The sequence below is a fragment of the Heterocephalus glaber genome, unplaced genomic scaffold, assembly GCF_053883595.1.
Source record: "Heterocephalus glaber isolate CG9 unplaced genomic scaffold, H.glaber_assembly_v1.0 deba00000347, whole genome shotgun sequence".
Lineage (NCBI taxonomy): Eukaryota > Metazoa > Chordata > Mammalia > Rodentia > Bathyergidae > Heterocephalus > Heterocephalus glaber.
In genome coordinates this window covers 21,385,070-21,673,427 of record NW_028258143.1, presented here as the reverse complement: position 1 = coordinate 21,673,427, position 288,358 = coordinate 21,385,070, and the positions used below count along the sequence as shown (strand labels likewise).

At 39.9% G+C, this 288,358-nt stretch overlaps 3 protein-coding genes and 1 pseudogene across 12 annotated transcripts; 1 reads left to right on the top strand and 3 right to left on the bottom strand.

Moving 5' to 3' along the window:
• Positions 1 to 16,143: 16,143 nt before the first annotated feature.
• Positions 16,144 to 53,090, bottom strand: Ralb (RAS like proto-oncogene B). Its single transcript, XM_004836048.4, has 5 exons — positions 52,918 to 53,090; positions 31,593 to 31,758; positions 25,376 to 25,584; positions 20,772 to 20,949; positions 16,144 to 17,671 (listed from the first exon to the last, which is right to left on the bottom strand). The coding sequence occupies exons 2-5, from the start codon at positions 31,704 to 31,706 to the stop codon at positions 17,552 to 17,554; spliced, it is 621 nt and encodes a 206-aa protein (XP_004836105.1). The 5' UTR covers positions 31,707 to 31,758; positions 52,918 to 53,090; the 3' UTR covers positions 16,144 to 17,551.
• Positions 53,091 to 80,860: 27,770 nt separating this feature from the next.
• Positions 80,861 to 83,789, top strand: Tmem185b (transmembrane protein 185B). Its single transcript, XM_004836049.3, has one exon. The coding sequence runs from the start codon at positions 81,240 to 81,242 to the stop codon at positions 82,290 to 82,292; it is 1,053 nt and encodes a 350-aa protein (XP_004836106.1). The 5' UTR covers positions 80,861 to 81,239; the 3' UTR covers positions 82,293 to 83,789.
• A 36,390-nt stretch (positions 83,790 to 120,179) lies between these two features.
• Epb41l5 (erythrocyte membrane protein band 4.1 like 5) lies at positions 120,180 to 287,457 on the bottom strand. 9 transcript variants are annotated; one of them, XM_087198107.1, is made up of 26 exons: positions 287,251 to 287,455; positions 285,904 to 286,042; positions 278,992 to 279,180; positions 269,493 to 269,597; positions 229,910 to 229,952; positions 228,802 to 228,880; positions 225,401 to 225,445; positions 225,180 to 225,232; positions 221,973 to 222,093; positions 221,762 to 221,849; positions 220,390 to 220,478; positions 219,136 to 219,205; positions 212,169 to 212,338; positions 210,682 to 210,788; positions 209,465 to 209,492; positions 203,613 to 203,655; positions 203,148 to 203,263; positions 158,053 to 158,216; positions 154,537 to 154,634; positions 149,365 to 149,493; positions 140,287 to 140,351; positions 134,993 to 135,083; positions 133,480 to 133,554; positions 128,673 to 128,714; positions 128,210 to 128,340; positions 120,180 to 124,536 (listed from the first exon to the last, which is right to left on the bottom strand). In XM_087198107.1, the coding sequence occupies exons 3-26, from the start codon at positions 279,169 to 279,171 to the stop codon at positions 124,470 to 124,472; spliced, it is 2,199 nt and encodes a 732-aa protein (XP_087054233.1). In that variant the 5' UTR covers positions 279,172 to 279,180; positions 285,904 to 286,042; positions 287,251 to 287,455; the 3' UTR covers positions 120,180 to 124,469. The 9 variants fall into 9 exon arrangements, with proteins under 9 accessions (XP_087054233.1, XP_004836108.1, XP_021092208.1 ...); XM_004836051.3 differs by lacking the exon at positions 285,904 to 286,042 and having other exon boundaries at positions 287,251 to 287,457; XM_021236549.2 differs by lacking the exon at positions 285,904 to 286,042 and having other exon boundaries at positions 128,210 to 128,337; positions 287,251 to 287,457.
• Positions 240,646 to 259,077, bottom strand: LOC147829878 (signal recognition particle subunit SRP72 pseudogene; annotated as a pseudogene). Its single transcript, XR_015446196.1, has one exon. The product of XR_015446196.1 is annotated as a signal recognition particle subunit SRP72 pseudogene (transcript).
• Positions 287,458 to 288,358: the final 901 nt, after the last annotated feature.

Here is a 288,358-nt window from a genome sequence, read left to right as displayed (position 1 = left end):
GCTGCAGCCTTGACCTCCACCGTACACCTGAGGACAAGGAGGCTGATAGTTTCCTGGGTACACAGGACACCGGCCACACACCTGAACTGTGAATGTGACGGAGTTTCCCAGTGCTCCCGCTATGATGAAGACCGTGTCCTGAGGACAGAAGGAAGGTGGAGGGTGCTCGGCTCATGGTTTGTTCCGGAAGTCACTGGAAAAAATGTTGGACTAATATGAAGGGAGGTGGGTAAGAAGAATAGTGCTAGAGATATGGATTTTCAGTTTAAGGGGAAGTGAATGCCGCTGCAGAGCTACAGAGCTCTGAATCACAGAAGACAGAGTAGGGGAAGTGAGCTGGCGTGGGATGGGGATAAGTGACTGAGGGGAAGGCTCTCCAAGGAACCGCTTCCTCCTCCTTCCTTCCCTCAACACCCCTCACCTTCCACTCCCGGCCTAGGCCTCACTGATTCTGCAGTTTGGTCATTATCCAGCTTGAAGTGAGGCATAGTGAGAGTAGAGTCAGCAAATGACGGCCCATCGGCCAATCTTGGCCCTTCACTTATTTTTCTAAATAAAGTTTTATTGAAACATGATCACATTTGCTCCTTTACATATTATCTAGGGCTGCTTTCTCACTTTGCAGTGTGACAGAAACCGTATGGCCTGTAAAACCAGAATCATTTACCATCTGGTCCTTTATAGGGGAAGTCTGTCAACCCCTGGTTTACAGAATGGGAAAGGAGGGCACTTCCCACCCCTTCCCTGGGCAAGGACAGAAGAGCTTTGGTTTCTGAAAGCAGGAACCAGAGCAGCTCTCTATCAAGGCAGTGAGGGTTGATCCAGGCATCTGTAGGGGTACAAAAAGGAGAGCCACAGCCCTTGCCCAGCAAGGGAGCTGAGGCTGTGCCCCATAAAGGACTGGGGAGACAGCTCACCAGGGCCTTTGTGCTACCCCCTAGCACAAAGACTTGGTGAGGAAGGAAAGGCTTCCTTACAGGGGAAAGTTGTGTTTGGAAGCTTTTAGAAAGAAAAAAAGCCAGGTTCCATGGCTGAAGATGAGCAGAAAAGTGAGTGGATCAGGAGCAACTGTCCTCGGCACCTTGCTCCACCTCCTTGATGCTTGTCCCTCCCCACATGCCACTGTGACCCTGTCCTCTGCCCTGGGCCCTCTTCATGATCCTGCCTGGCAAACCTAATTCCTCCATGGCTTCCCCTATACCAGTATGTCCAGGAATCAAACTACCAGTGGAAGCTCCAAGTGCTGACATCAGATCTCTCAGATCTCCTGCCACTCCCCTCCCCAGCAAGACTCATCTCTCCTAGTTCCCTTTCTCTAGTGACAGAGAAGGAAAGGATTATGTTCAAAGAAAATGACAGAATGATGGAGAAACAAGCTGAGGGGCCAGGAAGCAGGTACCCAAAAAATGGATACCAAGAAGAAAAATTACTGTGTAGCACAAGGAGTAGCAATTGTCCAAGACAGAGATGGAAATGCCTTGAGGACAGCAAGGGACAGACTTTGGTCAGTTATTGAAGGACAAGAAGTTAGAAAAACACTGCCCTAGGTGCTTTGCCTCCTACACAACAAAGGTATTCTGCAAGACTGGTGAGAACTGGCAGGAGCCCCGGGACCTTTCATTAGGTGAAGCCGCATCAGCTCTCTGGGTTTTATTGCCTCCACGCTGCCTCAGAAGAGCTCACTCCATCTGCTTGTGGCTGTTAAAAATGTGCTTGGCTTTCTTCTTAAAAATAAAACCCCGATCAAGGGATGAAAGAAAGTGCTCTGGAGCTGGTCCAGGGAACCGTTGTATACAGGTGGGGGAAGAGGAGGGCTGGAGAAGATGGCTGGGAAGGGAACAGGGCAGAGGGAGGTCGAACCCTGGAGCAGGCAATCAGCTGACTTAAGCGCCAGCGCTCTGTGTTCGCTCGTGAACAGCAGAAGTCAAAAGATGTCTCTGAATGCTCAAACCCAGCGAGGATGTGTAATTTAGGGAGCGCAGAAGGACTGGTCCAGGACAAGGGAGAAGAGGTGTGAAAGTAGATGGCAAGAAACATATAGCTACTTTTAGCTAGGTAACGAAAGTGCTATTAAAAGTCTGCTTTGAAATTTAAAGCAGCATATGGTCACAACTTTGTCATGTGCAAGTGGCATTCCTCTGCCAGCGATGTCCTGAAGCATCAGAAGTGGGCTGAGCTTCAGGGTCTGGAAGGTGAGCCCATTTCCTAGGGCCTCCCTCCACACTGTCAGGACAGACACCACGGCTCTACTTACACACACACACACACACACACAGCTGGAAGGCTACAGAGGAACAAAAAGTGCATAGTGCAAGATGGTTCTCCATGACCTGCCTCCCACCCACCCAGAACATAGGACAAGCACCCTGGTGCAGCCCAGAGGTCACGGTCAGAGAGCTCTGCAAAGTCTGCCTTGTTTGGGAGCGATGTGTTCACCCACCCGGCTGCCTCTGGTCTCTGTGGCCTGCTTGTTTGGGCTAAGAGAGAGCAGTCCTTGAAGTAGAGGCCATCGCATCTGATCGCAGCCAAAATGGCACGTAGAGCAGTTACTGCAGCATAGCTACTGTTAACACCCGATGCGAATGTTTCTTAAAACCAAGGTCTGGTGATTTCTGGAGAAAGGTAGGGGACCATGAGGCATCTCTGAAGCCAACCTACCTTTTCTTTTGGTCTAGCTGGGCTACAGACCTGCTTCCATTTTGGGTGGAGGAAGTCTGTGGAGATTGTGGTGAGGGATTCGGGCTTCCCTTTATTCTCCAAATCTTTTCTCAGTAAACAAAACTCAGTGTGGGAACAGTATTCCTATAAATTGCAATGCAAATTGATTAATGCCATAAAAATGCAACTGAAACCACCAGCCCTCCCAGACAGTGGGGCTTATGTTGTCTGCCCCGTTTTCTGCAGGAGTAGTTAGTTCCCTTAAGAGTTGGTGTATTGTTCACCCTTTGGCTTGGCATACACACAAAATCCAAAGCCTGTAATAACGCAGGTCATTAAACTCAACAACTGCATTTGGATCTTTTTCAAGGGAGTGATTCAGGCAGGCACTCTCCTCAGGAATCAGTTTCCTAGGTGTTATCCAGGGCTGCCCTCACCGCTAAGGGAAAGGGAACCGCCAAGCGAGGTTTCCCCCCTCCCCAAAAATGGACGTTCCTTGTGGCCACTAGGTGGAGCTAGGTGTTTGGAGGAAAAAAAAAAAAAAAAAGCAGTTTGAGCCTGGGCACAGCTTGGAACTTAGTAAAATGTCATCTTCCCGGGCAACTATGCTGTCCACAAGAAAATGAATAGGGGCATCGATATCATGAGAAGCACCTGAAAGTTTCATAGTAGGGGCATCCTCTGTGGTCAGGAAGGAATCTGTCTTTCACTTTGAGGAGACCAACAGGAAGGAGATAAGGCAAGGCAAGGAGCGCTCTCTGGACTGTGCACCCCGGTTAGTCCTGGATTCTTCAGCCGCGTCCCAGCCCAAGCGGCTCTGGGAACCTAGGCAGTGCTATTGGTACTCCATGACTACCTCCCCATCTGGCTTGGCTGGGTCACCGTGCCCAGGACCCATGAACCAAGAAGTCCTTGAAAACCAGTCCTTGAAACCAGACCACTTGCTCCTTTGCTCCTCCCACCTCCTGATCCAGAGCTGGGCATCCCAGAAGTCAGAGCCTGCAGTCAGAGCGGGTGGCTCACTGCCTCCCTCCATCTACAGATGAGGACACTGAAGCCCAAAGATCACGTGACTTTCCCTTTCCATCAGAGAGACAAGGTTTCCCACGTGTAATGTCAACTATTTTTACCAAACTGTTGTTAATTTTATGTCAAAACTGTGTATAGCTTCAGGAAGTCGAGGATCTGAATATTTTTACAAGGAGATGAGAAGAGAAAGCAGCTACTGAAAAGGCGATTTAACATAAGTGTTAAAAACCAGGATAGAAAAGTCAGGGAGTGTGCTATTACCAATTTTGAAGAGGTAGGACATGAGAAAAGCTTAGGGAGCATCCAGATGTGTCCATTTCTATCATTCAACAGTCCCTGTGTAACTAGAAGAAGGGGGTCCTAGATGTAGCTTAGGGTTTTTGCACTGTGATATTTACTGCTGCATGAGATTGCTGTGGTCTGGGTCTGGAGTGTCCCCCCAAACCCAGTTGTCCCTCAGCCTCTGGCACTTTGGGAGGTATGGAACCTTTAGGAGGTGGGGCCCAGTGCATGTTAGGCTGCTGGGGGGTGACTTGGAAGGAGATATTGGGACTCTGGCCCCCTCCTCTCTGTCTTTGCTTCCCGAGTGCCATAAGGTGAGCATCCTCCCCTTCCATGTGCTCCCACCAAGATGTGCTGTGCCCAAAGCCCCGGGCCAAGCGGCCACAAACTGAAACCTCTGAAACTGTAAACAAAAATAAAATTCCTCTTTTTAAGCTGATTATCTCAAGAATTTTGTCACCACAACAGAAAGCTAAAACAGAGCTGAGGCACATTCATGTCATCCTCTGAGCCTCAAGTGGGGGCAATTGTACGCTGAGCCTGAAGTCCCAAGGACTCACTGGAATAAGTGCCCAGAGGCAGCTGGTGTAAGGAGACAGACACACTCTCCACTACTTCAGGCCACTTCAGGCCAAAGCACCCTCGACCAGGACTGATCCCTGAGTAAAAGCAGCATGAGTCTGGCCTAGGAGTCTGCTCTATCCAGAAGGTAACCAGCCCACAGTGAGGAGAGAACCAAAGCTGTACCCTAGGACCACTCTCCTGATTTTCACACCTGGCTCTGTGTAACCGCTCTTCTTGAATGGGGGTGGAACCTGTGACTTGCTTCTGGGCTTTAGAATATGGTCAATGTAGAGGGTGTCATTCCATTGGGACTTACATTGCACTACAACTTGCTGACCTGCAGACACCAGCTGCCATGCTGCAAAGTACCTCTGGAGAGGGCCATCTGGTGGGGGACCCCAGGAGGCCCTAAGAACAAGGGCAACCTCCACTAACAGCCAACAAAAACTATATTATTTTTAGACCATAATACACAATGTGTTTACCATTGTTGTTCTCTAATCATTCTTGTCATGAAAAATTATTTTTTCATAGAATTTATATTTTCTTTATTAATGCCTACTTGTATTATATTAAAATAAATTTTTTTTAAAAAAACTAAAATTCTCACTTCTACAGCTGTGAGGCCATAAACTCTGCCAACAACCTGTGAGAGTATGGAGGGGGCTTCTCCCAGATGAGAGCAGCCAGCCCGTACCTTGCCTGAAGCTTGTGAGACCCCAAGCTGAGGGCCCGCAAAGCTGCACCCAGACCCTTGACCCACAGAAACAGTAAGATCCTCAGTGGGATGAATACACCTGCTAGTCGAAGCTATCCACTGTCAGAGTCTGAACATGACGTGTACAGACACAGAATCAGCCAGTGGTAACAGCATATGCAACAAACACAGGAAGAGATGTCCTAAGTCCCAGACAGGAGCTGCTGGCAGGGACAGGAGCCACCAGAGTCCTAAGGCATCCTGGACAATATTCCAGTGCTACTCAGGGCTGGCTCTCCATACACAGATCTCTCCTCTTTCCCCCCAAAATTGATTATCTCATGATCTCTGTCTCAGATAGCAGAGGCCATCCAGTTCTCTCTCACCCCCAGCAGAAGGCTGGAAGTCACAGTAGATCAGTCTTTCTTCCCTCTCTCTTAGTTTGTTTTCTGTTGCAAAAATAGAATACTTGAGACTAGGTGATTTATAAAAAGCAAAGGTTTGTTTTGGTTCATGGTTGTGGAAGCTGGAAAGTCCAAAAGCGTGGTGCCAGCTGCTCCAGCTCATGATGGAAAGCAGAAGGGCAAGTGGATGCATGTGGAAGAGACAAAACACAACAGGTGGACTGACTTTTTAACAATCAGTCCTGTGGTAACTAATCCAGGCCCATGAGAGCAAGAATGCACTCACTGGAGAAAGGCATTAATCCCTCATACAGACCTGTGGCCTCTCAAAGGCCCACTTCCTAACACTGCAGAATGGCAGTCAGACTTCAATGTGAGCCCAACCATTGCGACCCCCATGTGTCACCAGGTTGGATTTAACTCTTAGAAATTTCTCAACTCCAAACCCTTCTCCATGTCTGCACAGCCACTGCCTGGTTCAACCTTCACTTTCAAATATTTCCAGCAGCCTCCTACAGACTTGCACTCCTTTTAAAATTCTGATCTTGGAGATGAGGGCATCATGGACCACACTACACAGCATCTCCCACAAGCTAAGCACTGTTCACATTTATATACTTACTGCTTAAATCTTTCCAAAGACCCCAGAAAGGAAAGTATCTTCACCCCCATCTTGGAGAAATTGTGAGAAAATACTGCCCAGAGAGATAGAGCAACTCAGCGAAGGGTACAGAGTTTTGCTGTGAAGTCTTGAAGCTGCTCTATTCACAGCTTGTTCTTCCCACTTCCTCCGGGATGGAGCCCCAGGTGGGAGCAGGCAGGAGAGGGTCATGACCAGCAGTTCTTTGGCACATTTGCACTGTGCCAGGCATCACTGGAGCCCTGGTCCTAGCTACTGCAAACCAGCTGACTGGCCACGCCCTCAAGGTCATTTCACAGCAGCACTGAATCCCCCCACAGTGACCCCCAGAGGCTTGCCACCCTCTGACCCCCACATCTCCCCACCCGGTCAGTGGAGCCACTGGCATCTCCCTGTGCACAGTGGGCTACTTCAGCGTTTCTCCTGATGTTGCCCGAGTTCTCTCTCCGACTTTAACAAAATTCCTCCTTTCTTTGCCTCACTCCCTCCATTTTCATACTCCAAGATCCTTCTCATTATCGCTTCCTCCAAGAAGCCTTCCTTCCTTTTCCACACTGGACTATTTAGTCCTCCACTATTCTCTGCCTGACACATACATGCACCACCAGCGTGGCATACTCTTATGTGACAATGCATCATTCCACAGACTATTATGACAAGACATTACTTTTGTCGGTGTCCCCGTCTGTCCTCCCAACAACCCAGAAGCCCCCTAGTGTTGGGGCTGTGCTCTGTTTCATTTTATATCCCTAGTGCTCAGGCCGTTGCTGGGGACAAAGCAGAGCACTGGCCAGATGGGGCCTTCTCTACCCATGAAATGACACCAGCAGCCACTCCACAGTGGCAGAAGTCCATAAGCTGATAGAAATCAGGGCTGATAGAAAGCCTGTGTTGATTGTTTGGTGAATCCCTACTACATCCACCTGGCATGGGAGTTCCCACAAAGATCCACTGGATCAATATTTGTCACACAACCCACACTCATCTCTTGGGACCTGGCTCCCTCCAGGGAAGGAACATCCAACAGGCATCCCTTTTTTTTTTTTTTTTTTTTTTTGGTACCGGGGATTGAACTCAGGTCCTTGTGGTTGCAGGGCAGGCGGCAAAACCACTGAGCTAAATTCCTGGCCCCGAACAGGCATCTCTTGCAGCCTTGTTTGGCCCCTGGCTCTTTCTTACTGGCCTAGACCATCTAGTGGACACAAATCAGCATCTCCAGGCAAGTGTGGAGCACACGGACTGAGGCAGAAGAATGACCTCTAGTGGTCTGGGAAGCGCTGAGTGTGCAAGTGCAGAAGGAAGTTGCAAATGCAGGCCTCTGCTGTCCAAAAAGAGTACTTATTGGTCGATGAGAATTCTAGCAATCGCAACGAAATGAATGGGCTCAGAACTGCAGAGTAAATGTTAGAGAGACCTCTTTGTTAGTGTCAACAGACCCACCACTGATGCAGCAGTGAGTAAAATATATTCTGTGAATGTCTTAAAGTCTATGAAATTTTCAGTTTAAAAAATGCTTGAAGGAGCTCATGAACATTCCAAATAAGTTAAATACAGACAACAGGTACACACTAGTGTTTGTTTCCCAAAAGACATATTTTTAAATGACTTTTAGGTTTTATCCCCCTCCCATCCCAGGTCAGCAAAAATCACTATTATTTTGCAGCAAGGTTTTTTTTGGAAAAGAAAAATCTATTAAAACCAGGCCTCTTGTTCTACAAAAACCATCTAAAGGATTTGTATGTATCCATGCACACCCTCTCCAGAAAGAATCTTTAGCTTATCCCACCACACTGTTTTGTTTGTTATAGTACATTCAGAGTTGACCAGTGATGATAAAGTCATATTCTGAGTTGATCATGGTGTTTTCCTTGGGAAAAAAAGGATAACACTTTTTTTTTTCCTGATGAACAGGTAGAATAGGAAAAAGGTCTGATCTTTTTGCTAAACAGAAATTCTAGCAGAATCACTTTTTCCTTGATTTAGCCAAAACCAAATCTCACAACCTCCTTCATGGTAATATTCTAGCGTAAGCCCAGCTCCTGTGAGTGCTTGCTTAGTTGGCTGTCTATAAATCCAGAGCCTGGAAAACAGGCTGAAATGTTCTTTACACCGAAACATGAGTGCACACTTTCAGGTAACTAAACTACATGATGCCACTGGACCAAAATCATCCACTGCAGGCACAGCCCATTTGTGATTGCTTGGCCAGCAATATACAGGATGGCCTGACCTCACAGAGAGGAGAGTTGAGGGAAATCAGAGCAGATAGACAAGACAGTGGTCAAGGAGAGGCTGAGGAGGTACAACAGGCTTCTAAGGAGGCAGCATCAGAGCAGGGACACCTGAAAAGATTCCCAAGAGGGTTAGCATTCTCATGGCCACAAAGGATTCAGGCTGCTATCCGCAGTGTGGAGCACAAGGTGCAGATGGATGTAGGGCGAAGTCTGCCTGGGGGGGAGTCTATTGGGAAGGTAAGACCCAGAAAGGTTGGGTAAGAACATCATCAGACACTGGAGGAGACGAGATTCCAGGCAGTGTGGATTACATGGGAAAGGTAGAGAGTGGTAAGAGAAAGGAAAGGACTCTGCCCAGCTACAACTTTGCCCATGTCACTTTGGATGACATGGATGTGCCAGGGCACAAACCTCCCATGGGGCAGAGCCAGAATTCAGAGGTGTGTGTGATCTCAATGCCTGAGCCAATGCCCCTCCACCACACATGGGCACTGCTCCAGCAGAGGTGGGTGCTGGACAATAAAGGCAAAGGTCGAGGGGACCAGGAATGTCCAGAGAGGAGAGGTCCCTGGGCTCTTCTGCAGGGTGCCTAGAATCCCTGCAGAGGTGACATTTGTAGAAGAGAGTGCGTGCTTGTGTGTGTGTGTGAGTGTGTGTGTGTGTGTGTGTGTGTGTGTCTAAAGCTGCATTTCCTCAGCATTGCTGCACCATGATTTTAACTTGGGTACATGTTTGAGGCAGTGCTGTCACTTGCTTCGAACACTAGCAAAATCATACAGGCAGCAGCAGCAGGGTGCCATCCAGGTGGTACTCTAAACCACCTGCCAAGCAGGGCCGCTGACCATGGACTGAGACAGGGAGTCCTGAGTGGGAAGATCACTGTGATGCCCAGATCCCTGAGAACTTGGTGTCCCAGTACGTGGTCAGGTAAAGGGAAAGGAGAGCTAGAAGTAAACAGTGACAAACTCCACATCTGGAGGCTACTAGAGAGAAAGGGGCAGAGCCAGCACACACAGTATGAAGAAACACAGGGCAGAAAAGAATTCCGAGGCCAGCCCCGTAACATAGACGCTAAGGGTGGGCAGAATCAAGGGAAACAGCAAAAACCTATTTTCAACACTGCGGAAAGCGTCTCCTTGAGAAAGCATACCATCAAATCCAGCTTTGGAGACATAGAACCTCACCAGACTTGGGCGACAACTACTCCAGATCTTATTTCACTTTGGCTTTGGGTACCAGATGTTAAGAGAAGCTTTAGGGCTGGGGACATAGCTCAGTGGTAGAGCTCCTGTCTAGCAGGTGCAAAGCCCTGGGTTGTATTCCCTAGCACTATAAAAAAGAGAAAAAGAAAAAGAAAAAAATGTTTTTACCTGGTACCAGGGATTGAGCACAAAGCGTTCACTGAGCTACAGCTCCAGTCCTTTTATTGATTTTTATTGACACAGGGTCTCACTAAGTCACTACATTGCCCATGCTGGGCTTGAACTTGTGATCTCCTGCTTCAACCTCCTGTAGTGTTGGGATTACATGTGCATGTCACCACACCCTGCTAAGAAACTTTAAGTCCTTTGTCAAAGTGATATCACTTTACATTTAAGCTACTTAATTCAGTTTTTTTTTTTTTTTGGTTTTTGTTTTTGAGATAGGATCCCGCTATGTAATTCAGGCTGGCTTCAAACTCATGGTGATCCTCCTGCCTCAGCCTCCGGAGTGCTGGGACTACAGACAAGTGTGCCACCACACCCAGTATACTTAATTCAGTTTTGCAAACACTTGGGATCCTACAACAATACACGATGCTGGAGATAAAAGAGTTGAACAGTACATTCACAGTCATACTCATAGGACTCAGTGCTGTCCACAGGACAATGGGGGCTGAAAGAGAGCAGAGAGGCAGCAAGAAGCCAAGGGACTGAGCAGGAGCATCAGGAGAGCGCTTGGCACACTGAGGGCCAGGGTGCAGCCAGGAGCAGACACCAGGTGGGGACAGGCTGGGAGGAAGACCACAGGCAGCAGGGAGGCTAGGTCTGCGGCACCCTAAGCCACAGGGAACCTAGAGGGGAGGGGAGGGTCAGATGTGAGCTGTACAACTGTGGTGCCTCACTATTTGTATATTATACTTCAATTAACTGGATTTTAAAGGGGAGGTGGGCAGAATGTGAAGCCAGTAAAGGGATGGGTCCCCAAGGAGTCCGGGAGGTGAAATGAGAAGGAGAAAGCTAAGCCAGGGAAACATTTGGAATTGCTATAAAGACTCAAAAAGGTCCTCTCATCTGATGGGAGGAAGGCACTGGGGATTTGCCCCAGACAGCCTGGCAGAAATGGGAGCAGACCACAGTGGGGACTATCTCATATTACTGGAACATAAGACCACTCCCCTGTGCCCACAGTGAGTAATGTGGTTTAACCATGAGAATAGAAAAGAAAAAAAGGGACACACCTATAAAATTCAAGCATCTCTGCAGAGATGAGAATCTATACACATACTCAAACCAATTTTTCCCTAATAAAGAACATGATTTGCACAGCATGAGTTAAGGTGGCCAATAGCCTTTGGGAAAGTGAGCAGGGGCAGGAAGACAGTATGACACAGGTGAGCAACACACCACTACTGAGTTTGCACAACCAGGACCCGGGTCCTAACATGCCCCAATGTGTGTTAACACCTCCCCCAGCTGGGAAAACTCGGCCTGCAACTACATTTTCATTTGTACAGAAATGAGAAGCTTCAAGGACCAAGACATCATCTTGTCTTAGAGTTCTCATTCAAACCAGTATGTGGCTAATAAGTGGAATTCATAGCCCATACTCACGTATTTTTTACAAATGAGTGTAAAATGATGAGATTCCCCGATTTGTTTTCACTGAGTAAAGCAGATTTTAGGAAAGCATTTCCAGCTGTTAACTACGGGAAACACAACTATTTGGTGACTTCTTCAAAAGCCAGGCAGCCTATTTATCCCCTTGAGATATAGGAACTACTAGAAATAATTAAGCTTGCTCTCAAATATAAAGTTGATAGAAGCTAACTTCCTTAGGGAAACCGAAGATCATTCAGATCCCTGGTTCTTTCTCAATGCCACATTGAAACCTTTCAGCAGGGGACACATGGCAGAAACATCTTCCCCGGCAGCTCAGGGGTTCATTTCTGCTCACAGGGCTGAGCGCCCTTCACCAGCCCAGGTGGGAGACTAGATCCTCACCCCCACCCCGGATTTCTCAACTTGTTGACTTAATGACATGTGTAGCAGTGAATCATCAGCAATAGTTCGACAGCACTGAGTATAACTAGAAATAGCTAGCTTGGTGGCAGTAGAAACTAATAGCTGGCTTCAGCATGTTGGAACATGCTCTAGCATTTAAATTAGACAAAGACTGGGTGGGAGAGGTCAGATGAAGTATCCTTTTACATTTCCATCTACTCAAGTAGAGATCAGCCATAATCCCAAGGACTCAAATCAGCTTTAAAACTCGTACTACGTCCTTTCCAAAAAATCTTCAAAGAGGATGGGACCTGGTTATGAAAAGTTGGGAAGTCTATATATTCACAATATGCATTTTATTTATTCATTGGTGCCATGCCCGGGACCAACTCAGGGCCTTTTACATGCTAAATAAATGGATTTCCTTCACCATGGCTCTTCCCTGCCACCAGGGTTCTTCTCTGCATAGAAAGTGTCTGCATAGGAGCTGGCAGTTGGTCCTCAGGGTCCGACTTCTCCAGATCTGGCAGGAGGGGTCCCCAGAACCATGACCGCATCTCTACCCACCTACCCTAATGTCCAGCCAGCCTACTGTCTCACAAGCCCCACTCAGGTGTAAGGAGTTCCTGGCCAACTTTCTAGCCCCTTCTAAGAGTACAGCTGCACAACCAGGAATCAGTAGATGTTTGAGGAAAATTTGCAGCTTAAAAAATAAAGAGAAAAACAAAATTAAAGAAAGGCAATTCTGGAATACAACTTTTAAAAGCTCTAAACATCCTTAGAAAGTCAAGATATTGAATACATAATGACAAGAACAGATGCTATGGGAAAAAGAACAATTAGAGATGAAGCCCTTGTTCACATCACAGAGTAATGAGTTAGAAAAGGAAATTGATCCCACTAGCGTAAGCTCCAGGAAGACAAAGAATTTTGTGGGCTTTCCCAGGGGTGTATTTGGAAAGCTACCCTAATGCTTGGCAAATCACAAGCAACAACAATAACGGGGGCGGGGGGGGGAGTTTGGGAGAAAACAAAGATGGAAAATGTAAGAAAGGATAAAGCAGATATGGCTCTAAGAGATCCAAAATCTGGTAATAATCTGAAAAGAAAAAACAGAATATAGAAGAACTATCAAATTTCAAAAACATTTCTAGAGCTGAAAAGACAGCAGACATCACTGGAAGATGCAGGACAGACCACCAAAGACCCTCACTGTGTTCTTCAACACTGCAGATGAGGGTTCAGACAAGTGACCTCCTTGTGCTGAAGGCTTAGTTCCCAGCCTGTGGCCCAACTGCGGGGGGGGGGGGGGTCTGTAGGAGGTAGAGCCTGGTGGGAAGAAGTTAGATCACTGTGTGCCCTCAAAGGGGTTATCTGTACCCCAGCCCCTCCCTTTTCTCTTTAGCTGCCATGAGATGAAGCTTCTTCTGCCACATGCTCCTGCCATGATGTGTTGCCTCACCATAGGCCCAAAAGTCTAGAGTCAACCTACTACAGACTGAGACCTCCAAAACTGTGAGCCAAAGTGAAGCTTGCCTCCTTTTAAATTATCTGAAATATTTTGTCAGTAATGAAAGTCTAATACATAGGGGAAATGCAGAGCCCCTAACAAAGGGCTGACCACTGGGTGCCAGTTTGATTTATGACAATGGCTGCTTGCAGACACCAGAACAGAGATTTCCAATTTTTGAGGGAAAGTGATTTTGAAATCAGAATTTTATTTCAAGACAAACTAGCCACCAAATAATGACCAAAAGTGACGGCACTCTCAGACATTCTTCCCTTCTTGAAAATGTACCCTAGCAAAATGAGGGTAAACTCCAACAAAGGAAGATGGGTGGCCCAGGAAAGTGTGGATTTACCATGTGCCCAGTGAAAGCAAATCTCAGTACCTGGAAAGCAATGAGTCCAAATTAGATCAGGCAATCAATTAGCTCTAAGCAGAATATCTTCAGAAGAATGGAGGCAAAATCCAAGCAATGGAAAGAAAGCAAAACAAACTGGCACCAGGGGAAAAAGTACTTATTTTCTCAACAAGAAAAAAGCAGTCAGACTTCAGGCAACATGGGGGCAGGGGAGCTCAAGGTGCACAGATGAAGTAACCCAAAATGTGGTGATTCTGGAAATTAATAGAAAAGTCCACGTGACAGGAAAACTTGGAGCACTATCCTTTGAGTGCTGGCCCTGGAACTGCCAAGTGAAAGAAATTCAATTGCCATTCAGAGTTTGGCTCAGCAAGGAATCCTATTTACAATATTCAGAATATCAAATCATTGTAGACTGGGATTCAACTTTTAGAATGAACCTATAGAGAAAGCACAAAGCTCTGAATTGTCCCGGGATGGAAAACACATGTAATCCCCTTTGGTATCATGAAAGCTAAAGTTAACAGAAAAGACAGAGCTGTCGAGAGCTGAAAGAAGATGAGGACTGCAGTCAGGAGTGGAGAACCAAGATGTCTTGTGAGAGTTAATCAGAAGTTCAAATAGTTTCAAAAGGTGTAGCAGCACCATGACAGGAGTTAAAGCAGTGATGTTACTGTGGGCCACACAGATGGAAAGTGTAGGGAACGAAGGAGCAAAATCCTCATTTAATATGTTACCACTGGAAAAACGTCTGAAGATGCAAAGCAAAAAATAACAGGCTAAGAACATTAGGCAGAGTACCCCAAGAATGATCTTAGAGTAGAAATGGTTAAATGTGACCTTCGAAGAACAGGGATGGAAAAGGGAGGAGCAAGACTAAACTCCTCCCATTACAGGCACTTCTAGACCATCAGAATTTTTTTTTTTTTTTTGTACCGGGGATTGAACTCGGGACCCTGTGCTTGTGAGGCAGGCACCAGAACCGCTGAGCTAAATCCTCGGCCCAAGACATGCAATTATAATTTTGACTACATTGAAAAATAAAAACATGTTTACTAGTATATTAGTACTTTCCACTGAATATTCATACACTGTTAAGCTCCTGTGGTGCTTTACTAGAATGCCATTTCTAGAATAACAGAGGTGAATTCTATTACTGTCACATCATTTAAATTTATATACCATAATTCATCTAATTTAATCCATACATTACACACACACACAATTTTTATGTCCATGAAGTCAGGCTGGATTCATATAATGGGCAGGGTGGTAGCGGTACATATTAACAATCAGTGGTGTCCTTAGATTTGATGAACTAGGAAGGACCTATGTAGGAGACTCTATCTATAGGGTGTTTTACCCCATGCTACTTTATGAAATCATAGTTACCTTTTTCTGATACTCTGCTCCTCCCTCTTAACAATCCAGCCACATACTGGTCTTAGGTGTTTCCTGAGCACTTCGGGGCCCTTGGGATAACTACCATTCCGTGTTCCTCACATGCCGGCTCCTCCAGCCATTTGGTCACTCACTTGGCAAAGCCTGTTGATCATCCAGTCTGTCAGCTCTACCCCTAAAAACAGTTCCTCACATTACCAAGTCTCACTTTCAAAGCCCTTAGTTGAGCCTTTCACTTGGTTCTCTCTTTCCTCACTGAAGCATAAGCTCCAGGACAGAGGCCTTTCTCATCTTAACACCGTATCCCTGGCACCAACGCTGGAGCCTGCACCTGGCACTCCCACATTTCTAAAGTGAGACTTGAAAAAAATAATTCTAAACTATAAACATAATATCTAATCACCTACCAAGTCTGTTTCAAATTTATAAACAGCATTTTTATTTTTCTATAGCAAAGAATCTCATATGTACAATAATTTGGTTACAAAGACCCATCTCTAATATCCAGTTACATATAGTTTTAGGAAAATGCTAACACACACCAAGTATAATCTCTATAGCATGAAATAATCCATACCATCTCTTTTTAACTCATACCACCTTTAATTCATTTATCCATATTCTAAGTCTACCCAATTCCTGACCAGAACTGACATCAAATGGGTGGCAAAACAGAATGAACACAAAAAGGTCATCTCAGAAATTCAAAAGTGCAATTACCTTCAACTTTTAAAATTTTAGTAAGAATAATAATCTCTCCTAAATTAAAATTACAATTTATAGTGTGTGTATGTGTGTGTGGGGGGGTATTGGAGGTTGAGCCTAAAGCCTTATGCATATTAGGCAAGTACTCTAGCACTGAGCTATATTCCCACATCTTTTTATTTTTTGTTTTGAAACTGGCTAGGTTGCCCAGGCTGGTCTTGAACTTGCAATCCTCCTACCTCACTCAGCCTCCCCAGTAGCTAGGATTAAAGGTGTGTACCACCACACCCAACTTATATTTATAACTTCATTTCCTAATTCAAAGGATTAACTGAAATAAAGCTTGTCTGATTTTGTAGACTATTTGATAAGTACAATAATGAATGACTGTCAATTTTTTATTGCTTACATTTTATGTGTATGACAAGGAGATAAAAGAAAAGGCTGAGATCCTGAAAAAGTGTGTTTGCTTTTTTTTATTCAAAAAGGCCCATGATTCTTTGGGAGGTGATGCAAGATTGGTTTCCAGGAGTCAGACCATAATTCCCACAGTCTTTGTAATAGCCATAAATTCTACAGGCTCCTGCTCTCCCCACCCCAATTCACTTTTGGCACCTAAACATGTAATGTTCACTTCTGAAAAATGGGGGAAATGTGCTGCCCACCAGGCTCTGGGCACAGTAATCCTTTCCTGATGAGAACACTTCTGATTGCTGAGTTTAGAATACTGATACAGTAAGAAGAATGAATGGTCTCTCCTCAATACAAATCTTTTTCTGACTAACTACACAACTATCTCAGAAAAGAATCACATTAGAAACAGCAGCCAATTCTTAGCGGTAATGGGGCAATGGTTTTATCTTTCCCCACTTTTTCTAATTGTAAATTTAGAATTACTGAGCAATTCTATGAGAGGTAGCAGGTTGGCCACAGGCTCTGGCTTCATGATTTTAGGATACAATTTTAAGTCATCACATTTTTCAGAAGATTCATCTTACACTGAACGAAAGAAGGGGCAGCTCACTGGACCTCTGGAAGCAATGCCATAGATCAGGGCAGGGCTAAGGATAGGTGAAGAGGGGCCGCGCCAGGCGGTCAGCAGGTAGGCGAGTCCTCACCAAAGGGCTTGACAAGGATCTGATTACAACAGTGTGTCATCTATAAAGTATACTGCTCTCGCCTCTTCACTTAGTCCACCACCCCAAAATCATTTTCTACACAACATCAGGAGACTGAGGAGGAAAAGAGCCAATGCAGACTGTAACTGGCCAATATCTAAATATGAAGAGAACAACTTACAACTAGATTCTGGTGTTGATCTATTTGGCCTAATTCAAGTTCATTTTCCTAGCCACACTTCAGATTCTCAGGGAACTGCCAAGAAACTTACCTAAAAAGTTTTGGGACTTGTCAAGTCTTACTAGAATTTGCTGGATTTTTCTGAGTACTATTGTGAAATCGATAGAGAGTCCTCTTCTAAAACCTACTAAAAAGACAATTTTATTTCAAAACAAAAGATGGTAAAGTTATAAAACTAGAGAAAAATAAGGTATTATTACAGTACTTTTTAAAAATCCACACTTGACTGTCTCCTACCTACAGCACTATATACCTAAACTGTCTGGAGGGAGGGAAAGAGGGAGGGAGAGCAGAAACTCTGACGCTCCTGGCAAAGTAGCCAGTCCACTGCATGGACAAGGGCTTATTTCTTCGGCCAGCCACTGATTCACAAGTGTTTTCCCCATTTACAGAAGTGCAGGTGAACAGGTTGGGGAGAGCAGGAAGTACAACTAGAGGTCAAGCACAGACCCGGCTCCCTGGCCCAGCCCCATGTCCTCAGAGCAATGGGCCCCACCACCAGCTTGATCTTCACAGCAAGCAGCATCTTTCTTTAAAGCTTTTCTTATTCTTGCTGCTTTTCTTGCCATTCTTGTCTTTGTTTTCTGACATCTTCTTTGCTCTGATTTCTCTCATTAGGTCGAAGAACACCTGGGAGCAGGGAAAGTTAGAACAGGAAAAAGCCACTTAGTGATTTAGTGAAACTGAGCAAGGTATGTAGTTGCATTTTTATAGTAGAGAACATCAAACTTATTTTTATAAGCTATTCACTGTCAAAAACAAAGGGTCTAGAGCAAATACGAATAATCTCAAAAGCATTTTTTAGGTAGCACTGGGGATAGAACCCAGAGCCTCACCCACATTGGGCAAGTGCTCTACCCCTGAGCTGCATCCCTAGCACAAAATTCTATAATGCAAACATCTCTGCTCACACCACACAAATGGTCAGGCTAAGAACAGAATCACACTATTATTACCATTCTACAGCTAATCTTAAAATGATAAGACCTTTTAAATATAACAAAGAGTAAAATATGTTTTTGCCAAGAACAGATCTACAAGAAGTTTCTTTTTTTTTTTTTTTTTTGGTACCAGGGATTGAATTCGGGTCCTTGGGCTTGCAGGGCAGGCAGTGGAACCACTGAACTAAATCCCCGGCCCCAAGAACAGATCTAAAACTGTGAAATTTACAAGTACTAAGAGTGGCAGTGGGAATCAGACTTTCTAGCATTTCCAACCACCAGAAAAGGAAAAGAATGATCCTAGTACCCATTCTTGGGTGCTTAATTATATAACTGCATCTCATTTAATCCTTGTGGGGAGGGACCCTGCATGGGCTGAAACAGCAGTGACACTTTCCCAGCAAGACTCGGCACCAGCAAACCTGGTAAGGCGATGATGGTGAGAGGAGCCAGTGGGCAGCTCCTGCTCTACGGAACCAGGGGAGAAGCAAGATGCCTTGTTGCAGTAACCTCCCCACAGACACCCAGACCCTGGCTTTCAGGTCCTCACCATGTTAGTCGACAGGAACTTTATCAAGAACTGATGAGACCTGGCCTCTAAATGTCAGTGTTATTTAAATAAAGATTATCATTTGTCACAATAGTTTGGGTTTTGCCCTCTAATATGAGCAACCATGCCAGAGGCCTGATTATAGCCCAGCAGACAAAATATGCCTCCTACAGAAAGACGGCTGAGACTTCTCACAGAGAACCAGGGAGACAGAAAGTGTGACAGGGAGCACATACTTTTATCTCTGGACAGTCACACGAAACTACCACCTCCTATCTTTTATTTTCAGATTTTCTTCTTGGTGAAATGCAAGATCATTTGTCTGGAGTGTGGGACTCCCTGTGCATTAACAACAAGCCCCAGGCAAAGAAAAAAGACCCGCAAGCTGGCTCAGGCTGACCTAAACACCCCTTCTGCCAACCTCTCAGGAAAGAACAAAGCCATGAGAGCATCAGTGAGCAGCTCTAAATGCTGTAAGTTTTTCTTTCCATCCTAAAAATGTAAGCAGGAGGAGAGGAATGGAGTACATCCTACTCAAAATGATGACAAGGTTGTTCATCAGCTGACCTTATCAGCAACCATCTTCTTGTAAACTATTTACCAGTGAATACAATGCTGCTAGTCATAAGTTTCTGCTGGTTCCTGTTCAGCAGGTCAAGCTGGTCCAGTGGAGGAGGTGACAACTGTGACAGCCTCCTCCCCCTGCCACCCTGGCCATCAAAAATACACGGCAGCAATCCTGTGCTGAGAAAGTTGCTCTGATTTGTAAAAAATGAATTATTTATCTGGATTTCCTGTGTATTTCCACAGGACATAATTTGATACAGATTTTTGAATAGCACAAGGATTCACACAAGAGTTGAGACAACTACACAGAAAAAAAGCAGCTGACAAGGGAGCACACTTGACCCTGCGACCTAAAACAGATGTGTATGGTGGACGCAGCTGCGAGCTTCTGAAGTGAGGCACTCCGGGCCAACTCCCCACCCCACTGTCTCTCTAGCATCACTTCCGGCTACAGGAAAGCCTGATTAAAAATTTCTCCCCATCAGGTAAAAAACAAAGGGGAATTATTTCTTCCCAAGACAGAAACAGAAAAAGGGATCTGCCACCACCATAGAACACAAAGCACACAGACCTGCTTGGCTGCCACAGGCTATATGCTTGAACTGTACAGGAGTGTGGATCACGGAGTAAGTACCAATACACAAGGTGAAGGTAGAAGGGGAAGCCTCACCTTTAAGTTGCTTATTTTAGCTGTGTGGAAACCACCTTGAACTTTAATTTAAAAGAAAGAGAAAAAAAGCCTAACAATAGCCATCCCTGGTAAGTAGATTTTCAAGTTGTCAACATTCACTGTGGTCATGGTCACTTGTGTTAACTTCAGCAATGTCAAGAAGTGGTCTCAGGATGGGATAAGAGAGAGAAGAGATCCCAGAAAGTCAGTTCCTGAAAGCATATTCTAATTGGAGATTAAATGGTAAAGACAGAATGCCTGGCTCTGGCAATGGACAGTAAGGTGAAAAGAATACATCTTTCACCTTTTGCTTTAGATAATTCAACAGAAGCAAAATCAAGAAATGGCCTGTTCCTTTTTTTTTTTTAATTGGTACATTTTAGGCATACAATATAATGACAGTCGTCATTGGAAATTTGCACCTTTACATAGTCTCTCTTGGTTCTTATTTTTTCCCCCTTCCCCTGCCCTCCCTTCAACCCCTCCATCCCTGCCTATTTACAAAGACTTTGTTTCCATTTTTTCACTTTCTCATATTAATTCCATTCCCTTCTTTCCTTTCCCCTACCCCTCCCATTTGCCCTTCCCCTTGTGAAATGGGAAGAAAAGGGGCAAAGGGGAAAAAAATGGCCTGTTCCTTTCAAGGCCACATAAGCAGCAGTCTGACACAGCCAGCCCTGCCCCAACTGACCAGTGGCAAGGTGTGGAGAAGAGCTCACGGGCACGGTCAGTCCCCTTCTAGCTGGCTTCACAAACCAATGGGCTCCTCCTGCCACACTTCCCAAGCACTAGGCCAAAAATGGGCATCCATCAACCACGCCTAGTGGCAAAGGGAAGGGACCCCATGGGGTTGCTTTGAACACAGCATCAGACCCACCCATTCGATGCTTTTCACTGTAATGGCTGAGATATCTGCAGAAACCGAGTCCTTGCCTACATCCCACACTAGTGAAATGGCTCTGCTCTGCTCCACCCAAAGACACACCCAGAGAGTGCAGCTACCTTGTCCACATTGGCCCTCGTCTTGGCTGATGTCTCCACGTACTGCACGCCCCACTCTTCTGCTTTGCTCCTGGCCTCCTCGACGGGTACCTGCCTCCGCTCCTCCAAGTCAGACTTGTTTCCCACGACCAGCAATGGAATTTTATCCTCTTCAGCCTTCACTCGGAGGATCTGTTCCCTGCAGGTGTTACATCAAAAATATAGCCACAAAGAATGACAGAGTAAGAATTCGGTCTCATTAACCCATCTCAAATAAATTTCCTAAGGCAGAGAAGGGACTGCCCCTTCACAGCATGCTCCTAGGGAGCACTCAACAGCACAGCCAGAAGCTTGGCAAGTGGTGCCCAAGTTTGGTGCTCAGTCATCTGGGCACACTCCATAGGTGCAGATTCTGGGGCCAGAGTCCTAGGACAGGAATTCAGGAGTCTGCATGCCAACAGGGTCCCCAATTTATGGTAACACACTTAAAAGAAAGAAAAAGGGAGGAAAACCTGTGAGTTTCTGGGATTGAAAGAAGAAAAAAAAAACAAGCTGTAAGTACCTCACAAATGCTTAAAAACTCCCCTGAAGAAAAAAACGTCTGTGACTATAAAAGCTACATAATCTAGTGTTTTCTATATGGAAGGTAGTAGCCTGATAGTGGATCTTGAAATCAGTTTAGGTGGTCATAAACAGCAGGGCTTTTTTTGCTCTTTTATTTATTTTTTATTCCATGAAATAATTATAAAGTGAAGTAAAACAGGAACATTCAAAGAAATCTCAAGCAGTAAGTACTGGTTTGTGAAAGGTCTCTGTCTTGATTAGATCTGTAAGTGTAGTTGTCCCTCAGGCTCTAAGGGCCACTGGTTTTAGGACCCCTGAGAATACCAAAACACACAGGTGTCCAAGTGTCTTACATCAAGCAGTGTGGGGTTTGCACATGACTGACACGTATTCTCCTGTGTACTTGAAGTCATCTCTAGAGTACTTACAAAACCTCATCTAGGGGAACACCTCGCAACAGTCATCACACTATACTGTTTAAGGAATAACTGAAACAAAAAGAAGTCTATACATGTTCGTACAAATACAACCATCAAAGGCCTGACTACAGTTTTGATCCAAGGATGTGGAACCCGCAGACCCAGTGGGCTGGCTGTATCCACCACACATAATAAGACACAACAGTGAGCATTTAGATCACAGTCAGATGCAGTAAATGTTCCAGCCAACAGGATGTGGACAGAATGTCAGGCAGAACTCATACTCCAATGCACATTATCTTTTTACTTTAAAGAAAAAAATGTGAAAGAAATACTCTGAGGCCGATGGAAAAGAATTTCAAAAATGTCTTCTCTTAAAAAAAAACTATCTCTGGCATACTAAATTTTATCTCTAATAAAAATAATCAGCTACCTAAAGTGTTAATCAAAACCAAGTAATAAAGAAATTAAAATATTCCACTTACATTATTCTGATCCAGTGGGGACATTCCTTTGTTTTCTTTTTTTGAGACAGGGTCTCATTACGCAATTCAGACTGGCCCTGAGCTCACTATGTAACCCAGGCTGGCCTCAAAAAGAGCTGATCCTCCTGCCTCAGCCTCCTAAGTGCTGGGATTACAGGTATGCATCACCAGCTGGGCAGTGGGGACATTCCTACTTCTACATTCCAGATAGAGTTCCACTAGAAACTGGATTCTGTGGAAATCTGTATAGCTATTCATAGCACACAAGGTAGCATTTTATAATAATAAAGACATTTCTAAAAGCTTCCATATAGTCAATTTAACTACCGAATATCAAATATTTTCAGATAAATGAAAAGGAAGAATATATGCTTGAAAATTCATTCTAAGTAGCTTTGGTATACCCTACACATTTGAACAAGTCAGCAAGCATGACACATTTAAGTTATATGATCACTTAAGATCAATATCAAATGTGAACAGTAAAAAGTGATAGCTTTCTGGCCCATTAGTCTGGCAGGAGTATGTAAATATCCCATTAATAAATATACTGCTTCAAAAATGAGAGTACCAAGTGCTGGTACCTTGTGACAGCTTATTTCTCTCAGCTCATGGAATATTATCCAGGAAAAGATTCAAGGGTGATAGTGTGTATTAGTGTCTCATTTTATATGGAGGCCTTTCCAACCGAAGTAAACACAAAAGCGAAGTCTTAAACCACTAACAGGTATAAAATGAAAAGACTAGGTTTGGCCAGCAGGGTTCAGAAAATCCACCTCCATTCTTCTGTTTCTGAAGACAAGAGAAACATGGCCAGTCCTGGGGCTTGTACCTTAATGCCCAGAGTTCAAGCCAAAAGTACTAACTTCTCTTTCTTTTTGTTTTAGGGATTCATCAGTCCTTTTTCATCTAAGGACCTTTCTTCCCATATAATCCCCTTTTCCAAGATGAGGTGACACTTACTAACTCTGAGAACCCATGCATGTTCCCTGCAAGCACGTGGTGAAGGAGAGGACAGGACCAGGGCATTGTCCCTCCTCTGGAGAGGACCCTGCCACTGACCAACACTTCCCTTTTTGCTGAGTCTTGGAGAAGTAGAAAATCAAAAGGCTCAGGAGGGAAGAAAATGAGGGTAGTGCATGGGCCTCTGTGCTGTTTTATCCTCAAGATGGTATCGAAACAGGGTCATGTGGACACAAACAATTAAATGTGGGCTATATTCATATATTGAAACCTCTAGGTGTATCTGAAAAGTCTAAAAGTTAATAAGAATTCTCATGAGTTCTACTATTCTAACCATTCTAACACACATTATAGTTCTCTATGACCCCTATTCAAATGTAAAGTATAACAAAGCTACTTGTAGGTTATCTTCAAGTATCTACTTGCTTCTTCCATTTATCTTAAAATATTTTATATCTGTACTTAACTATATGGAAACACTTGAGTATTTTTATTATTGTGAAATGTTATCCTATATCATAAGTATCAATGCAGATCTTCACAAAATGCAAGGACCACCTTTTTGGAATGCAGAAGTAGAAACATCCCCACTGAATATTCAACTCTTTGAAGCAAAACAACAAAGGTTATGCCTTATCACCTTGTACTCGCTCTTCTGGGTTATCTGAATTCACTCCTGCAGGCCTCCCTTGCTCATGGATGCCTCCTTCCAAATTGTGGGAGGATATTCAGCCTCCTCATTTCACCTTTGGTTGATCACCTTACTTGCTCACAAAATTTGCTAAAGAATGAAAAAAATGACTTTTTTGTTTAGTTCTTTTCCTCAATAGTGCCCTGTCAGACTCTAGTTCTGGTTCTTAAAATGTCAACTGGGTAGATGTGGTTAGTTATAGTTTGTATCTTAAATGTCTCCCAAAGGCCTTGTATTCAAAGCTTGGTCCCCAGCCTCTGGCACTACTGGAGGTAGTGGAACTTTTAGGAGATGGGACTCAGTAGGAGGAAGTGAGGTCACTGGGGGCGTGGCCTTAAAGGGGACAGTGGAGGTTCTACCCCTCTCTCTCTCTTTCCCTCCCTCCCTCTATCTCTCTGTCTCTAACTTTCCCTCCCTCCCTCTCACTGCTTCCTGGATGCAAGGAGGTGAAAAGGTTTCCTCTTCCATGCACTCACACCATGATGTATTGCCTCAGCATGGGCCCAAAAGCAACTGGGCCAAAACCTCCAAAACTGTGAGCCAAAATACACTCTCTTCCTTTTCTTTATCCCAGAAATGTTATCACAGCAACAGAAAGTTGACCTACATAGATATGTTTATAAGGAAGGTACAAGAAAAAATACAATTGTATAATAAAAATGGAAAGGGTATGTAGTTAAAAAAATTATAGAAGATAGAAATTATGCCCAAAGGCTATTTCTTTATTTAAAAAATAAAAAAGAAATTTAAAGCATCTTTAAATGCCACATTTTAAAATGTGCAGTGAAGAGCCCACCCACTATGTAGGCATCAGGTGCCACACGGTACAGAGGAGGGCTGGGAACAGGGAGACACAATGAAAGGTTTCCTGGTTCCTGCCCCAACGCAATTCATAAGCAAATGCATCATTGTATCTCATTTATCAACTAACAAGTGCATTTTCAGAGAAAGAAACAGAATCTCCATGCTGAGTAGACTTGTCCATGGTTACAAAGCTGGTGAGTGGCTGGGGGATTTGAATCAGGTCTGTCAGACTCTCAAGCCAGTTCTTTCACTTCCACTGTGCTCAGAGTCCTCCCAGCAGCAGCAAGCGGTCCTTCTGACTTACACTGCTCATTCTCTGCCAATGTCTCATCAACAAAGTAGATCAAAATTGTTTTTTGGTAAAATTTAAAGAAAAAAATTAAAGATGGTTAAGTCCTGTCAGTCACTGTCTCGAATTTACTTGAAGAGAATTACAGGCTCTTGGGTGTAAGGAACAGCTGTGCCCTCTTTTAGAGATAAGATTTTTAAGATAATTTACATCCCCAAATCCTCAAACAGAGAAGTCCAAAAAGATTATAATGAGGCACTATAATGTGCCAAGATGCGGAAAGTCCCAGAAACTCTGTCAACAGAATTCTTCCTAATAACAAGCTTGACCTTCTACCCCTCTGCTCAGCACCGGATTCCTGGTATGTGGTGGGAAGGAGAAAGGGCCTTGCATATTTCAGGTCAACACACCTGAACTCAGCAGTTGCTGTGAAGGATTCGTGTTCCGTGATTGAAAACACAAGCAGAAATCCTTCCCCACTCCGGAAGTAGTTGTCTCGAATGGCAGCATAGTCTTCTTGTCCAGCTGTGTCCAGAATATCGATCTGGACTTCTTCACCATCAAGAACCACTTTCTTTCTGTAACTGTCAGCTTTGGTAGGTTCATAGTCTTCTACAAACTGGGGAAACAAATCATCTGTAACTACCAAAATTTTAAAGGGAAAAAATCTGTCCAAAAAATACAACTTGATAGATATATAGGTACTTTGCATATAATCAACAAAGTTTTCACTGAGTGCTGATGACTACCACACTAAGTAAAAGTCACTATAAAATAAAAACAACATGAGTAATTACTTTGAAGATAATGATGCATAGTGTATTAACTGTTATTCTCTTATTATTGTTATGAAATTTTGTTTTATTTTTCATAAAAGAAAAAAATAGCAATTTATATAACACTCCAGTTCTTTCTAGCTCTTTGTTCTACTCTTTTTTATTTTGCCTTTAAACAACAGGAACAGACATCCTCATTTTATAGATGAGAAAAACAAGCACAGAGCAAAATGCTTGGCAATATTGTTGTCAGTGCAGTATAAAATGATAATATGACACTGAAAAAAGGTGAGAAACAGGAGCTCTTATTCATAACAGAAACATAAAAAATCATCTGAGCAGTAATTTGGCACATGGTACTTAAATAACTACAATATGATAAAACTCCAAATGGAATGGATGTGCCCAAAGCATGTTATATATATGTATGAAAATACCATAGTGAAACCTAATGTTTTATAAAATTAGTACGTACTAATATTTTATATGAAAAAATCCAAACGGCTCAAAGATTAAACATTGAAAATAAAACCAATCAAGTACTAGAAGAAAACATGTGTGAAATCCTTTTATTACCTTGAAGTAGAGAAGGCCTTTTTAACTATGACTCAAAATCCAGAAGCCATGTAAGAAAAAATTGATAAATTAGACTACATTAAAAAAAAGAAAAAATTGCTCAAACATTGGCATGGCACAACACACTGTAAACAAAGGCAAATAACAAACAGAAAAATATTTGAACCCATATTACAAAAGGCTGAGCTCTTTAAAATAATAGAGTTCCTAGAAATGGGGTGGGGAGTATCAACAATCAAATAGGGAAAATGTGCAATGGACATAAGCAATTCACATAAAAATACACATGATGCTAAACACATGCAAGGATGTTTGTCCTCACCAATTACAAAACCACATTAAGATACCATTTTTCACCTGCCAGCTGGAAAAACCCTTAAAGTCTGACTCCATATTCTGGGGGTAGACATTCTCATGTACTGCCAGTGAGTAGAGAAGAGGACAGTCCCCAAGGAGAGGACCTGGTCAACATCTGATAAAATGAAAGAAGCACCTTATCCTCTGTCCCTGCTGCTAGGAATCTAATCTCCAGAAACTCAGGTACAGGAACATGCAAAGTAATTCACCACAGCACCGAGTATAATCACAAAAGATTAAAAACCTTCTGAACACCCAGCAACAGGGACCCCACAATGGAATTTTATGCACCTATAATAAATGAGGAAGATAACTATGTACAAATATATAGAGAGCTTAAAAATATAGTAGTTTACTCTATTTGCATAAGGAAAGTATGGAGATAAAAAGTAAGTTTTGTATATGTGCATCCATTTGCCAAAAAGGTACTTTGAAAGGACAAAAACAAACTTAAAAGAAGTTAAACAAACAAACTGAAGCAAATAAGCCTACCAGAATACTCACTGGTAATGACACACAGAAAAAGAATTTAATTCATGAAATTTTAGAACAATATTTTGATAAAATGCATCCAGAAAAACTAAAGGCAAAAAAGTCAAGGAAATATTTAACTTCCCTTCAAAGGGTACATTATTTAGTTATAATGATATCATTTCAAAGCTATTTTCCTTATACTGTATTATGTATCAATATCAGTAATCTTAGTGACGCTAAACATCAAGAAATTCAGAAAAAAAACTAAGTTAATGACAACAATGTACTTTTAAAAATGAAATAGTGCTGGTACAACTGGACCTCCTACTTCCTACCACATACAAAAATTAACTACACAGATCAAGGATCTAAATACAAGAACTAAAACTACAAACTTGTAGAAGAAAACATAGGCACAAATCTTCATGGCCTTGGGTTTGGATTCTTAGATATGATACCAAAAGCACGAATGAACAGACAGATCAGCTTTACAGAAATTAAAAGTGCTCCTGCTTCAAAGGATACTATCAAGAATGTGAAGAGACAACCCAGAGCACGGGATATTTGTAAATCATGTCTAATAAGAGACATTTCCAGAATCTACAAAGAATTCTCAAAACTCAACAATAAAAAGAGAAATAGCCCATTTAAAAATATCCAGAAAGCCTGGGTGTGCCCAGTGGTAGAGCACAGGCTTAGCATGTATGAGGGCCTGGGTTCAATTCCCAGGACAAAAATAAAAGCAAAGGAGGGCCAGGGATTTAGCTCAGTGGCGCTGCACCTGCCATGCAAGCATTTGATCCCCGGTACCAAAAATAAAAAATAAAAATAAAAGACCTAGGGAGGGGGCCGGGGACTTAGCTCAGTGGTTCTGCCACCTGCCTCGCAAGCACAAGGTCCCGAGTTTGATCCCCGGTACCAAAAAATTAAAAAAATTAAAAAACACCATCCCTCACTTAAAATCTCTGCACACCACAGAACTGCTCAGCTGTGTACTTCTGAGCTCCAGAGGGGGAGCCCAGCCACAGGTCCCTGATCCCTGTAATACAGGAGTCAGAATGCCTGAGATGCCTAGTTACCTCTGCACTAAGTGAAAACCAAGCATATTATTAGAACCTTCCACTGCAAACCCTGATTTTAGAGGGCAGAAACAGGAAATCACCCATCTTTGTTTCTGTTAACATGAATTACACTCGTCTTCCATGGGCCTTGCAGAGATACATGCAATTCCCTTTCAGATGCACAAGTGCAGGACACACTTCACATACCCCTTCCCGAGCCATATCAAAGACGACCTTGCAGGAGGCCAAGTCTGAAGCCTCCTCATCCCCATCCTCACTTTTCCCAGAACCAGTAAGAAGGTGAAAGTTCTTGCTAGAGTTTGGATCCGGAATGTGCCCAGAGGCCCTGGTGTTGAAGACGAGGTCTCTACTTGGTGGAGCTTCTGGGAAGGGTGACACCTTTGGAGGTGGGACCCAGAGGGGGTACTCCAGGTTGCTGGCAGTGTGCTCCCGAAGGGCAGGGTGACTCACCTTTTCTCTCTTTTGTGTCCCAGCCATGATGTGAGCAGTTCTGCTCTGCCACACGCTCTCACCCTGATGGTACTGCCTCAACAGAGGCCCCAAAGAGCCATAGCCAACTGACCACAGACTGAAACTTCCAAAACCATAAGCCAAAATAAACCTTTTTCTCTTTATAAATTATTATCTCAGGAAGTTGTTATAGTTTTAGAAAGATGATGAACACATCTTCAAGGAACCTACTCCAAAGATAGGGTTAAAAATCTCTGGTTGCCCCCACAGTAGCAGCTCCTCCTAATTATTGTCAGTCAAAATTTAGAAATGAATAAAGATTTCAGGAATAAAGACAGTGGCTCCTTCCATAATTTAATCTCTATGAAAATTCTATCATACAAGCTAAATGAACTTTAACCTAAGAGTAAAGCCCTGGGTGAGGAACAAAGAGTCTGAATGGTCCGTGAGATTTAATCAGCTGATATCCTCAGTATGAACTCAGTTTCCTTTTCTGTAAAATCTGGCTATACTAGATTGCTCAGGAAGGAGTTGCAGCACCCAGCCACACTTCAGAACCACAGGGAGAGCTCTGTAAAAAGGGAGCCCCAGTTCTCAGCTCCAAAAAAGTTATTCAGAAGGGATTTTTTTTTCAGTACTGGGGATTGAACTCAGGACCTTGTGCTTGCAAGGCAGGCACGGCGCCACTGAGCTAAATTCCCGGCCCTAGAAGGGATTTTTTTAAAAGGTCTCCTGGGAGATCCTATGATAAGCTAGGTTTGGAAATCATTGCTAGGATCTTCTCAAGCTCCAAAATTATGATCTTGGAACTATCTTTTCCAATTTGGTAGCCACCGGCTGCATCTCAAGTGCATGGCAGCCACATGGATTAAGCAGTATAAGAACATTTTCATCATTGCAGAAGGTTCTACCAAACAGCACTGTTTTAGGAAATCAATTAAAGATTCCCCCCCACACACATCACTTCATTTCTATTTTTTCCTTGTCCTGATTTTATTTTACCATTTCTGCAGTAACTGATGCTTTCTGATCCTCAAATACGTTCACCCACAAGAAAAACAGTCTAAGGTCAAACAGAGCTTTCCCTTCTCTGTGAAGAAGCTAGAAAGAGAGAAAAACTCTCGACACTTCTGCACCCTTCCCCTCCCCTCTTGCCATCTGCACACATATGTAGATGCACACAAAACACAAAGCATCCAGACTCCCAGTCACCTGTGCTGTCAGCAGTTGTGCTGAGCAGAACAGATCCCAGTGTCAAAAGAGATTTGGACTCTGTATCCAAACTTGCTCTTGGATTTGACATCTTGAGGCCTCTCAATCACCTACACTACAGGAATCCTTTCTCAACTGCCACAGCTCTGCTATGGTGACAGTGTAGGTTGTCCCCACCAAAACTCATGCTGGGCTGCTAACTGTGGTGATGAGAAGTGGTTGAACCTTACGAAACAATGAAGACTAAGAAGAATGCATTCTCATGTAGGGATGAAAATACTTCCTGGGAGAGTAGGTGAGTTATCACAAGAGTAGGCTGCTATAAACCCTCTGGTCCCTTGTCCCGTCCCTCTTTGACCTTCCTCTTTCTATTATGCATGGAGCACCACATGGGCCCCAACAGAAGCCAAGCAGAGGCCAGGACCACATTTTTGTACTTCCAGAACCATGTGCCAAAATAAACCTCTTTTCTTTATAAATTTCCCACTCTTAGTTATTCTGTTATAGTAACAGAAAACAAAGACAGCCTCTAAAGAGGATATATATATCACCACTCTTCCCCAACTAATCCTAACCCTAATTCAACTTTCCTCAAATGCCAAAAATTCCCATGGCCTCTCCAACAGCACTCAACATAAGAGGAAGTGGGACAGAGGAAAGTCTAATAGAGAGAGAGAGTGACCTTTGCCAACTGTGGTTCTGGTATCTCTCTGGCAAATTTTACAAAGCACGGGTCCATGTGGATGTCATGCCCAGGAGAAGCCCCTGAGGTACAGACTCTCAGCACTCCCTCTGCTTCAGAGTCCTGCAAGTGGCTGTCCAGCAGGGCCTCTGGCTGCTACAGGAATCAAGGCTGTGTTGTCACAATGGGCTCAACACCAGTCTCATCAACCACGTTAAGTAAGTGATGTGAATTTGGGGCAAGGATGGGGCAAGCTTTGCCCTATGAATGGGAGAATCAGGCAACTTAGATATCCAACACTTGGGGAACGACTAGGCTCTTGTAACAACTCAGTTCCCCTTTTTTTCTCTGCCCAAACTGACCAGTCACAAAACTATCTGACATGTTCTTTAGAAATACCTGTTGTTTACTTTTTATGACAAAAACATATAACTTATGAAAAGGTTTGTTTTGGGTCACAGTTTCTGAGATTTCAGTCTACAGACAGAAGGCCCTGTTGCTTCTAGGCCTGTAGCAAGGCAGCAATCACAGCAGGAGCACATGGGGCAAGAAGCTGCTCACTTCATGGAGACCAAGATGTAAGAGAGAAACAGAAGGGGACAGGGTCCCAATATCCCCCCAGCATGTACCCAAGGGCCTAACTTCCTTCCCCTGGGCCCCACCACCTCTTGTAGTATCTGGGGGTGAGAAGCAAGCCTCCAATACATGAGGTTTTGGGGCACAGCAAGATTAAAACTATGGCACCTGTACAAAGGCCTTTCTCCCCTCCCTCACAGAACAACAGTGAAAACCACATGAGCAAAGACTCCTCATATCCCTGCCACAGCTGAAGTCACCACCTAAGATCAGCAACCCGGAGCTTCTGTGGTGAGAAGTCTCAGCAAGCTACTCTAAACCCACCTTCACACGACCTTGATCATGCACCCCATGCAATCCAGGACAGTGCCGAAGCGAGGCTGGAGAAGGGACATGGACAGCAGACAGAGTCATGCAGGCGGTCTTCACAGGCGCATCTTACCTCATCATACATGAACTGAAGTGTCAGGGCCGACTTGCCGACCCCTCCACTGCCAACCATGATCACTTTGTGCAGGGCCAAGCTGCTCTGGCCCTTGCTCTTGTTTGCAGCCATCTTGCCTGTTTTCTGAGGTGGTGACACACAGACAGAAGACCCAGTTGGAGAGCTGTCAATGACAAAGATGAGACTTAAAGGCAGTTTGCTTTCCACTTAAGTTGAAATGAAATGACATTCCTACACTTCAGAAAAGCTTAACTCAGAGATTCTAACAGAGATGGATTCCTCAAAGCTCTCAGCAAAGATAAAAGCCTCAAACCAGTCCCAACATCATTCACCCCACAGAGCCGGGCCAGAGGGAAGCCAGGATGAGAAGGAAGAAGTAGGAACACCCTGCTCAGCCCCTGGGGGGTAGGCGCAGGTGGGGGTTCAGAGGTACCCGTAGTAAAAGCCAATCCACCCTGCATGGGGTTCCCGAGGCGGCAGCGTGACCACATGGCTCCAAGTCCCAGCTCCCTACCTCTCCCCCAAGTCACTCCATGCACTGGGAATGGCCTGGGGTCTTCAACCTCCAGCTTGTCTCTCCTCTCCCGGTCCTTGGGCTTCTTCCTCAATACATACATACACACACACACACCCACAACCCTTTGTGCAGATTAAGGAGTGGAAGAGAGACAAGTAAATGTATTTTTTTAATAAGATACAGGCCAGAGTTAAACATATTATTTACTCCGAGTTTATTTAATGAACTTAAATTAAATTTCTTCAAAAATAATAATCTACTAGTCAAAATCAGTTTGTCCTCTGAGAAGACAAAATGTACACAGCAATCCTGACATTATGAGACATAGAGTATTCTCAATATATAAAAGTAACAGATACCCAGAACCTATTCTATTTGTATGGAAAATTTAAAAGCCCCTATTTTATATACACCTCAGCAAAAAGTGAAAGGACAGGGCCTGGGTGTCTCTTGGGCCTGATTCTGCCATCTGTGAGCTGTGTGACCTAGAACTTGTTATTCACCAAGCTAGTTTTCATATCTGCAAAGACAAACTGCCATCTACCTTGGAGGATGGTTCTTAGGAACCATCAAATGATATGATATATGTAAAATGCCTACGCATAGGGCTTAGCACACAGGGGTGGAACAAACCTATGTGAAATGCCTAGGCACAGGGCCTACCTAGCACACAGTAAGGATGGAATAAAGGCTGGCCACCTTCCTGTTTAATTTTAAGAGCATGTTTTTCTAATTGCAACATGATGGGCTCTTATTTTCACTGCTGCTGACAAGGTAAGTTAAAAACACTCCCTCTAGAAAAAAAGAAATACAACACATACACAAATCATCGGGTAAAATAGAGCATCACTGTCAGTCAGTGGTTCCCATCCTAGCTCCATAATGGAACCACCTGGCAGCGGTAACTGCATCCTGCTGCATGCTGCTCCCCTGATATGATGGGCCGGCACGGGTGCAGCCTGGGTGTGCGAACTTCTACAGATGTAGAAGTTGGCTGCCTAGGTGCCTCCAGCGGGCAGCCAAGGCTGAGAGCTGCTCTTACATGTACCGCCAAGCTCTGGAAAGGAAGCGCGCTCCACTGGGGAGATCCAGCAGCGGGCTGCTGTCCCTTCTGTCCTGGTGGCTGCTACTCTTGGTGGCAGCGTTAGGCAACCCAGCACCCAGGCAAGGGAGGAGTTAGAATGAACACATTCACAATTCAGAATTGACAAGCTAAGACCTTGGAAGGAGCCTGACAAAGGACAGGCAGGAAAAACATGTCTCCCAACAAGGAACAAGGACAAAAAGACTCATCTGCCTTAGCCCTCCAAGTAGGGAGATCGTCCTCTAAAATCTGCAACCACAACACTCCGCCAAAGCCAAAAACTTAACAGCTGAATGAAGCACTGGAGGCCCAGGGAGATCACAGCAAAATCTCTCTGGGAGACGGAGCGACAGAGCCACTCCAGAGTCTCACAGTTAATGCCCACAACCCCAAGGAAATTGCGACACAGGACAAGTAGGACTTTTATTGCTACATGCATTAGAAAAAGGATTATTGGATCAGTTTTAACAAAGACAAAAGCAACATCTGAAAAAATGACCATCAGAAGACTGGACAGAATTGAACAAGCATTTTGAAAGTGAAAGTGTGTTGTGTTTAAAGGAAAAGTTATGATGCTGTTAGCAAATTTATCAAACATACAATTACCTTTAAAAAAGCACCTATGGAGGCCAGGGATTTAGCTCAGTGGTGCCGACACCTGCCTCGAAAGCGCAAGGCCCTAAGTTCGATCCCCGGTACCAAAAAAAAAAAAGCACCTATGGTCCTGTCACCAGAGATATTCATAAATATATATATACATTTATATTTATATATGGCAGTGGGGACTGAACCCAGGCCGTTGCATTGAGCTACATCCCCAAATTTTATGTTTTACCTTGAGAAGGGGTCTATGTCACTAAATTGCCCAGACTGGGCTTGAACATGGGATCTTCCTGCCTCAGCCTCTCAGAATGCTGGCCTTACCAGCAAGTACTACCATGTCTGGCCCTGCCAGTATTTAAATTAAATATTCTTATGTTTAAAATCTGTTTGTGATCATATTCACGTAGTGCTGCAAGTTATTTTTCATGTACCACATCTGCTTTCTGAAATAGGAAGAATGGACAAAATTTAGCCTTTTCTTGATGATTCCTCAGCACCCACATAAACTATGAGAAGAGCCTTGGGCTGCTCTAAGTCAAGGTCACAGATCTGCTCCTCTGCCACTCTCCACCCTTGCATTTATTTCACAGTCAGTTTACCTGCCTACACCGGGCACTCCTCCCACTCCCCCCTCCCTAATTATGTGCTTTTAATAAGTGAGCTAAGCAATTAACTAGATAATTAAGCACATCTGCATTGTGACTAAAATAGAGTAAATTAAATAGGGGCAAGCCTCTCCACAAGGCCCCAGGTTAAGGATGTGAAACTACTCCAGGCCTCATTTCCGGCCTCAGCTATTTCCAACAGCTGAGGCTAGTGAATGAGGTTGCAACCCCTAGACCCCCAGCCATCCCACCACCCCACAATTCCTCCAGGACCACACTGCTTCTGGGAACTGCAGGAAGTGGACAAATATTTTTCCAGGCTGGAGCTGGGAATCCTTTCAAACACATGTACACATCTAATTCTGAACTGCTAGTTTCAAAAAAATAAAGCCAATTTCTCCTGGAAAAATGATCATAAATGAATTGCTATTCAATGAATCCACAGATACCTGCCAAAATCTGTGCTCTCAGGTCAAAACCGGAAATAACTGGGGGATATTTCCAATCCCCACCATTGCTTCAGCCTACATGGCAGGGTGACAGAAGGACAGGAGATAGGAAGCGATGGCAGCCAAGTACCCGTCACTGAATCACTCCTGGAAATGCTGACCTCCAGGCTTCTGGTGTTAGAGATAAGAAACTTCTAATTGTTTAAGCCAGATAGTTTATTGTTGTTGGTTTTGTTTTTATTAGTACCCAAAAATATTCCAGAAACATAGTTTTTGTGCTTAAGAAACTCAAAGTCTAGTGGTTCCAACAAGTAAGTCATCACTAAGATGTCAGAGGGTATAGAATTTCACAACAGAGGTGCTCAAGGAGTAGTCTGGGACAGAGGAGATGTGGTCTTGATCAGACTTGAGTTCGAGGGAAACTTCCTGGAGGAAGCAAGGTATGAGCACAGATTTGAAGGAGCTAACTAAGGAAAGTAGGAGAAATACCAGGAAGAAAAACATTATTGAAGCTTAGAAATTTAATGTTTATGATTTAATATGTGACTTGTCCATAAATGTGTTTTTAAAATACAGTAAAACTTCGAATTGTAACTTGTCGTGTTAGTGTTCCACAAGACAATCAAACATTTCTAATACTGCCCTTTCTGCCCTGTTTCCTCCCTAAGACCCGGGGACGAGCTGGGGCGCCCAGGCTGGGTGTGGAGTACCCCAGTCCCAGGGAAGGTGGGGCCCTGCCCCTAGGATGCTGCAGCAGAGTGAGGAGGGGCCCACGTCGACCATGGAAGGGTGTAGGGGCCACCAGCTCCCCCTGTTCCGTTGGGGAGGGTGGCCATTATTCGTCCCAGCCTGGGGCTCCCCCTCTTGTTTCCTATTTGCAGTTACTTGAATAAAAAAAAATCCTTTTATGGAAAAAAAAAACATTTCTAATAAATTTTAACTTGATAAATTAATGATGTCTTGCAAGACAAGTAGTATGTTGACAACAAATGTCACATGGTCACAACTGAGCCAATGGGTCCTCCCCACAGGATTGTGGGTGATCCTCTCAACAGCAAGAGGTTATGGAAGAGATCTCATCTGCAAAACAGTAAAGAAAAAGGTGGAGGAATCCTTCACTTCAAATGAGATTAGAGAGATATGTAAAATGTGGGAAAAGGTACAACATTCTGTAGAAAAGCAGCCCCAAATAAGGCTGTAGCAATGGGAGCCATGAATCTGTTTAACAACAATACGTTGTCACATTTCTGCAAAATCCTCAAAATGAGGCAAAAGTAAGTATCACTGGATAAATTCCTTGTTAATAGAAAAAGATTCTACTAAGCCAGATGACAGAAGTGATTCCGTCAGTGACAGTTAAAGTCATCCTGTTCAGTAACACTCCCCTCTCATCTCCCTCACACCACCCATGAAGGTTTTCAAAGGTAAGTGCAGGTTAATTTTTCTTTATATTTTGTATTTTCTTTATTATTTTGTATATTACAGTAATGTAATCATTTTTATATGAATATTCTGGGGTTTGGAACGAATCACCTGAGTCTCCGTTATTTCTTATGGGGAGATTCCCTTTGATACACAAGTGCTTTGGATTACAAGCATGTTTCCAGAACTAATTATGCTCACAAACCAAGTTTTTACTGATAAGCATCTTTTTTTTCCCCTTAAATTCTTTCACTGGTACATTTTAGGTATACAATATGTTTACATTTCTCATTGAGTGCTTGTACCTGTACATGATGTATCTTGGTTCTTATTTTTTCCCCATTACCTGTGCGCCCGTCACCCCCTCCACCCTTCCCTATTTACATAGATTTTGTTTCCTTTTTTTTTCTTTTCTCATAATTTTTCCTTTTCCTTCTTTCCCCTTCCCCTTCCACCTTCCCTACCCCTTTGGACCTCTTCTTCCTATTTCAAATTATCAATTATTCGTTTTAATCATTTTAATCCTTATTTACACGTTCAGTTTCTCACACTAGAGAAACTATTCAGTATTTACACGTGTGTCCTATTTATTTCACTTAAGAGGATGGCCTCAATGTGCATCCATTTAGCTATCAATGTCTCTAGTTTCTCATTCTTTATGGCTGAGTAGTACTCCATTTTATAAAAAACCACATCTTCTTTATCCAGTTTCCAGGTGATGGGCACTTGGGCTGTTTCCAAGCTTTAGCTATTACGAACTGTGGATAGGCATCTTTTTTGTTAACAGGTTTTCCTGAAAAGTTTCAAACATTCAGAAAATTTTAAAGAACTTTACAATAAACCCATAAACCCAACACCTGGATTCTACAGTTAACATGCTACTCTACTCATTCACCTGCCAGCACTCTCCCTGTCAGCAGCTAGCGTGGAAGTTGCCTCATGTTAGACAGAACTCATGTGGGCTACTTCTTAAGTGAAAACAAAAAGAAAGCTTATTACAGAGAAAATGTGCGCCAGGCCACCCAATAGGGTAGCTTAGTGATGAAGGGCAAAGCTGGTGACTCAGAGCAGCCCTGAGCAGAGCAGGTGCTGCACTCTCATGGGCTCTCAAAAGAATGCCATTAACCCCTCGTGCTTTATTCTGTTTTGCTCTTTCCAAAACGTGCAGGGGTCTCCAGACACAGTGGAGTTTTGTTACTCTGCAGAAGTGTGTTTCCTTAAGGCCAAAAATGTGCTTAGAAATGTGTTCTATCCACCCCCCCAGGTGGCGCTCTTACGCTGGGAACACATTACAATGAAGGTCTAAGGAAGTTCAGGGTCAGCCCTTGGTCAGATTTGTTACAGATCCTGTTGGAGTCTTTGTTCACACCAGTCTCATTTGGTTTGCCCGCACAGCCCTCTTTCTTACTTCAATGAAGAAATCCCCCTGCCCCAATCACCAAAAATTGCTGCTGCCCACTGGTTTTCTCTCAAGCTGCAACTCAAAGTCCTCTCAACCTTCGGCCCTGCCTCATTTCTACTCATCAGCGCATCTCATTTCCCGATGTCCTTCAGGGTGACACTTCCTCCCTAACTGCAGGATAACCATCCACTGTTTCCAGCCTAAATATGCTTCTCCTCTACTGACTCTGGGAACAATTTCAGAACTATATCCAACGGCCTGGGGCCACCTGCAAACCTCATCTGTCCAGAAAAATTAGGAATCCATGAATCTATACCTGTAATAATCCATACTATACTAAACACTAAACAAACAAGGAAGAAGAGAGGGCTCTCACTCATAGTAAAAGGCCTAGAGCAGGCTGGTAAGTTCAGAATGAGACGGAACTGGAAAACCAGCATTTTACATCAATGTAAAGACTGGTTCAGACAAGAATCATCAGTGGACACTAAATGCAAAGGGAAGATGTGGAAAAAAAAGGATATTTGCCTGCTCTTGAAAATGTTACTCACTCATAGATAACTTAATAGTTACAAGGACAGTAACCATGGCATGGTGAGATCAAATGATAGAAATTAACATCACCAGTGTGGGGCAGATGAACATCTTGCGCCTCCAGATACGATGTCCTGTGAAAAACATTCAACCACAAGGTCGCCTCGACAAATTCCGTTCAAGGGGGAAGGGACACAGCCAACTATGGTGGTTCACACCTGTAATCCCACCAACTTGGGAGGCTGAAGCAGGAGGATCACTGTGAGCTTGAGGCCAGCCTGGGCTACATAGTGAGTTCAAGGCTAGCCTGAACAATGTAGCAAGACCCTGCCTCAAAAAACAAAACAAAACAAAAGAGAGGTGCTGTTTTTTAAAATGTTACAGATCTTGTGGAGGTGAAATGTCCCCAGGAAACTAAAGAAACAGACAACTAAATGTAAAACATGATCCTCAACTTAATCTTGACAAATCTAAAATATAAGGATAGATTCAAGATTCATGTATTATATAGCATTAATGTTAAATTTGCTGAGGTTGTTAACTGGGCTGGGATCATATAAAGACATATCCATATTCTTAGGAAATACCAAATGGAATATTTAGAGGAAAACAGTCATGGTATTGTTTACAAGTTGACTGAACTGAACAAGTTTAAGATTTCTTCAGTCTGTACTTGACAGATTTTATCTTATATTTATTAATGAAGCTTAGTAACTTTAAGCATTATTTGAAACAAGAACATGGAGGGGTGCATTAAGCAATTACTATCAGCTTTTCATGTTCAATACTGCCTCCTGTAGTATTATGTTTGTTAGAATATAATAGGCTATGAATTTAGGCATTAAGGAAAGAGGCTAACAAGGAAAATTAGGTTTGCTTACAAAAGCTTGAGCTCAATGAAAGAGATAAAAATTCACCTTCTATATTTTTTTTCAAGCAAGCATTCACACAGGAAGTAATAATGGAAAGATGAAGGGAACCAAATATATATAGCAAGAGGTTTGTTTTTTGGGGTTTTTTTTGTTTTTTTTTTTACCAAGGACTGAATTCAGGCCCTTGCGCTTAGGAGGCAGGCAGCAGCACCACTGAGCTAAATTCTCGGCCCTAGCAAGAAGTTTAAATTAAACAGTCAGGAAAGTGGAAAAAAGAGCCAAAGATGTAGTGGTAAAGTACATGGTTAGGATGTGCAAGGCCCTGGCTTCAATACAAAAAGGGGGGAGAGAAATATAAAAAAGATACAGATATCCCTTATTTAATGACCTGTTTAACGACTGAACTTATTAGTCATTTGTTTTTTTGTACAGTTCTGTACATCTTGTTTATAGAGCCTCGATGTCTTATTTCTATACAGAATACCTTGTTTATACAGTATGGTAATTTATGCTGAATATATTGTACAGTACTGTACTGTAGTTTTATGTTCTGCACGTAAGAGTTACGCAAATACGCAAGTCAGAGTTTCCTTTGACCATTTCTTTGTTCTAAATGCTAATGTACCTACTATATACAATTCCTTATTTAGCAACCAATTCATTCAACAACCTAGTTTGCGGGAACTGAACTTAGTTATTAAACAAGGAGTGTCTGTAGTGGAAAAAATGGAAGAGCAAGGGAGAATTATAGGGACTGAAAGACAAACAGATTGGGAGAAAATGTCTGCAACGTATGCAAAGTTATACTTATCAGATCTGCAAAGCAATGTCAGACAACACGATTCTTTGAGCAAAAAATGAAGTAATTCACAGGAAAGGAAGTGAACATAGTCAATATATGACACCATGTCTAACTTCGCTATACTCAAGGAAATGTAACAAAAATATCAGCTTGGCTAACATTAAAAAGTCCTGCCTGGGGAAATAGACACTGCCACAATATTTTGAAAAAAATTGACAAAACATTAAAAAAAGTTTTAATGTGAAACTCTTCTATAAAAATATAAAGATATCCTTTCAAGAATGATTTCTGTGCTTACAAACAATGGCATAATAATCTGATAAATTCCATCAACAAGGACACCTGCTTATGATAGACTCAAATTTAGATCATGCAGCTATTGAAAAGAATGAAGGTCTCTATGTACTGAGCTGGAAAAATATCCAGGATATATCAGTAAGAGGGAAAAAAATCCAGTTGCAGAAAATATATATAATGTCATTTGCTTTTTAAAAACCTACATATGTGTATATACAAATAAAAAAATATTGGGCCTGGGATTTAGCTCAGTGGTTCTGCCACCTGCCTTGCAAGTGCAAGGTCCCGAGTTCGGTCCTCAGTACCAAAAAAAAAAAAAAAAAAAAATACTACTGTATAGGATACACGCCATTAATATTGGTGACAATGAAGTTGTACTGTCAGTGGGGTAACTTGAATTTTCTTTTACATATCTCCATCTTAAACGTTTTATAATTAATGTGAACTGTATGAGAAATTTATAAAAGCAATCAAATATTAAAGTTTGACTTTAAAAATCTTGAGCTGGGTATGGTTGCACACACCTTTATCCCAGCACCTGGGATTGCTGAGGCAGGAGGATTGCCATAAGTTTGTCAGCCTGGGTGACTTACCAAGTTCAAGGCCTGCCTGGACAAAAAAAACAAGCAGTAGGATATGGAGACCCTAGGAATTCTTTTCCCCATAAAGTCCCTAGAGTCTGGAGTAGACTATTGCAAAGATGTTTCCACTCAAGGCTTGATCTGCATGTTGAGCCACACTTGGGAGCCTGTGGGAAACGGAGAATCTCAAGCTATAAACCAGACCCACACTTCAACAAGGTCCCTAGGGAAGTCCTCCAAACAACAAAGGTTAAGCAGCCCCTGCTAGGTGTCAAGGTGTTATGGCTTGTGTCAGATGTCCCCTCAAAGGCTCCTGCAGTCATAGTCAGAGGTGGCTGGATGTAGAGTGTGTGATGCTGGGATTGATTCATGGTGCAATGATAGGCTCAAGGGCACTAGGATTAAGGCTGTAAATGCTACCCGCCGTAAGTAGCCTGGATAAGATATAAGGGAAAGAAAGAGCTTGGTCATCTCTTGCTTGCTTTGCTACCTTCTGCCTGCCATGAACTGTTTCTCCTCTGGGATACCTGTCTACTATGTCACCCTGCCTTGGAGCCAGCCAATTAGACTGAAACTTCCACAAACTGTGAGCTAAATAAACCTTTCTCCCTTTAACTTTGGCTGTTGGGTATTTTGTCTGAGCAACAAGAGAAAAGCAACTAAGACACAAGGCAATTCCAGTTTTTATACCACTTTCTGTTACAGTCCAAATTAGGAACATCAAATATAAATGAGGGTCATGAAGGACTCTCCTACCCAAAACAGCTCTCAAATATGAAGCAGCACAGGAAACAAACCCTAGGGTTTGTAAATGCTGCATAATTTAGAAGTGAAAACAGTGACACTATCTACCCAGTTGACCACTTTTTCCATTAGTATTGAAAGCTAACATACAGTCTTATTTCTGAGCATCTGACAACAAATTATTAAATAGCTGTGGCAAGATTAACAACCTAAGGACTACACATATGAGTGTCTATGTGTGTGTGTACGTGTATAAAAGTATGTTCCCTGCAAGTACTCCTCTCTGTCCCCGAGTACCTACACACTGTCATTCCGATACAGCACAAGCCTTGCCCTGCTTGTAGCACACGTCAGGTGCACTGTGTGGCCAGAGAGGCTGTTTCTTAACCACATGTGCATCTCCGAGGACTGCAACTCTGGCCACAATCCCTTAGAAATGCCCAGAAATGGCATAGTTGAATGTGGGAGTGTTTTAAGATAAAAAGGAGGACACACTTTAAACAATTTTCCTTTACACATACTATAGCACATTTCTGATCAACATTCCATTAAGGAACCAGGCATGGTGGTGCACACCTGTAATCCCAGCACTCTGGAGGCTAAAGAATGAGGATCGCTGCAAGTTCAAGGCCAGCCAGGGGTATATAGTGAGCTATATAGTGAGACCCTGTCTCAAAAGAATAAACACAAAAACATTCCATTAAGGAGATGTTGTCTAGAAGAAAAGCATTAAAGTAGCAGTCTTCCCCAGAGGTTTTTCATGTGGTTTAATAATAAATGCTGTTAGCTACCAATGATAATAATAATAATTTAAAAATATACACTTGCCTGCACATATACACTCAGGAGCCAATGTGAAGAGACTAGTCAAGTGGAGCAATTAAAGATTAATAAAGACTGCAATAGGTTGAAACATTAGGTCTGTTCTTAACAATATTTAAAAAGCACTGAACTGGTCATCTTTGGAAGAAACAAAATTCATTATTTTAAAAAATGGCAAATAAAGGGAAAGAATCAAAAATGCACAAATATCTTACTTCTCCTATATAAACTGTACTGTTGAGTAACCAAGTAATAGCTGAAGCAACATTTGTCCTTTTAGAAATATTTTATGAAACCAATGAATGACATTATCTGGGTATCAACACTTTGCACCTACCTCCTGAGTTAAGAAATCTAGGCTCCAGGGCCGGGGATTTAGCTCAGCGGCTCTGCCACCTGCTGCGCAAGTGCAAGGTCCTGAGTTTGATCCCCAGTACCAAAAGAAATCTAGGCTCCGAGCACCAAAGGCAGCTAACATCACAAAAAAGAATATAACATGACCTGAGGGGCATCTTGAAAGGACATAACCAGCGAGTTGCCAGAAATGCTTCTAAATCTATGCACCAATTTACAAGAGCTACAGGGGCGCGGGACCGAATTACACACTTCTGCAGAGGCGCACCACCTCATATATACACTACAGGGAGCTTGATGAAACAAACCAGTTTTAACAAAAAAATTTCAAGCACTGAAGAGACATGAGGAGGGAACCCATAAACTAAGAGACCTAAGAGACTATCAATCCATTGTAACAGACCTTATTTGGGTCCTAATTTAAATAAACAAAATAAGAAAGCTGAGGAAATGTAAACATTAACTAGATCTGATAATATTAAGAAACTAGTTTTTAAAAATTTTTTAAACATCATTGAACTGCATTACAAATGAATTTAAGTGGTATTAAAATTTCAAGGGAAAGAATAAGTCAAGCTACAGATGAAGTAAGATTAGGCATAAATGGATCACTGATGCTGATCTGATAGAGACAAAGCAACTTCATATACTGATCTCTGTATTTTTTATATGTCTGAAAATCCCCCATTAAAAAGAAAGACAAGGCAAATCAGCTCATACGTCCCAGGGGACTTATTGGGAAAATAAGTGCATATGACATTGACACAAAAACGACATAAAAAGCCAAGCAAGGAAGGAGGCTGAAGATGGGCTGAACTCAGGGGCAGCTGGAACCCAAACTCTGGAGGCTGCCAGGACTGGGGCTGTTTCCCCCATGTGCTGGCTCTGTCTCTCTCCTTTTTGCTGTACATCAGCTTTCACCACTTGGCAAAAAGCAGAGCTGCCAATTTGTAAAATGTGGTGGCCTGCAGACATTTTTTGTTTTCTCACACAGTGCTTTAAAAATTGATTGAGTTATTAACATTTTTAAAAGGAAGATTTTACATACAAGCCCAAATTTCTGGCATCCCTTAAAAAATCAGAATTCTGACATTCTATTGCAGTGCCAGCAATCAGCTATTAGTGGGGAGGGCTATTCTTTCTAAAAGGGGCTGGTGCTCTCTACAGCCCTTGGGGGCCCAGACTCCTACCTGCTCATCCACAGGCTGGCAGGTGGACCCAGCCCTCTCAAGTCTCATACACAGACCCTCACTGGGGTCAAGGGTGATCCTAGTCAGGTTCCCCTTCCTTTGTGTAACTGCTATTATCATCAGCAAGAGGGACTATTTTTATATGCACTGACTGACATGCATGACTCAGTTTCCATGTTTATAAAAATAAGGAAGTTGAATTAAATGCTCTAAGTGCCCTTTTAATTTCTGGATTTTTTTCCCCTAAAATTAGATGGACAAAACTATTCAAACTGGCACTATCACGTGGGTAAGGAATTTGTTTTAGGCATTTCTGCTCCCTAGTGAATACTTCTTAATCTGCCCTCCCCCCCAGCACAGATTAACAAAAATAAATGAAGTGAACTAACACTAAACACAGAAGTTTTGAAGTCTCTTACCGGAAGCATCCCGCTTCTGGCCCATGCTTCTATGCACGTCACTCCTTATGCTAGAACTGCTCCTCCTGCTCAAGAAGGATCATCTGTAATTTGACACTCAGCTGAAATATTTCCTCTGTCACCTACCTGCGACCCATGGGCAGCTACCCATCCAGTCTTAGAGACTCCCACATCTGTCAACACCACTCTTGCTGCCCTTAAGAGAAGCTAGTGATTTCATCCTACATAAGGTCTGTCACGCTGCCCATTCACCTAAGGATGGCCTGTGCACCTGGTACCTGGGAGATGCTCAATACTGGGGGGAGAAAACTGGAGCTGCTGGTGTTCTCCATCTGGGTTTGAGGCTTCAGAAGGACAAGTGGTAACTGGTAGGTAAGCTTTGAAATATTCATTCACTTATCTGGTGACTTGCCTGGAGTATACAGCAAGAAGAAATGGTGAGAGTAATTTCCAAGTTCCAATTTTTTTTAATATAGTTATTTCTGAAATAAAGTCCTCTCCTACCATAACCCTACCCAACATGGAATCTGGGGATGCCAGCCTTCGAGAGATCTACTAATTCATACCCTTGCTCTGCATTCCCTTCTGTGGCAAAGGCAGCCTAAGAGACACCTCTCCACAGCTGCAGATCTGACCTGGCACTAGTGTACATGTTGCACATTCTCACACACAGCTTGTGTAACTTGCCTACAGTCACCCAGTGACAGCAAGGCTGGGACTGGGACCTCAGCACTCTGGGGTTTAAGATGCACACTCTGAGCCATGACACTGTCAGTGGATTGGGGCAGGGTGCAGAAGCCCTTCAAATAGGGCATGAAATACTGAAATTTATTTCAAGGATGCAGACCTATGGGTCGGAAAACTTAAAGAGGTAAAAAAAAAATGAATAAGGAACATATAGCATAAGTTCTAAAACAAAGATCTAGGGGAAAAGGCACAACAAAAAGTAGTTACATACATCTAGAAGAGCTGAAAGCAAGGACCTGAGCAGATAGGTCCAACCCATGCTCATATTAGCATTCACAATACCCAAGTGTCAATCAACAGACAAATGAAACATGGCCTGTAAATATAATAGAGTATTAATCAACCTTAAAAAGGAAAGACATCTGGCACATACTACAGCAGGGGTGAGCCTGAGGCCATTATTCTGATTTAATAAGCGAGACATTGTATGACTCCATTGACATGAAGTTCCTAGAACAAATTCAAGAAATAAAGTAGATGGTGGATGCCAGGGGCTGGGGGGGAAGAGAGAACCCAGGAGTTGGTGTTTATTGGGTACAAGGTTTCCACTGAGAAAATGAAAAAGATTTCCCCTTCCCCTGCCCTCCCTTCGACCCTTCCACCCCTCCCTATTTACAAAGACTTTGCTCCCATTTTTTCCTTTTCTCATATTAATTCCATGGGGAAAAAAATAAGACCAAGATATATTATGTAAAGGTACAAATTCCCAATGATGAATGTCATTATATTGTATACCTAAAATGTACCGATAAAATTAATTAAAAAAAAAGAAACGAAAAAGTTTTAGAAATGGATGGATATCATGATGGTCGAAAACCAATGTAAATGTACTTAATGCTGCTGAAATATGCACACAAAAAGTCATAATAGTAAACGTTATGCTTTATCACAATTTTTTACAAATTAGTTATATATCAACAATAGTGTAAAACAGGAGGGAGAACATTAGACTTGAAGTCTGAAGTCTATCACAGGAAGCCAATGGTTTGGTTATTTACTATTTCTTGGCATCAGTCTAATCTATGAAATATAGAGGATAGCTCTCTCCTCAGATCCCACCAGCCCTTCCCTCTGCAAGGTCCCATCGCCTCCACCCTGCCACACTGAGGACCAAGCTTCTGGCACATGAACCTTCAAAGAGCAATGTGTGCCCAAACCATTATACTACTGCTTCTCAAGCTCCAATGCAGACAAAGATGGACAGGGAATCTTGTTAAAATACAGGCTCAGGTCTGGAGCAGAGCCCAAGGTTCTGCACCACCAACCTATCTCAGGAGAGGTTCCGGGACACAGTGCACATTCTGAGGAGCAAAGGCCTGAGTTTCCTTTCCTCCACACTCTACAAAATCCATTCCAATCTGACTTGCTCAACATAACTATGTAGAAGCTGATATTGTCAAGGCCACTGCAAGCTTATGTAGCCAGTTTCAATAAGAACTTTTCTGTTTCTCCTCTCCAACCCCTGCCCCTTTTTAAATGAGCAGAGCAGCTGTGATAAAGCTGGCCTGGAAAGGAGAAGGGCCCTAGGAGGTCAATATAAAGAGCCCTCTTGGCAATGTCCTCCTTGCCCCACCGGCTTCTAAAGCAGATATTCTCCCCCAGGGTTTATTGCTTCTGGAGTGCCATCTTCCTGGCTTCTAAATGTCAGTCAGGCCCACACCCCTCTCCATTCTCTCTAGGTGACAGATCCATCCCAGTAGCTTTCCATGCAGCTTCCAAACCGCCTCCTGCTGCCCTTCCCCACTTAGCTGTCTCACAAGAATCTCAAACTCATGATTCTTCACCCTTGAAACTGCTTTCTCCACTGTCCATACCCCATCTAACAGCTACTAAAGTACCTAGGAGTATCCAAGTCATTTCTAAAGCCAGAAACCTTGGAGCTATTTTTCATCCCCTTTCCCTGCCTAACTCAATTTATGACCAGTTCCGCTAATTCCATCTCCAAATGCCTTTCTACTTCCTCTACCTTCTCTGCAACACCCAAGTCCCAGCCATAGCTTCCTAGCACCTCACTGCCACCTTACTTCCTAGCAACCATTGTCCACACTGCCCCTGACATGAATTTTCTAAAAACGCAAATGACCATGGGCTCCACTCTAATGGCTCGCCATGAATAAAATCCAAATCCTCCACTGACCAACACCTTTGCTGGGCCAGCCTTCCCTTCTTACAGCCCCATGAATACGCCAAGCACGCTCTACCTACTTCCCTCTCATGCCACATTAAGGAAGACCTGAAGCAAAAGAGAGACGAAACAGTCAAGGAACCAAAGACAGTCCTGTGTGGCTCACTGGAACAGAGAGAAAGAGGTGGACCCTGGTGTAAGCTAAGACAGGAAAGATAAGCAAGAGTTGGATCATTCGAGGACCAGACCCCCACCAAGCTTAGGAATGTTAGACTCCTTACTGACAAGGCTTGGGAGCTAACAATGGGTGACATCATCAGGCCTGTGTGCTGAAAAGATCACTCTGACTAGAGTAGAAAATCACCCACAGAGGGCCAGGGATTTAGCTCAGTGGTTCCACTGCCTGCATAGAAAGTGCAAGGACCAGAGTTCGATCCCGGGTACCAAAAAAAAAAAGAAAAACACCCACAGGGACCAAGAGCAGATGTGGGAGTTGCAGCAAGCCAGCAGCAATGACAGCTTAGACAAGGAGGGTGACAGAGGACATGGGAGAAATGGCTAGATCTTAGAACAATTAGCATGTTTAAAAATGGAAGCAGTTACTGAATGAACAGATATAATCTGAGTTTTTTTAAAAGCTCAATATGCAAGTATTACTAGAAGCATCTCATTGGCAGAAATTTGTTCCTAACTACAGGACAGCTGATCGACAATAAATGGCCACCAATCCTTTTCTGTGGAAAGACGGAGGGGGATAGTGGAAAAGGTAGGATAAAACAAAAGAAACAAAGATATTAGCTCATAAATTAGGGCAGCGCATGGGGAAAGGGCCAAAACTAGGAAGCAGAAGAAATGCAAATTGTGCTGACTTTTCAACTCTGCCTGATGGTGACTCCAACAATCTTCAACTGGGTTGGGAAGAACAAAAGCGAGTCTCACAATTTAATATGATTGATGTGATTTTCTGTTATAAATACGCTTCATTCAAATTCATTCAAAGGTTATTTGTTTCATGAAAATATTAGAATAACAGAATTTTTTTTTAGAGATGAAAGGAAATGTAGAGGTTATTTACCCAGGCTTCAGCCTCAGGAGTTCTAAACTCTTCTTTCCACCTGTAGACACTCAGGAAGATTTCACCTGGACGCTAAAAAATTAAAGTCTTTCTACCCAGGCAGGTCATTAAAATGTGTGAGCTCCAAGAAAGAACTGGGGCCAGGGATTTAGCTCAGTGGTGCCACCACCTGCCTCGAAAGCACAAGGTCCTGAGTTCAATGCCCAATACCAAAAAAAAAAAAAAGAAATGAAGAACCATTAGGCAAAAAAACCCCACCTCCCAACCATTAAAAATAATAGGAGGGAGGGAGGCTTTAATTTCTCCAAAATTTTTCAGCTACTTTGCAAGTGAGCTTTATTTTTAAGAATACACAGATCATTAATGATATTATAAGCTGTTTTCAAGGAGATAACTTTGGCAATAATTTTGTACCAATTTGTTTTTGGGTTAAAAAATTCAGCTGTTCCATTTGGTTTAGGGACCAGCAAGATTTAAATTTCTAATTTCCAAAGCTACTGCATATTTGGCTAATTAAATTTAGCATCTGACAATTCAAACCAGAACAAAGAACAAAGTTTCAAGTATAATATCTAAAGTTTCTAAAAACAGCAAAAACTCCAGCTGTGTCTTAATCTCTTACATACTATACTAAGTATCTTAAAGATCTTCTCAATAATATCTGATCTAAACCTTACCAAAAAAAAAAAAGTGGTTAGCTAGTCTCCAAGAATGCCAATGGTGTTTCCGGTCGTCCTTCTCCACACCATACCAGGTTTGGTCTATGCACTGGTGGTCTATGCAATAGTAAGTCACTTCCAAGACTAGATACCAAGGCAGCGCAGCTCCTATCCTGATCATTACCCTGTTCTCTCTCTCTCTCCCCCAGGCCATTAGCTGTGGAGAGGAGGTCAGCTGCCATCTTTCGAAGCAGCCCTGGGGAGAGGCTCTCACATCTTGTGGACTGAGGCCTCCAGCCAACAGCCATGCAAGTGCACCATTTTGGAAGCAGATCCTCAGCCCCAGTCCAGCCTTCCAATGACTGCAGCTCAGGAGGGACCCACCAAAGCACCAGGCTAAGTTTCCTAACTTCAGAAACGGTGCTGTTTAAAGCTGCTAAATTTAGGGAAATTTGTTACACAACAATAGAAAGTTCACTGAGAAGGCAGATCAACTTTAGAGGTAGCCAGCCACAGAAGCCAAACAATTGTATGTCCTTCAACTCATGCCAGTCACTAAGTAAAATTATACAGTTTGGAATATCTTAATTTTGACCAGGCCTAGCTTGCCATGTCAATTACCAATCCAGTGGACTTAAAATATGCTGTAAGTTATCCACAAAGCAATTCAACAACATATTAGATATTATCAATTAATGGCACCTTTTTCTGCATTTATATTTTAATTTTTAAAAACACCTCTTGGCTTGGGAGTGTAGCTCAATGGTAGAGCACTTGCCTAGCCGGAATGAAGCCCTGGATTCCACCCAGCACCCCAAGACTATCATGAAGAAAACTCTCAAGAGGACACTCAGGAAAATTGTAAGGAGCCATTTTTCTTTAAAGTGCCAAACTTGAAGTTGAGACCTAGCTGGTATTTTGTAGTTGTCACAGTATCCACATATACCTCTGCTCTTTGACACTGAGCTTCCACATACTCTACATCTTTCTTTCCGCTCTTGCTATCCAGAAGCTCATACATATGCCCTCTCACCTGTTGGCTCGGCTACTGTTTGGAATACCTAAGAATACATCCACACATACATCCCTGTTTCTATTCCTAGGTACCAAAAGAACTGAGGAGCTAAAGGAGACAGCTCATAGTCAAATCTCCAAGGCCAGATGTTTACATTTCAGTTAGATCAATGAGTAATTGATGCTTAAGGATGGTTTCTCTCCTCCTCCTCACCATAACCGATCACCTAATTAAGGAAGTGGTCCATTCTCTCCAACACACTGTTCTCTCTGATCAAACATTAAGACTTCTCAACAACATGCATCATTTAAACAACAACAACAACAACAACAAAAACCACTCAAGTGTCTTGCATGTCTAACAGCAGGAGCTGTTTAAAAGTACAGTAACTCGGGCCGGGGATTTAGCTCAAGTGGTTCCCCAGCCTGCCTCGAAAGCACAAGCTCCTGAGTTCACTCCCTGGTACCAAAAAGAAAAGTACAGTAACTCCCCGACTTACGAACATTCGAGTTGCAAACCTTCACAGGTGTACTGTATAAGACTCAGTGTTGGCTCACAAACAAATCTGACTTATAATTCTCCCGAAAGAGAACTCATTCATAAGTTGGGGACTTACTGTAATTGGAGCCAATGAAAAATGGGACTCTTGTATTTTATCTTGAGACCAATTATACTGAAAACCTTCTGAGAGAGTTCACCAAGATCTCTTCCAAGCCTGGAGTTCTAGACTGTTACTCTGTCTCAAACCTAGCTTTCAGAAAAGGTCCCCAGTGATATTTCTGACTTCCATAAATTAGACAAGAATTTAGTAATCAATGCAAGAGGTGGGGTGGTTGAGTTAAGGTACAAAGGATTATCTTGATTCTCAGGTTTACAATTTTTCACGAAGTCTCAAACCATCTTCAGCCAAGGCAAGAACCTTGAAGAATTTCAAGGCAAGAATTTAGAATATTTCTACTTTTCCTGCAACCTCTTCAGATCCCACTGACAGTTCTAATTCTTGTATTTCTGTCTCGATATATCTAAGTCTCATTTTCCCAAAAGATATCCAGTAACTCATATCCACACTTTTTCCATACAAAAGCCTAGGAAAATGCTTACTCTTCGGGCACAGGAAAATCTCACTGGGATCTCAGATAAGAGTATCCACTGTTTCCAAAGGAAATAATATGAATAGAAAAGGAAGGAAAGGGGCTGAGGGTCCAGCTCAGTGGTAGATTAAATGCTTAGCATGTGCAAGGCTCTGGGTTGATCATCAGCACCAAAAGCATAAAAGGGAAGGAAAGAAAGACTCAGATGTGGTCAGAATAAAGCACATAGCTAATACAACTAAAACCACCCTCAAGGGATGTGTATCCTTGGCTTCTTCTTACTTTTGAGACTCAGCTTTCTTTCTGGTACTATGACGAATTCCTAAGGAATTTAAAAAGAAGATAGGCTGGGCTGGTAATGTAGCTCAGAGCTTCCTTAGCATGCATTAATCCCCAGCACAGCTCACAGTTGGCTCACAGTTGGGGAGGTTTCAGTCCATGGTCAATTGGCCTGTGGTGAGCAGCACATCGTGAAGGAGCAAGCTGCTCATGGTGGCCAGGAAACAGAGAGAGATAGGAAGGAGTCAGGTCCCCAATATCCTCTCAAGGGCACATCCCAGTGAGCTAATTCTCCCCCTAGGTCCCACCTCTTAAAAGTTCTAATGTCTCCCAACAGCACCACAGGACGGTGACTGGCCCTTGACACACAGGCCCCTGGTGAACACTTATCCAAACCACAGCACTGGGCCCACTACCACAAGTAACACCTTAAGTGCTCCCTATTTCACTTATTATTAACAATGAGGATAAACATTATCACCTTCTTCAGCTGACTCTGAAGGCTCAAGATCACACTACTAATAAAGTTCTAGAACCAGCACCGAGGCTATGTATTCAAACCCCACCTCTTGTCCTTTCCAATATTCAGCATCGCTTTTCTTGGTTACCCCATTTCTGAGAACCTTGATACTCTGTTTTTATTGCTCCAGGTTTAAGGAACACTGCCTGGTCTTGTTTTGGGGTTTGACATCCAAGAATCCTGTTGCTCTGCTTAGAAGTTTGGTCATTCGCACATCTAAAAGATGCTATCCCCTCCGATAATCGGTGCCCACTATCCATCCCTAAAAGTTGACATGAAGAAATGAGGTTAGGAAACCAGGACAGAGCAGAAAGTTCTCTGTTCTACAAGAACTGAAGCCAAGCCACAGACAACTCAAATGAACAATCAGCCAAGTCTCTTTCATTGACCATTCTAAGTCAGTCCACCTGACAGGGACACCCCACCACCACCACCATTTCTCCAGAAAATGCGCGCACAGAGAAGGACACTACACCGACAGGCAGGCTGGACACAGCGATTTCTGCGATCAGCAGTTCTGAACCAACCCCAGACACCTAAAGAGGGCAGAAAAAGACCAGTTAAAGCCACCGGACTTCCTCTGAACGCCAATTTCGGAGCAAGCAAGTCCCTGTTGGAAAGGAACTGGGGGAGGGGAAGGGAGTCCTTTGCAAGACAGGACTAAACCAAACAACGTAAAGAAAAAAAAACTTTTAGAATTGGGCCCCAGGTCACCCCAAGTACAAGTTCCTACGGTAACAATAAGTTTTTGCAACACTTTATCACTTATCTTACCCGAAGCGGGGACTAAAGGGACTGAGGAAGTAGAGCGGGAGGCCCAAAAGGCCAGGAAGTGGAAGCAGTGGCCATTTGTGGGAAAGGGAAGAAGCAGCCACCAGGGAGAAGAGGTGGCACCGCCCCCGTTTTCCCAGCCCCGGGCCGATCAGGGAGGCCGGGGCTCTCCCTGCCCGGGACCTCTAGAGTCGAGCAGGGAGCTACCCGGGCATCGCCCTCCGCCGGCCTCAGGGAGCGAGGAGCCCAGTCGCTGCCCGGCCACAGAAGGCCACGGAGCGAGCGCAGGGCGGCGCGCCCACTTCCCCCGGCCCGAGGCCCTGCCAGGGCGTGGCACCCTTACCTGGGACTCGTCCCGCGCGGCCTTGCTGCCTCGCCAGTCCGCACCCGGCCCGCCGCTCTTAAACGCGTCCCGTCCCCTCCTGGGGCCGGACCCCAGCAGTCCCCAGGCGATTTGTCATAGAGAACCCTCACTCGCTTCCCCACCCCCCCTCAGCGTCGTCCAGGCAACTCCTCCTCTCGGGAGCGCGCCCTCCCTTCCGCTCTCGCCCTCCCCTAGAGGGCACGCCCACCAAAGGCCTAGCAGCCAATCCGAAGTGGGTCTTCCAAGCCTCGAGAGGCCGAGAGGAGATGTTCACCAATGAGAAGCCTCCTCAAGCGGTGGGGCGTGTCCGGCAGGCCCGCCCCGCCCCGCCCCGCTCTGCTTCCTTCTTTCGGGCGCAGGCCTTGCTGCACGTGACCACTGCTGCAGTGGCGGAGCTGGGACCTGGTCTGGGGACGCTGGGCGTGGGCGGGCGGAGTGGCGCGGGGTGGCGGGATATAGGCCAGGGAGAGCCCAGATTAGTGAAAAGCGAAAGGAAGGGACAGACTTGACTTACGGAAAGCAAGGAAAATTAAGAGGCGGCCAAGTGTGCTGACGCGCGGATGTGGGAGGGTCCAGGCAGTTCTGAGGACTCGGGCCAGGGGCTTAGCTAGACACCCCATCAGCAATAATGGAGCGACTTAACCAATGCCTCGCCTTAACTTGACCCGGGAGCAAGAGCCCTAATCCCAGCCACAGCCTGAGACCAGCCCAGGACCGTGGGTTTTCTCCTAAGGACTGCCTTTGCCGCCGCCCCTCATAGCCCATTGTCATTTTCCGGCCAAATAGAGCTTCACTGCAGGTTGATGTTTCCTGAGTCGCCCACCTCCTTTCTAGATCTGAAAACTGACCACCCATGCCTCCACACTCTTTGTGGCCCTATGAACTTTAAGGGGTGCCACATAGTATTGCAATAAGTAGTTTAAACGTTGGCCTCTCGTCTCTAAGGAAGGCAATTCTCTTGTTCAAAGCGATGGCCACAGCAGCTAGCACAGTATAATTCTTTCGTTGTTGCTAATAATTGTAAGTTATAATAGATGTGGATCATGTTGGAGACTTTGTTCTTTGATTAGATTCCTATATATCAGCAGCTAACACATCCTCACCCTCCAGTCAACACATCTATAACCAAAACCACAGAGACTTAATGGGAGGGAGTACTGAACTATGGGCCTCAGTTTCCCAGCTGTCCAGTAGGAGCAGTATCACCACACTGCAGGTGTGAAGATTTGTGTGAGATTACACATACCACCTATGCAATTAATACAGTAGAAGGAACTTAGTGGATGCCCCACAAGTGTGCATGTACACTGTAATGGCCATCGGAGGTTACCGTGTACACTCAAGCATTGCAACCAGCCTGCTGTGGCCTTTCTTCCCCAGGCCCATCAGTACCATGGTGTCACTAATTGTGTGCAGCCTGGTGGAGGGGGTGCGGTGGTTAGACCGGAGAGCTGCCTGCAGCAGCCTGCCCCAGTGAAATGAGTAGGTCAGGAATCAGGTCACACGCAGGCCAGAATTTTCCTGTTGATACCATCCCTCAGAACCCTCAGTCTCACAGGAGGTTCTCTGACCTCTCATGAGCTGCATGACTGCCATTTCTTTGATTTAGGAACGGGATGCACCGGGCAGGGAAAGGCTCACTTGTTTTCTGTCCACCCCTAGGTGCCAATAACCATTCACTAGGGAGGGGTCTGTCTTTTGTGGGTGGGAGAGAGGCTGCATGGGCCAAGCTGAGGGGCCAGGGGCCAGGTGGCACTGTCCCTCCCCAGCTCTCGGGCAGGGAGTCAGGTCAGGTGGGAGAGACATAGACTTGGAAAGTGAGGGAGGGAGAATCCAGTCTGCAGAGAAAGGCCTAGAAGAGCTCCTTTCCTCTGAGATACAGCCCTGCCCTCGCCCTAGGGAGCTACAGTCAGCCCCAAGCACTAGGCAGTGAGTAAAGGGCCAGGGGAGTCCTAGTCCACTGTGGGAGGCACCTTTTGCTAGGACAAGGAGAAGACAGAGTAAGTGCAGGCCAAGGTCCAGCAACTTAGTGAGACCCTATCTCAAAATTTAAACTTTTATAGGGCTGGGGATTTACCTCAGAGGCACTGTGCCTGCCTCACAAGTGCAAAGTCCTGAGTTCAATCCCCGGTACCAAAAAAAATAAAAAGGGCTGGACCAGGGATTTAGCTCAGTGGCACTATGCCTGCCTCACATGCACAAGGTCCCGAGTTTGATCCCTGGTACCAAAAAAATAAATAAAATAAAAGGGGCTGTAGATGTAGCTCAATGTGAAGACCCTGTGTTCAACACAAAACAAAAACCAAGACTCACACAGTACTAAATAAATACTTTGGAAGGAGGGAGTGCCTGGAGTGTTCTCTCCATAGCTGCAGTGGATTAGAGAGATTTTCAGGGTCTTGCTAGGGATCTTGTATTCTGGTTGCTCAAGCCCTAGGCTCTGCCAGGAGTCAGAGTTCGGCTATGAGATGATCAGCATGGCTGGAAATCCCTGACACCTGGCATGAGCCATCCCAGAGGCAGCTAAGGCCAGAGGCCTCTCGGTGTCCTTTCCTGGCAGGATATGTTTTTATATGTTTCAGGACTGGTGTCTTGTGTGAAACAGCTGCTCCCAAAAAAGGGTGCTGCCACTGCTGTCTGAATCCACCTCACTCAGTATTCCTCCCGCCTCCTACCCTCTGGAGCAGATACGGGGTGAATATGGGACTCTATATGAAAAGAGTACTAGGGTTACAGGCATGTGCCATCACAGCCAGCTCTGTGAGTCTTTAGCGCTGTTTGACGAACACTTCTCTCCCCTGGGCACTGGATAGAATTAGACTTCTCAGCTGCCTGTAGTTGAGTGGGGCCATATGACTAGCTTTACCCAATGACTTGTGAGCAGAAATATCCTTTCTAGGCTGGAGAATTTAATTGCCAGTGTGAAACCCTGAAGACCACTCTTGTCCCTAGTACAGTCACTGGGATATTTTAGACATTTCTTTTTTTTCCGGTACCAGGAATCAAATCCAGGACCTTTTGCTGGCCAGGCAGGAGCAGCACCACTGAGCTACATCCCTGGCCCTCACTAGGTATATTTTAAAGAGTGGTTTCTCCATCATCCTGGGCTTCTACAATGAGTACAACCCCTTGATTCAGCATGACTGAAAATAACCTTTATGGATTGAAGCCACTAAGTGTATCCATAAGCTTTGCACTGTTACAACAAAATACCTAAGGCTACTAACTTATAAAGAGGAAATGTTTATTTAGCCTATAATTTTAGAGTTTCAAAGACCAAGAACCAATTGAAGGAGCATTGGTTTGGCCTCTGGAAAGGGCAGCTAATGATGGGACATCTTGGCAGGAGCACATGTACAAGTGAGTGGTCACATCTCATTCAGGAAGCAGGGAAAGGCTGCTGTCCTTCAGTCCCTTCCAAGGAAGGGCATGTCCTCAATGACCTCAGGACCTCCCACTAGGCTATAGGTTCCTAACTCCCGACAGCATGATCCTGGGGACTAATACTTTAATCACTGTGGGCCCTCAGGTACATTCAAATTACACTGACACCATAGCCCTGATATGGAAGTTGGTTGTTACTGCAGCATAGCTTAGCCTATTCTGACTGATGCAGGGCCCAAGACTGTGTAAAGCATGGTGCTGGATATAGTGGTGAACCATTCAGACAAGAGAACCGATAAACAAGAAAATCAATAATTCAAATTGTGTCCTAACAACTTATTTTAGACTGGGCAATTTAAAAAGTTCTGTCCTGGAAGGTGATATTTAAACTAAGACCTAAAGGATGAAGAAGAATCAATCTTCGCTACAGCTGGGGGTGAGAGGAATGACAGGAGAATATTTCAAGTGGAGGAACAAGCTTGTGCACAGTCCAGAGGCAGAAAAAGTATGGTGCTGAGAACAGCCAGGAGGACTGAGCCACAGCAAGTACGAGGGTGAAGGGGGATGCAAGAGCTTGATCACACAAAGGCTGCTCACCTCTGACAAAGTGGGTAGAACTCACTCCTAGTGCAGTGATGGTGAAACTTTTAGAGACCAAGTGCCCAAACTGCAACCCAAAACCCACTTATTTATTGCAAAGTGCAATTAAACCTGAATACTCAAGTTTTGGTTTAGAAAAAGCAACTTATACATTAGCATCTTTTGTTTTAAAAGAAAAACAATAACAGAACTTTCAGTGATACAGCTTTTTATTGAAAGGTAAAAGTTTGCATTTGGCATGTGTCTTAGTTACTTTTCTCATTGCTGAGAAAAAAATACCCAACACCCAAAGTTAAAGGGGAAAGGGTTTATTTAACTCACAGTTGGTAGAGGTTTCAGTCCATAATTGGCTGGCTCTAAGGCAGGGTTGCACATGGCAGAGGGGCAACAGTTCATGGTGGTAGAAGACAGCAAAAGCTACAAAGGGATTGTAACAGTGTCTTTCTTCCCCTTTTATCTTACCCAGACTACCAGGATTAGGGCAGTGCCAAACCAATCAGTGGATTGATTTAGTAATCACACACACTTAATCCCAGCATCACACACTCTATATTCAAACACCTCTGAAAAAGCCTATGACTTCATGAGGCTTTTGGGGGGACATCTAGACACAAACCAGAACAGTGTACTTTTGCACAATTAATGTGATCTTTGCTGTTGTGTGAGTGCTGATAATTTGTCAAACCTTGGCCCATACTTCATTAGTTTGTTGTTTGTCCCCCCCACCCCCAGTACCAGGGATGGAATTCAGGACCTTGCATCAGAGGCAGGCATGGCGCCACTGAGCTACATCCCCGGCCCTCATACTTCATTAGTTTGAGAGCAACACATGTAATACTCAGATCATGTTTTTTGTATCATATTTGATATAATTCAAAGCTGAAAACAGCTACCCACAAGCATAAGATGAGCCAAACAAAGTAAGAAAAGCAATCCCAAGTACTTTCATTGACTTAAAATTGTTTGGCAGAGAATTCCACACTTTAAGGACTTCATTTTCAGAACTACCAGCTGTACTGTCCTTTGTCATTCCTTCATACTCTGTCTTCTCAAATGTTACACACAGGTCATTTATTTTTCCGGATAGAGTTTGCTTGAAATTTCTGTCTACCCACTACAGCACACATGCCATAGCTTCACCACCACTGTCCTAGTGAGATAGAAGTTCCTGGTGAGGTTGGGGCCAGAAGGCTGACCTGGTTTGATTTAGGTGTTAAAATGCTCACTCTAGATGTTGTGTGGAGAATAGGCTGAAAGGAGGAGACATGGGAATGGAGGTTAGGAGCGGTTGCAGGGCTCCAAGTACAGTGAGGTCCACAGGACTGGAGGCTAGAGAGGAGATCCTCAGATAACAGGAGATGTGGAGAGACTGCAGGAGGAGGGTAGCAGGAGAACTGGAGACTCCAGACCCAGGGAAACCATAGACAAGATTTGCAGTCAGGATCGCCAGAGATGCTTTGACACCAGGAACATGGTGCTCAAATGCCAGGCAGGGACTGGGGGAGGGTGTGGAGAGGGACAGCTGACCGATTTCCTGAACAGCCAGTATTAGAGTTGCTCTCCTGAGCTGGCAGGATTATATAAATAGAAGGTATTATTACAAAGAGCCCAGATAAGTCCCTGGTATCTTTGTGAGCATTTGACTACTCGAGTGTCTTTTCAGAAAAGAAAGAAGGTTGCCAATCTGCCGGTGGGGTTGGGGGAAGCATTGCCACCTACTGAAATTTATGGAAAGAATCTAAGCAGCAAAATTCGATGGACTTTACCATCAGTACTTTGGTCATTTTTCTGTTCTGCATCTCTCCACCCCATTGCCCAAATGTTCTCTGATTTCCAGCTATCTACTCCTATTCTCAAGAATGGTTTACCTGGGCTCATTCACGTGCAGGATTAAGTGACTAATGACAGCTCGGTGTGTACCCACTCCTTCTTGGGCATGGGTGTCATCTAACTGATGAGAACCCAAAGTCCCAGGGAAGGGGGCGTGTTCAGAGGGGCACCTGAAATCTTCCCTCCACACCAAAGGATGGAGCACTTATCCCTCCTTCAGAAAACATTCCACTTCTGAGCTGTCTTCCCCAGCCCGGGCCCCAGGTAGGTACTGCGTTATTGAAACACTTACCTGCAGCCTGGGCAGCAACACCAAGCTCTTCTTATCTTGAAGTCCCTGCTGGCCACTCCCAAGACTTGTGGCATTTGCTAATTCCCAAACATACTCAATAAAAACCACTTTTTCCCAAGTGCTGTATTAGGAGCTTCTCTTCCTTCATTGCCATCTTTCTCCATGGTCTCTGCTGCCCAGATCTTCCTGGGTAGTGCTCAGCCAGAAAGTCACCAGCCCAGGTAATTAGTCAGGAGATGAGCTTTCATCTTCCAACAGAAACTGATCTACTTGGGAAACACATTAGAAAAAGATGACTCATTTCTATTTTTAGGTTATTGAATTAGCAAGATTTCTCTTTTTGCCATCGTAGCTCACATGGCTTCATCTCCTAGAAATGAAGTCAAATATGTCTTGTAATTGAGTCCTTGCATCAATGCTGATCCACACTTCATGCCTGTTTCTGTCCTTCCCTGCTGCATGGCACCTGGTGCTCTGTGCTTCCTAAAATCCACGCAGTAAACAGCTGCCACCAATCTGGTACTGACCTCCAGGTAACCAGATAAAAGCTGCTGCGGAGTGACAGCTGCAGAGCACTAGACTACAAGATAAAATGAGATTCGAGTGTCTAGGTTTTGTGCTGAGCTCTCTCCAAAGTGAAATATTATTTGCAGCCTCCCAGAAAGCCAACCATAGTGAAAAGTATGAAAAGACCTTGCTGGCCTCATCTCTCTCTCTCCCCTAGACAAAGTATTCTGGTTGCCTCAAAGGTCCTCCCTGGGTGCTGCATGGACCACAGATACACCTGGGAGTAGACTCGGCCACAGACTCCTCCTCAGATCCCTGGGTGGCCTCTGTTGCTCCTTCAACCTTAGGCCTCCTGACAGGCCAGTCTCTGCCACCCACCCTTGCTTGGGGACCTACACCTACACTTGTGGCTCATCCATCTGTACATGCTGGCCACACCCAAGCAGACCTGGGTCCCAGCCCAGTGTTCTGATCCCCGGTGCACATGACCTCAGGAGTCTGCCAGCTCTGGATGGCGAGTTCAACAGGCAGACAAGAGCAGCAAGACTTGTTAGGAAGGACAAGGGAAGGAGGAAATCTGGCTAAATGCCTGCTGAGTGCCTAGCACTCTTAGACATGTGACATGGTCTCTATAGCCATCACTGCAGGTCCCTGAGCTGCTGTTCCTCATTAGAGATGAGGGCCCAGAGACCAGAGAAGACTTGCTTGCTCACTCTGGACTCTGTCCTGTCCTCGTCCTAGCAGCAGGCACCTCCCTCGATGGACTGGGACTCCCTTGGCCCTTTACTCACTGCCTAGTGCTCCGGGCTGATTCTAGCTCCCTAGGGGGAGGGGAGGGCTGTATCTTAGAGGAAAGGAGCTTTTCTAGGCTTTTCTCTGCTGACTGTGAATTCTCCCTCCCTAACTTCCCGACTCTCTCTCTCCCACCTGACCTGATCCCTACCTGAGAGCTGAGAACAGTGCCACCTGCCCGCTAGCCCCTCCACCTGTCTCATGCAGCCTCTCACATTTTGTGTCCCCCCCACAAATGCCAGACCTCTCCTTGAGTTATTAGCACCACACTTTAACATGCGGCTCTCTTTTTCCATTTGTAGCCCATATTCCCCCTTGCATCTGCTACAGAGGGCAGGGGAAGGACAAAGGGTGAGAAGTGGGAGGAATGCGGGTGGCCATCAGGGAAGCCCTAAGCCAGGAGGACCCAGCTTTGGTAAGACAATAGGACCATTGGATCAGAGTCATGAGCCTAGCCCCTAATTTCCCTCTGAAGCAAGTCTACCAAGCCATACAGTGCAAATCAGGGCTGGGAGTGAGGCTCAGTGGTAGAGTGCTTCCCTAGCATGTGCAAGGCCTGGGTTCCATCCCCAGTGCTGAAAAAATAAGCAAAAAATAAAAATAAATACATATCTCTAGAGTGAGGATGGAGGGATGGTTCCTTTCCTAGAATACCTTTTTCCTCCCTGGCTTTGATTATTTACGATGACCAAGAAGAAATGTGGCAGGCAGTCAGCTACAAAAATTAGGCAGTAGTGAGGTTTGTGTGACCTTGAGATGGGAAAGCGGTATCTGCAAGTCCCTAAGAAAACCTGAGCCCCTGGGAAAGCTGCATGGGTGAGGGGCTCAGGCTCCTTCCTTCCACACTCCCACCCTCAAGGAGAATGTACAGCCTGCATAGGTGACAGGTCCAGCCTTGACCCCAGGGCCGAAAGCCTCAGAACGCTGAGCTCCAGGTAGCTGTAGAGCACAGATTGAGGCCTCCACATTCTTTCAGGATGACAGGAAGAGCCACCTGGCCAGAGGTCAGGTTCCTGCTGCCTGCCTCTCCAGGAAGCTCCTCCCTGGCTTACCTGAACAGGTAGGAGGAGAGTCCCAGAGCCCAGAATGCCTCTAGGGACATGTTCGGAGTCGCTGAGGCTGTAGGGACCTCCTGTGACCCTCCCCACCCCCAACGCAGTGTGGAGCCCACTCTTGGGCCAGGTCTGTGCTCAGTACTTCCCAGCACCATCTCATGGCCTGGGAGAGTGACTTGCTCTGCACAGTTGAGGTCAGTTTGGTTGAAAGTCATTAAATCTGTCCAGAATCACACAGCTTATGAGGGGCAGACCAGGCTTCCACCTAGGTGTTGTGGACATGAAATCCACTCTTTATTCCAGTTTCCACCACCTTTCTCTCCATGACGGTGATGAGGCTGTCTGTCCACTTCCCCTCCGTGGACCTTGGTTTTCTCTATAGTGAGTCAGTCAGCAGGTCTCTGTGGAGCACATGCTATCACCTGGAGAGCAGAGCACTCTGAGGTCCTGCAGCTCTCACTCCTCTGGGGCAGCTCTCACTCTGGGGTACCATGGGAGATGGAGACCACCAAGGGATGCACCTGGAGGAAGCATCTCACATGACCTTGGCAGAGTCGCTTCAGCTCTCTGACCACACAGGCCCCCAGTATTCCTAGCTCCTTATCTCAGCTGCTGCCTTCTCCATGAGCTTTCCTCAAGGAGTGGCTGCAGTCCAAAGGTTGTTGCTAGCAAATCTCTCTCCAGATCACCTGATCCTCAAACATAGGAGATGGGGTCCTTTGGGTAAGCAGGAGAAATTGTCTCTGACAGCTGGTGTCAGCTGTTCATACTTAAATTTGAATTTCTTGCAGCTGTCCTAGCAGCTGAGATGTTACACACCAAAGAGCCTGCTGAAGTGTTTGACTAACAGTAAACCTTTGCAAACACCTGTGGATGGATGAATGGATGGATGGATGAACGGACAGATGAGAAAAAAGTGGGAAGAAATGTGTGTATTTGTTTTATGTCATTGTGACAGAATACCTAATATAGTAAACTTAAAAGGAGGAAAGGTTTGTTTTGGCTCATATTTCAGAAAGTTCATTCCATGGTAACTTGGGCCTCAGATTGAGGTTCAGTGAGGCCCATCTGACTCACACTGGGCAATCACTGGCCTCTGTCTGCCTGGCGAGCTCAAGTGCACAGCAGTTTGACACCGGTGTCTCAGCCCAGGCCTAGATGATAGGTCTCTGTGGCTGACCCTGGCTCTGGCTAAGGCCAACATGCCCTGGCCTGGAGTACCTACAGCATCCAGCCACAGGACCCTCTCTCAATGCACACAACCCCAAGACTGAGGGGTTACACGTAAAATACAGAGGTAGTACTGGGGACATGCATATAAAAAATGATTCATGATTTGCTGGAAATGCAAATTTAACTGGGCATCTTGTATTTTTATTTGCAAAATCTGAAAACCCTACCCTAACCCAAGTGTTATGATCTGTATCTAGATGTTCCCCCAAACCCTCATGCATTCATAAGTGGGGCTTTTCAGAGGTGGCTGGATCTGGGGTGTGTGATACTGGGATTAAGGGTGTGTGATAACTAAATTGGTTTAGTTCTGGGTGTGGATACTGGGAAGGCTCACCCTGGGTATGGGTGGCACCACCCAGAAGGCTTATAGCCTGGACAGAACAAGGGAAAGGGAGGCTTGCTGCTTTGCTGTCTCCTGCCTGCTCTACCATGGACTGTTTCTCCACTGTGGTTCCCCTCTGTCATGCTGCCCTGCCTTGCAGCCAGCCAACTGTGGACTGAAATCTCTACAGACTGTGAGTTGACATAACCCTTTCCTCCTTAACTTGGGGAGTATTGGGTATTTTGTCTCAGAACAAGAAAAGTAACTAAAACACCAGGGATGTCTGGGTGGGCAAATCTCCATGGGCCACACCCACCAACACTATTGAGTCCCCCAGCAGCCTTGAACCTCTTTGGGATTATTTACAGCCAGGGCCACTTCTTGGGCAGGCTCAAATTGGTAGACCCAAGAAATACCCACCCCTAGAGGTAGGAAAGGATCCTCCCAGGAAGGACAGCTCGTTGGGCTTGGGAGGCTGGACTTCGACAGTGAGCAGCAAAGTGCATCCTCCACAGGGAGGGGTGGAAGTCGGCACTCCCCAGGCCCTGCCCCTTCTCCATGCCCTTCTTCTGATGAGACCCACCCAGGGAGCCTGAGTGCCTGTGGGGGCTGGGTGACATGGTGGGTCAGCCACAGCCTCCAGCCTTACCCAGCCCACCTCCTCCTCCAAGCTTTCTGGATGACTCGGCCCCCTAGGTATGCTCACACACTGCACCATCTGTCCCTTCTATTCTTCTGTCATCTTGGGTATCTGAGGGCCCCCAGCTGAAATCCTAAGACTGAGTGCCCAGCACTATCACCCAGTGTGACACAGCGGAACCAGCTTTTACCAAAGCCCATTTGACTCCCAGCCTGCTCACATCCTGGTTGTGGGGCCTTGAGCGAGGTGTGGCTGCCCCTGAGCCTCAGTTTCTTTGTGTAAAAGGAGGGGCTCTCTCGTGGAGGTGCAGAGAAGAGGAAATAACACAATGCAAAGAAAAGGGCTTGGTGCCAATCTGGCCTAGCAGAGCCCCTCAACCCACATCCGTTTCCTCCACATTAATTTTTATTATTTTTTTAATTGTGGTTAAAATATACATGAAATAAAATTCCCAGTTTAACCATTTTTAAGTGTACAGCTCAGTGACCTTCAGTACAGTCAATTACTTTGCAACCATCATCACCATTTATCCTGAGGCTCTGTCCTCGTTGGACACTAATGCCCCTCACCCCTCTTCCCCCACCCCCATCATTCCACTTTCTGTCTCTATAGATTGGACAACTCTAGGTACCTCATATGAGTGGAATTACACACTATTTGTCTTTTTGTGTCTGGCTTATTTCACTTAGCATCATGTCTCAAGTTTCACCCATATTGCAGCATGTTAGAATTCCCTTCCTTTTTAGGGGTGAATAATCTTCCACAGCACATATAGTCCACAGTTTGTGTACCCATGCATTCATCCATGGATGGTTGTGTTGCCTGTACCTTCTCATAACTGTGAATAATGCCATTATGCACATGGGTGTGCAAAGGCCTCAAGGCTCTGCTTTCGATTCTTCAGGCTCTTTCCCCAGAAGTGGGACTGCTAGATCATACGGTCATTCTGTTTAATTTTTTGAGAAACCACCATCAATACACAGGGGCTCTGGTGTCTCCACACCTAAAAGGTTTTTGTTTACTGTTCTTTTGATAGCAGCCACCTGGCGGCTGTGAGGTAGCTTTGCCTTCTATCTTAGTTACTTTCTTCATTGCTGAGACACAATACTCGACACACACAACTTAAAGGAGGAGAGGTTTATTTGGCTTACAGTTTGTAGAAGTTTCTGTCATAGTTGGCTGGTTTCAAGGCAGGGCGGCAGGGCAGAGGAAAAGTACCTTCACCACACAGATCCCATCTCCTGACAGCAAGTCAGCTCTGAACTCCCCAGTGAACTAATGGCCTGATTTATCATGCCTCCGTGATCCAGTTACCTCCCAAGAGCTCTGCCCAAGAGCCCATGAGGCTTGGGGGACATCTGGACATAACCCCTAACACCTTCACTGTTGGCCTTGCATACCTTCGAGCCCTGCTCATGGCAAGCACTCTGGCTGCTCTTCCTGTGAAGGAGATCCTGTCCTGAGCTTTCTCCTGTCTTTTGGCTCCTTTGGGACTTGGGGATTATTGAGAGCCAGGACCACCTCTTAGGCAGGCTCAGAGCTGGGCCCTTCTAGTGGAGGGGAAAGGGAGGACCAGAACAGGGAGCACAGTTCTTGGCACCAGGCCGTCATAGCCCCATGGCTTTCCCTGCTGGGCCTGCTCCTAATACCAGCCCCAACCAGACCAAGGACAGTCACAAGCCCTGTGCCCAGAGTCTGGGTCCTTTTGGCCTGTACTTCTTTCCAGAAGCAGGCACTGGCTTTGCTCCTGTCCCCTGTTGCAATGGAGGGGCTTCTCTCTCCCCAGCCCCACCCAAAGGAGAGCATATGGCTGCCTGAAATCCCATCCTGAGAATGCCATGTCCCCAAGTCCCCAGCCACTCACAGGGAGGCCACCTCCACTGACGCAGCAACACAACAACACAGGAGGAGCCATGGCCAGGGGACACCAAGTACAGGAAGAGTAAGGGAGAAGAGGGGAGAATAAGACTGAGGATGCAGGCCCGCTACTTCTCCATCTGAGGAGGCTTCAACGCAACTTTGGGACCCCAGAGACTGGCTAACAATAGCAGCTCTGTCAGCCCATGGTGTGTGACCGCAGGCAAGTCCTTTCACCTCTGTGAGCTGCATCTGTCAATAACACTGAGTCACAGGGTCACACGTGGCTTTCCAGGGCAGTCTGGGACCCTACCCAGCTGACCCCCCCATTTTGTACAGCAATCTTCTTCCTTCCTCATGCCTCACTGTTGAAATCCCACATACATTCAGAATCCAGGTTGGAGGAAATCCATGAGTCTAAAGGAAAGCAGCCTTCCTTTTTCTGACGCGAGCTGGCATGCTCTGACGGAAACAACCCCCTCGCAGCACCACCTCCTCTCCATCCTTCCTTTGTGTTGGGTTCCATGGTGGTTTCCTCCCAGGACTCCCCACCCTCCCTCCAGAAATTCCCCAGCAGTTGCCAAGCCCGGTGACAAGAAAAGAGCATTTCCAGAAAGAGGCCGGCACATTCCGAGGCAGAGGGAGGCCATGCCTCTCCCGTACCCCACAGACCTGTGCAATGCCGGCAGGAGTGACCCAGGCCCTGATAGTCATCTCCCCGCTGCTGTCACTCTGCGCATTAAAACCATGGCCAGAGCTGGGACAGAAAAGGGAGGCTGTGGGCATTGTGCGCTTGGAGCCTGGAGACATGGGGAACCTGTGTTCTGTAAGCACTCATGGAGCAGCTCTTTCTGGACCTCTCAGCAGCTGCCAGGGATGGCACTGGGTGTCAGGCACAGCAGTGAGCAAAACAGGGCCCCCCTGAGGTGCAAGACGAGAGCCCATGGAGGGCATGGCCACTTCAGCTCCCCTCCACCTCCTCCCTCCCTCCTCAGCTCACGAGAACAGCCTCCAAAGGGCCAGTAAAAGTGGGGTGAGAGGTGGGGAGATGTGGCCCAGTGGCGGAGAGCCTGCCCAGCATGCCCAAGGTCCTGGGGTTCAGGACTGGACGAGCAGAGTCTGTACAGGAGAGAGCCAACCGGGGTGCTCTGGCAGGGAGTTTGATTACAACCATGGCACAAAGAAAAAGGCACAGAAGAGAGGAGATGACTCTACTCAGGCTAAGTTCAATAACAACACCAATGAGCAAACCCATATTTTCTGCCTTTTATTCTAGGAAGGGCACCCATGAGCCAACACTGAGCCCAATCTGCAGCACAAGAACTCAAGGCTGAGTGGCCCCTTGGCTGCCCCAGGGACTTCCCTGCCTCCAGATACCAGCCAGGCCCTCAGACCTGCTGCTTCTCAGCCTGGCCTCCTCTTCCAAAGCTCCCCAGACAGCTCCTGTGCCAGGCTCCCTGAAGCCCTGGTCTCCCCCAATCCTCCTACCTCTATTCTTGATGCCCAACCACCTCCCCGCCCTTGCTCCTCCAGGCTCTTGATTATCTCTGCCTGTCCTTCCAACCCTCCTAAAGGTCTTCCTAGACCCCACCTCCTTCCTGAAGGGTGAAGCCCTACTCACTCCCCAGAGGCGGCCTCTGTCTCCCATGAGTCCATGCATTTATTGAGGACCTCCTGTGTGCTGGCCACTCCTATAAAGATCAGCTCAAGTACTGTTGTAGTTCACCTGTGACAAGGTGTCCCACTTTATAAGTAAGGAAACTGAGGCCTCAGGAGAAGAGAGCACCTCAGAGGACTTCAGAGCAAAGAGTCCTCCCAGCAGAGGGAAGCAGGCAGCCAGATGTTTCCCAGGAGGGATGGAGTCTGAATGGGCCTGAAAAATGAAGAGGATTCTGACAAACTGGATTTACCCAAGGCTGGGGCACTGTGATCCATAAATCAGGGAAGCCCAAGAAGAGGTTGGCTGGGCCAAACAGAACTGTTTAACAGACTTGGAAGTACATTTAGAAAACCCACAGGGGCAGAAAGCCTGGACTGGTGGGAAGAACCCCTCCTGGGAAGCTTCTGACCAGAGTGGGTGTGTTTCAGGGCGAGACCCTCATGGACTTTTTCCAGGGGGCTGAAAGGCCAGTGGGAGAGACACTGAGACCTCAGGTTCAACGGCAGCTATGCAAGGCAAACTGCGGTCACTGCAGTCAAGGACTCACTGCTCCTTCTCCCAGGAGCCTCCCAGGGCTCAGGACTTCCCCGCTTTGCTGCTCTCACCCCTTGTGCTGATCTCCAGCGAAGCCTGTGTGTGCACCCGTGTGCTCTTGTACATGTGCCAGAGCAGCACAAAGGTGAGCCGGTTTGATTCCTTCCAGCAGAGACTGCAGCAGCTCAGGCCTCCCACGAGCCCTGCCTGGCTCTGCCTGGTGTTCCTGGAATGACATCCATCAGCTCAGGCATGCAGGCCCTGGCTGATTCAAAGAACTCTGCACAAGTCTTCAGTGTGAAAGAACCATTAATGAGCCCAGGAACTGAGGAAAGGCACCTGATTGCCAGACCAACTTGGAGGAAGGATAAGCATGGGAAGGCCTCAGGGAACACCCCCGACCCATGCTCACTGCATTTGCTCCAGATTATCCGATGATCTGGCTTCCAGTTCAGCTCCATGGCCTCTTGTGAGCTGACTCTGCATCCGTTAAGGAGGTTGAGGCAGAAAGCTCACCACTGCCTCTGCTCCTGAAGGCTCTGCCAGGTGCCCATCTCACTGAGCCTGCCGCTCAGTGTTCCAGAAAGGGGGTCTGGGGACTTTCAGAGAAGGCAGTGCTGTTGAGGGCCCCCCCCTCGGAGGGACGACATGGCTGGGGGAGGGATCATGGGGCCCTTCCTATTTGGCAGCAGCCCGCCCTGAATGCAGCCACAGGGCACAACCTGGATCGTCTGTCTCACGAGCGATTGAAGATCTGGCCAAACCACCACTCAGACAGACTCTCCTGGAGCGGCACATTGACTGGGCTTGAGATTCTACAACCCAAACTGCCCGGCCCAAGCTCCAGATGTCCACAAGGGCTTCGATATGCAGGCCACAACCCTGAGAAAAGCTGACAGACACCTAGGCTGAACCTGTCAGCACAAGCCTGGGAAAGCCGCACTGGGGACTGTGCCCAGGGTGCAGAGCTGGCGAGCTTCCACTCCGAGGGAGGTCTGAGAGCCAGGGCTCAGCCACCACCCAGGTGACTGCTAATGAGCAGATGTGTTCTGGGTCATCTGCCTAAGGGGGTGCTCAACTGAGCAGGAAAGCAGAGGCGGTCAGGGTCCCCAGTGCCACTATCCCCTCAGGGAGGGCCTGGCCTGGACCAGCAGCCTCTTGTCCTATCAGAGAAAGGCAAAACTGCCTGCTGTCTCCTTTTCCCTATCTCTGATCTTCCTTCAGGAAGAATAGATCAGGGGTTTCAGGTATGTATTCCTACATCATGCTTGGAACACAGTAGGCACTCAATAAATGCTACTTGTCCTCAAAGTGTGGCGAAGACCCATGCCTAGGTACTTCAAAACTGGACACCCCAGCTGTACCACCTGCCAGCCATCCAAGTCTCAGTCCTCACTGCAAACCTGCCGCAATGGCAGAACCCACTTCAGAGCCTGCAGCAGCACTGAGCACCAGTTCTTGCCATATAAGTGACCCATACTATTTTTTTTTTTATCTTAAGCAAAGATTCAGCTGTGACCAAATGAGTGGCTGGGGCAAAATAAAGCTAGAATATAGTTGTAGGGGTAGGGACACAGGCACCAAAGTCTCCTTATGGAAACACAATGCTGCAGAACTTGTCCTGATGGGGGTTGGTTTGGACAGAGCCCAACAGGCACAATGACCAAGGCGTTTTCCCAGGACCCCACAGCAGTAACAGCTGTGTTATCCAAACCATAACAGTGGCACAGGTGGGTTTCAGACTAGGGGTGCCCTGCATAAATCCCATGCTTTAAACCACAACTCTTCAAGGCAAAGGGAAACAAGAATCCATACTCAAGGGCACTAGCAAGGAGGCCACTCTGCCAGGGGACCGGGGGCAGGACCAGAGAACCAGGGCCACCCAGAAGGGTAACAAGGAGCTGGACGGAGAGGCCAGGAGCACGCCCTTGGCCAGCTCTGCCCAGGGCATTTGCTCTTGGTGATGCCAATGCCTGACACCATCCCTAGATGGACACACGGGGAGCTGGAGCCAAGCCAGGTCTGCTGCATGCTCCCATTCTCTCCACCATAGCTTCAGCCTCCATGTCTGAGGGAAGACAGAGACATATGATGACAGCGGCTATTGCAGAGCCTGCTCCGGGGAAGTGGCGCCTTAAGTGACAGAAGGCAAATTTCAATGTCCTGGCCCCAGGCCACAAAAAAGGGGAGAAAACAGCTGCTCATGAATTCAGGTAAAACCATGTCACCACATCACCCCTTCCTGCCAGCCAGGCCACTCTTCAGGCCAACTTGCCCAGGGAGCAGGGGGGCACAGCAGCTGTGTGCTCTGGCCGTAGGGTGAAGTCCCCATCCAGCATCTTCTTGAGTCCTCCTCCCAGCACTGCCTAAGCTACTGCATCAGTAAGGGAGTTCTCCTCCCGCACCCCTCTGTTCACCCAGGGCCGATGTACTTTTAGTGGCTAGAAATGGATTATTTAATGCTACAGTCTGAATGTTTGGGGCCCTGAAATCCATATGCTGACATCTTTACCCCATAGTGATGGTGTTAGGAGGGGGACCTCAAGAAGTCACTTGGCCATGAGGGTCCCACCCTTGCCAGTGGGATTAGGGCCTCTGTATAATGGACTCCAGGGAGCTCCTTCACCCCTTCTGACAAGTGAGGACCCATGGGAACTGACCCAGGAAGCGAGCGCTTCCCAGACACTGAATCAGCTAATACCTTGATCCTGGACTTCCAGCCGCTAGAACAGTGAGAAATAAAGGTTTGTTTTTGGTTAAGTTCTCAGTTTATGGTAGCCTGAATGGACTAAGATTTTTAGGAAGTAATTTTTTAAAAACAACTTTAACAGCTGCTCAACAGAACCAGGATTTTCTCTCGGAGGAGGGTCCAAGTTAGACGTTAGTGTGGACATTTGTTCTCTCATCCCTTGCACTGCTGTGGGGCGGGACAGTGGGGTATGGGGTCGCAGGCTATGCAGCTGGCCTCTCTGAGCCGCCTCCCGTGCCTAGGGCACATCCTCCTGTAGTACACCACGCTGAATATGGTGAACGGGAGATACTCTATTCTCTTTTCTTCTCTCTTTTTTTTTCTTTTGGTATTGAGAATTGAACCCAAGGCCTTCACACTAAGCTACCTCCTCTACCCTTTAAAAAATTCTTTTTTCAATTTTGAGATAGGGTTTCATTAAGCCACTATGTTGCCCAAGCAGGGCTCAAATTTGCAATCCTCCTGCCTCAGCCTCCCAGAGTGCTGGGATTACAGATGTGGACCTCCACACTCAGCTATGAAAGCTCTTCTTAAAGGCATTCTTATCATTCTATTAAGTAGTGAAAGCAATTCTGCCTCCCCTTCCAAAGCCCCTCAAAGAACAAAAAGGGGAAAACTGGGTCCTCTGTTCACTTAATATATTCCTGGTTGTTTGTTAATTAAAAGAAAAAATATTAGATGTCCTTTGTACTTTTGCTCCTTCCACACCCCAACACTGCCCCCCAAACACCTCTTTATCAAAAGTGGTACTGATGATGGTAACCATGGCCATTTTTACTGAGTTTATCAATCACCCATTTAGAAACCGAGGAGCAGCCTCTTCACTTCCCTGCTCTGTAAACGCACTTGGAGTTCATGGAATTACACACCCTCACAGGGGCAATCTGGGAGTGCTGGATTTGCAATTGGAACTCATTACTTCAGCAATCATTCAGCACCCCAAAGCCTCCCCAGATTAGCCGGAATGTTTACAACTGTTTCGGGTGTTGAGGAAACAACCTCTGCCACAGTAAATGTTTCTGTCCTTATGAGAGAAAAATCTGAGTGGGAACTCAGAGGAGTTTTGTGCCTTATGTGGGAGTTGCCAGAAGGAAGGGTTTTAGCCCCATGACACAGCTCCAGCCTCAGAGATTTGCTTTCAGCTTGGACTCAGCTGGGTGAGAAAGCCTCCCAGGTCAGCTGTCTGCCCTCCTTGCAGACAGCCTCCGGAGCAGGGCCCCAGGCAGCTGCTTGAGATTCACTTCCTTCTAGACTCCACTCTTATTCAGTGAGTGAGGACCAGAATCTCCTTGCCTCTGAGGAGATGGGTTCCAGCCCCGAAACACTGGTGGTAGAGGTCCTGCGCTGCACAGGGCATTTGGTAGGGACAGAGACACTGATGGTAATGACTAGAAAGTCATTTCAGAGGCTGTCTGGCCGAGGGACACAAAACCTGGCTGCAGTTTGAAATCTGGGATGCTGGGCCACACCCTCAAGGAGTCTGAAGGGAAGTCTGGGCTAGGGCTCAGGGATCTGCTGCGTTTGGCCAGCAGTGTGTGAACCTTCATCTGGGGACCCTGGTCCACCTGCACCCAACCCCGGGTGGAGATGTGAACTAGGTGATCAACATCAGTGTAGGGTGGGGTGGGGTGGGACAATTTAAGTTATATGGCCTAAGGAAATAACCAGCAAACAGGCAGAGGGTAGAAGCATATGTTATTGAGCTTCTACTAAATGAGTGAAGGTGCTGGGTCCTGTATCTCCATTATCTCTATCTTACAAATGATAAAGTCTAGACTCAGAGGTTGAGGCACTTGGTCAAAAACACACAGCTGTTTAAATGTTTAAATAATAGAGTAGGGATTCAATGTAAATGGTCCCTTCTTTGGCTCATGTTTAAATACTCCTGGGGAGCCTCCTGGCATGGGTTTGGAATTTGTGCCAGGCAATAGCACAGCCTTCTCTCCTCACCACCCAACAGGCTTGATTATTGCCCTACAGGTTATTCCAATGGTTCTTTTTTATTTCTAGTTTTTGGTTTGAGTTGCATTCAGCTTCAACACCTCTCTGGCTCTCTTTGGCTCTTTTAGGTTATCCAATATGCCATGTTTATGCACCATGACTAGATAGCGGTAGACTCAGTCCCTGAGGACAGGGACCACAGTTGACTGCCTTCTTCCATAGGGCCTGACCCCGGGCCAGGTCCCAGGTGGTCTGGCTATAACAGCTGAGTGATGAACCAGTGGCTTAAAGTACTACACCGGACTACTGTCTGCTGTTATAACAGAATACCAGAGGCTTGGTGATTTCCAAAGAAAAAAAGCTCACGGTTCTGCTCTACTCTGGTGAGGGCCTTGTAACATAGTATCCCAACAGTGGGTGTGTACACAAGAGCAATCCCATGGAGAGGAAGGAAGCCAGGGACATCCAGGGGTCAAGCTGGCTCTTCTATAATAAACCATTCTCAAGGGAATCAACTGACTCCAAGAGACCCACATGAATCCCTTATGAAGGTTGGTGATGCCTCCAGAGACCTAACCACCTCCCTCCCACTAGGCGCCACCTCTCAAAGATCCCCCATCTCTCAATACCAACATGCTGAGGACCAAGCCTCACACTTCCTCTGGAGGATAAACCACCTCTAAACTACAGCAAGTTTGGATGCAGGCCAGGCTCTTTCAGGTGTTTCCCCCTACGCAGGCATTTTAGAAACATGCACATCAATGACCTGAGGCAGCAGCACGTCTGGTCTGGGGGTCTGAGGAAGAAAAAGAAACTGAAACTAACTGAGCAATATGATTAGGTCAGAGAGATGGGCCCAGGTAAGTCAGCCAGGGCCTGGGAGGCTAAGGTATCTGCTTCTCCACAGAGAAATGAAAAGCCACCGAAGCTCTGGTGCCGGGGAGTGCTGGGCTCCTGTGGCCTGGCATTACCTGGTTGTGCTATCAGTCTTCTGTACTGCTAGACAGCCCCTCAAAGCAAGTGCTTCATACTGTTTATGGGGCAACTCCAGGGTCCAGCTCTCAGTAACATGCAGAGGATTTTTAATTTGCTTAATTTTTGCTATTTTTGCACCCAACAAAATGAAAGAATGAAAAGCAAACCCAAAGTGAAATTACGGTTAAAATTTTGCAGATTTCTATTTTTGAGCCAGTAAACTTGATTCATGCATGTCATACTATCTCAGAATTTTGAACAAATCCAGAGGAGGACAGGGCTGAGCAAAAAAAGTTTTTCTTGAGTAAATTACTAGCATAAACAAGATGTCTTAGTTACTTTTTTGATGCTGAGGCACAATACCCAACACCTACAACTTAAAAGAAGAGAGATTTATTTTGGCTCACAGTTTGTAAAGATTTCAGTCTATAGGCAGCTGGCTTCAAGTTAGGGGGACAGGGCAGAGGAGAAACAGTCTATGGCAGGGTAGGCAGGAAGCAGCAAGAGATCAAGGGAGATATACCCTCCCAGGCCACACCCCCAGAGATCCACCTCCTCCAACTGGGTTTCACTTCTCAACATCACATTTAGCTGTAAGCTCATAAGTGGGCTAATGCACTGATGATTACCATGTCCCCATGGTCCAATCACTTCCCATAATCCCACCTATGAATACTTGAGGCTTTAGAGGACACCTAGATATAAACCATGAGACTAGAGAAGAAAGCTTAAATTGTATATGTACACTGCATAAAATATTTTATAGTACAGCACAAATTTAGATACAGCTAAGTAATATTTAAAGTGCCTATTATTCATTTAACAGTATTCCACAATTCAGGAAGGTTCCCTTCCACTATCAAACACAAAAATATTCTTTGAATAACATTTCATTATATTTGGATGCCTCAATTATTCCAGTGCTCATTTTATTGGTTCATAACATTTAGAGGTTGTGATCTGGCCCCAAATAAACCACTAAATCCACATGTCCACACTCAGAGACACATGTTAAACTGCTCCTAATTTTGAGTTGAAGTTTAATTTTACATAGCCCTATACCTGAGCTTACCTTTGATTTCAGCTTCTTAACCCCATTAATTTTAGTTCCTCCCCTCCGTGGAGTTTTCCAAACTACATGAGCTTTAACAGGTACTTTAGTAGAGGCACATTCACACCCCAAGTGGGAGTGGCACCAACTCTATTTCTGCAAATACAACACAGAAGAAAGACAATCGACCTCCAAAAACACTAGGCTTTATGTACCAAGGGACTTTCAAATATTTGATCCTCTAACTCAGCAATTACATTTCTGAGAATCTGCCCCAAATGATCTGAATGTAAAATAATCTGCATGTAAGAACACAGTCTCCTTATCTCAGAAAAATAAAAGAAACAACCCAAATACACAAGTGGTTGAGGGAGTAAAGGATCAGACAATCCTGAGATAGAATATTATCATGGTCACCAAAAAGATGTTACGTGTGTATGGGAATCTGAGAAATGCTTCTAATGATGGCATTTCATCACATTTAAGACATCATTGATTACAAACAGCACACTATTTCACATATCATGAAGGACAAAAAATAATAGCCAGGATGGATGATCTAACAAGAGACATCTAAGTAGAGCTAGGACCACAGAGGGCTATTTCTTCAGCATGAGGAAAATGGTGAACCACCTGGTTAGAGAGTCAGACAGGAAACCCCATGGCCCGGAGTGCAGGGAGGGAACACAAATGCCCTAGAGTGTGAATAAACCAGTACTCACACAGCCTTGAGTCTGCACATGCAGGAAGAGGTCTGAAAACACCTTAAGCAAAACCTGAAACTGAGGTGGAGTTTAATATCAAGTCATCTTAGGTTGGTAGAGCCCCTAGGTGACAGAGTAAACACAATCCCCCTGGAAGAACCCAATTTCAACACAGGCTGACATTGCCTAAGGAAGTCCTTCAACTACATCATTCAGGGCAAGATCCAGAGCTTTTAAAATAGAAAAATAAATTAGTCCTAGAATTAATTTTAAGCAGAATCAAATGAATTTTAGTTAGCTATATCCCTTTACACTGTAGACATTCTGCAAGGAAAAGCAGTAAAGTGCTCACAGTAATTTTCTTAGATGGTAAGATAGATTTTTTTCCCCCTTTCTTTAAATGACTCTGCATTTTCTAGATTTTTCTTAAGTGAGCATGGATTTAGTGGGCATATAATAAGCAGGAGAAATAAAATAGTAATATAAGCAGGGAGGAAGACAACTTTAGGTGGGGTAGTCAGGGAGAGCACCTTAAAGAGGTGACAGAAGTGACAAGGGACCAGCACAGCAGAAGCTATGGGAAAAGTTCACTGTGTATCTGTGTCCAGGACAGTGCCCAGTCACAGAGCAGACGCTAGATTCATATTCATTAAATTAATACATGAACCTTCTAGGTATCTTCCCGAAAGAGTTAAAGACATCATATTACAGCAATGCATGTTTATGGCATTGAGTAATTTGTAGGAAAATAGATGCATCTTGAGACCATAGTATTAAGTGAAAAAAATCAGATACACAAGGTAAAATATTGGCAGATATACAAGGTTAAATATCGGATGGTTTCCCCTAGATGATAAACTCAAAGTATAAAAAGCAAAATAAAAGATAGGTATTAGGAAGAAGGGAGTTAGAACTTTCTCAAAGGGGAATGGGATCAAGAGATAAGAGGGGAAGGAAGGGGAAAGGGGATGAACAATGGAATTAAGATGTTTTGTCCAAGTACCAACCCCACACAAGGAATGGAAACATTATGTACTGAAAAGAGTGAAGGAGATCAAGAGATTGGGGAGCGGTGGCAAAAGAAAGGAATTAATATGTGTTATGTACACATACCAATTCCCCACAAGGAATGGAAACATTATGTACTAGAAACATGTACTAATAAAAAACAAAAGAAAGATGGAACTGATGCGTGGCCCTTAGGGGAAAGCTTTACATTGCATGTGAAATAAACCATAAATATGCCATCAAAAAATAAATTAATACATGAGCTAAGGAACGAACCATCCAGGAAATCCTGCCTAAGTCTCCAGGTTCCGCCCCAGAGTATGGCTCCTCAGGGGTGGCATTCTCACAGGACAGGCAGGGCTGGTGTGAGAGCCTGTAGCAGCAGGGTGACCAGGGCACCATGATGGATGGTTTCCCTTTGTTTTGTCACCTCCGCCTCTCAACATTAGCTCCAGATAACACAGTGCTTTGAAACACTGACCCAGTGCAAACGGTGCTCCCGGAGGTCCCTGTGCAAGCCTGGCTACGCCTCCCTGCAAGTGGCACTTCTCAGCTTTAGGTACCGAGTGAGCTGTGCTCTGCTGCTCAGCCCAGGGACAGGACGGGCACCACAGGTGCTCCAACCCCCCTGCCCATGTGCTTGTTCCTGGACACACCTAGCATGCCAGGCCCATGCTAGATGCCACAGATACAGGCATGAGATGAGTTGCTGCCCTTGGGACAGTCACAGGAGCCAAGAGAGCCAGATGAGCAAACAGGATGACAGCCCTTTGGGCTTGGGTCCCTGAGAGACTGGACTGCCTGGAGGAGATCCCCTACCAGTAACAATAGCCACCACTGGGCTGGAACACAGACAATCAGGGCTTTCATACAGTTTTGTTTTACCCTCACACTTATAGGAGGTTATCTCCATCTCACAGATGGGGCCCAGAGACTCAGTTACTTGTCAAGGTTACAGAGCTTGGATTCCCACAGCAGCCTGGGGTCTCCACAGTAAGTGGGAGGGTGTGTGTTGGCACGGGGGAGGTAGGAGGTTACCACTGGTAGAGGCAAGCCTGTGCTGCACTTGGGGACCAGGGGCTGAGGGGTACTCCCTGGTGGGCCCTGAGGCTGACACAAAGGGGCCAGATGGGCTGTGCCTTCCTCATGGAACAGCTGATGTGAGCAAATGCATGCACAGGCAGGTCTGAAGGGAAGCTTCCCCAGGCCTCCTGCGCTGGCCCTCCCTGGCCCCAGGCCTGTGCCTGGAGCACAATTAGCAAGGGCATCCTGTCTTGTGAGTATGAGGGATATGGAGGTCCTGACCGGAGCCCAGGATCCAGGACAAGGTGTATACCCAGCTGTCACAAACATGACCTGGCGACCTTCCACTGTGATAGTATAGAGGCACCAGGCCAAGGACCCCTGTTCCTGAAGCCCAAGGCTCTCCCAGAGCAATTTAGCAGAGAAGCAGTTGAGGAGGACAGCAGAGCTTGTCCTCAACCGGAGGAGGAAGAGTGAGCTGGGCCTGGCAGCTGGGACTGAGCAGTGTTCCAAGGGCTTTGGAGATGGAATGCCCATCACGATAAGGCTGCCCTTAAAACTGGAAGATGATCTTGGATATCTGGGTGGGCCCAATGCAACAACATGAGCCCTTAAAATGGGGAGGACAGGAGAGAGACGCAGCAGAGTCCATAGAAAGTCCCTGTGTGAAGGAAGACTCAACAAGCCAGGAAATGGGGTGAGGAGGAAGCCAGCCAGCAGCAAGGAAACAGAGACCTCAGTCCTCCAAGCCCATGCGACCGAAGTCAGGCAACACAGAACTCAGAAGCAGAGTCACCATCAGGGCACCAACAACTAGATTTCGGCCTCATGAGACTCAGGCAGAGGGCAGCTGGCCTGGACTTGCCACTCTTGGAAATGCAGACGACAACCAGTGGGTGCCATTTTAAACTCAGTGTGTGGCAATCTGTTAGAGCTGTCACTGGAAAGGACTTGCATGTAAGAAATCCAAGAAAGGTTCCCCTGACCAAGGAGTGGATGGCACAGACCCTGGGATGTGGCGGTATGAGGACAGTCTTGTGTGGGAATGAATTCATTCACTCACAAATTCAGCCAACATTCCTAGAAAGAACACTGGCCGTGACAGAAGCACGAGCAGGGTGCCTAGGGACACTCAGTCAAACAGACCAACCCGGTCAGATGAGTCCTGTGACAGGAACAAAGCCCCATGCTGTGGGAGGCCAAGGAAGGCCACCTGTCCACCACGGACAGCTATGCAGGGTAGGCCATTCCCAAATAGGGGGGTCCATTCAAGGGAAGGGCAGCCAACTGCACACTGGCCCAGCTGGCCAGCAGTGGGCCTGAGTGAGTTCAGGAGGGCCTCAGGTCCGACAGGGAGGTTAGGACTGAAGATGCCAACCAGAGATGCTGGCGAAGAAATGCACCTCAGAACAGTGACCTCGGATGATGTCAGCCCCTGTCCTCTGGGCCCACACTCCCCAAATCCCATATACCCCAACTTGGGGAAGGCGGGCCTGCACTAGTGGCTGCAGCACCACACCCCACACCCCTTTGCAAATGGACGAATTTACACTTTGGTTTGTGTGCCTGCCTCAAGAACGGCTATGCCATCCAGCACCTGGCACACAGGAAACATTACCTTTATTTAGCTTTAAAGGTAAATACAGACAAGAGCAAGTCCCCGAGACTGGTCACATTAGGGAAAATAGCAGAGGAAGTGAGTCCAATGTACACAGCAGAGGGTCCAGGAATGCTAGCTGTGGACAGATGTCAGACAGCATCCCTCTCCCTGGAGCTGTGGCACACACTTGGAAGCTGGCTCTGACCTCCCTCAGGAGCTGAGCAGCAGGGGCACACTACACCATGACAGGACATCTGAAGACCTCCTTCTTGGAAGGAGGCAGACATGCATTTGTCCTGAAGGAAGAACTCTAGTGATGGGGAAACAGGTTCCCAAACTCCTGTCTTTGCCACAAAGGTGGCACAGAGACCCTGAAGTTATGTTGTCCTGGACACTGGAGAGGACTTTCAACTGTTCTAACAGGGTCCAGAGGACCCAGCTTGGCCACCACCTCCCTGAGGGGCCACTTTACTCTCCCCTGTGTGGTAATATTAACCACTTGCATATCTCCAAATGCAAAGTTCATCTACGTCTCAAAACAAGTCTACACATTTCTATAAGTCCATTTCACAGCTGAAGAGGAAACTGGATATATTCAGGGATGTTAAGTTTTTTAAAAAATTGTTTTAGCTGATATATCCTTCTTGAAAGGAATCAGTATCTAAAAGGCCAATATGCAAAACAGATTAGCGCAGCTCTGGCTGAGGAAGAAGGTGGTGGTAGAAGAAAGGCTACAGCTCCACCTAGGTGACTGTCCCACAGTGACTTACAGAACTGGGGCCCTGAAGGCCCATCTAGAGTCCACATTCAAGGTTGAACCTGAACACCAGTGGCGCTCACTCAGCTGGGAGTCACTGCCCCCAGGGCCTCCCAATTGCCTCTGGCTGACAGGGGAGCAGGGGAGACGTGGAAGAACTTTGAGGGCTGGGCCTCCCCCACCACCACCACCATCGTGCTTGATGAGTGCCCTGATGCCCACCAAGTCCACGGAGAGCAGACACCTGGGTCCCAACTGAGGCCTCCATTTTCCTCAAGAGGGATAGGAACAGGGGCTGTGGGGTGCACAAGACCACCCACTCTCCAGAAGTCCTTCCTTACAGAGACCCTAGTAACCAAGGGTTCCTCTGCTGGCCTCATCTACCTTAGAGCCCAGGACTTTCCTGTCATACCTTCTTCAAGGAACCTAAAAGTCAGGAAGGACAAGCAATCCTGACTCTGCTGAACAAGAGACAGAGAAGAGAGAGGAATCCTCTGGGGTCTGGCCAACTGGTGAGAGAGAAAGGGGTTCTGCAAATCACAGACCTGCTACAGCTCTGCTAGCCCTTGGTGACCAGTCCCCCCGATTCACAGACCAGAACTAGGCCCAGAGAGAAAAGGGTGGATTTGCTTTCTTTCCTCAGCTGCAGGGTGGCAGGGCCTAGACTAGAACCTAATGCTACTGACCTCTGCTTCAGCCTTTTACCCAACATTTTTCTGCAAGAATCAGATCCAGGCACGGCCAAAAACATCAAAATGAGGCTAAGAGACTTGAAGTTGGGAACCTTGAATGTAAGTCCCCACTCTTGGGCTAACCTCCTGGGGCGACTTGGAGCAGAAGAACCCCTCTCCAGGTCAGTTTCCTCACCTGCTCCATCAGGATGTTGCTTCGGGTCCCGTGGGGTCTATTACCCTCGCAGCATCTGCCCTCCACTTCCAGGAGAAAGAGGCAGGCACCAGGTCACCGCTGCCACCCAGGCACTGGGCACAGCCATTTGCAGGCAGCCTGACAACTGTGCTTCCCCGGCCAGGAGGGGTTCTGCACCGAGAGTCACGCCGGCCACGCTCTGACTACACACCCGGCCTCTCCCCGTGCGCTGACGAGCCCGCCTCACGCGCGCGGCCCACACAGGTCTAGCACATGTGTATGCGCGTCCCCAGGCAGTCACACGGTTAACCGCACTCAAACGCACACACACCCACCCCCGCTCACAGACTCCCACACGCGCCGGCCACCCGCCTCCGCTCGTGCACACGCGAGCTCTAGCACTGGAGCACACACCGTTCCCAGGCACACGGCGCCCCACCGGGACAGGTGCCCACGGAGCCGGGGAGGGCGGCGCCTGGGCGGCGAGACCCGCCCACCGAGGCCAGCCCCGCCCGCCCGCCCCGGGAGGATGTGAGCTCAGCCGTCTCCAGGTTCCGGCAGTCGCCAGGAAGCGCCTGCCAGAGGTCGCGGCCCGCTCTCAGCCACAGGGCTGGTCGGGGAGTCGGTGGCGCACCAGGCCCTTGCCGGCGCAGCACGAAGCAGATGCTCCCGAATGTGCACGGGATGAGGGCGGGCGGCGCGGGGCCCCACCGAGGCGGCTGTGGGGCCGAGGTAGCGCTCCCCTCGTAGACGGCGCGCAGCTCCGGGCCCGCGCACGCCTGGCCCAGCTTGATTCCTGCTGGCCACGTGACCGCGCGCGCACGTGTTCCGGCCTCTCGGCGCCGCGGCTCCTAGCGGCTAGTGGGCAACGCGGAGCGGCGTGAGCAGCGGCCTCCGGCAGGCGGGCGGCGGCCTCCGACATGAACCCCAGGGGCCTGTTCCAGGACTTCAACCCGAGTAAGTTCCTCATCTACGCCTGCCTTCTGGTCTTCTCGGTGTTGCTGCCTCTCCGCCTGGACAGCGTCATCCAGTGGAGCTACTGGGCTGTCTTCGCCCCCATATGGCTGTGGAAGCTCTTGGTCATCGCGGGTGCCTCGGTGGGTGCGGGCGTTTGGGCTCGAAACCCTCGCTACCGCACCGAAGGGGAGGCCAGCGTGGAGTTCAAAGCCATGCTGATCGCCGTGGGTATCCACCTGCTGCTACTCATGTTCGAAGTCCTGGTCTGTGACCGGGTGGAGAGGGGCACCCACTTCTGGCTGCTGGTCTTCATGCCACTCTTCTTCGTTTCCCCGGTGTCTGTGGCCGCTTGCGTCTGGGGCTTTCGACATGACAGGTCGCTGGAGCTGGAGATCCTGTGCTCCGTCAACATCCTGCAGTTCATCTTCATCGCCCTGAGGCTGGACAGGATTATCCACTGGCCGTGGCTCGTGGTGTTCGTGCCACTGTGGATCCTCATGTCCTTCCTTTGCCTGGTTGTCCTCTATTACATTGTCTGGTCCCTCCTGTTTCTGAGGTCCCTGGATGTGGTTGCAGAACAGCGAAGAACACACGTGACCATGGCCATCAGCTGGATAACGATTGTGGTGCCCCTGCTCACTTTTGAGGTTCTACTGGTTCACAGATTGGATGGCCACAATACATTCTCTTATATCTCCATATTTGTTCCCCTTTGGCTGTCATTAGTAACTTTGATGGCCACAACATTTAGACGAAAAGGAGGTAATCATTGGTGGTTTGGCATTCGCAGAGATTTCTGTCAATTTCTGCTTGAAATTTTCCCATTTTTAAGAGAATATGGGAACATTTCCTATGATCTCCATCATGAAGACAGTGAAGATGCTGAAGAAACATCCAGTCCAGAGGCTCCAAAAATTCCCCCAATGTTTGGAAAGAAGGCCAGGGTAGTTATAATGCAGAGCCCTGGGAAATATGTTCCCCCACCTCCCAAGTTAAATATTGATATGCCAGACTAAACTGCCTTCCCTCAGCCCTTCAGTGAGGTGGAAACCACATATGCACACCAACTCCACCTTGCTTTTGCCACTTTATCCATCCCAGACCTGGAACCGCAAACAGGCTCCTAACACCGTTTCACACCTTGAGATCAATACCAATTAGTGACTTGTTGTGCGCTGTAGATAGCAGAGGTTATTTTAGTCTGGTTTTGTGTGTGTGTGTGTGTGTCTGTGATGTGTATATGTATGAGAGAACTTGCTTTCCAAATTGGTGTTTAAGAGCTAGTCAGGGCAGTAAGTGGAATTGTAGTAGGTCTTCAAAAGGAGTAACTACAGAGCTGTTTGGTTTGTTTTTTTTTTAAAGGTCTACTATACCTATTAAAAGTATTGTTTAAAAAAGTATTTTTATACCCTGCTAGTCTAAAATTGTTTGAGATTTTTCCTGTTGTGACATATTAGCAAATGTACAGACTCTCTTTCCCACCACTGGTTTAGAAGCCTCATAGTTATTTTTAGTGTTCCTGCTGTTAAAATAGTTTTGCTTTGGGCATTGCTTTAGGCATAACTGTCTTTAATAGTCTAACAGATGATTTTTTCTAATGGAGTGAATCTGTGCATATATAATATTTATATGAATATTTTAGTGTAATATGTTGAATTCCAGTTCTTTGCAGTACAATGTATTATGTTAAAGGTTTTTTTATGTCTCTATGTGAAGATACATGTTTATTGCAGTTGTCCTCAGAGTGCATAAAATGTTAATATGTACCTCTTGTGGGGTCTAATCTATGTACTAGGCAGAGATTAGGCATTGGAAATCCCATGGATCTGAATATTCAGATGTTAGGTGACAGAGGTCTTCACAGTTCTATGGCCTGTCTCAGTACATGTTAGTAGAGAGAGGAGCCACAACCCTTTAGGGGCAAGTGACACACTCCAGCGTGGAACCAGGTGGTAACATCTCTTGAGGAACAACTAAAGTAAGCAACAAGTGGTTTGTACATTTCTAAGGATCTTAGAATATTAGTTTGTCATAAAGTAAAGCATTACTTGTCACTAGAAAGCTGAACAGAGTGACCTTAACCAAATGTAGCCAACAAGGTATCTTATTTTAAGGTCCAAACTTTTGGGTCTGTCAGCAACAGGGAAGCAATAGATTGGGTTACTTTTTCAAGTAAGTATGATGTGTCTTCAGGTGCTGGTGGGATGGATATCAGGGAACCAGAAGGCCAAAAGCCAGATTCTACAAGAGTAATGTTCTGACTGGAACAAATAAATACATTTAGAAGGAGGTTAAAGTATAAAGGAGTACTGATGTTTCTGGGAGAAGACTGTTGGGAATCCACTTGTATTGACAACTTATTAAAAATTACCTAAAGAAGGGCCAGGGATGTAGCTTAGTGGCACCGTGCCTGCCTGGCAAGTGCAGGGCTCTGAGTTTGTTCCCTGGTACTGGAAAAAAAAAAAATTTACCTAAAGTGTGTTCCATGCAGTAAATACATGACTACATCCTTTGCCCTGGCCACGAGACAGATCTGTTCCATTTAATAGACCCAAATTCACTATTTTTGCCCCATTTAAAATATGCTAAAGTCAAGCACAGGGACCCGAGTTCAATCCCCGGTACCAAAAAAAAAAAAAAAATGCTAAAGTAACATACTTGGTATATGTGCTGGTAACAAATACTAGCAACAACAAAAGCCAACCCGGGGAACTGAGTTCCTGCAGGCCTGAGGATGTCACAGCTTGTAGTAGTTGGTTGGGGCTGAGCTGAGTCTTCCCCGACCCCATACACATACACTGGGTTTGCACAAGGCGCAGAATGTAGGAAGCAGCCCTGAGCAGCAGTGGATGTGCAATTTCATAAACAAGATTCACTCATTCATTGACTTTCTCTGTACATTTATTGAGGACCTGCTCTGAGCCAGGCATGGTGCTAGGGAGTGTGGGTACAGTGGGGGGCAGCTTAGACCTGCCTGTGGTGTGCACAGTGGGAAGTGAGCACACCTCTGTACAGTGAGGAGGTGCTCACAGCAGCCTGTCTGTGGAGAGAACAAGCTGAGAGATGCCTACGGGAAATGCATGGATGGGTGCAGCTGGCCTTCACCCGGAACTTCAGGCCAGCTTTGTTCTCAGGAGTCTAGTGCCCCACCTTCTCCTCTACTCACAAAGTATCTGAAAGCACTGAGAGGATGTAGGGGTGGAGAAATATCTGCTGGAGGAAGTGCAAAGCCAGTTTCGGGGCTACAGGGGCATCACGAGCCCCTCCTGGCTGCAGTGTTAGGGTAGGGGCACACCCCAGCCTGTTTTACCTCTCCTTGATGTTTGGCGTCAGAGAGCAGAGGTCAAAAGTGTGCTAATAATCCTCCTACTCACATAGGCTGCCCCTGTCGGCCCTGTGGCTTGCTTGGAGACTTAGGTAAGAACAGCATGAGTGACAGTTGTGGAACAGTTGTTTGATCTGTGAAGTTGATACAACCCCAGCTGTGCCTGAGGGTTTAGTAATTACCACTCAACAGTGACTCCACAGGGTTTAACATTCATCAATTCTGTCACTAGTTTTTCCTGCAGAATGATGTAACCATCAGCGTTTGCTGCTAAACCTCAAAAAACTCACTGGCCTGCAAGTACCAATTCTCATTGTCTACAGGTTGACTGTAGAGGTCACACCTCAGGCTGGGTCTGATTCAGGTAGGCTCCACGGCACGACTATTCTGGGTGCCTGGCACGACTATTCTGGGTGCCTGGCGAAGGAGCACCATTCCCTGGGCTGTTTCTGTCTGTAATGGCAGAACCACAAGGAGGCCAAGCCAAAGCCTGCAAGCCGAGTCCCTGCCCACATGTAACAGATGTCTGGTCTACTCACATTCAAGCCAGAGCCCATGACCTCTAAGTGAAGCAGTATGTGCCTTAGAAACAATAACACAATCTGCACAAGGTGCTGTTGGGCCACGAATTTAAAGTGTTACAAGGTCATTGTAAAGGAAGCCGAAAGTGTGGCCGACCATAGGTGATTTTCTTCCCTATTTTACAAACGTTCTGGTTTTTATAAGTTGTTGCCACTAGAAGGTATCTGTTGGGGGAGTCTGAAGTGACATGGGAAGCCCCTGAGTTTAGAGCCCTCAGTAAATAGTGGTGCAGCCCAGCAGCTCCCTGCAGGACAGTGTTAGGAACGCACTGTAGCCCCTGCTTTGCTCAAGGTTGTGCCAGATAACTGGTAGGTGAAGACTGAGGCCTGGAGACCAGCCAGGTAGGAACACACACAAGGAAGCAGCAGAATGGAAACAGGCCTGAGGGGCCCAGCCCTCCACAGGCTCGGAAAGGAGCTGAGCAGCCACAGGTACCTCACTGGTGAGCCAGGAGGCTGGGGCAAGCTCAGCAGCTACCCAGAGATCCTGGGGAATTGTGCTGCTGGAAGGAACATTTGGTGAGGAGTATAGCTGGTGCCACTGCCACTGGTCCTATGACACTGCCACCAAAAGGGACCACCAATGTCTCCCCTACTGCCACAAGTAATTCCTCAACCATCTGCTATTAGCTCAGGATTAAAGTCCAGGAAGAGGATGTGATCCATCGGCTGAGCCTTGGGTATATATGCATCTTTGCAGCCTCCAGAACCTGAGAAGAGGCCATCTGGCTCTGTTACCTCCAGTGGAGGCAGGAGTCTGCCACAACTCACTCTGTAGAGGATTTGCCCCAAAAGGAAGGTGTTCAGAAGCTGTGGGTAATCAAAGATAGCAAGAAAAGTCCCCTGCAGCCCACACCTCAGCTAAATGGCGGGTGTCCTTCCCAAGCTTACACTTCAAAAATAAGGCTTCTATCTAATACGCTGTAGCTGTCTCACAGCAAAACAGGGGCTTTTTCTTGCCTAAGGGCAAGAGAGGCAACCTCGGCTGCCTCATCAGTTGTGTTTGGGGTGTCTTCTCCTTTAGCTTTGTCACAGTTCTGTGTGTGGAATAAAGGCAGTTGCCACAACATGCCTTCTAAAGCATAGCCCAAGAACCTGGGGTCTATCAGGTTCTTCCTTGCCCAGATACACACCTAGGGGAGGCTAATGTTCTTCAATCAAGATGCCAGACTGCAAGAGTAAATGCAGAAGCAGACATGAGAACACAGCTGCCTGCTGTGAAGCTAGACCCTCTTTGCTTTGCAAAATGCAACAACAGTGCCTCCCTTCTCATTAATTTTGGCTTTGGAAAATACATTGGTCATCTCTTCTCTTCCTCCTCCTCCTTCCTCTTCTTCCATCTTTTTCTTCTTCCTCCTCCTCCTCCCCCTGTCTCCTCCCTCCCCCCTTCCCTTCTTCACCTTCTCCATTCTCTCCTTCCCTCCCCCCTCCCTCTCCCTCTCTCTTCATTGCTGGGGACTGTATCCAGGTCCTTCATTTTGAACTACATCCCCAGCCCTATTCATTTATGTATTTCTTCATTTGCCCATTCATTCATTCATTGACAGGTATTGCTAAGTTGTCCTGGGTGGTCTTGAACTTTTCAGTCCTTCTTCCTTGGTTTCCTAAGTAGCTGGGATTATAGGTGTGTACCACCACCCCTGGTGGTTCTCATTTTGTAAAAAGTTAATATATAATGATTTATTGTTTTAAAGTAAATAATTTAAAAAGTTATCAGCTTTAATTTCTGCCATGGTAAACATTGGTATAACTCGTAAAAGCTCTTTGGGGTCCTTGATCAGATTCTAAGAGTGTGAGGGGTCAAGATTTGAGGACTGTTGCCCTAAATTATAGTGGCTGGAAGAAAATAGAAATTGGGTGAAATTTAGTATGACACACCAGGGAAGGGAACATATAGGCCACCGTCCTTATTTCCGAAACAGACCACAGGATGGTGTCTCTCTGGTGGTCTCCATTTTCTGTCTTCTACCAGCACCTGGTTGGCTGGGCTGCCGTTGTTCCTGGCACCCTGAGCACTTCACTGGTCTTGGTGGCAGCTTTCACTTGATGTCACCAGGATCCCTGCAGAGAAGTGGAACAGCCTAGAGGTTCCGTGGATGCTGGTCTAAGCCTGGCCCTCCATTTTGTGGAAGCTACACTATTTCTCATTGATACTCCATAAGAAGGAGATATCATTTTGGCTGGAGTAGTTGACCCTGACTACCCAGGGGAAATGGGGAGGACAGTCACTCCTGAAGCCCACAGGCCACTTCTCCCTATTTCCAGGATGTCCTGTTTGCTAAGCAACTCCGACAAGGGCAGGAGAGAAGTAGGTTTTCAAAACTTTTGCCACCCCAGTAGCTCAAAGCTCACTTGCTCCCCTACGAGCCCCTCTGCTTATGCTCTTCCCTGTGTATCACTCCCTACCTCATCCCTGGCTCTGGAGCCCATGTTTCCTGTGTTGTGCCCATGGCTGGGCCCTCAAAGCGCAGGCCAAAAACTCATCCAGGAGCATCAACTACACTGGTTAGTACCTGGACCACAGATTCCATCACATCTCTCATCCCCTGGAGACTACCTTGGGTTCCCTCAGCCCAATCACAGAAGCCCATCCTCTTTCCTCTCTCTGGCCTCTGAAAAATATTTCTGGCCATTCACGGAGGAAGTTCCACCCTTGCCTAGCTACTACTAGCTTGAAAGAACACCTGAGTCTGGGGACCAGGCTGGACTCTGCTCTGGCCCCAGGGTACTTGCTGTGACCCACAGGGCCTCAGAAAATTTCAGCCATATTCTCAAGAGCTGGAGGACCAGTCAGTGCTGAGGCCACCTAGACCCAAATCTGGCCCTTAGTAGGCCAGAATGGGCCAGGGTATCTAGTCTGGGAATGGTCCCTCACAGCCACCATCATTCTAAGATGTCAGGCAGAAGTCATGCATGGAGAGGAGGGTCTTATCTAGGATGTCTCTGTGGCCATTTGAGGACCTTGGCACATGAGAAGGGACATGTCAGAGCAAGCCATTGGGGCTGCCCATTGCTTCCCAATGGGGGCCTGAAGGAGGAAGAGGCCCAGAGAGTAAGGAGATGACAAGCTGGCCTCATGGGGATGAAGCCCAGCCTAAGAAGCCCCACCCCACTGGGTCAACCAACAGACAGCTGTGTGCCCGAACAGTGTGTGTGTGTGGTGCTGAAGATGGAACCTGAGGCCCAGTGCATGTTAGGCAAGCATTCTACTGAGCTACCCCAGCCTCTCTGTCTTTTTATCTGGGAGGGAGACTCTGCTCAGAATCCCCAAGACTTTCTCCAGTCCTCTTGGCTTAGATGAGGCACAGACTTAACAGCATATTCTGGAGGCTAGAAGTCTGAAATGAAGGTGTCAGTGCCATGCTTCCTTGGAAGGCTCTGAGGGATCCTTCTGTGCTTCTTTCCTAGCTTTTCACAGCTGCTGGCAACCTTTGGTGTTTTGTAGCTTGTGGCTGCTTCATTCTAAGCTCTGCCTCCATTGCCAGGTGACCTTTTCCCCATGTGACTACATCTGTACAAATTCCCCTCTCCTTCCTCCACCCTAATCCCTGTGTGAGTTAGGGCCAGGGCCACCCTGCTCACTACAGTGACCAAGGTCCTGCTACTACCAAAACTCCCTCAGGGCAGAGTCTGCTCCCAGAATGCTGAGGAGGACAGTAGTGCCCACCTGACAGAGGATTCCCAGTTGGCCTGGAAGCACCTTTGGTCCCTTTTCACAGAGTTGGTGGAGCGTCACAAAGGTTGGGACACAGCAGAGCAGAAAGGTACCATCATACACAATTCCAGCAACACCCTTGTCAGCAAACTGGGAGCTTTGGTTGGTAGTTGGAGGAGAAACATTCTGAGTTCTTCCTCCTGCTCATTACCGTCACTCCTTTGCAATGCTGGCAGCTTTCAGAATCTGGCCGTGTCTGTAAGGACCAGCCAAAATTGCAGACCTCACCCTAGTCCGGCTCTCTTTTTGGGGTCCTAATGAAGGTCTTTAGCAGATAGCAAAATCTCCTTCCCCCTCCAAGTCCTAGCTACAGGAATGGGAAACTCACCCAGGCATCTCTTTTTCTTGGGGAAGGACAAGGATCTGTGGCTCACACGCAGAGCACTTAGCCTGCTGCATTACCACCATCTATTTCTAAGCCTTGTCTATCCACTTGGCAGGGCTGTGACCGCCTCAAGGGTTGGACCATAGCTGGCTGTCCCTGGCCTCTGATGGGCCTGGTATATTGTACACTTGGGCACAATGGATGACTGAATGAATCTCTGCAGGTCCTCAGCCAGTTCATAGATTGTCCAAGGGCATGAGAAAAGAGAAGGATGATCAGGGAGAGGAAGGGTAGTGAAAAGACCCAGAAGGCCCTGGCAGAGAAGGGCTTCTTTCATATTAGAGCAGCCACAAGTTGTCACTCTTACAGGTCTGGTGCCTCTGCTTCCCAGCTAGTGGTCCATTTCTTGTTCCAGTGGCACTATGAGGCCAGAGGTAGCAGCATGCTGTGACTTGTTTAGGTCTTGGTGCAGGAGTGTGGACATCTAGACCAACTCCAGCCCATTCCTATCCCCTGTGCAACCCCAGGGGGACCCAGGGCACCTCTTCTGGCTAAGAGGTACCTGCTGTGTGTTTCACGTGGCTATGTTGGGCCCAGGTCAAAGGCACAGGCAGAGCATGGGAAAGTGTTGGCTGGGACCTCAAAGGGGAAGTTCTGCAGGTCCTCCAGCTCCCCTGCTGCTGAAGCCTGGGACGAGAGGCTGGACTGACTTCCCATCATGCCACTTGTCATTCACGGAAGTGCTCCTCAGGGCCACTGGCTGACCCAGCCTTCCTGCTCCTTCTGGCTCTCAGGTGGAGGCCCAAGCAGTAGCACTGGAGGGAGGGGAGGCTTCCTTAAACTGGAGAAACAGGAGTGCTTGAAGCTTCTGAGGCCTGTCCAGGTGCTCAGCTTTCTATACTGATCTGTGCTGTGCCAGCCAACAAGTTTCCACTTTTTTGTTTTTGTTTATTTAATGTCTCAGTGATGACACAAGAGCTCCGGGCTTCCTTCTCTGTCATTTGGCTGACAGAAACACTCCTGTGTTTCTGATACTGTGTCATTGAGACCGTCTTCCATTAATATTGATTCCAAGGGGGCTGGGGATTTAGTGGTTTCGCTGCCTGCTGCGCAAGCGCAAGAACCCGAGTTTGATCCCCGGTGCCAAAACAAACAAACAAAATATTGATTCCAGGCATCCAAACTAGGTTTCAATCTGGCTGAGTTTAGGGAAAAAAATTGTCTTTCCTCTAGAAGGGTATGACCCCTGCTGAAAGTTTTTTTGTTTTGTTTTTTTGTTCTCCCTTGAATAAAATACCTCTGCTCATTAAAAAAAACCAACCGTGTTAGAAATCTCCCCGACCTGCACAGCACTCTCAGGGGATCTGGAGCTGGTCCAAGGATCCAGCAGTACTGCCATGGCTGAGACACATCAAGTCACCAGGATTCTATTGTCCCACAAAAGACTGCAGGGAATACTGGGGAACATTCCACTCAAAACTCAGTGGAGGCAGAGAGGGGGGATGTGAATAATGTGTCACCCATGGACACATTGTGTCACCCATGGACCCTGATTCTGTATTTCACATTACCCTCAAATCCAAGCAACACGAATGGGGTTGCTGGAGGCTGGGGTGATGTAGGCTCTACGCCCTCTAGTCAGGTGTCCCGAGGCCTAACAATTTTCTCATGTTTATTGAGTCTATTAATAGACCCTGTACTGTTGTTTTATTTATTAATCTTTATATTGATGCCATTCTGTCTTGCTTACTGTAGCCTCATAATAAGTTTAAAGTACGCAGTACAAATCCTCCAACTTCTTTTTCTAAGTTGTTTTGCCCGTTCTAGGCCCTTTCTTTTTGGTAAGATTTTAGAATCAGATTGTCAATTTCTCCAATATTTTTCTGCTTGAGATTTTGTTGAAAACAGATCAGTTTGGAAAGAATTGACATCTTCATAATATTGAGTCTTATGGACAATAAATAATTCTTCCTTTAAGTCTTCATTAATTTCTCTCACCTATGATTTATAGTTTTCAGTATCCCTGTTTGTGTTAGCTGTCTGCTGCTGGGGCAAAATACCTGATACACATAATTCAAAGATAGAAAGGTTTACATTGGCTCATAGTGTCAAAGGTTTCAGTCTATGGCTGGCTGACTCCAAGGCTGAAACATCATAGTGGGGGAAAGCTGCTCATTTCATGGCAGCCTGGAAGCAGAGAAAGTGTAAGAGCCAGAGAGGATCTTCAGAGGCACAGCCACCAGTGATCTACTTCCTCCAACTGGGCCTCACCTCCTAATAACTCATTCAGCTATGGACTCATTACTGGCTATCCCATCAGTGAGGTTAGTGCCCCATAATCCTGTCACCTCTCTTGGTTTCTCTTAATCCAGTCAAGTTGACAATCAAGATTAAACATCACAATGTTTTATATATCTTCCCTCAGATTTATCAGGACCTATTTCATCTTTTTTGATGCAATTGTAAATAGTCCTGTTTGAGTTTCCATTTTCTATTAGTATACAGAAATACAATTGACTTTTATATTGATCTTAAATGTTGAAATCTTGTTACATCCATGAATTAGCATTTTTTTGTAGATTGCAAGATTCCATAGGACTTTCTACTTTGGATCATACTGTCTATGAATAAATATAGTTTTAGATTGTTGTTTCCCTATGAATGCCTCCAGTACAGTGTTGAGTAGAAGTGGCAAGAGCAGATGCTCCAGATCATATGGGGAAAGTGCTCAGTTTCTCATTGGTAAGCATGATATTGACTATAGGTAGTCCAAAAATATCATGTGTCAAGTTAAGGAAGTTTCCTTCTATTCCTATTTAACTGAAAAACTGTCTCATAAATTGATGCTGGATTTTGTCTAAGCCTTTTCTTGCTGCTACTGACATGGTCATATAATTTTTCTTCTTTAGTTGATGGGCAATAGTGAATTACCTAGACTGATTTTCAAATGTTGACTAAGACATGGATTCCACAATGAAGCTTACTCAGTCATTGTACAATATTCTTTTTAATGTACTGTCAGATCCAATTTGCGAAAATTTTGTTAAGAATTTCTTATATCTATGTTTGCAAAAGTCATTGCTTTGTAGTTTTCGTTTCATGTATAGTCTTCATCCAGTTTTGGTGTTAGGAAAATACTGGCCTCATAGAAGGAGTTGGGGGGAGTATTCTCTTCTCTATATTTTGGAAGAGTTGTGTAGAAGTGGCCTTTATGTCTTCCTTAAATGTTAATTAAAATTCTTCACAAAGACCATCTGAATCTTGAGTTTTCTTTTTGAGAAGATTTTAAATTATAAATTCAATTTCATTACATGGGAGATTCATAGACATGGGACTACTGGGGTTATCTTTTTCTTTTTTCTTTTTTTCTAGAATGAGCTTTGCTAGTTTGTGTCTTTCAAAAAATCTGTCACGTATTCTGAGTTGTCAAATTTATTGACATAAAGTTATTCACCATATATATATATTTTGGTACCAGGGATTGAACTCAGGTCCTTGCACTTGCACAGCAGGCGACGAAACCACTGAGCTAAATCCCTGGCCCTTTTTTTCAGTTTTTGAGGCACAGTCTCCTTTTGTAGTTCAGGCTGGCTCTGAACTATGTACCCCAGGCTGGCCTCAAACTCACAGCAATCTTCCTGCTTCAGCCTCCTGAGTTATCTTGTGATTCTTATAAGTTCTGTTGCTCCTGCAGTGACAGCACCTTATTCCTGATATTAGTAACTTATTGCTTCTCCCATTTTTTTTCTGGTCAAATTCATGAGAGTATCAATTTTATTGGTCATCTCAAAGAACCATCTTTTAATTATATTTATTTCCTTTCTAACTTTTCTGGGGTTTTTTTCAATTATTTCTGTTTACTTAGATTCAACAACTTTCTCCTTTTTCTGTTTTTGTAAAGTGTAAGCTAAGACCATTGACTTGAAATCTTTTCCAATATACTTAGCACTATATTTTTTTCTGGAAGGGAGAGGGAAAATGGCAGAGTGGTAAGCAACAACAACTCATCCTGTCTGAATCCAGACAATAAAAAACAACAACTTGGGGAAGGAAAAAAAAGAGAGAGAGAGACAAGTAGATCCCTAGGAACCAGGAAGGATCTGACAGGAAAATTAAAACTGTCAGAGAAAGTGAAGAGATAAGCAGAGAAGGGAAGAGGCAATTTGCACTTTCTCCCTGGCTCCTGTCTGTGACTTGTGGAAAAGAAAGATTGACTCTACAGAGACATAGTGAAAGAAAGCGGGAAACCGCAGAGGGCTTTACAAAGAAATGCGGAGGCAGAGCAGAGCAGCAGATGCTGTGAGCTGCAGAGAGAGTATGGAATTCTGCTCCCACATAAGTCCTTCAATAGGCAACAGCTGGTGAGTGACTCCAGTCCAAACCCCTACCATATCCTTGGAGAGAGCACTTGGTCAGATGCCATTACTTGGAAAGGTTGTTTGAAACTGGGATGACTTCACTTCAGGGCTCCCAGTGTTACATTCCTACAGTGACTGGGTGAAAGACAATCATGGGAGATAGCAGTGGTCAGGGAGCCACAGTCAGGCTGGAAAGAAACCTCCTGAGGGGTTTGAGATAAAGGATACAGGCCTTGACCCCATGGCCAGAGGTCAGGCTCAGCCTGAGTTGCTCTGGATTTGAAAGTCACAACATTGGCAACCTTATCCTAATCCTGCTGCCCACTGGTGCCTCCATCCAGTAGAGGTCTGGGGTCTGATTGCCTTCTTTATTTACCAGAATGAGCAGGGATTCATCTTAATGTGGACACTGCCCCAGAATTGTAGATCCTAGAAGAAAACCACACATTTGAAATCACAGAAACATTTTTTCCTTTCTTTCTTTTTTCGGTGAGTGGTTGGATCTTGGAGTTCAACTAAACAAGTAAAGTCAGCCATGCTGAAAGTACATCACTAAAAAGTGACTGACTAAAGAAATCTCTATACTAGCAACAAGTTTTTATAGGTGCTCACAAACCTCAACATAACACAAAACAAACAAACAAACCAGACACGAGAAGACAAGGCAACAAAATGACTCCCCAAACTCCCAACTTCCCTGAAGCCAATCTGGGTGGTTTCAAGGGAGAAAATAAGATAAGCTACACACCAAATTACTCAAAAGGATGAATTCAAAAAGAGGTTAGAAAACAGATCAAAGAATTATGTAACAGAATCACAGAAGATTTAACTACACAGATAATGAAAGTAACAAAATGACCTAGGAGGATTCAGAAGACACTAATAAAAAGCTAGATGAGAGGCAGGTCTGCGGACGTGGTCCCGAGGTTGCCAGTCATGTGGAAAACACCGAATGAGCCCCCTGCAGACAGGCAGGTCTCTGGATGCAGTCCCAAGGTCACCAGTGGCATGGAAAACACCAAATCAACCCATGCCCTGGCAGCAATCCACTGGATATGCGCCCCCCCCCCCCGCCCCGCTCCTTTGGCTTCTTCTCTGTACAGCCACCTGGTTCCACACTAAAAAGACAAAGAGGACACCGGACCACCAGACCACTGTACTGGAGCTAATCAAGTTCTCAGCATTTAAAGAATTCCTACCCAGAGGTAGGGGCTTCTGAGCCACCGTCCCACTGGTCCTGGTCCAGAGGAAGGGGCTGCCCAGCCACCATCCCTCCTGCCACTCCCAGCCCAGGGGAAAGGGCTTTTGGGCTGCCATCCATCCTGCTGCTCCCAGTCCAGAGGTGGGGGCTTCTGAGCCGCCGTCCCACTGCTCCTGGTGCAGAGGAAAGGGCTTCTGGGCCGCCAAACATCCCGCCACTCACGGCCCAGAGGAAGGGGCTTTTGGGCCAACATCCCTACCACTGCCGCTCCTGGCCCCTGGCCCACCTCTCCCAGCTCAGAGGAGGTGATCCTCGTGGGCACCAACAGCACCCCCCTGCCCCCCCCCCCCCCAGTCAAAATGAAAAAACACGTAAATAAGTCTCAAAACCAGACTTCCAGATCACCTACAGCAACCCCAAAGGGAAATGAGATGGAACACTCTGATACTCAACCACCTGGACCCACTGAACTAGAAACAAAAGGGGATCTGGAAAAAATGAAATCAGAAATAATTTCTCAGATAACAGGAAAAACTGTGCTCCTAGTGCAAGACATGATTAATAAATCTAGAGACCAGCTGAGGAACATGATGGAATCCCAACATAAGAAACAAATGGAATCCATAAAACAGATGCAAATAGATTTCCAGGACATGAAAAACTCCATTGAAAGTCTACACAGCAGAATGAGCCAATGTGAGGACAGAATTTCAGATATAGAAGATAAGATTGCAATTAGTGACCAGGAAAAGAAAAATTGCTTCAAAATTATAAGGGAACATGAGAAATCAATCCAGCAGCTGCTAGATGATGCAAGAAGAATAACATAAGACTGATTGGACTCAATGAAGAAATAGGAGAGAGTGGAGATGACATAAAAAAAACTCTTTGCAGAAGTAATGGCAGAAAACTTCCCAAGCAGAGGAAAAGAGCTTGACATACAGATAAGTGAGGCATATAGGACTCCAAATAGCCTTGATCAAAAAAAATCTACACATAGGCATTTAATTGTTAAGATTCCAGAAACTCAACAGAAGAATAAAGTTCTACAAGCAGTTAGAGAAAAGAAACAAATCACATACAAAGGAAAGCCCATCAGAATCACAGCAGACTTCTCAACACAAACCATCAAGGCAAGAAGAGCTTGGAGTGACATATTCCAAGCCCTAAAAGAAAACAGCCTCCAACCCAGATTGATGTACCCTGCAAAACTATCTTTCAAAATGGATGGAGAAATAAGACACTTTCATGACAAAGAGCACCTTAGGAACTTCGTGAATACCAAACCAGCACTCCAAAGAATTTTACACAATATCCTAGGAACAGACATTGAGGATCACAACCCCAGGAAGCAAAGCAGAATGAACCCATCTGGCATGACAAGAAATTAAATGTAAAGGGGGAGAACCCAACAAAAAGAAAAAGTCATGACAATGATAAGTCAATATGTTAATCAACGTTAATGGTCTCAATTCACCAATCAAAAGAAATAGACTGGCAGAATGGGTCAAGAAGCAAAATCCAACAATATGCTGCATACAAGAAACACATGTAATTCAAAAGGAAACTCATAGACTGAAAGTTAAAGGGTGGAAAACAATACTTCATGTGGCAGGAACCCAAAAAACAGCAGGAGTAGCTATCCTCTTGGCAGATCAAGTAGATTTCAAACCAACACTGATTAAGAGAGACAAAGAAGGACACTACATCCTTATAAAGGGAACAATCCAACAGGAAGAGATGACAATCATAATTATCAATGCACCAAACACTAGTGCGCCCAACTATATAAAACAAATACTAATGGACATGAAAAGTCATATATGCACTAATACAATTGTAGTGGGGGAAGTCAACACCCCACTGTCACAAATAGATCAATTAGACTAAAAATAAGGAATGAAATACTAGAACTCAATCAAACTCTTGAACAAATGAACTTAACAGATGTTTACAGAGTCTTCCACCCCACAAAATCAGAATATACATTCTTCTCAGTTGCACATGGGTCATTCTCCAAAATAGACCACATACTCACACATAGAACATGTTTAAGTAAGTGCAAAGGAATTGAAATTATCCCCTGTATATTATCAGACCACAGTGCGATGAAATTGGAGATCCATAGCAAAAGAAACTCGAAAAACTTCATAAACACATGGAAATTGAACAACACACTTCTGAATAACCAATGGGTCACAGAGGAAATTAAAGAAGAAATCAGACAGTTCCTTCAATTAAATGACAATGACAATACAACATATTGGAATCTATCGGACATAATGAAAGGAGTCTTATGAGGGAAATTCATAGCAGTGAATACGCATATTAGGAAAACAGAACGAGCCCAACTGAACAACCTGAGGCTGAACCTCAAGCTTCTAGAAAAAGAAGAGCAGGAAAACCCCGAAGTTCATACAAGGGAGGAAATTATAAAGAACAGAGGAGAAATCAATCCAATGGAGACTAAGAGAATGATACAAAAAATCAATGAAGCCAAGAGTTGGTTCTTTGAAAGAATCAACAAAATTGACAAACCCTTAGCCAACCTTGTCAGAAAAAGGAAAGAAAAGACCCAAATCCATGCAATTAGGAATGAAAAGGGTGAAATTACAACAGACTCAGCAGAAATCCAGAGGATCATCAATACCTACTTCCAGAACCTATATGCCAATAAGGTGGAAAACACAGAAGAAATGGACAGATTCCTAGATACATAGGAATTACCAAAGTTGAATGAAGAAGACCTAAAAATTCTAAACAACCCAATATCAACCAATGAAATTGAAAATGTAATTAAAAACTTAACTACTAAGAAAAGCCCGGGCCCTGATGGCTTCACTGCTGAATTCTACAAGACATTTAGAGAGGAACTGCTACCACTACTGTTTAAACTCTTCAATGAAATTGAAAGGGAAGCAATACTCCAAAATTCATTCCTGGAAGCAAGCATCACCTTGATCCCCAAAGCAGAGAAAGACCCAACTGAAAAAGAGAACTATAGGCCAATCTCACTAATGAACATAGATGCAAAAAATCCTTAAAAAGATACTGGCAAATAGAATGCAGAAGATCACCAAGAAGATCATACACCCTGATCAAGTGAGATTCATCCTAGGGATGCAGGGATGGTTCAACATACACAAATCAATCACTGTAATACACTATATCAATAGAGCCAAGGACAAAAGCCATATGATTATCTCCATAGATGCAGAAAAAGCATTTGAAAAAATCCAACATGCATTTATGATAAAAACACTACAAAAAATTGGAATAGATGGTCTCTACCTCAAACTGAGAAAAGCCATCTATGAATAACCAATAGCCAATATATGCTAAATGGTCAAAAACTGAAATCCTTCACACTAAAATCAGGAACAAGACAAGGATGTCCACTATCACCACTCTTGTTCAATATACTTTTGGAAACATTAGCCACGGCAATTAGACAAGAGAAAGAAATAAAAGGAATAAAGATAGGAAATGAAGAAGTCAATTGTCATTATTTGGAGATGACAGGGTACTGTATATAGAAGACCCCAAGAACTCCACCAAAAGTCTTCTAGACTTAATAACCAAATTCAGTCAAGTAGCTGGTACAAGGTCAACACACAAAAATCAACAGCTTTCCTCTACATGAATGACAGATTCACTGAGAGAGAAATAGGACAAACAATTCCTTTCACAATAGCATCCAAAAAACTGAAATACCTAGGAATCAACCTAATGAAAGAAATCAAAGACCTCTTCTCTGAAAACTATATAGCACTCTGAAAAGAGAGATTGAAGATGATATCAGAAAATGGACAGACATCCCCTGCTCCTGGGTAGGAAGGATTAAAGTAGTGAAAATGGCCATACTTCCAAAACTGCTATATAGATTCAATCCAATTCCAATTGAGATCCCAGCAGCATACTTCACAGACCTTGAGAAAACAATCCAAAAATTCATTTGGAACAAGAAGAGACCCAGAATAGCAAAAGCAATTCTAGGTAACAGAGACATGGCTAGGGGTATCACAATCCCCAACTTGAAACTCTACTACAAAGCTACTGTGATAAAAACAGCATGGTACTGGCAAAGAAACAGACCTGAGGACCAGCGGAACAGATTAGAAGATGCAGAAACGCCAGACACATTCAGCCATCTTATCTTCAATAAAGGAGCCAAACAGTCTCACTGGAGGAAAGATTTCCTTGTTAATAAATGGTGCTGGAAAAATTGGCTTTCAACTTGCCAAAGATTACAACTAGACCTATATCTTTCGCTATGCACTAAGCTAAAATCGAAATGGATTAAAGATCTAAATATTAAAATAGAAACGCTGAACCAGTTGGAAGAGGTTAGGTAGAACTCTTGAAGACATTGGTGTAGGAAAAGATTTTATGAACAAAACCTCAGTTGCCCATGAACTAGCACAAACAATCAACAAGTGGGATCTCTTCTTATTAAAAAGCTTCTGCACAACAAGAGAAACCACCAGCAGTGTGAAGAGACAACTCACAATGTGGGAATAAATCTTCCCCTGCTTTTACTCAGACAAAAGTCTACTATCTTGAATCTATAAAGAATTTAAAAAGATCAGACCTCCCAAATTTAAAGACCCAATCCGAAAATGGGCATCTGAAATGAACAGACATTTCTCAGACAAAGAAGTAGAAATAGCAAATAAATACATGAAAAAATGTTCAACATCACTGGTCATTCGAGAGATGCAAATGAAAACAATGCTGAGATTCCACCTCACTCCAGAAAGAGTGGCTGCTATCATGAAATCAGCCAATAACAAATGCTGGCGGGGCTGTGGGGAAAGAGGAACCCTGCTCCACTGCTGGTGGGAGTGTAGACTGGTGCAACCACTGTGGAAATCAGTATGGAGATACCTCAAAGAACTAGGACTGGAAGTCCCACTTGACCCTGCTATTCCACTGCTAGGGATCTTCCCCAAAGAATTAAAAGAATCATACCACAGTGATATATGTGCACCCATGTTCACAGCAGCACAGTTTGTGATAGGTAAAACTTGGAAACAGCCCAAATGCCCATCAACTGGAGACTGGATAAAGAAAATGTGGTGTTTTTTTATAAAATGGAGTATTACCCAGCCATAAAAAATGTGAAATTAGAGACATTTGTAGCTAAATGGATGCACATTGAGGTGATACTCTTAAGTGAAATAAATAGGACACAGGTGTAAATACTGAATAGTTTCTCTGGTGTGAGAAACTGAAAGTGTAAATAAGGACTAAAATGTATAATAGGTAATGTGAAATAGGAAGAAAAGGGGCAAAAGGGAAGGAAGTGGGAGGGATGGGGAAAGGATAGAAGGGAATGGGATTAATATGAGAAAATGGAAAAATAGGAACGAAATCTTTGTAAATAGGGAGGGATGGAGGGGTTGAAGGGAGGGCTGGGCAAGGGTGAAAAATAAGAACCAAGAGAGACTATGTAAAGGTGCAAATTTCCAATGATGAATGTCATTATATTGTATACCTAAAATGTACCGATGATTAGAATGAATAATCGATAATGCAAAATAGGAAGAAAAGGTCCAAAGGGGTAGGGTAGTGGGAGGGGCAGGGGAAAGGAAAGAAGGGAAAGGAAAAATGCTGAGAAATGGAAATAAAGTCTTTGTAAATAGGGAAGGGTGGAGGGGGTGAAGGGAGAGCTAGGAATGGGGAAAAAATAAGAACCAAGATGCATCATGTAAAGGTACAAGTTCCCAATGAGAGATGTAATTGTGTTGTATGCCTAAAATGTACCAAGAAAAGAATTTTTTAAAAAAAGCTAGATGAGCTAAACAAAATGATACAAAACATGAATGACCAGTTTAGTGAAGAATTCGGGTCTATGAAAAGGCTTTAGTCAGAAATCTGGAAGATTAAAAACTATACTGAAAGTATGGGCAGCAGAAGCAACCATTGTGAGGACAGAATTTTAGAACTAGTAGACAATGATAACTTCAAAGACCAATTATTCAAATACACCTTAAGTAATGCAACAAGAGAACATGAAAAACGGATTCAACAGCTGATAGATGATGCAAAGAAGACTAATCTAAGAGTAACTGGCATAAGTGAAAAATCAGAAGATAACACAAATGGCACAAAAAGCCTCTTCACATAAATAATGGCAGAAAATTTCCCAAATACAGGGAAAAAATAAACATATAGATAAGTGAGACATGTAGATCCCTAAATGACCAAAAGAGAAGCTTTCTATGCCACATTATATTTAAAGTACCAGAACTGCATGACAGGAACAAAATCTTAAAAGTTGCTAGAGGAAGGCAATGGATCACATATAAAGGTAAATCCATGAGAACAGCAGCAAATGTCTCAACACAAACCTTAAAGACCAGAAGAACTTGGAATGCAGGCTTCCAAGCCCTAAAAGATAGCAACTTCTAAGCACGACTCATATATCCTACAAAACCTTCCTTTAAAACTGATGGAGAGGGCAGGGGATTTAGCTCAGTGGTTCAGGTGCCTGCCTTGCAAGCACAAGGTCCCAAGTTCGATCCCCAGTACCAAAACCCCCCCAAAACTGATGGAGAAATGTTATTTCCATGAAGAGGAGTACTTCAAGAAATTCATGACCATCAAATCAACATTACAAAAAAATTCTCAAGGATATCCTAGAAAGAGACAATGAAGCTAACAATGCCCATACATCAAAAAGAATGGATACTCATGAGGGGATGAAGAAGTAAAAACAATATAGTTCTTAAAACATTAGCTGGAGCAATTAGGTAAGAGAAAGAAATAAAAGGAATATGGATAGGAAAGGGAGAAGTTAAATTATCATTATTTGCAGATGACACGATCTTCTACATAGAAGAGCCCAAAAACTCCACCAAAAGACTCCTAGAATTAATAATCAAATTCAGTTGTCTAGCATGACACAAAGTCAACTCTCAAAAAATCAATAGTATTCCTGTGCACCAATAATAAATTCACTGAGAAATTAGAGAAACAATACCTTTCACTATAACTTCAAGAAAAATGAAATACTTAAGATTTTTTTTAACTTAAATTCTTTTATTGGTACATTTTAGGTATACAACACATTTACATTTCTCATTGGGAACTTGTACCTTTACATGATGCATCTTGGTTCTTATTTTTTCCCCATTCCTAGCCCTCCCTTCACCCCCTCCACCCTTCCCTATTTACAAAGGCTTTATTTCCATTTTTTCCATTTCTCATCAAGAAATACTTAAGAATTAACCTAATAAAGGATGTGAAAGATCTCTGTAATGAAAACTATAGTACTACAGTACAGAAAAGATCAAAGAGGACATCATAAAATAGAAAAATATCTCCTGTTCCTAGACAGACAGAACCAATATAATCAAAATGGTCATACTTCCAAAACTATTATATAGATTCAACACAATCTCAGTGAAAATACCAATCACATTCATCACAGAACTAGAAAAAGTAATCCTAAAATTCATATAGAACCAGAAGGGATGTAGAATAGGAAAAACAATTCTGACCAGCAAGACCAAGGCAGAAGCACTGCAATCCCAAATTTCAAATTATACTACAAAGCTCCTGTGATAAAAGCAGCATGGTACTGGCAAAGAAACAGACCTGAGGATCAGTGGAACCAATTAAAAGATTCAGAAACAACTCCAGACACACTCGGCCACCTCATCTTTGACATAGGAGCCAAACACCCTCGCTGGAGGAAAGATAGCCTCTTTAATAAATGGTGCTGGAAAAATTGGGTTTCAACTTGCCAAAGATTAAAACTAGACCTATATCTTTTACCATGCACTAAACTAAAATCAAAATTGATTAAAGATCTAAATATTAAAACAGAAGCAGTAAACCAGTTGTAAAAGAGGATAAGTAGAACTCTTAAAGACTTTGGCATAGGAAAAGATTTCATGAACAAAACCTCAGTCACACATGAACTAGCACAAAGAATCAGCAAGTGGGATCTCTTCTTATTAAAAAGCTTGTGAATAGCAAGAGAAACCACTAACAGTGTGAAGAGACAACCCACAATGTGGGAAAAAATTTTTATCAGCTGTTCCTCAGACAAAGGTCTGCTATCTAGAATATATAAAGAACTTAAAAAATCAGACCCCCAAATTTAAAGACCCAATCCAAAAATGGGCATCTGAAATCAACCGACATTTCTCAGACAAAGAAATAAAAGCAGCAAATAAACATATAAAAAATGTTCAACATCACTGGTCATTTGAGAGATGCAGATGAAAACAACACTGAGATTCCATCTCACTCCAGAAAGAATGGCTGCTATCAAGAAATCAACCAATAACAAATGCTGGCAGGGATGTGGGGAGAATAGAACCCTTCTCCATTGCTGGTGGGAGTGCAGACTGGTGCTATCACTGTGGAAATCAATATGGAGATACCTCAAAAAACTAGGATTAGGGGCCAAGGATTTAGCTCAGTGGTGCTGCTGCCTGCCTTGCAAGTGCAAGGTCCTGAGTTCAATCCCCAGTACCAAGACAAACAAATGAACTGGGATTACCCAGCTATTCCCCTGCTGGGTATCTTCCCAAAAGAATTAAAAGAATCACACCACAGGGATATATGCACACCTATGTTTATAGTGGCACAGTTTGTAATAGCTGAAACTTGGAAACAGCCTAATTGCCCATCAACTGGAGACTGGATAAAGAAGATGTGGGTTTTAAAAAAATAAAATGGAGTACTACTCAGCCATAAAGAATGAGAAACTAGAGTCATTTATTGCTAAATGGATGCACATGGAGGCCATACTCTTAAGTGATATCAATAGGAAAGACACGTGTAAATACTGAATAGTTTCTCTGTTGTGAGAAACTAGTGTAAATAAGAATCAAAATGTAATGTGAAACAGGAAGAAATGGTCTAAAGGGGAGGAGGAAGTGGGAGGAGAAGGGGAAAGGAAAGGAGGGAAAGGAAAAAATGGAAACAAAGTCTTTGTAAATAGGGAGGGGTGGAAGGGTTGAAGGGAGTGCAGGGGAAGGGGGAAAAAATAAGAACCAAGATACGTCATGTAAAGGCACAAATTCCCAGTGATGAATGTCATCATAATGTATGCCTAAAATGTACCAATAAACTTAATTTAAAAAAGAAAATGTGGTTTTAAAAAATAAAATGGAGTACTACTCAGTCATAAAGAATGAGAAATTAGAGACATTTATAGCTAAATGGATACACATTGAGGCCATACTCTTAAGTGAAATAAATAGGACACACATGTGTAAATACCGAATAGCTTCTCTAGTGTGAGAAACTGAATGTGTAAATTAGGATCAAAAGGCATAATAGATATTGTGAAATAGAAAGAAAAGGTCCAAAGGGGAAGGGAAGTGGGAGGGGTATGGGAAAGGAAAGAAGGGGATGGAATTAATATGAGAAAATGAAAAAAATGGAAACAAAGTTTTTGTAAATAGGGAGGGATGGAGGGGTTGAAGGGAGGGCAGGGGAAGGGGGGAAAAGTAAAAACCAATATGTGCGCCCATGTTTATAGCGGCATAGTTTGTAATAGCTAAAGCTTGGAAACAGCCCAAGTGCCCACGAACTGGAAACTGGATAAAGAAGATGTGGTTTTGGGCCAGGGATTTAGCTCAGTGGTTCTGCCGCCTGCCTCGCAAGCACAAGGACCTGAGTTCGATCCCCAGTACCAAAAAAAAAAAAAAAGATGTGGTTTTGTTATAAAATGGAGTGCTCCTCAGCCATAAAGAACGAGAAACTAGAGACATTGATAGCTAAATGGATGCATATTGAGGCCATACACTTAAGTGAAATAAATAGGACACAGGTGTAAATACCGAATAGTTTCTCAAGTGTGAGAAACTGAAAGTGTAAATAAGGATTAAAATGATTAAAACGAAAAATTGATAATTTGAAATAGGAAAAGGTCCAAAGGTGTAGGGGTGGTGGGAGGGGAAGCAGAAAGGAAAGAAGGGAAAGGAAAAGTTATGAGAAAAGAAAAAGAAAATGGAAACGAAATCTAGGTAAATATGGAAGGGTGGAGGGGGTGAAGGGCACACAGGTAACGGGGAAAAAAATAAGAACTAAGATACATCATGTACAGGTACAAGCACCCAATGATAAGTGTAAACGCATTGTATACCTAAAATGTACCAATAAAAGAATTAAAAGAAAAAAAAAGAACCAAGATAGATTATGTAAAGGTACAATTTTCCAATGATGAATGTCATTATATTACATATCTAAAATAAACCAATAAAATTAATTTTAAAAAAAAGAGAAACACATAGGCAAAGATTTTCTGAGCAGAATCCCTGTTGCACAAATGGAATCACATTAAATTAAAAAGCTTCTGCACAGCAAAGGAAGCTACCATCAGAATGAAGAAGCAACCTACAAAATGGGAAAAAATATTTTCCAGCTATTTCTTAGACGAAGGACTAATATCTACAACATGTGAAGAATAAAAAAAAAGACCCCCCCAAATTTAAAAATGGGCATCTGAAATGAATAGACACTTATCAGATTAAGAAGTACAAATGGTCAATAAATACACAAAAAATGTTCAGCATCACTAGCCATTTGAGAAATGAAAATCCAAACAACACAACACTGAGATTCTATCTCATTCCAGAAAGAATGGCTGTCATCAAGAAAGGAAACAGGCTGTGGGGTGGGGGCAGGGAATTTTCTACATTGTTGGTGGAAGTGTAAACTGATAAACCACTATGGAAATCAGTATGGAGATTCCTCAAAAAAGTAAAAATAGAAATTCCCATCTGACCCAGCTATTCCCCTTCTAGGTATATTCCCAAGGGAATATACATAAAGATAACATATTACAGTGATGCATGCATACCCATGTTTATAGCAACACAATTCATAATAGCTAAATCTTGGAAGTGACCTATATGTCCATCAACAGATGAATGGATAAAGAAAATGTGGTATTTACACACAATAGTATGATTCTGCCATAAAGTCATTTGTAAGACAATGGATACACCTTGAAATCATAATGTTAAGTGAAGTAAATCAGACACACAAGCTTAAATATTGCATGGTTTCTCTTATAGGAGAAGCCCCATACATAAATAAAAGAAAGACAATAGAAAAAAAAAAAAGGAGAAAAAAATTATTGTAATCCAACCTGGCCAATGTACCTAAAAGTGTACCTTGATTTAGTATAATTATTTGTTTTTTGGCTTATTAGTCTGGCTGGTAGTCTATGTTTATGACAACTGATTAAGACTTACAAAATAAATCTGATGCTGGCAAAAAAATTTAAAAATTTTTTCCATGTACTACCTTAGCTGCTGCCGGCAACTTTTGAGATCTTATGTATTCATTCAGTTCAACATCATTTTATTTTTATTTTTTATTAATTTTATTGGTACAATTTAGATATATATAACAATGACATTCATCATAGGGAATTTGTACCTGTACATAGTATATCTTGATTCCTCTTTTTCTCCCAACCCCCCCTTCAACCCTCTCCCCTCATTTACAAAAACTTTGTTTCCATTTTTTCCTTCTTTTCTTGTTTTCTTTTCCCTTTCTTCTTCCCCTCTCCCCCCCCTTCTCACAGCTTCCCTTTCCTTTTTGAGCAGTTTTTTCCCATTTCATGTTATATATGATACATTTTAGTCCTTATTTACTCTTTCAGTTTCTCACACCAGAGAGACAATGTGATATTTACACATCTGTGTCTGGTTTATTTCACTTAAGAGTACAGTCTCAAGTTGCATCCATTTAGCTCTAAGTGTCTGAAGTTTATCTTTATGGATGAGTGGTGCTCCATTGGATAGAAAAGCCACATCTTTTTTATCCATTCATCAGTTGATGGGCATTTGGGCTGTTTCTAAGATTGAGCTATTACAAACTACCACTATAAACATAGTTGCACATACATCATTGTGATATGATGTTTTTAATACTTTTGGGAAGATACCCAGCAGGGGAATAGCTGGATCAAATGGGACCTCTAATCCTAATTTTTTGAGGAGTCTCCACACTGATTTCCGTAATGGTTGTAGCAGTCTGCACTCCCACCAGCAGTGGAGCAGGGTTCCTTTTTCCCAACAGCCCTGCTAGCATTTTCAACATCGTTTTAATTTCCCTTTTGATTTCTTCTTTGACCAGTAATTTATTTAGAAGTGGGATAGCTTCCATATAGTTGATTATGAATAGTCATAGATTTAATTCCATTATGGTCAGGTAATAGACTTTGTATGACCTGAACCTTTTAAAATTTACTGAGACTTGTTTTATGTTCCCCTGGTGAATCTTCATTATGCACTAGAAAACTCTGTGCATTGTACTATTATTGGGTGAAGAATTTTATAAATGTCACGTCAGGCTGATTGCTGGTGTTGTTATCACATCCTTACAGATTTTCTGTATACTAATTCTGTTAATTATTGAGACAGGGTGCTAAAATCTCTGATTATATTGCAGATATGTATATTTCCTTTTGTATTTCTATTAGCATTGCTTTATGTAGTCTGAAGCTATGCCCTATAGCGCTGTGCTAGTAAGTCTTCTTGGTGAATTTTTTCTTTTATCACTGTGGGAGACCAGATGGGAAGAATGAGGCCTGGGCTGGGGATTTAGCTCAGTGGTTTCGCCGCCTGCTGTGCAAGCACAAGGACCAGAGTTCGATCCCCGGTACCAAAAAAAAGAGAATGAGGCCTAATTGGCCTCCTCGGCAAGCACTGAGAAGAAAGAGGGTATGCAAGCATGCTAACACGCTGTTGGGAAAAGTAAAAACACCTGAGGTTAAGGTGTTTCCCTGGAGAAGTACCGTGGTGGGAGGGAGACTGATGAATCCTGTGGAACTCCAATTGCTTGTGCCCGTGGCTGAGTGAATAAAGCCAAAGTGTGACAGTCACTTGGGGCTCTATCTGGAAGGGAGACGTGAGCCCTCTGGCCCCTCCAGATTTTAATCTGATTCTGTGTCTTTATTTTTCATCCTTGTCACCTTTTGGTCGGGTCTGAGCTCATAGGCTGGTTTTTACATATCATTATGTAATCTGTCTTTATTCCTAGTAATCTTCCTTGCCCTGACTTTACTGGATTTTGGGGTGGTGGTTGTTGTTTTGTTAATATAAAATAAATCATTTAGAAGTGTACAACTGGCCTCACTGGTAGAGCACTTGCCTATCATGCATGAGGCCCTAGGTTTCATCCCCAGTACTGCAAATAAATAAATAAATTTTAAAAATAAAATTAAAAATTAAAGCAATGGTAGGTAGAACCAGGCATTTTGAGGCACATCAAGGGCAGCAGCACCAAGTTTTATGAGGACTCCATTGACACTCAGTGGGACTTTAGAGTGCCTAAAGTGGAGTTTAGAAGTGGAAGAACAGAAACAGCTCTGAAAAACAGAATAAATTCTGGACTCTGAATCCAAAGTGGTCAAAATAACTGTCGAGAACTGAGTTGAATTTTCATGTGTGAGGCTGTGGATGGGATGTATAGGGATCTGGCCAGGTGTCTCATAAAGGAGGAGAGGGAAGACATGTTTGAAGAAAATGAGGACACTGAGGAGCACAAAATAAAAGCAAACTGAGATAGGAAGGAATGAAAAATAAACTTGAATATCTCTTTTAACAGTCAAATGGTAGAAACGGCCAATATGTCTATCAATGGATAAATGTGCTCTATCTATTCAGTAAAATATTATTCAGCCATAGAAAAGAATAAAGTAGGGCCGGGGATTTAGCTAGTGGTTCTGCCACCTGCCTTGGAAGTGCAAGGTCCCGAGTTCGAGCCCCGGTACCAAAAAAAAAAAGAGAAAAGAATAAAGTACCAATAAAGGGTGCAATGTGGATAAACCTTAACTAAAGAATCACACTAAAAACATTGTGGGTAATTAATATTGTTGAAATCTCATTGCTATCAATGCAATCTATATATCCAATGCTTAATCAAAGTTCCAATGTAATTTTTTGCAGAAATAAACAGTTCATTCTAAACTTCATATGGAATCTCAAGGAACTCTGAATAGCTAAAACAACCTTGAAAAAGAAATGATAAAAGAAAATTTGAAGCTCATTTAAATTCTAAAAAAATTGTTTAAACATTCAGTGATTCATGAAGGAGGCAATACCAGGCCACAAGGAGTTAACACTGCCAGGAGAGGCAAAGGGAATATGTTATAAAGTGTTTGCAGAAACAAGACAATATTTTTTGATTGGCTAATGGAAATTCCTGAGTTAGAGATTCATTAGTGGTTTCTAGTTTTGTTTTGTTTTGCACTGCTGGGGAGTAGCACCCTCACATGTACCAGGGCAAGTGCTTTCCTCTGGGCTGCATCCCCAGCCCAGTTCATGGTTTCTGATTGGTACGGTTTCTAGTTTTGAGTACTGTTTGCATTGGGCTTTGATTTTTTCATGTAGGAATTTAAAATATTAAAGATACTCTAGTCTCCTGTCCTCTTAACAGAGGGAAAAAGAAGACTCATACTTCCTGATTTCAAACTTACTACAAGCTAGAGTAACCAAAGCAATTTGGTACTGGTATAAAGACAGAGGAAAAACAAAAAAAGACAGAGATATAGGACAATAGAATAAAGAGCCTAGAGATAAACTCTCACATATATGGTCAAATGACTTTTGAAAAATCCCAATAGAAAGGAATAAAGTACCATTCAGTGAGGAAAAGGAAAGTCTTTTCAACAAATGGGGTGGGAAAACCAGATACCCACATGCAAAAGATCTAAATCAAACTTTTACTTTATATGCAAAATATTACTTAAAACAGATCAAAGATCTAATGTAAGAGCTAAACTATAAAACTTTTAGAAGAAATCTTCCTGGCATTGTGTTTGATAATGATTTCTTAGCTATAACAAAAAAAGTAATGGCAATAAAATTAAAAAGAAATTGGACTTCATCAAAACTAAACATTTTTGTGCACCAAAAGACACTATCAACAGAGTGACAGTGCATTCTACAGAATGAGAAAATATTTGTGAAACATATATCTGCTAAGGAATTAATATCTAGAATGGATAAAAAATTCCTACGATTCAACAATGACAAAAACAAAATGTCTTAATGGTCAAAGGACTTGAATAGATGTTTTTCCTCAATCAAGGAAGAAAGAAGGAAGGAGAGAGGGAAAGAGGGAAGGAAAGAAGGAAAAGAAAGAAGCTGCAGAAGGTAAGTGTTGATGAAGATGTGGAGAAATTGGAACCCTTGTGTGCTGCTGGTGGGATTATAAAATGGCACAGCCACTGTGCATAAGTTTGGAAGTTCCTCAAAAAGTTAAACACAGAATTACCAATATGATCCAGAAAATTTCACTTCTAGGTTTATACCCCAAAGAACTGAAAGCAAGGACTTGAAGAGACATTTGCACACCCATGTACACAGCAGCATTATTCCAATAGCCAAAAGATGGAAATAATCCAGACATCCATCAACAAATGCTGAGATAAACAAGATGTGCTCTGTTCACACATGGAATCTTATTCAACCTGAAAAAGGAAAGGAAAGGGAATCTGACATGTACTGCAACATGGATCAGGAGAACATTATGCTGAGTGAAATAAGCCAGTCACAATCAGGATTCCACTGATGCAAGGCACCTGCACCAGTGGAACTCATGGAGACGAAGCAGAATGATGGTTGCTGAGAGCTGAGGGAGGAGAATGGGGAGCTATTGTTTAAGTCTAGGATGATGACAAAGTTGTGGATGGTTCATGGTGATGGCTGCATAAAAATGGAAAAGTGCTTAATGCTGATGAACTGCACACTTAAAAATGGTGGAGTTGGTAAACCGTACTGTGTAAATTTGCCAAAATAAAAAAGGTAAAAGAGCTCCTTGAAGAGCAAAGGATAACCACAAACACGGATTGAAAGTGCCCCCAAGCCCCAGTACCAGACTGATTTTCACTGAACACTGGAACCTTCTACCTCCCAGCCTCAGGCCCTTCAGAGGCTCTTGGATAGGCAGCGATGGCCTGCAGGCTCCAGAGCCAGGCTGAGCTGGACACTGAGTATCTGGGCTGCAGGGTGGGCCTGGCCCTGGTGGCCATGGGCATGATACTAGGATGACTTGCAGTCTGTGCTCCCTCTGCCCTCTGCAGGGAAAAGTAGACTCTTGGGACAGGCAAGAGGCTGGTGAGCCTTGCCCTTGGGGGGACCAGCAGAGAGTCTCTGAAGGGCCCCCAGAAAACGGAGCTATACCTGGCCTCTCATCCAGAGGTTCTGAGACTGAAACAGTGAGATTGGCCTGGAGGCTTACCCCTTTCCCACCTTGGGAGCCAGTTCCTGAGGCCCACCTATTGCCCTAGGGCTCCTGAGGATCTTCTCTCTCAAAGGAGGCCAGTGACATGTACATTCCGTCCTGATAGCCTCCTCAAATCCCACAGCCCTAGAGCCAGGGCTCAGTCAACTGGATCCTAGCTCCAATGGCCTAGCCTTTGGGAAAGGCCTCTGTGCTTTGCAGCCTGGGTAGGGTTATCATTCTCTCTGGGCCTTTGGTTGGGCCTGTCATCCCAGGTTGCACAAGTAAGGTTCCTGGTTCTGGAAAACTGCAGTGGCTTTCCTTAACAGTGTAACATGGCAAAGGCTTTTTGCTACCAGGTAGGCCTGACTTAGTGCATGTGGTTATCAGGCCTGCATTCCTGAAGTGTGCTACCTATATGAACAGAGCTTAAATCCAGTGTTTAAAAAAAAAAAAATCTGAGGTTTGTGACTAACAGGCATGCTTGTCATCTGCCAGAGGGAGTATGCTAAACAGGGACTGAAGCCTCTGATGGGGCTGTCTGCAGGCTGGTGATGGTTCTCCCTGTGGGAAGGAAGCTCAGGGGTTCCTGAGGCCTGACACTACTTCCCTGTAAACTTCAAGCCCTGCTGCCTATCAAGAGTTTGGGAAAGAATGCCAGAGGAATGGCAGCATGGGGGCACAGGCAGGAGGCACAGGGGGAGGCCTGCAGAGAGGAAGAGCAGGAGCTGGCTCCTTGGTGGCAGAGATAACCGGAGGCTAGAAAGGCAAAGCTCTGGGACAGTATGCTTTGGCTGCATGAAGCCAGGGCACAGTGCCTTGTGCTGGAGACTGAAACTTGTGCCAGTGACCAACTCCTGGGGCTAGGAGCAACTCTTCTGGGGGACTTTTCCCTTCCTACAGAAGGCTGCATCTCCTAAAGGTGAATCAACATTCTGGCCAATATCCAACTCCATCCTACAGCATTCTCTTACTTTTCCTGAGGGCACAGGGACCTGTCAAGTCTTAGTGTTGCAGATTCAGAGGTTGGCACACAGTGCCAACTGTGAGGGGCTGGAAAGCATAACCCAAACATTGCCCTCAGTGTTTTCAGGACCTGGATCCAGTGTCCAACCCTTGCAAGATAAGTGAGGTGGAGGCAGTGCAAGATTTCAGGAGGCACCCAATCTGCCAGTGCCGCACGGGAACCAGTGATGTCAAGACCAGGGCCTCCTAGAGTTGGTGTCCTGAGCACCTCATCCCCTCAACTGAGATCCCAGAGTGGCCATCAGAGAGTATGCTGGATCCAAAGCAGGGCCTCTCTGAGTGGTTTTCAGGGAAACAGAGTTTACTGTACTATCCCAGGGAGGAAATGATGGGGGCCAGTGTGACAGCAGACAGCTGTTAGATGATGGGAAGCGTCAAGCAGAGCCAAGGGCTCAGGACAAAAGCTGTAGCACTGTTTGAGAAAGGGGCAGAGAGAGAATTGAGGTTAGCCCAAGCCAACTAGGCCTTCCCAAGGCTCATGCTTCATGGCTCTGCCACAGCAGGCCTGGGTACATATCCTACGAGAAGCACCTGTGGAGTGGCTGTAGACAAGCTGCTTATTATCTACCCCTAGTCCTCAGGTTTAGCTACTCTTTGAGTGCTGGTGAACAGCTCTGTGGGTGGCTGTGATTATGGAAGGAGAAAACTGACCCACTATAGTGGGCACAGTGCATGATGGGAGGACAGAATGATGATTCCTGGGAGAGCTCCCAGGCAGGAGGGAAGAATAGTTCCTGGGTCTGGGGAAGTATACTGCTGGACAGGGTTTCCCAAATCTTGGCAGGCTCACCCCTGGGGAGGTGTGAGATGGTGTTTGATGCTTAGAACACTTTTCATTTTATTAACTTTGTCTTTTACAAAGTTACTGTGTTAGAAAAAAAATAAGTAGAACTGGGTATGGTGGTACATGCCTATAATCTCAGGTACTCAGAAGGCTGAGGCAGAAGAATTACAAATTCAAGGCCAGCATGCATTTCACCAAGACTGTTTCAAATTTAAAGAAATAAAAAGGGATGAGGTCTCAGTTCAGTGGCAGAGTGCTTGCCTAGCATGTGCAACAAAGACTTGGGTTCGATCCCCAATACTGACAACAACAAAAAAAGGAAAAACTAAAATTCATTAAAACTGTGATTTGGATTTTAGGATGAGGCTACATGAAAGCAAAGTTGATAAAATTTTGTGATAGTGATTAACAGAGTGACACATCCACTAAGGTCTGGACACTTGGACTTTCCTGGGTGTAGTGTTCAAAGTCCCACGTCCTAGGAACCTGAAGTCCTGGGGCATTACAGCTGCTTGGTAACCTGGGTATGGAAGCTTGAAGCTGGGGACTGCTGAATTCAGGCATTAGAGCTAAATAGACCTGTTCCAATCCTGGTCTAACACTTCCTACTGTAACAGCATGACTCGTGGGCTCTTTACACCTCAAAATCTGTAGTAAGGAAGTGTGTTATGGTTTAGAATTAAATATTCCCCAAAGCCTCATGGGTCATAGGCAGGGCTTGAGCAAGGTGATTGGATTATGGGAGCTTATGGCTGACTTTGGAGGCTGGGTCCGGTCAGAAAAGGTGGGTCCCTGTGGGAGTGGCCTGGAAGGGTCTGTCTCCTTTCTGGGCTCCTCCCTCTCTCTCTGCTTTGTGGCTGTCATACTGTTTCTCCTCCATTATGCCTCTGTGCCATGCTGCCCTGCCTTGGAGCCAGCCAACTATGGACTGAAACCTCCAGAGACTGTGAGCCAAAATAAACTTCTTAAATTGTGGGTGTTGGGCACTGTGTCTCAGTGATGAGGAAATGGACTAAATAAAGTCTGAGGGTTAATTTTAGGTGCCAACTTGTACAAATTAAGGAATACCTAGAAGGCCTGGCAATGCCTTATTTTGGGTAACTCCTTGAGGGTGTTTCCAGAGGAGGTTAGTGTGTGTCTCTGAGAGGATGAGGTGAGGAATATCTGCCCTCAGTGTGGGAAGGCACCATCAGATCTGCCATGGCTTGGAGACAACCAACACAGAAGGCAAATTGGTATCTTTCCCTGAGAGCTGGGACATGCTTACTACCTGCCTTGGACACCAGTACTCCAGGCCCTTCAGCCTTTGGACTCCAGGAGTTACACTGGTGCCTCTCAACATGGGTCCTCAGATCTTCAGCCTCAGACTGAGAATCTATCATTGACCTCCCTGGGTTGGAGGCTTTTGGACTTGGATTGAGCCATGTTACCAGTATCCCAGGGTCTTCAGAGCCTGCAGACTGCCTGTTGTGGGACTTCTCAGCAGATTCTCTAATAAATTCCATCATATATCTACACACATATCCTATTGGTTCTGTCTCTGGAGAATCCTAATACAGGAGGACAAGGGAAAACCAGTCAAGGACCCAACAGGGAACATATAAGAACCTAGTAGGTGGCTAATCAATTCAGAGCTGAGTCAACAAATATTTGAATATCAACTGCATGCCAGGCAGGCTGCAAGGTGCCCAGATGCAGTAGAATATGAGGGTAGTTATCAGGGAAAATAGTAAAAAAAAAAAAAAAAATAACTATCACAAAGGGAAGTAAGCTAATAATGGGGTGCTTGGAGGGAGGTCTGGGGAAGCAACATACAACCAGAGCCCTAAACAAGGAGCACTGAGGCCCAACAGAATGAGGGATGGACTAGTAATTAATGAGGGAAAGCATCAGGCAATGCCATACAAGCCATACACAGAGTTTGGATTCTATTTTTAGAGCAACAGGAAGCCACCAAGGGAGTACAAGCTGAGGAAGACTGTGACTTTGCTTTAGGGTACATTTTGGAAAATGAATTCAACTGATTGAACACCGATAGATTGCAGTAGCTCAAGACAGATGCAGAATGAGACAAGGAGTGCATCCGCAGAGACAAAGAGATTTTGGACAGATTCAGCAGGGCATAAAGACTGCCAGGAATTAAGGGCAGTAGGACAACTTACTGGGGTCAGCGCCGTTAGGTAGCAATTTTGCTGTGTGATGGAGTGAGGGCTTTGGCAGAAGAACTTTAAGTTTGGTTTAAGAAATGCTAAGTCTTGGACATTTGTGTAAAACCCAAATGGAGCTAGGAAGCGGAGTCCAGGCAGAGAGGCAGGATGAGATGGGAGGCACCAGCACACGGATGGATTTGAAGCTCTGAGAGCTGCCTTCAAAGCCTCAGGAGTGAGGGGATGAGAACAGGGTTAGTAGCAAGAATGAGGGTCCTCTGCCTTAAAGGAGTGGGCAGAGTGGGAAAGTTGCTAACAAAGGAAACCAAGTAGTATCAGACTGGCAGGAGAATCAGGAATATTTGATGGTAAGCCACGTGTGAGACACACTAACACTGTACAATAGAGTCAGTGTTCTGCCCTTGCCTCACACCCTGAACCCAGACAAACCCTTGCAATTTTCTCTGAACAATAAAATGCCAGCGACAGGGATGTACACTACATCCAGGAAGAAATGCACTAAGCACAAGCATAGTTAATCACATTCCCTTCTCACCTCTGAGGTCACACAAACATGTGTCAAGTCTCTTAGACTGGGGAGCTCTCTCTCACTTGCAATGGAAACGTGTGGTATGAAAAAGAAACCCTGTAAACAGGGCCATGTTTAGAAGGGTCCTGTTGCTGGTTAATGCTCTATCATCATCTTGAAATTCTCAGCGATTTTTGAAAAGTTTCACATTTCTATTCATACTAGGCCCTGCAAATTATGTAGCCAGTTCTTTAAGCCACTGTGATTTTCTGGGTCATTATTGCAGTGTAATGTACCTTGTCCTAATTGATAAACCAAAAAAAGAGGGGCAGTTGAGAAGAGAATGGCAAATGGCACTATGAGGCCAGATCAGGAAAGCTGGACAGGGCTGCTGAGTCAGGACACAGACTTACTACATGAACTCTGTCTGTAGAGAGACTATTAGACAGGAAGGGAATCTGGGTAGGAGAAATGGCTGTAAAGAAAAGTAATGGGAAGATGGATATGATCAAAATATATGCATCTATCAACACACTACATCAAGACCCAGTACAGTGGTGCCTTGGTTCATGAACACTTTCATTTGCAAACAGTTTGGTTTGCAAACAGAAGCACTTGGAAAAATTTTGTTTTTGTTTGCAAACTCTGCATTGGGTGAACAAACATTACTGTGGCCATCTCTCCCACATGAACACAAACGTGGCCATCTTTTCCAGAATGGTGGAACAAATTGAAGTTTGTGAACTGAGGAACCAGTTTATTTTATAAAATTAATAGGCACTCAAAATATATTAAAAAGAGGTACATCCATGAAGGGGAAGGACATGAAGTCAGAGGGAGATGTAAGACAGAAAGAGCTCTATTTGGGAAATATTCAAAAAGGTTTCAGTGCTAAAGTGAAGCAGTTTTTAGAGGCGTAGTGTGGAGACACAGGAAAGATAGGGGGCAGACTACAGAGTAAGTCCTCTTGGGAGGGAGGAGGACAAGGGCCCCAGGCATAGGATGTAGGATAAGCACTCTCTGTTAACTAGAAGGGAGGAGAGGGGCATGGTGATTGCAGATAAAGGAAAGGCTGCTGAGAACATTCACGCCTGGGGCTTTCTGCTTTTATCTGTGAGGCAGACACGAGGTCATCTGCTTAGTGTGAGGGGACACAGGAGAAAGTCAGCAATGGATGAAGGGATCTGGAGATCAGATGGGAAGAATGAGGCCTAATTGGCCTCCTCAATGAGCATGGTGGATAAAGAGGGCATACAAGTGTGCTAACATGCTGCAGGGAAAAGTAAAAACACCTGAGGTTAAGTTGTTTACCAGGACAAGTACCATGGAGGGTGGGAGACCGATGAATCCTGTGGAACTCTAATTGCTTGTGCCCGGGGCTCAGTGAGTAAAACCAAATGTGCCAGTCATTTGGGGATCTACATTGAAAGGAGACATGAGTTCTCTGGTCCCCGAGATTTTAACTTGTTTCTGTGTCTCTTTTTCATCTTCGCCACCCCTTGGTCAAGTTCGAGCTTGTAGGCTGGTTCCTACACGTGGAGACTCTAGGAAAAAGCTGCTGTGGAGCCTGTGGAGGTGAGGTGACCAGGGGGCTGTGACTAAAATTCTCCTTGGGCAGGTGCTTTTTCTCTGCAGCTGAGACCAGGTGGCTAGAAATGGTGGCCAAATCCACCCCTAATGGAGATCACCAGTTGTGTGAGAAGGAAACATGACTGCTTAGAGGCATACCAAGACCACCATTAAAAATGGCAGCACCGCTGGCCAGGGATGTAGCTCAGTGGCACCGTGCCTGCCTGGCAAGCACAAGGTCCTGAGTTTGATCCCTGATACCGCAAAAAAAAAAAAAAAAAATGGCAGCACCTAACACATTTATTATGTAACACCTTTCTATGCATTTTTCACTATCAAGTCATTTACCCTTTTCTGCCCCATGAGGTACTATTATCAACTTTTAACAAGGACAAGGCAGAGGGACTGGCAGACAGGGTTCCACTAGGGCCCGTTTGTTATGTTGTAATTTAAGAATAAAATTCACTTTAAATGGCTGTTTTAAAAGTGTCATGTCTTCATATTCTAGGCTCAGATCCTTTGTTTGTTAAGTTTCGCGGAACACCCATTTGTTGAGTATCTACGGCTTGCCAGAGCAGCAGAGCTATGAGAAGTGACAGTTTCCCCCATAAGTGCCTCTGTAGGGACAAAGCCTGACCTCAGTGGAGCCATCTTGAGTTGTAACCACCATGATTGCCCCTGAGTAACCCTGGCCGGGTTTCCCCATTCCCCAGAATAGTATAAACAAAGCCATTACAGTGGTATGTGGAGCTTATGATGGACCCTGGTGCCAGTCAGCACCAGGAATGTGCTTGATATCCTTGATATACTAGCTTGAAATAAGCCAGGATCATTCCATCTTGGATGAAAGCCACTTTTGTCCTAACTCTTGTAATATAGTCCTTGCTCTGAACCAAGTTGTGGGGATTCACTGGTTCTGCTGCTACCCTCAACCATTCTTCTGAGTCTCCAATAAAACTACAGTTGATCCTGGATATGTCTGCCTCTTTCTTTGGTCTCCTGGCACCTTTGACCTACAGTGGTCAGTTCTTTTACATCAGATTTTCCTGGAAGAGCCTCTATGGCCTGTTCACTGAACAGGGCTTCCAACCTGAGGAAAGTGTGTACAAATTTTCTATGTGTCCAGATGTGCAAATTTTAAACCTGAAACAAGATTAAGAACCCATGGCAACCAAGGGAGGGTTCCAGGGAGACAGTGGGGCTTTCCCATGAGCTTTTGTGGTTTCACCAGCTGGGGGGTACTGGGGATCGAACTCAGGTCCTTAGGCTTGCAAGGCAGGCGGCGGAACCATTGAGCTAAATCCCCGGCCCCTGGATGGTACTCCAGAGGGGATAGCACATGTGGAATTTGGGAGCACATGATAAATATGGAGTGAACATTCCAAAACAGGTCATGTTGGCTATACTCTCATTTTTGGGTCCTGGAGAACCCTGAAGGATGGCCAAAGTATGTGGTTCCCTCCAGATCTGTGTTGTGGATGTTCTCCTTTGGAAAGACATTGCTTTGACATGCATAAGCTTCTCCTGTGGAAATCTGGACCTACACAAGAAAGGGCCTCAGAGATGTAACACAGAAGCTGAAGCTATTCTTTGCTGCAACTCTGGTTCAGGTTGTTGAGACGAGTAGTGCCAAGGGAAACAGACCGAGTAAGAGAGGAGCGAGATGGTCCCTGGAAGCCTGAAGATTTATGTTCCTGCCTCCAGCCATCTGGAGCAGGGAAACTTCCTGTCCCTCTCTGGAGTGGTTTCCTTATCTCACACTGAGGGGCTACACACAGGTAATCTGGAAAGTCTGTTTCTGCCCTACCATCATGATTTGCTACCTTGGCAGAACATGCTATCCCTGAGCATTGTCTGTTACGCTTGACATCTGGTAGACACTGGTGTGGGCTGCAGAGGGCTGGCCAAAAGTGCAGGGGCTCCTGTGCTGTGGAGGACAAGGGCTACTCACTGTCCCTCTCTGCTTCTCCTCAGAATGGAGTCTGGAATATAAGCATAATGGGCTGAATGCCTGCTAGGATGGGATGAGGACAAAGACCACTCTGAGCCACCTACCACCTTACCACCAGACCAACAGGAGTCCCTTTGCTTAGGCCTGGCACTGTCACTAACTTTACTGACAAGAAATGTACCTTCAGCCCCTCCAGGCTTTTCTTGATGTTGGTCACAAGAGTTCTTTCTTGGTGATGTGCTGTGTTGATCTGGGTGTTTTGGTAGTCTGTTATCACCCCCTTTCCTGTCAGTGAACCATAACCTGGTGAGCTGCCCAGCGCCTGGACTCAGGACAGTAAACAGCATGGTTCACAGCTGGAGATGGCACCTGCATTCCCTCCCCTTTGTTTCTACCCATCTTACTCCTTCCTATGGGAATGGAGAGCAGTCCATATCTTTCCCATGAGTTGTTACACTTAAATAGGAATGGCTTTTGGTTCTGATTGCCAAAAACTTCCTTTTAGGAGAGGTTCCAGCCCAGACAACTGAACCCAGGGACCCACCCCTGCTGGCACAACTCTGGAGAGCCTAGAAAAGCTTCCAGGGCTGGCTCTTCCTCTCTCTGAGGTAGAAGAGAGAGGAGAGGAGAGGAGAAGAAAGGGCAGACTTTTCTCTCAGAAGAACTTCTCTCAGCCTTGCCAACCCTAAAAGGTGATTGCTGTGCTCTGCCCAGGAGTCCTGAAAAACACCTGGGCAGCACTGCTCCCCACAGAGATGGCATGGTGCAAAGTCAGTGAAGGGAGTGGCTGGCGGGGGTGAGCGAAGGAGACAGTGATAGCTGTCAGATTCTGTGACACATACTTCATATGTGCTTTCAGACAAAGGAACTGAGGCACAGGTTCGTCAAGTAAACTGCTGAAGGTCTTATGAGTATTATGTAGTAGCACCTAGACTCCATAGGACAACCGTGTTTCTCCTGTACCACACTGATCCTTGCAATGGCCATGTGCCTCCTGGAATACACTAGGCATGACCAATGAGGTTTCTGACCTTCGAAAATCTCCACTCCTGAAGTCGCACCCCACACACAGACAGGATCCCTGAATACTGTGCCACCGCTTCCCGTACCTTCCTATTAATATGGCCAACAATGCTGCTGGGCCAGAAGGTAAGTATCACACACCCAAGAAACAATTCAGACAAACATCAAATGTCTCACAAAAGTTTTATTTGAATGAGGTCACATCTACACTTCTCATTTCAGTGTACAGACAATTCACAGTTCAGTACTGTGATTCTAATACAAGTTATACAAAACACTGAATACAGTGCACTTAATAGAAAAATAAATTACAGTTTCAAAGCTACTACAGAGCTTTACACATATAAAAAGTAAACACAAAATAGTTAGTGAGGTCCTCATAACCAACCATCTATAGTATCCAGATCTGAAGATAAACAGAGTAATGAGTTGTGACACAAAACACCTCTGATAAAGAGAAATCCTGAGAAGTGACTAAGTTATGGTCTCAAGCAGCATGATAAAGTAGGGACTTACAGATCCTACCATAGGACTGGGGAAGAATCGCAGCTCTACCAGCATGTCAACACAGCAAAATTCACCTCAAGTAAAGTTTCCATGATACAAACCATGTTCCTCATTCTGGGGGCTAATGCACAGGAAGTTTCAACCATCCTCTGATCATTCAAGAACCAGTATTTACGCTTTTGAGAGTAAAACAAAGGACAAATAACCTAGAATTATGCATTCTTCACTCTACAGAACTATTCAAATTTGTAAGCAACTACACGGCAAAGGGTAGGATTAATCAGAAATTGGTGAGCTCTCACAGATACAGAGCTGAGACTACAACTGCACCTTGTCTGGTTGTGCCAAATGTGCACAAGGATGCAACATTCAGATGGGCTAGGTGCCTCCAAGTGATAGATGACACTTCAGAACCCATCTGAATCCCTACCTGCCTTCCAGGTAGCCAGTCTACAAAGCTGGAAATCAGGGGTCAGGAGATGTTTTGTACATAAATCTTTACTGAACACAGCCATGTTCATATGTACTGCTGTTCATGCTGCCTTTGTGCTGTGCCAGCAGAGCTGACTGCTGAAGTACTTACTATCTCTAGCCGTTACGGAACATGCATGTGACCTCTGCTGAGTGAGAAGACAACAACTTTGTTTTTCTAGATCCTTAGAAAAATATGAAAGACTTTATGTGACAGGCAAATAATCCCACTACCAAAGGTTCTAGAGGGACTGTAGAACTTTCTCCTGGGGCTTAGCAAGAGAAGACAGAATAAAAGTTTTAGCTAGAACTGAGAAGCATGAAAGAGCGAACAGTCTAGAAAAACTCAAGGCTTTCATCTTTATAAGTCCATAGGACCTCTGAGATTGTACAAAAGCAAATAAAGCCAAAGAAGTTAGTAAAACTGTAAATATTTTTTCAAAAGAATTTTTCTTAAAGTGTAAAACTGTCAAGCACCCAAGGAACCTACTCACTGCTGATTAATAATGTCTCCTGAAGAATGAGTGTGAAATAACCATGAGCCCCTCGTTAGAAAGGAGATGCTGTAGGCAAATAGAATTAAGATCTCACTGATTAACTCATGTGCGGAGGGACAGACCAGGGCAGAAAGCTGCAACATTCATATCTTATTTTAAACTACCATGGCAACCCCCCTCCTCCTACCAGGATCCTCTCCTGGCTGCTCCCAGTGGGAAGGTGGCAGAGCAGCTGCACTGTTTCCCATGTGCAAGGCAAACCATCAAGAAGGCCTGCAGCACTCTCAAGGTCCCTCTTGCCTCAGCCCAACGTTATCAGCTGCCTTCTTATCCAGGGTCAGCTCCAGCCTCTTTGCCAGCTCCTCCACTGGTTCACACATGCTTCCCTCTTCTCTGAGACAGAGATTTCCCTTGCCTGCCTGCCAAAGACCTCCTCAGCCCCCTGCCTCTTCACCACTACTGTCCTCAGGAGAGCAGAATTGCATGAGCTGGTGTAGCAGCTCTGGGAACAACACCAGCAACAGATGACAAGGATCTTATATGTGACAGGTATCTAATCTGTCAGGGATAATCCATCATTCATATTTACCACTTCATGTTTGGACATTTTACTTTTAGTGGAGATTCAAATTAATGTTCCTATCAATATTTTGACTGGCAAGAATATAGGTACCTGAAGACAGGTACCTAAGTGACTAAAATATTTTCAAAAGACGAAATATTTTCAACACTTAATTTCTAAACCCTGGAAAGTTTAAGATAAGAATAGTACTACCTTCTAAACTGGACAGGAAATTCAGGTCTTTCAGGCCACAGTGCCTTTTAGCTGCTCTGTGTTTAGGAGCACAACACTAACCATGCAGAACATACAGGACATTCAGGGTTGTCAAGCACTGAAAAACCGATGCCCAATTCAACATGTTCTGGGTCAGGCCTAGGTTCTATGTGCCACAGCTGTGAGAAAACATGTTTTACAGTATAACCAATGACTGCCAAAAGCAGTCCAATGAAACTCACAAGCTTAGCATAATAGCTATGGGGAGGCAGCCAGTAAGAAGTGCCAACTTTCTCTCTTTCAGCAAAAATGTTTTGTGAAAAGTGCTTTCCAATCTATACAGCTCCCTGGGAAACAGTGTAAGATTAAAATTCCTGAGCTTTCCAGTCTGATCCTAGTGTGTTTGCCTGAGCACATCAGTATGCTACTGGGAGCCCAGGATAGTCCAAACTATGAAATTTTAAAGATCACAAAACTGGATGTTCTTTTAGACTGAGTAGTACAAACTAATATATACACATTTCAGGGCAGGAAACTTAAAAAACAATTCCTAGGAGGTAATCTTAACATCAGTCTTTTATTACTGGTGACTTTCCTGACATGGTTTCCAGATCATTTTCTTTCCCCACAGCAATTAAGGCTTACTTTTCAGCCTACAGTTCTAAAGCTAAATTAGTATTATTTCTGGGTTTTGGGATAACAGGTGGTTATTTGTATACTCTTCTATGATGAACATATACTACTTTAACATCCATAATTTTTTGTATAGGCCAAAAGGGATGGAGGAATTTTTGAGAAGTCTTTTGAACTAACAAAATCTCTGATGCAGTGTGACTTCTTTTAGTATGGTATACACAGTTTCATACATGGTAAGCATTTAAGAAACAAAAGCCTAAGGGCCGGGAATTTAGCTCAGTGGTTTCACCACCCTGCTTCGCAAGTGCAAGGACCCGAGTTTGATCCCCGGTACCAAAAAAAAAAAAAAAAAAAGAAAGAAACCAAAGCCTTTCATTCCTATCCCCATCCCCTATCTGTTTTTGTTTCTTCTTCTTTTTCAGTTTGAGAGCTCTCAATTTATTCAGCTTATATAGAAAGGAATTGGAAGTTCTATCTAAACAGGTGCTGATGTGGAGTACTGAAATTATGGAAGTCTAAAATGGCCTGAATTCCTCACCTGCCTCAGGAGGGCAAGCAGATGCTTCAGGTCAATGTCTAGGGTCTCTTGACTAGGAACTTGCCCCTCTTCCAGGCTGCAAAGTTAGTGTGGTGTATGGGAATACTTCTGGTGGGAAGGCAAAGCTGTAAAAATATGATGGGAAACTGATCGCTCTGTTGTTCTTTCTCAATGTTTATTTGATATTGATATAAACTCATAGGTAAGAGAGCCACTTCATAAGTCAAAAGTAGGGGAGACTGCTAGGAATTTAGCTCATTGGTGCCGCTACCTGCCTTTCAAGCGCAAGGTCCTGAGTTCGATCCCCGGTACCAAAAAAAAAAAAAAGTAGGGGAAACATTTAAAACCCTCTGTATTCTCTTCTCTTTAGTATTACACTACCTGTAAGAAGAACTGGCCCTAAATCTATCTAGGTATTGTCTGCATCAATTTCTAAATTCCTGATTTACACGTAATGCATGGAAAAGTACAATTTTTTAACAAGAATTCAGATCAAGGATGCTTACCCTGATACTACAGAGGGAAACAGCAATTAAAAGGCTAACAGGGCCGAGGATTTAGTTCAGTGGCACTGTGCCTGCCTTGCAAGCACAAGGTCCTGAGTTCGATCCCCAGTACAGACAGAGAGAAAAAAAAAGGTCGATAACTGCCAGAGGCAGTCTTGTTATAAAGTCATGATGAACAATTACAACCGCTAGGTGGAGCCAAGAGTTTGAAGGAAACTGCAGGGAAAGTTAATTCTCTTGATTTAGGAATTACCAACTCTAATGAAATTATATAAAGTAAAAAACCAGATACCCTCCTTTGGGAAAGTATGTAGTCTGATTAAATTCTTCCAGTTGGATGGAAAATGTAGCTTTTTAAAACAGAGTTGAAGTTAAATGTAGGTAGAACTTTTTTTACCTATAAGCAAAGGACAAGCTGCAGAATGCAACACATTCCAGCTGGAACAGATTCCAGGACAAACAGATTCCAGGACAAAGAGCTAGAGAGTGCTGGGCATTCCAGTTACCAGTTGGGAGGGGCAGTCTCTTAAAGCTCAGTGGTCAGTAAACACTTCTGCTTCAAGACAGTGTCTTCAGCCAAAGTTGGTGCAGAACTGAAAGGAAGAGAGAATGGATATTCAATGAAAACATCCAGGGTCGGCGGTGGGAAGGGAACAGGGGACATTCATGTTTCTACTAGACCACATGGAGATGCTGAGAACAGAGTAATTACAGACCTAAATGGATATGTGGTAATACCTAACTTAGGCAATAAGATATCCTGAAGAAGGAAATTTTCTAGATAACTGATGCTTATTTTATTTTGAAATATAAAATACCAACTTTATAGCCTGCTAGAGGGTACATGGCTGTAATCCCAGCACACTGGGAGAATGAGGTAAAAGGATTACAAGTTCAAGCCCAGCCTGAGCAATTTAGTGAAACCCTGTTTTAAAATAAAAAACAAAGGCCAGGGATTTATCTCAGTGGTACTGCCACCTGCCTTGCAAGCGCAAGGACTCGAGTTCCATACTGGGTACCAACAAACAAACAAACAAACAACCCCCCCAAAAATAAAAAAATAAAAAAATAAAACAAAAAAATGAGTTGGGGATGTAACTTAGTACAAAAGCCCTGGGTCAATCCCCCAGGACCACAAAAAAGAAAGCATACACATACCCTCAAAAGTTTCCTGATACCTAACACACAATTAACCATCTCTTCAGGAGTCAGAGATATAAATAGTACTGTGCTGAGCATGACAGCAACATGCTCAGGAGATAGCAAAAGGAGTATAGCCCTGTGCTTCTTTACATAGTCCTAGATGGTTATGCCCAAGTCCATATACCAGTTAATCTATTTGTTAGAGCCCTGAGAAAAATGAAAAGACATGGCCTTTGCATGAGGGCCTCAAGACTCTGCTATGCATGAACTGCATAAAGTCAGATGCAAGGATGTATCAACATCTAATTTGGTAAACAATATTAAAGTACCCAATACAAAAAAACACAATGTAAAGGCCAAAAGCATTCACAAGATTCATAAATGAAATACCAATCATCTTTATCATCACTCTTCATTTCTACTACCTAGACATGAGTAATTTCAACTGTTTTTTCTGGTAGTTTCCTTCACTTTCTATATCCATGGTTCCCAAACAGTGGTCCCTGGAATCTGTTAGAAATGTAAATTCTTGGGCCCCACCCCTAAAACACTGAATCAGATGTTCAGGACAGGGCTCAGTAGCCTGTATTTTAACAAGCCTTCATCCAAACAACAAAAGTTCCATCTGCTCTGAGTGATGTTTACTGTGAAGGATTAACTTTCTCATATCCCCACCAAGCCTCATAATCTTGCCTTCTTTTCAACACAGCTATCTGACCAATTTTGTTCATGTTAATATTCAGTGTTTGCTGAAATTATGAAAACACTTTCACAACTGGGTGTCAGTGTATATTTCTTTTGTTCAATTTTTGTTTGCTCTGTATTTAATAAATGACTCACTTAAAAAAATTATCCTTAATATTTCAAGTAGAATCTCCTCTCAGTTTATTGAGGCAAGTTATGTAATTAAAAATCTGTTGTTTTAATAGAACACATCTTCAGTAGCTTCCTGAGAAACGCTGTTTGGAAAAAACATATTTTAGAGAATTATATGTCTAAAACTATCTCTATTCTAATGTCACATTTCACTGATAACGTTTTTCTGGATATTAAATTCTAGTGAAAAATGAGTTCCCTCCAGGACTCTGAGGTATTGCTCCTTTCTATTCTAGCTTTCAGTAATATCTGCTTCCATTTTGAGTCCAGTCCTTGCCAGGTGCTTTTGTTTCCCCCTTGCTGGAGCCTTAAACTTTGCCTTCACTTTAATCTGAAGCTTCGTGACGTTCCTTGAGCCTATTTTCATTCTGTGCAGGACACGCAGTAGGCCCCTTTAATCCAGAAACTTAAGTGTCTATATTGTAGAACTCTTGATTTCTGTCTTTGACAATTTCCTCACTTGCACAAACTCATTCTTCTTTCTGGACTTTCTAGGATTTACATATTGGACTTCATAGACTAATCCTCCATTTTTCTTAACCTCTTCTCTCCCAGTTTTTACCTTTTCTCTAGTTTTTAGGAAATGGCCTCAATCTTCAATACATTCTTTGGATTTTATTTTTAATGTGGTTAATAATTTTCAAAAATAGTTCTTTGTGTTCTTTTATAAAGTTTCCTGTAACTATTACATAAATACAGTATCTTTTAAATTTAGATAAAAATTTTGTGAAGTTTTCTTCATGTCTTTATTTCATTTCTTTCTCAGTTTACCTCTTTTGGACTTTCCTCACACATTTCTTCCTATCTAAAAGGCAAACACTGAGATGCTGTTTCATAGCTGCACATATATATGTACAAAACTCATCAATTAATTGTCTTACAGTTAACTATTAATATTTCTAGCAATTTCACTAATGATCCATAAATGTTAGTAGTATCTGTACACCTTTTTTCTCTAGTTGGTTTGTGTCTCCAGTGAGTAATCCTCTTACTTTCTCACCTGAGACTTACAGCTGGCCAAGACATTAGGGAAGCTGAAAAAAGAAAGAAGGTTGGAAATCTCACCCTTCATGTGTGCACTTTGAGGTAAACTGTTTTCAATTCAGAGCCTTATTCCAAATGCAAATTCTCAGAATTCAGAGGCTCTCTGGCCTGCCTCCTCAGAGGAAAGACTTCAGAATTATGCCACCATAAGCAGGGGTAGAGGGCAAATGCTCTAAATGAGTAACTTCAATCACTTCTCATACTCTTAGCCCTACCTGGTGCTTTATCTTCATAAATGTCTGTTTCCCCCAATTCCTGTTTTTGCATAAATAAACTGCAAAGCATTGCCATTTGTCTTCTGCATACAATCTCTATTTTTATAGCAGCAAATTATGAGGCACATAAAAGATTAGAAAAATAACTCATTAAATTTGTATATGGAGCTATTTGACTAGATGTAAGTTTCTAAAAGGCAGGTTCCATGTTGGTCCTGTTCAATGCTATCTTCAGTGCCATAGTCATGCCAGGTATACCACAGACATTTAATGAGTATCTGGTAAGTAAATAATGATATTACTGTACAGACTATGGAGATAAAGATATAATTTTAAAATTAAAGTATGAATTTCTTTCAAGTTAGTTATCTCTAATAATTTTCCTCTCTCTGATTAGGAAAACATCTACTGTACTTCAACTGATCTACATTCTCAATACCAATGTGGATATGAGAAATGGCAGCAAATCACAAAAAAGGTCTGAGGTTACAGCGAAAGTAATTATAAATCTTTTGCAAAACAGGTGGTTATGTTCTCAAATAAGGAAAAGGTCTCTTCTGTCTGTAGCAAGCAGTATGGTGAAGTGAGCTCAACAAGTATCAGTAAGAGCTACCTTGGGAATCTCCTACTTCACTTTTTTACTGCATCTCTTCACCTGTGCTGATGGGCAGCACAATTATCACTATTATAGCAACACAATCAGAATAAGAAAGATGAAAGGAACAGACACAAACTGATTTTAAAACAAATATAAAAACATAAAGATAAGCCTGTTAATATTTTTTTAGCAAAGACTTCACAAAGAAACCCTAATATCTTTGTAGAAACTTACTAGTAGTAAAGAAAAAAATCATACTAAACCATAAACAGAGGAACAATTTATCCAATTTCAATGAATGAACTGACACTGCTATTTTATACAGAATTAACTTTATTATTTGTTCCTCCAAAAGATGCCTATAAACAAACCGAGAAATAATTTCCTCACCTGGTCACAGCATCTACCAAGAATGGTGCTGGGGGAGAGATCAGTGAGATTCCATCTTTATTACCATGTCCCTCCTTCTCTGCCAAAGACGTTCCACATCCAGCAAGTCCATTAGAAATGGCACTACTCTGCTGTGGGAGATATACAACAAGTCTGGATAGCCAAGGTAACAACGCTTACCCACTCAGCTCCAAATCAGCTCTCTGCTAATGACTATGGCAAGAAGGAAGATAATCTTGATGTTCATGTTGTTTTGCTTTTTAAACTATTCTTACCCTCCAATTTTTATTGTTTTGTCTGTATCCTTAAGCATTTATAGACAGAAAAATGAAGTCATGAATTTGAAGCCATTATATTCAGTTAATAGAGCTTTGATAACAACTCCCATGTTTGTAAAGAAACACAAGAACTTATGCCCATTTAGGTCTCCCTCTCAGAAAAAAAGTCACAAATATGAACTTACTGGGATAATCCACCGGGGTGTGATTATGGATGCTGAAGAAACCTAAAACAAATTTTATATAAGTATTTACTTTTAGGGAAGACTGACTTATTTTCATAATTATACTCATAAATACTTTCTTCTATTTTGAAATGTATTATAGGGGTGCAATTTTTGAAAATAAATTTTATTTTATCCCATTCCCCCTCTCAAGCCCCTTCCCCTCCCTATGTACAAAAGCTTTGTTTCCATTTCTTCCTTTTATTTTCACTTTTTTTCTTGTCCCTTCCTTCCTTTCTCCGTCCCTTCTCCCTTGTTCCCCTTCCCATTTGAACATTTTCTTCCCATTTCCCAACATCCATTATACATCTCAGTCCTTATTTCCACATTGTTTCTCACACTAGAGAAAAAAATGCAGAATTTAAACATGTGTGTCTGATTTATTTCACTTGAGCGTGTCGTCTCAAGGTCCATCCATTTAGCTATAAATGTCTGAAGCTCATCCTTTATGACAACAGCAGTACTCCATTGTATAAAAAACCCCACATCTTCTTTATCCACTGGTCAGTTGATGGGCATTTGGGCTGTTTCCAAGATTTAGCTATTACAAACTGTGCTGCTATTAAACATGGGTGTGCATACATTGCTGTAGTATGATGCTTTTAATTTTTTTGGGAAGATACCAAGAAGAGGTATAACTGGTTAAATGGAACCTCTAGTTTTGGTTTTTTTAGAAATCTTAGGGAGTGCAATTCTTAATGCGCCCCCTTGATCTGACATGGACTTCTGAATCAAAGATTCTTTTCTATAACACAAATGCAATACTCACCATGTAAGAAATTATCATAATTTTGAGAATCTCTAATGTAAACATGTATGAATCAAGAATGCACTACTACTTTCAGTTTATTTAATAATACTTAACTGCATTTCATACTCAGGGTTTAGTTTAACTTTCTATCTTCTGAAAGTTCAGTTAATTACAAATAATCATAGCCTTCTAAGCAGCATCCTAAGCAATGGATTGTGACTAATCCAAATGAAAGAAAGTACTGAAAAAATGTGTTTATAAAGAGGAAATTCTTTAATTATCATGCAAGTGTGAAGGAAGTATCAATAAAAACACCCATTTTGCTCCTGATTCATATAGCCTTTGTTTTATTTGACTTCAGTGTTTAATTTTCTAGATATTACCTCTCTGTACAGAATTACAACCTAATGAAACTCCCCTACTTTAGAAACTTAGACTAGTCCTTGCACTGGAGCCCTTACTTACTGATAAGAAAAATTCAGTGTTAAGTCCAAATCTTAGTAAGTTAGATAACCACCAGAAGAATAAAAATATAAAGTATGACTTTCCTTCAAATATTAAGAAAACGCATTTTAATAATAGCAAATAGAGCAATAGAGAGAAAAAATGTTGTAAACAGCAAAGAAAAAATGGTTTGGCAGAAATGAATAACCATAATTATAGTAAATATAATAAATTAACCATAATATGAACATAATACAACCATATACTAACCATAATTACAGTAAATATAAATGTGTTAAACTGAACATGGAAATTCTCAAAATTTTTCAAAAGAGATCCAGCAAAATACTGTTCACAAAAGACCCATTTAAAACCAATGGATATAGAAAAGCTGAAAATAAAGACAGAAAATTATGTACCAAACAATACAAATTTAAGGCTAGGGAGTCAGTGTTTGTATCTGTATAAAGGAAATTAAGAGAGAAAAAAGGGTAAAAAAGGAAAAAAATGACAAAGGCTTGCCAGGCAGGGTGCCCCACACCAACGATCCCAGCTATAGGGCAGGCTAAAGCAGGAAGACCAGGCCAGCCCAGACAACTCAATGAGTTCTCATCTTAAAAAATTACATAAAATAAAGAAAAGAAAGAGAAAAGCAAGCTAAAAGGAGCTCAAGAAAGATCATAGGTGCATCTAACAGTATATTTTTTAAATATATTAAGCAACAATTGAAAGACCTAGGAATATGTGAACAATGGATTAAGCAATAATTGGAGATAGTAAAAGTAACCCTCAGAAATTGCTAGAATGTTCAGAATAACTTGCAGATTGCCCAATGGGAGAATTCAGCAAGTTCACTACACACAAAATCAGCTTGTACATTCAACAGTGGAAAAGTAAATAGTATTCAAAAAAATCAATGAAACTACACGGTATTTAGAATTTAATCTAACAATTCAGAAGACTTACAAAGAACACTTAGAGAGTAATAAAGATGAGAAAATGGATATATAGATCATGTTCATCAAAAAGAAAAATTTCATGTTACAAACATGCCACTTACCTGCAAAAATACAAATTCCATTAAAGTGTGAGAAGGATTTGTGGGGAAATGACAAGCTGATTCTAAAATTTATAAGTCAGTATACATCACATAATAAAACATATTATAAAGGGTAACTCAGGAGAAAAGAGAAAAGAGAAATGAAAGTGAAGATGGAGGATAAAAGGAAAATGAAAGAAAAGCTTTCCATGGACCTGAAAGACAAGTGTGTCGTAGACTGAGGGTACGTTTAACTTATTTTAGGTACCTTATATTTTTTTAAAGTATACTATCGTATTGATCTTAGGGCTACTTCTAGTTACAAATTTATTTTACATATTTACCCATTCCCAAACTGATGATACTCTTAGTACCTTTCAAAATTTTCTTCTTAGTAATGGATATTCCTGCTCTAACTTTTAGGGTTTGCCATAGCTCTTCTCTAGAAAGATGGAACTTTATAATCTGGAAACTCCTTAAGAGTAGAAAGTGTAGCCTAGATAAGCCATAAAAATGCAATGAAGAGTGAGGCATGGTGGTGCACATCTGTAATCCCAGCACTCTGGAGTTTAGGCAGGAGGACTGCAAGTTCTAGTCCAGTCTGGGCAACTTACAGACTGAGACACTATTTTAAGAATTAAGAAAGGGATGGGTCAAATGTTTTACACACACACACACACCCCAACATGGGTAACTTAGCAAGACCTTGGCTCAAAATAAAATAACATAAAAGGGCTAGGATATAGCTCAGTGATATAGTGCTTGTCTAGTAGGTGTGAGGCCCTGGATTCATTTCTCGGTATTGCAGGGAAAAAAAGTGTGTATAGTTCTCATAACTGAGAAACCTATAAACTTAACTGAAGGGATAGTCTACAAATAGAACTTAGGATGCATAAACATCTATATTTTGATGTTTAACAGAAGCATTCTAGAGGCTGCAGGATTTAGCTCAGTGGTTCTGCTGCCTACCTCGCAAGCACAAGGACCCAAGTTCCATTTCCAGTACCAACAACAAAAAAAAAGAGAAGCATTCTAAATTTGTAGGGAACATATATTGGTGATATAAACTCTTTTTGTTTTGATCATCCTGGGGATTGAAACCAGAGCCTTGCTCATTCTAGGCAAGTGCTCAACTTTTGACTTACATCTTTAGCCCCGTCTTTTATTTGTACCAGGGATCGAACTCAGGACCTTGCACTTGTCAGGCAGGCACTGTGCTGCTGAGCTACAACCCCAGTCCTTATCTTTAGCCCTTCTTAAAAAAATTCATTTGATTTTTCATTACTTTAACACCTACCCACTATGACAAAGAACATACCTTCACTTGCAGTCAGTGTTCTAAATTAAGCCCCCATGCATTTCTCCTTTAGGCTTCAGAATATCTTGTTTAAATTTTAGAAGTTATTTCTTGTCTATTTAAAGAATTACAATGGCTTAATTTTAAAACTATCCTTTTTGTTTTGTCTATTCACTTGTGCTAACTTGTGATTATTTATTCTTTGGTAGTATTTTTATTGCTTTAAGCTGGTGGTTCCCAGACCACATCTGCATCTTCTGGGAACATGGGTAGAACTACAATTTTTCAGGCCTCCTAAAGACACACCAAATTAAAAATTTTGAGGTGTGGCCCAGCACTCTGTTTTAATATGCCCTCCAGGTTATACTAAGACATGGTTGAGTTTCAGAATTAATGATCCAAGGGGACATCCTGCTCCACAGAAAGTGTTATCTACTTCCAGGCCCTTAGAATAGCATCTAGTTCCCACAGCAATTTTTGTCATATCGCTTGTAAGGCATTCATTACTGGAAAGATGAAACTGTTTCTCAGTTGTAAAGTGGCACCTTGGTTCACAAACGCTTTTGTTCGTGAACAATTTGGTTTGCAAACATAAGTTTTTGGCAAAATTTTGGTTTTGTATGTGAACTCTGCATCAGGTAAGGAATATGACCACAGCCATCTTTCCTAATGAACACAAAGATAGCCATCTTTTCCAGAATCATGGAATGAATCAAGTTTGTGAACTCAGGTACCATTGTATTATGGTTGTAGCACTAAATACAGTACCTTCTAGACTGTAATGATGATTGGCACATTAATGCTGACTATGCTCCCACCTATCAATAAAATGTTTAAAAATGAAGCATTTCCTTATTGTCTTAACTCATTAAGACTATCTCCATGTTTTCTCTCATGTTATTTAATATGATGTTAAATTATTGACTTAAAGTGATTTCTATACAGAGGCATGTAAATTCAAAGCAGTAGAATTTTAGTACAGGAAGACAATGCTAAGTAGTTACTGAAATACAAACTTATTAAATGAAAAAGTTTTACTAAATTGTTGAGCAGGCAAAAATTGGAATCCATGGCCAGGGATTTAGCTCAGTGGTTCTGGCGCCTGCCTCAAAAGCACAAGGTCCTAAGTTCGATCCCCGGTACCAAAAATAAATAAATAAATAAAAATTGAGGTCTAGCAGGAACATTTTTCAAAACAGAAATTCCTTTTCATTTTGCTTTTTAAAAGCATATTTACCTGGGGTGTGACTGTGTGATCAATTAGATTCTCAGTTAGAGATAAGAGCAAGGCATCCAATTCATCTGTAGCATCCTATGGAAGATAAAACATCTAGAATTGTTAAATGATTATCACGAGACTTTAAGTTTTTTCCACATTCTCTTAGTATGTAATTCTGAACCAGGCCTGGTGAGTGTTAATCCTCTAAACAAATAAGAAAATTCAAGAATCACAGTCTGATGATTTAATTTTTTCATGGAGGGGAACCTAGACTATGATCAGAACTTGAAATGTTCTGTAAATTTTCATAGCTCTGTTTTTTGGTGAGAGAAAACTTGTATGGGTATGAGACTGTGCTGGTTTTCTGTAGACTAGCTGAGAGTGACAAGAGTCACCATAGAAGACAGTAGTGAGTCAAGGAGATAACTCAAATTCTCCTCCAATAAATGTTAATATTTTTCTCCTTCCTCTCATCTTCCTCGTGCCCTACCCCTTGGCTAAGTGCACCGTAAGCAGTATGAAGGTAGAGACCACGTTTCATTCATTTTGTAATCTGTGATGCCCAGCATGTTGTATAGTAAATATCATCTACATAATAAATCTTTGAACTAAATGTCCTTCTCTTTTCTAAAAAAAAAATTTCAGGTTCTTTAATAGTTTTCAGTGACTAACCAAAGATGTCAATGTCTTATTGGGATTTTAACTAGAAAAAAGAACTCCCAGTTGAAGGCACTGTAAATTGAATTTTTAAGCTTCAAAGTTTTAAAGATTACACATCTAAATATCAACTATACACGTCTTTGCATAGTGAGACTAAAGGTGATTTCTAGTTTTTCCTTCATGAAATATTTGGTAAATTTTCAAAACAAATATACATTATGCAAGGAGAATAAATTGGTACATGTTAATTTGGAAGGACAATTTTAAACTTGCAAATTAAAGCATTCATGGCCAATGAACTGAATTTCTCCAACTTCTGAGTGGACACAGGAATGATAGAAGCTAGGATGATCCGGTTATACTCCAACACAATCAATGACATGTCCCGAATATTTAAAAGTTTATTTCAATCAACATTTACCTAGTGCCTCTTACTTTCCATATATTACTATTTGAGACATACGGATAAAACAATAAACACAACAGATCTCGCACACAAGTTTATATTCTCCAGAGTAAATCACACTACAAATTTCAATATTATCACCTTAGTTCAAGATACACAGCCTCAACTCTTTCATCTAATAAGCACTTTAAAATTATCTATTTGCATGTAACAATGTATGTCCTTAAAAGGAAAATGAGTGAAAGTATTGCTAGAGCCCAAAACCACCCCCAAAACAAAAATACAAACAGTAACACAAAACCTGAAGAGGAAACTCTGAGATAGTCTTGCAAAGAATGTGTCAAAAAGATTCTCCCTAGAGAACTGAGGCTCAATGCATTACTCACAATGTTCATCAGAAATCACCAGATGTCCCTAGATTAAACTCAATGTTGTCTTTGGAAAATCTTAAAGAAGTATTCTCACCTTTAGAAGAGAATCCTTGTCCACAGGTGTGGTATGTACCACGGAAAGAGAATCTTTGGAGACGGGCACATTATTCTCACTTACTACAACACTGGGGAACAAAAAAGGGACAAATTCAGATCATGGAGGACCTGTAGAAAAAGGCAGCATGTTTGAAGAAAAGACTCAGAAAAGAAGAACAAAGAATTCATGTAGGGGAAGAAGAAATGACAAGTAGTGCTTCTAGCAGTCTATGCTACACTCATATGCCTGTCTCCAATCTGTACCAGAAGAGCTTTTATATCCAAGTCAGACTCACTCATAGCTACATCAAAATAGCAGACTACCCTGCTTCCTTCCTAAAATCTCACTACAATGACAGAACTGTCTTCTGGCTTCCAGTGCAGAGTCTTCCGTTTCCAGCATTGACCCTTCAGTCTTCTGGTGCAGACTCTTCCTTCGGCCTACTGATACAGACTTGCACAGGATATTACACTGAGCTCCAGGCGTTCAACTGGATCCTTTGGATCCCCAGCACACAGACAGCCCTTTTGCACTCTTCCACATCCAACTCTGTGGGTGGCCGTTGTAAGCCAATCTTGTAAACTCTTTTATACAAAAATATTTGTTTATCTTAAGTAAGCACTGACTGATACAGAATTTGGTACCAGAGAAGTGGGGTTGTTGCTGTGACTGTACCTGACCATGAGGTTCAGGAACCTTTGGAACTGGCTTATGGGAAGAGTTTGGAAAGGCTCGAGATGCCAGCTGAACAAGCAGTCCTGCAAAGCCTTAAGTTGTACTTGATGGGAGATTCTGGTCAGAAGCCAGAAGATCAATTGCTGATAGAAATGCTGCCAGTAAAGACCAGGTTCAGGAAGTTTCTGCTGAGAAGAAGGACTGCACTGGCTGTTGGACTCCACACACCATGTGTGTTATGCCTTGCACAAAGTTTGTCTGTATCTGCAAATCATATATGTGATAAGGGTCTTGTATCCAGACCCTGTTGGGGATGTGTTCTAAGACCATGAATGTACATCTGAAACCACAGATAGCCCTGAATCCTATATACACTACACTTTTTTCTTACACAGAGCTACGATCAAGTTTAATTCATAAATTAAGTCCAGTAACATATTAACAACAATAATAAAACAGAATTATAATACTATCCTGTAGTAAAGTTATGTGAATGTTATTCTTCCTAATAAAATTTTTGTTTTTGTTCTTGAAAGCAAGTGGGTTCTTCACTCTATATGTAGTTCATGGCAGTACTGCCACAGTAACAGAGTTCATCTGTCCTTCCATGTTTTATTCTCTACTGGTACCTCCTTTGGATCACTACATCTGAGCTTCAGGGACATTATTGAGTAATACAAGACGACTTGACCATAATGATGCAACTGTCTGATAACTGTGATGGCTGCTATGTGAGTAACAGGTGGTAGTATATGCAGCATGCATATAGACAACAAAGGATGCTGTGAGACTGCATCATGTTACTCAGAACAGTGCAATTTAAAATTTATGAATTGTTTATTTCTGGAATTTTCCACTTAATATTTTCAAACAGTGGATGATCACTGAAGCTACAAAAAATAAAACCACTGATAAGGGGGAACCACTGTATAAAGGATTTTACAACTCAACAACAAAAAGATAGACAACTCAAACAATAAATGAACAAAGGATTTTATAACACATTTCTTTAAAGGGGATATATAAATAGCCAATAAATACACAGAAAGATGCCCAACATCCTTAGTCATTATGAAAGTATAACTGAAAACTATAATGAGGTAGAACTTTGGAAGTGGAAAATCTTGAGTTGTAAGGGTGTGAGGAAATCACAACCCTAACACATTGCTAGGAGGAACAGAAAATGGTATAGCCATTGTGGAAAACAGCCTTGCAGTTCCTTTAAAAGTTAAACATAGAATTACCATACAACTCACCAATTCTACTATAGATACATATCCAAAATAATTGAAAAGAAATGTTCAAATAAAAACTTGTACATAAATATTTACTCTAGCATTATTCTTTTTTTTTTTAGGTACTGGGGATCGAACTCAGGTCCTTGCGCTTGTGCAGCAGGCAGTGAAACCACTGAGCTAAATCCCCGGCCCCCTAGCATTATTCTTAACAGCCAAAAGTGGAAACAACTCAAGTGTCCATGAATGCATGAATGAATAAACAAAATGTAGTACATTCAAACAATGGAATATTATGCATCCATAAAAAGAATAAAGCCTTGATGCACGTTACAATATGGATGATCTTTGAAACATTATGCTAAGGGAAAGAAGAGAGCAAAAAGGATCTTATATTACAGAATACTACTTTTTTTTTTTTTGGTACTGGGGATCAAACTATGGTCCTTGCTCTTGCAAGGCAGGCGGCGGAACCACTGAGCTAAATCCCCAGCCCCAGAATACTACTTAAATGAAATTTCCAGAACAGATAAATCTATAGAGATAGAATGTAGATAAGTGGTTCCTCAGGGGAGCAGCAGAGGGGTAGGGGTGGGAGTAATCACAGTAGGGGACAAAGCAAGCTTAAGAGTATAGGATTTCATCTTGAGGTGATGAAAATATTTTAAAATTAGATACTAATGATGGCTGTATATGTCTGTGAAGATATTAAAAACAACTGAATTGTATCCTTTTTGGGGGGGGGGGTACCAGGGATAGAACTTGGGTCCTTGAACTTGGGTCCTTGCACTTGCACAGCAGGTGGTGAAACCACTGAGCTAAATCCCCGGCCCTGAATTGTATACTTAAAGTGGGTGAATTGTGTGGTATCTGAATCATATCTCAATAAAGCTGTTTCTACAAAAATAAATTATCTAAATAAATTATTTCCAAAAAAGACATACATGAAAAGATGGTCAACATCATTAATCCTTAAGTACAAATCAAAATTATAGTGAGATGCTATTTCAAACTCATTAGGATAGGTAAATTTTTTTAAAAATATGGAATAATAAATGCAGAATAAAAACGATATTGAGAAACTGGAACCCTCACACATGGCTGGTGGGAATGGAAAATGCTGCAGCCATTTTGGAAGACAGTTTGTATTTCTCTAAAAAGTTAAAGTTACCACGTGACTGAGGAGTGGTATTACTCCTAGGGTTATACTAAATTGAAACATGCCTACAAAAAAAATCATGTATGCAAAATGTTCACAGCAACTTTATTCATAATGGTCAAAAAGTGGATACAGGGCTTGGGAGTTAGCTCAGTGGTGCTGCGCCTGCCTCGCAAGAGTGAAGTCCTGAGTTCAATCCCAGGTACTGGAAAAAAGAAAAGTGGATATAACCCAAGTGTCCACCAATGTATACATGGATAAACAAATGTGATATAAATATATACTAGAATATTATTCAGCCATAAATAAGGGTGAAGTACCAATGCATGTCACAATATGGAGGGACCTTTTTAACATTAGTTGAATATAAGAAGCAGGCACAAACAACCACATCTGCTATGGCTCCATTCACAGGAACTATCCAGAGTAGATAAATCCATACATAGAAAGTAGACAAGTGGCTGCCGGGTACCCTGTGTGAGGGGAAGTGAAAGCTAATGGGCAAGGGGTTACTTTCAGGTATGATGACAACTGGATAGTGGTAATAGTTGCACAACTTTGTGAATACTCTAAAGACCACTTAATTGTATATTTTTAAAGGAATTTTGTATATCTGAATTGTATATTTTTAAAATAATTTTGTGGTATATGAATTATCTCCCAATAAAAAAGATGAAAGAAAAGTGATCTAAATCTATATGAAAATGCTAAGATATGACAAAGCTTGATATCTGGTACACAGATATATTCCCACTCTCTCTCTCTCTCTCTGTTTTCTCCTTCTCTCCATGGTTTTCTCTATGCCTAAAATATTTTGTTTTTTAAAAGGAAGTATAATAGTAATGGGTTGTAAGTGCAGCTCAATGGTAGAACACGTGTCTAGCACATACGAGGTCCTGAGTTCAATCGCAAGCACTGGAAAAAATAAATAAAAGGAGGTACAGTAATAAAAAGTATGGGATAACATAAAGAAAAACAGGTTAACAGAAAGGAAAAGGTCTAGAAATAGACCCAAGTTTTTAAGAGAACTCAGCATATTTCAAATCCTGGACAAGGGGAGGGGGTATGCACCACATTATTCAAAATATGAACAACCATTTAGAAAAATAAATCTAAAAGTCAGAGTGTATTATGATCTTCCTAGCTTCAGGAGTTCAATGAAACTTCTGATGAACAAAGGGCAGTCCTGTGCCCATTTTCTCTCCTTTTGGCAAGCAAAAAATTTTCATTGAGGTTATTCTAAATAAAATTTCAACAATAACAATAGTACTAAAAATGTCAGGACTAACATTTGTTAGAATTAATAAAAAGGTAAGTTGTACTAACTTTCCCTCAATTTTTTCTAATCACCAATCAGTATACTTGTAGAGTCCCATATGCAAAGCATGTTATAGACTTATGTGCATGTGGGACTGAGTATAATTAATCAAAAAACTCTCCAATGGTTAAATTTTGAGTAATGGGGAAAAAAAAAACTTTCACTCAAAACTTTTTAGCACAAACTAAGAACAGATCATTGGACACACAGTGATAAACAAAACAAAGAGCAAAATAAACGCTGCATAACAGGAATTAGGGAGACAAATCATTTGCAAGTGGGCAATGTTTCTAGAGATGGAGGAAGGGGGAGTGAGAGTCAGGGAAAGAGAAATAAAAATAATTAAGATGTGTTAATGTACACGTATTAACTGCCCACAATGAATGTAATCACTATATACTCCAAACATGTACTAATAAAGGATATTTTAAACACCCAACAAGATAAATAAATGACATAATCATTAAAGAGAAGAGAAGCAGATGAAAGGTGGAGTAGCAAAAACATCTGCTCAATTAATGTGAGAGCCAACGTAAGTTTATAAGAACAAGACCACCCTGATGACAAGACGACACTAAATCATGACACTCAAGAGAATATACATTCCTTACTAGGTGTGAGAATAAAAATTTAATTTTTTAAAGATTTTTTTGCTCTATAGTTCAAATTTGATAAAGACAAATGGGAATGTAGGGAGACTAACTAAAACTAGGTACTAAGAATCTCAGTGGTGGATAGAGAAGAGTGATTTCAAGCTGTTTCAAATATATACAGGAAACTATGAGATGACAGATTAGGGAAAGGAAAAAAAGAGCCCCTACTCAAGAAAAAGATCCAGAAAGAAAAAAAAGGTAACAGGAAAAGATAAGAAAATCCATTTAATTCATTCTACCCAGAACTGTACCTGATTGTAGGAGCATCTGGAACACTGGTGCTTCCGTGACTTAATAAGCTATCTTCTCTTATAACCTAAGAAAATGAAATCATAAGATATTAAATATTTAAGGATACCAAAGTAACAAAAACTTACATTTCTTTTTAATAAAAATAGAAATATAAGTTTGCTTCAGTTCAAATAAGAGGTAATCATACCTTACTAGTTCTGTACCTACCACAGTACTCTTCTGTGGCCAAATAATCTAAGATTCAACATTAATATGTTTGGTATAACATTTTCTTGTTCTTACTGTACAGTTATAAATTATTTAAGACACTAAAGTGTGTTACACCGAAAATATATGCACAATACACAAAGACTCAAAGCCAGAATTTTCTGAATTTACATGCTAAACAGAGAAACATTTTAGGTCCCATATTTGGCATTTATGTTTCCCCAAATGCAAGAAATACTTTAAGAAGGATATACAATAATCTTTTCTGAAGAGCTCAGTTTTCTCCCAATTTTACCTCAGTTCTATTTACATATAGTAAAATGCATGCATTTTAGATGTATAGTTCAATGAATTTTCAAAAATATGTACAGGTGTGTAACCAACATATGTAACATTTCCACTATTTCCAACCCCCAAAATATTTCCCTGAGCTTCTCCTTTATCTCATCAAAACTCTTGCTCATGGCAAACAACAAATTACATTTTCTACAGGCTCATATAATTGGAATCACATAACATCTATCTTTTGGGTCTGTCTCTTCAGAGCAGGATAATGTTTTTAAGGTTTATGCATGTTGTGCATGTCTCATCAATTCACTCTTTTTCAGTTGCTGAGTGGCACTGCTCTGTATGGACATACTACAATACCTGATTATGTGCTGGTGGACATTTGTATTTCCAGTTTTTAGCTATTACAAATAAAGTTGCTGGGAATATTAGTTTACTAGTATCTGTATAAACTTAAGTTTTAATTGCTCTAGGATAAATATCTAAGAGTGTAATTGGCTGGGTCAGACATATGCTTAATATATTGACAAACTTTCCTAAAGGGTTTATGCCATTTTATATCCTTACCAGCAATGTGCATATGTTGTAGGAGCTCCATCACAGGGATGTTCAGTCTTTAATTTTATCTATTTTAGTGGATGTATCTTTCTCAGTGAAGTGTGATGTTAACAGTAATTTTTTCATAGATTTCTTTATCAGGCTGGAGAAATTCCAGTCTATCCATACTTTGCTAAGAGTTTCATAAACAGGTGTTGAATTTTGTGGAATGCATTTTTATGACTCTAGACAATTTAATATATTTTTAATATGTGAACTAAACTGGAGTTAGGATGATAAACCAACTTTTTTCCTGAGAGAACCCCACATGGTCATGATGTATGATGCTATTTGTAAATTGCTGAGTATGATTTGATTATATTTTGTTAAGAACTTTTATGTCTATGTTGAAGGAGTTTATTTTTTTCTAGTTATAGTACTGGGATAATGCTAGACTTATAAAATGAATTAGGAAGTCCTCCATCTTCTATTTTCTGAAAGAGTTTTTATAGAACTGTTACAACTTCTTTAAATATTTGGTAGATTTCTACCACGAAAGCATCTGGTCCCAGATTTTTCTTTATGAAAAGATTTTAGCTACAAAACCAAATCCCTTTAATTTAGAACAAATGAAGTTATTTCCTGCTTCTTCAAGTCAAGAAAGATCCAAAAGTATGACTGAAATGCAATGATGTCTTAGCCCATTCAAGTTGCTATAACAAAATGATACAAACTAGATGGCCTACAAATAGTAAACCTTTACTTCACACAGTTTCATAGGCTGGGAGGACCAAAAGATTGAGGTGCTGGCAGGTTCAGTGTCTGGTGAGGCCTGTTCCTCTTAGATGGTGGAAAGTACAAGCAAGCTACTTTGGGGCTTTTTCTAAGAGCATTCGTCCCATTAAGGAAGGCTTTGCTTTCAAGATCTAATCCTCTTTGGCCACTCCACCGCACCCACCCCAGAGGTAGGGGCTTCTGGGCCGCCATTCCACCACTGCCAGCCCAGCGGAAGGGGCTTCCTGGCCATCGTTCCACCAATCCCAGCCCAGAGGGAGGGGATTGCAGGGCCCTGTTCCACCACACCCAGCCCAGAGGTAGGGGGTTCCGGGCTGCTGTTCCACCCCTCACAGCCCAGAGGAAGGGGCTTCTGGGCACTGTTCCACTGCTCCCAGCCCAGAGGAAGGGGCTTCTGGGCTGCTGTTCTATGACTCCCAGCCCAGAGGTAGGGGCTTCTGGGCCACCCTTCCACCACTCCCAGCTCAGAGGAGGTGAGCCGTTCGGGAGCCAACAGCATACTCCCCCACATTGTCAAAATGAGAAGACACCCAAACAAGTCTCAAAACCAGACTTCCAGATCACCTACAGCAACCCCAAAGGGAAATGAGATGGAACAGTCTGATACAAAACCACCTGGACACTCTGAACTGGCAACAAAAGGATCTGGAAAAAATGAAATCAGAAATAATTTCTCAGATAACAGCAGAGATTGTGCTCATAGTGCAAGACATGATTAATAAATCTAGAGAGGAGCTGAGGAACATGATGGAATCCAAACATAGGAAACAAATGGAATCCATACAACAGATAGAAACTGACTTCCAGGAGATGAAAAACTTCATTGAAAGTATACACAGCAGAATGAGCCAATGTGAGGACAGAATTTCAGATACAGAAGATAAGATTGTAATTAGTGACTGAGAAAAGAAAAATTGCTTTAAAATTGTAAGGGAACATGAGAAATCGATCCAGCAGCTGCTAGACAATGCAAAGAAGAATAACATAAGACTGATTGGAGTCAATGAAGAAACAGGAGAGAGTGCAGATGACATAAAAAAAACTGTTCACACAAGTGATGGCAGAAAACTTCCCAAGCAGGGGAAAAGAACTTGACATACAAGTGAGGCATATAGGACTCCAAATAGCCTTGATCAAAAAAAAATCTATACATAGGCATATAATTGTTAAGATTCCAGAAACCAACAGAAGAACAAAGTTCTACAAGCAGTTAGAGAAAAGAAACAAATCACATACAAAGGAAAACCCATCAGAATTAGAGCTGACTTCTCAACGCAAACCCTCAAGGCAAGAAGAGCTTGGAGTGATGTATTCCAAGCCCTAAAGGAAAACAGCCTCCAACCTAGATTGATGTACCCTGCAAAACTATCTTTCAAAATTGATGGAGAAATAAGATACTTTCATGACAAAGAGCACTTGAGGAACTTCATGAATACCAAACCAGCACTCAAAAAAATTTCAGACAATATCCTAGGAACAGACAATGAGGATCACAACGCCAGGAAGCACAGCAGAATGAACCCATTGGGTGCGACAAGAAATTAAATGTAAAGGGGGAGAATCCAATAAAAAGAAAAAGTCACGACAATGATAAGTCAATACATATCAGATATAACCATCAATGTTAATGGTCTCAACTCACCAATCAAAAGAAATAGACTGGCAGAATGGGTCACGAAGCAAAATCCAACAATATGCTGCATACAAGAAACACACTTAATTCAAAAAGAAACTCATAGACTGAAAGTTAAAGGGTGGAAAACAATACTCCATGTGACAGGAACCTGAAAAAAAGCAGGAGTAGCTATCCTCTTTGCAGATCAAGTAGATTTCAAACCAACACTGATTAAGAGAGACAAAGAAGGACACTACATTCTTGTAAAGGGAACAATCCAACAGGAAGAGATGACAGTCATAAATATCTATGCACCAAACACTAGTGCGCCCAACTATATAAAACAAATACTAACGGACATGTAAAGTCATGTATGCACTAACACAATTATAGTGGGGGACCTCAATACCCCACTGTCACAAATAGATAGATCAACTAGACAAAAAATAAGTAATGAAATAATAGAACTCAATCAAACTCTTGAACAAATGAACTTAACAGATGTTTACAGAGTGTTCCACCCCACCAAATCAGAAAACACATTTTCAGCTGCACATGGGTCATTCTCCAAAATAGACCACATACCCACTCATAGATTTAAGTAAGTGCAAAGGAACTGAAGTTATCCCCTGTATATTATCAGCCCATGGTGCAATGAAATTGGAGATCCAAAGCAAAAGAAACTGCAAAAATTTCATAAGCACATGGAAATTGAACAACACACTTCTGAATAACCAGTGGGTCACAGAAAATTAAAGAAGAAATCAGACAGTTCCTTCAATTAAATGACAAGGACAATACAACATATCGGAATCTATGGGACACAATGAAACCAGTCTTATGAGGGAAATTCACAGCAGTGAATACACATATTAGGAAAACAGAATGAGCCCAATTAAACAACCTGAAGCTGCACCTCAAGCTTCTAGAAAAAGAAGAGGAGGACAACCCCAAAGCTCATACAAGGGAGGAAATTATAAAGATCAGAGGAGAAATCAATGTAATGGAGACTAAGAGAACAATACAAAAAATCAATGAAGCCAAGAGTTGGTTCTTCGAAACAATGAACAAAATCGACAAACCCTTAGCCAACCTTATCAGAAGGAAAGAAAAGGGCCAAATCCATGCAGTTAGGAATGAAAAGGATGCAATTACAATGGACCCAGCAGAAATCCAGAGGATCTTCAATACCTACTTCCAGAACCTATATGCCAATAAGATGGAAAACAAAGAAGAAATGGACAGATTCCTAGATACTTAGGAATTACCAAAGTTGAATGAAGAAGACATAAAAATTCTAAACAACCCAATATCAACCAATGAAATTGAAAACGTAATTAAAAACTTATCAACTAAGAAAAGCCCAGGTCCTGATGGCTTCACTGCTGAATTCTACAAGACATTTAGAGAGGAACTACCGCCACTACTGTTTAAACTCTTCAATCAAATTGAATGGGAAGCAATACTCCCAAATTCATTCCTGGAAGCAAGCATCACCTTGATCCCCAAAGCACAGAAAGACCCAACCAAAAAGGAGAACTATAGGCCAATCTCACTAATGAACATAGATGCAAAAATCCTTAATAAGATACTGGCAAATAGAATGTGGAAGATCATCAAGAAGATCATACACCCTGATCAAGTGGGATTCATCCCAGGGATGCAGGGATGGTTCAACATATGCAAATCAAACAGTGTAATACACTGTATCAATTGAGGCAAGGACAAAAACCACATGATTATCTCCATAGACGCAGAAAAAGCATTTGAAAAAATCCAACATGCATTTATGATAAAAACCCTACAAAAAATTGGAATAGATGGTCTCTACCTCAAACTGATAAAAGTCATCTATGAAAACCCAACAGCCAGTATCATACTAAATGGTCAAAAACTGAAATCCTTCACACTAAAATCATGAACAAGACAAGGATGTCCACTATCACCATTCTTGTTCAATATAGTTTTGGAAACATTAGCCATGGCAATTAGACAAGAGAAAGAAATGAAAGGAATAAAGATAGGAAATGAAGAAGTTAAATTGTCATTATTTGCAGATGACATGATACTCTATATAGAAGACCCCAAGAACTCCACCAAAAGTCTTCTAGACTTAATAATCAAATTCAGTCAAGTAGCTGGTTACAAGGTCAACACACAAAAATCAATAGCTTTCCTCTACACAAATGACAGACTCACTAAGAGAGAAATAGGGCAAATAATTCTTTTCACAATAGCATCCAAAAAACTGAAATACCTAAGAATCAACCTATGGAAAGAAATCAAAGACCTCTTCTCTGAAAACTATAGCACTCTGAAAAGAGATATTGATGATGATATCAGAAAATGGAAAGACATTCCCTGCTCCTGGGTAGGAAGGATTAATATAACGAAAATGGCCATACTTCCAAAATTGCTATAAAGATTCAATGCAATTCCAATTGAGATCCCAGCAGCATACTTCACAGACCTTGAGAAAACAATAAAAAATTCATTTGGAACAAGAAGAGACCCAGAATAGCAAAAGCAATTCTAGGTAACAGAGACATGGCAGGGGGTATCACAATCCCCAACTTGAAACTCTACTACAAAGCTACTGTGATCAAAACAGCATGGTACTGGCAAAGAAACAGACCTGAGGACCAGTGGAACTGATTAGAAGATGCAGAAACAACTCCAGACACACTCAGTCATCTCATCTTTGATAAAGGAGCCAAACACCCTCACTGGAGGAAAGATAGCCTCTTTAATAAATGGTGCTGGAAAAATTGGGTTTCAACTTGCCAAAGATTAAAACTAGACCTATATCTCTCGCCATGCACTAAACTAAAATTGAAATGGATTAAAGATCTAAACATTAAAATAGAAATGCTGAACCGGCTGGAACAGAAGCTAGGTAGAACTATAGAAGACACTGTTGTAGGAAAAGATTTTATGAACAAAATCTCAGTTGCCCATAAACTAGCACAAACAATCAACAAGTGGAATCTCTTCTTATTAAAAAGCTTCTGCACAGCAGAAGAAACCACCAGCAGTATGAAGAGACAACCCACAATATGGGAAAAAATCTTCACCTGCTGTTCCTCAGACAAAGGCCTACTATTTTGAATCTATAAAGAACTTAAAAAGATCAGACCTCCCAAATTTAAAGACCCAATCTGAAAATAGGCATCTGAAATGAACAGACATTTCTCAGACAAGAAGTAGAAATAGCAAATAAATACATGAAAAAATGTTCAACATCACTGGTCATTAGAGAGATGCAAATGAAAACAACACTGAGATTCCACCTCACTCCGGAAAGAATGGCTGCTATCATGAAATCAACCAATAACAAATGCTGGTGGGGCTGTGGGGAAAAGGAACCCTGCTTCACTGCTGGTGGGAGTGTCGAGTGGTGCAACCACTGTGGAAATCAGTATGGAGATACCTCAAAGAAATAGGACTGGAAGTCCCATTTGACCCCGCTCTTCCACTGCTGGGGATCTTCCTCAAAGACTTAAAAGAATCATACCACAGTGGTAATATATGTGCGCCCATGTTCATAGCAGCACAGTTTGTAATAGCTAAAACTTGGAAACAGCCCAAATGCCCTTCAACTGGAGACTGGATAAAGAAAATGTGGTTTTTTAATAAAATGAAGCACTACTCAGCCATAAAAAAGGAAAAATTAGACACATTCATAGCTAAATGGATACACATTGAGGCAATACTCTTAAATGAAATAAATAGGACACACATGTGTAAATACCAAAGAGTTTCTCTAGTGTGAGAAACAAAGTGTAAATAAGGACTAAAAGGTATAAAAGATAATGTGAAATAGGAAAAAAAGGGGCATAGAGGAAGGGGAAGTGGGAGGGGTAGGGGAAAGGAAAGAAAGGAATGGAATTAATATGAGAAAATGGAAAAAGTGGAAACAAAGTCTTTGTAAATAGGGAGAGATGGAGGTGCTTAAGGAGGGCAGGGGAAGGGGGAAAAATAAGAACCAAGAGAGATTATGTAAAGGTGCAAGTTTCCAATGATGAATGTCATTATGTTGTATACCTGAAATGTACCAATGATTACAATGAATAATTGATAATGTGAAATAGGAAGAAAGGGTCCAAAGGGGTAGGGGAAAGGAAAGAAGGCAAAGAAAAAATTATGAGAAATGGAAAAATTGGAAACAAAGTCTTTGTAAATAGGGAAGTGTGGAGGGGGTGAAGGGAGGGCAGGGAATGGGGAAAAAATAAGAACCAAGATACATCATGTAAAGGTACAAGTTTCCCATGATAAATATAAATGCATTGTATACCCAAAATGTACCAATAAAAGAATTTAAGGAAAAAGAAAAGATCTAATCACTTTTCAAAGGTTCTACTACCATGAGCATTATTTTGGGGATTAAGTTGCAACACAAATTAGGGGACACAAAAACACACAGACCAGTAAATGACAGCGGCTATTAAGACTACTGCTACTATCACTATGGTGGTCAACACTCTTTAAATGCTTATTATGTGCTAGGCACTGTATCTTATTTCATCCTCACAGCATACCTTAAGGTAGGTATTACTATTATCTTACTTTAAACATAATTAAACTGAGGCTCAATGAAATGAACTCATTTGCTCCAAGTCACAAAGTTGGTAGGTGGTAGGAGAGAAACAGGATTCTAGAGCCTATACTGTAATATTTTATATTTATTTTTATGTTTATATTATGGTTTATTTTGGGGTGAGAGGTGAGCTTAAAAGCATCAACAATATTCCTAAAGTCATCTCAGTTCTCTTTAACGTTTGGGCATGGGTAGAGGACAGGTAAAACACATTTTTTCAACAACAGGAAATGTTGAAATCCTAGTTCATAAGCTAACTTGATGAGACAGGCTTTTGTCCTGGTTTATTTAATTATGGAGGGTAAGTCTGAAAGTTAAGGAGAGCCAAGGAAAAGTTGATTTGGAAAGTATGGCTGCCACATCTCTCCCGGAGGCTGGCCATACTCATTATCTTTCACCATGCCACAGACTACTCTTCACCTTGCACCTCACTCTTGTTGCTAATAATATTAAAATTTTGCCAAAGTGAGGGCAGGTGGGTGGTGAGACTAGTACATGGATAAAGGCAGACCTAGAATCACAGACTTAATATTGAAAGGAAGTAAAAAAAAAAAAAAATCCCTGAGTTTTCTGGCTGCAAAAGTGGAAAAATAAATGCCAGCAGTGGTGATGCATTCCTGCAATCCCAGGACTCTGGAAGGCTGAAGCAGGAGGATCACAAGTTTGAACCTATCCTAGGTAACTTAATGATTTTGTGAAATCCTGTCTCAAAATCAAAAATAAAAGAGCTGTGGATGTAGCTCAGTACAAAGGTCCTGGGTTCAATCTCCAGTACTAGAAAAAAAAAAGTGAAAAAAAATGAGACCTACTTTTAAAAGAATTGAGCTTTTTAAAGCTTGTTATATACCAGAAAATCTTTACTCAGATCTTGTACCTCACGACTAATTGAGCTGTCTCAATTGAGCTCTACTTGAATTTAGATTTGAGGAGGGCATTTCATTGTTTTGAATATGGTCCTTGGTATCACATACAATCTCTAGTCACTAAATCCTATGTCTTTTCATTTCATCAGCAGTGTGTCTATTAAAGGTAGCTTACCTTATGCACTGCTTCTACTTGAGCCTTCAAAATGTTACTCTTGAAATCAGGAGGAACTCTCATGGCATTCAATCCTGGGCTCTCAATGGCATTATTAAGACATTTCTCAGTCAACTTCACCACTTCTGCCTAAATAGTAAAATTTATTGCAATTAGCCCTGACAGGCTAAAGTTATGTGGGAATAGGAAAGGACTGATGAAAGTTCGTATTCATATTATCAAGAAATATGTCATACGCAGCTTTACCTCATTCCAGGTATTGTCAATTCCTACAACATCTACCAGAATTAGAGAATTAGCCTCTGAATTAATCCAATTGGAATTAATAATGCAAATATCACACATTCTCCATGTGCCTTTGTCTTTGATGGTTCAGGTGATTTATTCAGTTGCATAAAGACAGGAAATTGAATCCAAGGATTTCTAGAGATTCTTACTAATCAGATTTCATTTTGGTAGCAAAGGGAGATGACCGTGTCTGGGATTTCAAGTAACAGGGCCATAAACAGGTCATTCTTAGATATAGACTTATGAAAAAAATAAAACAAAAGTTCAGTCAATGAAGAACATAATTAAAACAATGAAAATTAACTACTGTGAAAAGATATAAATAGGAGAAAGCAGAAAATTTTAAATTTTTAAAAATTCAAATTATCTACACTACAACAGATGTTTTGGTTACCTTAAATAGCAATTGTTAATAACAGGCTGGCTTCCAGGTACAGGATTATATATTCTACCTTTCAGGTTTGAAAAATGAAAATTTAATGGATGTGTTTATTCTAATTTAGTGTTCTAATACGGTCTCCCACATCTGCTCCTGGGTGATACTCTACAATCTGAATTTTTAACAAGCTTCCCCATGTGACTCTGATACACTTAAAGCCTGAGAATCACTTCTTTAGTCTAGACTGTATACCTATGACCTCCAAGTCTTCAGAATGGTTCCTACTAATTGAAAAAGTCTTTTATGTCTTTTATAAATCAAGGCTCATTCAAACTACATAGTGAGGCCCTGTCTAAAAATATATATATATATATATGTACTTTTACATCTTAAAAAGCAATATCTTTGTTTACTAGTTAAGTGGTATGGACCAGCTAGCCCACTGACTCCTGGGTAAGTGCGGACTTCCTATGTGTGAGTAAAGTCTAAAGATTGCCTTCATTCCCCAAAGTGAAACTGGATCTCTCATCATACCTTCTATGTCCAAAGTGGGATGGGGGGAAAGACTACTTTTTACTTATATCCTTTCAATGTTTGGATAATAAGTAAATGAAAAGGGTAAAGATACATCTGGGACTATAGCAAGTTTAAGGCCAGCCTGAACTGCATAGTTAGACCCTCTCTATTTTTTTTTTTAATTACAAAGAACCAATATGAGGTAGCACCCTGTTGCAAGGTTAAATTTCTAACCAAGAGAAAGAATCAGTAAACTACAACCCACAGAGCAAATCTGGGCCACCACCTGTCACTGTAAATAACATAGCAGTGCTCATTTTTCTATGTTGCTTTTGTGCTTCAATGGCAGAATTGGGTGGCTGTGACACACAGACTCCATCGTTGGCAAAGACTGAAATATTTACTATCTGCCCCTTTATGGAAATAGTCAATCTCTAATAGTCTTCATGCCCTGCCTTTAATCTTTTAGCCCCAGAAGATTTAATTGTTAAACGTTATGTATACGTTAACTGTCCACTGTTCTTGCTAATAAATGCAGTGTAGATTCTGTTATTTTAAGCATTCTTTTGTTTGTTTTTTGTTTGTTTTTGTGGTACCGGGAATCAAACTTAGGACCTTGAGCTTACAAGGCAGGCATGGTGCCAATGAGCTAAATCCCCGGCCCTATTTAAAGCATTCTTAAACTTGATTATTCATCAAAGAAAAAATATGATTCCTAAAATGAAATTTGGTGATAAACAAATTCTGGATTGCCCCAGATAATTGAGGGGAGAAAAGTGAAAAATCTATAGACTTGATATAGTATAACCCCTAAAGGAGTTCAAAGACACAGAACAAGAAAATGGAAAGCAGGAGGCACCAAGAGTGAACAATCTCTATGAAGATCCTTAGAATCATGACATCTTAAAGTGGACAGCATAATCCAACAGTTCATCTAACCACCGAAATACTGCAAAAGGTGGTTTGGTTTTTGTCTTAGCCTGAGGAACCTCGCATTCTGGCATCATTGCTTCCTTGGTCAGTGCATTCAATCTGCCAATGGCTCCTAGAAAATGCTTCTTATGTTAAAGTGAGATCTGCATGCCTCTAACATATGCACTGACCTTAATTTTTCTCTGAGGCTATTAAAAAACAAGTCACATTAATTCATCTTTCACATAATAGCTTTTCAGATAACTAAATATGGCTAAAGTCCTCTCTTCTGAGATTTCTACATGGTGATCTTCAAGTTCATAATGTCCAGTTATAACTTAGTTTCAAGACCCTTCACCATATGGAATCTTCTCAAACTGCTTCAGATTTTTTTTCTGTATCACTTTAAAATAATGATATCCAGAAACAAACAAAATATGTACTATGGTTGGACTCTCCCACCCCTTTTTTGTGGTATGGGGGGGTCAAACCTGGGGGCACTCTATCACTCAGGTACATTCCCAGCCCTTTTTGAGACACATTCTAGCTAAGTTGCCCAGGCAGGACTTGACTTTTGATCCTCCTGGTTCAGCCTCCCTAAGTGCTAGAATTACAGGCATGTGCTACCATGCCAAGTTGGACTTCCCTTCTTAAATTCTTTTAATTAATACATCAAAGCTGTTCTGCAGCTGATTAATACTGCATTTATATATTCTTAATTTATTTTCACACATGTTGCTAGTATATTCTAGCCCCTCACCTTAATCCTATACTTGTAAGGGCTTATTTTCTTAAATTCAGTCCATCATTCCAGCCTTTCAAAGTCTTCATGAATCCTGATTTTGCCTTAAATAACTGTACTTCTCAGACATTATCATTTGAAAACTCCATGAGCTCAAGAGATGTGGAACAGAAAATGATCACTGGAGTGGCCATTTGAAATACTAACTTCTATGGGGCTCTTTGGCACAAGTTTAAAGTTTCCTGAGGGCAAAGACCTTGTCATTCATCTGTGAACTCCACACAATATTCTATCTTACAAAAAGTACACAATAAACACATTGTAGAACTGAGTCAATAGTATAAAAACATCACAGGTGTCTATCAGTCCCGTGCAATACAGGCCTGCTGTGGCATAGAGCTCTCTGCAACGGGTTCTCATGAAACAGCCAACTCTGCCAGTAGTTCTCATCTGAACCTCAAGATTATGTCACTGGCTCATACTTTCTTGGTTGCACCATTTTCAGAGCTAGTCATTCAGTAATTGTATTTTGCTTCAGAATAATGTATTTTAGAGTAGGTTTTCTTCCTGAAAATAGTTTGATTAGTAAGACTGACACTAAAATTAATTTCTATTCCTTAAGCAAACACCACCTGTTGATGTAGAAAATTAGCCTGCATTAAAAATGTGTCATGTTAATAAAACATGAATCAACTTTTTGACAACACACTTACTAACTACAGTTTGTGTAGTCTGGTGTTCTTTATGTATTAGTACAACACTGAATTCTTCTTTCTATTCTTACCTGGCATGGAGCAGTCCCTCACTAAATATTAGCTATTTTTTTCCTAGCTATTTGCTCTTCCAAGTGTTTCTTAATGTCATACTGTCCTTCATCTAGTCCAGTGATGGTGAATCTTTTAGAGACCAAGTACTGAAACTGCAAACCAAAACCCACTTACTTATCACAAAGCACCAACACTGCTCCTATGTGTGCTGCTATCTATCTGATGCTGGGGTGACCTGGCTCATGTGCCCACAGAGAGGGCTTGGTGTGCTCACTGCAGCATGTGTGCCACAGGTTCAGCACCACTGCTCTTGTCTCAGTTTTTACTTCCTTTTGTATCCTGAACTCATACTCCATCCTCATTTTTTAAACAATCAAAATTAGTGTAACAGATTCTTTGTCTCAGAGGCTCAGTAATATTACAGCAAGGTATGTAGGGCATTTACTCTTCACTAATCATCTAAGTTTTCAATTTACCCTTCTGTTTCTGATCTTGCATTTGTCTACCTTACAAAGATATAAACAAACTATAACTGTGAAGGCCAACAGACAAATAAAATCAATACTGAAGGGTCAAGAAAATGGAAAGGCTTTCTGAAATTCAGGTTCTAAAAAGTATTTCTAAGAAAAAATTAGAAAGGAAGAAGAGAGGGAGGGAGGGAAGAAAGGAAGGAAGGATGGATTTGGATCTAGAAGGACATTTTTAATACTAGCAATGATAATGCAAGGATAGTCACTTTTTACTCTATACTGATCTCTAAAGAAATTACTTAGTTATACAAGGATGACAGAACAAAGCAAATCAATTCATCCCCTTTCTTCTTTAAAAAAGAAACAGAAGTCATCTTGGCCTTGTTATCAGTTGTCTATATATAGAAAAAAGAATATTTCCCCAGATCATTGCTTAAAATCAGCTGGTAGCTGATATGATTAATTATAAAATTTCTACCTCATTCAACTTATTTTAGTTATCCCTATAAATTAAATATAGAAATAAGAAAAATATTAAAAATTATAAAAATAAACTGGTTTAATTGGTGTGCATCTCTCACTCTGTGCCAAATAAAAAAATAATAAAACTCAGAGGACAGAGAAGGGAATGAAAGATGAAGATGAAGCATCTGAAATTCTATTCTTCATTTAGCAGCTCTCTTCCAATAAATTCTGCTATAATTTCAAAAGACTTTTAGCAAGTTCTTCAACCAGATGGGCTGAAACAAAATAAAAAGTTTAACAGCAGTACACTTTTGACTGTGTTTAAAAAACAATCATTATGGGCCGGGGATTTAGCTCAGTGGTTCCACTGCCTGCAAGTGCAAGGTCCTGAGTTCGATCCCTGGTACCAAAAAAAACAACCATTAGATGACTTTACAATTCTTAATGCTGTTGTACAACTTTCCTCCTAAACATTCATAAATTTCATCTTTTAAATTAAGAAAATAGGTTTATAAAAGCTCAGCACAAACAGACACGTATTTCCTAGCAAAAGAAAGTATTATCTTTAAAAAAAAGAGATTACTTGGAGCGCTAGAGATGTGTAACAGATAGACAGCAGAGAGATCTGAATACCTGGCTGTTGATGTTAACATCGACGCTGGATCGGGGGGGTGGCAAAGGACTGTTCTCTATCTCAAGCTGTTTGAGCTTCTCTGACGCATCTTTCAATGCTGAAAAAAAAGTTATGGTGGGGGAAAAAACCTATCAGTTTGCAAGGCTGTCACAGTTCTGTAAGGGTACAGATGTAAGATTTGTTTTTCAACAATTACATCCACTAAAAGTAACAATCCAGATGAACATAAAATAAATGTATTTTCTTTTTATAACCAGGTTACTCTCCATTAATATAAGATTTATGTAATCTGAAGTAGTGTAACGTGTCAGCACTGCTCCTAAAAAGTAACTGCATATGAACTCTCAATAGCATATGTGCTTAAGAGACTTGAAGTCCACAGAACACTTATGACATAGTCCTTTTCTTCCATAACCTCACCTCAAGTTCATGTCTGACCTCAGTACTTTGCTGTCTTCATTTCTTTTTTTTTTTGGTACCGGGGATCGAACTCGGTCGGGTCATTGCGCTTGCGCAGCAGGCGGCGAAACCACTGAGGTAAATCCCCGGCCCCTGTCTTCGTTTCTGGTCCTGACTACATACTGCCTAAAACTTATTTGGAGCAAAGTGATAAAAGGACACATATTCATTCTTTCAACATATGATATACTGAAACCATCAGGTGTAAGGCAGGACAAGCATTTTGTCTTCCAATGTTTTCCGTAGCTGTAAGATACATTATTTTAAAAGTTCTCTAAGATAGTATAATAAAAATAATTCCTCTTTAAGTGAACTCTTTAATCACCTTGATAAAATCTTATATAGCAAGGATTAATTTGGTGTGAGTTTGAATTTTTTACACTGTCACATGACAAAAAACTTGTCGAATGCCTAATAATTTCTATATGATCAGGCAAAAGGGAGGAGAAGATTATGAAATCATGTCCTCTGGGTCAAAGAGATCTTCTAAAAGTGGCATCAATAATCCAGTGGATTCTTTCCTCGTTGCAGATTAGTATTACAGCCTTCAGAAAAGACTCATTTCCAGGGCTCACCTTAGAATAATTATGTAAGTCTCAGGAGGTAAGATTCTGATACTAGAGCTTTTAAAACCAAAGCAAAAAGTGCCTAATTCAACACTAGTCTCAAAATCTTTGCTATACATTTATCCAATTCCCATCTCTGGTTTTGCTACGCTTCAAATTATTTGATACTAATTTTAACATGATGCTGACACCAGAAATGCTTTAGTTTATGCTGATAACTATACACACACACACACACACACACACACACACACACACACATATATACATAGAAATATATTTATTTTTTAGTTGAAATAAGGCTGCTTCTGCTACTTCTGTTTGGCTGACAAACATGCTCAGATGTCATATAAGCTGGTAAAAAAAAGTTAACTATTTGCAGTTGAAGGGAGGGCAGGGGAAGGGGAAAAAAATAAGAACCAAGATATATCATGTAAAGGTACAAATTCCCAATGACACATGTCATCATATTGTATACCTAAAATACCAATAAAGTTAATGAAAAACAAGTTACTATTTGTACCAATGTGAATCAGGATATTATAACCAAAATAAAATGTACAATAAATTGCACACCAAGACTTAGAAGACCTTAAGTCTTAACATAAAAATGCTCTAGTTGGGCCGGGGATTTAGCTCAGTGGCATTGCGCCTGCCTAGCAAGTACAAGGACCCGAGTTTGATCCCTGGTACAAAAAAAAAACTCTACTTATTCTCATTGACTGAGCACATAAATCTGAACTGAATGAAACCCTTATACCATAGAATTTTTTCTGGAACTACCTCAACAGTATAAGCTCTCCTTGAACAGTTTCTGTAATGAGGAGCTCATTAACCCTTATGTATCTATTTCTATTCCATGGCAAACAGTTAAAAAAATTTCTTCACTATACTGATGCACAATTTGCATTCCCATACTTGAAAATTGCTCATCTAAGTTTCACCAACAAAGCACAATAAAAAATTCAATGATATACCAGACTTTCAAGAGTTATCATATCTCATTTGATCTTTTCTTTTCTAGGCATCCCAGGCTCATTACAGTATGTTGTTCTAACCTAGTACAATCTGCTAGTGACTCTGTACTCAGTGTTTGCTAATACAATACTATTACAACACTGAAGGAATTAAGCTGCTTGAATTCATATAATGGACATAAAATGGAATGTAACTGAAATCCATCTCTATGAAGGAGACTTTTTATTTTAACCTGGAAATACTTTGCATTAGAAATAGCTGGATCTAAATTCTGACAGCTTTTGTTTGTTATGTCTCACATCTTTCAAGTAACAAAGAGCAAGCATTTCTAATGAGTTACAGTCCAGGGCAAGCCTGTCAAAACTGAAGTAACAACAACAAAAAATTACTGCAAAGTACAATGGAATAGTAAAGGAGAATTTCTTAATCTAATAACTTATTACCTTTAAAAATCTGCATTATACTATTCTAAAACTGCCATTAATAAATGAAAATTTCCTGACCTTAGACTAACAAGCATACCTTAAACATAGCAGACATCAATAAAAACAACCAGCATGGTATACCAGAACATTTGTTTAGCTGTGTATTTGTCATAGTTACATAGGGAACAAAAGAACAAATTTTTAATCCCATTCACCAGTATCACTTCAGCATGTCCTATTAAATGGAACTGTGAGATTTTTCACTACCGCTTTTTTTTTTTGGTACTGGGGATTGAACTCTGGACCTTGTACTTGTGAGGCAGGCACCAGAACCACTGAGCTAAATCCTCAGCTTCACTAACACTTCTTATTTCTAAGTTACTAAATACTATTGCCGTACTCTATAGACTTTAGAGATGACAGCACTGACTGGCAATTTCCTGTGAGTTATTTAAATATCGTGTCTAATTTTAGCCTGTGATAGAATCAAAATTGGCAAGAACCACATAAATACAAGCTGCTTTGAGAATACATGTTATACTAAAATTCAATTGAAACTCCTATTTAAGAATAGTTCATGTTTTCTGCTCAAACCAAATTCTTAAATATATAGACACTTCCAATGAACAATTTACTTTCTCTTTTTAGCCTCTGAAAAAATTAAGGAAAGCAAGATTCTTTGTGTATTATTTCTTCTTTTGGGACTTGGCAACAATATTAATCCTGAATAACAAAATACTTTCCAAGAGCTAATGTAATGTTCAAATATTTACTCAATCCTGTGTCTTAAGTAAACTTTTTTCTTAATTTGTACTCAAGATGTCAAGTAAAAACCAAGAATGAAAACTCATAAAGGCTTAATGATTTATAAACGATACATATGTTTAATGGCTTAATGGCCTTAATTACATTACCTTAAATATTTCAATGTCCTCTTAAGCCAAAAGGCAAGGCAGCATAAATATTCTGAACTAAATTTAAAAATTCAACTACTGCATAGAATATTCTTGAAGGAACTAATTTAGGTATCTCATTTCAAGGGAGATAAAATAAAAAGCCATTGATGTGGTACAGAATATGTACTTACTTCCACATTCAACTTTAGTATCCTCTAACCCAGATGGCATGGTGGCTGTGTTAATGTCATCCAGTGTTGGAGATGTTTCTATGGTGTCTGATACCTCAATTACATCACTAATGGTAGTTTCCAGGAAGTCTGGCTTCTGTAGTAAATCAGTATTCAGAGGCAAGCTGTAAGGGTAAAAGAAAACTTACTTAGGCCAAGAAATTTATCATGAAGAGAATTTAAAATTCAAAAAAAATTCGTGTTTGAAAAAACATTCATGAAAGAGTTTTATTAACAGTTTTTTACAGGCATGCGAGCATGGTGGTACATGTCTGTAATCCCAGAACTTTGGGATTACAAAAGTCTGAGGCAGGAGAATCACCAGTTCAAAATCAGCCTGGCCAACTCTGACTCAAAAGACCCTGTCCTCAAAATAAAAAATTGGGCTGTGGATACAGCTCAGTGGGAAGGAAGGCTCTGGGTTTAATCCTCAATACTGAAGGAAAAAAAAGGCTTTATTCACCTCTCAAAACCCTGCTACCCAAGATGGAGTAAAAGGGACCCAAATAAGCTCAAGGGGATAAATAAACTATTTTCAAGATACTAGACATCAGGGAATGTAAGAGAATGATCCTGAAAGTCAGGAAAGAAATGAAACGAGCTTTAACAACTGCCTTTAGAAAACTTCTAGGTGATGGTGCAGAGGCAGCAAAATGAGGCAGAACACCAAGTCCTTCCTTAGTTGAGAAGATGGGGCTGAGAATCTGGGGAGACCAAGATAGCGAGAGATTACAGGACAGAATGCCAGAGGATCAAACAGTACAGAGCCCTGGGAATGTGCAAAGGGCTCCCCTCAAAGTATTCTGCAGAGTACTGACAGCTGCATGTGTGGTGAGGAAATACAGTATCCCAAGGCCTGGGAAAGAACTACGTGAACGTATGGGGGGGGGCACTCATACTGGCCACTGGTGCCTGCTCCCACTCACACACTACAAAAACACATAATTCACACAGCTCTGGGTATTCAGGAATGTTTTGCCTGGAGAGCAATTAACCTAGTCCGCATTACAACAGACCACTTGACAAATCATAAAGTGAGACTTGAAAGGATCAAATTGTTTCCAAGTGACTGTACCATTCCTTTAAAAGATTCAAGAAGATTTAGAGAAACACCAAAATACCCAGCACCACCCCCCTCAAAAAAAAAAAATTTGAAATGCTCAACTCCATTCAACGATGACCTGGAATGCAAAAAGGAAGGAAGAGACATCCCACAGTGTATAGAATAGAACAATCATTTGAAAATCAACTGAAATTGATCCAGATGTTAAAATTAGCAGAGAAAGGCATTAAGATGTTATTGTAACTATTTTCCATATGTTTTAAAAATTAAGCACAGCTTTGGAAGTCAAAGACCCAAATCAATATCTGAAATGAAATACATTGAATAGGACTGACAGATTAGACATTAGAAAAATATACTGAACTCAAAGGCATAGCAACAGAAACTATCCAAAAGAAACGTAGAACAGAAAAGAAAAATCTAAAACATTAAAAAAGAGTGTCAGTTAGCTATGGGACTTCAAGTAGCCTCCTCTATGGATAACAGGAGTCCCAAAGTGAGGGGTAGAACAGGCATTTGAGGAAAATGGTTGAAAAATCTTTCAATTTGATGAAAACTAAACCCACAGATCTAAGAATCTCAACAACTCCAAACAGAAGAAATATGAACAACATCAAAGTACAATGTAACCAAACCACTTCAAACTAATGATAAAAAGAAATTCTTTTATTTTTAAAAACTTATTCTTTATACTTTAGTTTGTTGGTACTAGGGATTGAATCTAGGGCCTTTGCATTAAGCTACATCCTCAGCACTTTACTTTTTTGAGGCCAGGTCTCACAAGTTGCCCCAGTTGGGCTTGACCTTGAGTTCCTCCTGCCTCAGCCTTCCAAAGTTCTGGGATTACAAGTATGCACCACTATACCAGTTTTAAAATGATTTTAATTTTAAAATAAAACACTGGTTCAGAAAAACACACAAAACAGATGTGTAGCTTAGCATATCACTCACTATAAGGCAAATACAGCAAGTCCTTAATTTACGAACAATCAAGTTGTGAATTTTTACAGATGTACTGTATAAGACTCACTGTTGGATTACAAATGAATCTGACTTATGAATGTTCTCTGGAATGGAACTTGCTCGTAAGTCAAGGACTTAGTGTATCCATATAGCCATCACCTAACTCAAGAAAGAGAATGCCAGGCACAATGGCACACACCTATAATCTCAGCTCTGAGGGAGGCTAAGACAGGAGACCATAAATTAGAGCCTCATGTAGGCAGGCCACTTAGCAAGACCTTGTCTCAAAATAAAAATGAAGAAGGGCTGGGGGTGTAGCTCAATGGTGCAGCTCAGTGGTAGGGTACTCCTGGGTTCCATCCCCAGTAGTCCAAAACACACACAACACACACCCAAAACAGCAGCTAGGCATGGTGGCACATGCCTATAATCCCAGCACTCTGGGAGATGAGGTAGGAAGATTGCAAATTCAAGCCCAGATTGACAATGTAGTGAGACCCTGTCTCAAAAAATTAAAAAGAAAAGGGCTGTGGTTGTAGCTCAGTATAAAGGTCCTTGGCTCAATGCTCAGTACCATATAACTACCCAACTGTTGCTGCCTAACAAACTACTTTAAAATATTGGCTTTTACAATACAATTATTTGCTCACAGGTCTTCTTTCTGAACTGGGTCCACCTGGGTGGTTCTACTTATTTTTGCTAGTAGTCATTCTTGTGGCTACATTCAGTTGGGTCAGCTGGTGTCTTAACTAAGGCTTTCTCTCCCTCCAGTTGGCTTTTCTACATGGTATCTACAAAGCAGTGTATGAGGGTCAGCAAGAATGCCAAAGCTACTCGAATCTGCTAGGACTTCTTGTACCTTAGGATTGGAGAGACATGGCATTATGCTGTACAGTGATGCCGAACCTTTGGGAGCTTTCAATGAATCAAACAGCCCATATAACATGCTGTTTGTTAAAACCAGTCCCAGAATCAGCCCAAATTCCAGAGGTGGGACTACACATAAGCATGAGTACCAGGAAGTCACCCAACTATGCATTTTAAATACCATAATCTTACACATTAAAAAAGTCTCATGTCTTTTAAAATAGTGCATATTAGTTAGCAGACTAGTGGGTTTCATTTTGGCATAATATATGCCTATCTCATATTCTGATTCCATTACTCCCCTCTCTCCTCCCACCTGTATCAATCTGCTTCTAAGTGACTAAGACTTTCCCCCAAGCCTCACTCGTACTATCAGGTCATGAGAGAAAACATATGATACCTGACTTTCTTATTTCACTTAATGTGATCATCTCCAGTTCCACACATTTTCCTGTAAATGAAATGATTTTGTTCTTCTTTGTGGCTGAATAATACTCCATTGTGTATATATATACTGTATTTTTTTTAATCCATTCACCTGTTGATGGGCATCTAGGCAGTTTCCATAGCTTAGCTATTGTGAATTGCAGTACAATAAAAATGGATGTGGGGTACATTTCTACAGTATGGTGACTTTATAATTATTTTGGGAATATATCAAGGAGTAGTTTAGGTGGATCAAATGGTAGCTTTAGTTTTAATTTTTATTTTTTTGGTACCAGGAATCTAACTCGGGTCCTTGCACTTGCATAGCAGGCGGTGAAACCACTGAGCTATAGTTTTAGTTTTTTGAGGAAACTTTGTACCACTTTTCATACTAGCTACCATATTTCCCTGAAAATAAGGCTGAGTCATACTACTTTTTGATCCAAAAGATGAAAAGGGTTTATTTTCAGGGAATGTCTTAGTTTTTCATGTGCAACAATCTAAATTTATTCATGTACAGATATCTACATTTATTCAAATACAGTCTTGTCATCTTCTGGAACATCATCATTACTCTCCAAACTCTGATTTTGGCCTGAATTGCTTGTGACTCCTCCTGTAGAATCACTGGCTCCACTCTCTCATGTCCAGCAACAGAGCTATCTTTAAATGAGCACTTCTTATCCATGTAACCTGCTTGTACAGTACTGGCAACACAGCTGTCAAGGCCAAGTCAAGACCTCTTGAAGGTTGTGCTTCACAAAGTTTCCATTAAATCAAGTGTTGAGACAGGAGTGGCCACAAAAATGCTAACAGTTAAGAATGATTAGCCGGGCATGGTGATGTATGCCTGTAATCCCTGCACTTGGGAGGCTGAGACAGGAGGATTGCCATGAGTTCAAGGCCAGCCTGGACTACAGAGCAAGACTCTGTTTCAAACTGTCTCAAAACACTTTTAAAAAAAGAAAAAAAGAATGATGGTCCACACAAAAGCAACAAAAAACTGCAGGCACTAAAATGCAGAAAACACTTAACGAGTTCACTAAATGTGTTCATTACAATACACAATGTATTGAATTATGAATATTCATATTAGATACAACCATGCCCATTATTAAGTATGCACATTATTTCTGTGTTGTGTCTGTACTCTGGTCATTTGGCAGTAAGTCAAGTTCATCTGTTTACCTCTCATCCAAAGGTGCCCACTTAGGTATTTATAAATACTTAATTTATATTATCATTTAAGTTTTAATGTCAATATTTATAATATTTTATAATTCAATATGTCCATCATGTGTTGCATGGGTCTGGCTGACGATCTTAACTGGGGCTTATTTTGGGGGTAAGGCTTATATTATAAGCATTCTGAAAAATCATGCTAGGGGTTATTTTCTGGTTAGGTCTTATTTTGGGGGAAATACAGTATACTAATTTACACTCCCATGAACAATGCAGAAGAGTTCCTTTTTTCCTGCATGCTTCCCAGCATTTATTGTTACCTGTATTCCTGATGATAGCCATTCTGATGGGTGAGATGGGATCTTAATGTAATTCTGATTTGAATTGAATTTCTCTGATGGCTAAAGCTGTTGACATTTTTTCACATATATATTAGCCATTTGTACTTTTTTGGTGTTGGTACAGGGGACTGAACTCAGCTTTACACTGAGCTAAATCCCCAACACTTTTTAAATCTTGAGACAGGATCTTGCTAAGTCATTAAATTGCCCAAGCTAGGCTCAAATTTGGGATCCTTCTATCTCACCTTCCCAGAGTGCTGGGACTACAGATGTGTATCACCACACCTGGCTGATTCATTTGCCCATTTATTGATTGGATTTTTTTTTCTTGGGTATTTTTTTTTTAGTTCTTTATATATTCTGGAGATTAAACCTCCAACAGAAGAATACTATAGTTAGCAAAGATTTTCTCCCATTTTGTAGGCTATTCACTCTGTTGATTGTTTTCCTGTGTTGTTGAGTTTGATGTAGTCCCATCTGTTTATTATTGCTATTATTTCCCCTGCTATTGGAGTCTGACTCAAGAAGTCTTTGCCTGGCCTATGACTCTGCCCTGTGCTGTCTTCTAGGAGTTTCAAAACTTTCAAAGTTGCAGGTATGATACAAACATCTTTTATCCATTTTGAACTGTTTTTGGTACAGTGTGAGAGATAAGAATCTAGTTTCAATCTTCTACATGTGGATATCCAGTTTTCCCAGTACCCTTTGTTAGAAAAGCTGTCCTTCCTCCAAAGTATGCTTTGTTAAGAAAGAATAAGATAGCTAGGTTAAAAAAAAAAAAAAGGGGTAAACCTTTAGCACCTAAGTGGTCAAGAAAGTCTCAGATATGCAAACAAGAAGAAACTATCTAGCCCTAGAGGGGAACGTAAATATGAAGACAACGGAAGACAGGTACCCAGCGTGGGCAGAAGCCTGAAACCTCAAAGCACAAGTCTTTGTGACATACTCAGCAAAGAACTGCTGAGTCTTTCCAAACATTTCCCAACCAATTTCAGCTTTGTTTCTCCATTGTGATTTTTAAAAAATGAAAAAAAAAAACCTTGAGCAAAACTAACAATTTCATTTATATTTCTAAGCTACTGTGAGAAACATAGCATTTCTATTAATGCAACATCATTTAACAATGATATGAAATTTGTTTTATGTAACCCAGGCTGGGCTCAATGTCACAATGATCCTCCTGCCTCAGCCCCCCAAGAGCTGGGATTACAGGGATGCATCACCACGCCTGGCACTATAATACGATTTTTGACGGTGAAATGACTTAAAATAATTTTCAGTTTATAAACAGCAAAATAATAATTTTGCATGAATCAGTCTTTTTTTACTTGCAATGTCCGCAAAATGGGGATAATTATGTTTGCCATACAACATGTCCTAAGAATGAAATGTAATACTATAGTTGTAAGAGGTGTATTTTATTCTGTAAAATGTATCTTTTTCATGGCTGTGTGATTTTGGGCAAGATATCTTCTGTACAACTCAGTTTCCCCATATGCTAATCATGGAAAATGTTTTAGATTATTATGAATAATAGGTCACTTCTAATAGCACAATGTATAGCATATATTAGATGTTCAATAAATATTGCTTTCTTCACTTTGCTCACCTGATATCTCTCCTAAAAGTCATTCAGTACAGTACTTTTTTCTACCTGTAGAATGGCACATTTCATGAAAGGGACGAAATGCAATAATTATTTCATACAAAACAAGAGATATCTTTATAGCAAAGCATTCCTTGTGTGGGAGAGCACACAAACATGTTACACAGTTGTAGGCTGAAATTGTGCCTGCATTTGCCAAGAGCATGCACAACAAGGAATTAAGAGAGAAACTGCCAGGGTTGAGGTCATGGCTCTTTAGGAAAGGTCGTACGCCCAAGTCCAGTGAAGTTGCAGATGACCCAGAAAGGAAGAGAGACACCACTGTAGATGCTGTTTATCATGTGTAATATTCATGCTGAATGGCAGGCAAGCCCTGCCACCATGCATCTTTAGCTCCCGTGGACAACAGAAAAGAGGAGAAAATAATGTTTGTTATATGTATTACCCCTCCTGCCCCCATGGAGGAATAACAGAAACAAAACTGAAATGCAAAGGGTAAGTGCAGCTTTATGCTTATGTATTTCTGCTCTTAATGTGATCAAGTAGAGTTTTTGTCCCAAGAGTTTCATAATCTGTCAGTTTTTATGCCGAGTCAGTAAATAACAGTAAGCAGGAGCTACTTGGTTTTAGCATTATCTGAGCTGCACATTCACCTACTCGATATCTGGTCATCCCCTCTTTTATTCTGCCCTGCCCTCTGCATCTTAATTCTACATGAGTATATGTTAAGTGATCTTCTTAGGACCTTCCTTGATGAAACTAATTTTTATCTCTAGCCTCTGTGCTCCTAATTTCATGTCTTTTAAGTGCTAGTTTCAAGTATGTTACAAACGCTTCCTACATTTTTTGTATAAACTTATCATCATCCTGATATGCATTTATACATTTATAATTTTTATATGAACTCACCAACCCTTGCCCCTAATTGTTCAACAAATATTCATTTGTTGAATAATAAGCCTACTATGTGCCCTGTTTTAGGCACTGGGGACAGAATTGAATAGATAAAATTCCTGTCCTTAGAAGCTTCATTCTCATGGAGGATCCAAATAATAAATGAAAGAATTAAAAAGAAATAAGACAGCTATGGTTGTGTGTTTGTTCCTATGTCCCTTATTCTATCTCATTGGTTTACATGTCTCTTTTTTTGTCCCAGTACCTTGCTGGTTTTGTTACTATGGCTTTATACTGTATTTTGAAATTGAGTATTGTGTTGCCTCCAGCTTCTTTTGCTCAGGATTGCTTTGGTTATCCTGGGTTTTTCGTGTTTCTGTTAATTCTAGGACTTTCTAGTTCTATGAACAATGTCACTGGTATCTTGATACAGACTGCATTGAATCTGTATGTCACTTTTGGCAATGTGATCACTTTAACAGTATTAATTCTGCTGAGCCATGAGCAAAAGAAGTCATTCTATCTTCTAGTGTCTTCTTTGATTTCTTTCTTCAGTGTGTTCTGTATTTTTCATTTTTGAGTTCTTTCACTTCCTTGGTTAGGTTTACTCTTACGTATTTTTTGAAGCTATTGTGAATGGAACTTTTTAAAAAATTTATTCTTCAGCAGGTTCATTACTGGTGTAAAAACTGCTATTGATTTTATGCTGATTTTACATCCTGCCACTTTATTACATTTATCAAAACTAAAATTCTTGTGGAGAAGAATTTTAGGGTTTTCTAGGTAAAGGATTGCATTGCCTGCAAGTAGGAATAAATTGACATTTCTTTTCTATTTGTATCCCTTTTCTTGTGTATAACTGTCCTGGATAAAACTTGGAGTACCATACTGAACACAAGTGGAAGGGGACACACTTGTCTTGTTCCTGCTTTTATAGGAAATGCTTTCAGTTCTTTCCCATTCAGTAGGTTGGCTGTGGGCTTGCCATATTACAGCTTTAATTATATTGAGGTCTGATACTTTTATAAGTATTTCTATTTCTTCAGGGTTTTTAAGCACAAAGTTATGAATTTTACTGGAGGCTCTTTCTGCATATACTGAGATGACCTTGTGATTTTTATCCTTGATCCTATTTATATGTAGTGTATTATATTTACTGACTTATGTAGTTGAACAATCCTTGTATCCCTGGGGTGAGATCAACTTGATCACAATGTATGATCTTTTAAATGTGCTGCTGGATTCTGTTTGCAAGAATCTTATCAAGGATTTCTGTATCTATGTTCATCAAGGATATTGGTTTTGTTGTTGAGTCTTTACCCAGTTCTGATATCACAGTGATACTGGCTGTGTTCAATGAATTTAGAACCATTCCTTCCATTACTATTTCATGAAATAGTTTGAGGAACATTCATGTTAACTCTTTAAAGGTGCAGAAAATTCTGCAGTAAATCTGCCTGGTCTTAGAAAAAAAAAAAGATTACTGCTTTAATCTCACTGCTTGTTACTGATCTAAGATTTGTTTTTTCTCTTGGTGCAATTTTGATAGTTTGTATTGTGTTTACAAATTCATCCATTTCTTTGAGATTTTTAATTAGAATATGTTTTCAGCATATTTCCTAATATCTGGATTTCAGGGTTATGTTGTAATGTTGTCTTCTTTATCTTTAATTTATTATGGTCTTCTCTTATTTTAGGTTTGGCTAAAGGTTTATCAATCTCATCTTTTCAAAGAACTATTTGTTTCATTAATCATTGTGTATTCTTTTAGTCCTCATTTCATTAATTTCAGCTCTGATCTTTACTATTTTTTCCCCTTCCACTGGTTTTGAGCTTGGTTTGCTGTTTTTCTAAGACCTTGAGATGCATCATTAGGTTGTGATCTCTGATTTTTAAATGTAGACATGTTTAACTATAAACTCCCCACCTAGAAATGCCTTCACTGTTTCCTGCAGTTGCTGGTATGTGTGTTTCTATTATTTGATTCTAAGAATTCTTTATTCCCACTTCTTCCTGATTTCTTCAATGACTCACTGTTTCTAAGTGTATAATCCAATCTTCACATCTGTGTAGTTTCTGTAGTTTCTCTTGTCAATTTCTAGTTTCATTCCTTTGCGATCTGATAGGATACAGGAGATTCTTTCTTTTGTATTTATTAAGACTTACGTTTTGACCTAAGATATGGTCTATTTTGGATAAAGTTCTGTGAGTTGCTGAAAAGCAGTGTATTTGGCTGTTGATGGATGGAATACTCTATAGATAATTGTTAAGTTCACTTGCTCTACTGTGTAATTTATGTCTATTGTGAGAGTGGAGTACTGAAATCATTCATTGTAATGAATTTTTGGAATCTGTCTCTTTATGTCAAGTATTGTTTGTGAAATTTGGTGCACCAACTTTTAGTGCATATGTATTTACAATTATTATATCTTTTTGGTGAAGCATCCCCTTTAGGAATATGTAGTGACATTCTTTGTCTCTTTTAATTTTGACTTGAAGTTGGCTTTGTCAAACATGAATATGGCTACGCCTGCTTGTTTTCAAATTCCATCTGCATGGAGTATAATTTTTCATCCTTTTACTGTGAGTCTGTGTCTTTGCAGCTAAGGTGTGTTTCTTACAGGCAACATATAGTTAAGTCTTGCTTTTAAAAACTGCCAATTTGCTTCTTTTAACTTAAAAAGTATATATTAATTCTTGCCATTTTGTTACTTTTGTAATATTTCTCATTTGTTAAATCTATTCTTCATCTGTATTTCATGTTCCTTTAAGGGTCTTCTGAAGTGCTAGCATAGTTTCTGTTTATCTTGGAAGGTCTTTATTTCTTTTCCAATTTTAAAAGATAGCTTTGTAGGATGCAGTAATCTAGATTGGAAGTTATTTGCTTTCAGAACACAAAACACATTATTTCATGCCCTCTGGCTGCTGAGAAATCTGATGTCATTTGGATGAGTCTGCCTTTATACATGATTTGCTGTTTTTCTCCTGCTGCTTTCAGGATTATTTGTTCTGTATTCTTGATATCTAGGCAGCACACAGTTATAATCCCAGCATTCTGGGAGGCTGAGGCAAAAGGAATGCAAGCTTGAGCCCAGCATGGGCAACTTAATGAGACCTTATCTCAAAAAATGAAGGGTTGGAATGTCGTTAAGTGTGAAGGCCCTGGGTTTAATCCCCAGTACCACAAAAACAAAAACAAGCACGAGGTCTTTAGTTCAATCACTGGTATGAAAAACAACAACAACAACAACAAAATAAACACCAAACCAAACCACAGAGAATCCAAAGACACTGCATGTTCAAAGGAACAAAAATGATGACAGAGACATCAAAAACAATGCAAACTAAGAGGGCAAGGAAAGCACTAAAAGAAAAACAAAAAACAAACCACCAACTGAAATTTCACACCTAGCCAAAAGAACCCCCAACCACCAACCAAACAAACAAATAAAAAACCCTTTCATAAACGAAGGTGCATTTAGGTATACAGCCAAAATAAATGAAAACACATCCACACAAAAACACACACATGTATCAATGCTCATACTGACATTATTCATGATTGTAAAGAAAAGGGAAACAACCCAAAGCCTATCAACCGATGAATAAATAAAATGTGGTTTAATCATAGAGTGAAATATTATCTGGAATAAAAAGGCAGGAAGTACTAATACATATACCAAAATTTTCATGGATGATTTCTGATAACATAATGCTAAGGAAAAAAAAAACTGTCACAAAATACCACATATGGCAAAATTTATATGATGTGCTAAAAATATAAATTCATAGAGACAGAAGGTAGACTTGTGGTTGTCAGGGACTAGAGGAAAGGTCAGAGAGGAATTGGGATTGATTGCTGTGGTACAAAGCCTGAAATTAGATTCAGTAAGTGCTGCCTTGACATCTCTAAGCCCCAATGGGCCGCAAAGGCCTAATGGCAGGTGTTTCTACTCTCACCTGAGAACCTCTCACTCAGTGGAATAGAAATGTAAATCAATTCATCCAGACTGATGGGGAAGTCACAAATGAAAGAATTCTACATGTAGAAAATACAATGAGAATCCACAAAACACTCCTAGAAAGTAATAAACAAGGTCATCAAGGTTGCAAGATATAAGCTCAACACATAAAATTCTTCCCAAAGTAATCATACGTTCAATGTATTCTATATAAAAATCCTAGCAGAATGCTTTGTAGAATAAGCTAATCCTAAAATTTATAAGAAATTCAAAGGAGTTATAATAGCCAAAACAGTTTCAAAAAAGAATAAAATTTGAGGATGTACACTATCCAATTTCAAAACTTGCTACAGAGCCATTCTATTTAAGACAGCATTGTACTGGCACAAAGACAGGCATGTAAATCAATAGAAGAGAATTTATCAGAGTTTCTTTTATTTATAGCTTTCTTATATTTATTGCTTATTTTTGTCAAGATAAATCAATGCAAAAAAAAGATAAGTCTTTTCAACAAACTGTACTGGGCCACTCAGATATACACGTGTGAAAATATGAACTTAGACTCTACCTCACATTATACACAACAATTAAAAACGGGAAAGAGACCTGTGTCAAAAGCTGAAATACTTGAGAAGCCATGGATTGAGAAAATTTTTGCAAATCATGTATCTGAGAAAGGACTAGTACAGTAGGTTCCTGACTTATGAACATCTGAGTTGTGAACTGTCAGAGGTGTTACTGTATAAAACTCACTTTTGACTTAGGAATGAATCTGACTTACAAACAATTCTCCTGGAATGGACCTCATTCATAAGTTGGGGACTTATGTATCCAAAACATAAAAAGAACTCTTAAAATAAGAAGAAAAAAGGCAACCCATTTAAATATAGGCAAAAGGTCTGAACAAATGTTTGTTCAGAGTCTTCAAATAGCTTCTAAACACATAAAATATGCTCAGCATTATTTGCACTCAGGAAAATATGAATAAAAATCACAATGAGATAGTAGTACACATGCACTACAATGACTACAACAATACAATAGCAAGTATTGGAGAGGATGTAGAGACACTGGGACCTTCATGCATTTCTACTCTAGAAAAGTTTGCCCATTTCTTGAAAAAATAAATATAAATTTACTATACAAGCCAGCAACTTTCCTTCTGTAAGTGTGTCCAACAAAAATGAGTATTTATGTCTCTAAATATGTGGAACATTAGTAACATTATTCATAATAGACAAAACATGGAAACAATGTAAATTTCTACCAACTTGTGAATATCTAAGGAAATTGTGGTATATCCATACATACAATGGATTACCATTCAGAAAGGAAAACAATCTAGCACTCAAAGATGAAACTCAAAAACATTATGCTAGGTGAAAGAAACCAGACACCAAATCCTGTATGGTTATGCATCCATTTATTTGAAATGTCTACAAAAGACAAGCATATAAAGACAAAAAGTAGATCAGTGGTTGTCTGAAGAGGTGGAGAAGGTAGTAACATGACAAATATAAACTAGCATGAAGAAATTGTTTGGAATGATGAAAATGTTCTAAAACTACTGTGGTGAGTGCACATTCTATATAAGTTCACAGAATTGTATACTTACATGTGAATTTTGTGTTATATAAAAATAGTTTTTTGAATTCAGAGATTTTATTTAAAAAACTTCATGTGAATTTTGTGTTATGTAAAAATAGGTTTCTGAATTCAGAGAGAATTAAAAAAAACTTTATGGAAATATAATACCCTATATATTTTATCTACTTTAACACTTTTTTTTCTTACTGTGCTGGGGATTAAACCCAAGGTCTTACACGTGATAGGCAAGGGCTCTACCACTAAGCAGTATCTCCATCCCTGACATGGTTTAAAGAAAAAGATTCAACTCAATTCATCTGTGGTGGGAAAGCCAAAGGTAAACATTGGTAAACATTTCATTGTTTAAAAATCTAATACTGAATCATAGCAAAGTAATCACCACTGTTTAGAAGGTTCCAGAGGATTAAGACTTATTTCAGTTATGTGCCTCTTAATTTGGGGAGAAAAAGTGAAATTGCAAGAACAAAAAAGACAATTTTTGTTAAAGTCAAGAGATCTGTGTCCCAGATCTGTCTCTGCAAATACCTATCTGTATAACTATGGACAAAGTGACTATATCTTGATATTCAAATGTGTTCTGCAGAGCCAAAGGAATTCTGTGAACAATTGTATCTTAAGCAGAGGTAGGAAAGTGGTGGGGTTTTAGTCTCCTCCCATGTGCTTTTATTTGAATTTTCCACACGGAATTAAATCATAAGACAGTTTGGCTAAAACACTTGTAAACCATCAGAGTAAAGACACTTTACGCAATTCCATCTTTAACATTATAAAAATCAATATAAAACTGACTTATGGAGAGAAGAGAGGAAACAAAATGGCAGACTACTGGAATTTATTGAAGCTGCGTATTACAGTTTAGCATGTTCTATGTATTTTTCACTTTTTTCAACGTTAAAAATAAGAATACCAATATTTTGGACAAAATAATGTGAGAACTGGTGGGAGTTTGTCTTACTTTTCTCATTGCTGGGACAAAATAACCGATACCCAAAGTTAATGGGGAAAAGGTTTATTTAGCTCACAGTTTGTACAGGTTTCAGTCCATAATGAACTGGCTCCAAGGCAGGGATGGCATCACAGAAAAGGAAGTTCATGGTGGGCAGAAGGTACCAAAGCAACAAGGGAGGCCTTAATAGTGTCTTTCTGTCCCTTTTATATTGTAACTAGGCTACTGGGATTAGGGTAGTGCCAAACCAATCGATGGAGTGATTTAGTTATCACATACCCTTCATCCCAGCATCACACACTCTAAATCCAGCCACCTCTAAAAAAAGCCCCACCTATGACTGCGTGGAGCTTTGGGGGCCCATTTAAACACAAGCCATAACATAGTTCATCTCTTATGGTACTAATATGGACACATGGCAGAAAATATTTGCTTAAACTATATATAAGACTAAAAAATGAGTCCAAATCAGAAACTAAATGGGAATTTACATGTAAAAAGCTGTGAATTGTCTCAATTTTTACCGAAGCCTTAAATGTAATAAGTGTATGGGTTGAATAATGCTCCCCTTCCCCAAATTCAAATGTTGAAGACCTAATTTCCAGTTCCTCAAAATGTGACTGTATCTAGACATAAGATCACCACAGATATAATTTATTTTGATGAGGTCATTCTACAGTAGGGTAGGGCAACTAATCCAATATGACCGAAGTCTTCATTAAAAGAGGAAATGCACACAGAAAAAGGAATGCCATGAGAAGATGAAGGGAAAAGTTGAGGTGATCCATCTATAAGCCAGGTAATACCAGAGACTGCCAGTAAAACACCAGAATTTAGGCAAGGGGAATGGAACAGCTTCTTTGTCACAGCCCTCAGAGGAAGCAACTCTGCCAATATTTTGATTGCAGACTTCTATCTTTTTCAAAATGTGAGACAAATCTTCTGTTAGGTCACACAATCTATGGTATAACGCTGTCCTAACAAACTCATACATCCTATGTTCTAAAGATCTGAGTAGAACTTATTAAAAGAGAAACTGAGAGGACCACATCACCCAGGCCAGAAAAGAAATACACACGACTAGGAGGCACTATGACTTTTTCTCCTCCCCTCTACAAGAAGAGTACGGTCTTGTAAAATCACATCAAGCAAATGGAGGCTCTAAAAGACAGTGAAGGAGAATGGCATTGCATTCTGTGTCCGGAGACTGCTGAGCAGCAGAAACTACTGGTGTGGCACAGGAGAGTTCTTAAGAAAATCTGAAGTATAAATTTACAGATTTGGGAGCATACTTAAATTTACTTCTCACATAAGGAAGTGTCTCCTTTCAGCACTGAGAAGTCCAAACCAGTAAGCCCTGGAGCCAACCCTAACAATGAGGGGAGAAAAAGACCAGCAGCTGGACAAGCTGCATTCTCACTCTTTGGCAGGGTGAGAATTCACATATTCCCAGAGGCCATATTTGAAACAATTTGCACATTATAATGAATAAGAGTGAATAATAACGTTTAAAAAATCCATGAGTTTATGTTGACAACAAAATATTTACTTTAAAGATAATGAGAAAGAAAAGCTTTTACTTACAGAAAAAAAACCCCTCCAAATTAATAATAATGGATTCAAGCAAAAATTATCAAATGGATGCTACTAGAGCCACAGGGTAAAAGAGATTAGGAAATAGAAAAAAGTCTCAAAATGACAATCCACAGATTGGCACAAGGAGAAACAAAGAGAGAAAAGGAGAAAGTACTTTTAAAGAGAAATATGATGCACACCACTTTAACAAAAACAGTAAAAATGTTTAGCTTTAATTATGAGAGAATCAGGCACATCTAAATTGAGAAGCATCCTGCAGAAGAACTGGAAAAGGCTCTTTTAAAAATGCCTGTGGGAAGAATAGTCCAAATCCTTGCCAAAGCTCAGTAATGGGGTAGCGGGGTCACTGTTTAGCTGTGCAGAGTGCCAGACTGCAGCACAAGGTCATCCACCACTTGTGGCTTGACAGTGCTTGCTGGGACTAGGAGCATTCTCAGTAAGGACAAGATGGGAACAGCACACATATAACTTTACCTAAGGACTCTTTTGCTTCAGCCTTTTGCTGTTTACCTTAGAGCCCTATAAAACCACTAGTTTAATGGGAGGTGGGGGCTGGTACTATAGCCTGCAAGTTGCCCACTGTTCTGTAGGTAATCCCTAACAAGCTGGATTTGTCAGAGTCATTCTCTGGATTTTCAGTCCCTTCTCAATTTGGAGGCAGGCATTTCTTTTCTATGTCTCTGGAAATTAATGGAACAAGCCAATGTTTTAAAAGGCTACAAAGGGTGGAAGATTATTTCTGACTAAAGATACAAGAAAAAATAATTGAAATTTTGATTGAACCCTAGATGAGGAAGAAAGGCAAACATCTGGGAAAATCTGCACGTGGACTAAAAATGTGTGTAAGAATGATTTTTGACTTTTGGAGGTCCATACAAAAGTATTTAGGGATGAAGTAATATAGTATCTGTATTAGGATTCTCAGTTCAGCCAAGAAAATGTCAGCAAATAGGGCAAAATATTAACAGTTGGCAAATCTAGGAAAGGACATATTAGATACTCATTTATCATGCCTTCAACTTTTCTGTAGGTTTGAAGTTTTCCAAAGTGAAAAATTGGGAAAGAAGGGCTGGGGATTTAGCTCAGTGGTCCCACGCCTGCCCTGCAAGTGCAAGGTCCTAAATTCAATCCCCAGTACCAAAAAGCAAAACAAAACAAAAAAATGAGAAAGAAAAGAATGCATGCATTTTCCTTGAACTAAATATAACTTCAGCCCTGAGTACATTCAATGGAACTCAAAAGCATACCACAGTCACAGAATTCAAGAAGTAAAAGGGTCCTTGTGGGCAGGAACAGCAACAGGAGTAAGCAAAGAGAAGAGAACACTTGGGAGAGATGAAACATGAAGCATTTTGCCTACTCAGGAAAGCAAAAGGTTCTACGAGGGCCTCCAAACAAATGTGCTCATGTGAAGCATGAAAGTGCTGACACCTACACATATGTTGTGACACACTGCTGGAATACAGCAGCGTCATTGAAGTCAATCTTTGCTCCCTTTCCTCCTCCTTCAATCCTGAAAGCAACCACCACAGAATAAGAGGAGTATATTAGTCAGATTTCTTGCTCAGACCAAAAACCTGAGAAAAAGGAGAAAAGGTAGGGCCAGGGATTTAGCTCAGTGGTTCCTCTGCCTGCCTCGAAAGCGCAAGGACTAGAGTTCAATCTCCGGTACCAAAAGAAAAAAAAAGGAAGAAAGGTTTATTTTGGCTCATGGCCTCAGAGGCTGGCTGAACACTTGACTTGGCTCTGTTGTTTTTAGGCCTATGGCAAGGCAGAAACATGGCAAAAGTGCATGTTACTTATTTCATGGCAGCCAAGCAGCAAAGAGAAAGGGAAAAAGCCAGAGAGGAAAGGGCCAGAGACAAGACAGGGTTCCAAACGTCACTCCCTATCATCTACTTTCAACAAGGCCCTATCTCCTATGCTTCCATTACAGTAATCCCTAAGTTTATGAACATTTTTGTTTGAGAACAATTTGGTTCACAAACAGAAGCATCTGGAAAAATTTTGTTTTTGTTTGCAACATTTGCACTGGGTGACAAACACGATCACGGCCATCTTTTCTAGAATCATGGAATGAATTAAGTTTGTGAACTGAGGTACCACCGTACCTCCCATAATGCCATCAAATTCTGATTTTATGAATAGATTAATTTGATGAAGTCAGAGCCTTCATGATCCACTCACCTCCTGAAAAGCTCCACCTCTGAACATGAGACTTTTGGGGAAGATTTCAGAAAGAGATAGTGAAAATTAAAGAACACAGGCTGGGTTTAGCACTTGCCTACGTTGCACGGGGCCATGGGTTTGATGCCCAGTACTGCAGGGGGAAGGAAGGAAGGAAGGAAGGAAGGAAGGAGTGAGCAAGTGAGGGAGAGAGGAGAGAGCAGCTCCACTCCCTTGAGACTGGGCAAAGGAAACATAAACTCAGAACAAGACATTTTGGAACCTAAAGTTATGTTTCAAATACAAAAGATAAGATGGTTCTTATGTTTGTAAATGATGGGCTAGAAAGGGAGAAGGTAAGTAGACCTTGCATGGATAAATACAATATTTAAGAAGAAAATTTAAAACTGCCTTACAGGGAAGAAGGAGCATGGTAGGCAGGAAGGAAAAACATGCTTTTAAAAAACAAGATAAGGGGGCTGGGATTTAGCTCAATGGTTTCACTGCCTGCTGCGCAAGCTCAAGGACCCGAGTTCAATCTCCGGTACCAAAAAACATCAAATAGAACAAGATAAGGGCCAGGGATTTAGCTCAGTGGTTCTGCTGCCTGGCTCGCAAGCGCAAGATCCCGAGTTCAATCCCCAGTAACCCCCCGAAGAAAAAAAAAAGATAAGTTGAACTAAAAAATTATACAGCACAGAGTCACGCAGAACACGCCGAATCAGCCCGCTGCAGACAGGCAGGTCGCCCAGGCAGCAATCCACTGGACACACACACACACACACACACACACACACACACACACACTCGCTCCTCTGTACAGCCACCTGGTTCTACACTACAAAGATGCAGAGGACACGGGACTACCAGAGCACTGTACTGGGTAAGTTGGAGTCATCTTCACCTCCCATCAGGACTGGGACTATCTTCAGGGGAAGGGCAGCTGGAACCTGCAATACAACTCTGCAGAGTTCAACCCTACAGGAGGACAGGGAGCTCAACTTGGGACTTGCAGCCAGAAATGTGCCTGAATCTCATGGGTCTGCGACTAGCTTGCTGAGACTCCTTGACTTATATCTGCACACTGCATCCCACATTGTCTATTGTGACAGCAGAGACATACCCTGAAAGAGGCCCTTCATCTTCATGGTTATTTTTTATTCCCAAAATTAGTTTTATTATTTTGGTTTTTTTCTCTTTTCTTTTGCTCCTCTTATCTTTAATTTTTTCCCTACTCTTGACAAATATGTTTTTCTCTACTTATTTCTTTCCTTTTCTTCTTTCTTTTCTCTTTCCTTTCTCTCTCTCTTACACTCACTCTCTTGCTCTCCCACATTGTTCATCTTGCCTTTTTGTCCCTGTTTTGGTCCTCAGTCAGAGTTCTTCTTTATTTTCCTATTACTGTCTTTTTCCTTCTCACCTGTGTAACTGACCACACTGCTAACCTTTCCCTATCCTTCTTTCCATCTGTCCCTCCCTCCCCAACCCCTTCTAACTCCCCGTCCCAAAGGGTAAAGTTGTTATATTGAAGAGTTCATTCACTATATGTTGGGTTGGTCCTCGATCTTGATTTAAGTCACACAGCTAAAGGTGACAGATTAATAACTATCACAAAATGTCATTCTTTAAGAGGTATTTGATGCTATGGGGTTGCTGATTGTATGACTTGGGTTAAGGTGTCGTGATTGATCTAAACAGTTTTCCTTCCTGGTATAATGAAAATGAGGTAGCCTCAGAGTCATTATAGACTGAAAACCTAACGACCAGCTATATCCAGTAGACACCTCTGAGAAGCAATCATTCCATAAGGGTTTTAAATAGATCAACAAAGATACTTACAATAAACAGTTTCATATCATCAACCCAGGAGCTACACCATGGACAGTACCAAAAACAAAAATGAGAAGGCATTTAAGCAAGTCACAAACCCAGACTTTCACCCCACAAAAGGCAATTTCTGGGGGAACTGAGGTGCAAAAGTCTGATAATCAACCACCTGGACACCCTGAACTGATAGCACAGGAAGTAACAAAACAGATGAATGAGGTTCTAGAAAAATTCAAAGCAGAAATAATCTCCCAGATATCTGCAGAGATGGTGAGCAGAGTGAAAGACATAATTAGAGGATCTAGAACAGGAACAGATAAAAAAAAAAAGATGAGCTCAGAAACATGCTGGAAGCGATGAATACCTAGCATAAGAAAGAAATGGAAACCATGATCACCCAACATAAGAAAGAAATGGAATCCATGAAACAGGTTCAAACAGATATTCAAGAGATCAAAAACTCCATTGAAAGTATCCACAGCAGATTAAGGGAATCTGAAGATAGAATATCAGAGAAGACAGGATAGCAGTTAGAGACCAAGAAAATAGAGCCCTCTTAAAAATAGTAAGGGACCACGAGAAATCAATCCAACAACTGCTAGACAATGCAAAGAATAACATAAGACTGACAGGAGTCCAAGAAAAAACAGGAGAAAGCACAATTGACATAAAAAAACTGTTCACAGAAGTAATAGTGGAAAACTTCCCAGACAGAGGTGGAGAATTGGACATACAGGTAAGTGAGGCATACAGAACCCCAACTAGCCATGATCAAAAAAAAATCTACATCTAGACATATAATAGTCAAGATCCCAGAACCCAACAGAAAAACAAAATCCTACAAGCAGTTAGAGAAAAGAAGCAAATCACCTATAAAGGAAAGCCCATCAGAATCACAGCAGACTTCTCAACACAAATCCTCAAATCAAGGAGAGCCTGGAGTAAAGTATTTCAAGCCCTAAAAGAAAATAACTTCCAACCTAGACTGTTGTATCCTGCAAAATTATCTTTCAAAATCGATGGGGAAATTAGATACTTCCACGACAAAGAACACCTGAGAAGTTTCATGAACACCAAATCAGCACTACAAGCAATTTTAAACAATATCCTAGAAAAAAGCAATGAAGGTCATAACTCCATGAGGCCTAACAGAGGGAAACCACCAGGCAAGGTAAGACACTAAAGGGAAAGGGGGAAAATATAAGAAAAAAAAGAGCCAACAAAAGTAAAACAGCATGACAAGGATAAATCAATATCTATCAATTATAACCATCAATGTTAATGGCCTCAATTCACCAATCAAAAGGAAAAGACTGGCAGAATGGATTAAAAAGGAAAATGCAACAATATGCTGTATACAAGAAACACACCTAACTCAAAAAGAAACTCATAGACTAAAAGTAAAAGGTTGGAAAAAAGTTCTCCACGCCACAGGAACCCAGAAGAAAGCAGGGGGAGCAATCTTATTTGCAGACAAAGTAGATTTCAAATCAAAACTAATTAAGAGAGACAAAGATGGTCACTACATCCTTGTGAAGGGAACAATCCAAGAGGAAGAGATGACAATCCTAAATATATATGCACCAAATACAAATGCCCCCAACTATACAAAACAAATATTAATAGACATGAAAAACCAAATAAACACTAACACAATTGTAGCAGGGGACCTCAATACCCCACTATCACAAATAGACAGATCATCTAGACAAAAAGTTAACAACAAAATTCTAGAACTGAACCAAGCTACTGAACAAATGGACTTAATAGATGTTTAAGAGTTTTTCACCCCCCAAAATCAGAATACACATTCTTTTTGGCTGCACATGGGTCATTCTCCAGAATAGACCACATGCTAGCTCATAGGAAATATCTAAGTAAATGTAAAAGAAATGAAGTTACCCTCTGTATATTATCAGACCATAGTGCAATAAAATTGGAGATCAATAACATAAGAAACCACAAAACCCCAAGAAACACATGGAAACTGAATAACACACTCTTGAACAACCAATGGGTCACAGAAGTAATTAAAGAAGAAATTAAACAGTTTCTACAAGTAAATGAAAATCCCAGTACAACATACAGGAATCTATGGGACACAATGAAAGCAGTTCTATGTGGGAAATTCATAGCAGTGAATGCCCATATTAGGAAAACAGAGAAAACTCAGATAAATACCCTAATGCAGAGCCTCAAGCTCCTAGAAAAAGAAGAGCATAACGAATCCAAAGCTCCTACAAGAGAGGAAATTATAAAGATTAGGGCAGAAATCAATGCAATGGAGACTAAGAGAACAATACAAAAAAAATCAATGAATCAAAGAGCTGGTTTTTTGAAAGAATAAATAAAATTGATAAACCTTTAGCCAACCTTATCAAAAAAAAGGAAAGAAAAGGCACAAATACATGCAATTAAGAATGAAAAAGGTGAAGTCACAACAGATCCAACAGAAATCCTGAGGATCATCAATACCTACTTCGAGAACCTCTACTCCAATAAAATGGAAAACACAGAAGAAACGGACAGATTCCTAGATACATACGAATTGCCAAAGTTAAATGAAGAAGATATAGAAATTCTAAACACTCCAATTATTTACCAACAAAGAAAAGCCCAGGTCTGGATGGCTTCACTGCTGAATTTTACAAGACATTTAAAGAAGAACCAATGCCATTACTCTTTAAACTCATCAAGGAAATTGAAAGGGAAGCAATACTTCCAAATTCATTCCTGGAAGCAAGTGTTACTTTGATTCCAAAACCAGGGAAAGACCCAACCCAAAAAGGGAACTACAGGCCAATCTCCCTAATAAACCCAGATGCAAATATCCTCAACAAGATAGTGGCAAACAGAATACAGAGGGTCATCAAGAAGATCATACACCCTGACCAAGTCGGATTTATCCCAGGGATGCAAGGATGGTTCAATATTCATAAATCAATAACTGTAATACATCATATTAACAGAGTCAAGGACAAAAAAAATATGATCATCTCAATAGATGCAGAAAAAGCATTCTACAAAATCCAGCACGCATTCATGATAAAAACCCTACAGAAAATTGGAATGGAAGGTCTTTATCTTAACCTGATTAAGGCTATCTATGAAAAACCAACAGCCAACATCATACTAAATGGTCAAAAACTGAAAACTTTCACACTAAAATCAGGAACAAGACAAGGATGCTCACTATCACCACACCTGTTCAATATTGCTCTGGAAACATTAGCCACAGCAATTAGAAAAGAGAAAGAAATAAAAGGAATAAAGATAGGAAAAGAAGATGTTAAACTGTCATTATTTGCTGACGATATACTTTACATAGAAGACCCAAGAAACTCCGCCAAAAGACTTCTAGACTTAATTGACAGATTCAGTAGAGTAGCAGGATACAAGGTCAACACTCAAAAAACAATAGCCTTCTTGTACACAAATAACAGACTCACTGAGAGAGGAATTAGGGAAACAATTCCTTTTACAATAGCATCCAAAAAAATGAAATATCTACGAATTAATCTAACAAAGGAAGCAAAAGACCTCTCCACTGAAAACTACAGCACTCTGAAAAAAGAAATCAAAGAGGATACAAGAAAATGGAAAGACATCCCTTGTTCCTGGATAGGAAGAGCCAATATAGTGAAAATGGCCATACTTCCAAAACTATTATATAGGTTCAATGCAATCCCGATTGAAATTCCAACAATATACTTCACAGAACTAGAGAAAACAATCCAAAAATTCATTTAGAACCATAAGAGACCTAGAATAGCTAAAGGAATCCTAAGCAACAGAAACATGGCTGGGGGTATCACAATCCCCAACTTGAAACTATACTACAAAGCTACTGTGATAAAATCAGCATGGTACTGGCAAAGGAACAGACCTGAGGATCAGTGGAATAGACTAGAAGATGCAGAAACAACTCCAGACATGCTCAGCCACCTCATCTTTGACAAAGGAGCCAACTACCATCATTGGAGGAAAGATAGCCTATTTAATAAATGGTGTTCAAAAAACTGGATTTCAACCTGCCAAAGATTGAAACTAGACCCATACCTATCACCATGCACTAAACTAAGATCGAAGTGGATTAAAGATATAAATATTAAGACAGAAACATTAAACTTGCTGGAAGATAAGTTAGGTAGAACTCTTGAAGACACTGGCATAGGAAAAGACTTCATGAACAAAACCTCAGCAGCACGGGAACTAGCAGAGAATCAACAACTGGGATATCATCTTATTAAAAAGCTTCTTGGGCTGGGGATTTAGCTCAGTGGTTTCACTGCCTGCTGGGCAAGTGCAAGGACCCGAGTTCGATCTCCAGTACCAAAAAAAAAGCTTCTGCACTGCAAAAGAAAGCATCAAGAGAGCTAACAGACAAGCTACAATATGGGAAAACATTTTTAGCAGCTGTACCTCAGAGAAAGGACTACTATCTAGAATATATAAAGAATTGAAAAAAATCAGACCTCCCAAATTCAAAGACCCAATTCAAAAATGGGCATCTGAAATCAACAGACATTTCTCAGACAAAGAAGTAAAAGCAGCAAACAAATATATGAAAAAATGTTCAACATCACTTGTCATTCGAGAGATGCAGATGAAAACAATGAGATTCCACCTCACCCCAGAAAGAAAGGCTGCTATCAAGAAATCAACAAATAACAAATGCTGACGGGGTTGTGGGGAGAAAGGGACCCTTCTCCATTGCTGGTGGGAGTGCAGACTGGGGCAACCACTGTGGAAGTCAGTATGGAGATACCTCAAAGAACTAGGACTAGAGGTCCCATTTGACACAGCTATTCCCCTGCTGAATATCTTCCCAAAAGAATTAAAAGAATCATACCACAGTGATATATGTGCACCCATGTTCATAGCAGCACAGTTTGTAATAGCTAAAGCTTGGAAGCAGCCCAAGTGCCCATCAACTGGAAACTGGATAAAGAAAATGTGGTTTTTTTATAAAATGGAGTACTACTCAGCCTTAAAGAACGAAAAACTAGAGTCATTTATAGCTAAATGGATGCATATCGAGGCTATACTCTTAAGTGAAATAAATAGGACACACATGTGTAAATACTGAATAGTTTCAGTAGTGTGAGAAACTGATAGTGTAAACAAGGGTTAAACTGATTAAAATGAATAATTGATAATTTGAAATAGGAAAAAAGGTCCAAAGACGAAGGAGTGAAGGGAGGGGAATGGGAAAGGAAAAGAGGGAAAGGAAAAACTATGAGAAAAGAAAAAAGAATGGAAATGAAATCTATGTAAATAGGGAAGGGCGGGGGGGTGGTGGTGAAGGGTGCACAGGTAACGGGGAAAAATAAAAGAACCAAGATACATCATGTACAGGTACACTCAATGATAAATGTGAATGAATTGTATACCTAAAATGTATCAATAAAAGAACTAAAAAAAAATTATACAGCACAAAAAGAAATTTGATGCTAAAATAAACAAAAACCAAGCAACAAGATCATTTACAACCAAGGAAGTAAAAAGGGTAACACTGCTAAAAGGAACATAAAATAAGTATATTAAGTGTGCTGAAAGACATAAAGATGGGATATAACCAATGCAACAGGAAATGAAGTTATAAAACTAAAATACTAGATTCTGTGAACAATCGAGATAACTCACTACCTTCGGACCAGCCAAAAATACTAGATTCTGAAAAATAAACTAAATGAGTCAGTAAATTAAACATTCAGAGGACATAGCAGACTGGAAGATAAAGAAAAATAATCCCTGAACTAATAAATACTGGGGAAATCATCAAGAAGGTAATAAAGACATAATAAATACAGAAGATAAGAGACTGATATGGGTGGAAAGCTGCAACATAAGGAATTCCAGAAGGATAGAGAGATCATAAAAGGGCAACGGTATCAGAGGATAATGACTGTACACTTTCCAAAAGAGAAGATATCTGTAAGTAAATAAACACTAAACACACACATTTTTCTTCTACTTTCTCATAAAACTATCCTAAAGTGATATTACACTTGATCCTAGCAAAAAGGCCAAGAAGCGATCCTAAAGTGATAATGTAGGGACACAAAACCACATTCACTCATAATGAGCAAAAAAAGGGAGGAGGGAGAAAAATTGGAAACAGATAAACAAGTGGCCATTGATTAAAAAGACTGCAGAAATCTAAAAACTATTCTAGCAGCAGGGAAAGTTTAGGCAAAAAAGCAAGTCATTCCACAGAACTCAAGAGAAGGTTACAAGTATCATCAACTCTGTGGGCTTTTCACTTTGACAGTATCCTTTGAAATACAAAAGCTTAATATTTGATGAATTCCACTTAGTTATATATTCTTTTGACACATGTGGTTTTAGTGTCATGTCTAAACAAATCCTTATGTGATCCATGGTTAGGATTATGTTCTCTTTGAACACATCAATAGTTGTAGCAAATAAACTTAGTTCTATCATTCATTTGGAGATAATTTTTTATATGGTATGAGATAGGGTTCTGGTTTCACTCTTTTCTATGTGGATATCCAGTCGTCTCATCATGATAAAGCCCTTAAAAAGTAGAATTAAGCCAGGAATAGTGGTACAGGCCTGTGATTGCCACACTTGGGAGTCTAAGGCAGAAGGTTCACAAGTTCAAAGCTAGCCCAGGCTATAAGAGCTCAAGGCTGGCCTAGACTCACTCAAAAGACAAAACAAAACAAAGATAGTAGAATGTAACTGGAAAGCCAACTGGAAAAGCATAAAATCAGATTTCATTACTTCCACCTTAACCATAACTGTAAATGGATCTGAGATTCAAATACAGTATAGGAAAATTAAACCCTCCCAACCATGTGCTAGAAGCAAGTTGAATTCCTCTATACTGTGGCAAGTGAGGAAAACTACTTTAACTATTAAAATACAGAAACTATTAAGAGAAAAAGACGATCAATTTGTTTATACAAAAACTTTTGTACAATACAGCAAAAAAAAACCAAAAATAATGACAAATTGCAAACTGAAAATATTTCTGCAACTTATATACACAGATTCATATGCTTAGAATACATACAAAGTTTCTTAAAGATAGAGAAAAGAGAAAGGCTAATAGCCCTGTTTAGAAAGGGAGGAGAGTGAAGCCTGAAATGCCTATAATTGCAGCTATTCCAGAGACTGAGACAACAGGATCTTAAGTTTGAGACCAACCTGGACAACTTAGCAAGACCATGTCTTAAAAACAAAATTTTAAAAGGGCTGGGATGTGGTTCAGTTATACAGGCCTGGGATTTAGTCCCCAGTACTGACAAAGTGGGGGGGAGGGGTTTGATAAAGTTACAGATAAGAACAAGCAATTAATAGGAAAAATACAAATGGCTCTTAGATATAAAATGTTCATAATGGAAATTTAAGTGGAAACTATACTGAACATGAATTCTGATTATGGTCTTAGTTTGTGAAATTCATCAAATATTTTATTGGGTTTGTTTGTTGCTGGGGACTGAATCCAGCACCGTAAGCATGTGAAGCATACATACTTTACCACTGAACTACAGCCCCAGCATCAAGTGTACCTCAATAAAGCTGTGGGGGGGGGACTCCACTGACATACCGTTTATTTTTCAGATTGACAAAAATCCCAACATTTGATGATACATTGTTGGTAAATCCTTAGGCATGCTCATATTTTGCTGGGAAAATTCAAAATCTCCAATGAAATAATATCTAGACAAATTAAAATGCATTTTCCATCAAATGAATGCCATAATCACATAGGGAGATGAAACTAACCCAAATAAATTTTAAGCACAATATTTTAAATACTTACTTGCAGTCTAAGAAGGAAATATGTGAGGAAAATAGAATTTTACTTAGTAGATTTGTTAAAAGTGTTATGGGTGTATCATTTCTGATATTACCTTACATTTTACAAGTGGACATATATGGGGATACTGACACTTTTGGGAGCTAGGTTTCTACCAGGTGACGAGGGAAACAGGTATAAGGACTTGAGGAAGGCAAAGAAGAATCCTGAACATTGTCTTGAAATAGAGTATTAACATAAATGTGATTTTAAAATACTTATCTATTTTTTAAAAAGCCACATCCTCAGACCTTTTTGTATTTTAAGACAGGGTCTCAATAAGTTTCACAGGCTATCCTTGAACCTGTAATCATCCTGCTTCAGCCCAGAGATATCAAGAAATGACTGTATGAATAAATGCTACAACATGGAAGAAACTTAAAAACATGCCAAATAACAGAAGTCAGACACAAAAAGTCTAACATATGATTCCGTTGATAGGAAAGTTCAAGAATGGGGAAATACCTAGAGGTAAAAAGTAAATTAGGGTTTGCTAGGGGTTATGGGGAGGAGGTAATGGGGAATAACTGCTAATGGGTTTGAAGTTGGTTTTGGGGTCGATAAAACATCCTGGAATTAGGCAGTAGTGATGGCTGTACACCTTTATGAATACACTGAAAACCACTGAAGTGTACACTTTAAAGTACTTTTAAAAATGTAACTAGATATTTCATTTCTAATTCGTGACACTTTATAATGTCCCAGTACACAGTCACCTATCAACAATGTGCAGAAAAATATGTAAAAACATTCTTCTATTCATCTCCTTCCTTTCCATGGACATTTACCTGTAAGTAAGTGAAAACTTGCAGTTTGTCTTCCTACATATCTAGAGTTTTTGCTTTTATTTGCTTGACTTATTTGAAGCAGTATGTGCTGCTAGCCAGGAAAACAATGTCTCTCTTATGTTACCTGAAAATCCAGTTTATCTATTTGGGTCCTTTTCTTGTGCATGTACTTATACATGGTTTTTACAAAATGTAAAAATATGTCTCAATTTTTAATTCAATCTACCTAATTACGGATATAACACATATTATCCAGCCTTCCTCAAATAGCATTTATCCATAATGCTTTCTCTAGTTACTTTTCTAATGGAGAACCATACTAAATTCCTTTTTGCTCTTCATACTCTAGGTCCAGCCAGGCTTTTCATTATTATGGAGACAGTACAGTATCTACTCTTGGACTGAGAGGCAGGACTCTATGCTGTCAAGAGTTTGAAGCTCTCATAATGCACTTACCACATGACTTTGGACAAGTTACATTTCTGTGCAAGTCTATTTTACAGATGTAAGTATTAAAAACTTTAGTGGAATTCTTCTCAGCTGCACATGGGTCATTCTTCAAAATAGACCACATACTCGCGCATACAACATGTTTAAGTGCAAAGGAATTGAAGTTATCCCCTGTATATTATCAGACCATAGTGCAATGAAATTGGAGATCCATAGCAAAAGAAACTCAAAAAATTTCATAAACACATGGAAATTGAACAACACACTTCTAAATAAGCAATGGGTCACAGAGGAAATTAAAGAAGAAATCAGACAGTTCCCTCAATTAAATGACAAGGACAATACAACATATCAGAATCTATGGGACAAAATGAAAGCAATCATACGAGGAAAATTCATAGCAGTGAATATGCACATTAGGAAAACAGAGGAAGCCCAATTAAACAACCTGATGCTGAACCTCAAGCTTCTAGAAAAAGAAGAGCAGGACAAACCCAAAGCTCATACAAAGGAGGAAATTATAAAGATCAGAAGAGAAATCAATGTAATGGAGACTAAGAGAAGAATACAAAAAAAAAAAATCAATGAAGCCAAGAGTTGGTTCTTCAAAAGAATCAACAAAATTGACAAACCCTTAGCCAACCTTATCAGAAAAAGGAAAGAAAAGGCCCAAATCCATGCAATTAGGAATGAAAAGGGTGAAATTACAACAGAGCCAGCAGAAATCCAGAGGATCATCAATACCTACTTCCAGAACCTATACGCCAATAAGATGGACAACACAGAAGAAATGGACAGATTTCTAGATACATATGAATTACCAAAGTTGAACGAAGAAGACCTAAAAATTCTAAACAACCCAATATCAACCAATGAAATTGAAAACGTAATTAAAAACTTATCAACTAAGAAAAGCCCAGGTCCTGATGTCTTCACTGCTGAATTCTACAAGACATTTAGAGAGGAACTACTGCCACGACTGTTTAAACTCTTCGATCAAATTGAAAGGGAAGCAATACTCCAAAATTCATTCCTGGAAGCAGGCAGCACCTTGATCCCCAAAGCAGAGAAAGACCCAACTGAAAAGGAGAACTACAGGCCAATCTCACTAACGAACAGAGATGCAAAAATCCTTAAAAGATACTGGCAAACAGAATGCAGAAGATCATCAAGAAGATCATACATCCTGATCAAGTGGGATTCATCCCAGGGATGCAGGGATGGTTCAACATATGCAAATCAATCAATGAAATACACTATATCAATAAAGTCAAGGACAAAAACCATATGATTATCTCCATAGATGCAGAAAAAGCATTTGAAAAAAATCCAACATGCATTTATGATAAAAACCCTACAAAAAATTGGAATAAATGGTCTCTACCTCAAACTGAGAAAAGCCATCTAAGAAAAATCAACAGCCAATATCATATTAAACAGTCAAAAACTGAAATCCTTCACACTAAAATCAGGAACAAGACAAGGATGTCCACTATCACCACTCTTGTTCAATATACTTTTGGAAACATTAGCCACGGCAATTAGACAAGAGAAAGAAATAAAAGGAATAAAGATAGGAAATGAAGAAGTCAAACTGTCATTATTTGCAGATGACATGATACTCTATATAGAAGACCCCAAGAACTCCACCAAAAGTCTTCTAGACTTAATAACCAAATTCAGTCAAGTAGCTGGTACAAGGTCAACACACAAAAATCAATAGCTTTCCTCTACACCAATGACAGACTCACTGAGAGAGAAATAGGGCAAATAATTCCTTTCACAATAGCATCCAAAAAACTGAAATACCTAGGAATCAACCTAATGAAAGAAATCAAAGACCTCTTCTCTGAAAACTATGGCACTCTGAAAAGAGAGATTGAAGATGATATCAGAAAATGGACAGACATCCCCTGCTCCTGGGTAGGAAGGATTAATACAGTGAAAATGGCCATACTTCCAAAACTGCTATATAGATTTAATGCAATTCCAATTGAGATCCCAGCAGCATACTTCATGGACCTTGAGAAAACAATCCAAAAATTCATTTGGAACAAGAAGAGACCCAGAATAGCAAAAGCAATTCTAGGTAACACAGACATGGCAGGGGATATCATAATCCCCAACGTACAACTATACTACAAAGCTACTGTGATCAAAACAGCATGGTATTGGCAAAGAAACAGACCTGAGGACCAGTGGAACAGATTACAAGATGCAGAAACAACTCCAGACACACTCAGCCATCTCATCTTCAATAAAGGAGCCAAACAGCCTCACTGGAGGAAAGATAGCCTCTTTAATAAATGGTGGTGGAAAAATTGGGTTTCAACTTGCCAAAGACTAAAACTAGACCTATATCTCTCGCCATGCACTAAACTAAAATCGAAATGGATTAAAGATCTAAATATTAAAATAGAAACTCTGAACCAGTTGGAACAGAAGTTAGGTAGAACTCTTGAAGACATCAGTGTAGGAAAAGATTTTATGAACAAAACCTCAGTTGGCCATGAACTAGCACAATCAACAAGTGGGATCTCTTATTAAAAAGCTTCTGCACAACAAGAGAAACCACCAGCAGTGTGAAAAGACAACCCACAATGTGGGAAAAAATCTTCTCCTGCTTTTACTCAGACAAAAGTCTACTATCTTGAATCTATAAAGAACTTAAAAAAGATCAGACCTCCCAAATTTAAAGACCCAATCCGAAAACGGGCATCTGAAAAGAACAGACATTTCTCAGACAAAGAAGTAGAAATAGCAAATAAATACATGAAAAAATGTTCAACATCACTGGTCATTCGAGAGATGCAAATGAAAACAATGCTGAGATTCCACCTCACTCCAGAAAGAGTGGCTGCTATCATGAAATCAGCCAATAACAAATGCTGGTGGGGCTGTGGGGAAAGAGGAGCCCTACTCCACTGCTGGTGGGAGTGTAGACTGGTGCAACCACTGTGGAAATCAGTATGGAGATACCTCAAAGAACTAGGACTGGAAGTCCCACTTGACCCTGCTATTCCACTGCTGGGGATCTTCCCCAAAGAATTAAAAGAATCATACCACAGTGATATATGTGCACCCATGTTCACAGCAGCACAGTTTGTGATAGCTAAAACTTGGAAACAGCCCAAATGCCCATCAACTGGAGACTGGATAAAGAAAATGTGGTTTTTTTATAAAATGGAGTACTACCCAGCCATAAAAAATGTGAAATTAGAGACATTTGTAGCTAAATGGATGCACATTGAGGTGATACTCTTAAGTGAAATAAATAGGACACACGTGTAAATACTGAATAGTTTCTCTAGTGTGAGAAACAGAAAGTGTAAATAAGGACTAAAATGTATAATAGGTAATGTGAAATAGGAAGAAAAGGGGCAAAGGGGAAGGAAGTGGGAGGGGTATGGGAAAGGAAAGAAGGGAATGGAATTGATATGAGAAAGTGGAAAATCAGGAACAAAATCTTTGTAAATAGGGAGGGATGGAGGGGTTGAAGGGAGGGCTGGGCAAGGGTGAAAAATAAGAACCAAGAGAGATTACGTGAAGGTGCAAATTTCCAATGATGAATGTCATTATATTGTATACCTAAAATGTACCAATGATTAGAATAAATAATGGATAATGCAAAATAGGAAGAAAAGGTCCAAAGGGGTAGGGTAGTGGGAGGGGCAGGGGAAAGGAAAGAAGGGAAAGGAAAAATGCTGAGAAATGGAAAAAATGGAAATAAAGTCTTTGTAAATAGGGAAGGGTGGAGGGGGTGAAGGGAGGGCTAGGAATGGGGAAAAAATAAGAACCAAGATGCATTATGTAAAGGTACAATTCCCAACGAGAAATGTAATTGTGTTGTATATCTAAAATGTACCAATAAAAGAAAAAAAAACCTTTAGTGGAATATTTATACCATACCTACAGCACAAAAGTACTCAAGTAGCAGCTATCACATTATGACATCTATGAATTTTATACTCTTTATTCAAATGAAATGCATCATTCCTCAACTATTACCTTTCAATGTGCTATTTAAAATTTCCTGTTACACACTGCTCAGCCTGTAATGATTTAGCTATTCAATGCTCCTGATTCTTTGTATCACTGGAAACCTGATGCAAATGCCAGGAAACTGCCTTAACTTCAACCTCTTCTAGTCTTCTAGAGCCCTACTTGCCTAATGACTTACACTTCTATCATGTAAGTGGTGGATTCTGGATATACTGGGAAGCAGGGGACATTTCTTTGTTCACACCTTCTGGTACCTTCCTCCCAAATTAAAACTCAAATCCTCACACTGACAACATAATTTTTCCCATTCCTTATTTTCTGCCAGGGGGATCTTGTTCATGTGCCTCCAAAGACTCATCCAATGCTTTCTCCTCAAGCATACATGACTTCTACTAGGGTCTTTATACTTTAAGTGCTGCCTGAACACTATTTCTTCATTGGATCTCCAATACTGTTCATTGTAAAATGTTCATTCGTCTTGTCAAAGAAGTCTTTCCTAACCACTCTGTAAAATAACTGTGTGCTCCTCCAATCTTCTTGCCATTCCTTATCTTTCTCGCCCTCACTTCACGTCATTTTACATATCCTATGTTTACCTGTCTGTAATCTTTATATACTTCAACAGACTGTAAGCTGCATCAAAGGAGAGTACATATTTTGTTTACTCCTATCTCATCGGAAGTCAGAACAAACACTCCATATACATTTGACTGAATGAATGTCAAGCACACTGTGGGACACTCAGGGATGGAAAAATGATCAAAATTTTAGTTTTTATAATATGGCATTTTTAGGTGGGACATTAAGAAAAGGAAGAATAACATTAGGACAGATTGTTTGGGAGCTGTTAGCACTGTCCTTGCACCAGTTCTGTTAAGAGTAACATCATTACAAAATAAAAATTTTTTTACAATGAAATTCCTGTAATAGATACTTAAGGAGAGGTATCAAAAGGGCAGCAGGATATTTAAGTCTGGAAATAAAAGGTTCATGCTGCTCATACAAGTCAGAAACTGCTAGCATATAGAGGGCATTTAAAATCTGAATACTACATGAGATTACAAAGAGAATATGTTATAGAAAAGGTTCTAGGTTTAGGGGGTTCGGGAGATGAGGAACTAGCAAAAGGGACCAAAAATGATGGCTAAAGAAGTCTGAGTACAACAAAACAGTAATGTCTCTAAGCTAAATGAGGAAAGTACTTCATGAAGAAGTGAACATCTATTTTGAATGCCAAAAAAACTCACTAACAATTGATTATAGGATGAGAAATATAGATCATCTGTGACCTAACAAAAGGTACTCTGGTGAAGAGGTGGGATAACATTACTAGTCCATGCAGAGCCATTATATGGATTTAAACAATTTACCCCCTTAAGACATTTTACTTCCATATATTGTAAAGTTTTCATATAATATACTGATCTTATCAGAATAAGATACTTAGTGCCACCTGCTGGAAAGCCATTGTCAAAAACGTGAACAATGCAACCTGTGCAATCATACCCAGTCTCTGTGTCAGAGACAAAGTCTGATTAGAACAGGTTTACAAGAATGGAGATAATGAGTACCATAATTGATAGAGACAAGTCTTTCATGAAATAGCTATCACTGAGATAAATGAGGGAATAAGCAGAAGGGTAGGTAGTTTCAAGAGTTTCTTTTTTAATGATGTAAGACATCATAGGATGTCTTGTGTTGGTGAGAATGTTTTAGTAGATAGGAAAAACTGATGACATGCAAGAGAAGGGAAAATTGTTGAAATGGTGCTCTTCAGTAATAATGGATCAGGATGTAGTGGACAGGCAGATGGTTCACCTAGGGCAAAAGACACATGTCCAAATACAGACACATTCATTGATAAGATCATGGGAGGTTATAGAGGATCACCTCTGTTTATTTTGTCAATAAAATAGGGAGCAAGGTCATCCATCAGCTGAAGTGGTAAAGGCTGGGAAAAGGAGAAATATTGCCCTGCACAGTGGAAGAATAAGTAAAGAAAATGTGACAGAGTATCAGGCAGCACTGAAGGCCCCCTCAAGCTTCATGGGCAATGCTTAAAGACTATTTAATAAGGTTGCGTATCTTTCACCATGTACATGCAGAGTGAGTGGGATTTAAACAGATGTGAAGAGGAAGGCCAAGAAATTTGAGGGTATATACAAAGAAGTCACTGTAAGTAGTGTTAAAAAAAAACAAGGACCAATGCAGTACTGATAGGTATTTAACAAATAAGGAGGTATATTAAACAGACTCCCTAAATCTTTTATTAAAAACTTAAAATGAATTCTGCAGACCATCTTACCAAATCCAGACTCAAGCTGATACTGTATTCAATGCTTTTCCAATTCAGTAATATACTTTTAATTGTTATTAGTCAAAGAGGACTGTAAAATTCCAAAATGGTAACCTGAATATTCTAGTACCCAAATGTTTCCAGGTCTTTCTAAGCATTGCGCCAAGGGTTTTGTTGATGGGGTCCCCATAAAGAATTAATGCAGGGCCAGGGATTTAGCTCAGTGGTGCCGCCATCTGCCTTGCAAGTGCAAAGTCCCAAGTTCAATCCCCAGTACCAAAAAAAAAAAAAAGAATTAATGCAAGCAGTTAAACCTAGGTCTTATTTTTAAACTTTGAGAGGAGCTTATAATCTAGTATGTAATACCTGAAGCTAATGGCTGAACTACAAACACACCTTTGTTCTAAGAACCTCTTCTGCGTAATGGTATATATCTAGTGACATTTTATATCCTGGGATGTTTTCCAGTTTCTCAATACTATTATACTAGTCCCACAAAATAAATCAGGCCAGCAAAAATCACCTTCCTATTATCATCTCTTATTTTTAATTCTTTGCTTTTATTCTACTCCTTAGACATTTAACATTTTTCATTTATTACTGACAATGATTAGGAAGCATGTCAGTACATAAAGGCTGTATGAAAGAATATGTGTGTTCTTATAAATCCTAACCATACACTGCTATATCTCAACTCTCCTTTATTAAAATTTGTTAAAAACAAAACAAAGGGGCCGGGGATTTGGCTCAGTGGTTTCACTGCCTGCTGCACAAGCACAAGGACCCAAGTTCAATCACCAGTACCAAAAAAAAAAAAATTTCCTTCAATGATAAAACTAAGAATTTCAGCTGTTGAACCTTTAAGAGGATGTGGCACCACTCACGGAGTCTTCAGTAACAATTCTTGTAGAATGCTGTTCTCCAAGTCAGGTAGCTCTTTCCCATGCCAACATAAACACAATGCTGGCCAGCTGTCAAGTAAAACTGAAAAAGCACTACCACCTAGAACTGAGGCTACAGTTGCTTGCTGGGAACAGACAATTAGGCAATTAATTTAAAAAAATTTGTGAGAACAATTCCCTCAGGAAGACCAGGAATACTTGTTTTTCCATTTCACTATAAAAATATGTATCAGAAAAAGCCACAGAAAATTTTTTCCTTTCATCAATTTCTTAAAAAACTTTCTCATCTCTTTATTAATTCTTTAGAAAGACTCTGTATGCCCCACTTCCCTCAGCCTAAAAAGCTCAAAGGATCTAAAGGGTATTACACTACACTAACAATGGACAAGAACTGATTTAAAAAATGAAGTTAATGTATTTTACACTGAAAATGACATGTTTCTCATCTTGATTTCTATGCCACAAATGTTAATGTTTCAAATTCAAGCCCTTATGTAAAAGTATCTCACAGGCAAGTACTGGCAAGAATTCTGAAGCAAGATATAATTGATGATATGGTATAATTTATTTTAAAATACAGGAAGGAGGTATGTTATGGGAAAGAGATTGTTACTGGCACAAGATTCTATTTTTGCAAAGCCATATACAAGCCCTGATACCTAAGTTTAACAAACAAATTAATTCAATCTGTTATTATTTTCAAACCCAATATTCAATGTCTAAAATACAAAATAACAACTTGGTGAAGCAGAAACTATGGTTTGGAAATAAAGTGTCCAACCAAAACAGTTAAAGTACCATGATTCAAACTTAACTATTGCTTCCACCATCAGAGAGTGCTGCACTGATATTAGACAACCATTTCTCAACTTTTTAAATTAGCACTTGAATATACAAGGAAGGTAACAAAGACCAAAGCTGAAGGATGAGTATTCTCTGTGAAGCCAGTCATCTCCACAACACTCTTCTTCCTTCTGAGACCCAAAGACACCATGCTCTCCTCTCTCTACTTCCCACATATATCTCACTGTTTTGGGAAAAAGAAATGATGAAATCATGGTATCAGGGTACACAAAAGTGAAAAAGGCTAACAAATCATTGTTAGCACAACAACTAAGTAAATACATAAAAGTCTAGTAAACGGGAGAAAACATCACAATTAAGGAAGGCTCAGTTGTTTTTGTTATGATACAAGATGTCTTCCTGAACTCCATTTAGAAGACACTTCTCTTTTATATCTTGATATATTTACAGACCTTTTACATTCTGAACCATTTTAACAATAAAGATCCACACAAGTGTAATACATAATAAATTTCGGGGGAGGACTAAAACTGTAAGCCTTCTAAGAAAAAGATGATGTGAATGAAATTGTTAATATTGCAGTATTAGAATATTTGTATATAAGGTGCTTTTAAAAATTGATGTACTTTGCATGAAGAACAAATACAGTTCCTGTTTTTCTCTGTAAATTCATTTAACCATTTAAAAGTTTACCCTGTGTGTCACTTGGGCAGCACATACTTGTATTTAATTGGACTAGTAAGTGGTTAAAGTGTATCCATGATTATCATATAAAGATCTGAAAAGTTAGATCATACTCAGAGATAGGTAAACACCTGTGAAATGTTTCTTATCACAAAAAGAAATAATGATCTTAATTAAGAGCTCGTTTCTTTTCTTTTTTTTTTTTGGTACCGGGGATCGAACTTGAGTCCTTGTGCTTGCGTGGCAGGAGGCAAAACCACTGAGCTAAATCCCTGGCCCCTTGAGCTCATTTATTTTCATGTGTGAAGGTCACTAGCTTTACTGTTTCTTTAGGTTTCCCTATCTAAGAACACAGTTAAAATATAACTAACCTAATGTAAGGTGTTAAAATTGTTATTTAAAATTAGCCAAAGGACTAATTAGCACTCCAGCATATGATCTTGGAATTGTGTGTCATAATTTCCTTGATCAAAGGGATCCCAAAGGGATGCTTTTGGAGGGTATTACTTCTCTGATCTAGAATTTATGATCACTGACCCTTTGGGCATAGTAAAATGCAGAGCAGAGGTAGGTTAACGACAATTTACCTTTTCAGGTTGAACTACTTGTAAATTCCTCATGGCTTCAGAAACAACATGGATAGCCATTTAAAAAATATAAGTAGCAAGAACAAATACAATACAGGCTGAGTATCCCTTATCCAAAATAATTGGGAGCAGAAGTGTTTTGGGCTTTGGAATATCTATGTATAAATGAGACACCTTGGCGATGGTCCCAAAGGCTAAACATGAACTCATTTATGTTTCATATACATCTTGTACACATAGCCTAAAGGTAATTTTAGACAATATTTTTAGAGCACCTGCCTTTTTGACTGCAACCTGTTTCATGAGGTCTGGTGGGGAATTTTCCACTTGTAGGGTCATCTCAGCCCTCGACGAGTTTCAGATTTTGGAGCACTTAGGATTTCAGATGTCTGGGTAAGCAATGTTCTACATGAAATCTTAAAGCATTCGGGAAAATCTACAAAACAAACAAATTTTATTCTACTGCCATCCAGCCTTATCCCTGTTATGTCCCCTACTCTCTTTGCTGCTTTCTCTGCTCCAATTGTTTCACTCAAAAGGAATTTATAAACATATCATTTTATAACAAAGTTTTTAAGAGAAACCATGATGCGATTTTTCTATCATTTAATAATATTGATTCAGGGCCAGGGATTTAGCTCAGTGGCACTATGCCTGTCTCGCAAGCACAAGATTCTGAGTTCAATACCTGGTACAAAAAAAAATATATATATATACACATATACATATATATACATATATATACATATACATATATACACATATACATATATATACATATACATATATATACATATATATATACATATACATATATATGGAGAGACTCAAATTCTAAGTACAGAAACAGCCACTGTTAATACCACTGTTACTTCAATATAAAATGAAGATCTTTCTCTTCAATTATAATCCTATGCTTCAAAAGATAATGATAAGATACATACAAGGCAATGTATCAGTGTCTGATCTCAGATTTCAAGATTAAAGTTAAAGTGAGCAAAAATCAAGTCATGGGATTTTCTAACAGACTGGGAAAGCTTTGTTACTCATTATGCCTTTTTGATTTCTATTATAGAAATACCAGAGTCTTTATCATATTTGTAGGGGCAGATTAGAGGGACATAAACAAAAACACAGGACAAGCCCAGATGACTAACACTGTAAAATTATCACATGCTTATCTGTGTACCACGTGCTTGTCCCCTTCCAGAATAAAAGGCTGAGACCCTGACTGGCACAGCCCACACCAATCAACAAAATAGTTTTCCCCTATAAGTATGAACACATCTCATACTCACTGTGGCATCCTGAGCGGGATGCCCCACATCTTGCAGCATCACACTGCTAAGATAGTTCTTCTGCTTCCTCTGCATTTGCCACACTTTAAATAAACTTTCACTCTGCACTACATTGGTTTTTATGCCCCCATTTTCCGCTAAGAGCCCCACTTCTTTATTTTTCACCAGAGTGAGCTCAAGGACCCAAAGAGAGGTGGAGGGTCATTACAGGGGACTCCTACCCCCCAGAGCCGCCCCCCACCAGATGCAACAATATTTAGAACCATAAAATCTTTTTTTGAATGGCACAAACCAGGGATTCTGTGCTTAAAATGTTATGACGCAAATTCTTTTTAAGAAAATAAAATCCCAGACAATATTTATCAATTATAATCTGAGCTATATAAATTCTCAAACTACTATGAGAGTCATTAGTGGATATTTTTAAGCACACCAAATGATTTCAGGTTTAGGAGCCAGGAGCTGAGCTATTTAAAATATGTATCTGTTCATATCCAGAAGTATGTGAAAAAGAATATTTTGAGCATTTATCCCCTTATATATAATGGTAAACTCACAGACTGAAACCTGCCCACAAATAACATGCTCTAAATATTAGTTTTGCTTATGTCTTCTATTGACAAGCTATAACAATATTTGCAACCAACAGCCCAATATGAAAGCCCTCTGAAGTCTTTACTATTGTTTCACAGAGAGGATTTGTGGGGATAAAACCAACCTCTAAGATCCATCAAACCAACCTCTAAAACCATCCTCTAAGCAGGATGAACTAAATGGGTTAGGCTGTTTATATTAAGTTTCACTACTTTGAAACATTTTGAATCCTCAGACTATAAAACATCATAAATTTCTATTTATAGAGTTTTAAAGTTTTCCTAAAATTTGAAAAAAACAGTAAAATGAGAAGAAATCCTTTCTTATATGACTCCCAATCCTGTCAGAAATATATTTTTCCAGCTAATTTTCCTCTATAAGTCAAACTTAAGAGCTTGATTAGTTAGTTACATGACAAACTTTAAAGAGGACCAAAGATAGTAATACATATCCAGTCGATCTAAAAATGGTAACATTTAGTTTCAGAATTTTATTTTAAAGGTGGTTCAACGCCAGGTTATGAGGTTGTTGAAAACCTGGGTAATGGCCAGCCGTGGTGGCACATGCCTGTATTCTCAGCACTCGGGAGGCAAGAGGATCACCATGAGTTGAAGGCCAGCCTAAGCTACAGAATGAGTTCAAGGCCAGCCTGCACTACATGGTAAGACCATGTCTCAAAAAAAAAAAAAGAGAAAAGAAAAGAAAATGAAAACCTGGATAATCATTTTGTCAAGTGTATGAGATGAAAGGGAAAAGAGAATAAAATAAAATGTTAATGTAGTTTATATTTTGTATAACAATTTGGTAAGGATGTAACCAACCATTCAGTTAACTACTGGCTGACCATTCAAATTAACCAATCAGATTTCTCTCTCTACACAAATCACACCATCAATGTGATTTCTAAACTGGTAATTTAAAATACCTGTGCTTATTAAAAAATAGAAGTATATTAAAATTTTTACTTATTTATTTTTTTTGGTACCAGGGATCAAATTCAGGACCTTGTGCTTGTGAGGCAGGCGCTGGAACTACTGAGCTAAATCCCCAGCCCTTAAATTTTTAATAATTAAAATACTAGGCATTTAACTAAAATTAAGGGATTAGCTATTTTAAGAAATTAAAAGTTTATATAAGAACAGTATTATAAAAACATCATAAAAGGCCGACACAAGATGACTGACCATGCTTCCTTTTGGATATATTTTTAACACTAAGATTCTTTAAATCTCAATGTATGTGGATAGCATGTGGTGGGGGTGACAATTGGCAGCCAGACACAAACCTCCTGGGAGATATTTAGTCATTTATTAACAGGCTAAAATCATGAAAACCCTCTCCAAAGTTACATACACACACTTTTCAACACAGCAACATCTGTCACTGTCATTGATGGCATATTGCTTCTTAAGATCCTCTTTCTTTCCACAGAACTCAATCACAAACAGCACTGTACAACTAGTGACTCAATATAAAGTCTCCCAAATACTCTTAATGTGATCATTCTTTTATAAACACCAGAAAATGTACACCACTGATTTGGATGACAAGTGTCTCAAGGCCTAAGATGCTTAACACTCATATTTCAGTCATGGCTGCATGGCCAGGAAAACGAGCACCATGACGGACTCCTGCATTCTTCACATTGTGCTCATGGACACAGTCTGGGTAGTTTCTATGTGCGGTCTGGGCTGGGGGCAGAGCCCTTGAGTTCCACTGGTTTCCACCATGTTGACAGCAATCACTGGCAGCAGAGAGCCTGGATGGTTGGGGAGTTGGAAGGGAGCAGAGTTAGTGAACAGGAACAGGAGAAAACAGATGTGAAAGAGGTAATAAGGAGAAAGGCAATGTGATTAGCATGCACCATTTTGAGCAGCTACCAACATCTAATCCATGCAACAACATTCTAAAACAACAAAGGGCAGAAATCCACAAAATTACATATAATTAAAAATATCAATTTGTGTGAGTAAACAGAATCAGCTTACGTAAATTAATTAAAGAGGAAATTTCAGAGAGCAACACATTCTGTATCTGTCCCTGATATTGCTAAAAAAAAAAAAAAATCAAAGGTAGAAATGTTTGGAGTTTCAATGAAAAGAAAAACTATTCAAGGCCAGAGTATAGTGGGACATGCCTATTAATTCCAGTACTTGGGAGGCTGAGGCAGGAGGATTGCTGCAAGTTAGAGGCCAGCCTGAGCTACACAGTGAGTTCAAGGCAGCCTAAACTACATAGCAAGACCCTTTCTCAAAAAGAAAAAAAAAAAAACTAAAAAATTTTTTTAGATTAAATAAAAAAGCAATTGAACTCCCCCCTCACCAATAATCTACTTAATTCAAATATTTTGAAAGAAGTCTACACAAGGGCAAAGGTATATGTGAAGGAGAGCAACTGTGAAAATTATCTCTTAAGAGATTTCACAAAACTAAAACAAAAATTAAGGAAACAAAAATTGAGAACATTAAAAAAAATTTCCTTCAGAAGCCATGCAATTTTATGTCAGTGTTCCAAATTAACTATAGAGAATCATGCTATCTTTCAGCCCAAGTTCAGAGGACATCAAAATGAAATACAACAAGTACAGATACTGTGATGAGATTTTAAGTCCCCTCCAAGAAACAATTTAATAAGCATATTAGATACCTTTATCTCAATGCTATACAACAAGCCTACAGAACTACAAGAGTGAAACATGCAGACATACAGTGATAAATTAGATGTGATCAGTCCTCCAATAGAAAGAAAATTTGCCAAGGCTCAGCAAATCAAAATTTTTACGATATGGCAAAAAGGAAATACATTATTTCAAACAACTACAAAGGGAAAAATTATCCCAAATATAAAATATCTCTAAAAATAGTGTTATTTTTCTAACTCAACCAAAATAACAATCTTTAAGTTTTTTCCTCAGGAAAATTGAAAAGGATTTTTCACAACAAATGTGGAAGGCTTTTTTTAAAATAATAAAAATATTTTCTTCAACTGAAATTACTTTATTAGATTTAACCCAGAAAAATCATGACCCTGAACTTAATCTCTCAAAATTTAGAAAATTAAGCTTATGTTTTCTCTTATAAATGTAAGATTTTCTAAATATTAGTCAGTTTTCTTTTCTTGTTTATAAACAATTTGTGTATTTAAATTACATGAAATGTTTCTCAAAGGGTGATACTTTAAATATTTGATAAATTCTGAGTTACTGATAGATCAAATCACCCACCCAATTAATGATACCATTTAAAACATATCAGCAACAAAAAGCTAAAGACTCCAGCAGGGAGTGAGTTTTTTTTGTTTTTGTTTTTTCCAGTACAGGGGATTGAAGTCGGGACTTTGCGCTTTCGAGGCAGGAGGCAGAACCACTGAGCTAAACCCCTGGCCCCTGTTTTTCTGTTTTTTTTTTTTAAGAGTAGGAAAATGTATTGAGAGAAAGAAAGCTTTTGTCTAAGAGAGACAAAAGGGGGACCGGAAAGTGGGTTGCCCACCCACACCACTTTTCAAAATGTTTATACAGCAAAGCCATGTGATGAGGCGGGTACAGTGGGACAAAACTATATAAGACTCAATGGAAATTTACAAGGTGGGCATGAGGTGGGGAGGGGGTAGGTTTAGATTAAATTGGCTACATATTGTCTGCAAGAAATAGGATGGTTCATTATTCTGCCCAGGTGTTCAAACCTAGGGAGCATTTTGAAATTTTATTAATTTAACACTTTCTAAAGAAGGACTGTTCTATATTCTTTTAAGTCAAAGCATGCAGAAACACAGAATAAAATTCAGAATGTATTTTTAATAAGTTTAGCAGGAGGATCCATTAGCTCTGAGACAGGCCAGAGCCATGTTCAGTTCCACGCCCTGTTGACACATTGAGGCTCATCAGGTTATAGGGATCATCACTTTACTCCATTTCAGAAAAGGAGTTCTCAACACAACCACATAAAAGGAGGTGGACATACAGCTCCAAATTTTTCATTTTTCTTGCAAAATCAATCAGATTTAGTACACACACTCACTCTCTAGAGGATGCAGCAAAAGAACTGGATAGTGTCTAACAAATCAAACAGATTTGAATATGTACTCATTAAGGTAGAAAAACTCAAAGATTTAATGTCAGAATAAAGGATGCAACTAGCCAGATTCTCATTGCTTATTAAAAGACAAACATTTATTAAGATAGTTCTTTTATTGTTGACATCTCAGTACAACTTTTCCAATAAGATTCAATGGAACGAAACCTTAAGGAAATAAAACAGCTATTTATTGGAGCTGTATTTTCAATAAGGAATTAAACTTTTAAAAATGGCTTTAAGACTAAAATTTGATATTTAGAAGCCTCATTCTTAAAGCTAAGTGTATGCACACATGCATAAGTATTCTGACCACAATCCCAAATAATTTAAAAAATTTTTAAAAGGAGAAATGTGAAATCCTCCTGATCTTAATCACAAGTTATTCGAAACTGAAGTAAAGATATGCCCCACCCTCAAGAGTAAAGCACCCTGCAGTTAGTTAAGCCAATAGTAATAGTGAAAAATATAAATTACATAGCAAAGACTATAATCATCAACAACTGTTGACCCACCACCACGAAGGAAGAACTGGTTGCACAGAAAGCTGACCAAAACCTTGAGATCACCACAGAAACTCATTAGATTTCAGGTACTAAACCAACTAAGAGCAAGAGAAAAAGAGAAAAATCCTATAAATTATCAAAGTTTGTTTAATAATAGACACAAAATTTGAACAGATGATACATCCAACATGACCACTCAAATAATTCCCAAGCAGCACCACCCTCCCCACTCAACTGATTAACTCTAATAAGCCACAAAGTATCCATATTTGTGTATTTACTATCAATCTAGAAAGACTTGAAAGCTAAATAAATGAAATATCTTTGTTCTCATCAGATTATCTCTGAATTTCCAAAATATGGTATATTTCATGCTTTATTTTGTAAGACTTTAATCATGTTTCCCCTTTGACTTTACATTTAGTTTTTAATGAAGAAAACATATCTAAAGTTGTAACATCACGTTGTATGGAAAAACGTAACAAACATTTTCCAATGGATCTGGGAAAGGGTTCTAGTGACTAGCAGGGAGTCTTTGCAACACAGAACCATCTACCACTCCCAGATCATGCTAATCCAAACAAAGACAGCTGCCTCACGTTCTTCATTTAGACAACTCACTCCCTTCTTCATCTATATACCTTATGGGGGCATTTCTATGACTGCTCAACATTATGCTTGTCAGCTCACAAATATGAATAATTTGCTTTCAATCACATTTAAAGTATTCCAAGATTATAGCATATAATTTAGAAATAATTAAACAAATAATTCTTTGGTTTAAGTAGTTAACAAACCATTTCCTGTCATGCTGATCCATTCCAGAACTCCGTGGAAGATTCTCTATTTCCACCAGCACAGGACCAGAGGATGTGGAAGGAATCAAAGGCACAGTAGATTTCATACCCCAAGCCTTTGGACAAAGATTATAAAAATCATTTATTTTGCTTAGATAAAAGATCTCACCAACAAATAGAGTACCACAATGAAATTCTATCCACATAGTGATAAACATTTGAATCTTATGTATCATCTTAAGATGATTTAACTGAATATTTTTATTTTCTTAATTGTCCCAGAATTACAGGGACAGAAAATGTTTTATAGAGTATCTTCTCTAATTATAACATCTTAAGAGAATAAAATGAGGAGTTAGCTATTACTGAGCCACTTAAGAGACGAGGAAAAGAAAATGTAATTAATACTATTTACTATAATTAACTACAGTGTTCTAGTGTTTTCAAAGTTTAATAACATCTTACCTGTTGTGACTCCTTATTCTGGGTTGAAACATTGTTGTGAACACTGTAATGGGAAAAATTTATTAAGAAATTATATCTAAAATTCTAGACCTTAATTTTAAGACTCTACATACAGTAATGAAAACAGCATCAAAGACATCAATGTTTTATTACTAGTAAAAAAAAAAATTTACCAGTAGCATCTAAAACTAAGAATGTCAGATGCTCAGAAAATATTTATAGACAAACGTTTGCTTTCCTATAGGCTGCTCATTTGATGTTTCCATAAAAATTTATTTTAATTTTGCTTTAGTATATGTGCTGCCTAAGTGAGCACTTAATTTTGCTTTAGACATTTACTATTAATCTTGTTTATTCATTGAACAAAGATGACAAAAGAGAAAGAAAAGCATAAACAATTCTTTAAAGATATTCAGTACAAAACCCACATAAACCTACTCAGTCACTTCTTTTATACATTCCTACCACTCAATATTTTCCAGTCAGCAATAGCTCAGCATTTTATTACTCCAAAGGCTTATTAACTTAGAAATTTCTATGTATACTCTCCTCTCCAAATGACTTATAAATACATTTTTAAATTTTTAGTCTGTATCCTACTCTGCCCCCATCTAACCTGCCCTTTCTTCCAAAAAATTCAAACCCCCTTAACCTGTATTACAATAAACAGAAACAAACTATAAAATAACAGAAAACAAAATAATGCGTTCAATAAAATAAGAACTCAAACATGAAATACTGCCCCACCAGAATGAAGGAAAAATGCCTGCTGACTTCAGACATTCTAACATAATTGGTATCTCTGAAGTAAAAATACAACTAATGTAAAACAAGATGTATTAAGTTTTCAGAAGAAAATTCCTTGAAAAGTGAGAAAATAACCTACAGATTTAATGGCAGCACTATCCTCCAGGAAAATGAGACAAAGAATTAAGTACAATCAAACACTTATCATTAAGCTCCCTCAAGGATAAGGCACACCAAGATTTAAAAGCAGCCCAATGGCAGTGTCAGGTTGGCACATACTTCTTCATAGAAATAGTCAAGAGCAGTACAACCCTGCTAAGATGTCATTCTACTAAAGGTAACACTTCTCAAAGAAAAAATCTGAACGTAGCAACCAGAGGCATTTCTTAGGGAGTGAGAACAAAACAAAAACTACCTCAAGATGAAAGCCAAACAATTAAGAAAGAACTCAAGATTAAAGAGGCCTTATGAAAATGCCAGGTAATGAGGAATGGAGCCATTTATATCCTACTTTTTAGGAACTACATTTCAATTACAGGTGGAGTTACCAGAACTTGCACTACTGTTGTCTGGAGTCAAACTCAAATAGTCCCACTAACTCTGCTCTCTGCTCCTCAGGTTCCTCACATACATGAGATTTAAGACAATTATATTCATTAATAATTTTTGGGGGGGGCAGTACCAGGGATCGAACTCAGGACCTTGTGCTTACAAGGCAGGTGCAGTGCCACTGAGCTAAATGCCCGGCCCTTGAAAACTTTTTTTTTTTTTTTTTTTGGGTAGTGGGGATCGAACTCAGGACCTTGTGCTTGCTAGGCAAGTGGCACCACCACTGAGCTAAATCCCCAGTCCTAATTTTTTTTTTTTTGGTACCGGGGATTGAACTCGGGTCCTTGCATTTGTGCAGCAGGTGGCAAAACCACTGAGCTAAATCCCTGGCCCTAAAAACTTTTTAACATGCAATAATTATACATATTAATTGATACAGTGTGACATTTCTACAGATGCACACAGGATGCACTGATTAAATCAGAGTAATCAGCATTTCTTCCTTTTTACTATCATGTATGTTTGGAGCCTTCTAGGTCCTCTCTTTTAGATCTTCATAAAATATACAATAAATCGATTTGAAAAGTCTCTTAATATAACCTAACTGATCTCCTTTTCCCCAATCTAATTTATTAAAGGTAGAGTGTTTTATAATTGTTTACTCACAATATATAATTTGAAAGATTCAGTTTTAAGTAATTTGTAATTTTACCTTCAAACCAATTACAAAATCATTAAAACACTAGAAAAATTGAGTGTAGGTCCATTGCCAAGGTAACTGTAAAAATATACATGTAAAGCACAATTTCTTCTTACTGTGTTTTTCTTCCCGAGATACGTTATGTCGATGTAAGTAAATGATTCTAAACATTACTGAAACTGCATGCAGCTTGTTTGCTACAGAAATTAGACTCACTTGTCTGTGCTATTCTGGGGTCCCTTTGTTATCTGAAGCTGTCCCTTTATCTAGGAATAACTTCAGTTGAAGTGATCAATAAAAGATGAATGAGGATATACTATTTTACTTTCAGGAGTATGAAATTATTAAAGAATTATTTTTCATTATTTAGTCATGGCTTTCCCTTTTAAATAATCACATGTAGTAACTGACCCTTTTTACTCTTATACCCCCCTACTTGTTTCTTTTCCTCCCCTTCCTGTCCATTCAGTCTGTATAAAAAGAACAAGAAGCCATATATAGTAGTACACATGTAGTCCCAGTTACTCAGGAGGCTGAGGCAGGAGGATCACTGGAGCCTATAAGTTTGAGACCAGCCTGTGCCAAGACCCATTCTCAAAAATAAAGAAAAAGTACTGATTAGTAAACAAAATGTTGACTATCCCTTAAAAGTCACCTCTTCTTAATACACTTTGTACAAGACTCACAAGAAAGTTGTTGGGAGACAAAACAGTATAAGGGAAATTACTGCCATCCGCCAATTAAAAAATCTAAAACTGCAGAGTACACAGTCAAGACACTTTTTATGTCAAACTGTGTTTCCTTTCAAAAATATTATTTTCCATGGTTCATTGGAGTGGAACCATTCATGAAAAGAGAACTGCAAGGCGTGTTTGAAGCACAAGTTCTCTCAAGCACTGTTACAAATCGTGCTGGATAACCTTCAGGAGAGTCAGGGTTCCTTCTTCATTCTTTTTCTAAAAGGCTATTCTTAGATGAAAAAATAAAAGGTGTTATCACTTTAGTATCCAATTTCTGCTACTAACCTGAGCTGAAAGGATTACTAATGTGTTTAATTTTAATTCTAAGAGATTTTTTCATTTCTAGTTTTTCATCAGAAATGTGTATTTCAGAACATTTTTGTTATGATTGGGATCTAAATTGTCTCCCATGGCTCTCAGGTATTCAGAAGTGAGGCTTTTGGAAGATGACTGAATCATGGGGAAGCTACACATCAGTGGATCAGTCCACTGGTGAGTTCATAGCTAAATGAGCTGTTAGGTAGTGGGGCTTGTTTGGCAGAGGGTGCCACTGGGAGTGTGTTTTGCAGGGTATCGCACCCTCCCAGGTCCTACCTTTTCTCTCTGCTTCCTAGCTGGCATGGGGTGAGCAACTGGCCTCCATTATGCCCTTCCGCCATGCTGTTTCTATCTTGGAGTCGGCCAACTGTAAATTGAACCCTCTAAGAATCATGGGCCAAAATAAACCTCTCCTCTTTTAAGTTGCAGGTGTTGGGTATTTTGTTCCAGCAACAGGAAAGTGACTAAATTTTAGAGGATTTTTTAATTTTGCAATTACAGTGCTACCTTGGTTCACAAACATTTTTTTTTTTTGTACTAGGGATCAAACTTGGGACCTTGCGTTTGCGAGGCAGGTGGCAGAACCACTGAGCTAAATCCCCGGGACCACGAGGATTTTGGAGTTTTGTTTGGAAACTCCATATCAGGTGACTAACACAACCGTGGAACAAATTAAGTTTGTGAATCGAGGTGCCACTGTAAGTTTTAATTTTTCAACATCATATAATGGCTTAATTCCTCTTTCATATTTCTACAAACCTCACTAGGTATTCCATCATTACTTTAAGATAACATATTTTGTTCCAGCCTCCTTTTCAGGAAACCAAGACATGATCTACTAAACAAAATGTTTAAAAAATACATGCTACCTCTGAAATTTCTCTACCAATTTTCTATTAAAAGCTTTATCTTAGAAATAAATGCAGGGAAATAAAAGTGTAAAACCTAGACAAGGTATAAAATGTTGGCATCTTACCTAATTTTTTTTTTTTTTTTTTGGTACCAGGGATTGAACTTGGGTCCTTGCGTTTGCGCAGCAGAGGGAGAAACCACTGAGCTAAATCCCTGGCCCGCATCTTACCTAATTAAATTTTCACAATAAAAAGAATCCCTTACTTTCTCCCTGTTATTTTTAACAGTCTACTATCAGCTAAAGAAATTTGAGAGCAGTCTTTGTTCAAAAAAGCAGAGTACTTTTATAGTGAATCACCAATCAGAGTCTGTCCTTAATAGCTTACCAAGTTAAAAAAACTTAATAGGATACTTTCAAGGTGAGACTGACCGTATTTCATACTGACCGTATTTCATAACAGTACAGACAAATTTTAAAAGAAACTAGATTTGTGGGGATGGTCTGAGTCTGATTCTTTAACAGATATTCTAGTAGACCTTAATGCATACCAGTTTTGAAAAGCTTTATAACACTATATGCACACTAATACATATTAAAATTAATGGAACTGGGCTGGGGATTTAGCTCAGTGGCACCGTGTCTGCCTTGCAAGCGCAAGGCCCTGAGTTCGATCCCTGGTACAAAAAAAAAGTTAATGGAACTATCAGAACCATGTCTTAATACATGTAAGGGACTAAAATTGTACAAAGCATGTTCTCTAACCACTATGGAATAAAATTAGAAGAAAATTTAAGACATTCACAAATAAGCAATACAGTCCCAAGTAGGTCATAAAAATAAAACAGGTCTTGTCAAATCACAAGAGAAGTTAGAATATAATTTGAGATGAACAAAAAAACGAAAACACAAGATATGGAATATAATTAAGTAGTTTAAGAAGACAATTTATAGATGAATTATGTTAAAAGAAAATAAAATCTGGGTGCAGTAGCATATACCCATAATCCCAGCTACTCTGGAGGCTGAGGCAAGATAGCCTAGGCAACATAGCGAGACCTGTCTAAAATTTTTTGAAAAGGGGCTGGAGGTGTTAGCTCAGTGGTAGAGTACTCTCCTGGCATGAACCGAGTTCAACTCCCAGTGCTGCCAAACAACACACACGAGTATTAGAGTGAACACTGATGAAAGGGAGAGATCAGTGCGATCAAAAGCGGGTTCTATTTGTAAAAGCAAAAGAAGGTGACAGATTTCTAGCTTGACCAAGAAAAAAAGATTAGTAAGGTGAAAAGGAATGAGAGGTGGGAGAACACTGGAAAGCAAAACTGGAATAATATGAACTGTGTGCCAAAAATTAGGCAGCTTACATGAGACTGAGAAATTTTAGAAGATGAACTCCCAAACTGACTCAAGATGAAAAAGAAAATCTGAATAGACTTTCTCAAGAATTTAAAGACTTCACACGAGAAAATACAGGCCAGATGGTTTTAATGGTGAATTCTACCACAGATTCAAGGAATGATACCAGTTCTTTACAAACTCTTCTCAAAAAATAGAATAATTACAAACATATTTGGTTGAAGACTGATACTAAAAGCTGCCCCAGAAAAATACAAAAACTTCAGACCAAAATATTAGCGAACTAAAACCAGCAATATCTAAGGGGAGATTATATACCATGACTAAGTGGGATTCATCCTAAAAATAAAATTGCTTATTTGAAAAATCAATATTTCTTTGAGGTCCTTATGTGTAAGGATTATAATTTATCTTTATATCTGGAGTCATTTGCCAGTAACAAATGTCATTCTCATACCATACCCACTCCCATCCCATTCTTTATTTCTTTAAACAGCTTTATTTTTCTTCTTGTCAATTTGATCTGGCATTGTGTGTTTATTTTCCCACAATATTCTGTATCAATTCCTTCTTTCAAGACATTACTCACCTGAGTTCTTCAGGTTTTGGTGAACTTGCTGACAGAATAAAAAAGATAACATCACATTAGTCTCACTCTACATATTAAATTGCTTCACTATTCCTCAGGTAAAGCCTTGATTAATTATTTTATAAAAGTCATGTTACCCTGCCAGAGATCTGGGGGGTGGGGGGAAAGGACCAGGAATTGAACTCAGGACCTTACACCTGCCAGGCAGGTACAGTACCACTGAGCTAAATCCGTGGCCTCAGAGATTTTAAAATCTTCATTTTACAAAAGTGTTCTGGAGTTCATACTGGTAAAGTCAACAATGGCAATTATTTCCATTTTTAAAATAATGTGTTAGGTCCATATTTCTTTTTTTAAAGATTAAACTAAAGATTAAACTTTTTAAAGATTAAACCAGGATTTGAGCAACAGTACTACAAAAGAAAAAAAGATGTCTAAATTTTATTTAATTTATAGCCACACCAAAATTATAAATCATTCAAAGAATTAATACTGCCAAATATCAGATTATGGCAGTTGTTTTTAGACAATGGACATACTTAAAATTCAATCTGTATTTTAATACAAATTCGGATTCAAACTCAAACATAAATTTTAATTTATTTGTCAAAGTAAACCATAATTGAAGCATCTTAATTACTTTGGAAATATGTATATATGATGTATATTGATGATTAGATTTAAATGCTATATTTAACAGAATTCTTTTTTTTTTGGTACTGGGAATCAAACTCCGGTCCTTGTGCTTGCGCTACAAGACACTGGAACCACTGAGCTAAATCCCCGGCCCCAGAATTCTTAATAATAATATAATACAACATGAAATCATTTTTATTTAAAATGTGTCCATCACATGCTCATGTTTTTTAAAAATTCCTAAAGGGATTAAGAAATGTTTTATTAAAAGGTCTGTAAGTCAAAAAGGGAGAAAAAATGTTGCTCTACAGAAAATCTGAACTAGATAATATAAAAATTGAATACAATCTCAGAATATAATCTGAATTAATATAAAGTTTAATCTTAGCTAACAATATAGACAATTTCCCCTTGTGTAGCTTACATAACTTTTTTAAGCCAGAGGAGTACTTTGGTTGATTGGAACAAACCCGAGGAGATTCAGGTATCAGATTCAGATTCAGATTCCTTTCAAGTGAACAATACCAGTACGTGATAAACTATTAGAAAGAACAGTGTTTTAAAACAGGGTTGTATTTCACCTTTCATTTGTAGAGTTCGTCGAGAATATCGTTTGCTGGGTCTTCTTTCAAAGGATGCTGATCTTCTTGCTTTATTAGTTTTTGTAGTTTGATACTCAGTTTTCCCACTAAAATAAATATGGCAAGTCAACAGAAGAACCTGAAGCCTACAGTAACTAGGCACACATGAACTTCACCCTAAAGGGACTACTACTACTAATCTTAATATTCCCATTTTACCACAAAACTCTTTCACTTTACGCTTTTATGAAATACACAACAGATTACATTGCTATTTTTTCTTACGCAAGTATATCATCTTGGAACATGGTAAATAACTCTGGAATGTCCAGGGTGTTATGGAATGCTCCCTCATCTACACTCCTCAGTGCAAAGTGTACAATTAGAACAAGATTATCAGCTACTTTTTCTAATTATGATATACTTATCAGAACAATTTTCCAAAACCATTTAAAAAACTATCATCTTGCTTCTTTGATTTCTATTTTAATTCTGGTAAGAAAATGTTTCCCCATTTTTAAAAAGGTACAATAGAAGCTCTCTTACATGAATTTCTACACAACTGACTTGCCACATTATTGGTATTATCCATTCTTTCTTTAACTCATACCAACTGATGCTCACAGCATGTTGAACACTCAAAATCAATAATCTGCTACTATGCAACATTTGGAACATTTGGATTTGTAACATCTGGAACATTTCTTTTTTTCTTCTTGTTTTTTTGAGACAGGGTCTCATTATATGGTTCAGGCTGGCCTTGAACTCACTATGTATTCCGGGCTGGCCTCGAACTCATGGCAATCCTCCTGCCTTATCCTCATTACAGGCGGGCACCACCACACTTGGCAATCTGGAATATTTCTAACTCACGACAAGCATACAAGAAATATGTAAGAATGGCACTTCAGGTTAATAAAAAACCAAATAGGACTGGGGATTTGGCTCAGTGGCACCATGCCTGCGCGTTGCAAGCACAAGGTCCTGAGTTTGACCCCCAGTACCAAAAACAAAAACAAAAACAAAACCCCAACAAATATTCAGATTAATCCCACTCAGGGCAAGATATCCTTTTACTGTATGGTAGGTATTCTAGCAGTTAAGAGAATTCATGAAACTCTGGTCATTAAATGAATTTAAACTGACAGTTGGTTAACATACAAAGTAAGTCTCAAGAAGGGCTATAAAATCCATAATACAATTATTATGATTTCACATCTTTTCAAGAAATTATAGCCAATAAGAATATCACTTTTTGGGCCGGGGATTTAGCTCAGTGGTTTTGCTGCCTGCTGCACAAGCTCAAGGACCCAAGTTCAATCCCCGGTACCAAAAAAAAAAAAGAATATCACTTTTTAATTTTGGCAAATGGGTGACTCTGTCAAACCCCTTAATTTCTCTGTGCCTTATGTTCCACACTGTAAAATAAGAGAAGGTTAGCCTACATACAAGAGTGAAAGATACAGAAAGTTGGTATTAAAATTAACCTGTATCTAAATCGTGATCCTAGTCGAATAAATCCTGAGCGATGAGAACTCTTTTGGACAGGGCCTCGGAGGCGAAAAAAGGCATGATGCTCCACAGCACATTTCCACAAATGTTTGCATGCTTTTGGATGATCCAGTCTGAACACAAATGTATGCTCCTGTTCTTTGCCCTGAAAAAGAAAAGGATGTAGGAAAAGATGTCTATTAGGTAAAACAGTCCTACCTCTTATTTCTGAGATACAAATACAATCACAGCAATACCAAGAAGCAAATAATAAGGCATCTATTTTGCTCTCTGGAACTCATTCCTTTTTTGTTTGTTCTTTTGTAGCGCTAGGGATCAAATCTAGGGAAAACACTCTACTACTGAAGTACAACCCCAGCTTGAAACCCATTTTTTATAGCTATCTACATAAAAAGACAGAGCTGAAATCAAGCTATTTTCTAAACTAATATAAATTTATTCCTAAGAGTGTCTCCTCTCCTTGTTTGATCTCATTTATCAGAAAAACATAAAATGAGGATTCATCTGCTATCCATAGAAATATGTAATAATTTAAGGACTGAGGATGTAGCTAAGTGGTAGAGCACTTTCCCAGAATGTGAGACCTCACATTTGACCCCAGCATTGCAAACAATAACAATTACAATTTAAAGGATCATATAAGATCTGGCCATATGTATGAATAGCCTTTAAAATGCTAATTTTTTTCTAATAACCACACTGCCAGGAATCAAGTTATAATAGTTAGAATCCATAGGCATTTTCCTCAGTATTTCACATGAATTGCTCCAATGAAGAGATACTATTACTAGCACAATTTCATAGATAAAGAAAACTGAGGTTAAAAGGAAATTAACCCCAAAGTCACAAAGCTAGCACGATAGGAAACCAGGATTTGAATCCAGCCAGTCTGACTCTAGAGCTTACAGCAGTTAACAACTAAGTTATATGTCCTCTGTAGGAAAAATAATTTTCTGTATTAAACAATTTTCTATAGTAAAAACCTAAAATGTCTAAAATTTAAGAAAAGGTCAAATAAATGATAGACTTTAAAAAATATACACAGAGCTGGTATGATGGCACAAATGTGTAATCCCAGCTACTTGAAAGACTGAGGCAGGAAGATCAGAAGTTCTAGGATACTCAGGTGTCTTACGTGAAACCTTGTCTCAAAAAATAAAAAATACGCACCTGCCTTGCAAGCGCAAGGTCCTGAGTTCAATCCCCAGTAACAAAAATAAAATAAAATAAATTTTTAAAAATAATAGATGGTCAGTTATCAATGCATACCCTAGTATCCAGAATGTACTTTTTCATAACTGAAACTGAAAAAAACTCTCATCATCGAGGAGCAGCAGAATGAAAAAATAATTGTCTATTCATAAATAGAATACTAAAACAGCAAGAATGTCCCAACTACAACTACTTGCTATAACATGACCAAAGCATACAAATACAGTATAGAAATAAAGGAACCAGTCCACAGTGTTCTCTCTTGCATGGGTGGCCTTCCCATGTACAGAAGAACTTCTTTTCCTACTTTTACTTGGCCCAAACTTGCTCTGCAGAGCCTGTTTCTTTCCTACCTTTAATAAATCTTTGCTACTGTTGAAAGAAAGAGAAAGAGAGCGAGAGAGAGGAGAGAAAGAAAAGAAAAGAAAGAAAAGAAGAGAAAAAAGAAGACAGAAAATTCAAAGCACAGGTAAAAACTAATCTCTGATACTAAAGTCAAAATGGTTAGCCTTGTAAGACTACTTGGTAGGAGGCATAAAGGAAATTCTGTAATTCTGGCAGCATTCTATTTCTTGATCTCAATGTTGTCATAAAAATGTATGTAAAAATTCAGCAAACTGTTTAATTGTGTACTTATTTGAATCTACTTTATAAAATGATATTTACCAAAAAACCCCTACAAACAAACAAACTGGCAAACATACAATCTTAATGAAGGGAAAACTTTTCTACGAAACAAAAACTTACAAGCCATTAAAGATTGATAAATTCAGCTGTATAAAAACTTTAGGGACCAGGGATGTAGCTCACTGGTAGAGCTCATGTGAGGCCCTGGGTTTAATTCCTAGCACCAAGGGAAAAAAAGTAAAGACATGCCAAAAAATACTCTTAGTTATGTCCTTTTTAAAAAAAATAATTAGACTATTTAAATTTTAATTTATATCACCAACAGCTAAATCTGTAAGAAAAAAGACCAGCAACACAAAAGAAAAATGTGCAAAGAATGAGAAGGCACTTTGGAGAAAAGAAAATTCAAATGACTAAAATATATGACGAGATGTTCAATCATAATAACAGAAATAAAAAACAAACCTACAATGAAATCCCATTTTTCACCTTTTGAATAAAAATGTTTGGTAACTCTCTCTGAGAAAAAAAGTTAGTGTAAATTGCCAGGATCTTTATCAGACAAATGTACATAACCTTGATGGAGCAAATCTATCTCAAGGAAATTATGCTACAGATACATATGGCAAAATACAAATCATGAATAAATGTCAATTAATTGAAAAGTGGTTAAATTAAGATATATCAATATACTGAAATATTATGCAGTTTTAGTTTATATTTTAAAAGTATATAATGTAAAGTTAAAGAGAGTAAGGAGATTGCAGTGTATAATAAAAATATGCTGAATTATGAAAATGAATAAAAATATTTGCTTGTATGCATAAAATACCCTTGAAAAGATATCCAAAAGGCTGATATAGTATTTGAACAAACCTAAAATGCAATCAATTTTAAAATGTACTATTATTTTATGCCTTAATAAAAGTGTTACCAATTAAATGACCATATTTTCTTAAAACAGAATTTTATTCTTAAAAGATCACTTTTAGATTTAGATACATATATCACTTAAGCATATCTGTACTTACATAAAAAGGAAAATATTATTAAAATAACCTAATTATTGTCATATTCAAAATCTGCCTCTTCTGAATCATTTAACCCCTCTGTTGATGACATAATGATTACCATCCCAGCTAGCAAGAGATTTCTTTTAAAAATACTCCATCATTGATTCTCTTCCAAGCTATATGACAGGGGAAACATTTGCATATATCTCAATAGTAAGACTTCAAACTTTCAAAACTTATCACGTGTTTCATTTACTTTTAGAATCTTCTTTCTTAGGATCTGCTAAACAAGGCTTTACATACTTCATTTCCAAACAAATCTTGGGGATGAGCTTTTCTGATTGAGTAGTTTGGGATGCAGGGTAAAGTGAGTGAGACCAAATACTGTGAAAAGCAAAGGAGGTTGTTGCTTTGCAAGAAAATATAAAAAACTGAGATCATTCTCCAAAACCATGAATTACTTCAATAATGACAATGTACTTTCCACAAATTTGTTGGAAGACTTTTTCTGCATTCACAGTAACTTTGATTTCAATACTAAATTATAATGCTATATTTTATAAGCCATTTAAGTAGAAACTAAAATTAACACCTGTACTATAATAACAATGAATAGAATCCCACTGAATCTACTAAATTCTCATACAGCAGGCAAGGATAACTACATAACAATTACTGCCTGTTGACAACTTTTAAGGCAAAACCCACTGTAAAATACATCCCAGTATTTTTAGAGATGTTATAAAGTTTTTTTTAAAATAGCAGGGCTTAAAATTGATAAAATAAGTAATATTGAATGCTTTATAGAGGAGGAAACTGAATGGAGAGGGACTTCATTTTCCCTGTATGACTTTTCATGTTTTCAATGATTAAATGTACTAAATAAATGAATATTACATTATTGAAACCTATGCAGAAATATTAGCTAATTCAGGTGAGCTGTTTTTAGGCTTTAAAAAAATACTACATAGTTGACACTTCTGTCCATTAAAATGCAACTGGTGTTTTTTTAAAGTTTGAAGTGAAGAAGGTACAATTATACCTAATCTGAAATACATTTTGATTTTGAAATTGATGCTTAATGTCAATGATCTCTCTGAGAACAGAGACCAAAAAAGTTCTTTGTTCCTCTCTAGCCTGCAGTGAGTAATGATACTTTTTATTTTTTGGTACCAGGAATCGAACTCAGGGTCTCATGCCAGGCAGGCGCTATATCACTGAGCTGTATCTCTGGCCCTGCTGTGAGTAATGAATGCATAATTTTTGAATAGAAAAAGCTCTATGATCATCACAACTTTACCAAAAGATTAAAGACAATTCTGTACATTAAGACCTAAGCAAAACACAATTAAAAACAGTACCTAATAAATCAGTACTGGGATCCCTTTATCTCCCTATTTCTTAGCCTTTATCTCATAAGAAATACATATTTAGTAACTATTATGTGTTGTACACATACAATAAAAGAAATACATATCTAGGAAAACAAGGAAAAAAATCAAAACCATCCAAAGCTGTAATCTCTCTGTAGTAACAGCCAGCAGTTTGAAATACATGCAAACTCTTTTCAGTGTAAAGTACTGTCTTTAAAAAAAAGGTCAGGCATAAAAACAGTGCTATACTAAAAATTCACTTGCCGTATCATGAAGTTTTTTTCCACATCAATACAAATTTCTTAGCTACATAGCATTTTTGTGCATGAAAATGATATGCTTATAAACTGGACATTCCTATTGCACTCAAATTCCTTGAGAACATGGAATATTCCTTACTCATTCCAATAAGTTAAAAAAAAAAAACCCTCAGTCCTGTCCCAAGCACATAAGCAGTTTCTCTATTTTATATCTGAAGACTTCAGAGTCAAAATAAAACACCAACATATACTGACTAAAAAGCAGTTTTCTGTGAAGCAGCAGCAGCCTGACACAACTAAGTTTCTGATAAACTACTACTTTTTTACAATTTTTACTAATGTTGACCAAAATCTACTAAAGTTTCATATATAAACTCAAAGTCCCTTTTCCAAGAGGTTTTCTTATTAGGGAAAAGTGACCCTTCCAATATCAGTATTAAAGTATTTGAAGAAAAAAAAAATAATGAGTATACAGGAGATTTTAACTGTGTTATATCCTTATTCTTTTTTTCAATTATTATATTTGATAAAACGTACACATATCTACAATAACCACAGAATATCATCAGAGGGCTACTATACACATGGCTACTCAGCTGTTTACGAATCAATATTTGTGGAATTTATGTCATTTTTATATTGTACCTTATGCTATCTATAGAAAAGAAAATGCCCATTAGAAAGAAATACAGAAATAAGCAAACATGACCAAAAGTTAACATCTATAACCACTAAAAGAAAATCAAGTTTAAAACAATGATTCCATTATGAGCAAAATTTTAATAATAAAATCCAATACTGGTAAAGTTTCAGCAAAATTCATTTACTTCTTTAACTTTCAACTACTGCTTGTGAGGCTTCACACTGGTAAAAACAAAATGCATTACTACTAATAATAAAGAATAGAAGGAAAAAGTGAATTATAAACTGTAAACCAACTGGAAACATGAAAATACATCTATATGATAAAGGCTGGAAAAACATAGGAAGCCATTTAAAACGGGAGAAATAATACTGAAATTACCTGAAAACTAAAAAAAATTAGCAATCATTTCAAAATTTTATTGTGAAAATATTTAAACACACAGAAAAATTGAATACCTATATACATTGTGTACAGTCAACAACCACTAATATTTTGCCTAATTTGCTTTTATCTATATCCTTGTATCTATGTCTTAAAGCTTATTAATTTGCATACAGTAAGATTTTGAGCATTGTAGGGAACAGGGAAAGGGGATGTTACTAGAACCTCTGCAGTAAGTCCTAGTCTCCTGCGAGCCATGACAGCACAAGGTGAATTAACTTATTATACAGGAAAGGTAGAAAAAAATGAGACTCTGAGAAGAAGGTGAGCTTTGGGCCTGATCCATGCTGCTCTGGGTGACAAAGAGGAAAGCCCCTTAGCTTGCTGCACCTTTATTCAGTACATCGGGAGAAACAAATGTGACAAACTGACTCCCGACAGAGAGTTCAGTACATCAGGAGATGACTCGGAGGGCAGCAGAAATCCTAGATCAATGAGGAGCTATGCAGATGAAGATTATGTTCCTCCCAGGATGTCTTCAGTTGGTATAATCTTGTCCAGGAGCATCACAGCATCACCAGACCATTGAGGTCTTAGCTGTGACCGGAGGCCAAAATGGAGTTGTCTCGAAATACCATAGCTGGCCTATAGGCAGGAGAACTAGGCCTAATCAAATGGTTTCCCCCCAAAATTATGTAGAATTGCTCCCAACAGAGCATATAATTCTGTGAGCTGTATGTACAGAGTCATATAACTACCACCAAAATCAGGTTGCAGAATAGTTCTCTCATTCCCAAAAATGTTCTTCACTCTGTCCCTTTGTAGTCAAATCCATAACCAATAATCTGAAGCAGCCAGTAATGTTGATTTAGTCTCTCTTCCTATGGGATTGCCTTTCCCAAATAATGCATAATCCTTTGAGTCTGGCTTCTTTTACCTGGCAGAATGCATCTATATGTTTCTATATGTATATCAATTAGAAAATGAATTTTTTTTTTTGGTACCGGGGATTGAACTCAGGTCCTTGCACTTGTGAGACAGGTGGAGGAACCACTGAGCTAAATCCCCAGCCCTAGAAAATGAATTTTAACAAATAAAAAAAATCCTTAGTTCCAAATACTTTATTAAAGATTATTAGGTAGATTTTGTTTTGACTAATCTTTTTGATCAAGTAAGGGACAGAGTCACTTGAATGCAACCTGTTACACACCTTAAATACATTATCAATGAAGAAACAAGAACTTTTGTATTATTTTTTATCTTAATGGCAGAAAACCGTATTTTAAGGTTGGTGTGACCTGAATCAGGAAATTACTCTAAGTATTAATTACTAGGATTCTGTTGGTTTTTTTAAGCAATGAGGTACATTCCCCTTTTAGAATATAAGCTACCACATAACATAGTCATTATTAATGCAATACCATTCCTACCTGATCATCATCTTCTACCACCACTAGGGTTAACTTATTCTTCTTAAAATCCAATCTGGTTATCTTGGGCCTGTAATAATATGGGATCAACATCAGACTAGAAAAACAACTTTTTAAGTACACTTAATCATTTAACTTCTGAAATAAATAATGATGAGGTTAAATATAACTTGTTAAAAAAGTCTCTAACCCAAAAGAAAGGTTAACAGAAAAATACATATTTTAAAAGCAATACTTTTCACAACATTGATACTGCCCACACTAACAATAGCAAGGAAAAAAGAGTTATCAAGAAATCTATATAATTCATAAACCCCAAACTATGCTGTAAGAGATTCTCCAGACCTGGGTAAAACTGCTTCAGTGTTAAAGGATCTCCACAGGAATTGACTACAGGAAAGACATTAGCTACTAGGGTCTTCCACTGTTCTCTATAGCAAACTTAGGTGAGGAAAAAAAAAAAAAAAAAAATATATATATATATATATCTCCTGATGTGAAAGTAAAATGTAATATGTAAGTCTGGAAGATAAAAGTCAGAACACAGAGTAGCCAAGCTCAACAGAAGGGTTTAAAAATACTAACATCCCTCTCCCCTTACACAAGAGTGGGCAAAGGGAGTGCTGTATTTGTGGAAAAAAAAATACTAAAAATAGTGACACAAGCACACAAAGGGAGGGGGTGTCCATGTGAATAACACTTAATAAAAACAGAAATTTAATTGGGCATGGTGGTACATATTTGTAATCCCAGCACTCTGGGAGGCTGAGGCAGGAGGACTGCAAATTCAAACCCAGCCTGGGAAACTCAGTAAGATCCTGTCTCAAACAACAAAAAGAACTAGAGATGTGATTCAGTGTGAAAGCCCTGGGTTTAATTCCCAGTACTGCAAAGAACAAACAAACAAAATATATATAATATTAAGACATATTTTGATACACCTTGAAACTAATGGAAAATACAGTTAGAAAAATTTTATAAATTGTGACTGGGGAGTAGAAATAAAAAAGAGCAAGAATAGGGCAGGAAACATTTGTTTTCATTTGCAAGCTTTTCAGAACTACTTGATTTCCAATGTCTTTTATATGTTAACTCAATATAGATATTTTTACTCACTTAAAAACAAAATAACAGTCTGGGGATTTAGCTCAGTGGCACTGCGCCTGCCTCACAAGTACAAGGTCCTGAGTTCGATCCCCAGTACAAAAACAAAACAAAACAACAGTAAGTATCCCTGACATTAATTCTGCTTACCAAAAAAATAAGCCAATTTTGGTCTCGCCTTCAAAAACAAGGACTCCTGTTGGGGTTAGTCCCAAACTATAGTCATTCCCATCTCTAGCCTAATTTAAGAAGAGAAAAAAATGTGTTAGTTTAATTTGCATCAATAAGCTTTCACATTTTCATACAACTGTTTAATTTTTATGTTTGCACTGACTTACTATATACAAGCTAATATACAAGATATTTTCAACAATTAAGGTATCCAAACTCACATTCTTTGGGAAAATTCATTCATACCTTATTTTCCCCTAAAGTGACTGATACACTATACAGTAGTCTCCTCCTATCCAGGATGGAATAAATTCTAAACCATGGGATGCCTAAAACCATGGGTAGTACCTAAGCCTACAGATACTATATTTTTTCCTATACATATATACCTATGATACAGTTTAATTTGTAATTTAGACACAGTAAGAAGTTAGTAATAAAATAGAAAAATTAGAACAATATACTGTAATATGAACGCAGTCTCTCAAAATACCTTATTTCTGGAATTTTACATTTAATTTTTCTAGACTTTGCCTGACTGTAACTGAAATCATGGAGAGCTAAACCACAGATAAAGGGGGGACGTAAAGGAGGACTACTATGGTTATAAGGTATTCCTTCAATAAAAATGGGTATGTAAACTCCCACTAGAAAGAAAATTCTATTCAGATTCTTCTCATATTAAATTTACCATTTAAATCAGAACTCTGGAAAAGTTCTTTCCTGGAAATATGTTGTTAGTTAAGCTAGAAGTAAATCACTACTCAAGCTGTTTTACAGTTATCAAAGTCCTCTCAAGCTTTAAATTTTCAACTTTGCTTCCTGAACTATTTTAACAGAGCCTGGTGAGTACTGAGCTTAAGTGATATAATATGAACCAAAAAAAGTTAAAAGTGGTTTTAAGGGCTAGAGGTTTTAAGTGGTAAAGCACTTGCATGGCATACACAAGGTCCTAGGTTTGATTTCTAACACCATATGTACACATTGGTTTAAAAGCTAAAGAAACAAAAAATAACTTCTCACAGTTAAAAAAATAACTTATAAACATTGATATATTTTGCAAATTATGGTAATTTCTCTTCTAATAATGAAATTTTCCATTCTAGTAATTCAATATTTAATCTTGGTCTTTCTACTGTACAAAGTACCCAGTGGTGGCTTATGCAATCTCCATGGCCTCCACCACACTGTAAAATTCAGTCATGCAAAGTTCCTGAAATGAATTTTTTTTTTTTGGTACCGGGGATCGAACTCGGAAACTTGCGCTTGCGAAGCAGGTGCCGGAACCACTGAGCTAAAATCCCGGCATAAGAAATGAATTCTTTAAAAGGTACAATAACACAGTGCTTACCTTAACCACATGCATATCAACCCCATACATTTCTAGCCATTTGGCTTTATTCAGATAATTGGTTTCAGCTTGTGCTGGTGTCTGACCTCTAAAAATTAAAAGATAGTATTTTAAAAAATAAATATAAATTTAATTTTCTATCAAAGGTAGAAACAAAAGAAAATGAATGAAAAATGACTGTTGTGTTAAGAAAATATGATCAAATGAATACCTGTATTCCTTCCATTTCTCAAAAATAGCCAGTTCCATTTCCTCAGTCTGAATGGGCACAAACCTGAACTCAGAGACAAGTTCAGGACTATGTTCAGCAAGATCATAGTCACCAAGTTCAGCTACAAATATAAGTTTCATAATGTTATACTGTGTTAATTGTATATTAACAATGTATAGCATTTTTTTCCAAAAAAATTCTTCTTCACAACTCACTTTATGAATAAAAATTATTAATAAGATTATTTCTAGGTATCTATAATTAAGTTATATGCACAGAATGTGATACCATATAACACTGTATAGTCCATGTCTTCCTAGAATATAAGATTATTAATCTGAAAGAAACAAGTAAGAATTACCACCATCACCACCATCACACCACACCACACCTCTAAAAAATCAGTGAGAAGAAGCAACAGGAAAAGAACTAGACAATGCACATTCATACACTCATCTGTGCTTATCTCTGAACTGTGAGTCTGGGAAGAGTGGGAAATTATGCATCCAGTTTCCTCCCTTCTCCCCTCCTTATAGATTTTTGCAGTGCTGGAGACTGAAACCAGGACCTCCCACACTTTAGGTAAGTGCTTTATCACTGAGCTAAACATACACAGCCATTTTCTATGTTTGAAATTTTTTCTTTTAAAAAGAATATTCCACTTGTAATTTAAAAATTTTAAATCCAGTTAAGGAGAGAAAAATACATGAACTACCTTCATATAATATACTGTAATGGTAATCAATCACAATTAACTAAATTCTTAGTCCATATTGGACATGTATTTACTAAGCACTACTGTGAGTCAAATATCTGTTAAAATATACAAAGATGTATGAATCATATTTGTAAACAGTGTATACTCTGGATGTCTTGAAACTTACATAATGAGGCACAAACAGAATATATGAGGCAGTTAATAAATGGTACAGTGAAAATGACAGATCTACAACAGAATTAAATAAGTTTTTAGAATTAAAACTCTCCTGCAGGAAACAGTAAGATACAAGTGCACTTCCAAACAACTGTTTGTGGACTAGGAGTGTGGTTAGAGCACTTGTCCGGTATGCATGAAGCCCTCGGTTCAATCCCCAGCACCACACCCCACCCAAAATGCAACTATATGCTCTGATCATAACAGTGCTAGAGACATGGTATTCCTAAGCTAGTTATCAATTTGTTCTTATGCAGATAAGACAACAAGTTTTAATTTGGAGACAGAATAAAACAGTAAATGAAAGCAGGCAGAAAAGAATTTAAATTAGTAGAAAATTTTTGAAGTACAGAAATATTTTCATCACCAGTTCCTATTATCAACAAGAAAACAGGCTTTCTCTAATAACAAAATAAGCAAACATATTGTTTACTATAAAACATAAAATTCAGACTTAACTATACAATGGCAAATAAACTACTACTGATCATAGAGGGACTGGGCCTAAAGACAGAATCACTAAAAAACCATAGAATTAAAGTCTTGATCATCATTAAACATTGTTTTTATTCTAGTATAGTGATTATGAACCTTTTAGGGACCCAGTGCCAAACTGCAGCCCCAAATCCACTGTGCCAACACTATAATTAAATCTGAATATTGAGGTTTTAGTTTAGAAAACAACAACCCATACGTTAACAACTTTTGTCTTAAAAATAAAATTTAACTCGGATGCCACAGGTTTGCCACCACTGTTCCAATATATGCAGATATGCCCAGGAAAATATTTTCTTTCATTTTGTGAACAAGGACAAAAATTACCATTTTCTTTATAATGTCCAGATTTCAGAAGAAAATTCCTAAACATAATAGTATTTAATCAATGCAATAAGCTACAAAAGAGTAAGCTTTTCAGTAATTTATTAGAATAAACTTTAAAATGACCATCAGGAACTAATAAATATACACCATGCAAGTAATGCTTTCACGGATTCATTTTGTTGGTGGGAATGTAGATTGGTGCAATCACTGTGGAAATCAGTATGGAGATACCTCAAAGAACTAGGACTATAGGTCCCATTTGACCCAGCTATTCCCTACTGGGAATCTTCCCCAAAGAATTAAAAGAATCATACCACAGTGATATATGTGCACCTATGTTTATAGCGGCACAGTTTGTAATAGCTAAAGCTTGGAAACAGCCCAAGTGCCCATCGACTAGAAACTGGATAAAGAAGATGTGGTTTTTTAAATAAAATGGAGTACTACTCAGCCATAAAGAATGAGAAACTAGAGACATTTATAGCTAAATGGATGCATATTGAGGCTATACTCGTAAGTGAAATAAATAGGACACACGTGTAAATACCGAATAGTTTCTCTAATGTGAGAAATTGAAAGTGTAAATAAGGATGAAAATGATTAAAATGAATAACTGATAATTTGAAATAGGAAAAGGTCCAAGGGTTTGGGGATGGCGGGAGGGGAAGGGGAAAGGGAAGAAGGGAAAGGAAAAATTATGAGAAAAGAAAAATAAAATTGAATCAAAGTCTGTGGTAAATAGGGAAGGGTGGAGGGGGTGAAGGGTGCACAGGTAATGGGAGAAAAAATAAGAACTAAGATACATCATGTTCAGGTGCAAATACCCAATGATAAATGTAAGTGTATTTTATACCTAAAATGTACCAATAAATATATATATAAATTAAAAAAAAAAAAAAGAATAAGAATAAAGAGGGCCAGGGATGTAGCTCAGCGGCACTGCACCTGCCTGGCAAACACAGAGTCTGAGTTCAATCCCCAGTACTGGAAGAAAAAAAAAAGAGTAAGAATAATGAAAGTGGACCAGGGATTTAGCTCAGTGCCAGGTCAGAGTTTGATCTCCGTTACCAAAAAAAAAAAAAAGAATAATGAAAGAACACTATGTGGCCACAGCAATAATGTACTCATATCCCACTGTATTTTTTAAAGGAAAATATTAGCTGAGTGCCCAATTATAACATTTACTAAATTATCAAGTGAACTCCAATTTTTGTTTGAAAATATTAGAGACGGAAAAGGGACAAAGATAAGAAAGAAAATAAAAAGTCTATGTTCTAAGATAAAAGAGTTGGACACTGATAAACATTTATACAAAAAGTGTATCTTTTCGTATAAACGTTTATACAAAAAGTGTGTCTTTTCTTGCAAATTATTTGACTTTTCAAATTGTTTAAAACACACACACAAAAAACCAATTATGCTCTAGGCTTAACAGCACAAGAACTGCTTACCTTGTAGATTGTAAGCTGCCAGTTGCACTGCTGTATCAAAAGGACATTCTAATCTGAGACCAAAACACAAAATTGTTAAGTCAATTTCTAATCTCCATTTTAAGATAAATAAAAAAAATACTTTATGTTGACCATTTCATTTTCATAACTTAGAACTTATTTTTGCAATAATTTTTCAACCACTCTAGAAAATGTGCAGTTATTTGCTCAACAATACTCACTTTCCACTGAGAATATCTTGTTTTAACTGAAGAACAAACAAATACCTATGAAAAATAAAAGGCACCAATGAATAATCCACTATGTCATTTTACCCACAATAAAGTGCATAAAGGAAAAAATACGTAAAAAAAGGGGAATAAGACTCAGGAGATTCGCATGACCACAAGATAACAGCAAAGAATCAGAGCATATTACAGCAACCTTAGTAGAGAGAGAAGACAAGCAGGGTGGGGTCCCCTTGTGCCAGTCCTGACTGCTTTCTTGTGCCTTTGCTTTTGGCTAAAATACACCAGAACCCTAAATATCTGTCCCACACCCAACCAGTCACTATCTTCAGAAATTAAGAGCTTGCCACAAGCTTTGGCTCATTATCTAGATTCTTAACCAGGCTTCTCATGCTTCAGAGGCCTCAGAATCCCTTAAAACTGTATGTGTGCATGCGTTTTTCTAGAAGGACAATCTTTGGCTAACTGTACTCTGATTAACACATCTTTTTTATACATGAGAGACACAGATGGATAAATTCCTGGACAACAGCTATAATCTCACTGTCAAAAGAGGGAACCCTTCCAAAGGATTTCTCTGACTCACTTTTTCACCTAATGAATATTGTGTGTGCATAGAGTCATGCTTATGTAATAGAGTCAATGAATAAATATCAAGGAGGCAGAATAAAATAAAGTGGATACAATGTAATGTTTATTTAAAACTATTCAAACCAAATCAAGATCTAACATTTTCATTCATTAATGACATTTTAATGAGTAAAACGTCAGGAACTAACTTGAATGAACACCCAGTGGCCAAAGAGATTAGTTTGTCCATTAACATGGTATTGCAACGTACTAAAAACAACAAACCTCTTTAAAATCTATGTGTTAACAATACATGTGAAAAAGAAAACTAGTCACTTCTGGCAGATACTAGGGAACCAAATATTTTGAAAATAAATAAAAGAACAGAATCACACACTTAAAAAATATTATTCCAGCCAGGTGTAGTGGTGGTAATAGTGCAAACCCATCATCCTACCACTCTGGAAGGCTTAAGGCAGGAGGATCACAAGTTTGAGCCTGGCCTAGGCAAGTTACTGACTTAGTGAGACCTTGTCTCAAAATAAAATATAGCTGGGCATGGTGTCACATGCCTGTAATCTTAACACTTGGGAGGCTGAGGCAGGAGGACTGATGCAAGTTCAAGGCCAGCCTGGGCTACACAGAGAGTTGAATGTTCCCCTAAACTACACAGCAAGACTTTGTCTCAAAAAACCAAAAAACACAATTATCTTTGGTATTCTAGGTCTCTTCTGGTTCCAAATGAATTTTAGGGTTGTCTTCTAATTCTATGAGATACACTGGTAGAATTTTGATCAGGATTTCACTAAATCTGCATAACAATTTTGGAAGTATGGCCATATTCACTATATTGGTTCTTCCTACCCAAGAACAAGAGATATCTTCCATTTTCTGATATCCTCTTCTATCTCCTTTTTCAGGGTACTTAGTTTCCAATGTAGAGGTCTTTTACTTTGTTTGTTAGATTGACTAGTAGGTATTTCATTTTTTTGGATGCTATCGTGAAAGGTGTTGTTTATCTAATTTCTCTCTCAGTGAGTTTGTTATTCCTGTACAGGAATGCTATTAATTTTTGAGTGTTGATTTTGTATCCAGCTACACTACTGAATTTGGTTACTAAATCTACAAGTCTTTTGGTGGAGTTCTTGGGGTCTTCTATATAGAGTATTAAGTCATCTGCAAATAATGATAATTTAACTTCTTTCTTTTCTATCCTTATTCCTTTTATTTCTTTCTCTTGTCTAATTGCTGTGGCTAATGTTTCCAGAACTATATTAAGTGGTGACAGTGAACATCCCTGTCTTGTTCCTGATTTTAGAGTGAAAGCTTTCAGTTTTTGTCCGTTTAGTTGGCTGTTGGTTTGTCATGGATGGCTTTTATCAGATTGAGAGTAGGAAAAAATTGTAGCTGCTTGTCCCTCAGATAAAGGACTAATATCTAGAACATACAAAGAATTGAAAAAAAATCAGACCCCTGCAAATTTAAAGACCCAATCCAACAATGGGCATCTCAAATGAATACACACTTCTCAGATGAAGAAGTACAAATGGCAAATAAATATATGAAGAAATGCTCAACTGGTCATTCGAGAGATACAAATTAAAACAAGGCTGAGATTCCATCTCACTCCAGAAAGAATGGCTATTATGAAGAAATCAACCAACAACAAATGCTGATGGGAATGTGTGGAAAAGGAACCCTTCTCCACTGCCAGTGGAAGTGCAGACTGGTGTAACCACTGTGGAAATAACTGTGGAGATTTCTCAAAAAACTAGGATTAGAGGTCCCATTTGACCTGCTGGGTCCCATTTCCTTGCTGGGTATCTTCCCAAAAGAATTAAAAGCATCACACCACGGCAATATATGCACACCCATGTTTATAATGACACAGTTTATAATAGCTAAATCTTGGAAACAACCCAAATGCTCATCAACTGATGAATGGATAAAAAAAGATGTGGGGCCAGGGATTTAGCTCAGTGGTTTTGCCACCTGCTGCATAAGCACAAGGTCCCGAGCTCAATCACCAGTACCACCACCACCACAACAACAACAACAAAGATGTGGTTTTTCTATGATGGAGTACTACTCAGCCATAAAGAAGGATAAGCTTGAGATATTCATAGGTAAATGGATGCACCTTGAAGCTGCACTCTTAAAGTGAAATAAATTGGACACATGTGTAAATATTGCATTGTCTCTCTGGTATAAGAAACTGAAAGTGTAAATAGGGCCCAAAATGTATAATAGATAATGTGAAATAGGATGAAATTGTTCAAAAGTAAAGGGGAACTAACTGGGGGAGGGAGAAAGGAAAAAGGAAGAAAATGAGAAAAGAAGGAAAAAATGGAAATGGGATTTTTGTAAATAGGGAAAAAGGGGTTGATGGGAGGAGAGGGAAGGGGAATGGGAAAAAAAGAGGACTCAAGATACATCATGTACAGGTACAAATTCCCTACAATGAATGTGATCATTATGTGTATCTAAATTGTACCAATAAAATTAAAATTAAAAAAACATAAAATAACAAAATAAAAAATAAAACAAGTTCGATCCACAGTACCAAAATTTAATTAATTAATTAATTAAAAGAGATGGAAGCAGAGCTCACTGCAAAGGCCCTGGGTTCAATCTCCAGTACTGCAAACAAAACAAAATTACACAACACAAAACAAAACAACCACTGTCCCAGAACAAAATTCACTGATGTCTTATTACTAGGGGCAAGTAATCTATTTCATTAGTCATTTAGAAATTGTAAACAATCCTAAAATTAATTCCAACACTACCAAATAACCATACACAACTCTAGATAGCAGTCTTACCGGGTTAGCTCTTCACGAAGATTGTTTGGCTCTGAGGAATAAAACTTAACTCGAAGATGCAGACAATAAGGTGAACCAACTGCCATGAAAAAAAAAGATTTAGTTTCTATTTAACTAATAATACTTTTCAGCCAGTAAATCTGTTGAAAATCTACTGAAGTGGGACAGAAGATAACAGGTTATTGTGGCATTATTTCAGGTTAGATCACAACTTAAATGTTACACAAAAACATCAGCAGACTTAAAAAAATATACCAACCATCATATGGCATTATCATAAATGTCTGTCACCTCATGACACAACAGACAGCTCTAACAGTTCAGGGCCAAATGCATAAAATAAAAGTCTTGACCATACAAACTAACAGCCCTGAAAACTGACCAAGCTGACTTTTCTTAAAAGGCATTGAGGAATGCTCAGATTAATTGGTCAACAATAGTCATCCCACACACTTTCAAATTCATTTTCGCTAATTCACTAACCTCTGTATTCCTGTATTCTCAGTAGTTCTGCCCCATCATTTTGTAAAGACAAGAGGTGAGGTACCCTGAAACCTGACACTATGAAAGGTCAAACTAGATTATGGACTGGATACTAGTATTCTTCCCTGACGACTGCTAAGAATAATACTAATATTTTATGTGAAATATTTCATCTCATTATTCTCCCTTCTCCCATCCAAGTACTAACCAGGCCTGGCCCTGCTTAGCTTCCAAGATCAGACAAGACTGGGGGAGTTTAGGGTAGTATGGCCATAGAGTCATCTCATTATTCTAAACTAAATATTGTTACAGCTTTAAAGCCTCAAAATTATTTTCTCAAACTAGGCAAAAGTCAAGTAAAAGCCAAACAAAAAAATTCCAACACAAATAATTACTAAATAAAAATCAAGCCATTTTTGGGAAAGTCAATCTTATTTGCAAGCTGTAAGGCTTTCTCCTACAAACTTTAAATTGTAAGGCACTTGAATCTACATTAGTATCAAACCTATATGAGTCAGTCCATTAGAATGAAATGATCCAAAAACGATATTCTTACCCTCAAGAGCCAGAGTTTCTAATACATTTGATTCCCATTTTCTCTACAAATAACTTTTATAACACTTACTTTTTACTTGCTTCTTGATGCTTTTTGTACCATCCAACCAGTGCTGAAAAGACACACAAAAAAGTTCAATAGTTAAGTAGACGAAGGAACATTAAAATTTTAATTGCTGAAGGTTATTTTTCATCATGCCTTTGTTGATAACTACAATGAAATATTTCACAAGGGAAAAACCAAAGGGAATGAGTGAATGACTATGTGAGAGAGGGAGGGGGACTCACTCCAATATCCATGCTAAGCTTTTGACTTACACAAAAGAATACGTAAAACCTGATATGTGATGTCTTAAAAACATTTTCCTTGTCCCTCAATAACCAGGTTAATAGTCTAAATCTTGCCCTTGGTTTCCCTCATTGTTCCCAAATAAATGGCTCTCAAAATTGTTAAGATTAAAAAAGAGCTGGGAATGTGGCTCAGTGGTAGGCTGTTTGCCTAACATGCACGAGGCTCTGGTTCTCATCCCCTGCACCATTTATATAAACAAACAAATAAACAAAAATTATCCTCCTATTCCAGTGCCTGGTTCATTCTTATAACAGAAATGTGAGATTTATGAATAGATTGTAATGTAAGAATCAGATGAAGTAATGTAACAGTATCACCTACATTTAAAGAAGTAGATACTTCTCAGAAATAGTACTCTGAAAGAGCATACAGGGTAAAATTAGGTTTTTCTCATAATCAAGGCCCTATCTATTAAATGAAGCACTCTTGTTCCTCTGTGCTGTAATCAGCAAATTTCTGGTTTCAACAGTAACAACTTTTTGATTTATACAACCTCTTCATTATGAAATGCCCATGATACAAGTAGACCTAAAAACCAATTCCAAATACTTTCACTCACATTCCCAGATCACTTCTCATTATTAATCCCTTTACACAGCCAAGTCCTGCCAGTGCCAGCACTCGTCCAATTGAGATATACATGACTGAGTTATCTTCAGCATGTTTTCAATTCCAAGGAGCCTAAAGGAAAGGAGTATGCTTGTGCTAACTAGTTCACACAGCAAAGGAATCCAGTTTCAGAAATCCAGAGAGGCAAATATAAACAAGGCTACATTGTTAATATGGTTTTAACAGTTTGCTTTCCTTGCCAATTATTTGCCTAGCCTCTCCTCTCCATTCTCTCCCAACATCCAAAATGAAATTCTCAGAACTACCAGTGTGCCAGCAGAGTGCCTTTCCACCTTGAAATAAGATGCTCAGTAAACATTTCAAAGGGCAATTAAATGCTGTGCAACATTTTACCTGGATTCCAAGTTGTATAGACTATTTAGCCATTTTTTACCTTTTAACCGATTCAGCTGGATATTCACTTTTAAGCACGTCTCAACTTAGTAAATGTTTAAACATCCCTACATGTTAATAGGACACATAAGGCATGCCATCAGGCAGAACACAATTCAATCTATTAGTACAGAAAAACAGCAAATAATCCATCCATTCCTGCCCCCAAATCCAAAATTCAAAAATTCCAATCTTAATCCCTGTCCCCAAAACCTACTACAGCCTAATGCCAATCACATATAGGACATAAAACTATTTTTATGTCCCAAGATGTTTTCTCCCGAAAACCATGGACCTCAGAGTTGTCCTATCTTCAGGTTTTATCCCTCATATACAATAAAATAAAAAAAAATAACCCTATGGCTGGTCACATGGACTCTGTTGCATATTGTCATGGTTAGGGAGACTCTCATACATTACAAGGAGTACAATTAAGCATAACCCTTAAGGATGTAATCTGATTAGACAGCAGATAATACCTCAAAAATAACTATATGTACAGATTTACCTAGAAGGAATTATATTACAGAAAGTTAAGATAATTTATATATTAAATAACAGTGAGCTGGTTAAAGTATTTAAATATGAGAGCATAATACAGCAATTAAAAAGAATGAAAGCAAATACTTAAGGGTCTGAAACATTATTTACAATATATTACTATTTTTTTAAAGGACTGTGTATTATTTTGTCAAAAAGTACAAATTTGCATAATATGCATTTTCTTTCATATTGAGACAATCCATAACAAAACAGTAACAAAAATGTTATCTTTAGGTGAGTGAGACTGCTGGTGATATTTTCTCTTCTTTGTGCTTTCCTGTATTTTCTACTTAGTCTACAATGAACACCTACGATTTAATACAATAATCGTGACTCCTTTATTTTTTATATAAGTAATAAGTTCACATGGTTTAATATTATAGTAATATTAAAAACCATATGGTCAACTGTCTCCCCCAAACCCAATATACCACATGTACTCCACACAAGATATTATAGATTTCTCTCGATAACTTGATAATTGCACAGAGAATAAACAAAAAAACTTTCACATATGGGTGTTAGTAAAAAGTGAAGAACATTTACGATAGACTAAACACAGACTAAGTATACATTTTAATAGAATAAATTTTGTGGACTATAAGAAAGAAACAAATATAAGAAAATATAAGATAAGATCATCCCAGTGAGAAAAAGGGCTAGAAGTGTCTTCCAGGCACATATTTTAGTCTCTTTTCTACCTATATGTAGCAGCTTCTAGTATCTGCACTCTCTTAAGACACCCAAAACTCAGATAAATCATCAAACACATTTTAAAGTGAGATTTAGGAGCTGGGGGAATTCTGGGTGACATTCTTCTGGGGCAGATCTGAATTCATGTTTGCATATTCTCAAGTCTGTTTTCTTTCATCTCCTCCACATTCCAAGACCAGAGACTGGAAAATGCAGAGACAGGCACTGATACTATTTATTTTCCTTGAATCAGTGTCTCTAAGGGTTTGAGTTTAAATCACTTGAGAAGATAAAGGTGAGAGTGTGCACACAGATTCTTAGTGCTCAGTATGAGACTAATTAGGTCTGCACCATACTTTTAAAAGGAAACAAACTCCTTTCTAATTTCCTATTTTTAAAGTTTAGTTGATAAACTTAGATATCAAAGACTGAGGAAAGCCACACCTAGTTCCATCCTATTGAGCCGGGTATGGAAGAACAATGATTTACTTGTCTGTCTAAAATGAACAGTACATAATGATAAATACAACAGATACAACTAAACCAAACCAAAAAAATCACCTAGGAAGCTTTCTAAACATCAACATACACACCCTCATACCAGGTCCTCTAGCCAAACAGTCTGTAAATAGCTTTTCAATGATTCCTGCCTTTTAAACACCTACATGGTTTACAAAAGAAATGCACCACTGCCTCCTGCTCAAAGGGCAGAGATTACAGCAGAGAAATGTTAACTATCTTTCAAAGCAATTACTTCAGCAAAAAAACATTTCCTCTGTGAGTGGAGACTTGTCCTAAAGCAAATTATTTTAAAACAGGTTTTAACATTTACAGAATTTTAGAAAATGTTAAAAACTTATGCTAAGAAAGCAGGGGAGACCAATACACTTTATCATCATAATCTAACTAAAAAAACTTTAGTCTAGATTCCATTATACAGTAAATTCTTCCCAAGTTACCTTTTTTGGACTTAACAGTACACTATTAATAATAGGGGAGGGCCGGAGATTTAGCTCACTGGTTTTGCTGCCTGCTGCGTAAGCAGCAAGGACCCGAGTTCTATCCCCAGTACCAAAAAACAAAAACAAACAAAAATAATAGGGGAAATAAATGTAACTCCCAACCTGCTAGAGATGTTAGATATGCTGAATTCGGGTTCGCCAAAATCAAAGAATGAATTCTAAGGGACCACAGAGGTTAAGAATAAGAAATATTTATTGAGACAGCTCCTGAGAGGCAGAAGGGGTCCTGAAAGTAGACTGCCAACGAGCCCAATTTTCAAAGGAAGTTTTATAGACCAAAATCAAAATGTGGGTATAAAATCATGAGGTGGGTACACCATGGGTCAAAACTATGATCAACCAGTAAGATTACAGGTATAGCCAATTAGGTAATATTGATCCAATGGAGAAACAGGTCATGTAGCAAGTGTACATGGAAAAACAAAGACCTTTTTAGGAACGGATGGGATGGGGTAGTCCTTGTCAACCACCTGGGTGACTGATATCGATCTAGACTTTATTGGGCCAGGTGATACCAATTATGGTTGTTGCTGTCCCTTGGGGAGGCATGAAGCCCTGGTCATTCCATCTTTATCTTGAGGCCTGGCCTTCAACAGATGCACCTCCAGCCACAGATGTAATGTGTTTTCATCCTCTGCACTGACTCCCTCAAGGGCCCAGCCCTGTCTGATTGCCTAGAGTATTTCTATCTAATTTAGCTGTCTATAATACTATCAGACATTCCAAAAGAAGATGTCAATTTAGTCTATCTCTTCCTGTATATTATTAGTGTGCTTCTCTTAGGATCTAAAAATGTCACACTCCAAATTGGGCATAGTGATGACATGCTTGTAATATATCAGCATTCTGAGAGGCTAAGGCCAAGAGAATCTCAAATTTAAGCCTAGCCTGGGTAATTTAGCAATTCAGTGAGATCCTGTCTTAAAATTAAAAAGTAAAAAAGGACTGGGGATGTTCTTCAGCCAGCCTAGGTTACATAGTGAGTTTCAGCCTACCATGAGCTAAATAGCAAGACCCTATCTCAACAAAACAAAAGAAGAATCAAAATACCTATATTTAAATCTAATCTCCAGATGTCAATTAACCAAAACAAACAAACAAACAAACAAACAAAAACAAAGAAACATCTTCACAGAAGACTTTTCTGAGGATTGAGTTAGAAAAATATTGCCTCCTCTCCCTGAAATTTCCAACAACATAAATACAATGAGTTATCTATATTTCTTTAATTATAGAAGTTATTCATAATACAGGACGTTACAGGAATAATCATTAGCTGAAACAATACTGTAGATAAAAGCAAACATACTATTACTCTCATATACTGAAAACAAAAGGTTTAATTTGGCAACACCATGAAAAAGCTTAAAACTCTGACTTCATAACTTCATCCCACAGAATATATTTTAAGAAATTTTTTTTAAAATCCACAATATTGACAAAGATGACCAACTTCAGAATATTACTAGCCATAAACTATAAACAATCATTATCATTTAGTAAAAAGACCAGTTTTCCTGAACAATTCAGCAAAGGTACTCTCCTTAGACTCAATCCTTCAATTTCTTACAGTTAACCTTGTTTTAGTAAACTGTATATTATAATATACACACACACATATATATATACTTAACATGTTATTTATCCCTATATTTAATTCTAGTTTACAATCCAATCATCTGCCATCAGTGATAACTTTCTTTCCTCCTTTCAAATTGTTGTGAATATCATTTTCATAACTGCATTTACTGGTACTTCTATTACAAAATTAAGCAGCAGTGGTGATGGTGGCAACGATGTCATCTTTTGTCTTTAGTAGAAATGTTTATATTGTTCTGTATTAATCTAGTGGTATTGGGGCTGGGGATTTAACTCAGTGGTTCCACCGCCTGTCTTGCAAGCACAAGGTCCTGAGTTCAATGCTCAGTACAAAAAAAAAAAAAAATCTAGTGGTATCTTTAAAAATAAATCAAAACTCAGTGTAGAAAAAGAACAAAGCCCCTAATAACTGCCAGGTTTGTTCTCTGTAAGTGCTGTCTGTGAGACACCTGTTTACAAAGCACCCACCACTCCCTCAGAGTGGGGCACATGTTCCAAAGCTTGGCTGGATCTCCACAGATCTAAAGAAAAATTAGTTCTGAATAGGCCAAAGTCCTCTAGGTTTATTTATTTACTTATTTATTTACTTACATCCTGAAATTAGGAACTAATGAGTCACCCCCTCCCTCCAATCACATAAGAATTCTATAGAGTACTGTATCATCTTGCCCAGTTCAAAACCTTCACAAAGTCAAACTGATATCTCACCAGATTATGCCTACAGTATCTGGAGTACATAAATTCTAAAAATGGAATAACAAGAGCCGCCTCTTCTCTTACCTCACTGGTTTTGGATTTGCTATGGAATCTACTACTACAGCCTCCAGATGAACATTTATAAAATATTTACCTAGTATTCTACTACATAATTAAATGCATTTTAGGCCATTTGGATCTAATAAACTCCATCTCCATTTCTTATGTGTGTTATGTTTAAGCTAAAAGCCATAAGCTTACACTTACCAAGTTACTCATCTTTCTCTTGTGGTAAAGATTTCCGTTTCAGCAACAGAAATCACCAACAGTGTGAAGAGACAACCCACAATTTGGGAAAAAAATTTCACCAGCTGTTCCTCAGACAAAGGTCTACTATCTAGAATATATAAAGAATTTTTAAAAATCAGACCTCCCAAATTTAAAGACCCAATCCAAAAATGGGCATCTGAAATGAACAGACTTTTCTCAGACAAAAAAGTAGAAATAGCAAATAAACATATGAAAAAAACGTTCAACATCACTGGTCATTTGAGAGATGCAAATGAAAACAACACTGAGATTCCACCTCACCTCAACCAATAACAAATGCTGGCAGGGCTGTGGGAAAGAGGAACCCTACTCCACTGCTAATGGAAATGTAAACTGGTGCAACCACTGTGGAAATCAGTATGGAGATATCTCAAAGAACTAGGATTGAAAGTCCCATTTGACCCAGCTATTCCCCTGCTGGGTATCTTCCACAAAGAATTAAAAGAATCACACCACAGTGATATATGTGCACCCAAGTTCAGAGCAGCACAATTCACGATAGCTAAAACTCGGAAGCAGCCCAGATGCCCATCAACTGGAGACTGGATAAAGAAAACATGGTTTTTTATAAAATGGAGTATTACTCAGCCATAAATGAGAAACTAGAGACATTTATAGCTAAATAGATGCACACTGAGGTGATACTCTTAAGTGAAATAAACAGGACACACATGTGTAAATACCGAATAGTTTCTCTACTGTGAGAAACTAAAAGTGTAAATAATGACTAAAAGGTATAATAGATAATGTGAAATAGGAAGAAAAGGTACAAGGGGGAAGAGGAAGTGGGAGGGGCAGGGAAAAAGAAAGGAATAGAATTAATATGAGAAAAAGAAAAATGGAAACGGTCTTTGTAGATAGGGAGGGGTGGCAGGGTTGAAAGGAGGGCAGGGGAATGGGGAAAAAATAAGAACCAAGATGGATAATGTAAAGGTGCAAATTTCCAATGATGAATGTCATTATATTGTATGCCTTAAATGTATGAATAAAATTAATTTTAAAAAAGATTTGTTTCAATACATTTTGAATGAGTTTCACTTATGCATTTGATGAAGCAATTAAGAGCACAAATGTAGGGTTAGTGAAACCTATTCAGAATTGGACATATATCAACTCATATTTCGTTGGCAAAACCAAGTCATATGACAAGCCTGGTTTCAATGGAACTAGAAAGCATAATAAGCCTTTTACAGCATGGGTAGGAAATATCATGATATACCATACATATATTTTTAATTATATCAATTGATATTAAACCAGCCCTGCATTTTAAAAATAAACTATATATGATCATAACATGTTTATACTTTTAATAGGCTGCTGAGTACAGTGTGCTAATATATTTAAGATTTTTATATCAAGACCAAGGGCAAGTTTATAAAAAAATTATGGAACAAATCTATACAAATCTCTCAATCTCTCAAATCAATTTAAGAAAATGGCAAAAACTAACACTGTTTTCCTTCTTTTAAAAAAGCTACCGATGTTACACTATTCTGAAAACATGACAAGCAATGTTTATTTTACACAAGATATATATGATATTACCAACTAAATAATCCATTTTTCTTTTAAAAATTCACTGGGTCAAGGCTGGGGATTTAGCTCAGTGGTTTTGCCACCTGCTGTGCAAGTGCAAGGACCTGATTTTGATCCACAGTACCAAAAAAAAAAAAAAAAAAATTCACTGGGCCAGTTAAAATTCTAAGCTCTAAATATAACCTTTAAATTTCACCACAGCAGAGGTCACAAATATATACATCAGAGGGTTAAATGTTCCTGACACATTTTACTTGGCCTACACTGTATTTTTCTTTTTCAAAAACATGATGAGATAAATTAGAGTCACAAAAAGTTGAACAAAAAAAAATAGCATTAGTAAAAGGTCGTATGTAATTTTCACTCACCTTCCTTCAATGCTTACATAGTAGAAAACTACAGTACAATGTTAAAATCAGGAAAGTGACATTGGTACAATGTGAATTTTTACTTCTATGGCACCTTATCACATGTTTAGATTCCTTCAATAATATCACAATCAAGATACAGAAACACTTCATTACCACAAAACAATATTGCTCCTTTATAGCAATCAACCATGTCCTCCCACCTCCAAAAACCATAAGCCTTGGCAACCATTAATCTGATCTTGAACTCCGTAATTTTGTCATTTCAATAATGCTACATAAATTAAATAATACAGTATGTAACCTTTTGATACTGCCCCTCCCAGCTTAATGTCCTTGAAATTCACTCAAGTTGCCATGTGTATTGAGTGTACTCTTTTCTACTGAGTATCATTTCTGGTATGGTTAGACCACTGTTTATTTAATCACTCATCTACTGCAGAATATTTTGGTGTTTTAGATTTTTTACTGTTAGAAATAAAGTTGATATGAAAACTTACATGTCATGTTTTTTGTGTGAAAATAAATCTTCATTTCTATAGAATAAATGGCCAGGCACAAAACTGCTAAATCATATTGGTTTTTTTTTTTCTTTTGTTTTTTGGATTAAATTCTTTTATTGGTACATTGTAGGTATATAACACAATTACATTTCTCATTGGGAATTGTACCTTTACATAATGCATCTTGGTTCTTATTTTTTCCCCATTCCTAGCCCTCCCTTCATGCCCTCCACCCTTCCCTATTTACAAAGACTTTATTTCCATTTGTCCATTTCTCAGCATTTTTCCTTTCCCTTCTTTCCTTTCCCCTGCCCCTCCCACTACCCCTACCCCTTTGGACCTTTTCTTCCTATTTTGCATTATCGATTATTCATTCTAATCATTGGTACATTTTAGGTATACAATATAATGACATTCATCATTGGAAATTTGCACCTTTACATAGTCTCTCTTGGTTCTTATTTTTCACCCTTGCCCAGCCCTCCCTTCAACCCCTCCAGTCCTCCCTATTTACAAAGATTTTGTTCCTATTTTTCCATTTTCTTATATTAATCCCATTCCCTTCTATCCTTTCCCCTAGCCCTCCCACTTTCTTCCCCTTTGCCCCTTTTCTTCCTATTTCACATTATCTATCATACATTTAGTCCTTATTTACACTTTCAGTTTCTCACACCAGAGAAACTATTTGGTATTTATTCATGTGTGTCCTATTTATTTCACTTAAGAGTATTGCCTCAATGTGCATCCACTTAGCTATAAATGTCTCTAATTTCTCATTTTTTATGGCTGAGTAGTACTCCATTTTATTAAAAAACCACATTTTCTTGATCCAGTCTCCAGGTGATGAGCATTTGGGCTGTTTCCAAGTTTTAGCTATTACAAACTGTGCTGCTATGAACATGGGTGCACATATATCACTGTGGTATGATTCTTTTAATTCTTTGGGGAAGATCCCCAGCAGGGGAATAGCAGGGTCAAATGGGACTTCCAGTCTTAGTTCTTTGAGGCATCTCCATACTGATTTCCACAGTGGTTGCACCAGTCTACACTCCCACCAGCAGTGGAGCAGGGTTCCTCTTTCCCCCAGCCCCACCAGCATTTGTTATTGGTTGATTTCATGATACCAGCCATTCTTTCTGGAGTGAAATGGAATCTCAGCGTTGTTTTCATTTGCATCTCTCTAATGACCAGTGATGTTGAACATTTTTTCATGTATTTATTTGCTATTTCTACTTCTTTGTCTGAGAAATGTCTGTTCACTTCAGATGCCCATTTTTGGATTGGTTCTTTAAATTTGGGAGGTGTGATCTTTTTAAGTTCTTTATAGATTCGAGATAGTAGACCTTTGTCTGAGGAAGAGCAGGTGAAGATTTTTTCCCACATTGTGGGTTGTCTCTTCACACTACTGGTGGTTTCTCTTGTTGTGCAGAAACTTTTTAATAAGAAGAGATCCCATTTGTTGATTGTTTGTGCTAGTTCATGGGCAACTGAGGTTTTGTTCATAAAATATTTTCCTACACCGATGTCTTCAAGGGTTCTACCTAACCTCTTGAACAGATACTTCTTAAAAGAAGTAATACCAATGGCCAACAGGTATATGAATAAGTATCTAACATCATCAGCTGTTAAGGAAATACAAAATCAAAACTACACTGAGGTCGCACTGAGATCCCAATGAGATCTCACCCCAGTCAGAATGGTTATCAAGAATACAACAAATAAACATTGGCAAAGATACAAAGAAAAAGGAACACTTCTACGCTGCTGGTAGGAATGTAAATTAGTACAACACTATGAAAAACCAGTATGGAAGTTCCTCAAAAAACTAAAAATAGAACTATCATGTGACCAAGCTATACCCCAAAGAATTAAAGTCAGCATACTATAGGGATATCTTTAAACCCATGTTTACTGTGGCACAATTCACAACAGCCAAGATACAGAACTCGCCTAGGTGCCCATCAACAGATGAGTAGATAAATAAAACATACATATATATGTGTGTATATATATGTATGTAGGTATGTATTATTTAGTCATGAAGAATGAAACTGCCATATGCAGGAAAATGGATGGAACTGAAGATCATCATGTTAAACAAAATAAGCCACTCTGAAAACAAGTACCAAATGTTTCTCCTAACATGTAGACTCTAAAAATAGAAAGGAAACTATGATTAGTTAAGAGGAACGGAATAAGGTGTGTGGCAAACAACAGGGATGATGGATATGATCAAAATATGTGCATGCATGAAAATACCAAACTGAAACTCAATATTCTGTAAAATTAACAGGCACTAATGAAACTTTATTTTAAATACAAACAAAAATGAAATTAGACATTACAGATGTAAAGACATTCTATGTTCTTGGATGAGAAGACAACATTGTCAAAATAGCAACACCCCCCAGACCGATATACAGATTGAATGTGAGACAGCTGCTAACATCTACAGAGCTATGTGGTCAACTCAAGTACCAGGAGGAGAGAGGGCTAAAGAATCAGATTAATAGATTAATCTTCAAAGATTTATATGATCAACAGGCATACTAGGAAGGCAGCACCTAGGAAAACAAAATAATTAACCTATATGTTATTTAATCAAACCCACTAAGACAAAACAGTAGCCTTTCTAGTTTAAAACAATGATAGGGGCTTTGACCCTTGCTGGTGAGGGGCAAATGCATGCAGAGAATAGGCACTAAAGTAATCTACAGTTACTTTAATAGCACAGTAAACATCATACCCTGAGGGGAAGACCTAAGCTAAGAGGTATGCACTGTATGAAGAGAATAATGAGAAAGAGCACAGGCCCAACTAGCAATCCACTGCTACATGAGAAAACATCAAGAACACTGGGTCCCTGCCTATCCCAAAGATACCATAAAAATTGCACACCTTTTTCCTTTTTTTGAATCAGCCTGGGATTTCTGTCCCCCATGTGCTGCCTCCCTTGTGCTCAAGCATAGGAAAAATCTTGTTCTTATGCCATGGTGCCTCTAATTCCTCAAATAGTATAAGAACCCACAGAGTTGGTAACAAATAGAATTCCTTTCAAAATTCCAAATGATTTTTTTACAGAAATTGATGAATTCTAAAATTTATATGGAAATGGAAGTGACAAAGAATCATCTAAATGTTACAGTAATTTACTGGTAAAGATGTGGAGAAATTGGAAAAATGAAAACTTCATACATATGGATAGAATGAAACCCTCCCTACATGTGAGAATGTAGAATGGTACAACTGCTGTAGAAAATGGTTTTGTAGTTCTTCAAAATGTTAAACAGAGTTACTATATGACCTAGCAATTCCACTGCTAGGTATATACCCAGGAGAACTGAAAATAATGTTCCCAAAACACTTATACAAGTATGTTCAAAGCAATACTATTTATAGTAGCCAAATGGTAGAAACAACTCTAATGTGCATCAATTGCTGAATATTATTTAGCCATAAGAAGCAATCAAGCACTGAGATGTTCAAGTATATCAATGAGCTTTGAAAACATTAGAAGTGTGTTTTCAGATTGAAATGGCTAAATATATATGGTATTTATACAAAAATTTCAAAATAGGCAAGTCCATATAGAAAAATCGGTGTCAGAAACTGTGAATAGGGGAGAAAGAGTGACTGGTAATATATATAGGGTGTCTTTTGGCAGGGGGTGATGAAAATGTTCTGAAATTAGTGGTGTAGCTGTACAACTCTGCATATACTAAAAATAATGAACTGCACAGTCTAAAATGGTGAATTTTATGTAAATTATGTAATTTTATGTAAATTACATCTCAAGTATATTTTTAAAGTAAATTATATCTCAAGTATATTTTTAAAGGGGCCTAATTTTGACCAAAAAAGGGATAATGGTCATTCTGACTAAAACTAGTATTTGTTTCACTCACGCATGACTTCTCTTTAATCCTACTATAAATCATATTCTAGAGGTAACTCTTCAACACTATCTTCAAAGGAGTACTTTATGTACCATTGTGTATTTGTAAGGTAACAGGAATGTTACAAGTTTCATGAGGCAGTTTGAACAAGGCCACCTAGAGGCTGGTTCCATACAGAGTGATTAATCAGATACAGATAGTGGGATCATTGTCCCACTTTACAATAATGCAAAAGCAAACATTCAACAGAAACCTTTGAATTTCTAGTTTTGATCTTTGCCAAGCTCAGTGATACATGGCAAGATAATCACTTGTGATACTACACTATGGCTGCAAGCCACAACTCCTAGTCAGCCATGAAATCACATGATAAAAACAACTAATACTCTATAGTGTACTACACTGCTAAGTTTTGATGCTCAGTAGGCTAGATACACCTCCCCCCCACACCATACTGGGGATTGAACTCAAGACCTCATCCTTTCGAGGTGAGCTAAATCCCCAGCCCCAAGGCTAGGTTTTTTTTGTTATTTTTTTTTTTTTGGTACCAGGCATTGAACTTGGGTCCCTGCACTTGCGCAGCAGGCAGCGAAACCACTGAGCTAAATCCCCAGCCCAAGGCTAGGTGTTTTAAATGGATTTTTAAGATACAGTATTTTCAACTTAGAATACTTTGAGACAACTCTGTATTATGAAGGAGTATCTTTAAATAAACACTGCGATGATAACTAGAGCCCAGTTTCTGCAGAAAATAATTACAAATACAGGAACAGAAAAACAACAATAAGCTTTGTAATATTAGATTGGAATCAGAATTAACAGATGTGAAACTGTGCATTCAATATGTATGTATAAATGTAAATATATATATTCCCTAACTCTGACACAAAGCTTATCCGAGGATTAAGCTCAGTGGTACCATGCCTGCCTCACAAGCACAAGGTCCTGAGTTCAATCCCTGGTACCAAAAAAAGCATAATGGGGAACTAATTCCAGGGGTTGACCAAGGGAATACAAGATGAACATGGGACATTGTGGGGGTCCACAAAGTATGTCGAGTGCACAAAGAATGATGGAGCTTTGTAAAATGAACATGTAAGCCATCATGAAACAGCTACTACTGGGACAATGTTAGCATCAAAATAAACAACAGAAACAGAAAAGAAACTGAATAAAACAGGAATCTATTAGTTCGTAAATAAACAGAATGTGTAATGAGGAACACGTTCAAAGCAAGTGTTCACAAAATAATTACAAAGGCAGTAAAGAATAATTTCACATTGGTGAGGCTCAGCAAGCAGATACCACCTTAATCAAGGGACCAAAATGAAGTCACATGACATCCAGTAAGACACAATAAAAATTCAGGATTACTTTTGTAATCTGTTGATGTGTCAATGTAAATTACTTGATTTTGCTGGTTATACTAAGTTATGAAAAGCATGGTTATTTTATACCATCCCTGCAACTTCTCTACGTGAAACTGTTTCAACTATGAAACTACATAAATATATGTGAACATAAAATATCTCAGTGTAATGAAAATCAACAACTTCAAAAGGAGCACAAGCTCAGATTGTATGTGAATATAGGAAGAAAAATTAACTTTGGTTTAATTAATTTAGGTAATCTCCATGATGACTGTATAATAGACATACATAATTTTGGACTCATATACAGTGACAAAATAAGTTTCAGCACCTTAATCTTACATACATAGACATTCCATATACTCAAAGGTAAATTTCAGTGTGTAATTCCTTGGTCCCATTTTACCTTGTCCCTTCCCCACTGGATTCTGTAGTTATGTCAACACAATAAATATGACAAGAGCACTGGGTTAACTTAATTTATACTAAGTTCCGGGCCAAAAGTCCACTTGATTCCATCAACCTCACTATCTCTATTATTTTAATGAACTGTTTGTTAAACATCAATTTTGACTGATTATGGAATTGAATCTGGCCACGTAACAAAATAACTGAAAGTTACATCTATGTTTGCTTATGTCATAAAACTTATAAAATAAATGAGTCAAAACTTGAGATGTTAGGTGTTATCTATAGTTGATTTTTATCTTTCATCTACCAATTTTTCTTCCAGCTAAACTCAGATTAGTAGAGTAAAAATACAAAGAAATAAAATCTGTAATCTTAATGCCTAAATTTTTGGTTACTAAGGGATAAGCAGGAACTTAAAAGAATATGGATTAAAAATTCTAATCCTGACATTGCCCAAAATTTGTCACGACTAAAAAAAAAAAAAAAAAAGGAACTGTTATGTATATGAAATGGTGGAAAAAATATTATCACTATTGAATCTAATAAGTGAGGAATTGCTCGCATCAGCCAAGAGCTAACAATGGCTGCAGGTCTATTTTCTTCCACAAACGTAAACATTTTAAGAAATGGGGGGCTCCCAGCCCAGAGGAAAGGACTTCCGGGCTGCCGACTCACTGTCCCAGCCCAGAGGTAGGGGCTTCCAGGCTGCAGTCCCACTGGTCCCAGCCCAGAGGAAGGGGCCTCTGGGCTGCCATTCTACCCCTCCCAGGCCAGAGGAAGGGGCTTAAAGGCCGCTGTTCCACCGCACCCAGGTCAGAGGAGGTGAGCCAAACGGGCGCCAACAGACCCCCCCCATCATTGAAATGAGTACACACAAAAACAAGTCTCAAAACCAGACTTCCAGATCACCTACAGCAACCCCAAAGGGAAATGAGATGGAACATTCTGATACTCAACAACCTGGACTCCCTGAATTGGCAACAAAAGAGGACCCGGAAAAAATGAAATCGCAAATAATTTCTCAAATAATAGCCAAGAATGTGCTAGTAGTGCAAGATATGATTAATAAATCTAGAGAGGAGCTGAGGAACATGATGGAATCCCAACATAGGAAACCAATGAAATCCATAAAACAGAAACAAAAAGACTTCCAGGAGATCAAAAACTCCATTGAAAGTATACACAGCAGAATGAGCCAATGTGAGGGCAGAATTTCAGATAAAGAATATAAGATTGCAATTAGTTACCAGGAAAAGAAAAATTGCTTCAAAATTGTAAGGGACCACAAGAAATCAATCCAGCAGCTGCTAGACCATGCAAAGAAGAATAACATATGACTGATTGGAGTCAACAAATAAAAAGGAGAGAGTGCAGAAGGCATAAAAAAACTGTTCATAGAAGTGATGGCAGAAACCTTCCCAAGAAGGGGAAAAGAATTTGACATACAGATAAGTGAGGCATACAGGACTACAAATAGCTTTGATAAAAAAAAAATCTACATATAGACATATAATAGTTAAGATTCCAGAAACACAACAGAAGAACAAAGTTCTTCAAGCAGTTAGACAAAAGAAACAAATCACATACAAAGGAAAGCCCATCAGAATCACAGCAGACTTCTGAATGCAAACCCTCAAGGCAAGAAGAGCTTGGAGTGATACATGCCAATTCCTAAAAGAAAACAGCCTCCAACCCAGACTGATGTACCCAGCAAAACTATCTTTAAAAATTGATGGAGAAATAAGATACTTCATGACAAGGAGAACCTTAGGAACTTCATAAATACCAAACAAGCACTCGAAAAAATTTTAGACAATATCCTAGGAAAAGACAATGAGGATCACAACTCCAGGAACCGCAGCAAAATAAATCCATGGGGAATGAGAAGAAATTAAACACAAAGGGGGAGAATCCAACAAAAAGAAAAAGTCGTGTGACAATGACGTCAATAAGTATCAGTTATAACTATCAATGTTAATAGCCTCAATTCACCAATCAAAAGAAATAGGCTGCCAGAGTGGGTTAAGAAGCAAGATCCAATAATACGCTGCATACAAGAAACACAATTCAAAAAGAACCTCATAGACTGAAAGTTTAAGGGTGGAAAACAATACTCCATGTGACGGGAACCTGAAAAAAAGCAGGAGTAGCTATCCTCTTGCCCGATCAAGTAGATTTCAAACCAACACTGATGAAGAGAGACGAAGAAGGACACTACATCCTTGTAAAGGGAACAATCCAACAGGAAGAGATGACAATCATAAATATCTATGCACCAAACACTAGTGCACCCAACTATATAAAACAAACACTAACAGACGTGAAAAGTCATATATGCACTAACACAAGAGTAGTGGGGGACCTCAATATCACACTGGCACAGATAGATCAACCAGACTAAAAATAAGTAATGAAATACTAGAACTCAATCGAACTCCTGAACAAATGAACTTAACAGATGTTTACAGAGTCTTCCACCCCACAAAATCAAAATACACATGCTTTTCAGCTGCACTTGGGTTGTTCTCCAAAACAGACCACATACTCACACATAGAACATGTTTAAGTAAGTGCAAAGGAATTGAAGTTATCCCCTGTATATTAGCAGACTATATTGCAATGAAATTGGAGAACCAAAGCAAAAGAAATTGCAAAAATTTCATAAACACATGGAAATTGAACAACACACTTCTGAATAACCAATGGGTCACAGAGGAAATTAAAGAAGAAATCAGACAGTTCCTTCAATTAAATGACAAGGACAATACAACATATCAGAATCTATGGGACACAATGAAAGCCGTCTTACAAGGGAAATTCATAGCAGTGAATATGCATAATTAGGAAAACAGAACGAGCCCAATTAAACAACCTGATGCTGAACCTCAAGCTTCTAGAAAAAGAAGAGCAGGACAACCCCAAGCTCATACAAAGGAGGAAATTATAAAAATTAGAGGAGAAATCAATGGAATGGAGACTAAAAGAATGATACAAAAAAATCAATGAAGCCAAGAGTTGGTTCTTCAAAAGAATCAACAAAATTGACAAACCCTTAGCCAACCTTATCAGAAAAAGGAAAGAAAAGGCCCAAATCCATGCAATTAGGAATGAAAAGGGTGAAATTACAATGGACCCAGCAGAAATCCAGAGGATCATCAGTAACTACTTCCAGAACCTATACACCAATAAGATGCACAACACAGAAGAAATGGACAGATTTCTAGATACACAGGAATTACCAAAGTTGAATGAAGAAGACCTAAAAATTCTGAACAACCCAATATCAACCAACGAAATTGAAAATGTAATTAAAAACTTATCAACTAAGAAAAGCCCGGGCCCTGATGGCTTCACTGCTGAATTCTACAAGACATTTAGAGAGGAACTGCTGCCACTACTGTTTAAACTCTTCAATGAAATTGAAAGGGAAGCAGTACTCCCAAATTCATTCCTGGAAGCAAGCATCACCTTGATTCCCAAGGCAGAGAAAGACCCAACTGAAAAAGAGAACTATAGGCCAATCTCACTAATGAACATAGATGCAAAAATCCTTAATAAGATAATGGCAAACAGAATGCAGAAGATCATCAAGAAGATCATACATCCTAATCAAGTGAGATTCATCCCAGGGATGCAGGGATGGTTCAATATACGAAAATCAATCAATGTAATAAACTACATCAATAGAGCCCAGGACAAAAACCATATGATTATCTCCATAGATGCAGAAAAAGCATTTGAAAAAAATCCAACATGCATTTATGATAAAAACACTACAAAAAATTGAAATAGATGGTCTCTACCTCAAACTAATAAAAAGTCATCTATGAAAACCCAACAGCCAATATCATACTAAATGGTCAAAAACTGAAATCCTTCACACTAAAATCAGGAACAAGACAAGGATGTCCACTATCACCACTCTTGTTCAATATACTTTTGGAAACATTAGCCATGGCCATTAGACAAGAGAAAGAAATAAAAGGAATAAAGATAGGAAATGAAGAAATTAAATTGTCATTATTTGCAGATGACATGATACTCTATATAGAAGACCCCAAGAACTCCACCAAAAGTCTTCTAGACTTAATAACCAAATTCAGTAGAGTAGCTGGATACTAGGTCAACACACAAAAATCAATAGCTTTCCTCTACTGTAACAACAGACTCACTGAGACAGAAATAGAGCAAACAATTCCTTTCACAATAGCATCCAGAAAACTGAAATACCTAGGAATCAACCTAACTAAAGAAATCAAGGAACTCTTCTCTGAAAACTATGGCACTCTGAAAAAAGAGATTGATGATGATATCAGAAAATGGAAAGACATTCCCTGCTCCTGGGTAGGAAGAATCAATATAGTGAAAATGGCCATACTCCCAAAACTGCTATATAGATTCAATGCAATCCTAATTGAAATCCCAGCAGCATACTTCACAGACCTTGAGAAAACAATCCAAAACTTCATTTGGAACAAGAAGAGACCCAGAATAGCAAAAGCAATTCTAGGTAACAGAGATATGGCAGGGGGTACCACAATCCCCAACTTGAAACTATACTACAAAGCTACTGTGATAAAAACAGCATGGTATTGGCAAAGAAACAGACCTGAGGACCAGTGGAACACATTAGAAGATGCAGAAACAATGCCAGACATACTCAGCCACCTCATCTTCGACAAAAGAGCCAAACAGCCTCACTGGAGGAAAGATAGCCTCTTTAATAAATGGTGCTGGAAAAATTGGGTTTCAACTTGCCAAAGACTAAAACTAGACCTATATCTCTCGCCATGCACTAAACGAAAATCAAAATGGATTAAAGATCTAAATATTAAAATAGAAACGCTGAACTGGTTGGAACAGAGGTCAGGTAGAACTCCTGAAGACATTGGTGTAGGAAAAGATTTTATGAACAAAACCTTAGTTGCCCATAAGCTAGCACAAACAATCAACAAGTGGGATCTCTTCTTATTAAAAAGCTTCTGCACAGCAGGAGAAACCACCAGCAGTGTGAAGAGACAACCCACAATGTGGGAAAAAATCTTCACCTGCTCTTCCTCAGACAAAGGCCTACTATCTCGAATCTATAAAGAAGTTAAAAAGATCAAAACCTCCCAAATTTAAAGACCCAATCTGAAAATGGGCATCTAAATGAACAGATATTTCTCAGACAAAGAAGTAGAAATAGCAAATAAATACATGAAAAAATGTTCAACATCACTGGTCATTCGAGAAATGCAAATGAAAACAATGCTGACATTCCACCTCACTCCGGAAAGAATGGCTGCTATCAAGAAATCAACCAATCACAAATGCTGGTGGGGCTGTGGGGAAAGAAGTATCCTGCTTCACTGCTGGTGGGAGTGTTGACTGGTGCAACCACTGAGGAAATCAGTATGGAGATACCTCAGAGAACTAGGACTGGATGTCCCATTTGACCCAGATCTTCCCCTGCTGGGTATCTTCCCCAAAGAATTAAAAAAATCATACCACAGTGATATATGTGTACCCATGTCCAAAGCAGCACAATTTGTAATAGCTAAAACTTGGAAGCAGCTCAGATGCCCATCAACTGGAGACTGGATAAAGAAAATGTGTTTTTTTATAAAATGGAGTACTACTCTGTTATAAAAAATGAGAAATTAGAGACATTTATAGTTAAATGGATGCACATTGAGGCAATACTCTTAAGTGAAATAAATAGGACATACCTGTGTGAATACCAAATAGTTTTTCTACTGTGAGAAACTGAAAGTGTAAATAAGGACTAAAAGGTATTATAACAGACAATGTGAAACAGGAAGAAAAGGGGCAAAGAGGAAGGGGAAGTGGGAGGGGTAGGGGAAAGGAAAGAAAGGAATGGAATTAATATGAGAAAATGGAAAAAATGGAAACAAAGTCTTTGTAAATAGGGAGGGATGGAGGGGTTGAAGTGAGGGCAGGGGAAGGGGGAAATAAGAACCAAGAGAGATTATGTAAAGGTGCAAGTTTCCAATGATGAATGCCATTATATTGTACACCTGAAATGTACCAATGATTACAATGAATAATTGATAATGCGAAATAGGAAGAAAGGGTCCAAAGGGGTAGGGGAAAGAAGGGAAAGGAAAAATTATGAGAAATGGAAAAAATGGAAACAAAGTCTTTGTAAATAGGGAAGGGTGGAGGGGATGAAGGGAGGGCTGGGAATGGGGAAAAAATAAGAACCAAGCTACATCATGTAAAGGTACAAGTTCCCTATGAGAAATGTAAATGTACTGTATACCTAAAATGTACCAAAAAAAGAATTTAAAGAAAGAAAAAAAAAAGAAATGGGGCCAGGAATTTAGCTTAGTGGTGCCACTGCCTGCCTCACAAGCACAAGGTCCCGAGTTCGATCCCAGGTACAAAAAAAAAAAAAAAGAAAGAAAGAAATGGACCAAAATTACCCAACACCTAAATTAGCTACTTTTCCCTCTTTCCCTACACCAATATTCCTTCAAAAACAAAAACCCAAACACTGTCAATCCTAATATAAACAATTTTTTCTTTTTTTTTTTTATGTTCAGTCAAACACAGCAGCATTTTATTAACATGGACAGAGTAATACGGTCACAAGGAAATACTCAAAAGTCTAAAATAAATGGCCAGCATAAAATGAATACCAACAAGGGTAGACATCCTAACATGTCTCACAGCTGTTGAATGAGAGTGGCTTGTAAGTAAGCAAAGACGAGCAACATTTACATCACAAACTGTAAAACGCTTCATTACTCTGGGAAAGGTAATGAACAGTCATAACCCATAACTAGAAAGATGAGCCATTTGAGTGTATTAATTGTGTCAACCAGTTCTGTTAAATTTTAATACTGTGTGGTACTGATTTCCTCTACGTAATGAAGTCAACTTTCTTATTTTTTTAACTTTCATATTCTTGACAGAACATTAATCTTTTTGACTGAGACAGTCCAAACCCATCTGACCTCTGACACTGGGTCTAAGAGTGAACTACTTGCAACACTGATGTACTTTTCTTGAAGTCTTCAGTAGTGCTAAATCAGCATGTTAACATAATCTGAAAATGAAAATGACAAAGCTGCCACATAAATGAAAAGTATCCCTATTCTACTACCACGTGACAGAGAATTTGTGGTTAAAATTATTTAAGATATTTACTGTAGTCTGTTTGTGGCCACTCATTTAGCTAGGTGAAGAACACCAGTGTTTTAATAAGGTCCCTTTTTATCACATGACATTTCTAAGCAAATATTTGGAATGCTCTGAAGATTACAATTTTAGTTTCCCAGAGCCTCCTGAGACATAATTTAAAGTGGGACTTGATAGGAACAAGCATCTTCAATCTTCAGACTCTAGCTGAAACAGCAAAAATAGTTTCTGTTAAATCCTGGGAAACCTCAGGATAATGTGCCTTATTTGTGAAATGGAAAAAAGATCAACAAACATAGATAAAGGATGCAACAGATACCAAGGTAGGTAAATGCCCAATCATTTTCAGTACTCATAATGTGTGCAAAACTATGTGGGACAAGTAGGCCAAATCTAACTGGACACTTTGAGGAAGATGTTTTCCTATTTGATGCACAAGAAATTATTTTATGGAAACAGGGATGGAAGAGGGGACAGTTCTATGCTTCTCACTGTGTTACCTTTATTATGTTCCTAGTATCACTGAGACTAGCTTAAAAAACAGCCTGGACCGAGAATATTCTAATCACCAGTCGCCTTTTCCTCCTTTTTTCTTTTTCTGTTGCTGTTTCTTCTTTGTTGCTGGAGCCCCTGCAGGTTTCTGGTGTCTTGGGGGTATAATGTTACTTGTAGAGGCAGATATGGTTGCTGCACTGCCGGGTCTTGGGGAGGCAGGAGGACTGCTCACAGTTTCACTGGCATCCAGTTCAGACGAACCTCCTGCAGTTGCTCCCTGAGTGCCCTTTCCAATATGATCCTTTTTACCCTTCTTTCTTCCTCAGTAGTAAGAACGTTCTCCCATTGGCAGCCATCTTTCTGGATCTGGGTTACCTTTTGGGTTGTAATTCTTAGGCAGTTTTCCCTTCTTTTTCTTCTTCTTTTTTTTCAAATCTCCCTGACCTTGCTCCTTTGGCTGACTATCTCTGGTGACTTTTCCACCCTTCTTCCGAATGTACATAGCACCAGGAGAATTTTCAAGAGCCTCGATATCTACTTTTAGAGACATACTATCTGATGAGGGCAAGTGTTTACTAAGAGCTTTTGCTTTCTCTGGATCTACAAGTGAGTAAGCAGAAATAAGCTGTGCCAAAGTGTGAATATCTTTTGGATTTTGCTTCCATAGCTGTTCTAGGTCGCTAATTGCCTCCTTTTTTCCACCCATATTTGAGTTTGAAGTTTGCTGCTTCTCTTATCAAGGACAAATGAGCAGGAGATTTGGGCTGATGGTTTTGGTACCACTGGATAGCCTGTGTGAAGACCTCAATGGCACTATCAATATCTTCCTCATGGCTGTACATGGTGACTAATGCCGATACCATGCCTGGTTTATGCTTTAACTCTTCTATGCTTCTCAGAGTTAGACATGCTTTGGATATATTACCTTGAGAAATTTTCAACTGTGCCATGGTCAGCTTAATGTCAGCTGCATTTTCTGGATGCTGATCTGAAAATTCCTGAAGCAGCTCTACTGATTTTGTGTGCTGCTTTTCCCGGCAGAGCAGGGCAGCTTGGATTAACACAGGCAGGAGGTGCTCAGGACTTTGGGACTGTAAACCAGTAGATATTTTGCGGCATTGCTCTGCCTGGTTTGTGTACATAGCAAGTAAAGCTTTGTTAAATTCTATAGCTTGAAGTTGTTTCTTGGAAAGTTTAAACTCTACTCCTTCTGCATTGGTTAATTTCACCTTCTTCTTGGAGTCAAAGACATTTTGGTCCTTATTAATAGTAATGATGTTATTTGCAATTACAGCTAGTAATCCCACATCTGTTGGCTTCAGTTTTATTATCTGATTGTAAAGCTGCAAAGCCTCCTCTGTACAACCCTGAAGCTGCAGAATGTGGGCCATCTGACCATGAATGATGGCCAGTTCTGTCTGTGGGTCTTCCTCCGTTCCATCAGAGTCTTCGGAAAATGACTGGTGGCAAAGATCTTCAGCTTTCTGTAGGATTTTCATTGCCTGGTTCAGCTGGCCTTGTCCAATCACTGCACAGGCGGTGTTGTAGCACAGTTCGTGGGTACCTTCTTGGAGGCCCAAGTTCTCTGGAACCACTTTTTCCCAATTGCTTTGAGCTGCAACAACTGCTGAAAGGTTTGTTTTCCTCTCTTCATCATAATCATCTTGGGAGTTTCGCACGAGATCTCTATACACAGCTAAGCATTCATCATAGCGTTCCAAACGGTATAACACTTGTCCATACAGCTCTTTTAGCTTGTCTGTCTGCTGGTTGGCACTTTCTATTGTTTTCAAGGCATTTTCAATTCTTTTGAGCCTATACTCACAATATGCCTTCTCAAAGGAGAGAGAGTTATTGGCTAAAACTCTGGTATGTGTGTTGATGACATTCAAGGCTTCCTTGAAACTTCCAATCTGAATAAGGCAGACCACTTTACAGTGCAGGGCAGTTACATCGTCCTTGTTGATCTGCAGTACCTTACTGACGGTCTTCAGAGCGTGCGTCAAGTCACCATTTTGTCCGTAACGGTGCACTTCACTCCACAGCACAGGCACCAAAACACCCCCACTGCCACCACTCACCATCTTGGAGGACTATAAACAATTTTTTCATCTGATTGAAAGATTTCACTCATTCTAAAATAAAAGCTTAATAACACAAACTTAACAACCAACCACACCTTTATCAAACTAAATGGCAGTCCCAAAATTGAATTCAATAAACATTTTGTATATTTACTAGGTGTTGGACAAGAATTTTAAAAAACTCATTCCCTGCTTTTAGTTTAATAAAAATTTAGTTTAATAAAAAAAGAAGAAACATTAGTAAGAAAAACAAAAGAAACATCTATTGTATTAACAACATCAAGAAATCCCAACTGGGGAAAGAAGGGAACGGAATATGAGAAAAATGAAAAAATGGAAACAAAGTCTTCGTAGATAGGGAGGGATAGAGGGGCTGGAGGGCAGGGGAATGGGGAAAAAATAAGAACCAAGAGAGATTATGTAAAGATGTAAATTTCCAATGATGAATGTCATTATATTGTATACCTAAAATGTACCAGTAAAATTAATTTTTTTTAAAAAGAAAAAAAAATCAGAACTGTGGCTGAGTGTGGTGATACATGTTTGTAATGCCAGTACTCTGGAGGCTAGGGCAAGAGAACCGCAAGTTTAAGACCAACTTGGGCAACTTTAGCGACTCAGCCAAGGTCTCAAAATAGACAATAAAAAGGGCTGCGGATATAGCTTTGTAGTAATGCCCTGAGTTCAATCTCTATTACACCTGTCCCCAACACACATGCAAAGATAGATGGAAAGAAAGAAAAAACTCAGAACTCTGAAATTATGGGAAATAGCTTTCAAATTTCTCATGGGTACATGTGCACACTTAACCAGTTTCTTGTAAAAACAGAAAAACTAAATTGTTACTGCTTTGTCACCCAGTTGACTATTCTATCACTTCATATCCATTATTATACAATAGTACCTCAGTTCATGAACTTATTTCATTCCACAATTCTTGAAAAGATGGCCACATTCGTGTTTGGCAGGAAAGATGGTCATGGCTGTGTGTGTCACCCGAAGCAGATTTCCCCAACAAAAACAAAATTTTGCCTAACACTTCTGTTTGTGAACCAATTGTTTGCAAGGAAAAGCATTCATGAACCGAGGTACCACTGAAATCACCATTTTTAAATCATATGCATAGTATTCACTGTAACCTAACCAATACCTAACCAATGCTCTGCTGCTAAATGCTTATGCTTAATTTTTTTAAATTCAGGTGTGGTGGTGGTAAGGAAACAATGCCAGCTAAAGTGATTAACTGTTGTAAAGTTAACCAAGATGTTCTTTACAGTCAGGTAAGAAATTCATCTCCCCCACCCACACACACAGAGTCATTCTCTCTCCCTCAGACGTCTAGAAACAAAGCTTAATGTTTTCATATTGTATGTGTGCCCCTCTCCCCACATACTGTCCAGGCTTTAATACTACTTTTACCACCAAAGTTTGTAGTATCTCTTCTGATTTCAATCTGTCCACTCTAAAAAAAAAAAGCCTACCCAATATGTCTACGTAACTTTCTAAAGCAAAATATAATCTCCTTGCTTGAAAAATATCTAATCTCAATTATTTAGGGAATGAATATTGCCCAATGTATTATTTAATAAGTTTGATATTCAGTTTGGATGATATGGCCACTGATACACCTCCCAATCTTAGCTACTACTTTCTTTCAAAAATCCTCCAGTGAGGCTGGGGATTTAGCTCAGTGGTTCCACAGACTGCCTCACAAGCGCAAGGTCCCGAGTTTGATCCCTGGTACCAAAAAAAAAAATCCTCCAGTGAAATCCTAATACAGTACTCAGTTCTTTGAATAGCCTTCAACTTTCACTCTATTACATACACTGTTCTTTCATGTAAGAGGCATATCAAAGAACACATAAATCTGAAGGGGACCTTGGGAATATCCTAGTCTGTTCATCTTAAATTACAAATTAGAAACCTGTATCACTTAACCAGCCACAAAACTCCCAGTGTAGCATTCTGTTCATTAAACAGTGGTTCACAAACTCTAGTGTGCCAACAACCAAGCCACTACATATTAAAATCATGGATTCCCAAGACCCATCCTCAAGAATTTTCCTCTTCTGAGCTCGATCCCAGGTAACAAAAAAAAAAATTTTTCCTCTAGTATTTCACATTAGGACCAGAACTTTTATGGGGGCAGTACTGGGGATTGAACACAAGGCCTTACCACATGCTGAGCCAGCACTCTACCACTTAGCTGTATCCCCAGTCCTTCAGGAACAAAGTCTCACTAAACTGCCTAAGTTGGCATCAAACTTGAAAACTTCTTGCCTCAGCCTTTTAAGTAATTGGTATTACAACTGTGCACCACACAATCAGGTCAAAATTCCCTTTTTTTTCCTTTTTTTAAATTAACTTTATTGGTATATGTTAGGTATACAATACAGTTACATTCACCTTTAGGATCTTGTACATTTACATGATCTATCTTGGTTCTTGTTTTTTTCCCATTCCATTGTCCTCCCTTCACCCCTCCACCCTTCCCTATTTACAAAAACTTTGTTTCCATTTTTTTCTTTTCTCATATTTTTTCCATTCCTTCCTTTCCCCTCCCCCTCCCACTTCCCCTACTCCTTTAGACCTTTTCTTCCTATTTCACTTATCAATTATACATTTCAATCCTTATTTACACTTTTACTTTTTCGCACCAGAGAAACTATTCAGTATTTACACATTTGTCCTATTTATTTCACATAAAAGTATGGTCTCAATGTGCACCCATTTAGTTAAAAACGTCTCTAGTTTCTCATTTTTATGGCTGAGTAGTACTCCATTTTATATTTTAAAAAATCCACATCTTCTTTATCCAGTCTCCAGTTGATGGGCAATTGGGCTGATTCCAAATTTTAGCTATTACAGAGTGTGCCTCTATAAACATGGGTATATCACATATATCACTGTGGCATGGTGCTTTTAATTCTTTTGGGAAGACACCCAGCATAGAAATAGCTGGGTCAAATGGGACCTCTAATCCTAGCTTTTTGAGGTATCTCCATATTGATTTCCACAGTGGTTGCACCAGTCTGCATTCCCACCTACAATGGAAAAGAGTTCCTTTCTCCCCACAACCCTGCCAGCATTTGTTGTTGGTTGATCTCTTTTCTTTCTTTTTTTTTTTTTTTTTGGTACTGAAGATCGAACACAGGACCTTGTGCTTGTGAGGTAGGTGGCGGCACTACTGAGATAACGCCCCAGCCCAGGTGATTTCTTGACAGCAGCCATTCTTTCTGGGGTGAGGTGGAATCTCAGTGTTGTTTTTATCTGCATCTCTCAAATAACCAGCAATGTTGAATGTTATTCTTTTTTACATGTTTATTTGCTGCTTTTACTTCTTTGCTTGACAAATTTCTGTTCATTTCAGATGCCCATTTTTGGATTATTTCTTTATATTTGGAGGGTCTGTTTTTTTGAGTTCTTTATATATTTTAGATAGTAGACCTTTTTCTGAGGAACAGCTGGTAAAAATCTTTTCCCACACTGTAGGTTGTCTCTTAGCTCTGTTGGTGGTTTCTCTCTCTCTTTTTTTTCCATTAAGTTTATTGGTACATGTTGGGCATAAAATACAGTTATATTCATCACTGGGATCTTGTACCTTTACATGACGTATCTTAGTTCTTTTTTCACCTTCCCCTCCCCTCCCTTTACCCCCTCCACCCTTCCCTATTTACAAAGACTTTGCTTCCATTTTTTTCCTTTTCTCATATTTTTTCTTTTCCCTTCTTTCCTTTCCCCTACCCTTCCTACTTCCCCTACTCCTTTAGACCTTTTCTTCCTATTACACAATATCAATTTTTACATTTTTAAAAATTACAATATCAAGATTTACAGGACATTACCAGAGATTTTTATAGAATTTAAAAGGATATAGAAAGTATATTACAAAAATCTTTTTGGAAATAAATTTGACAACTTCTATGAAGTACCTTGGAAGACAAATTAATAAAAATGACTCTGGAAGAAATATAAAATTTGAATGGCACCTATTAAAGAAAGTATATTCCTATCTTGAAAACCTACCTACATGACAACAGGCTCATATACATTTTAATGGATAAATTATATCAAACATTTAAAGCAGAAAAAAGAAGGAGCATATCTCACCTCATTTTAGTAAATCAACACTGTGCTAATACTAAAACTGGATAAAAATAGAAAAGTATGAACATACATACAAATTTAACAAAACAAACTATCAGAAGTCAGATCTAGCAGTATGTAGAAAGTGGTTTTATTATAGGGATGGCAGTGCTGGTTCAGCATTGGAAGATCCATCCCCATAAGTCATCATTTTAACAGAAGAAAGGAAAAACCCATTTAATCCTGTCAGTAGTTGCAGAAAAAGTATTGGACTAAATTCAACAGCTGTTCATGGTAAAAGCTATCAGGAGACTAGAAGTAGAACAGAACCTTCTCAACAGATTAAAGACAGGTACTCCATACTTTTAGCAAAAACACCTTATATGAATAGAAAAGATAACAATGCTTTCCCTCTAAGGTGGGGAACAAGGGCAGATATGCCTACTCTTTATTTGTCCATTAAACTTTGAAACATAGACCCAAACCAAAATAGTCTGGAAATAAAAAGAAACAAATAGCATAGGATTGGCAAGGTAGAAGTAAAATCTTTATATGTAGATGAAATGATCATCTACAGGAAAAATACTAAGAAATTTCTAGGAGCCCCTAGAACTTGTATTTGAATTTAGCAGGATTAGAAAACACAAGGTATATATAAAAATTCAGATCTATGTATACGTGCTATAAATGAAGAATTGGATTTTGAAATTTAAAAGTTATATAGGAGTAGAAAGGACCTGGAAAAGTAAAAAGAAAAAAAAAAGTGTTGGAAGACACATTTATTACCTAATTTTAAGACTCCCTCTAAAGCTAAACTAATCAAGGAAATGTTGGTGTAAGGAAAGATACATAGATCAATGGAATAAAACAAAGAATCTAGAAATAGAACCACACATATATGGTCCACTGATTTTTGAAAGATTATTTAACATTAACATTTTACAGAACATAAACAACTCAAGAGCAGAGGAAAAGATAACGTTTTCAACAAATGGTACTGAATGGAACAAGTGGTATCCATATGTAAAAAATGAATCTCAACCCTTTATTTCCATATATGAAAATAACTTGAAAGGATCTATGAACCTAAATATGAAAGACTAAAACTGTAAAACTTTTAAGAAGAAATTATAAGGGAAAATGTTCATGAACTTAGGGTAAGCAAGAATTTCCTAAGATACAAAAAACATGATGTATAAAAGAAAAAATTGATAAATGAGATTCCATGAAAATTTAGAATGTTAAATGGCATCATTAAGAAAATAAAAAGTAGTCCTTAACTTGAACATATTTATACTACACATGACCAGAATATACAAAGAACTCTTACAGCTCATTAATAGACAACCCAATTAAAAAGTACACACAAAAAGATGATAAATAGCCAGTACAGCACAAGGAAAAGTGTGCTACACTAGAATCAGAAAAGTACTAATTAGTACAATAACAAGGTCATATTATACACTCATTAGGGAGATTAAGTTAAAAGTTTTAAAAGAACAAATGTCAGCTTAGGTATGAACCAGTTAGAACTAATAATGCTAACGTGAATGTAAAATGATGAAACCATTTTGGAAAACAATATAGAAATTTCTTGTAGTATTGTTGAGAACCAATGGTTCTGTTCTTAAGTTTTTACTTAAGAGAAATGAAAACACATGTTCACAATAGATTTGTACATACAGGTTGACTGTCCCTTATCTGAAATGCTTGGGACCAGAAGTGTTTCAGTTTTTGGTTTGAAATCCACTTGATCTGCAAAGAGGATAGCTACTCCTGCTTTTTTCGGGTTCCTGACAGATGGAGTATTGTTTTCCACCCTTGAACTTTCAGTCTATGAGGTTCTTTTTGAATTAAGTGTGTTTCTTGTATGCAGCATATTATTGGATCTTGCCTCTTGACCCATTCTGCCAGTCTATTTCTTTTGATTGGTGAATTGAGACCATTAACAATGATAGTTATAACTGATCCTTACTGACTTATCATTGTCATGACTTTTTCTTTTTGTTGGATTCTCCCCCTTTGCATTTAATTTCTTGTCGTGCCCCATGGATTCATTTTGCTGGGGTTCCAAGAGTTGTGATCCTCACTGTCTTTTCCTAGGATATTGTCTAAAATTTTTTGGAGTGCTTGTCATGAAGTTCCTAAGGTCCTCTCTGTCATGAAAGTATCTTCTTTCTCCATCAATATATTTTTTTTTTTGAGTACCGAGGATCAAACTCAGGTCCTTGCACTTGCAATGCAGGCGGCAGAACCACTGAGCTAAATCCCCGGCCCTCTCCATCAGTTTTGAAAGATAGTTTTGCAGGGTAAATCAATCTGAGTTGGAGGCTGTTTTCCTTTAGGACTTGGAATATATCTCTCCAAGATCTTCTTGCCTTGAGGGTTTCTGTTGAGAAGTCTGCTGTGATTCTGATGGGCTTTCCTTTGTATGTGATTTGCTTCTTTTCTCTAACTGCTTGTTGAACTTTGTTCTTCTCTTGGGTTTCTTGAATATTAACTATTATATGCCTATGTGTAGAATTTTTTTTTAATCACAGCTATTTGGAGTCCTACATGCTTCACTTATCTGTAGGTTTTCTGCCATGACTTCTGTGAACAGTTTTTTATGTCATCTGCAGTCTCTCCTGTTTCTTGATTAATTCCGATCACTCTTATGTCACTCTTCTTTGCATCGTTTAGCAACTGCTGCACTGATTACTCATGGTCCCTTACTATTTTAAAGAAATTTTTCTTTTCCTGGTCACTAATTGCAATCTTATCTTCTATATGTGAAATTGTGTCCTCACATTGGCTCATTCTGTTTTGTAAACTTTCAATGGAGTTTTTTGGTTTGCTTTTTTTCCTCCTCATTAAATTTGTTGGTACATTTTCGGTATAAAATACAGTTACATTCATCATTGGGATCTGGTACCATTACAGGAGTCTCTTGGTTCTTATTTTTTTTCCCCTTCCCTTGCCCTCCCTTCACCCCCTCCAGCCCTCCCTATTTGCAAAGACCTTGTTTCCATTTCTTTTTTCCTCTTCTCATATTTTTTCCTTTCGATTTTTTCCCTTCCCCTACCCCTCCCAATTCCCCTGCTCTTTTACAAGTTTTCTTCCTGTTACTCAAAATCAGTTATACAGTTCTTAAATTACAATATTAAGATCTAGGAGACATTACCACCGATTTTACAGAATTCAAAAGGACATAGAAAGCATATTACAAAAATCTTTTTTGAAATAAATTTGACAACTTCTAAGAAGTACCTTGGAAGACAAATTAATGAAACTAACTCTGGAGGAAATATAAAATTTGAATAGCACCTATTAAAGAAAGTATATTCCTAGCTTGAAAACCTACCTATATGACAACAGCAGGCTCATAAACATTTTAACTGATAAAGTATACCAAACAATTAAAGCAGAAAAAAGAAGGAACACTTCTCCCCTCATTTTAGGAACTCAACATTGTGCTAATCCTAAAACTGGATAAAGAAAATGAAGAAAAAAGTATGAACATAGACAGAAATTTGTTTAACAAAACAAACTATTGGAAGTCAGACCTGGCAGGATGTAGAAAGTGGTTTTGTTATAGGGATGGCAGTGTTGATTCAGCATTGGAAGATCCACCCCTAAAAGTCATCATTTTAACAGAGGAAAGGAAAAAGCCACATGATCCTGTCACTAGTTGGAGAAAATGTATCAGACTAAATTCTACAGCTGTTCATGGTAAAAGCTATCAGGAGACTAGAAGTAGAACAGAAACTTCTCAACAGATTAAAGACATGTACTCCATAATTCCAGTGAGAACACCTTATATAAATGGAGAAGATACAATGCTTTCTCTCTAAGGTGGGGAATAAGGGCAGATATGCTTACTCTTTATCTATCCATTAAACTTTGAAACCTAGGCCCTACCAAAATAGTCTGGCAATAAAATGACACAACTAGGATAGGACTGGCATGGCAGAAGCAAAATCTTTATATGTAGATGAAATGATCATCTACAGAGAAAATACTAAGAAATCTCTAGGAGCCCCTAGAACTTGTACTTGAATTTAGCAGGATTAGATAACTCAAGGTATATATAAAAATTCAGGTCTGTGTATACTTGCTATAAATGAAGAATTGGATATTGAAATTTAAAAGTTATGTAGGAGTACAAAGGACCTAGAAAAGTTAAAAACAAAAACAAAAACAGTGTTGGAAGATGTTTAGTACCTAATTTTAAGACTTCTTCTACAGTAATCAAGGCAGTGCTGGTGTAAGGAAAGACATACAGATCATTGGAATAAAACAGATAATCTAGAAAAAGAACCACACATATATGGTCCACTGAGTTTTGAAAGATTATTTAACGTTAGCATTTTTTAGAATATAAACTCAAGAGCCGAGGAAGAGATAGTGTTTTCAGCAAACTGCCGTAGAACACCTGGTATCCATATATAAAAAAATTAACCTCAACCCTTTATTTCCATACATGAAAATAACTTGAAGGGATCTATAAACCTAAATAAGAAAGCCTAAAAGTATAAAACTTTAAGAAGAAATTATAAGGGAAAATATTTATGAATTCAGGGTAGGCAAGAACTACCTAGGATACAAAAAACATGATGTATAAAAGAAAAAAATTGATAAATGAGATTCCATCAAAATTTAGAACTGTAAATGACATCATTAAAATGAAAAGTAGTAAACAGACCATATTTACAATGCATATAACCTATAAGCAGAATATATAAAGAATTCTTAGAGCTCATTAATAGACAACCCAATTAAAATGTAGACATAAGAAGATGATAAATAGTCAATATAGCACAAGGAATGGTGTGCAACTCTAGAATCAGAAAAATACTAATCAGTACAATAACAAGATTGAATTATGCACTCATTAGGGAGATGAAGTTAAAAGTTTTAAAAGCCTTGTCATGACTTTTTCTTTTTACTGGATTCTCCCCCTTTGCATTTAATTTGTCAGGATCAATGGATTCATTCTGCGAGGTTTCCAGGGGTTGTGATCCTCATTGCCTTTTCCTAGGGTATTGTCTAAAATTTTGTGGAGTGCCGGTTTGGTATTCATGAAGTTTCTGAGGTACTCTTTATCATCAAAGTCTCTTATTTCTCCATCAATTTTGAAAGATAGTTTTGCTGGGTACATCAATCTGGGATGGAGGCTGTTTTCCTTTAGGGCTTGAAATACATCACTCCAAGCTCTTCTTGCCTTGAGGGTTTGCATTCAGAAGTCTGCTGTGATTCTGATGGGCTTTCCTTTGTATGTGATTTGTTTCTTTTCTCTAACTGCTTGTAGAATTTTGTTCTTCTGATGGATTTCTGGAATCCTAACTATTATATGCCTATGTGTAGATTTTTTTGATTAAGGCTAGCTGGAGTCCTATATGCCTCACTTATCTGTATGTCAAGTTCTTTTCCCCTGCTTGGGAAGTTTTCTGCCATCACTTCTGTGAAGAGTTTTTTTATGTCACCTGCACTCTCTCCTCTTTCTTCATTGACTCCAATCAGTCTTATGTTATTCTTCTTTGCATCGTCTAGCAGCTGCTGGATTGATTTCTCATGTTCCCTTACAATTTTAAAGCAATTTTTCTTTTCCTGGTCACTAATTGCAATCTTATCTTCTATATGTGAAATTCTATCCTCACATTAGTTCACTCTGCTGTGCAGACTTTCAATGGAGTTTTTAATCTCTTGAATATCTGTTTGTATCTGTTTTATGGACTCCATTTATTTCCTATGTTGGGATTCCATCATGTTCCTCAGATCCTCTGTTTTTTTTATCTGTGTCCTCTCTAGATTTATTAATCATGTCTTGCACCATGAGCAAAATCTTTGCTGTTATCTGAGTAATTATTTCTGATTTCATTTTTCCCAGATCCTCTTTTGTTGCCAGTTCAGAGTGTCCAGGTGGTTGTGTATCAGACTGTTCCATCTCGTTTCCCTTTGGGGTTGCTGTAGGTGATCTGGAAGTCTGTTTTTGAGGCTTGTTTATGTGTTTTCTCATTTCCACAGGGGGGCGGGTGCTTCTGGCACCCACACGGCTCACCTTCTCTGCCCTAGGAGCCTGGGATGGCGGCAGGGAAGCTTCCTTCCGGGTGCTGGGACTGGCTGAGCTTCTCTGCCCTAGGAGCCTGGGATGGAGGCGGGGAGCTTCCTTCCGGGTGCTGGGACCGGCTGAGCTTCTCTGCCCTAGGAACCTGGAATGGTGGCGGGGGAGCTTCCTTCCAGGTGCTGGGACCAGCTTCAATGGAGTTTTTAATCTCCTAGAAATCTGTTCGCATCTGTTTTATGGATTCATTTGTTTCCTATGTTAGGATTCCATCATGTTCCTCAGCTCTTATTTTTTTATCTGTGTCCTGTTGGTGGTTTCTCTTGCAGTGCAGAAGCTTTTTAATGAGGTGAGATCCCAGGTATTGATTATTTGTGCTAGTTTCCATGCTACTAAGGATTTGTACATAAAGTCTTTTCCTATGCCAAGGTCGTCGAGAGTTCTACCTATATTCCAGCAAGTTTAATATTTTCGTTTTAATATTTAGATCTTTAATCCACTTTGACTTTAGTTTAGTGCATGGTGAAAATTAAGGGTCTAGTTTTAATCTTTGGCAGGTTGAAATCCAGTTTTTCCAACACCATTTATTACAGAGGCTATCTTTCCTCCAATGAGGATGGTTAGCTCCTTTGTCAAAGATGAGGTAGCTGAGTATATCTGGAGTTCTTTCTGCAGCTTTTATTCTATTCCACTGATCCTCACGTCTGTTTCTTTGCCAGTTCTATGCTGTTTTTATCACAGTGGCTTTGTAGCATACTTTCAAGTTGGGGATTGTAATACCCTCTGCCATGTCTCTGTTGGCTAGAATTGCTTTTGCTATTCTGGGTCTCTTCTGGTTCCAAATGAATTTTTGGATTATTTTTTCTATCTGTGAAATATACTGTTGGGATTTTAATTGGGATTGCACTGAATCTGTACAGCAGTTTTGGAAGTATGGCCATTTTCACTATATTGGGTCTTCCTATCCAGGAACAGGGGATGTCTTTTCATTTTCTTACATCCTCTTCAACCTCTTATTTTCAAGTGCTTTAGTTTTCAATGTAGAGGTCTTTTGCTTCCTTCATGATGTAAGATTCCTAGATATTTCATTTTTTGGACGCTATTGTGCAAGGAATTATTTCCCTAATTTCTCTCAGTGACTGTTATTTGTGTACAAGAAATCCACTGATTTTTGAGTGTTGACCTTGTAGCCAGCTACTCTACTGAATCTATCAATTAAGTCTAGAAGTCTTTTGACAGAGTTTTTTGGGTCTTCTGTCTAGAGTATCAACAAATAATGACAGTTTAACTTCTTTGTTTCCTATCTTTATTCCTTTTCTTTCTCTTGTCTAATTTCTGTGGCTAATGTTTCCAGAACTCTATTCAATAGGAGTGTTGATAGTGGGCATCCTTGTCTTGTTCCTGATTTTAGCATGAAAGTCTTCAGTTTTTGACCATTTAGTATGATTTTGGCTGTTGATTTTCCATAGATAACCTTTATCAGGATGAGATAAAGACCATCTATTCCAATTTTCTGTAGGGTTTTTATCATGAATGGGTGTTGAATTTTGTCAAATGCTTTTTCTGCATCTATTGAGATGATCATATGTTTTTTGTCCCTGGCTCTGTTAATATAGTGTATTACATTTATTGATTTAAGTATGGTGAAGCATCCTTGCATTCCTGGGATAAATCCAACTTGATCAGGGTGTATGATCTTCTTGATGACCCTATGTATTGTTTGCCAGTATCTTGTTGGGGATTTTTGCATCTATGTTCATTTTTGAGATTGGCCTGTAGTTCTTTTTGGGTTGGGTCTTTTCCTGGTTTTGGAATCAAAGTAATGCTTGTTTCCAGGAATGAATTTTGGAAGTACTGCTGCCCTTTCAATTTCAATGAAGAATTTAAAGAGTAGTAGCAATATTTATTCTCTAAATGTCTTACAGAACTCAGCAGTGAAGCCATCAGTACCTGGGCTTTTCTTTGTTGGTAAATTTTTAATTATGTCTTCAATTTCACTGATTGTAATTGGGGCCTTTAGGATTTTTATATCTTCGTCGTTCAACTTTGGTAATTCATAGGTATCTAGGAATCTGTCCCTTTGTGTTTTCCATTTTATTAGAGTACAGGTTTTCAAAGTAGATATTGATGATCCTCTGGATTTCTGCTGGATCTTTTTCAACCTCACCTTTTTCATTCCTAATTGCATGGATTTGAGTCTTTTCTTTCCTTTTTTTGAAAAGGTTACCTAAGGGTTTCTCTATTTAATTTATTCTTTCAAAAAACCAACTCTTTCATTTGTTGATTTTTTTTGTATCGTTCTCTTAGTCTCCATTGTATTGATTTCTGCTCCGATCTTTATAATTTCCTCCCTGTATGAGCTTTGGGTTTGTCTTGCTCTTCTTTTCCTAAGAGGTTGAGGTTCAACATTAGGTTGTTTATTTGAGCTCGCTGTTTTCCTAGTATGGGCATTAACTGCTAAGAATTTTTCTAGTAGAACTGCTTTCATTGTGTCCCATAGGTTCCTATATGTTGTACTGCCATTATCATTTGAGTGTAGAAACTGTCTAATGTCTTCTTTAATTTCCTGTGACCCATTGGTTGTTTAGGAGAGTGTTATTCAATTTCCATGTGTTTGTGAAGTTCTTGCAGTTTCATATGCTATTGATCTCCAGTTTAACTGCAGCATGGTCTGATAACATACAAGTGATAGCTTCAATTGCTTTGCATTTACTTAAACTTGTTCTATGAGCTAGCATGTGGTCTATTTTGGAGAATGACCCATGTGCAGCTGAAAAGAATGTATATTCTGATATTATGGGATGGAACACTGTAGACATCTATTAAGTCCATTTGTTCTAAGCTTGGTTCAGTTCTAGTATTTCGTTGTTGATTTTTTGACTAGATGATCTGTCCATTTGTGACAGCTGGGTACTGACATCCCCCACTATAACTGTATTAATGCTTATTTGGTTTTTCATGTCCATTAATGTTTGTTTTGTATAGCTGGGGGCATTGCTATTTGGTGTATATATATTTATGACTGTCATCTCTTCCTCTTGGATTGTTCCCTTTACAAGGATGTAGTGGTTTTGTCTCTCTTAGTTTTGATTTGAAATCTACTTTGTCTGCAAATAAAATAGCTACCCCTGCTTTTTTCCGGGCTCATGTCACATGCAGAACTGTTTTCCATTCCTTTTACTTCCAGTCTATGACTTTCTTTTTGAACTAGGTGTGTTTCTTGCATACAGCATATTGTTGGATTTTGCTTCTTAACCCATTCTGCCAGTCTCTCTCTTTTGATTGGTGAATTGAGACCGTTAACATTGATGGTTATAACTGATATGTACTGCCTTATCCTTGTCATGTTATTTTCCTGCTGTTGGCTCTTTTTTAATTTTTCCTCCTCTCCTTTTAATTTCTTTCCTTGCCTGGTGGATTTGTTCTGTTAGGTCTCATGAGTTGTGACCTTCATTGTCTTTTTCTAGAATATTGTTTAGAATTGTTTGAAGTGCTGGTTTAGTACTCACGAAGATTCTCAGGTGGTTCTTTGTCATGGAAGTATCGTATTTCCCCATCAATTTTGAAAGACAGTTTTGCAGGATGCATCAGTCTAGGTTGGAGGTTATTTTCTTTTAGGGCTTGAAATACTTCACTCCAGGCTCTCCTTGACTTGAGGGTTTGTGTTGAAAAGTGTGACGTTATTCTGATGGGATTTCCTTTGTATGTGATTTGTTTCTTTTCTCTAACTGCTTGTAGTATTTTGTTCTTCTGTTGGGTTTCCAGGATCTTGATTATTATATATCTAGGTGTAGTTTTTTTTTATCATGGCTAGTTGGAGTCCTACATGCCTCACTTATCTGTATGTCAAATTCTTTCGCTCTGGGAAGTTTTCTGTCATAAATTCTGTGAACAGTTTTATGTCATTTTCACTTTCTCCTTTTTTTTTTTTTTGTGGATTCCTATCAGTCTTATATTATTCTTCATTGAGTCATCTCGGAGCTGCTGGGTCGATTTCTCATGGCCCCTTATTATTTTTAAGAGATCTCTCTTTTCATGGTCACTGACTGCATTCCTGTCTTCTATATCTGAAATTCTGTCTTCACAGTGGCTCATTCTGCTGCAAATGCTTTCAAGAGAGTTTTTAATCTTCTGGATATCTGTTTGAATCTGTTTCACAGATTCCATTTCTTTCCTTTGTTGGGTGATCATGGTTTCCATTTCTTTCCTATGCTGGGCATTCATGGCTTCCAGTATGTTTCTGAGCTCATCTACTTTTTTTTTTTTTTTAACCTGTTTCTGTTCTAGAGCCTCTAATCACATCTTTCACTCTGCTCACCATCTCTGTAGTTATCTGGGAAATTATTTCTATTTTGAATTTCTCTAGAGCCTTGTTTATCTGTTTTGTCACTTTCTGTGCTATCAGTTCAGGGTGTCCAGATGGTTAATTATCAGATTTTTCCACCTCGTTTCCCCCAGAATTTGCCTTTGGTGAGTTGGAAGTCTGGCTTTGCACCTTGCTTATGTGTCTCCTTTTTTATTGTTGGTACTGGTTTTGGTTTAATTCCTGGGTTGATACTTCAATATTGCTTATTTTAAGTGTCTTTGTTGCTTGTATTTAGAGCCCTTACAGAATGACTGCTTCTCAGAGGTGTCTTTCAGATATAGTTGGTCTTTAGGTTTTGAGTCTCTAATGACTCTTAGTAATCTCATTTTCAGTATAGTAGGAAGGACAACTGATTAGACCAATCACACCTTAGCTCAAGTGATACAATCCAGCAGCAACAACAGCATCAAGCACAGCTTAGAAAATGACAATTTGTGGTAGTTATTAATCTATCAGCTGCGGGGGGGGGCGTTGCTCCTGGCATCCACGCAGCTCTCCTCTTCAGTGCTGGGGGGGGCTCTGCTCTTCAGTGCTCAGGGGCACTGCTACAGTGGGCCAAGAGGCTCGCCTCCTCGGGGCTGGAGGGGCAATGCTCCTCGGTGCTCGAGGCAGTGCTACGGAAGCTCCCTTTCCTCCTGCACCAGGAACCTGAGCCACAGGGACTGACATGGCCCAGAGGGTGGGGGCAAGTGGAGACAAGGTGATGGCTCGAAGTGGCTCGCTGGCCCCCAGGCCTGCCAGAATTCCTACTCTTAATAAGTACTTTTGGTGATTTTAAGCAAAGGGTCAAAGGTTCTGATAGCAGGAAATTACATGAAATAATATTATATTAAGGCTATAGGATATAGCCTTTGCTGCACATGGTGGTACACATCTGTAATCCCTAGAGGCCTGAGGCAGGATTCCAAGTTGAAGGTCAACCTGGGCAACTTAGTGAGACCCTATCTCAAAATAAAAAATACAAAATGGGCTGTGGACAGTAGCTCAGTGTGAAGGCCGAGTTCAATGTCCAGTAAGGGAAAGAAAGAAAAAGTAGCTTTCTCATACTTAGCATATCATATGAAATTTTCTATTCCTGTTCCATAATGTAACCTCCAAAATTTACTCACTGCTACTTGCGCTGAATCCATAAATCTCAGACCAAAATAGTCACTTTCAATAAGGTCCAGGTGGTACATAATCTGATCAAACAGTTCTTGTCCTTTGGCTTTTTTCTGAAATGGCAAGAAAATAAGTTAATTAATAAGTGGTTTGGAGGACCAAGAGGCCTGAAACAACAAGATGTCTTAAAATACTACTTGCCACACCAAAAGTATTACTATGTTGTAGATGACGGGTAAGATAATGTAATTTTAGAAAATATTTTTCATCAAAACATGTCACTTATGCTAAGTATAAGGTTCATGTTATTACTATTTTAAATTAATCAAGAGCTAACTTTAAAACTTTTCTAGTAAGTTAACTAGTAACAGATATAAACCCATAGAGCAAAAGCATTGCTGAAATACTCAGTTTTCACACTATCCATGTATCTCCCACTTACATAAATTTAAATTGTGACTTAGCTATTTTCTATGAAGAAAAACTTTTTATATTATCAATCTATACCTTTTAACTGTCCTTCAATCTCCCCTACACCCAGTCCCCATTGTGTTTTGCAGACATAGTTCCTGCTACGGTTTAGATCAAGAATGATCCCCAAAACTCTCACCCACTCAGAGGTGGGGCTTTTCGAAGGTGACTGAATCACTGAAGCCCTGCCATGAATGAGTTCACTGCTGAAAGTGCTGTTAGGAGGTGGGGCCTGATTAGAGATAGATCACTGAGAGTGTGACCTGGGAGGGTGAATCTCCCTCCCTCCCTTTTCTCTTTGCTTCCTGGCCTCAATGACATAAGCATCCTTCATCCTTAGCAGGCCTTTCTGTCATGCTGTTATTGTCATGGAGCCTGCAGACCACAGACTGAAAATTCTGAAACTGTAAGCCAAAATAAACCTTTCCTTAAAGTTGTGCATGTTGGGTATTTGCTTCAGTGACAAGAAAGTGACTAAGTTCCTCTACTTCAATATTCTCTCCATGCCACAGGAACCCAGAAAAAAGCAAGGGTAGCAATCTTATTTGCAGATAAAGTAGATTTCAAACCAAAATTAATTAAGAGAGACAAAGATGGTCACTACATCCATGCAAAGGGAACAGTCCAAGAGGAAAAGATGACAATCATAAATATATATGCACCAAATATGAATGCCCCTAACTATAGAAAACAAATGTTAATGGACATGAAAAACCAAATAATCACTAATACAATTGTAGTGGGGGACCTCAGTACCCCATTATCACAAATAGATCATCTAGCCAAAAAATTAACAATGGATTTCTAGAATTGAACCAAGCTATTGAACAAATGGACTTAATAGATGTTTACAGAGTGTTCCACCCCACAAAATCAGAATACACATTCTTTTCAGCTGCACATGGGTCATTCTCCAAAATAGAGCACATGCTAGTTCATAGGACAGGTGTAAGTAAAAGAGCTGAAGTTACCCCCGGATATTATCAGACCACAGTGCAATAAAACTGGAGATCAATGACATAAAGAACTGCAAAACTCCTACAAAAACATGGAAATTAAATAACACCCTCCTGAACAACCAATGGGTCAAAGAGGAAATTGAAGAAGAAATTAGACAGTTTCTACAAGTAAATGATAATGCCAGTACAACATACAGGAATCTATGGGACACAATGTAAGCAGTTCTACACGGGAAATTCATAGCAATGAATGCCTGTATTAGGAAAACTGAGAGAACTCAAATAAATAATCTAATGCAGAACCTCAAGCTCCTAGAAAAAGAAGACCATAACAAACCCAAAGCTTGAACAAGAGAGGAAATTATAAAGATCAGAGCAGAAACCAATGCAATGAAGACTACGAGAATGATACAAAACATCAATGAAACAAAGAGTTGGTTTTTCGAAAGAATAAATAAAATCGATAAACCCTTAGGTAACCTTGTCAAAAAAGAGAAAAGGCTCAAATCCATGCAATTAAGAATGAAAAAAGTGAAGTCACAACAGATGCAGAAGAAATCCAGAGCATCATCAATACCTACATCAAGAACCTGTACTCTAATAAATGGAAAACACAGAAGAAATGGGCAGATTCCTAGATACATACGAACTGCCAAAGTTAAATGAAGAAGATATAGAAATTCTAAACACCCCAATTACAATCAGTGAAATTGAAAATGTAATAAAAAATTTACTAACAAAAAAAAGCCCAGGTCCTGATGGCTTCACTGCTGAATTCTACAAGACACTTAAACAATAACTATCATCATTACTCTTTAAACTCATAAAGGAAATTGAAAGGGAAGCAAGGCTTCCAAATTCATTCCTGGAAGCAAGTGTTACTTTGATTCCAAAACCAGAGAAATTCGATCCCCGTTACAAAAACAAAAAAACCAAAACCAAGGAAAAGACCCAACACAAAAAGAGAAACACAGTCTCCCTAATGAATATTGATGCAAAAATCCTCAACAAGATACTGGCAAATAGAATACAGAGAGTCATCAAGAAGATCATACACCCTGACAAAGTCGGATTTATCCCAGGGATGCAAGGATGGTTCAATGTTCATAAATCAATAAATGCAATACCCTATATTAAGAGTTAATGACAAAAACCATACGATCATCTCAATAGATGCAGAAAAGGAATTTGACAAAATCCAACACCCATTCATGATAAAAACCCTACAGAAAACTGAAATAGAAGGTCTTTATCTCAACTTGATTAAGGCTATCTAGGAAAGACCAACAGTCAGCATCATACTAAATGGTCAAAAACTGAAAACTTTCATGCTAAAATCAGGAACAAGACAAGGATCCCCACTATCACCACTCCTGTTTAATATTATTCTTGAAACATTAGCCACAGCAATTAGAGAAATAAAAGGAATAAAAATAGGAAAGGAAGAAGTTAAACTGTCATTATTTGCTGATGATATGATACTTTACATAGAAGACCCAAAATACTCTGCCAAAAGACTTCTAGACTTAATTGACAGATTCAGTACAGTAGCTGCATATAAGGTCAACACTCAAAAAACAATAGCCTTTTTATACACAAATAACAGACTCACTGAGAGAGAAATTAGGGAAACAATTCCTTTTACAATAGCATCCAAAAAAATGAAATATCTAGGAATCAATCTAACAAAGGAAGCAAAAGACCTCTACACTGAAAACTACAGCACTCTGAAAAAGGAGATCGAGGAGGATATAAGAAAATGGAAAGACATCCCTTGTTCCTGGATAGGAAGAACCAATATAGTGAAAATGGCCATACTTCCAAAACTATTATATAGGTTCAATGCAATCCCGATTGAAATTCCAACAATATACTTCACAGAACTAGAGAAAACAATCCAAAAATTCATTTGGTACCAGAAGAGACCTAGAATAGCAAAAGCAATTCTAGGCAACAGAGACGTGGCTGGGGGTATTACAATCCCCAACTTGAAACTATACTACAAAGCTACTGTGATAAAAACAGCATGGTATTGGCAAAGAAACAGATCTGAGGATCAGTGGAATAGATTAGAAGATGCAGAAACAACTGCAGATATGCTCAGCCACTTCATCTTTGACAGAGGAGCCAACCACCCTCATTGGAGGAAAGATAGCCTATTTATCAAATGGTGTTGGAAAAACTGGATTTCAATCTGCCAAAAATTAAAACTTGACCCATGCCTATCACCATGCACCAAATTAAGATCAAAGTGGATTAAAGATTTAAATATTAGGACAGAAACACTAAATTTGCTGGAAGATAAGTTAGGTAGAACTCTTGAAGATATTGGTATAGGTAAAGATTTTATGAACAAAACCTCAGTGGCATGGGAACTTGCACAAAGAATCAAAAACTGGGATCTTATCTTATTAAAAAGCTTCTGCATTGCAAGAGAAACCACCAACAGAGCTAACAGACAACCTACAATGTGGGAAAAAATTTTCAGCAACTATACCTTAGACAAAGGACTACTATCCAGAATATATAAAGAAATGAAAAAAATCAGAACCCCCAAATTCAAAGACCCAATTCAAAACTGGTCTTTTGAAATGAACAGATATTTCTCAGACAAAGAAGTAAAAGCAGCAAATAAATATATGAAAAAATGTTCAACCTCACTGGTTATTCGAGAGATGCAGATGAAAACAACACTGAGATTCCACCTCACCCCAGAAGAATACAGCAGCATTCCTGAGGCCTGTATTTTTTTTCTGCAATAAATCAAACATGCCCCCCTATAAATTAAACCTGTTAAGTCAGTTTTATCATGCTTTTTGACTATTAAAAAATCAGTGGAAACAGAAATACTTGCTGCATTCTCTTTTCAGTAGAACTCTATTAAAATATAATTCACAAAACATCCATCCATAAAACTATATAATTTAATGGACTACAATATATCCGCGGATACGTACAATCATCACCAAACTCAATTTTAGAACATTTTATCACCTCAAGAAACCCCATATGCTACAGCAATTGTCCCATATTATTCCTGTCAGGTATTATGCATTTGCCCCAAGTAACCACTAATCTTTTTATTCCTACAGATTTACCTAGTTTGGACTTTCTTAAGAATGGAATCAAATGGGAAGGAGGGGAGAAGGGGACATAAAAAGACGATGTGTTATGTACATGTACCAACTCTCTATGATAAATGTAATCATTATGTACTACAAACATGTACTAGTAAAAGTAAAATTTTGTAAACAGGCAAAAAAGAAAAATGGGTATTTTATGCCTGATTTCTTCACTTCCAAATGTTTTCAAAATTCATTCATGTTATAACAGGTGTCAATACTTCATTTCTTTTATGGCCATCTGTGACTATTAGTCCTGATACATCACCTTTTATGGATTAAGAAATGTCTAGTAGATTAGTAGAGCACTGTCCTGTTGTGTCTGGATTGGTCATGGAGGTGTGGCCTCAGGTAAGATGTGGTCCCTTGCCTGTTCCTCTGGTACCGTTCCCTTGCTCTGCTTCCCAGCCACCATGAACTGAGTAGTTTTGCTCCACCATACCCTCCTGCCATGACATTCTTGCCTTGGAGCCAGCTGACCATGGACTGAATTCCTTAAAACTGTGGGCCAAATTAAACCTCCCCTCCTATAAGTTGTGAATGTTAGGTATTGTGTGCAACGATGGAAAAGCTATGATGGAAAATTGTACCAGAGACGTAAGGTCATTGCTGTGACTGTATTTGTGGTTTATGTACTTTGGAACTGGTTTGCAGGAGGAGTCTGGAAAGGTTTGGAGATGCCAGCTAGAGAAGCCCTAGAATGCTGTTAACAGAGACTGATGGTGATTCTGGTCAGAACTCAGAAGATCAGAATACTAATGGGAATGCAGAGAATAAAGGCCAGGTTTAGAAAGTTTCAGTTGGGTAGAAGGACTCCACTGGCAGTTGTACTAGAGGGTGTATGTGTCACATTGACAGATAATCTGTCTACCTTTTGCCCATGCCCTATGGCTTTGTAGGAGACTGGTAGAAGAAAATTTCAAGACAGCCCAGTATTCAGGCTGTGGCATGGGTACTGGCTGCTTTTAGTCAGATTTATAGTGAGTATGAGGGGCAAAAGCAGATCAGGAAAATTTGAACAAATTGTGGACCAGAAAGAACCATGCATAAATTTGGGGCCAAAAGAAGTGTGGCTGCTAAAAAGATTTAATGCCATTAAAAAGAAAGCAAGCACTTTGTACAGGGACAAAAAGAAAGATACTTTGAGGGCTTCTCAGGAATCAGCAAGACCCCACCCACTGCAAGTCAAGGGTACAAAAGTTGTCAATCTTTCACTTGAGAATAGTGTTCCATGGGCCGGGGATTTAGCTCAGTGTTTCCACCACCTGTTCCACAAGCGCAAGGACCTGAGTTCGATCCCCAGTACCAAAAAAAAAAAAAATAGTGTTCCTGGGACCCCTGCTTCAGAAGAGCAACCTAGGGATTTCATTCTCCAGGATTCACTTCACCATGCTCAGTCATCCAGGCACTCAGAGGGCACTGCAGCCATGGTCCAAGAGTACCTGACTACCCCTTCCACTGACAGCAGACCTTGGCATCATCCATGTGATGTTAGGCACGATTTTGAGTACTATTTATGATACTTCACTCATTCCTCTTTAGCACAGTCTGCTATTCTGCTTCCCAAACACAATGAACTGAGCAGCTTTATTCCACCATGCCCTTTTGCCATAATGTTCCTACCTTCAAGCCATCTAACCATGGACTGAATTCCACAAAACTGTGAGCAAAAGTAAATCTCTCCCCCTTTAAATCATGGGTGTTGGGTATTGTGTCTACCAACAAGAAAGCTAATATGCATACCATGTCAGTTGTTCTTGAAAATTAGGTAGAGATTAACAATAACAGTTATATCAGTGTACTGTAATAAGAGTTGCCAATTATTTCTGGAATATTCCATTTAATATTTTTGCATAATGGTGACCATCTGTAAAAACTGCAGAAAGTGAAAACATAGTTAATGGGAGGAAATATTGCATTTGTAAGTTTAACTACACATAGGCTACAAATTTAAAGTATTAAGTATCTCTAGTAGTAAAGTATGTATATAAAAGTTATGATCTATTGGTTAATAAAAGTATTTTGTATTAATTTAAAACTTAGAAGATGTAGAATTTTACACAATAGGCTATTTAATAAGCAATACTTAACTCTCAAATTAATCCAAAGAGTTTACAACAGCATTTTCAAAGACAAAGTTTAAAAATTAAAGAGTTAGAAATTTCTCTCTGATGCCTTTGTCATTCAGGAAAGGCATTGTTACTGTATTTAGCTAAAAGAAGGGAAAGAAGGGGGGGGAAGGGAAAAGAAATGGAAGAGAAGAAAATAATAAGTATTTAAGTCCCTTCCCCAATTTGAGAGGAAAAGAGAACAGGAGTTGAAATGATCATTATTAGCCAGGTGTGGTAGCATATTCCTGTAATCCAAGCTATTTAGGAGATTGAGGCTGGACAATTCCAAGTTTGAGCCCAACCTTGACAACTTACTAAGACTCTTTTTTTTTTTTTTTTTTTTTGGTACTGGGGATCGAACTTGGGATCTTGCGCTTGTGAGGCAGGTGGTGGAACCACTGAGTTAAATCCCCGGCTAAGACTCTTATCTGAAAATAAAATTTTAAATTTGAGAAGTTCTAGATTCAATCCCCAGTACCACCAAAGGGGGGAAGGGGGGGGAGACCATTACTACTGATATATATTAATTTTATTAATCTGAAGCCCACAGATTGTTTAAATTACTCTAATCATAGATAATCCCTTATATAATACCCAGGCAATCATCTTAGTTTCAGGCTAGCTAGCTATAATCATTAGTGACCCTAATTCTCATAGGAAATGAATATGTGCTTCATTCAATTTCCAAAATCATCTCTAAATCTCCCAGGATATCATACTGAACTGGGTGAAAATTAAAATGGAAAAGGAAAAAAAAAATTTTTTAAAGAAAAAAAAAATCCTCTGGCCTATAGGTTCCTATTAATAATAGTTTAACTGGTGGGCCAATGTCCATTTTACATCCATCCAAGTACCTAGAGTTAGGTTACTAAGATTTCATCTGCAGGGCTAAAAAGGCAATTGTTCTTGTTCCACAAGGAGTTAGATTTAAAACTTTGGCTGTTTCTCTGCAATTTTCCCCATAACAGGCCAGCCAGCATTTCTGGACTTGATTAACCATCACATATACTCTGCTAAACAAACCAAGTTTAGGAAACCATCGTACACCAGTACCTACACATTTGTTCCACCAATTTAAAGCCTAACGATATTTCTCCTCCACACAACACTGCCTTTTCAAAACGTTTCTTTGCAAATTCTCCTAGTATCAGCCTATCCATACTTTAAACCCTAAGACTCCACCCTAAGTCTTCCTAAGACTCCATACTTTATTTTTTTTAAATCTAATATCCAGTTCTTTAACCACATTCCATACTTTAAACATTAAGAAAGAACTATTTTCCAAGCTCTCATATAGCAATGCCAGGCTTTTTATTACACAGCTAATGACATTTTAATATGACAGTACACAAAACTCTCAAGATTCTTATCAAATAATAAATATGAAAACTTCACAAAGTATCTCGTTGGACTGTCTTATAAACCCTCAAGAAGCCCTAAAATGGAAAAAACTTACATGTCTTAATGTTTTACAGAATCAAACCCCCAAAACTGTGCAGTCCAATGTGCAAAGATAACAAACACACACAACTTCAAAACATTTCAAGAAATCATGAATCCTTAATTTTATATTCTAATATGTTTAAATGTATAATGTATATAACTAGTATATTCAGAATATTCTTTTAAACAAGCTAACCAATTCCTTAAATTCTTATATCTGGTCTAAGACTTTCCAGAGCTTATTCAATTACATATTTCAACAATATCTAGTCCAGTGGTGACAAACCTATGACAGGCATGCTGCAGCTGGCTGCTTATTATCATTAAAAGCTCTAAAAGGTTCGCCATCACTGATCTAGGCTCTCATCCTGCACAAAGAGACTTGTTAAATTGAATTTCAGATAAATGTATTAGTACTAGAAAGTTTGTGGGGAGAAACAGCATCAAGGAACATCCAATGAAGCTCATGTCAAATCTCACAATTTATATGAAATCTCTGAGTACAGAACAAAGACATAAAAGATTTGGTACTAGTAAATAATTCAGAAAGAAATTCAAATGCTTTCTTCTCCCTCCCTCTAAAAAGGCCTGTAAGAAATAAACTAATCCCCTTTCAAACATATTGGATTGTTACACACTGTGAATTATGATTATGCATTTGTAACTGAAAAAACTAAAACATATTCACAATGGAAAAATAATTAAAATATCCTGTTTTGAAATAAAGATGATAGTGTTATGAAAAAACCTATAATGCGCTACTTTGGTAGCAAAGGGACAAGCAATCAAATCTGAGTAGTATGAAGAAAATCCTCTTTCTCACTTCATTTCATTAAAATTTCTTCAAACACACCAAACTAAAGGAAGTACCTATTTTAATTTAAGGGAAAATAAAAGGAATTCTGAAAAACACAGAGAAGTATAAGGAACCGAAAGTCTTATAGTATACATTAATCATTATGGTTCCCAAAGATTCTCACTGCTTTAATAATTGCTTAACAGGGCCAGGGATTTAGCTCAGTGGTTCCACCGCCTATCTTGCAAGCGCAAGGTTCCAGTTCGATCCCCAATACCAATAAAAAAAAATTGCTTAACAAGGATTGTGAGAGACCCACTAGATTATACTATGTACTCCTACCATTGAGAACACACAAACACATATGAGTTTAATTCATACCAACACCTGCATTCTCATTCAAATGTTTCAAGTAAATGCAATAACTCCAGAGAGATATACTATTATTGTAGGTACGTTTGGCCTAAGGTTACCTGATCCATGTCCCTGAATATTACAGTGCCTGATTCACACTAATTCCCCCAGGAAATTATCATCAACAGAAAGCTGAAAAAAAGACAGTAGTAATCTCATACAGAATCTGCAGCTCGGCAAGATCTACATACCGGCAAGTCCACACTAACATCAGTACCATCCAGAAGGGACACCCGACATGTGATGATTGATTTAGAATCTCCAGATGCAGGAATGTGTGTGGCAGCTCGTTGTGCCTCTCTGAGTCGTTCTTTCTCAGCGTGTTTACGCAGGGAGCGGCGCCCCAGAGTTCTACGTAGGAAGCTCAGCATTTTGTCACTCTAAAACCAGACAGAATAAGATAACATCAGGAACAGCCTCTCCACAACTTGTCAGAAAATAGTACTATTTAGTAAAGTCCTATGAACATTAAATTGAAAAATAATTAAAATTGAGGGTCAAGGGTTTAGCTCAGTGGTTCTACCACCCGCCCTGCAATCGCAAGGACCCGAGTTCAATCCCTGGTTCCAAAAAAAAAAAAAAAATTGATTGGCTACTTTTTTTCTTTTTTTGGTGTGTTACCAGGGATTGAACCCAGGATCTGGCTAAGTTCTAGACTGCCCAGGCTGGGCTCCAACTCATGATCCTCCTCAGCCTCCCAGCTCCCAATTTTCTATACATATTTCAAAACATCATGCTGTATACAACAAATGTGTCAATTTAAAAAAATGTATTTTTAAAAATTGGTTACTTTAACTTGAAGTTTAAAGGCTTTTAAGAACATTAAAGTTAAGCAAAATAGTTAAAATAGGTACTAATAATCTAAAAAAATATAGCACGCTACGTGAAAACACCAAATACAGGCTGAAAAAACACATAACAGAAACATCATAGAATCAAAGTTGCCATGGTAACCTAATTCATTTAATTTGCATAATAAACAGAGTTTGAGAATAAGTACATACAATAAGCCAAAACATAAAATTTAAAAAGACAATGACTTCACTCCAGGAAAAATAAATTGTGCAGAAAAGGAAAAATAATCGAAGTATACTACATGACTTGGTCTCCAAGAGTTCAAATAATTCTTAAAATTAAAAGTCAAGGGCTGGGGATTTAGCTCAGTGGTTTCGCCACCTGCTGCGCAAGTGCAAGGACCCAGGTTTGATCCCCGGTACCAAAAAAAAAAAAAAAAAAATTTAAAAGTCAAAACATACCAATTAAAAGCATGTGAATTAAAACATGAAAGTGGTTTTCTGAGAGAGGAACAATAGAAGTTAGAACAGTTCTTTCTTCAAAAGAAACTACCAAATTAGATGACCTTTTCAACTGGATGTGTTTATAATTCTGATAAAAAACTGTAAAGCTAATTTTAAGATAAACATACTTCCATGTTAAAACATAAGGCCGGGGATTTAGCTCAGTGGTGCTGCCTCCTGCCTCGCAAGCACAAGGTACCAAGTTCGATCCCTAGTACAAAAAAAAAAGCAGCAGCCAAATTAAAACATAAATAATGCTGAGGATTTAGCTCAGTAGTGCCGCAGCCTGCCTCGCAAGCACAAGGTCCTGAGTTGTATCCTCTGTACCAAAACAAACAAAGAAACAAAAAAAAGTTTAAGTATTGTATCTATAAACTGAAGATTATCACAAATACTTTACAATATATACTTCTGCATAAACTATTCCCAAGGAAATAACTAAAAGATAGCTTTCCAGTTTACTAAATGCTCATACATAACACCTTGGTCCATCACTTGCTCCAGCGTGTCTTCTAGGCATTACTCCTTTAATAGCTTATCCATTCTCATTGCACCTGCTTAAGTAAGACTATTCTTGTTAGCCACTTGACTTCTGAAAGACTTTATGTCAGTGAATCCCTACTTACTCCCTTTTTTTTTTTTTTTTTGGTATCAGGGATTGAACTCGGGACCTTGTGCTTGTGCAGCAGGTGTCGAAACCACTGAGCTAAATCCCCAGCCTTCTACTTACTCCTTTTAACTCAACTCCATCTGTCTCTCAGAAAACATTCTTTGGTATCCAAAATGTCAGTCATTCCCATCATCATATTCCACTGAACCTTGAAAATATTTTATTGCTTCACCGATCAGATTATAATTATTCACTAACATCTCTGTTTCCTTTATTATAAGCAATGAGGACACAAGCCCTCTTCTGAATAGCTAGCTACCCAGAACAATTCATAATCCTGAGCAACAAATATTTAATAATCTTATCTGGTCCTAAGAAAGATTTCTCAGACACTGTCTTATTTTGATGAGTATTATTTAATAAATGGTGAATATTGTATAAAGAGGACTCAAAGTCTGATTTTCTAATCTTGGTTTCTTTCTCTACTGTGCTACAGAACTATTCATGTAAAATTCACATTTTAGAGATAACAAAATTTTAAAAGAGCACAGCTAAAAAAAAAAAGCTGAATGAAACATATACAGAAAAACATGAATTCATTTTTTAAAACTTAATTTATCTTATTTTACAAATAAATTACAAGAGAAAAAAGTGGAGAAGGAACCAGATACTAAAAATAAAGACTTAGGGCTGGGGATTTAACTCAGTGGTGCTGCCGCCTGCCTCACAAGTGCAAGGTCCCGAGTTGAATGCAAAAAAAAAAAATAAATAAAGACTTAAGGTTGGCAGTATTGCTCAGAAGTTAAGGGTGTGAAGGGTGTGCTTAGCCTGTGTGAGGCCCTGGGTTTAATCTCCAGTCCCTAGCACCAAAAAAAAAAAAGAAAAAGAAAAAAAAGAACTTGAAATACATATCAACTGTAATATATAAACTGAATTTAGATCCTGATTTAAATACACTATTTAAATTGTTAGAGGCTATCACTGGGGAAAGCTAAGTGAAAGGTATAATTTCTACAAAATATAAAATCATTTCAAAATAAAGGATCAAACACATGGTGTCATGTATAGTTTTTAAGAAATCATGCAAAACCAACTGACTCTAACCTACATGCATTTATAAATCTGGTAAAAATAGAAGCAAAATATTAAACACTACCATATACAAATTCAACAACTATGAAGACTGTCATTCTCATTTTACAAGTTTTCATGCTATGAGAGTAAATAAACTAGCAATATGACAGTTGTCATTTGAACCGCCCAAAGAAATAAAATTATACACAAATTGTAATACTGACCGGATTATGATAAAGAACTACTGCCACTTCTACATAAAATCATGGCATTGAAATTATCTTTTAAAAAAGGTCTCTGGCTAAGAATGTAACTCAGTACTAGAGCACTTACTTAGCATGTGCAAGCCCCTGCAGTCAATTCCCAGTAATACAAACACACACACATTCTATCTTCTAAAGAAACATAGCAAAATATTTATAGAAGAAACAATGTGAGGTCTGGGATTTGCATCAAAATAACACAAGGCAGCCAGGTGTGGTGCTGCACACCTGTAATCACAGCACTTGGGAGGGGGAGTGAGGCAGGAGGATCACAAGTTCAAGTCTTGACCGGACAACTTAGGGAGACCCTATCTCAAAATAAAAAATAAAAAGGGATGTGAGATGTAGCTCAGTGCAAAGCCCTGGATTCAACCTCCAGTACAGCAAAAACAAACCACAAGGAAGGGAATGAAGTCAGCACAGAGATGAAACAAACTCAGCATCAGTACTGAAACTGGGTGGCAGGTATGCAGGGTTCACTGTACTCTCTTCTATTTTCACAGATGTTGACTTCTTCCATAATAGAAGAATTTATAAGAAAAATGTTCAAAATGCACTACAATCTTGTTTTTCAGAGGTAACTTAATTGTAATTTTTCTGACTTTCACATCATCTTGACACCTTGCAAACAGATTTAACTATACAAATAGAGTTAATCTGTCAAAGAAAAATACGGCTTGCTTTCAGGTGTAGAATTTTAATAACCGCATTTTGAATGATGAAAGCTAGTATCACAAAAGGTAACTATACAACTATGAAAGCACTTCACATAAAAATAAATTACAGATGGACTAAAGATTTAAAGTGAAAAAGAAATGAGTACTAGAAAAGTACTAGAAGGATGAAGGCTTTTAAACGACTTTCTGAAAAAAATTTCTCAAGGATCAATATGAAGTTTAACAACTATTACAAATCATTTAGGCAAACAATTCAATACCAAAAAGGGAGGGGGGAAGATACCTAAAGAGGGTAATAAAAAAAGATATACAAAAGATATTTATAAGAAAAGATATCCAACAGTAATGAAGAAAACCCAAATGAAAAAATAAGACAGTGTTGGGGATGTGGCTCAGTGATATAGAACACTTGCCTACATGTATAAGGCCTTGGGTTACATCCTCAGTGCCACCAAAAGAAAAAAGAGAGAGAGAGAAAGAGAAAGACAGGGAGATAAGACAAAGCCTACCTGGGGGTGAGACTAGAGCACTGTTTGAGCAGGGCCAGCCTGGATAACATAGGAAGACTCTTTATCTCAAAAAATAAAAGAATCCTAGCACTCTGGAGGTTGAGGCAGGAGGATTACTGTGAATTTTAGGCCAGCCTGGGCTACATAGTGAGTTCAAGGCCAGTCTGAACTGCATAGAAAGACCCTGTCTCAAAAAAATTAAAAAATAAATAAAAGATACTGCGTTTCACTTAAGTCTCTAAAGACAGTCAATGTTAAAAAAAGATGTGAGAAAAACAATCACTTGCATATGCTATCCTCTTTATCATTAAAAAATGGTATCATTAAAACATCATTAAGCTGGGCATGGTGGTGCATGCCTGTAATTCCAGCACTCTGTAATCCCAGCACTCAGGAGGCTGAGGCAAGGAGGATCCCTGGAGTTTGAGACCAGCCGAGGCTACACAGGGAGTTCAAGGCCAGTATGAACCACACAGTGAGACCCTGTCTCAAAAAACAAAAACAAACAAAAAAAATCATTAAAATTTGAATGTGCTGTTAAAAACGTTAACATGGAAGCTGTGCATGGCATGGTGTGGCAGTGCATGCCTATAATCACAGCTGCTTGGGAGGTTGAGGCAGGAGGATCACATTTTCAGGTCAGTCTAGGCAACTTGGTGAGACTCTGTCTAAAAATTTGAAAAAAAAGAAAGAAAAAGCCTGGGATGTAGCTCAGTGCTCACTGGGTTCAATCCCCAGTACTATCAAAAGGGGGAAAAGCAAAAAAGAGAGAAAAACAAAAAGAAAAAATATTTTAAAATAGCCTTTCACAGAGCAATTCTTTTTTGGTAGAAAGGCCTAAAGAAAGTCACATATGTGCTCTAAGTTGTAAGAAGGATTTTTCAGAGTATAATATGTGACAAAGAAAAATTTTAAATACAGCCATCAGAAAGCGTAGAGTTACAGAAGTTATGGTACGTACAATCCTATACAACATAGTTCTGCTCTTGTTTTAAAAATATAGTTGACTTAGATATTGACTGAATTTGTAAGTGAAAAATCAAATCACAGAAAAATATGAAAATAGTATTATTCCATGTTGGGATAGGATTCTCTCACTTGGACTATAAGGACATGTAAACTGTCATGAGCCATTCTCTCTAACATGGTCAATCCAGAGATCCTAAGAATATATGACTAATCATTAACCAACAAAAGCTTTGGAGGCTTGGGGAAAAAACCCCTATATTCTCCGTTCCCAATCCCCAACAATTCCATTCTTCAAGCTGCAGCCAGCTTGACTGGCTGCCCAACCTTTAATTGGCCAGCCTTCTGACTCGGGTCCTCCTATCTGCCTAACCCTTATGGCTGCCCACTCCAGTTGTTCTTCTCCTTCAGTACTGTACTCTGTTCAGTCCAAGAGTCTTTTCAATTCCAAACCTTTTTTCATTAGGTGTTCCATCTTTCTGGAATAATCTTTTTCCACTTTACCTCTCTGTCCATTTCCTCCTTCACAAAGCTAACCTTCTATTTATAGGTGAAATGAATTTTCCTCAGAAAAGCACTCCTGGTCTAAATTAGGTGGCACTATGGTACTCTTAGTGTAAAACATAAAGAAGTTGTAATTAAAAACCTAATTCCATCTTTCTAGAATAATTTTTTCCCACTTATCTCTCTGACCATCTTCTCCACTTCCACATAGCTAACCTTATACTTTTTTTTTGTATATCCTTTTATTGGTACATTTTAGGTGTATAATGACATTCATCATTGGAGATATGCACCTTTACATACTCTCACTTTTTCCCCCTTCCCCTGCCCTCCGTTCAACCCCTCCATCCCTCCCTATTTACAAAGACTTTGTTTCCTTTTTTTCATTTTCTCCTATTAATTCCATGGAAACAGCCCAAGTGCCCATCAACTGGAGACTGGATAAAGAAAATGTGGTTTTTTAAAAAATAAAATGGAGTACTACTCAACCATCAAAAATGAGAAATTAGAGACATTTATTGCTAAATGGATGCACATTGAGGCGATACTCTTAAGTAAAATAAATAAGACACATGTGTAAATACCAAATAGTTTCTCTAGTGTGAGAAACTGAAAGTGTAAAGAAGGGAATAGAATTAATATGCTAACCTTATACTTAAGGTGAAATGACTTTTTCTCAGAAAAGCACTTCCAGTCTAAACTAGGTGGTCCTGTGGTACTCTTAGGCTAAAACATAAAGAAGCCATAATTAAAAATCTAATTACTTATTTTACTGGCTACTTCCCACACCAAAACGCAAGGAGGGGACAGTGACAGGGACCTAGTCTGACTAGTTCACTACTCTGACCCAAGAGTTAGCATGACAACACAAAATGATACAATGGAAATTTTGGATCACAGAGCTAAGTTAAAAATTACTTTCTAGGGGCCGGGGATTTAGCTCAATGGTTTCGCCGCCTGCTGCGCAAACGCAAGAACCCGAGTTCGATCCCCAGTACCAAAAAAAAATAATAATAATTACTTTCTAGGGCCAGGGATTTAGCTCAGTGGTTTCACAGCCTGCTGCGCAAGCGCAAGGACCCAAGTTCGATCGCCGGTACCAAAAAAAAAAATTAATTTCTAAAGTTTCAATAATTAAAAAATGATTTCCTTTTCACAGAAATGTAAACCCGAAGTAAATCAATACACTCAAGTGCACATGCCTGTAATCCCAGGTATTGAGGAGGACCACAAACCGGAGCCCAGCCTGAGCAACACAGCAAGACGTTGTCTCAAAAAAATTATTTAAAGGATTGGAGATGTAGTTCAGTGGTAGAGTGCTTCTGGGTTTAAATCCCAGCCCTGCAAAAAGAAAAAAAATCCCCAACTCCAAAGTTTATCATGAAATGAGTATACGCATGCATAATAGTAACCACAACCTGGTAACTGTTTTTTGATAAATCAGTATACCAGTTTAGAGCAAATGGCATTAAGACAGAAACATCTCTTCTTTCAGTAATCCCAATAAATATAAAGGGAGTAATTCAACACCAGCGAAATTATGTTTTCTAAGGAGGTAACTGTGTAAAAAAAAAAAAATCTTGCAAACTATCTTAATATGTCCAAGTAATACACTATAATAAACAGCGTTCAACAAAAGATTATGTTACTAATGTAGTTACTGGAATTGTGTTACATTATAAACCTAGTTATGAATCCAGGCGTAGCGCTCGCCTGTAATCCCAGCACTGTGGAAGTAGGCAGGCGGATCGCAAATTCCACCTCAACCTGGACAACTTAGCGAGATCTTGTCTCAGAGATAATTTAAAAGGGTTAGGGATGTAGCTCAGGGCGAATGCTCCGGTTTCAAACACCAGTTGGGGGGAGGGGGGGGAGTAGTTATGAGTATTTTTCCCTACCTTAAAAAAAAATCTTTTTTGAAATTAGTTTAAAATATTTCCCAACAGTTTAAAAAGAAGTGGGTCTTCTCTTTAAGTAAAATTTATAAGACTAACTATAAAGATACAATTTACGTTTACCCACCAAAAAACCCATCATTAACACCACCAAAGCCACAGGTGGGGGCGGAGAGGGCCTGCACCCCTCGCCACTCCCAGAAACACACCTGCCTCCTACAATTTCCAAGCGGCGGAAGTGTTACTCAATTGCAGGTCAGCTTGAAAACCCATGCAGGTGTTCGTTCTAAGACCTCGACACAAACTCGAGGTGCTTTCCCCCCGCCGGCTGGACGGCTGCCGCGTCCCGTAGGTGAGGGTGCCCAGAGCCCCTCCCACGACGCCTGGCTGCCCAGCGCGCCGGACAGAGCCGGGAGCGCTGCGCCGCAAACATTAACCCGGCCGCGCGGCGGTATCGCCCGAAACCCAGCCGCCCTGCCCCATTGGCCGTCGACGCCCCTCCCCTCCGGCGGGTTTCATAAGGGGTCGACCCGCGGGGAACACCGGCCTGCCCGCGTCCCAGTGCAGCCCCCGGCCGTCACCAGGGTCGAGGCAGCCCCACCAGGCGCGGGCGAGGAGGGGTCGCACAACCCGGCCGCCAGACCTGGCGCTTACCTGGGTTGAGGACGACGGTCGACAGTGAGGGGGCCTCGGGGCACCGGCGACCAGAGAGGAAAACTCCCGAGAGAGAATGAGGAAGGGGCTCCTCAGAGAACACCAAGAAATGGCGGCACACTGGGTTCGCCCACCCAGCGCTAATCCCCGGAGGACCCTGGCCGTCCTCGGGCCCTCCCCTTAAAGCCCCCTTTAAGCTCCGCCCGTAGGGCGGTGCTCTGGGCTCTTAAATGGGCAATGCCACCGCCCCGGAAATTACCCCGCTGTAAGAAATTCGGGTTAAACCGGCGACGCCAAGCTGTGGCCGCCCAAAAGGCGCTACAAAAACCCAGTGGAGTTTGTCAGACCTTGCCCCTAAAGCAGGCACGAGTCCACAAATAACAACCACGTTAGTCCTATCAGGAAGGTGGCTGTCACTGCCATCTAGACACCGTAAAGTGCCTAGAAATTGAGCTGTTGGATTAATTCACCCATTCCTTTAATTAATTCGACCGGCCGTGGTGGTGAATGCCTATGGTCCCAACACTCTATAGGGATGAGACAAGAAGGTCACAAGTTCGAGCCTAGCCTGGGCAATTTGGACATTTAGAAAGACCTTATCTCAAAATAGAAACAATAAATAAGAAGGGCTGGGAATGTAGCTCAGTGCTAATGCCTTGGGTTCAATACCCAGCACCACAAAGAGAAAAGAAAAACAAACGATTCATTCTTTAAATATTTACTTATGTATGCTTTCTCTCCCATCCCTTGTCCTGGGGATTAAAATAGATTTGATCCCTTCTGTTAAAGGAATTTTAACTCAAAAAGAGACACAGTAAACAAATATGTGTCAAGTGGTGATAAGTATTATGAAGAAAAATAAAGCTGGGAAAGGGAAAGAAAAGATTGCTATTTAACGTAGTGTAGTCACTGTCTTCTGTGACAAAACAGCATTCTATCCATCCATTCTTCAGATAATTTATCTAAGTGCCTGCTGTGTTCTGGATAAGAAGAACAAAAATCTGTCCTGGGAGCTAGCCATGTGGCTCTTGCCTCTAATTCCAGCTCTTGGAAAGCTGAAGCAGGAGAATCAGAAGTTTAAGTCCTGTTTCAAAAAAGATAAAAACAA

Coding starts and splice junctions, on each gene's coding strand:
- Ralb (XM_004836048.4), bottom strand. CDS start 31,706: ATGGCTGCAAACAAGAGCAAGGGCCAGAGCAGCTTGGCCCTGCACAAA. Junction 20,950..25,375: donor ACAGCAACTGCTGAGTTCAG/GTGTGTTGACCT, acceptor TAACACCTGCAG/GGAACAGATCCTCCGAGTGA. Junction 17,672..20,771: donor CGAGGGCCAATGTGGACAAG/GTAGCTGCACTC, acceptor CCCTGCTCCCAG/GTGTTCTTCGACCTAATGAG.
- Tmem185b (XM_004836049.3), top strand. CDS start 81,240: ATGAACCCCAGGGGCCTGTTCCAGGACTTCAACCCGAGTAAGTTCCTC.
- Epb41l5 (XM_004836051.3), bottom strand. CDS start 279,171: ATGCTGAGCTTCCTACGTAGAACTCTGGGGCGCCGCTCCCTGCGTAAA. Junction 154,635..158,052: donor TACTAAAGTTGAATGTGGAA/GTAAGTACATAT, acceptor CTTTTTTTTCAG/CATTGAAAGATGCGTCAGAG. Junction 128,715..133,479: donor ATCACACAGTCACACCCCAG/GTAAATATGCTT, acceptor AATTTGTTTTAG/GTTTCTTCAGCATCCATAAT.